We start from the raw sequence: 243,793 nt of genomic DNA on the forward strand, positions 1-243,793 counted from the left end.
CAGTAAAGGACAACATACACACACATCTTACACATACACTCCAGTTCTACCTACACAAGCTAACCACACTGCCAGTTGACCCTTCTTTAAAGCTGCAAGGACAGGAAAGCATACTACTGTATACTTTAATTTTGTTAGACATTAACAAAACACATTTGCTAATCTTCATATTCAACTTACTTTCAGCACTTTAAAAATCCAATAAAATGTCTCAAAAATATACTTCATGTAACTCTCCCTAGCCCTTTGAAAAGTTCATTGAATGCATTCATTCATTTATTTACTTTTCACGTCTCAGTCCTGCCATAATCAATGACTCTCAGAGGCTTACCTAGAATGTTGTTGTTGTTGTTAGTTGTGTCCAACTCATTGTGACCCCATGGACAACGTTCCTCCAGGCCTTCCTGTCCTCTAACATCCTCTGGAGTCCATTTAAGCTCACACCTACTGCTTCAATGGCTCCATCCAGCCCCCTCATTCTCTGCCGTCCCCTTCTTCTTTTGCCCTCAATCTTTCCCAGCATTAGGCTCTTCTCCAGTGAGTCTTTCCTTCTCATTAGGTGGCCAGAGTATTTGAGTTTCATCTTCAGGATCTGGCCTTCTAAAGAGAAGTCAGGGTTGATCTCCTATAGGACTGACCGGTTTGATCACCTTGCAGTCCAAGGGACTCGCAGGAGTCTTTTCCAGCACCATAGTTCAAAGGCCTCAATTCTTTGGCACTCAGCCTTTCTTATGGTCCAACTTTCACAGCCATCCATTGCAACTGGGAAAACCTACCCAGAATATAAGAACCAAAAACATCAGTTATACAAATTTCCATCAAAACAGCACTAGCCTGACATAGAATTGTGACGTTTAATAGGACAAAAGAGAAATAAAATTAAATGCATACAGGATGATTATATTAACTACACTGAATTGGTTTAATTTGAGCTCATAACGGGTCCCAGTAACTTTGGAAAAGGTGGGTTCTGGAATCCCACCCCAAGGCCCCTGTGACCCTCACCATTGAGCAAAGTCACACACTCCAATTTACCAGATGAAGTTTAAAAAAGGGACTGAAGGTTTGCTGAGATCTGTGAACATCTGGGAGCACAGGAACTAAATATGTACAGCTTGACACAAGAAAACAAACATCAATTCAGATGGAGTAGAACTGTTGAAGTTCACTGCAAGGAGTTCAAATCTATGAGTACAATGTATGTTCATGCCAATGACACCAACTGAACCCTTATCTTAGGGCCAGGTTGCATCTCAATATATTTATTTGTTTTGTTTTGGGGTGGTTTTTTCCAGTATCCGTTACTGAGGGTGGCCTGAGCTGAGCTGGGGTCAAAGGGAGGGAGCTTAACCTTTTCCTTCCATGCCATGTTCCCCTGTGATCAACAGGGGTGTAGCTGATCTCCATAGGAAAATCAAGCAGGAAGAGCAGAAGTGCTTGGAACTTGGAAGACAAGATTCATAGCATTGTTAAGGGTAGAGGTGGTAATCTACCGGTTCGGACTGGTTCACCCAAACCAGTAGCAGAAATTGTGGGTGGCCCAGGCTCTATGGCATCCCATTTAGACCCTTTTTCTGCCAAAAGTTCATGCGCAGAAGGCTGTGCGCATGTGCGGAGGTGGCATGTGTGAACAAAGCGAGCATGCGCTCACATTTGCGAGCAGATAGGGAAGGTATGTCAATACCACCCCTGGTTAAGGGTTTGCTTTGTGGGGTATATATTCAATGTAATGCATTGCATTACATTGCAAAAAATAAAAAATAAAGAAAGCATTGTATGAACTTTTATTGTGGTTTCTTTGTAAATGTCATAATACACAGAGAGATAGGCGTTGAGGAGGAATAATCAGATGTGGTCGGAGACATGAAGAGAAGGAATCCATCCCCCCTCCATCCTCTGAAGAAGCATCCCTGATTAGTGGGCAAGTCATAGACCCAGTCTGAAGGATCAGAGGAGGATCAAACAAAACATCTACAAAATCTCACCAGACTAGAAGGGCAACCAATGAGTCAGTCATATGGGAAGTTGATGGGAAGCGGTTTGTAAGTTGCAAAGTTTCCTAACTCTCCAAGCTTACTTACAACCCAGAGCACACAGAAAAAGAATTTCATATATTTTCATGAGAAATCCTCCCAGTAGAGTAGAGAACTTCTACTGCCAAGAAGTTGGGACATTACAGTTGGAAATGTCTAGGCATGCCAGGTCATCAAGAAACCCAGAAAGCTGCATATCTAACAGGAATACCCCATGTAAGTATCTCTTACTGAGCAGGGTGATTCAATTCACATTCCATCTGAAACAGAGCAACAAGCAGTACACACCACATCAAGGTCCATCATGCAAAAGATTATTATTAGACGCTAAAAGGCTACCATATAAGATTAGAACATGGATATGGTAGTTTGGAGCAAAAGTAGAATAGAATGGAATTTTTTATTGGCCAAGTATGATTGGACACACAAGGAATTTGTCTTTGGTGCATATGCTCTCAGTGTACATAAAAATCATAAGGTACAACACTTAATGATAGTCATAGGGTACAAATAAGCAATCAAATCATACTAGGAAATAATCAATATAAATCTTAAGGATACATAAGTAGGAGAGGGGAATAATGATCTCCATGGTCCAGTATGAAAAATGTAGAAAGAGAGAAGTTTGATCTTCCTCTGTCACAGTTTTAGAATTCTGGGTGGTCCACAGAAATGAAATGCAATGAGATTCAGGATCTATATAAAGAAGTATGTCATCTACAATATATAGTGTAAGGATTGTAACAACCACTATGTAGGACAGATGGGCAGATGTCTACCACGGTAGACTCCATGAACGTGAATGAGCAGTCAGAAGACATGATGAAAATGCCTTAATTGCAAACACATGGACAGACAACTATAGTTTCAACTGGAAAACTATAAGCATCCTAGAACAAGACAAATCCAAAGATGCTAGGGAATTCATGGAAGTTTGGCATTCAGACAGATCTGCCATCGATAGGCACATAGAGATAAATCATATTTACAAACTATTCAAAAGAGATAATAAGAAGGTACAAAAAGACCAAAATGCATTCTCCAATAGCCAACACCCAGATAAGCAGGGACATAGCACCAGGCAAACCACCAGAGAGAAAATAGGTATAGGGTTTCCTGCCTAGGCAGCGGGTTGGACTAGAAGACCTCCAAGGTCCCTTCCAACTCTGCTATTGTATTGTATTGTAAAACTATACCTTAATCAAAGAACTACCAAGGGGAAAACCACACTCCCAACAACACTGGTAGTGCAAACTACTGTACCAGAGGTGGTATTCAGCAGGTTCTGACTAGTTCTGGAGAACTGGTAGCAGAAATTTTGAGTAGTTTGGAGAACCGGTAAGAACCACTTCTGTCTGGCCCCATCCCCATCTATTCTCTGCCTCCTGAGTCCCAACTGATCGGGAGGAAATGGGGATTTTGTAGTAACCTTCCCCTGGAGTGGGGAGGGAATAGAGATTTTACCCTTCCCCTGCCACGCCGAATAAGCCACGCCCACAGAACCAGTCGTAAAAAAAATTTGAATCCAACCACTGCACTGTACATAAACTGGAAATAAACCTTATACTCAATCACATTGATGATGTTACCTAGTTGGGTGATTAAATGCCTGAATGCAAACAACCAAACTCAGAGAGCACCAAGGACTCCACCGTTCAACTGTGAAGCTAAAAAATATTCCCTTCTGTGAAATATGTCTTCTTCCACAATGCTTAGTTAAATTGTAAAAATCATGTCAATTCTGACAGTTTTAAAAGAAGAACAGATCAATTCATGGAGGATGTGCTTAGCCATGTCAAATGTAATACCTTCTGAATCACATATATCTGAAACTCTAGTTGCTGATGTAGGGAGCCAAAGAGATGATCTTGGAGAAACTATGCAGAGATCGTTATAAAAACATGTAATAAAATATGCTTTAAGCCTGGGAAACAAAGAAAATATTACAAGGAAATTCAGACCAGCTCTACCCTAACTCCCCAGGGTGTAGGAGGGAAGGGAAAACCCAGGCTAGTTTTCAAGATTTTGTTGCTGTAGTCCAGGATGAAAAAACTCACAGGGGGGGGAAGGATCACATTGATGCCTTAACCATAATAGTGGGCCACAAAGGAACAGACAAGGCACAAATAAGCAGTTCAGCATGGAGCTGGCAGGGTTGGTGAAGTCAGAAGGTGTTGAAGATATTCAGAAGCGTACCTTTTAGGGTGTTAGTTGTTAGATACTTGCTCTAACTACAGTGGTTTCCACCAATTCCTCTGTTCCAGCGGGAACAAAGGTTTGATCCTATTGGTCGAAGGGTCTGACAGCTCCCTATAAAAGGGCTGCTGTCAGACTCAACCTTCGCTGGATTGTTCTCACTTGTTGTACCTAATAAAGAGCTGTTGTTACCTTTAGCCTGTGTGTGCCTATCCATTACCCAATCTAACACTGGCGATGAAAGTGGGATTAGAAGGCAACTAGGCAAACTGAAAGAGCGTAGCAATCCAGCAAGTATATCCGGCCCAGAGCCCAGCGCGGCTTCGAGCAGCCATTTTTGAGCAGCAAATTCAAATCGCCCTCTGAACACAAAATGGTCATGCACGCCCCACCGACTCCGTATGACCCAGTCACCGAGCACTGGGACTCATACATGCTACGGTTTGACTGCTTCCTCGAGGCAAACAACCTCATGGGCTTTTTTGAAGGCTGCAAGAAGAACATGTTCCTCGGATACTGTGGCCGGAAAGTGTTCGAGACGGCGAAAGACCTCTCTGAGCCGACACTGCTACAATCAGTCGCCTGGTCTGTGCTTCAGCAGATGCTGAGGACCCACTATGCACCCAGCCATCCAAGCACATTCGACAGCATGAGTTTAACATCAGAAACCAGAAGGAGGGCGAGTCAATTAATGAGTATGTTGTGGCGCTCCACAAGGCCGCAGCATATTGCAAATTCCAAGACCTGGACGAGCTGATTCTGGGCCGCATAATTTGTGGCATGCAGGACATTAACCTGCAGAGGAGGTTACTTGCTAAATCTAACCTCACTCTGCAGATCGCACTGGATGAGGCCAGGGCGTCCGAATCAGCCGCCAAATCTACTGAAACTCTGCAGCGCCAAAGCGCTCCACAAGATGTGTGAAAGAGTACATCGCGAGGCTGCAGAGCCCGAGAGCTCAGAAGGCGAGAAAGATGACGGGTGCAGCATGCGCAGTAGCCGCGCCCAGCTGGCGCATAAATTCAAACCGCATCTCCCGCCTTGTGCTAGCTGTGGAGGAGACCATGCCAGACCGGCTTGCCATTTCCGCGACGCAATCTGCCAGCGCTGCGAGCGAAAGGGGCACATTGCCAAGGGACATCTTGGTGTTGGCTGCAAACAATGCGCAACTTTTAAAACGTGTATGAACAGTTTTGGCTCAAATTAGAGACAAAGGTCTCCGCCTCAAAAAAGAGAAATGCCAAATTAACGTGCCAATGGTTGAATTCTTGGGGTACCTAATCAATGGCTCTGGGATTCACCCGACCACACAAAAAATCAAAGCAATTCAGGACGCCCCCACACCTCACAATCAAACAGAGCTGCAGGCTTTCCTCGGGCTCCTTAATTTCTACAGCTAAGAACGTGAAGTGGTCCTGGGGAAAAGCTGAGGCTGCCGCATTTGCCGCGGTAAAACGACTTCTGTCGGCAGATTCCTTCCTGGTACAGTACCGCCAGACCCTGCCATTGGTGCTGACCTGCGACACTTCCCTGTTCGGCGTCGGCGCTGTCCTCAGCCACCGCAAGCCCAACGGAACCAAAGCCCCTATTGCATTTTACTCCAGGACCTTGTCTGCCGCAGAGCGGAACTACAGCCAGCTGGACCATGAGGCTTTGACTGCAGTGGCTGGAGTAAAGAGGTTCCATGAGTATCTATATGGCCGGGACTTCAAACTGGTTATGGACCACAAGCCGTTGTTAGGTTTACTGGCTGAGGACTGACCTACCCCAGTGTCATTATCACCCCGCATGACCAGATGGACCATCTTCCTAGCTGCCTACGCCTACCATCTCATCCACCGACCAGGCTCCACTTTGGGGCACGCTGGCGCTCTAAGCTGCTGTCCGCTGCCTGAACTTCTCGCTGATCCTACCCCCGAGACTCCAGTCCTCCTCATTGACTGATTTGAGACTGGGCCTGTCTCGTCTCCCTATAAAAGGGCTGCTGTCAGACTCAAACTTCGCTGGATTGTTCTCACTTGTTGTATTTAATAAAGAGCTCTTGTTACCGTTAGCCTGTGTGTGCCTATCCATTACCCAATCTAACAGTAGTGGCTATGAAAAAGTAGAGAATAATGGCAGATCCATCCTGGTAGTAGTGATGTTTAGATTGGTTATTTTTCAAAACAAAATGCTAATGAGCTGCCCAAGTCTAATTGACAGGCCAAGTGTGGCTTATGAGCCATATGGTACCTTGGTACTGTTCGTTAATTGGTTCCAGGAGGCGTGATGAGTACTAAAAACAATGAATACCAAACAAATCACGTGACACTTTGTTTCAGTTGGAAAGAGTAGTGAGTCAGGAGGCAGCCAACACCAAGTTCTATCCTGCACATCAAGTACTAAACAAATGAAGAGTACCAGGACAACATTTTCATGTCAAAATGCATCGAGTACCAGAATTGATGAGTTTTGAAGCAGTCGAGTCTTGAGGTATGACTGCATAGATCTCCTGCAGCCTATATCAATAAAAGATAGTTGCAGTTGAACTTGTAGACTTCCTGGGCTTGTTTACCTTGAGGGGCTAACAACAAGAGACCAGCAATGGATGAAAGCTGTCACTCTCCTCTTCCTAATATTTCTGAATATATTTGATGTGTCATTTTTCCCAAAGCTGGGGTAAAGCACTCTACACCTGTCCTTGAATCAGCAGAAAATTATACTGGCATGAAAACTGCCCTTGTATTATCACTCACTATTACCTCTATTTCAAACTACTATACTCGTCTGATTTTTCTCCAAGGGAATATGGTATCAAAAGGCTAATAGATTTTACATATCTACGGAGTATTCTTGGATGAGGTGAAAACAAAAGAGAAAATGTTATCCTTGTGATTAAAAACAATTTACCCTGTCTCACTTGCAGTCTGGGATCAAGACAAAAGAAATGTAGTAGGCATAATTCTACAGTTGTAGCGTATTGTAAGTAAATGAAGGGAAAGGTCTTGGGGCTTTACTATGCACAGTTTGGGAGTTGCTAATCCAGTCTCTTCCTGATTTATATTCTCCTAGTTCTGGATAAAAAAGGATCTTTCGTGAATTCTTGACCTAGTCCTCTGAGAGCAAACCCAGAGACTTTTCAATGATCAGAACTTCATTTTTTCCTGCAGCAAACATGAAAAAGAAAACAGAACATATTGCTTCACATTCCCTATCTGAAAAGATGCAGTTTTAAAAATCAGCGGGAAAAGATGAAATTAAGCATCGAGCTGTGGCACCTACTGTATTTTTCGGAGTATATGATGCTCCAAAGTATAAGGCACCTAGCTTTGGGGGAGGAAAATAAGGGGGAAAATCTGCATCTGCTTCCCAGCAATTTGCCTCCTTGCAACAAATAGCAAACAGTACAGACAATATACATTGTTTGTAAACACTGTTTCAGACTATACTTGTGCAGATGCTGTAAAAATTGATGTGCTTTCTCGAAGTATAGTTATTCTCTGCTATTTACAAGAAGATACAATAGCACTGGGCCTCTTCAGATCAAGCATTTATTTTAAAAAGCTTCTTCATTTTGTTAAGCTGTCTAAAACAATAATAAAACAGTCTTTAAAAAATAAGTCTAATAATTTGAACATTCTATAAGCATTTATAGTTATTGACTTACCTTCTTGCAGCAAACAGCGTGATTAGAAAAAAAAATCTGCTTCTGCCTCCCAGCAATTTGCCTTTTGGAGCTTTAAGCGTGTCTTCTGATCATCAGCTGTTTCAGGTTGCAGGGATTGCTATAGCCTATTGCAACCTCCACAATCCCCATTTTCCCCATTTGCTGCAAGGAGGTAAATTGCTGGGAAGGAGAGGCCAAAGGGTGGGAGATGGTGGGTGGGTGGGTGGGGCTACATTAAGTGTATAAGACGCACCCAAATTTCACCCTCTTTCAGGAGGGGAAATGGTGCATCTTATACTCTGAAAAATATGGTAAATGACATTTTACAGAGAGAACCTCTTGAATAGTATGGAAAGACTCACAAAGTTTGCAGGTGATCACATGGACAGCAGTGGGTTTCACATTTTGTTACCACTGGTTCTCCATTCGCACACCCGCACCCCTTCCAACATGCACCCAACCTTAAAAACATGCCTAAACAGGATGGCATGGAGCCAGGGCAGGTGGGCAGGCCACCTGCGATTTCCGCTACTGGTTCAGGCAAACCAGTCCAAACCAGCTGAATACCACGTCTGCATGTGAAGTTTGAAGAAAAAGATCCAGTTAGCAAAGAGGTCCTTGGTTGAAATGATAGTTATGTCACCCAAGATCACTGCCCTAAGAAGAAAAAAATGAAATCTTATGCCAGCTAATTACAGTTTTCATGATTAGTTTTTTTTTAATTGCCTATAGGCATTCCGTTGAAGAGTAGCAAACAGTTATGACTCTGACCTCTAAGATCACAGTGGATTTTAGTATGTTCAGATTCTGAGAATGATGGCTGAGAATCTAAATATAATTCTTTCCCTAATGACTTCTCTCCAGCTTTTGAAGAGAAAGAAAGAAATTCTAGAACTCTATAAACTAAGCTTTTGCCCACATTCGATTGTAGCCTTGGAGAGATGGAAATAATCCATTACATTATCTACAATCACCATGGTCTTCACACTTTCAAAACTAACTTTAGATTTAGTCCATGCATCTAACCTCCCCGTTGTTTAAATAAATTATCTTTTCTAGAAAATAAGAGATTTTCCAAGCTGTTCAGTTGCATCTTTAATATATTTACTGATTGGGGTATGGAATAGATGTCCAGTATAAATGACAAAAGACATGAAAATGACAAAACATATTATGACAATCACAACGCAAAGACTTTCCTACATGCGTACACCTACCATAGAGCAAAGATGTCCTGCCATTATTTGAGTCAGAATTTGTCAGTGGGGTGTGAGGTCAGGGAATATGTTCCAGACAATATAACTTATAAATATAGCACAATCATTCTGTGAGTATGGCCCTCCTTTATCCTCAGTCTCATTGGTCAGAATGCAAGAGAATTTGGAGGCGATTTACAAAAAGGCAACAAAATAGTAAAAAGAATACTAAGGAGAGCAGTGGAACCTGAAGCATCCCTAAGGAAACTGACCATGTTCAGCTACCATGGCAGCATGGCAGTATTCAGCAGCCTGGAGCCTATTAATTATTAGCTAGCGTATGAAAACTTGTACAAGTTCACATTTTATCTATATCAGGGGTGTCAAATTCAAGGCCTGGGGCGAGACCATGGGGTATTTAGATCTGGACCACAGGGCTGCCCTGTAAACAGCTAAGGAATGGCCTGTGGTGCTTCTGCCAGCGAAAACGGGCTTGTGAGCTCCATTTTTGGCTGCCACGGCCTCCTGCAGCCTTCTGCCAGTGAAAATGGAGCTTGGGGGCCAGATCCAGCCTGCGGGGTGCTTAGACCTGGCTCACGGCGCCATCCTGGGAACAGGTAAGGACTGGCCCACAGTGCCTCTGCCAGTGAAAATGGAGCTCGGGAGGCCCATATGCAGCCCTCCTGGGCTCCATTTTCCCTGGCAGAGGGTTGCAGGAGGCCATAGCAGAAAAAGGAGTTTGTTAGCCCGTTTTCTATGGCAGAAGCATCATGGGCCATCACAGGTGCCCCCAACAGGAGTGACATCAAGCTGGCCACACCCACCCTGGCCACACCCACCCTGGCCCTCTAAGGTGAAACACAACCTGATGCAGCCCTCAATGAAATCGAGTTTGACACCCCTGATCTATATCATTACAACAACCATCAACAGTAGCTTAAGTCTAACACTTGTTCAATACACCGTGTCATTCCTTATGGAACCAGGAACTCTGTCTCTGAAGTTCTGAGGATGCAAGTTTACACGGCATTCTACTAACTTCAATTTTTATTATATTTTTTTATTATTTGTATAAATCTCTGTTCTGACCCCCCCCTCTTCGTACACCAAAGCACTCCAAGACAAGAAGACTGCAAGACGATTTATTAACACACTAACTAGACCTTGGCAGCAATCCAGCCTGCCAAGATAAGACACAGATAAGACAGCTGCTCCAGCGCTTGTAAATATGTTGAATCCTGCAAACAGCTTCCGGAAAGTCATTCCTTATATAGTCTTGAGAGGAGCCTAATTACAACCCCCTGGGTCCAATTATCTCCTGTAACTGCATAGCTGTTCTCTGCGTCTATCAGCCCTCCGTTGCCGGGCATCCAGGATTCACTCCCTTGTCTCCTCCCCACTGCTCCAATGCATGACGTCAGGATCACACTCCCTTTGGCTTTCACCACTGCTCCATGCCTCAGGCGCCTCCTGGTGGCCAACCAGCCTCTCTGATCCCTGCTCAGAGTCGGAACCCAGTCCAGGGTCCTCCACATCTTCCAGAGCCGACTCATAAGGCCCCTCACTGTCAGAGTCTGGTTGCAACTCCAACGGCTCCTGCTGGCCCACAACAAATCTCAATGCGGCAAATGTACCTAATAGTCCTTCCTCATCCTATTTTTCCCACAACAACAATCTTGTGAGGTGAGTTGGACCGAGAGAAAGTGATTGGACTAATCCAGATGGCTTCATGCTTAAGGCGGGACTAGAACTCATATTCTACTGGTGATTGGCCCAAAATCACCCAACTGAGTTTTATGCCTAAAGCAGGACTAGAACTCAAAGTCGCCTGGCTCCCAACATGGTGCCTTAACCACTAGATCAATATATTGTTATATTTTGTCAGAAGTGAAAAATATCCCTTGGTGGGTGAGGACGTTTTCACCTTCCCTAGGCTCCGGAGGCTTTCCTTGAGCCTCTGGGAGGGTGAAAACTGCCTCCCCCGGGCCCTGGAGGCCTTTCAGGAGGCCCACTTTTCCCCCTCCCTGAGCCTCCGCGTGGGCCCTGCACTTACCTCACCTCAAAACGGCCACATGGAGACTCTTGGGAGGGGTCGGTTGGGACAGGTGGAGCAGGGTGGGTGGGGCCAGCCAGGGGTGGGATTTGGAGGTTCTCCGAACCGGCATAACGTTAGTTACGGGTTCTCCCGAACCCGGGTGAACCCGTAGCAGCCTACTCCTAGCTATCTAAACATACAGAAGTGCACCATGCCCATTCCTCTGTTTTGATATAAAAATGATTGGTCTCATCAGAATAATTATTTCCTTTCTCCTATGGCACAACTTAAGCTTTCTCAGTCGACTGACCACTTAATGAGATAGATGGCAAAGGGTAATACATTTCAGGACACAACAGAGCAATTACAAAACCATTCAGCCCTCTGTTGATTGCAACAGAACTTGAATTTGAATTCATTTGCTACGAATCCAAGGTAGAGTCCTGATCCTATTACCTTGCTTTGGCTTGACATCTTCTGACATCACAATCTTTTTCTTCCTGAGTTGGACTCTGTAGGTAGTCCTCAACCTATGACCAGAGTTGGAACCAGAATTTCCATTTCTAAGCAAGGTGTTATAAAGTGAGTTGTGCCTGATTTTATGACCTTTTTTTTGCCGTGGTTGTTAACCAAATAATTGCAGTTATAAAGGAATCATACAATTGTTAAGTAAATCCAGCTTCCCCTGTTGACTTTATTTGTTGGAAAGTTGCAAATGGAGATCACATGACCCTGGGATGTTGTAACCATTGTAATACATATCAGTGACCAAGCATCCGAATTTTGATCATGGGATCATAGGGAATGCTGCAAGAGTCATAAGTGTGAGGACAGTTGTAAGCCACTTTTTTCAATGTAGTTGTAACTTTGAACAGTCACTAAATGAATGACTTGTAAATTGAACACTACCTGTACATCAGGGGTGGACTCCTGTACTGGTTGGTACCGGTTCGCTTTGGAGAAAATTTCTTAAGTATGACACATTGTTCTTGGGTTTTGTAACTAAATAAGTGGAGGAGCACTGTACCCCACTCATGAAAGTGGCCAAGAGGCCAGCATAAAGTTCTTTGTTATGATGTATGACCTCTGTCCAGTAGTTTGTTTTTTCCCACGATTGCCATCTCATTAAATTCCCAGGAAAGGAATGGGACTTTTTCAGTACTGTTTGTTGCTACTAAGAGATCCTTCAAAAATCATCCATCAATTACTCTGCCTTTTATATATATATACATCTCTGTGTGTATACATATACACACACATCACATACAAACATATCTGTCTATCTATCTATCTATCTATCTATCTATCTATCTATCTATCTATCTATCTATCATCTATCTACATGTATATATAATTTATTGTTAAAAATTACAAAGGAAGATAAAAATGAATAAAACTAATATAAAGTAAGAGGGGAAATCAGAGAAAACTGAAAGTGCAAGAAAGGAGGAAGGAAAGAGTAAAAGAAAAGTAGGAAAGAAAGAAAAAAGATAAATGTAATCGGTTCCAATCCTCTTTACCACAATTTTAAGCAGAGTTATAAATTTACCTCTTTCTCTATGTCTACAATGTAACTCTCTTCTTTCTATCATCCATCCTGTCTAATCATCAAAATCATAAATCATAAATTCATTTGTTTCTGTTTTATGCAAATAAATCCATAGCGGCTTTCCAATCCAATCCAGTAAATGTAGGTACTGGGGGTTTTTTCTGATCAAAGAAGTCAATTTACCCATCTCAGCAAGTTCCATCATCTTCACCAACCATTCCTCCATGGTGGATACCTTCAGATCTTTCCTTCTTTGAGCATACAATAATCTGGTTACAGTTATCATAGATCAAAAGGAATTCCAGAACATTTTTCCGCCTGTTTATCTGTCAATCTCCTGTACCTACAAATCTGATGAAAAAATTTGAAAGACAGTTTGTACCACACATAATTCAGACAGTTCATAAGAGAATATTATATTCCAGTTAGGAGAAGAGGAGAGGAGAGGAACGGAGAGGAGAGGAATGGAGAGGAGAGGAGGAGTAGGGAGGGGAGGGGAGGGGAGGGGAGGGGAGGGGAGGGGAGGGGAGGGGAGGGGAGGAGAGGAGAGGAGAGGAGAGGAGAGGAGAGGAGAGGAGAGGAGAGGAGAGGAGAGGAGAGAGAAGATCCACAGACACATCTTTGGTCATCTCAATACACCTGAAGAACATCACTCCTACCATAAGATTTTCACCAAGCTTCAAAGAAGATGCTCTTCCTCTTTGAATGAAATGTTGAAAGCCAATTCTCCTTCATCAACTCCGAATGGGTGGAAAACTTGCAGACATTTTCTGCAAAGCACTAATTTCATTTTACATAATATAGTACAAATTCACGAAGTTGATGGGGCAGACTGATGTTTGCTAACCTGTCATGAAAGAAAAAAACAGAAAGTCCAGTTGCCTCTTGAAAAAGCACCTTTGGGACAAGGATGACCGGGATAACTGAAAATCTCCATAGATATAAACCCATCTTCTTCTTCTTCTTCAACTGAACCAGCTTGCTGGAAGATGGCTTTGATTGCTGGTTCTCTATTATGTTGGCACAGTGGAGTGCAGTACTGTAGGCTACTTCTGCGACCTGCCGTCTGCCTGCAATTTGGCAGTTCAGACCCCACCAGGCTCAAGGTTGACTCAGCCTTCCATCTCTCTGAGGTGGGTAAAATGAGGACCCAGATTGCTGGGGTTAATATGCTGACTCTGTAAACTGCTTAGAGGGGACTGTAAAGCACTGTAAAGCAGTATATAAGTCTAAGCGCTATTGCTATAATGTCTAGTAACCTGTTGGTCATTTGCCAGATGTAAACATTGCTGCTCCCTTCAACTCTATCACTATTCCAATTGTGTGGAATTTTGTCTCTCTTTTTTCTCTTTTCTGATATTTCTCACAGCTGTGGGAAAATCATTTTCCATGGGAAACCATTTAAGACGGATGGCAATGAAGAATTCACCTCCAATTGGAGATTTAAGAGCTGGGGTAGGAAATAATAAGGAATCACAGAACATTATGAAAGACCCAAATCAAATCTGCCCTGAGCATGTTCTGGAGAAAGTGTTGACGTATATTTCTATTTGAGGGTGGGTTTTTTTTTTTAAATTATTTAAACACAACAGTGATTAGCAAAACATTGAAAATAGAGACAATGATCTAAGAACAACTATAAGATGAATAAATAAACAAACAAACCAGAAAACAGAAACTACACAAAAAATGTAGCTTGGGGCCATTAGAGATTTAAGATTAAGCAATTGGTGGGTGGGCAATTTAGGACTATTTTGCTCCAGGTGTTTTAACTGCATTTTTTTTACCATGTACTAACAATGTACATGCCTGTATAAGTAAATGTAAATAAATAAATCATGTTTATAAGTTAGTGCAAATGATCAAACGCTTTTCCAGAGCCAAAGATTAGAATGGTTTGGCAGGAAGCAGATTGTTGAATTTACTGTTTTGTATCTGTCCAGAAGGGATTCTGATAATTTTATCCATATAATACATCCAGCAAAAATAATCAGGAAAAGGAATATCCTAAATTTCCAGTGAAAATAATGGGTCACCATTGGGTGACTGTTTCTGCCCCAATGGGGCTGTTTCACTATTGTAAAACTATCTACCATAATTGTACCAATCCAGTTTAATTCTTCCCTACATGAATGGTTCTACAAACTGTCCCACTAATAAGCAAATTCACATACTGTTTTTCAAGCTATTCTTCAACTCAGCTCATTCTATGCTAAGTGAACAAGAGGAAATTGTCCATTTATGTTAAAGATCCAGCTTATTCTCACCATGGGACCAACTAACAACCCGCCTTTGAAAAGAACTGGCTTTTATTAATCTCAGATTTCCATTAACAAAGCACTCTAATGGCAGAAAGTGAAGAGGAACTAAAGAGCCTCTTGATGCGGGAGAGTGCAAAAGTTGGCTTGAAACTCAACATTAAGAAAACTAAGATCATGGCATCCATCACTCTCAATTCCTGGCAAATAGATGGGAAGAAATGGAGGTAGTGACAGATTTTATTTTCCTGGACTCCAAGATCACCCCAGATGGGGACTTCAGCCAATTTTTTTTTTTAAAATGCTTGCTCCTGGGGAGGAAAGCTATAGCAAATCTAGACAGCATACTAAAAAGCAGAGACATCACCTTCCCAACAAAACAGAGATCACCCTGCCTTGTATCTAGTCAAGGCTGTGGTTTTCCCAGTTGCAATGTATGGCTGTGAAAGTTGGACCATAAGGAAGGCTGAGCAACAAAGAATTGGGGCCTTTGAACTATGGTCCTGGAAAAGACGCCTGCAAGTCCCTTGGACTGCAAGGCGATCCAACCGGTCAGTCCTAGAGGAGATCAACCCTGACTGCTCTGTAGAAGGCCAGATCCTGAAGATGAAACTCAAATACTTTGGCCACCTAATGAGAAGGAAGGACTCACTGGAGAAGAGCCTAATGCTGGGAAAGATTGAGGGCAAAAGAAGAAGGGGACGACAGAGAATGAAATGGATGGAGTCACCGAAGCAGTAGGCGTGAGCTTAAATGGACTCCAGAGGATGGTAGAGGACAGGAAGGCCTGGAGGAACATTGTCCATGGGGTCGTGATGGGTCGGACACGACTTTGCAACTAACAACAACAACAACCAAATCAATAGTCCAAGAATGTTCTTGTTCTTTCTTTCTTTCTTTCCTCCAAAAAGTTAAGGAGGATTACTTAAGTCCTGTTGATTTCAGTTAACATGCTTCATAAACATGAAACCTATTTATATTCCCCTTCTGCCATAATGCATTGATTGACAGTGAGACTGGGAAAGGTTATTATTATTATTATATTGGAGTTTTCTCCCATTCTCTTCGTAGAATCGCCTCCTGCAACATTTTGTATTGTATTTAGGAGGCCAGCTGGGTTGACGGGTGGCCTCAGAGTTTCACCATTACACTTGCTACACAATTTCTCTGTTAGGCAATTTCATGGTAGCGTGATTTCTGAGGAAGTTATGTGGAGAATTACAAAGCAGGAATGCCGGTTATGTCAACAATCAACTGTACTGGAGTCCACGGAGTGCAAAGCATAGCCTCTGTAAAGCCATGGGAAAAGTGGAAAAACGTAGCTCCTATCTAAACTGTAACACGTATAAACGAGGACAATGTTCTTATGTTGACAGAGGGCAATTGAGGGCTTAAAATGACTTCTTCCTAATGCAATAAAGATTCTTTATCTTGCAGGGCTGGGTTGAGGTCCTGAATGAGCTTCTGCTGAGTTGAGCCAACGAGCTTGACAAATATTTATTTATTTGTATCCCACCTTTATTATTCTTACAAATAACTCAAGGGGAGGAGCCTATCCAACGTAGGTTGTGAATGCCCCAACACTGGAAGTCTTTAAGAAGATGTTGGATAGCCATTTGTCTGAAATGGTATAGGGTTTCCTGCCTAGGCAGGGGGTTGGATTAGAAGACCTCCAAGGTCCCTTCCAACACTGCTATTGTATTATATTGTATTGTATTGTAACTTCCTCCTCCTATTTTCCTCACAACAACCCTGTGAGGTGTGTTGGGCTGAGAGAAAGTGACTGGCCTGAGGTCATCCAGTTGGGTTTCATGGCTGAGGTGGGACTTGAACTCACAGCCTCCCACTTTCTAGCATGGTGAACTCAAACCACTAGACCAGGGGTCTCCAAACTTGGCAACTTTACGACTTGTGGACTTCAACTCCCAGAATTCCTCAGCCAGCGCTAGCTGAGGAATTCTGGAAGTCCACAAGTGGTAAAGTTACCAAGTTTGGAGACCCCTGCACTAGACCAAACTGACTCTTCCTCCTTATAATAATAATAATTTCATTCTTATACTCATCCATCGCTGTCTAGCTTTCTGGGGAGCAAATAGCCAAACATGATGGACAATCAAGGAATCTAAGAGAAGGGAAGATGGCTGCATCATCCTGATCCACCCACTGGATTCCTTTCTGATCCCTTCCAGTCCTGATCAGCTGACTTTGCTCCAGTATCAGGGCTGGAAAATCATAACAGATTTTACACACCTGGGAGCTGCCACTGGATATTGTCACCATTTAACTACAAAAACAAAAACTCTGTCTCTCTCAGCGGCTGCAGATGAGATAAAAGCAATATTATGGGGACGAGAGAAGTTGTGGTCACGCAGCCACAATTTATTTATTTATTTTTTCAATTTCTTTAGCTGCCCATCTCAGCCAATAACTCTGAGCGGCTTACAATTCCCCCAAAAAGGAAAACAATAAAAAGTACTTGGAAAACAATACAAACATCACAAATAAATCCACACAGCAGCCGGGATACGAGGCCAGTTAATGGTAAAGCCAAGAGCCCTTAACACACACAGCGTCCCAAGTTCAGGAATGCAGCCAAGTTTTTACAGCCTTATGAAAGGCCAACAGAATTGTGGCCACCCTAATTTCTGATGGGAAAATATCCCACAAAGCAGGGGCCACTGCAGAAAAGGCCCCTCTTCTAATCCCGCCAGCCGATACTCTTTGGCTGATGGGATCTGCAGCATGCCCAATCAGCTAGATTAAATTGGATGATAGGAATTCTTGAAAAAAAGAGACTCTTGGGAAAAGTCATAACCCGATCCTAAGTCATATAGATGACTTTCCAGTCAGGGGTGAGATTACTGCCGGTTCGGTGGACAAAATTTTGTATGTGTGTGTGCGCGCGCGGGGTGAGCGCATTTGCACCTAAAAAGGTCTGTGTATGCGCACAACGTTAGAAAAGGGGGAAAAATTAAATTTCTGCAATGAAGATTATTCTGCGCATGTGCAGAACTGAAAATCAAGATGCCGCCGCCACCGATAGAATTGGTTCGGGAGTGTGGCAGGCTGAGTTACTACCTACTCGACCAAATCGGTCCAAACCGGTAGGAACCCACTTCTGTTTCCAGTGCAAATAGCAACATGGAGCTATCCTTCTTGAATTTTAGCTTCGTCATTTCTCTACAAAAAGGCTCCCCTGTACAGTTGTGTCTGACTTTAGCACATAGTGCTCATCTCCAGAGGGAGCCAGCATTGTTAAAAGACATTTCCATGGCCACGTGGCCAGCGTGACTGTACGCTGAGGCGAATGGAACGCTATTACCTTCCCCACCAAAGTGGTACCTATTTATCTACTCACATTGCATGCTTTCAAACTGCTAGGTGGGCAGGAGCTGAGGCAAGGGACAGGAGCTCACCCAGTTGCATGGCCCTCAGGGTCTCCAACCCTGGCTGTCAGCTTTCCAGTTGACAAGCTCAGCGTCTTTAACTGCTGAGCCATCGCACTCCCTTCATTTCTTTACAAAGCTCTTTAAATCATGATTACAATTCTGTGGGTCTCAGCCATGTGTCAGATGCTTAAAATATGGAATAGTTGAAGTGTTCAGAAGAATTATTTAGACTAGGGCTCCCCCACCATCTGCAGAATAAAAACTTCTTGGCAAAGATGGAACTTTTTCCTAAGGTGAATTATTCTATTTCCATACAGATAGGACTGTTGTCAGGATAATAATCAGGGAGGGAAAACTTCTGCTGAAGCAGCAAAACCAATTAATTAAAAAGCAGGTGTAGCTGCAATTTATCTATGTATTATAAACCCCATATGCAGTTAAAGAAGCATCAATCAGGTCCTTAAGTAATCTACACCATTTCTTAGCCTGAAGCTCTGTAAAGCAGGCAATGTATTAAATACCACAGAGTTACAGCATTGATAACATCTTCATATATACATCTTCGGTGGTAAAATTCACAAAAGAGGAAGTCATTGAAGTTATGCATCAATTACTGGAGGTGGGGGGGGGGGGAAATATATAAGATGTTATTCATTCAGAATTTTGGGACAACCAACCTGCTTTATAGACATCAAGGGATGATACATAATAAAATAAGGGCATGTATTGTGAGCATGGAAAAATAACTGGGAAAGACCAGTTATTTATTCACTGATTCCAGCTTTATGAAATTGTGAAAATGTAGTGTATTAATCAGTATTCAACTAGAGGGGATAGTAGGTTTATATCTTTTGGTGAGGGTTATGCACTTTTTAATATTCTGATTGTTTTTCTGGGGTTTGGGGATTTTTTTGTATTTTAACCTTGTTTTAAACAAAATGAAATATATTTTTTAAAAAGTATGAAAACCCCTGAATATGCAAAACAAGCCAAGTGCTGCATCTGATTTAAAGCTTATATTATTTCATGGGTGGGGGGGGGGTTGTTGGCTCAATGGTTAAGGATGCTCAGCTCATCAATTTCCAGCTGACAGCCTGGGTTTGAGACCCGAATGCTGCGCTATGGGGTGAGCTCCTATTACTTTACCCAGCTCCTGCCTACCTAGCAATTCAAAAGCATGTAAAATGCGAGTAGATCAATAGGTACCACTTCAGTGGGAAAGATAACAGTATTCCCTGTTTCGCTGTACACTCCGTGTTGCAGTGAGTTGTCATGCTGGCTACATGACCATGGAAATGTCATCAGACAATGCTGGCTCCCTCAGCTAAGAAATGGAAATGAGCACAGCACAGGACATGATTAGGCAGGGGAAACCTTTACCTTTATTATCTCATGAAGGATGACATTTATTTATCGCCTTCATTTAATCCAGATTTTAAAGGTTTGGCATGGAACTACTATACTGTAAGCCAGGGATGGCGAATCTTTTCGGCATCGAGTACCCAAACTGGAAAGTGCATGCGTATGCCGGAGCACCGGAAACCCAAAGACTAGCTGGCCGGCGCACACATGCCTGTTTTTTGTCTGTTTTTCAGGCTGTTTTCAGGCCATTTTTCCAGACTGTTTTTTGGGCCATTTTCAGGCCATTGTCCAGAGCTCCGGTGCCTGCAAAGACCAGCGGGCCAGAAACCAGAAGAGCAGTTGGCGACAGCGTGCGTGCCCACAGAGAGGGCTGTGCATGCCACCTTTGGCACGCATGCATAGGTTTGCGATCACGACTGTAGGCCATTCATCAATGTATCTCCTGGGGGAAAAAACATAGTTCATAAATAGTCAGCTTTCTTATAGGAGCCGTTGTGGCACAGTGGTTAGAATGCAGTATTGCAGACCGACTCTGCTCAGTGCTAGCAGTTTGATCCTGACTGGCTGAAGGTTGACTCAGCCTTCCATCCTTCTGAGGTTGGCAAAATGGGGATCCAGATTGTTGGGGGCAATATACTGATTGTGTCAACTGCTTAGAGAGGGCTGTGAAGCACTATGAAGCAGTATATAACGTAAGTGCTATTGGTATGTTTATTTCTTAGTACCAGGCCTTCTATGAGATTTTTCCCATCGTTATTTTTAAGTCCAGTGAATGCACAAATATATCTGCACAGTATTCAGACTTTAAGTGAAAAAAATGTCTGTTTTAATTCATAGCTGGATTATCCTTATCACAACTCCAACATCTTTTAAAAAACTTCCAGTGTTGGAGCATTCACAACTTCTGGAGGCAAGTTGTTCCACTGATTAATTGTTCTAACTGTCAGGAAATTTCTCCTCAGTTCTACGGTGCTTCTCTCCTTGATTAGTTTCCACACATTGCTTCTTGTTTTACCCTCAGGTGCCTTGGAGAATAGTTTGACTCCCTCTTCTTTGTGGCAACCCCTGAGATATTGGAACACTGCTATCATGTCTCCCCTGGTCCTTCTTTCTCTTAAGCTAAACATACCCAGTTCCTGCAACCGTTCTTCATATGTTTTAGTCTCCAGTCCCCTAATCATCTTTGTTGCTCTTTTCTGCACTCTTTCTAGAGTCTCCACATCTTTTCTACATTGTGGCGACCAAAATTGAATGCAGTATTCCAAGTGTGGCCTTACCAAGGCATTATAAAGTGGTATTAACACTTCACGTGATCTTGATTCTATCCCTCTGTTTATGCAGCCTAGAACTGTGTTGGCTTTTTTGGTAGCTGCTGCATACGGCTGTCTCATATTTAAATGGAACTCCAAGATCCAAGATCCAACTGTTTATTGAAAAATAATATCTCTGATGTCTATCAAGATTCTCAGTCATCCAGATCATGGTTGTCCCAAAGGTTCCTTTTTCAAAAAGTAACTGGATTTCTTGGTTGCTTTTTTTTTCTTTGAAAACAATTTGCTGCTCATCCAAGAAACTTCTTCAGCCCTTGAATGACAAGTGGAACCCAACTGAAGAAGCTTCTTGGATGAGAAGCAAAACATTTTCAAAGAAGAAGAAAAAAGACCAAGAAAATCCAGTTGCCTTTTAGAAAAAGCATCATTAGGATAATATCTCTAACAATCTAAAATTTCCTAGCTAGAAATGCTCTATATCCAAACTGCAGTTGGAGGCAAAAGTTGTAAAGCTTATACAAGCCTTTGCTCTAATTTTAAACATTCTCCCAACAGTAGTATTTAAATACGGGCTAATTCATAAAACACAGGGTCATATGGAAAACAAAATAAACAATAGCAGCAGCAACAAACTTGATAATGGTTTGGAAAAAGGGGAATTGTTGACTGACAAATAAGGTTAGGGCAATAAATAGAGGACCATGGTAACCTAAAGATTACCAGCGCAAGACTGAATCCAACAAGTGTATGGAATTCATGTTCCCTTCCCTTAGAACAGTGGTTCTCAAACTTTTCTTCACCACAGATCCCTTTTAAATGCCTTTTGTGGCTATGCACCATGCCCATGGCCCAGTAATGGTTTTCTATTTTCTTCACTACCTGTTCGGTAGCAGCAGCGTGCGCGCATGTGCAGAAGGTCTCTGATGACGTCTGGGTGGGTGGGCAGAGCTTCGCGCCACTGCCCCTACCGGTTCAACCCATCCAGTGAGAACCGGCAGGATACCACCTCTGCCATGCCCCCCGCACCCAACACTTAACTCAAAATTGAAATCATAACATTTAAGATCCGTGGTGGCACAGTGGTTAGAATGCAGTATTGCAGACTAATTCTGCCGACTGCCAGCAATTCGATCCTGACCAATTCACGGTTGACTCAGCCTTTCCTCCTTCCGAGGTCAGTAAAATGAGGACCCAGATTGTTAGAGGCAATATGCTGACTCTGTAAACTTAGAGAGGGCTGAAAAGTGAAGAGGTATTTAAGTCTAAGTGCTACTGCCACTGCTATTGCTATTCTTTCAAACTTTCACAGATCGCCATCATGGCCTCCCCAGGGGTCGGCAGACCACAGGTTAAAAACCATTGCCTTAGACGATTTAAGAATTGTGCAGATACCGTATTTTTCAGAATATAAGACGCACCTTTCCCCCCCCCCTAAAAGAGGGCGAAAATTTGGCTGCGTCTTATGCACTGAATGTAGCCCCATCCACCCACTATCCCCCATCCTTTGGCCTCTGCCTCCCAGCAATTTACCTCCTTGCAGCAAACAGGGGAAATGTGGCTTGCAAATGCTGCAATAGGCTATAGCAGTGATGGCGAACCTATGGCATGCGTGCCACAAGAGGCACGCGGAGCCATTTGTCAGGACACGCGAGGCGCTGCCCTGTCAGCTGGCCAGAGCGCATACACGTGCTGGCCAGCTGAGTTCACCTTTTTAAAAGCTATTTTTCGCCTTCCCCAGGCTCCAGAGGCTTTACAGGAGCCTGGGGAGGACGAAAAGAGCCTCCCCGCCCCCCGGAGGCTTCAGGGACCGTCCGGAGGCTTCCCTGAAGCCTTCGGAATGCTTAAAACCACCCTCCGAGCAAACCGGAAGTGACTTCTGGTTTGCTCGGAGGGTGGTTTTAAGCGTTCCGAAGGCTTCAGGGAAGCCTCCGGACGGTCCCTGAAGCCTCCGGAGGGCCTCCAGGGAGGCAGGGGAGGCTCTTTTCGCCCTCCCCAGGCTCCTATAAAGCCTCTGGAGCCTGGGGAGGGCGAAAAAAGCATGTAAAAATGGGGGGGTCGTGCGTTGTGCGCACATGCACACTGGGGGGTCGTGTTACATTATGGGTGCGGCAGGCCCGCACATGACCCCCCTGCGCTCCCCCCACTTGTGGCACGCGAGCCAAAAAAGGTTCGCCATCGCTGGGCTATAGCAACCTCTGCAGACTGAAACAGCTGATGATCGGGAGGCACACTTAAACTGAAAGTGAAAGTTGATGTTTGCTCCACGAGGCAAATTGTTGGGAGGCAGAAGCAGATTTTTTTTTTCTTGCGCTAATCAGGCTGTTTGCTGCAAGAAGGTAAATTAATAACTATAAATGCCTATAGAATGTTCAAATTATTAGACTTATTTTTGAAAGGCTGCTTTATTATTGTTCTAGACAGCTTAACAAAATGAAGAAGCTTTTTAAAATAAATGCTTGATCTGAAGAAGCCGAGTGCTATTGTATCTTCTTTTAAATAGCAAAGAATAGCATATACTCTACTTCCAGAAAGCACATCAATACAATACAATACAATACAATACAATACAATACAATACAATACAATACAATACAATACAATACAATACAATACAATACAATACAATACAATACAATACAATACAATACAATACAATACAATAGCAGTGTTGGAAGGGCCCTTGGAGGTCTTCTAGTCCAATCCCCTGCCTAGACAGAAAACCCTATACCATTTCAGACAAATGGCTATCCAACATCTTCTTAAAGACTTCCAGTGTTGGGGCATTCACAACTTCTGAAGGCAACTTCTGTTCCACTGATTAATTGTTCTAACTGTCAGGAAATTTCTCCTCAATTCTAAATTGCTTCTCTCCTTGATTAAGTTCCACCCATTACTTCTTGTTTTACCCTCAGGTGCCTTGGAAAATAGTTTGCCTCCCTCTTCTTTGGGGCAACCCCTGAGATATTGGAACACTGCTATCATGTCTCCCCTCGTCCTTCTTTCTATTAAACTAGACATACCTAGTTCCTGCAACCGTTCTTCATATGTTTTAGTCTCCAGTCCCCTAATCATCTTCGTTGCTCTTCTCTGCACTCTTTCTAGAGTCTCCACATCTTTTCTATATCGTGGCGACCAGAACTGAATGCAGTATTCCAAGTGTGGCCTTACTAAGGCATTATAAAGTGGTATTAACACTTCATGTGATCTTGATTCTATCCCTCTGTTTATATAGCCTAGAATTGTGTTGACTTTTTTGGCAGCTGCTGCACACTGCTGGCTCATATTTAAATGGTTGTCCACTAGGACTCCAAGATCCCTTTCACAGTTACTACTGTTGAGCAAGGTACCACCTATACTGTACCTGTGCATTTCGTTTTTGTTGCCTAAATGTAGAACCTTACTCTTTTCACCATTGAATTTCATTTTATTAGATAGTGCCCAATGTTCAAGTTTGTCAAGATCCTTCTGTATCTTTAGCCTATCTTCTGGAGTGTTGGCTATTCCTGCCAGCTTGGTGTCATCTGCAAATTTGATGAGTTCCCCATTTATTCCCTCATCCAAATCATTGATGAAGATGTTGAAGAGTACTGGGCCCAAAACAGAGCCTTGGGGTACTCCACTGCATACTTCCCTCCATGAAGATGCAGTTCCATTGAGGACTACATGTTGAGTGCAGTTGGTCAGCCAGTTACGAATCCATCTGATGGTGATGCTGCCTAACCCACATTCTTCTATTTTATCTAGTAGTAGGTTATGGTCTACCTTATCAAATGCCTTACTGAAGTCCAAGCAAACTATATCGACAGCATTCCTCTGGTCCACTGATTTTGTCACATTATCAAAGAATGCAATAAGATTAGTCTGGCATGATCTGTTTTTGACAAACCCATGTTGGCTTTTGGCTATTACTTTGTTTGCTTCTAGGTGTTAATTCATTGCTTGATTATCTTTTCCAGAATCTGTCCTAGTATTGAGGTCAGGCTGATAGATCTGTAGGTTCCTGGATCTGGTTTTTTCCCCTTTTTTGAAGATGGAAACCACATCAGCTCTTTTCCAGTCCTCTGGTAGTTCCCCGGTGCTCCAGGATCTCTGAAAGATATAGTTCAGTGGTTCTGATATCTCGTCTGCCAGTTCCTTCAGAACCCTGGCGTGTAATCCATCCGGTCCAGGTGATTTGAACTCGTCTAGGGTAGACAGGTGCTCACTTACCATTTTCTTCCCTATTTCAATTTGTGTTCCTAATCTGATTTTTGTGGTGCTGCTTTTGATAGGTTGGACTGTTTTATCCCTTTGTATAAAGACAGATGCAAAACATGAGTTAAATAGTTCTGCTTTCTCCCTGTTGCTTGTCACCTTCTTGCCACTTTCTCCTAGCAATGGACCAATTGTTTCCTAACTTTTTTCTTGTTTTTAACATGTTGGAAGAAGCTTTTTTTGGTTGTTATTTTTTACTTTTGTGGCAAGCATTTCTTCATTGTGAGCCTTAGCTTTCCTCACTTCATCTTTACATGCTCAGGCTATTTGCTGATATTCTGCCTTAGTTATGTCCCCCCCTTTCCACTTTTTATACTTATCTTTTTTGCCTTTCAATTAATCAGCTCTTTTCCAGTCCTCTGGTAGTTCCCCAGTGCTCCAGGATCTCTGAAAGACACAAAGCTGTTTTCTAGTGCAGGATCCACAATCATAGATTACACAAGAAGGGAAATTCTGGTTAAATGTCAAGAAGCATCCTAATTGTAAGAGCAGATTCATTATGGGCTAAATTACTGAAGCAAGTCAATTCTTTGAGGTAGAACTGGACTTGCAGTACTCTACTAGCCAAAATAGGGTACGGGGGGCTGTGCATGTCTCCCTGCACCCCATTTTGTCCAGCCAAGGCACTGCGGGCTGGTGCTTTGCTATTTCCAGACCTAAACACCCCGTGGGTCAGATCTGGCCCATGGCCTTGAGTTTGACACCCCTGCACTAGAATGACCTCCATAGTCCAACTCAATGCTGCATTGGAGTAACTGTAGGTCAAGAGACTTTAATAGGCTAATTATGAGTAGCGATTAGGAATCTTCTAGCAATTTTTATTTTAAACCATTCAAAGGCAATTTGCTGATTTACTGAAAGTCATCCAGTAAAGATGGAAAGTAAATAGACAGCTCTTGCAGTCATAGCAAATCATGAATTGGGATTACTAGGGTTGTGCATAGCATGAGGCCATAGTGTGGTTTGTCTGGTATGGGCTTAGTGTGTAATATGAACCCAGCAATTGTGGTTGGCAAACCAAAGTTTATGGTTTAGTCTGTTGTGTAAGGTCCAGCCAACGACTGTGGTTTTATTCACTCAGCAATGCCTAAACAAACCATGGCTTGGCATGATGGGTGAACTCAGTTTTTAAATAGGCCAAGTGTGTGTGTGTGTGTGTGTGTGTGTGTGTGTGTGTGTGTGTGCAGAGTGGTTTTGCTGGACTCATGCTGCTTGTGGCAGGAGGATAGATGGAAGACTAGCAATACTTTTTGCTGCAATTGTACTTTAAAGAACTTGCTGACTTAAATGGTTTATACACTATAATCCTTCTGCTGATTATAGGGAACTTGTTATAACCATTCCCCTGTTCTTGGATGATACAATGGAGAGAATTTATTGAGCTAACATGCAATTAGGATTGCAATTTTAGTCTGATTCTGGATATTATCTATCTATCTATCTATCTATCTATCTATCTATCTATCTATCTATCTATCTATCTCATCTCTCTTTCTCTCTCTTATCTCTCTCTCTCTCCTATCTATATCATTTGTCTCTCTCATCTCTGTCTCTCTCTCACTCTCTAATCTCTCCTTCTGTTTCTCTCATTCTCTCTCTGTCTCTCTCTCTGTCTCTCTCGCTCTCATCTCTGTCTCTCTCATCTCTCTGACTCTGTCTCACCTCTCTGTCTCATCTATCTATATCTATCTATCTATCATCTCTAACTCTCTCATCTCTCTGTCTCTGTCTCTCTGTCTCTCTCATCTCTCTCTGTTTCATCTATCTATCTATCTATCTATCATCTATCATCTATCATCTATCTATCATCTATCTATCTATCATCTGTCTCTGTCTCTCTCTAATCTCTCTGTCTCTCTGATCTCTCTGTGTGTGTGTCTCTCTCTGTCTCTTCTTTCTATCTATCCATCCATCTATCTATCTATCTATCTATCTATCTATCTATCATCTATCTATCTATCTATCTATCTATCTATCTATCTATCTATCTATCTATCTTTAGTTATATAAATTATCTAAGCCAAAGTTTCCCAATCATTCTGGGTTGATGGCCCAGGGCGGGGGTGGAGGGGAGAAAGAAGAGATGGTTTTGTGGGAGGGGCAGATGCATGTGTGTGTATGTGTGGGGGGCCTCAAGCCCCCATGATGCTCGTGCAAGTGGGACTGTCCATGCGTATGCACGCACACCAGCCGGCCACTTATGTGGCCCAGTTACAAATAGGCCATGGCCCAGCAGTGGTCCATGCCCCAGTTAGGGATCCCTGATCTAAGCTATTAAAGATCTACCTATTGGTGAAGTTCTGTAGAAACAGTCTGTTGAGGTTCACCAGTCCAGCTCCTAAGGAGAATACTGTAAGTCTTTACACTGTATGGTTGATGTCTGCTCATACCCTGATTTTTATCAAGGCATTGAATGGTACTCAGGCAAAGCAGCATGTATTTTTAGAACATAACAGCCTTCCAAATTTGGTACCACCAGATGTGCTGAGACCTGACATCCAACACGATTGGAGGGCACCCAATTGAGAAAAGTGATTTTTAATCTTCAGCGCCAGAAGCTGAAATTCTTCCCATCTTTTTCAAAAACTACTACCATGACCAAGATCTTTATCATTTTTTTTTAAAAAAAAGAGTTTTCATTGAAATGGGATGCAACCGATTATGTTCCTGCAACCCACTTAACCTGAGTACTGAGCTAACTCATTTTTTAGGCTTGCACAATACATAAATATGGCTGGATTCCCACCATAATCTAAGCAACAAACAACCCAGGCAAGGCTCAAACCAATCCACGTTACCACGGTATGGAAATGGTAGGCAGGCAATCAGTTAAATATGTTATAGACTTTTGGAGTGTTCAGGAAATATTGAAATAAACTAAGAACTATACGGAGAACGGAATTCCAAAAAAGATTTTCTATGCAGGGCATTTAGTAGATGCTCGAAGCCAGTAAAGCAATTTGCAGAAAAAGAGCAAAAGCTAGAAATTAGCTCATGTTGCAGTGCATGAATTTATGAAGTTAGAACAATGAATCAGTGGAACAGCTTGCCTCCAGAAGTTGTGAATGCCCCAACACTGGAAGTCTTTAAGAAGATGTTAGATAGCCATCTGTCTGAAACGGTATAGGGTTTCCTGCCTAGGCAGGGGGTTGGACTAGAAGGCCTCCAAGGTCCCTTTCAACTCTACTATTGTATTATTGTATTGTATTTCTTCTATGATTTCTTGAGTCACTGTTCCGTTTCTTAAGTCAAGGCACTGATAGGCTAAAGGAAGGGACTGGATTACCCAAAGAGCAGAGATTTGCAAAATCAATTCAAAAAGATTTGCCAATGGATCCAGAAAGAGATTCCATTGAGCTACTTTGCATTGATTCTTTCTTTCTTTCTTTCTTTCTCTAAGTTTGGTTCCGGTCAGTGTTGGGATGGGGAACAAGGAATCTAAGGCCCCTGATATTTATGGGGATTCTCAGTCATCCCCAAAGATATTCAAAGCATCTTTGGATCATGGTTGTCCCAAAGATTCTTTCTTCCAAAAGGCAACTGGACTTTCTTTGCTTTTCCTTGAAGAGGTTTTGCTTCTCATCCAAGAAGCTTTTACTGTTCTGACTGAAGGGTAGATAATGGAAGGATTTATATTCTTTTATATATTTATATTCTCATTTTACAACCCAGTCCTTTCAGTCTGTAGACATTCTCAATCTCAAAATGTAATGGAAAGATGGATGCTAGAGATCTCACAGCCAGAAGCAGAAACAAAGAAATTTTGATTAACATCATTAAAATAGATAAAACACACTATATGTTTATTGAACAATAGATGGCCAAAAAAAGTGATATGGTGCCCAGTTCTACAATAACACATGGCCACTTGGACATCTTCCTACAAGATGGAGAGATGGATGTCTACGGAGATTCTCAGTCACCCAGGTTGTCCCAAAGGTGCTTTTTCAGGAGGCAACTGGACTTTCTTTTTCAGTAGGCAATTGGACTTTCTCAACAAGAAAGTCCAGTTGCCTCCTGAAAAAGCACCTTCCAAAAAGGTTCCACACCTGTTTGCACTATTCAGGGGATCCTGAGGGCACAAATACACTTCCAAGTGGCCTTAGAGAGAGTGCTAAAGACCAGATGATTGCAAGAAATGCAAATCCTTCAATTCTCCACCACTCAGTCAGAACGGAAGAAGCTTCTTGAATGAGAAACGAAATGTCTTCAAGGAAAAAGTCCTGTAGTCTTTGGAAAAAGAAGCACCTTTGGGATAAAGCCCCTGATGTTCGGGGTGTCACAGAGCTCAATGCTCTCCTCTCCTCTTTAACATCTACATGTGATGTGAGTTCAGGAATTATATGCTTCCTAATGATACCCAGCAACTGCATATCAACTCCAGGCTCACCAAATGATGTTCCTGAATTTGTTCCACCATCTAGAGACAATTGGAAGTGGAGGGGCAAACTCAGGCATAGAATGAGTCTAGTTATTTGGGCCTCCTGAAGTAGGAAACATTCCACTTAGAGACCTGAATGGAGTTATGCTTCCCTATTTGGGACTGGTGTGTAATGTGAGAGGTTTTCTGGACTCACAGGTGGCAGCTATGAACAGGAAAGCTTTTGCAGAGATCCATCTTGGGAGCCAATTGCAATTTCTGAATTAGTAACTCTTCAGAGGGTTACTCATGCTTTGGTCACCTTGTGTTGCAATGGCCTGTGCATAGTTCTGCGCAGGGGTGGGTTCCTGCCAGTTCTAGCCTCTTCTATAGAAGAGGTTCCACAAATCTACAGTGCCATTTAGAACCGGTTCCAGCTTCCTCCCCCCGCCCGTCCACACATCATCAAGATGAAGAGCGAGAGGAGGAATTCTGGGAGTTGAAGTCCACAAGTCTTAAAGCTGTCAAGTTTGAACACCCCTGAGGTTTTTTTTTCTAAAGGGTTAGGGGTGCAAGGGTCTTGTAACTTGACAGCTTTAAGACTTGCGTGCTTCAAATGCCAGAGTTCCTGAGCCAACATTTTGGTTGCTAAGCAAGAGCGTTGTTAAGTGAGCTTCACCACATTTTACAAGTTGGCTATGCCCACCCAGTCACATGACTGCCAAGCTGTTCCCACTCAGTCACATGGCTGGCAAGCCACTCCCACCAGGTCACATTGCCAGCAAGCCACTCCCACAAAGCAGTCCACACCTACAGAAGAGGTTCTAAAAAATTTTGAAACCCACCACTGGTTCTGCACTAGAAAACAACTTAATGTTGTAACAGCTGGTTCAGAACACAAGAGCAGCGGTTACATGTGTAAGCTGCAGTATGCCAAGGTAAGACTGCCGCTTTCTGAGCTGCACGGGTTACCAGTAGATTTCCAGGTATAATTCAAGGTGCTGATTATTACCCAGAACACATTTCGTGACACAGGGCCTGGCTATTTGAGGGATGGTCTTTCTCCTCTCATGTCTGCTCAGCCCAGGGGTTGACAACCCACAGCTTTGGAGCCACTTGCGGCTTTTTCATCCCTCTGCTGCAGCTCCCTGTCGCCACCACATTTTGACAGCAGACTCTATGGCAAGAGGCGGGTTTTCCGGTTGGCTCCACAATTGATAGGGCTTTCAGTTAGGGCAGGTAGAAGAAAAAGGACACCGTGCTAGGAGGAGACTCTATGGTAGGGGAACCGGACTTCCAGTTGGCAGAGGAAAAAGAATGCCACACTAGGAGGAGACTCTATGGTAAGGGAACCGGACTTCCAGTTGGCAGAGGAAAAAGAATGCCACACTAGGAGGAGATTTTATGGTAGGGGAATCGGACTTCCAGTTGGCAGAGAAAAAAGAATGCCACACTAGGAGGAGACTTTATGGTGGGGGAACCGGACTTCCAGTTGGCAGAGGAAAAAGAATGCCACACTAGGAGGAGACTCTATGGTAACTGGACTTCCAGTTGGCAGAGGAAAAAGAATGCCACACTAGGAGGAGACTTTATGGTGGGGGAACCGGACTTCCGGTTGGCTCCAGAATTGAACGGGGGGCTTCCAGTTAGGACCTTTGTGGCTCTTTGAGTGTTTAAGGTTAAGGTTACCGACCCCTGGCCCAGCCTGTAAAATGTTACAGAATTGGTTGGCATGTTAAGTACCGAACAGAACAGGAGAGTTGGAAGGGACCTTGGAGGTCTTCTAGTCCAACGTCCTGCTCAGGCAGGAAACCCTATACCACTTCAGACAAATGGTTCTTAAAAACTTCCAGTGTTGGAGCATTCACAACTTCTGGAGGCAAGTTGTTCCACTGATTAATTGTTCTAATTGTCAAGAAATTTATCCTTAGTTCTAGGTTGCTTCTCTCCTTGATTAGTTTCCTCCCATTGCTTCTTGTCCTGCCTTCAGGTGCTTTGGAGAATAGGTTGACCCCCTCTTCTTTGTGGCGGCTCCTTAGATCAATGTCATCTGATGGAACAGGAATTGGGCCATTGTTGCAACAATGCCCCAGAGATTCATACTGCTTCTATCATGACCGCATTTAAATGAGCTCTTAAAACCTGGCTTTTGTTTAAGGCCTAGAATTAGGGTGTATGGTGGCTTCTTACAGGAATGTTGTTATGTCAGAGGAGGTGCTTATTTTGCTGTTTACTCAATGTTCATTAGGTTTTCTTTTTTGGCTGCATGTTTGTTTCAATCTGTTTTTTAATATTGTCTACCACCCAGAGTCATCATAGAATCAGCTTTTCAAATCTGATGAATAAATAAAGTAATCGTTCTGATTGGCATGTTCTGCAAATCTGATGTGATGGTTTATTCAGTAAACTGTGGTTAAGTCAGGGCTTTGCAGGATAAGTAAATCAGTTTGGCATCAAAATGAAAGGAGAAAATGAGTGTGTGTGAGAGAGAGGGAGAGAGGGAGGGGAGGGGAGAGAGATGGAGGGAGGGAAGGGAGAGAGGGGGAAGGGAGAGAGGGAGGGAGAGAGGGAGACAGATGGAGAGAGAGGGAGGGAGAGAAGGGAGAGGGGGGAGGGAGAGAGAGGGAGGGAGGGAGACAGAGACAGAAAGAGAGGGAAGGAGGGAAGGGCGAGAGGGGGGAGGGAGAGAGAGGGGGAGAGAGAGAGAGAAGGGGGGGACTTAGCCAAAAATTAAGGCGGGGACTGTCAGCCACTGGAACAGTTTGATATTGACACAATGCAATAATGAGCTAGGAAGATTTTTTTTAAATAGTTTAATAGTTTCCTGAGAAGACTGGCTAAGGGGTACGGGTGGAGCCAGATCGACATTGGAATGAGATGTTGAAATAGTTCAGACCTCCAGATGGTGACAAATATTGGTTGATTGTTCTTAGGAATCTGGGTTCATCCTGGACAGCAAAGAGCAGCCATTCCTGGCAGACTTAATGCAGCAATGATGATGATGACACGAAGATAGAACTTCTATCTGTATCTCAGACTCTTTCTTCACGTGTGCCTAAGCATGACCTGAGCAGAAAGATATAACTATCTTGGCCAAGAAATGAATACAGATATTCAAAATTAGAATGATACTGGGAAAAAAGTGACTTATGACCATTTTCCATACTTACGACCATTGCAGCAACCCCTTGGTCATGTTATCCAAATTCAGACGCTTGGCAACTAACTCATATTGATGACGGTTGCGCTGTCCCAGGGACTTTCCGACAAGCGAAGTCAACAGGGAAGCCAGATTAACAATCATGTTACTAACTAATCAACTCCCGTGATTAACAATGAAGGAAAGGAAGGTCACGAAAGGGGGCAAAATTAACTGAACAAATATTTCGCTTAATAACAGAATTTTGGGGCTCAGCTGTGTTCGTAAGTCGAGGATTACCTGTACCATGTACAAAATTCCCCAAGAAATATTACCCAGAAGAAAAGCAACATGGTGCAGCTTCTAACTGCAGAAAATAATTATCCAGAAGATGGACAAGAGCAAATACCTTCAACATAAGGCTTCTTCCAGCTATGACCTATGGATATTGAAGTGTGTGATTTATGCAAAACCGATGCAGGAAAACTTCAAGTCACACAAAATGTAATGGAAAGATGGATGCTAGAGATCTCACAGCCTGAATCTGAAACAAAGATATTTGACTAACATCGTTACAGTATAAATGGACAAAATACACTATATGTTTATTGAACAATAGGTGTTGTGGCCCGCCAGAGGACCTGGTGGCAGACTCACACAGTGAGGAGGTTGGGGAGGAACATGGGCCAGTCCTGGAGTGTGGGGAAGGCTCTGATGAGGGCTCTGTGTCGGAGGCAGAGATGGGGCCAGGGCCGTCCGACAGTTATCAGCTGCCTTCAGAGTCGGACATCAGTGGGGCAGAAGAACAGCTGGAGCCTGTTCCCAATGTGCGCATGCGCAGAGCTGCCAGAAGAATGGAACAGCTAAGGAACAAGGGTCGACTCAGGAATAAAGGCAAAGGTAGACGGTGAATGGCTCCCCCCATAGGGAATAAAGAGGAGCGAAAGGGGAGGGGAGTTTGCAGGACACAATTCGTTCAATTCATTAGGGTGAAGATCTGTTCCTGACTTCTTGCCAAGTAATTGCTGCTACGGCGTGGCGTTTGGAAGATATCGGCCTGGCAATTCTCCAAGCCTGGTAAAGGTCTGTAGTTGTGAAATCTCATGAAAGATTGTTTGCTGGGACTTTGCTGGAGAGAAATTCCCTTTAACCTAAATAAAAGATGTTTTATCGGGACGAGGAGTCTGCTTCATGATCTTGGGAAGCCTAGGTCAGAACAATAGGGGGCCAAAAAAAGTGATATGGTGCTGGTTCAACAATTGCACATGGCCACTCGGATATCTTCCTACAAGATGGAGAGATGGATGTCTATGGAGATTGTCAGTCATCCAGGTCATGGTTGTCCCAAAAGTCCTTTTTTCAAGAGGCAACTGGACTTTCTTGTTTTTCTTTGAAGACGTTTTGCTCCTCATCCAAGAAGCCTCTTCAGTTCTGAATGAATGATGGGGAATGGGAGGATTTATACTCCTTGCAGACAGCTGCTAAATTTGCATTCTTTTAGAGAGTTGCTGAGGCCACTTGGAGGTTTATCTGTGTCCTCAGGATCACCTGAGTAGTGCAAAGTCCAGTTGCCTCTTGAAAAAGCACCTTTGGGATAGCGAGGTGGACTATAAAAAGATCTGGGTTCCAACTAGAGTACCATAGTGAAAGACCTAATGAAATATAAGTATCTGTTGAAATCTTTGCTTCTGATATCAACACTGAGGGTAGAACAAGAAGCAATGGGTGGAAACTAATCAAGGAGAGAAGCAACTTAGAACTGAGGAGAAACTTCCTGACAGTTAGAACAATTAATCAGTGGAACAGAAGTTGCCTCCAGAAGTTGTGAATGCCCCAATACTGGAACAGTATAGGGTTTCCTGCCTAGGCAGGGGGTTGGACTAGAAGACCTCCAAGGTCCCTTCCAACTCTGCTATTGTATTGTATTGTATTACTGTCCAATCAAATATGAGATAGTGATAAGGAGAATGTGAAGTGATGTTGCATTTATTTATTTATTTATTTATTTATTATTTATTTATTTATTTATTTATTTATTTATTTATTTATTTATTATTTATTTATTTATTTATTTATTACATTTATAAACCACTCCCTCTCCCCGAAGGGACTCGGGGCGGTGTACAAAACACAGCTAAAACCACATACAAAATACAATATCGGATACCCATAAAAACAAACAATATAAAACCGTTCTAAAACAAAAATTAAAAGCAATCTAAAAAATCTATCCCCAGGTATTAAAATACAGGCCAGAAGTGTTGGAAATTAAAAACTACAGTTAGGCCAGGCCGGCTAAATGGAACAGGTGGGTCTTTAATTTCTTGCGGAAGGAGCGGAGATCGGTAGTAGTTCTAATATCGGGGGGGAGGTCATTCCATAGGGTCGGGCCCATCACAGAGAAGGACCTACTCCTGGGTGCCGCCCGCTGGCATTGTCTGGTGGACGGCACCCGGAGGAGCCCCCCTCTGTGAGAGCGAATTGGTCGCAGGGATGTATGGGGTAGGATGCGCTCCCGCAAATAGCTAGGTCCTGTGCCATGGAGCGCTTTGAAGATGATAGTCAGCACCTTGAAACGCACCCGAAAAACCACAGGTAGCCAGTGCAGCCCGCGCAGGAGAGGTGTTACATGGGAGTATCTAGTACATCCCATAATTGCCCGCGCGGCCGCATTCTGGACCAGCTGCAGTCTTCGGGTGCATCTCAAGGGAAGCCCCATTTACATTGATCGTAGTCAATACCTAGTCAACACTGTGCTGATCACTTCCAGCATGATTGATTTTTCGAGTGAGTCAGTGTTCTGACTGAGGCTTCCCAAGGGCATGAAGCAAACTCCTTGTCCCAACAAAGAACCCTTTAATTAATTTACTGTGAATTCTGCTCATTCACATCCAGCCAAGTCTTTTAAGGGAGGATGTACGGTCACAGACCTTCTCTGGCTTGGAGAGCTGATAGGCCGATATCTGCAAAACTTGGCAAGGAGAGTCACGAACCAATTGCCATATTTTTTTGGAGTATAAGACACACCTTTTCCCCCCAAAAAAGAGAGTGACAATCGGGGTGTTCCTTATACACCAAATGTAGCCACCACCACCACCAGAAGCCAAAAACGCGAGGCATGTAGGCAGTGATGGTCTGTTGCAATCCCTGCAGCTTGGAACAGCTGATTGGGGGTATTCGGGAAGTCCGATCTATCCACCAATCAGCTGTGCTGAATCAGGCTGCAGTAAGTGCTGAAGCTGACCTGGCTGGTCAGAATTTGCAGCAGCAATCACATTCAGAAAGCACACACAAATAAGTAGGACTCAAAATAATAATAATATACATTACCAAAAGCAGGTTTTCCAAGGTAGCAGTAAATACAAGCAAAACACAAGCAGTTTCACTTTCAGTTTTCAGCTAAGCCAAGCTCCTTCCTTTCTCCTTGTTGCTCACATGGCAAATACTGTTTCAGAGTCCAAATAGCCCACATTGGCTGATTTAGTTGCTATGCCTATTCATTGGCTGACCTTGTTACCATGTGTCAGCTGAATACCATGGATGCTGGTAGACAGAGGCAGAATTTTTTTTCTTCTTATTTTCCTCCCCAAAAACTAAGGTGCCTCTTATACTCCGGAGCGTCTTATACTCCGAAAAATGTGGTAAGTGAACTAATTGTCTCCTGCAAACTCCACTCCCCTTTCTCTCCTCTCTTATGTCCTCTGGGAGAGGCCATTCATCATCCACCTGTGGCCTTTCTCCCAAGTCGACCCCTGTTCTTTAGCTGTTCCCTTCTCCTGGCAACTCTACGTATGAGCATACTGGGAACAAGCTTCAGCTGTTCGTCTGCCTCACTGATGTCTGACTCTGAAGGCAACTGACAACTGGCATACGGCTCTGGCCCCCTCTCTGCCTTCAACACAGAGCCCTCATCGGAGCCTTCCCCAGACTCCAGGACTGGCCCATGTTCCTCCCCAACCTCCTCACCAGCTCTGCTGGTTGCTGGTGGGCCACAACAGTCAGCTTGCCTGAGATGGCCAAAGTGTGATAGCCTCTCTTTTGCGATCTTGGCTTCAAATGATATTTTGGGTGAAGTTTGGTCTAAGACTTGTTTGCTTGTGACTTTTGCAGTCCGTGGGATGCATCATATTGACTCTAGCACCAGCATTTTGAGGCTGTGCACCCTTCTCCTATCTTCTTTTTTCACAGTCTAAGTTTCTTAGCCATAAGTAGCAATGGGAAAAATCATTGCGTTAATTATTGACTAATCTGCATTTGATTGGGAGGCTGATTTCTTTAATCTTCCAGATGTGATTCACGATGGACACTACAGTTATTCAATCTAGATTCTGGGAAATTTCAATATTTGTACTTTAAGAGGCGCATGAAGGGGAGTGTTTATGGAGTGGTCGCCTGCAACATCTCATTTGGCTTTCACACCATCCATGGACTCCTTAGAAGCCTGCTACTTAGCTCAGTAACAGGGGCTCACTGTTCCTTATTCCCATCAGCATCCTGGAGCTTATTAAAAGGTTGACTTGAGGGCAATAAAATTGGAAACATGGAAATTAAAAGTCAAATTCATATTGAGCTGGTTTTATAAATATGACCTCTACTTCCTGCTGTCCCTCAGTACTTTATAAATGGATTCTGCTTCTTACATATGTCTCTAGTTGCAACAGGGGGAAACACACACACACACACACACACACACACACACAAACACAAACACAGTGGAACCGAAGGCATTTCTTACAGTAAGAGTGCCTTTGGAGAGCTTGGTGTAGATCAAGCTTTAAGGTCAAAAGGCAGCTTTGTAAATTGACTGTTACTAAAAGTGGTTCTTAAAAGCCTCATTGTTACTGTTTGAAGTGTGATTGCCCCTGTGTGGTTAAAAAAGGAGGAAAAGAAAAATACAATAACTATGGAGATTAGGAGCCAAGAAAGAAGGATTTGTGAGTTTTCTTGTGTGTGGAAATGTTCCCTTCTGAAACCCTTAACAGCATACATATACATATACATATACATATACATATACATATACATATACATATACATATACATACATACATACATACATACATACATACATACATACATACATACATATATATATATATATATATATATGTATATTTGTGTTACAACCCCTGGTATGCCTTCAAATCCCAGTAAGGGTATGGCTAGCTGATGAGAGCTAATTAGCTCAAAATAGATCTATACTAGTCTCCCTTTATTTATTTATCAGTACAAATATATATATAAAAATAAAGGCGGGATAGCAATAAGCAGAACTGTAGATTAGTACCTGGGGCAGAGGGTGAAGGTGAGGGGGCTGTGTTTGATGACTAACAGATTGTGTGGTGTTGGCTTTTCTACTTCTGATTCAGAGGAGATGCTTAACGTTTTCATTTTGGTCCCAGCTGGTTCTTTGAACAGCGCTTATGATTCAGATCATGGGAAACGGTGTTGTGAGCAAACCCCACCATTTCCCCTCTGTGTTCCTACAGAGGGGAACATGAGGTGGGACTTGAAAAGATAGGGGAGCTTCAAATGTACTTGTGAATCAGTTTCCTGGCGTAACGGCAGCCCCATCTGACTTTCATTGAAAACACATGCGACTTTGATAAAAGATTGCATTTAAAAGAAGGGGTGAATACAAGGCTCCGCAGACAAGGGAGCCCCTGTTTCTCATCACATCTCCAGTTCCATATCTAGCGCATGTTTCGTGTTAATGGAACAGGCTCCTTTTAAAAGCACCCTTCTGTCAATGAGCTGCCATAGCTATGGAGGCTTCAGATGTGAGAGGCTTATCCACAGAAAGGATGTCTGGGTAGACCAGAGTTCCCCAGCTTTACGGACCGGCAAGGGGGCGGGGGAGAGGGGAGGAGAGGGGATGGTTCCGTGTGACCCGACAGCAAGTGTACACGTACAGCTCCATTTGCACAAGCATCATGCATGTGCAACTGCCACTCGTGCAAATGAAGCGTATGCATAAGCGCTCTACCGCTGCTCGTGAAAGTGTTGCTATGCATGCGCTCACCGCAAGGGTGAAATCCACTTACCTTTGCTACCGGTTCGGTAGTACCGTGAGCACGCACACACGCTCGTTTCGCTCATGCGCACCACCTCCGTGCATGCGCAGGACATTCAGCGCATGCACAGAGTTTCAAAAACGGGTGTGATGATGTCTGGGAGGGTGGGCGGAGCCTGCTACCAAGCACCTGCAAAGGTAAACAAACAGCGAGGGGGGGGAAATCTGCTGTGCCACACGATTTAGATTGGCTCGAAAGCAGGAAATCCTGCTTTCTAGCTAATGTAAATCGCGGGTCACAGCTGATTGTCAGAAAACCGGTTGACCCTAACCAGTTTCATTTTTTTAAAATACCAGTTTGGGCAAACCAGTAGCATTTTTATTAGCGGTTCAGTGAACCAGTCCAAACCGGTAGCATTTCACCCCTGGCTCACCAGCCATTTCCGTGGCCCGGTTGCAAATCCTTCACAGCCCACTAGTGACCCCTGGTGTAGACAAATACATTTCACTTTCTGTCCTTTGCTGCAAAAATATACTTAGCGAAGTGATTTGGTTTACTGTTCTCCAAGGTGTGTTTATCAACCCACCCACCCCCAACTGTCCTAGACAAGGGATATACAACATGGGTGGGGAGGCTTGCTGCAAAGGGCACCAGTTTCTGAGTACTATCTTGGCCTTACAGAGTGATCTGGAGGAAAGGGACATTCTCACAATTACATCTGGAGCCATTTGGCTGCAAGGCTTTATAAAATAGGTGTCTCGTAACTGGAATTGTCTTCTCACTCAATTACCAATCATCAGTGTTCCAACAATAAACAATAGTAAACAATCAGTAGTTTTTAGTGGTTCCTTCCAACGATTATATCAATGCAACAGCTAATCCCAAAGGTGCTTTTTTCAAGGCAACTGGACTTTCTGGTTTTTCTCTGAAGACGTTTCGCTTCTCATCCAAGAAGCTTCTTCAGCTCTCACAGAAGCTTCTTGGATGAGAAGCAAAACATCCTGAAAGAAAAAGCAGAAAGTCCAGTTGCCTCTTGGAAAAAAAAAAGCACCTGTGGGACTGAGAATTTCCATACACGTGCAATAGCTTATGGTTGAGGAGCCCTGGTGGTGCTATGGTTAACAGCCCAAAATACTACTACTAATAAAAAAAAACTTCAGACCAACACAATCAAGTAAACAACACCCCAATCAAGAAGCTGCCAAAGAGCCATCAGTAAACAGCCCAATCAAAGAATCTCTAAGACCACCCCCACCCACATAGACAAGACGCCAGAATATAAACTGACAGGAAACAGCACTCCTTAGTAGTATTGATGATGTTACCCAGTTGGGTAATGAAACGTCTGCAAGAAAACAAGGAAGCTCAAAGAGCACCGAGGACCCCTCATTTCACCCCCGAGCTACAAATATTCTCCTTTATTAATGCTAATAATAAAACAAAGGACACAGAAAGCTAGACAATATTTAATTTTAATGTCTTTCTTTTGCGGGATGCTTGGTAACTCCATATAAAGCTGGCATTGTTTTCGATTATCCTATTATTATTCAATCATATTATATTCGCAAGGCAGTTTAGAGGAATCCAGATCAGTCAGAAGCTCTTTTTTATATAGATAGTCCTAAACCTATGATTGCAATCGAGCCCAGGATGATGTCATAAATCATTGTGATTGTAAGTCAAGGCATCGCATGACTGGCATGTTTTTTGGGGGGGGGCACTTTTGTCGCATTCATTAAGCAAACACCATGGTCCTTAAGCAAATCCATTTTCCCCAATGGGCATTTTTTTTGCTGGAAACTGGAAGTTTGTTGGAAACTGGTAGTTGTGTCAGAAGCACAATTGCCCAGTTGGGGTCCCCTTTCATGCCCCCATGAATGTGCCCACCAAAGTGGTACCTATTTAACTACTCACGTTTGTATGCTTTCAGAGCAGAGGTGGTATTCTGACCAGTTCTGGAGAACTGGTAGCGGAAATTTTGAGTAGTTCAGAGAACTGGTTAATACCACCTCTGACTGCCCCCCCCCCCCATCTATTCTCTGTCTCCCGAGTCCCAGCTGATCGGGAGAGAATGGAGATTTTGTCGTAATCTTCCCCTGGAGTGGGGAGGGAATGGAGTATCCTTCCCCTGCCACACCCACCAAGCCACGCCACGCCCACCAAGCCACGCCCACAGAACCGGTGGTAAAAAAAAATTTGAATCCCACCCCTGTTTCGGACTGCAAGGTGAAACTGGCAAAAAAAATCAAAACCCATCACAAGTTGTAGTCATGTGACTGTAGCATTCTGCAAATGTTCATAAAAACTCAGATGGTTGCCTCATGTGTGAAATGTCTTCATGTGATACCAGAAGCCACTATAGAGTTTTAAAACAAGATTTCTGGAGAGGTGTGTCGTAACTTTAAAGGGCCATTAAGTGATAGGTCATAAGTTGGGGTCAACTTGTAATGAAATTATTTTTAATAGAGCGACATGATTGTGGCCATAGCATGCAATGCAATGCAATGCAAGCTCCTTTGTATATGGTTCAATTGCATGGTAATGGAAGCCATCTTGAGTATTTTGAATCTGTCTTCCTTCCAGACATGCCTGACGAGAGGCCAAACCACTGTTGTTGTTGTTTTTTTGTTACATATTTTAACTTCTTTTTTAAACAAAGCGTTGTGCGGTTTTTCCCCATATTTCACCCCAACACTGGAAGTCTTTAAGAAGATGTTGGATAGCCATTTGTCTGAAACGGTGTAGGGTTTCCTACCTAGGCAGGGGGGTTGGACTAGAAGACCTCCAAGGTCCCTTCCAACTCTGCTATTGTATTGTATTGTATTGTATTGTATTGTATTGTATTGTATTAAATTAATCAAATTTAACATATCATTTCCATCTATTCTCTTTTACTCTTAATAACATATATCCTCAAATTTAACTTTAAGTAATAAACATTTCATTTTTATTAATTTTTCACAAGTAATACTATTAATCTAATTCCTTTCCATCGTATTGAGTATATACCATTGGCTATATTTACCAAATTTCATTCTATTCTATTAGTAAATCCTTTTCTTTCTTTCCCAAACCATTGTTAATCTATTCACACCCACACCCAATTTATTTATGTTTTTAGTGGCTAATGGATCTGTTTGTCTTTATTAGACAAACAGACAAAAGCCTATTTTTACCTGCCATCTAGCAGTTATTTGTATTTGGCGGCCTGTATATACATTACATGCTTGCCCCCTTATTTCGGCCTCCTCCTACTCTGCCGCTGATAAAACCCAGTTTGTGTGCCTGAAGGCTATCAATCACTCTGTCTAACTGTGTAAGTGGTCCAGGCGTGACCCTCAATATCAGCCTTAGAGTTCCTCTCTTTTCCTAACTTACTTTTTTTGCAGTGATTTGCAATAGCTTCAGCTGAATTAATCATTGTCTCTCTATTTTCCCCCCCTCAGGTCTATATTCAAGGTTTTTTGTTTGTTTTTTTTAAAATACAATTTTATTACAGGTCCGTAAAAATGTCATTGCAACCTGTGGTCTTAAAAGTCTTATTAACTTTTTACAATGGAGTCTTGAATATAGTATCCTACCCTTTAAATCTTCTTCTCTCCCTGTCGTGCAGTTTGGGCCCCACTGAAGGCGGGCTTCAGTTTACTATCAGTTGTAAAACTTTGCTGCCTTATGTGGCAATTGTTGAACAAGGGCACTGGCAAAAAATAACCTTGAGTGTGTTTGCTACTGGAGAAAAGTGTATTTCTGCTTCTCTTTTATTCATTGTGTAAAGGATTTCTCGCCATCTGGACCACCTATGAGGAAATGTTTTTTTAAAGCGGTAAGATTAAGGAGCAGGGATTTACACCTCGGCCCCAAAGGTAATTACCAGATGGCGAAGAGCTTGTTTTCACTTAATGACTCAGAGCAACTGACTCACAAACAGAGACACTGAGGTTAGTTCTTATGCCGTCCGAGCAACCTTTGCATTTTTAAAAAGCAAGTCTGTTCCTCATCTAGAACAATGGTGTTCAAAGTCATCTTTCCTTGATTAAGCCAATGATGATCGCGAAATGTTTTAATAACACTGATCTCGGGACAAGGCAAGCAAGTTTGATGATGGGTGAGTTTCCTTTCTTGGGGATGTATAATTTTTACACTCTTGGACGTTGCAAAATAAAGATCCAGTTGAACAGTTTAGCTATTCAGGCTGTTGTCGCCTGATGAATTGTAAATTTGCGGGAAAATGCCATGAAATGGCAAGTCTTAAAGAGGCATTGGGAGAAAATACAAAATTTCGTATCATAGTATATGTAGTCAACAGGGACGCGGTGGCTCAGTGGCTAAGATGCTGAGATTGTCGATCAAAAGGTCGGCAGTTCAGCGGTTCGAATCCCTAGCGCCACATAATGGAGTGAGGTCCTGTTACTTGTCCCAGCTTCTGCCAACCTAGCAGTTTGAAAGCAAGTAAAAATGCAAGTAGAAAAATAGGAACCACTTTGGTGGGAAGATAATAGCGTTCCGTGCGCCTTTGGCGTTTAGTCATTCCAGCCACATGATCATGGAGACGTCTTCGGACAGCGCTGGCTCTTCGGCTTTGAAAGGGAGATGAGCATCACCCCTAGAGTTGGGAACGACTAGCACATATGTGTGAGGGGAACCTTTACCTTTACTCAACTTTGACTGAGACTGGAGAAAGCTAATCAGGGTTGGATTGTGTTAATACATAGATGGCACTGGGGAAAAATACTATAGAAGAAGGCAAGAAGAAAATATTGCTTCACTGTTGTTAAGAAACACACACTCACACACACACACACTCTCCCCCTCTCCCTCCCTCCCTCCCCCACTTTCTCTGAAGTCACCATTAATTGAGTTTGAATTCAAGGAAATTGTACCTTATGACAAATGTACAGTGAACTCACTGGTGCTGCACAGATTTTTGATTCGAACAATAATTTTTAAAACATATTTTTAGCATAGATTGTTGCAAAAGCATATTTAAAACTGCCATTTTACTAGAGTCTGTTCACGCAAAGGGCTATTATAGAATAACATTTCAGTAATCCGTCTCTTTAGTTTATCCCCTTTCCCTCTGCCAAGTCAATTACTTTTAAATAAGCTAATACTTATAATCTACTAATAGAAAAGGGCATTACAAAAGACTATCTACAGCTGCATTATTTATAGAGATTGTGGAATTGACATTTTATTGAATGATGTCTGTTGCAATTTAATTTGAACAGTTTTTAAAATTTATATACCTTTTGAATAAGACAACATAGGTAGAGATCTCTGATCGGAGTTGTTGGAACATTACAGGTTCAAAGCTTAAGTTATGTTTCTAAAGTATAATCAAGGTGCCATTTATTTATCTAGTTCTGGATATCCTGCCCCAACCGAGTATTATGAGGATTTGGGATGATAGAAACTATTAATCAGTGTATCTGGATAATACCAGGCTTGGAAGATATTTCCTACACCAGTTTTTCTCAACCTTAGCAACTTTAAGATACCTGGACTTCAACTCCCAGAATTCCTCAACCAACACAAGGCCAGAATAGTAAAGACTGAGATCTCTACCACAAGATTTTTCAGTCCTCAGAGCTCTCAAGCCTGAATATGGCCACATAGGATTAGCCGTCAGCCCCAATAGGAATTGCCCAATGCCCCTTCATTGCATCAGCAGTCCAAACTTCAACCAAAAGTAGCTCAGACAAACATGACTGTTGGGAGTATACTCCTAGTGTTGGATAGGCAACATATATCTATGTACAATAACAAATGGTCGTTGTTGCTTTAAATGGGTGGAAGTACTTATCAGCTGTAATTAACTTTACAATAAGAGGGAGTCAGGAGAGCTCACTCACTCTCTCTCTGCTTGTCCTATGCTTAATGACGTGAACGTGAACTGCGACTGTAAGCAATTGTTTGTTCTTTGAAGTGTGTTTGGACATATATCTACTGTCCCTGCTTGTGAAGCAATTATTATTAGTAAAGCTACTTGTTTTTACTAGCAGTGTCTGAAACTCTATTCGTGTGTTTTTTCTACTAGCAACGTTCTTTCTCTCTAGCTGCACATTCTGCTGCGCTATTTTCTGTCTCCCAACGGAGATACCCCTAACAATGACCCCTACCTGGGCCCATGGGAGTCTGACGACAGCTAATAGAATACATGTTCTTGCAGAGGAACAGGAAGCTCAAGTTCAAAGCCCAAGAGAAGGTATAAAATCCCCTTACTCTCAACTCCGTGTGGTCAGCTGCCCAGAAATACACATGTTTAGCGGTTCTGCTTCATCAATAAATGGACCCTTTTGCCAATCAGCCTCCATTTTGTCTCCAGTGCCTTTCTCACGGATTGGAACTGAACCAGATGGAGATTTCTTCCAAACTCTCTAAGCCTTAAGCGCCAAATGGGGTTCTTCTTCTTTGGTCCTCAGATGAATTATGTCACCCTTATTACTGGAGGAGAAATTGCTAAGTAATCTTTACATTGGGGAGCTGAAAGTGGATAAGAGATCATATTTCACCCAAGATGGATCACAGTCAATTAGCTGCACTGTGTATGTTCTGTGGTATACAGACAATATTTATTTTTCTAAAGTATTCCTTAAGCACATTTATCCCACACACTTCATAAAAAGATCACAGGGTCTGAACCAACAGAAGCAAATATAATATTAACCCCAAAGGCTTGTTAAACTGCACTGTGGTTATAAATTTGCTTCTCAGATTCATCCCTCCCCCTTATTACAATCGGCAAAGCAGATTTAATCTGCTAAAATATATATTTCTTGATTTGGTCAAGAAGTTCTCTTTCTTTCCACACTTATGGTACCGAAGAGTTTCCATTCAGGCTGTTTGGAATACAGCAAATATGGATACAGCTCTCCAGATGTTTCTGAACCACTAGAAAGATAAATCTAACAATAGCTATTAGTTGTCTGGGAAACAACAGTAGGATATGTTTATATCTTCAGCTGCTGCTTATGAGTCCCATAAGGGCATCTGGTTGGCTGTTTCAGAAATAAAGGCTGAACTCTCTAGGGTAGGCTGTCAAACTCTTGGCTCGTGGGCTGGATGTATCACGCTCTGGCCATGCCCACACCCGGTTTAGTGAAGGGGGGGGAGTCCCGATACATCACATGACCAGAGGGTCACTGCTGGGGGTTCACAGGAGTTCAGGAGAACCTCTAGCTAAGATTCTGTGCAGTTTGGAGAACCACCAAATCCCACTCCTGGCTGGCCCCGCCCATCCTTCCCCTTCTCTCCCGGGAGTCCCCACACAGCCTAGGCGGGAGGTTGGACTAGAAGACCTCCAAGGTCCCTTCCAACTCTACTATTGTATTCTGTTCTGTTCTGTTCTGTTGCGTGGCGTGGCATGGCGTGGCGTGGCATGGCGTGGCGTGGCATGCCATTCTATTCTATTCTATGCTATTCTATTCTATTCTAAACCATAATTTTGGGAAGTAGACTAAATAGAATAACTATTTCCATTTTCACAAGGGAATTCTCTTTAGGTGATTCAGGGCCTCTGTCTGCATCACTGCCAGTAGTCTTCTCACACTCCCACTATCTTTAGTGAGAGATCAAGGAAGCAACATGGAAAAGAACTTGAGATACCAGTGAGATGGAAGGCTAACATGGTTCCTACTTAAGATGAGTATTATCTGTGGTACCAGAGTGGAGGGAAGTGCTACAGGGTGAAGGCTTAATCTCCGTCCCTTCCCAGGACAGGCGGAAGAAATAAAGCTTGAAGTGAAGAGAGGTTGTGACATAGGCACTTGGGCAGAAGTGAGATAAGAACTCAACTTTGGCTGTCAAGAAAAAAAGAAGCAGAAGGAAGAGGGAGCAGTAGAATATAACTTAAGAGATGCAACGTCAACCTTATCTAAGAGGTATTTATCACTCTGGAAGTCTTACTTCCGAGTAATTGAAGCCATGTGACTGTTGATGACATGTTAACAAGAAAAGAAACAAATATCATTACAAGTAAATATTATTGTCCACTGGATTTTATATAGCAAACTAGCCTTTGAGGTTCTTTTAAAAAACTGTTTTCATCGTAGTTTAATTAAGGAGTTGTCCCGTTAATGTAGCCAATGCATGCTAAGCCATAGTGGACCTGTCAAAAGGTTCAGCCCCCGCTTTTAAAGACACCATGTGCTGCTGTATTTTACAGAAGGCAGTACTCTTTGAAGAAGTCCCCTGTCTCATGGATCATTCTAGATAGAGTCTGTTTGTAAGATAAAGAGCCTTAAGAACAGAGAGTAAAATGGCAAAAATTGTGGACTCAAAATTATAAAATGACAATGTCAATTGCATATAAAGAAAATTTGTATAAGATGTTTTATAGGTGGCACTTATCCCCATCGAGAATAGCAAGAATGTTGAAGAATAAGTCTGAAAAATGCTGGAAATGTCAACATACGCCGGGCACATTCTACCACATGTGGTGGACCTGTCCTGAAGCTAAAAGATATTGGACTAAAATACACATGTGGTTGGAGAAAATGATACATAAACATATAGACTTGAAACCAGAACTTTTTTTATTGGGAATAATACCAGAAATATACAATAAAGACTTGAAATATTTGATCATAAATGTGTTAACAGCTGCTAGAATTGTATTTGCTAAAAACTGGAAAAATGAGAAATTACCAACAGAGGAAGAAATTGTTCGGAAAATAATGGACTGTGCTGAAATGAGTAAACTTACATTTGAAATTAGAGAACTAGAGGATGAGCAATTCTATAAAGTATGGGACTTGTTTTATCAATGGCTGGATAAAAAAATCTGGAAATGAATCCTTTTTTTTTCTTCCCCTTTATCCTATCTCATATGTAATAATAATAGAAAGCTATACTTAATGTTTTGAAAAAATCTCTTTTTCTTTTTTCTCTTTCTATACATGTTAAGCTTTCACTATGGAACAGACTAGTTATACGAGATAAGAATAATAATGTATTTAATGTATAAGAGTGAGATGATTTAAATTGTTAGGTATGATTGTAGCTGGTGACTATCTTATAATATAAAATGGAATAATGATGATGTAATGAATAATGGATATAAATATAGACTGAAATATTTAATGACTACATGGATTGACAAATAATAATGGAAAATTAAATTTGGAGTTGAGGATGATTGGAAATTCTAAGGCTAATGGAAAGTAGAAACGTCATATGAAGTAATGAGTTTCTTTTTACTTTGACTTAATCTTTATTTTTATCTTTGAGAGAATGGTGATATAATTTTATAAAGACTTATTGTTACCTAGTATATAATTATAGAGGTAAAGAAACAAGGGTTGTCACAAAAGAAAGAATACTAATGGTAACTTGAACATGCAATGCTCAATGAAATATTTAACTATGTTTAATGGATAATTAGTGAACGTATCCTTAATTGTAAAAACTACCGCACAAAAACTTGTAACCAAACGACATGCTTGATGAAATTGTGTGTTTTCTTTTTACTTCCCTGCTCTTGTGCTGTATGTGTTGTTTTGTCTTTTTTTAAAGAAAAATAAATAAACATTAAAAAAAAAAAAGAACAGAGGGTAAAATCACCTTAACCACCCCTCAGCAGTTAACACCTGGATAGGAGACAGAGCAGGCATACAAACAGTATGGGATTCAAATAATTTAACAACCGGTTTGCCCAGGGTCAGGTTGGCTGTTGTGAGAGGGTGGCCCATCCCTGTCCTCCAGCTTTGCCACACATGCAGGACGATCCTCCCGCTATGGCCAACTTGGCCCTGAGCGAACCGGTTGTTAAATTACCCCCCTCCCCTATCAAAGGGGACCCTGGGTGCTGCTCTGCAATGGAGAAATGGGCAACGGCGCGGCTGGCACGAGGGAAGGAGGATCAGGGAGAAGAAAGAGGGAAAGCAGCTTTAACCTTCTCTTGTGCCAGTCGCGCCGTTGCCCGTTTCTCCATTGCAGCGCAGCGCCCAGGATCCACTTTGATACCAGGGGTGGGTGGGTAATTTAACAACCAGTTTGCCCAAACTGGTGCGAACTGGCTGAATCCCACCACTGCATACAACTTTTAATCTGGGGCAGAGCGGGGCTTCCTACAGAAGCACCCTAGAACAAAGGATAAATGTCCTGACAGTGAGAATAATTCACCAGTGGAACATCTTGTCTTTAGTCTTCAGAAGTTGCTCCATCACTGGAAGATTTTAAGAAGACATGCCGGAGTGCCGGAACCTGGAAAAGAGCAGCTGACCGGTGCGCATGCTCGTGGCAACCAGCTGCTCTTCTAGGTTCCATCACCCGCATGCATGCCAGACAGTTGGTCGGGCACACATGGGCACTGGCCAGCTGTTCTCTTTTGGGTCCTGGTATGCGCATGTGCGCACAGGAATCTGGAAGAGAGCAGCTGGCCGGTGCACATGTGCACTGGACAAGCTGTCTGGCATGCATGCATGCCCCAGAATCCAGAAGAGCAGCTGGCGACAGCGCACATGCCCAGAGAGAGGGCTCTGTGTGTCACCTCTGGGACGTGTGCCATAGGTTCACCATCACAGGTATCGAGACTCCTGCTTAACCAAGGTTTAGACTAGAAGATCTCCAAGGTCTCTTCCAACTCTGTTATTTTGCATAATAGCTACAGTTCAGTGGTGGGATACGACCAGTACGCCCCAGTACGGGCGTACTGGTGCCTGCTGGGAGCACCAGGTACCATTCTGGTAGGGTGCTCCGGAGGGCCCTCTCACCCGCCCACCCTCCTTACCTGTATTTGAACCGATCAGGGCTTATGCACATGCACATGGAGCGTACGGTGCCTGCGTGACGCCTGGCCCTGTTGCACCGTACCGGTTGCACCGGGATCTGGAACCCACCACTACTACAGTTCCCCCAACAATGATTGTCATATGTAGCCCTTGCCAAACCAGAATATGGGGAGCAAGCAACAGGATAGAAAAACAAGCAGAAAGTTCTTAATGGACAGTCCCAAAAAAACAAGGCTGACATATATAGTTTTAAAAATATGGAGTAATCTTAGCATATGCCCAAGGCTTTCAAGAGGTTGCAGCTAGTTGTATTTCTTTACCTCTTTTATTTGCTAAAGGTATGTATATAAGCACTACATATTTCCTGATTGCCTTGGCCACCGGCTCAGAATCTGGAGTAAGTTTGACTTTTGAGAGTGAAATCTTATCCTGATGCTTGGATCAAAGTGCTCCTACATTTCACTAGAGATAGACCAGAAACTAAGTAGACGAAATCAGTCTCAGCATAAACTAAACACACCGAAGAGCAGATTCTGAATAGTCCCAATGAAGGAAGTCATTTGTGTCCTTCGCGTCTGCCTTGCATTCCAGAAAAAAGCACTTTTTCTTCTGTTCTTACTTCAAGCCTTTCAAACCTCTTTAGATAAGGAAGCCTGTCTGACTTAAAATTAGGTACCCAGCAATTTCTCCTTTTATTTGAACAGGGCAGCAAATTACAGCATTTTATGGCAGATCTATTTTCAAAGCAAATTTTTATGCCTTTCAGCATTTGTCTAGAAGCATCATGATCTGAAGACAATGAAAAGAAAGAGAGTGAGATGGAGGAAGGGAGGGAGGGTGGGAGGGAGAAAGTGAGAGAGAGAGAGTGAGAGAGAAAGAGAGAGAGAGATTCACAAATCTTTAAATGCTTTTTTCTCCTATGAACAACCAAGCATGAACAATGCAAAGTTTCTTAATCCAAAACCAGAGCTCATCTGTTGCCACATCTGTTTTCTTTCTTGGGATCTATAATTGAGCTGATCTTTCAAGACAATGGCACTGAGGTTTTTTGCATTTCAATTTCCTTGCTGCTTTGCTTTCATCAACGCTTGCTTGTTACAAGTCCTGGGTCCCAGAGGAGAAATTGAAGAGATTGTCAATGTTTTGTGCTGGCTCAATATTGGATGTTGGGTAAAGTTGGTTAGAGGAATTTTTATGCCGAATGTTTCTGATGAGAAATACTTACCATATTTTTCGGTGTATAAGAGGCTCCGAAGTATAAGGTGCACCTAGCTTTTGGGGAGGAAAACAAGGGGGAAAAATCGGCTTCTGCCTCCCAGCAATTTGCCTCCTTGCAACAAATAGCAAACAGTACAGATGATATACACTGTTTGCAGTGTTACTTTTCAGACTATACTTATATAGATGCTGTTAAAATTGATGTTAACTTAGAGAGAGCTTGGGAAAAATTCCATGGATGAGAATCCTCAAGAATCCCCAAGGGGAAAACAACTCAGGAAGCTTGGGAAATTTTGAAAAATGAGATTACAAAAGCCCAGTCTACACAATACCAATGAAGAAGAAAAATAACAGCTCCCAAAAGAAACCAGCATGGCTGCATAAAGAACTCTCTGACAAATTGAAAGACAAAAAAGATAAGTATAAAAAGTGGAAAGAGGGGGACATAACTAAGGCAGAAAATATCAGCAAATAGCCCGAGCCTGGAAAGATGAAGTAAGGAAAGCTAAGGCTCACAATGAAGAAAGGCTTGCCACAAAAGTAAAAAATAACAAAAAAAAGCTTCTTCCAACATAACAACAAGAAAAAGGTTAAGGAAACAATTGGTCCATTGCTAGGATAAAGTGGCAAGAAGGTGACAAGAAACAGGGAGGAAGCAGAACTATTTAACTCATGTTTTGCATCTGTCTTTACACAAAGGAATAAAACTGTCCAACCTATCAAAAACAGCACCACAAAAATCAGATTAGGAACGCAAGTTGAAATAGGGAAGAAAATGGTAAGTGAGCACCTGTCTACCCTAGACGAGTTCAAATCACCAGGATTGGATGAATTACACCCCAGGGTTCTGAAGGAACTGGCAGACGAGATCTCAGAACCACTGAACTATATCTTTCAGAGATCCTGGAGCACCGGGGAACTACCAGAGGACTGGAAAAGAGCTGATGTGGTTCCCATCTTCAAAAATGGGAAAAAAACAGATCCAGGAAACTACAGACCTATCAGCCTGACCTCAATACCAGGAAAGATTCTGGAAAAGATAATCAAGCAATGAATTAGCGAACACCTAGAAGCAAACAAAGTAATAGCCAAAAGCCAACATGGGGAACTCATCAAATTTGCAGATGACACCAAGCTGGCAGGAATAGCCAACACTCCAGAAGATAGGCTTAAGATACAGAAGGATCTTGACAAACTTGAACATTGGGCACTATCTAATAAAGTGAAATTCAATGGTGAAAAGAGTAAGGTTCTACATTTAGGCAACAAAAACAAAATGCACAGGTACAGTATAGGTGGTACCTTGCTCAACAGTAGTAACTGTGAAAGGGATCTTGGAGTCCTAGTGGACAACCATTTAAATATGAGCCAGCAGTGTGCAGCAGCTGCCAAAAAAGTCAACACAATTCTAGGCTATATAAACAGAGGGATAGAATCAAGATCACATGAAGTGTTAATACCACTTTATAATGCCTTAGTAAGGCCACACTTGGAATACTGCATTCAGTTCTGGTCTCCACGATATAGAAAAGATGTGGAGACTCAAGAAAGACTGCAGAGAAGAGCAACAAAGATGATTAGGGGACTGGAGACTAAAACATATGAAGAATGGTTGCAGGAACTATGTCTAGTTTAATAGAAAGAAGGACTAGGGGAGACATAGCAGTGTTCCAATATCTCAGGGGCTGCAACAAAGAAGAGGGAGTCAAGCTGTTCTCCAAAGCACATGAGGGCAGGACAAGAAGCAATGGGTGGAAACTAATCAAGGAGAGAAGCAATTTAGAATTGAGGAGAAATTTCCTGACAGTTAGAACAATTAATCAGTGGAAGAACTTGCCTCCAGAAGTTGTGAATGCCCCAACACTGGAAGTTTTTAAGAAGATGTTGGAGTTGAGATAAGGACAATCCAGCTATGAATTAAAACAGACATTTTCTTCACTTAAAGTCTGAATAGTGTGCAGATATATCTGTCTATTCACTGGACTTAAAAAATAACAATGGGAAAAATCTCACAGAAGGCCTGGTATTAAGAAATAAACATACCAATAGCACTTAGGTTATATACCGCTTCATAGTGCTTCACAGCCCTCTCTAATATCCATTAGTGGGACAGCTTGCCTCCAGAAGTTCTAATTGCCCCAACACTGGAAGTCTTTAAGAAGATGCTGGATAGCCATTTGCCTGAAACAGTATAGGGTTTTCTGCCTAGGCAGGGGGTTGGACTAGAAGACCTCCAAGGTCCCTTTCCTTCTGCTATTGTATTGTATACAAAGAATGATTGCAGGAATCAAGTATGTCTACTTTAATGAAAAGAAGGAGTATGGATGACAAGATAGCAATGTTCCAATATCTCAGGGGTTGCCCCAAAGAAGAGGGGGTCAACCTATTCTCCAAAGCAATTAGGATGCAGGACCAGAAGCAACGGATGGAAACTTATCAAAGAGACAAACAACCTAGAACTAAAGAGAAATTTCCTGACAATTAGAACAATTAGCCAGTGGAACAGCTTGCCTCCAGAAGGTGCGGGTGCTCCAACACTCAAGGGTTTTAAGTAGAGATTGGACAACCCTTTATCTGAAATGCTATAGAGTCGTGATGGTGAACCAATGGCACATGTGCCAGAGGTGGCACGCACAGCGCTCTCTGTGGACACGCATGCCGTCTCCGGCTGCTCATCTGGTCTTCACAGGCACCACAAAATGGACTGAAAGCGGCCCAAAAACCAGGTTGTTTTTTCGGGCCATTTTCCGGCCTGTATTTGGGGCAAACAGCCTGACAAATGGTCTGAAAATGGCCAAAAAAATGCTCCCAAAACAGGCATGCACAGGCCGGCCAGCTGGTCTTCGCATTTCTGGTGCTCCAGCATGCGCTTACATGCACGCACATTCCAGTTTGGGCACTCAGTGCCAAAAAGGTTCACCATCACTGCTATACAATTTCCTGCTTCAGTAAGGAGTTGGATTTGAAAACCTCTGTTAGGAATGTAAGCTAACAGTTGGGTTAGCAATGTATAAACCAGGATGATAGTACTGTTTCTTTAAGTACTGCTGTAATGTGATTGGTTGCTGTTACCTCCAGCAGCCATAAGAGGGAGCCAGAATGACTGTTAGCTCTCTATTTGTTAGACGCTGATCGGTGGATGTATCGTGAGTTACTGTGTGTTTTGCTACTGTTAGTTGCTGTGTGTGCTAAACTGATTATTTGATACTGGACTGTGTTTAAAGGATCATTCCTTAACTGAGAACATTGATAACTGACTGACTGAACCGTGTATGACTTGGACTGTAAATTGAACTCTGAATACCTCTATATTTCCACGTAGTAAACTACTATTATTTATACTATTCGGTGTCCCTGTATGCTGGTTTGTGCGTGTTCTTCCATACCGTTCTCATTACGCTTCTCTGCCCACTCGCTCTCCTAGCGGGGAGCTTACTTACTTAACAACCTCCAAGATCCCTTCCAACTCTGTTGTTCTGTTCTGTTCTGTTCTGTTCTGTTCTGTTCTGACTGGTCACTGCAGTCATCTTGGCACGATTTAGCAGTGGTTTGCCATTGCCTCATCCTTAGGGCTGTGAGAGAGTGGATTGGCCCAAGGTCACCCAGATGGCTTTATGCCTAAGGCAAAACGAGAACTCCCAGACTGCCAGGGATGAAAAACAATTATTTTATCTCAGGTTACATAAAGAATTGTGGGTTTACATTACTCTAAGATTTTGAAATAAGGGGAAGGACAAAGCTAGATTACAAAAATACCATTCCCCGGGTCTCTCCACACTTTTCTACTCTTGCAAATTATACTTATTCCCACCGTATCCGTGCAGCATATTTTAAAAGAAAAAAGAGTGACATGTTTGGACATGCCAGCATAGCAACTAATTTTTTCTTTCTTAAATGACTGGGAGGCATTGGGCAAAACAACTGAGTCAAATGGAGTCATTTGGAGCTGGGGGAAACTGTCTCAGAAATTCTCAGCTATTGTGATGTATTTGCTCTTCTCTGCAAAAGAGAACAAAGACTTCACAGGAGCAAGGTGCAATCATGCAGGCAAAGATGCGGAGAAAGACAGTAGGATCTCACAAGTGTTCAGTTTAAAGGGGGGTTTTATTGCTATGTTTACCAGGAAACAATCACCGTCTTCAATGCAATGAAGAGCCCTATTTCTTGAGGCAGTCTTGAATATTCCTTCCTTTGTCACACTTCTGTTTGTCTCCATCAGTGAATCATTGTCACTGGTCAGCAATGTTGAGAGCAACGTGAGGCACATCAATCAAATAACAGAATAAAAGAGTTGCAAAGGACCTTGGAGGTCTTCTAGTCCAACCTCCTGCCTCAGGCAGGAAAACATATCCCATTTCAGACAAGTGGTTGTCCAATCTCTTCTTAAAAAACCCAGTGTTGGAGCACTCCCAACTTCTGGAGGCAAATCTTTCCACTGATTAATTGTTTTAACTGTCATGAAAAGATTGCTTAGTTTCCAACCATTGTTTCTCATCCTTTCTTCAGGTGCGCTGGAGAATAAATTGGCCTCTTCTTCCTTGTGATAGCCTCTCAAATATTGGAACACTGCTATCATGTCCCCCCCCCCCCCCAGTCCTTCTTTTCATTAAACTAGACATACCCAATGCTTTCAACCTAGAGGCTGAGAATATTATTAATTATTTTTTAAAAACATTTAATGTTTGTAATGATCCAAATATTTCTATTTTATTTATTTATATCTTACCTTGGTTATTTTTATGCCTAACTATTGCTTTTCTCTCTGTAAGACACTCCAAGCAGTTTGCCTCGATAAAAAAATGCAAATTGTAAGATAGAAAGATAAAGATTAAAGATTAAAGTCAAGTCAAATTTAAAGCCTGGTACCGTTAAAATCAAATTATAGTTTGGCTAGAAACTCAGATATTAAAAGAAGAGATAGAGTTTGGTCATTTTCCTAAATTCTGATAAGGGGTTCAAAATACACTGTAGGAGAGGAACAGGCAGAGCCTGGAGGTGGAGTCAAGAGAGGAATCAGCCTAGAACAGTGATAGCGAAACTATGGCATGTGTGCCACAGGTGGTACACGGAGCTGTCTCTGCGGGCACGCGAACCATTACCCCAGCTGAGCTCCACCATGCATGCGCACGCGCCTCCAACTGCCCAGGTGATTTTAAGGTCTTTGCCCCACATGCGTGGGAGGCAGGGCGCCTGCTGGAGACACATGCGTATATGCGGGGAGGGTGGGGGGAACACATCCCCCCCTCATTTTTAGTCCCAGGAGGCTGCAGGGAGGCCTGCTAGGCCCAAAATGGGGCGTGGGGAGTCGCATGCGCAGGGAGGGCGGGGGGGGGGGCAGGGTGGTGTTGCACACACATTGCATTATGGATGTGGGCACATGTGTGTGTGTGGTGTCGCACGCACATGCGTGCTTTCGTCATGCGACGACAAAAAGGTTAGCCATCACTGGCCTAGAATCATTATATTCCCACATAGGATCTGAGTTCAACCTCTCTTGAATTCCGTTCACTCTTTTCCAGTGTCCAATTTAGTGTTGACCATTAGTTGACTAGATTCTTGTCTATAGACATGCACAATAAAGCAACTTAGCTGGACATGATTCTTCATGCTTGACATACATTCCTTGGGGGGGATTATCATATTTTTTGGAGTATAAGACGCACCTTTTTCCCTCAAAAAAGAGGGTGAAAATCTGGGTGCGTCTTATACACTGATTACAGCATTTTTGACCTGCCGAAATCCTGCTCCCTTTGCAAAAATGGATGTGCAGAGGGTTTGGGAGACTTGCAAAGTACTCCTGAGGGCTGAGGAGAACAAAAAAAGGCCTGGTTTTTGCTCATTTTTGCCCCCTTTTGGCCCCCAGGAGTACTCTACAAGCCTCCCAAAGCTCTGCAAGCCCCCCCCCCCTTTTTTTTTCTTTTTTCTTTTTGCAAAAAATGAGGCGTGCAGAGGGTTTGGGAGGCCTGCAGAGTGCAAAAACTTTTTTTTTAATTTACCTTTTCAAAATCATGGTGAGTGTCATGCTCCGGTGCATCTTATTGTGCCAAAAATATGGTACTTACCATAGCCTGAAAGCTCCATAGGAGTTCATCCTCTCCTGCATATTAAATGGGCACGTTTAACGATAGCTTCAAGGTAGTCACAAAAACGTCACTTTTCTTTGATATAATTATTTCCCCCCTGCAGGCAAGAGAAATAGGCAAAGGAAACAGCAACACTTTTCCCAAAGTCAGTTAATAACTTTATAATGAGGTCAGACCTTCACTCAGGATGGTTCATTACAAATCCTATTCAATCTCTGACTTCCAAAGCCCTCCAATGGCCAGGTTTTCCACTCAAACAAGACACCTCTTAAAAGGTTTAAAACAGAATTCTAGAATATATTTGTCATAACATGATTAATAATTTAATCAAATACCCTGCAATGAAACACATGTGTTTATTTGAGATGGCTCTCTCCCTAAATTGTTTCTAGAATTAATATACAGCATTCAAATAAAGTATTGTTGAACATAATATAATAAAGTCACAAAACCAGTCAACTAAAATTAATGATCTTATTAATGATCGTATCTACAGCAGGGGTGTCCCATTTTGGCAATCTTACGACAGGTGGGCTTCAACTCCCAGAATTCCCAGCAAGCCATACTGTGGAATTCTGGGAGTTGAAGTCCAGCAGTCTTAAAGTGGCCAAGTTTGGACATCCCAGGTTAGAGGTTCTCCTTATGAGTCACAACAACCAAATGTTACCTCATAACTGAAGTAACAGGTGAAACGGTTCCTTGTTGTATTTGTGTGCTCTTAAGTCTCTACAAAAGAAAAATGTGTTCCTTTTTCTTTTGAAAAGAGTTTAATCCTAAATAAAGAACAATTTCTTGAAATTCAGAAAAAGTGGCAAGCTGAGGAATTGGAATGTATGGATTTCAAGATGCTGCTAAGTGACCTTTCGTAGCATCCTTCATTATTTGCTAAGGTCTTCTGGGAAATATGGTCCAATATGGAGGACCACAACCAGAGATGAGGTTGGAGGGGCGAAGAGGAGAGTTCTCACTAAATTTCATTTAATCCCTCCTCTACTTTTTTCTGATTAAATGATTAATCAGGCTGGTTCAAACAAGCTACCTATTCTTTGGCCATCCTGACAAGACTTGGACTAGCTTACAGGTCTGACCCCTTCTTTGCATTAAGACCTGTTGTGGCCCAGCAGGAGCCGTTGGAGCTGCCACCAGACTCCGACAGCGAGGGTCCCTATGAGTTGGCTCTGGAGGATGTGGAGGACCCTGGGCAGGGTTCTGACTCTGAGCAGGGATCGGAGAGTCTGGTCAGCCACCAGGAGGCGCCTAAGGCATGGAGCAGCGGTGAGAACCAAAGGAGGGGGGCTCCTGATGCCATGCCTTGGAGTAGTGGGGAGGAGTCACGGGACAGTGACTCAGACATCAGCAGGGAGTTCTTAGATGCTCGTTACCGCCACGCCCACAGGCGCAAGGAGCAAGGGCGCAGTTACCTGCGGTAATTGCTCTCAGCTGCTGATAAGTAGACTCCTCTCCAGTCTATAAAAGGACTGATTGTGCATACGCCCTTTGCAGAAGTCAACGTAGGAACTATTGGGAAAGTTCCGTCTTGTGAGCTTGGCATGCAGGGTAGCTGCTATCGTGTCTCAGTGCCGGAGGGTTCTGAGAGCCTAGTCGTGGTGGATTGCTGCCAAGGATCTGTCTGTCTGTCTATGCAATAAATCCTGTTGAAGTAGTTTTGATCCGAAGTGTGTTCTGTGTTGGCGAGGGAAGAAGCAGGGTCAGAACAAAAACCTATCGCAACTTTTTTCCCCTGGGCTAAACCAGGGGTGGACGTGGTCAGCGTGTGATGTATCAGGCCCGTGAACCACGAGTTTGACACTCCTGGTCTAGTGGATAACTGTGGTTTGCCAAATGTTTCAGAATGGTCAAACAATTGGCAACTCCATATCTCAACCAACAAATGCTCTGTCTTACATATTGGCAGAACATCAAATGCAAACTGGGCGGATCTGACCTCGTTGACGACCCTCACTCTGTCAAGGATCTTGGAGTACTCATCTCAAATGATCTAAGTGCCAGAGCTCACTGTAACAGCATTGCCAAAAAGGCATTAACAGTTGTCAACCTATTCTTGCAAAGCTTCTTCTCCAGTAATATTGTACTGCAAACTAGGGAATACAAAACCTTTGCTAGACCAATTCTTGAAGACAGCTCGTCTGCCTGGAATCCGCACTGTATATCGAACACAAATGACAGAGTCCAGAAGTATTTCACAAGAAGAATATTTCACTCCTCTACTCACAACAGAATGCCTTATGCCACCAGGCTTGAAATTTTGGGCTTGGAAAACCTGGAACTACGCTGCCTACGGTCTGACCTAAGCGTAGTACACAAAATTATCCACTACAACGTCCTACCTGTCAATGACTACTTCAACTTCAACCACAATAATACACAACTCTGTTGTTACATCCCCAAACCCCCATAATTTTTACCTAAGACTGTCTACTGTCGACCTGACCCCATTCCTAAGAGGTCTGTAAGGGACATGCATAAGCCCACCAGCGGGCCTACCGTCCCTGTTCTACTGTCTCCATTTATTCGTACCTATTTACTGTGTTCACATTTAGGGTTTATACTTGTACCTGTTATCTTTTACATGCTTGACAAGCTAAATAAATAAATAAATAATGTGCTGCTGCAGAGACAGCTGCATGGTTTAGCATTGTGGCATATTTTTTTATATAATTTTATTGTATCAAAATGTAAAATACAGGTGCAAATAAAGATAACAGGGAAGGAGAAAAGAGGAGAAGAAGTGTGGGTTAAAGTGGGGGGAAAGCATTAGGTTCACCTGCTTGAGCAGGGGGCTGGACTAGAAGACCTCCAAGGTCCCTTCCAGCCCGTTCTATTCTATTCTATTTGAAAAATGCCTTTTTGGTTTTAGGTCACCCTTGTCTAGAAAAAAAAGACATTGTGCTTTCTGAGATTTGCAAGATGAAAGCTCCCTCTACTGGTTCAAAATTTGATTTCTTTTTCAGCTGAAAGAGAAAGCGGGGGGGGGGGGAAGAGATACAACAAATAATAAAACTTCAAAATCGATATTTAGGGGGTTCGCTTACCATTAACAAGGCAAGTAAAAGTTTCTTTTCTGATTCACAAAACATTTCATCGGGATTTTGGACTTGACCCGAATGTCTGACCAGATCCAGGCTGCATAAATTCAAAAGACTACTAAATGGTAGTTCTCGCTTAACAATTGTCTCACTTAGCAACATACATTTGGGGCTCAATTATGGTCACAGATCAAGGGCTATCTGTACTTCCCATTCCAAACTTGAGGTAGTTCAGAGAGGCTTCTACATCCAATGTTTGGGTGACACGGAAACCATGGCAAATGTTGAATTTTTAAAAAACAGTTTTCTCAGACTTCCTTCCAGACACTTCCAGACTCTCCTGCCACTAGGGCCCTGCTGGGAATCTGGAGGGCATTAGTTGGGAAAGATGAGATGTGTGGGATCTAATTAATCTGTGGGTAGAATTATAGTTTAATATTGTACAGATAAAACATTTCAAGTTGAGCCAACCACATCTCTCTTTTCCTTCGGTTATATCAACTATGCAAAGTTAACCAGAATTAAATTTGATTATGGTTGCATTCACATAATCTGCTAAAGAAAGATTGATTGATGAAGGCACACGGGTCTTTAACTAGTCACCAACCTTTCATACTTCAGGGACCACTAAATTCATAATTTTAAATCCCATGGACCACTAATATGAATTGGTGACGGGATGGGGTCCTTCAGGCACTTAGCTTGGCCGCCTGTTAGCGGAGAGAAGCACCTGAGGTCAACCCTAGGTTTACTGTCCATTGCAGATAGGAATCTCAAATATGGCCAAGAATGAATGTTTGTCTTGCAGCCAGCCCGGGCACTAGATCGGCCCCTTGCAAACTGTATTTTTTGAGGAGTCCGGCTGAAGTTTCATGCAATGCTCACAGAAGAGCAGGGAGAGAGGGAAGGATGGGGTGGAGCTACTAAACAGGCAGCCAAGCTAAGTGCCTGAAGGACCCCATCCTGTCAGCGAGCGAGAGCAATTGCTTCAGCAGACTGTATCCAGCCCAGAGACCGTAATTTGAGGATCCCTGATTTAGTGCAATATAAAAAATGCAAAAATGCAAAGATTTTTCCGCGGGCCACCAAAATTTTCCCACACATCACCAATGGTCCATGGACCACCAGTTGGTGACCACTGAACTAGTCTTAGATTAATTCTGTTGTTGCTGAATTTGGAGCTTCTGTTATGGAAGATTTATAAAAATCCAAACCTACAACATAATCAAGTTTTATTGTGTCATTAAATTCTAGTTTGCATAAATCAGCATTTGATTGAAATGATTTATAGATGCATAAATAAAAAATTTAAAAACCATAAATCAAATGGTAACCTCAAAGCTTTGATTAAAGAGCAACAGAGTCTGTGGTTTGCATATTCTCCTTAACTTTTTTTGTCTTAGTGCCTTATTAGAACAAAACTAATATCCAATATATATAAATTAGGTGTTGTGGTTTAAAATGAATTCTAAGCTAATGCTAAAATAACCAGTTATAAATCCTGGATTATTTTCTCTTTTTTTTCTCCAATTTTTTTTATTTTTAAAAAATAAAAATAAAACATGCTCAAGAATTGAGGCCTTTGAACTATGGTGCTGGAGAAGAATCCTGTGAGTCCCTTAGACTGCAAGGCGATCCAACCGGTCAGTCCTAGAGGAGATCAACCCTGACTGCTCTTTAGAAGGCCAGATCCTGAAGATGAAACTCAAATACTTTGCCCACCTAATGAAAAGGAAGGACTCACTGGAGAAGAGCCTAATGCTGGGAAAGACTGAGGGCAAAAGAAGAAGGGGACAGCAGAGAATGAGGGGGCTGGATGGAGTCACTGAAGCAGTAGACGTGACCTTAAATGGACTCCAGAGGATGATAGAGAACAGGAAGGCCTGGAGGAATGTTGTCCATGGGGTCGTGATGGATCGGATACAACTTTGCAACTAACAACAACAAACCTGCTCACACTAGTATCATTTTCAGATGGAAAATCTTCTCGGTTTTATTGCTTCCATTTTGGAGAATACGACAAATCTGATTCAGAGCCCTTGCAATTTTTCTTTTACTTAGTTGGCATTAAAATGTATATTTGGGGGACATTTCTCCAAATTACGGGGGAAGTTGTTTGCACTTTTTCCTAGGATCTGGTTTTCTCTAATAATTTCAAGCATTTTGGGACATAACTTTTGGCAAAGAAATATCCCTAATATTTTCACATTTCAAAGCTGGGTCTTCACTAACACATACAATAAGTAAAGCATATCTCAGCAATAATGCTATCTTTTGCCTGCTTCATCCCAAAATGTTGTCTTTGGCTCCTCTCCAACTACAAGCAAGAAAATCTTACTAGTAATTTTCAGCTTACAGTATTCAAATATTCCCTTCCCCCCTCTCTGGGATCTGAGGGAAGCTTCAAGGTACTTAGAAAGAACCCAGAAATACAGTGACTGAGAACAAATGCAACAGCGGCAGGATGAGGAGCAGCAGTGAGGAGCAGCCTCTTTGCCTGCTGTATTGTTTTCTGGCTAAAAGTTTGGTTTTAGTGGTTAAGGCACCAGGGTAAAAAAAAACAGGAGACTGGGAGTTGTAGTCCTGCACAAAAGCCAGCTGGGTGACTTTGGGTCAGTCACTCTCTCTCATCCTACAATGTCAGCCTCAGGGGACAAGCATAATCATAATCAAGAAGGATAAAGGAAGAAAGGAGGAGGAAGAGGAGGGATGGGATGGGAAGGGAAGGGAAAGGAAAGATAAGGAAGGAGGGAGAGAGGGAGGGAGGGAAATAAGGAAGAAAAAGAAAGAAAGAAAAAGAAAGTGGAAAGGAAGAAGAGAGGAAGGAAGGAAGGAAGGAAGGAAGGAAAAGAAAGAAAGAAAGAAAGAAAGAAAGAAAGAAAGAAAGAAAGAAAGAAGGGAAAGGAGGAAGGAAGAAATTAAGAAAAAGAATGAATGAAAGAAAGAGGAAGGGAGGGAGGGAGGGAGGGAGGGAGGAAAGAAGGAAGGAAGGAAGGAAGGAAAGGGATGACAATTTCTGAGTAATCAAGGATGGGTATGTAATATGGCTGTCCATGTTCGAAGGTAAAATATAATTGAGAGCAAAGTTGCATACGCAAACATCTGTCAGGGATACCTTAAGCCATGGGCATCTTTTCCTAGAAATTGCACCTCACCTGTGGAAAGCCGTCTTGCAAGACCAGGAAAACAGATCCCTAAATGGTGGTGTTTCCAACTGGTATTAAGGGAATGCTTAGCTGTGCTGCAGATCAAATTTTGCATTTCACATCTGAATTATTGCACGGCACTAGTGAGTAACCTATCACCTGAGTATTAGGGATGAGTGTAGTAAAAATGGAGGAAACGATATTTATATCAAATGCAGATTAAAGAGTAGCCGCTATGCTTGCTAAGGCAGCGGTCACCAACTGGTGGTCTGTGGACCACCAGTGGTCTGCGAGAAAATTTGGGTGGTCGGCAGAAAAATTATTTGCAATTTTTATATTAAATCAGGGGTCCCCAAACTATGGCCCCTGGGATGGATACATTCAATGAATGCTTGTGTTGCTGCAGAGAGTCTCCCTCTTTGGGGTCCTTTTGTGCGGGTCAGAGGGGGGCATAAATTCCGACTTGTGGTCTGCTTCAACCTCATGGTGGGGGGCTTTGGGCAAAGGCTGGAGGAAAGTGCTGTTGGTAACAAAGAGCTGGAGAAGATTCTTCCAGTGGGACTGCATCAGGGCTTGGAACTGGCTGACCATTTCAGCCCGATGAGCCTCCAGGCGCCGGTACCTGGCCTTGCACTCCTGCAGGTCTTCCCTCTGCTTCGAAAGCCTATGCTCCTAGTCCTCAGTGAGGTGCTTCTGCTGAGCCTCCTTCTCGGTCAGATCCAATTTGAACTGAGCTCTTTTGCCAACTCTTTCTCATGGTGGCTGCTTAGCTCCAACTACTGCTTCCTATTGGGGTCCTAAGGAGCCCAGGCGGGTGAGGAGGGGCTGGGAGGGGAAGGGCGAGTAGAGATCAGTGAGGTGCCCCTCGACGTGAGTGACATCACGTTGGCCACAGTCGTATGACCACCTAACCACGCCCATCCAGCCGGACATTAGGCAGATCATATTAGTGGTCTGTTGGATTTAAAATTATGAATTTAGTGATCCCTGAGGTCCGAAAGGTTGGTGACCCGTGATCTATGCTACAAGGCATCGCATGCATAACCTAGGGAGAATTCTAAGGTCTACGAGAACTTGAAGTCAATTCAAATTTTGCACCAGACAAAACCTTCTTACATCATGCTACATAAAACAACATCAGGCTGCAAGGAAGAACGACTCATAGCAGGTAATTTATCTCTTCGGGAACCCTAGCTTACTTGACAGATCTTCCCATTGAGAAATCTAAGAGTTCCCTAAAACACAATTGGGAAACCACCGCTATATCCCCTGCACTTAACTTGGCTGTTATTTAAAGGAGAACCAAATATAATATTTCATTTAAACCCTTCCCCCTCCTGCTGAGCGGCAGAATTATGCCTCCAGTCTAGCATTTGAGGGAGGGGGGGGGGAGAGAAATGTAAAAACACACTGAGAAAGCTGAGAAAACCCCATGTAATATTTTGCTTGGCTTTTAGCCTGACGTTTGTAGTGAGAATGGGGGGCTCCGTGGATGTGTTTCCCATTAACTTTTTTTTTTTTTAATTTTAAAAGCTAGTTAAACTTCATTCATCCAACATCCCAAAAGAGAGAACGCAACGGTTTTATCAGTTTGAGACTGAACATCGTTCAATTTCTTGGCTCAATTTGCACCCAGATTACCATTTCAGGGACTGTAGTCATAACAACCTGATGTCTAGGGCAGTGTTTCTCAAACTTGGCGACTTTAAGTCCTGTGGACTTCAACTCCCAGAATTCCCCAGCCAGGACTTAAAGTCGCCAAGTTTGAGAAACACTGGTCTAGGGGATGCCCACCCGAATTTTGAATTCCTAGAGGACCACACCAGAAGGAGAAGACAGGCTGTTCATCTCCACAGAACAGGGGTGTCAAACTCAATTTCACTGAGAGCTGAATCAGTATTGTGTTTGACATTGGGGGGGGGGGTGGATGTGGCTGGGTGGGTGTGGCCAGCTCAACATCTCTTGTGTCGGGGACACCTGTGGTGGCCGGAATGTTCGGCCAGTGGAAATGGGCTCCTGAATTCCGTTTTCGGCTGCGACGGCCTCCTGCAACCACCTGCCAGTGAAAATGGAGCTCAGGAGCGCCCCTTGTGAGCTCAGTTTTCAGCTGCAACAGCCTCTTGAAACCCTTTGCAGCCCTCCTGAGCTCCATTTTTGCTGGCAGAGGCACTGCGGGCCAATCCTTCACTGTTTCCTGGGTGGCCCCGTGGGCCAGATCTAAGAACCCTGTGGGTTGGATCTGGCCCATGGGCCTTGAGTTTGACACCCCTGCCATAAACAGAATAACAGAGTTGGAAGAGACCTTGGAGGTCTTATAGTCCGGTGGTCCACAACCTTTTGGGTGTCAGGGACCAGTTTTCCTGAGGACCAGAGGGGTTGTGGTTTCATGTGCTGCCTTCATCTCGCATGTGCATTTGCTTGTTTGTGCAGCCTGGTCTCTAGCATGCTGTATCGGCCAGTATTGGTCAGCAGCCTGGCCGTTGAGGGATCCCTGTTCTACTCCAACCCCCTGCTGAAGCTGGAGACTCTATGCCCGTGATGGTGAACCTATGACACGTGTGCCAGAAGTGACACACAGAGCCCACTCTGTGGGCATGTGTACTGTCACCGGTGTGCATGTGCGTGCCAGAGCACCAAAAAACCAAAGGCCAGGTGGCCAGCACACGCATGCGCACCAGCCAGCTGGTCTTTGGGTTTCTGGTGCTATGCGCGTTCCAGTTTGGGCACTTGGGTCCACCATCACTGCCCTATACCATTCCAGACCAGTGGCTATCCACTATTTTCTTAAAAGCCTCCAGTGGTGGAGGACCTACAACTTAGTACAATAATACAATAATACAATAGTAGAGTTGGAAGGGACCTTGGAGGTCTTCTAGTCCAACCCCCTGCCTAGGCAGGAAACCCTATACCGTTCCAGACAAATGGCTATCCAACATCTTCTTAAAGACTTCCAGTGTTGGGGCATTCACTACTTCTGGAGGCAAGCTGTTCCACTGATTAATTGTTCTAACTGTCAGGAAGTTTCTCCTCAGTTCTAAGTTGCTTCTCTCCTTGATTAGTTTCCACCCATTGCTTCTTGTTCTGTCCTCAGGTGCCTTGGAGAATAGCTTGACTCCCTCTTCTTTGTGGCAACCCCTGAGATATTGGAACACTGCTATCATGTCTCCCCTAGTCCTTCTTTCTCTTAAGCTAGACATACCTAGTTCCTGCAACCGTTCTTCATATGTTTTAGTCTCCAGTCCCCTAATCATCTTTGTTGCTCTTCTCTGCACTCTTTCTAGAGTCTCCACATCTTTTTTACATCGTGGCGACCAGAACTGAATGCAGTATTCCAAGTGTGGCCTTACGAAGGCATTATAAACACTTCGCGTGATCTTGATTCTATCCCTCTGTTGATGCAGCCTAGAACTGTGTTGGCTTTTTTGGCAGCTGCTGCTGCACACTGCTGGCTCATATTTAAATGGTTGTCCACTAGAACTCCAAGATCCCTCTCACAGTTACTACTATTGAGCACGGTACCACCTATACTGTACCTGTGCACTTCTGAAGGCAAGTGTCAGTGCAGCCTCCATCAGTAACCAAGAAAGAAACCACTCAAGTCCATTTTTCAGAATTAAGAGCACTTTTACTGGTTATGAGTAGAAAGCAGCTAGCAAAGCAAGATCTGAGGCAAAAGCGCGCACAATCATAGATATCAATATGTGGCCCAACTCCCTCCCCCTAGTGATCCCAACCCCCAGTCCAATCCGCACACCCCACAGGTGTTATGTGGGCTGCACTTTCAAAACCCATCATCAGGATGGTATGCCGGACGGTTGGCCTTGGCGGCAATTTCATATCTGCAGCATGCGCAGTAGATGGTGAGAAAACAACTCCCTTCTTCCTTCACTCCTGTGCTCAAGCTTCCCCTCCCAAATACCATTTATCTCCCCTCCCTCCCCGTTTCAATGGCAGCCGAAAGCGAGCAGCAAAGCAGAGGCTGACAGCAAGCCGTTCCACTAAAACAATGCTATAGGGCAGGGGTGTCCAAAGTTGGGAACTTTAAGACTTGTGGACTTCAACTCTGGGAGAATTCTGGGAGTTGAAGTCCACAAGTCTTAAAGTTCCCAACTTTGTACACCCCTGCTATAGGGCATTGCACTCCAGAATAACTAGACACAAGGACAGTTTTTTTTTTTTGCCCCATGCCATCAGTCTGCTAAACAATTAATTCCCACAACACAGTCAAACTATTTATAGTAAGACTGCGTTAATATTGTTCTTCTCATCTTTCCTATTGTCTATTTCCTTTTCTACTTATGACTGTAACTTTGTTGCTTGTATCTTTACGATTTATATTGTTTTATTTAGTTTCCTAGTATGATTTATGTTGATTGCTTATTTAGTATCCTATGACTATCACTAAGTCTTGTATCTTATGACTTATGATGAATGTATTTTTATGGTCATGATGTATCACTCACAGCTTTTATGTACATGCATACATTATGCACCAAAGACAAAGTCCTTGTGTGTCCAATCACACTTGGCCAATAAAGAATTCTATTCTGTTCTGTTCTAATTGTTTTCACTGTCAAGAACTTTTTCCTTATTTCTAGATTGCACCATTATGAGCTGGTCAACAGTGCACGTGTTACAAAAAGCATACCATGTTTTTCGGAGTATAAGACGCACCTTTTTTCCTCAAAAAAGAGGCTGAAAATCTGGGTGTGATTTATACACTGAATACAGCATTTTTTTTGCCTCCTGAAGTCCTGCCCCCCCTCACCAAAATGGCCATGCATACCTGTTCTGACCCCCCTCTCCACGTCTGTGAACAAGCCAAAACACAGGCTTGGCTGGTTGCCACTGTTTAATTGAAGATAACAAACCTTTTGGTCGAAGGCCCAGATAATTCAAAATACAAGAAAAACAAACCAGATATTCAGACATGGCTCTAAGACATCGACTTTCTTCACTGCTAATTCCGAACGGTTATTTCCTGCAAATGTCCCCTCCCAACGCCTCACCTATAAGCTCTCTCGGGAGGGGCCAATCTACAACCACCTGTGCTAATTATCATCTGTGAGCCTGCCTACGAAGCTGCTGCTTTTGCTTCTCAGCCCATCTTACTCTCGCATCAGGGATTGACTGCCTTTGATCTTCCCCACTGCTCCATGCCTCAGGCGCCTCCTGGTGGCCAACCAGTTCCCCTGGTCCCTGCTCTGAATCTGCAACCTGCACAGGGTCTTCTACGTCTTCCAGGGCAGACTCAAATGACGCCTCACGCCTCCCTATCGGAGTCCAGCATCAGCTGAACTGGAACCTGCTGGGCTACAACACATACCCTTAAGGAGGCTTTCAGAAAGCTCCTGGGGGCTGGGGAGGGCAGAAATGAGCAAACCCCCCCCCAGCAGCACTCTATAAGCCTTCATAAGGCTATGCATGTAATTTTTTTATGAAAAATGGGCCGTTTTTTGTGAGTCGTCGTCCCCCCCGGGAGCACTCTGCAAGCCCCCCCCCAAGGCTATTCATGCCTCTTTTCTGGAAAAAAATGGGCCCGTTTTCACGAAAAATAGGGCATTTTTGGGAGGTTTGCAGAGTGCAAAAACTTTTTTTCCCCTTTTGGAAAGCTCTTTAACTGATTGATGAGAGTTACATTGATCAAGTGCTGTGCCAGCAGAAAATCTTAGATGCTGCAGATTGTCAGTGATTTCCTTCTCCAGCGCATGGATAAATACACCTGGAAACGTCTACTTATCTACCTACTCTCTCTCTCTCCCTGCCTACCTACTGTATTTCTCTCTCTCTCTCTCTCTCTCTCTCTCCCTCTCTCTCCTCTATCTACCTACCTATCTACTCTCTCTCTCTCTCCCTACCTACCTACTGTATCTCTCTCTCTCTCTCTCTCTCTCTCTCTCTCTCTCCCCCTCTATCTACCTACCTATCTACTCTCTCTCTCTCTCCCTACCTACCTACTGTATCTCTCTCTCTCTCTCCCTCTATCTACCTACCTATCTACTCTATATCTCTATATCTCTCTCCCTGCCTACCTACTGTATTTCTTTCTCTCTCTCTCTCTCTCTCCCTCTACCTACCTATCTACTCTATCTCTCTTTCTCCCTACCTATCTACTGTATTCCCCCCTCTATCTACCTACGTACCTACTTACTCTCTCTCTCTCCCTACCTATCTACTGTACTTCTCTCTCTATTTCTCTCTCTATCCCTCTACCTACTGTATCAACCTATCTGCTCTCTCTCCCTACCTATCTACTCTATTTCTCTCTCTCTCTTTCTATTTATCTCTCTCTATCCCTCTACCTACCTACACCCTCTCTCTCTCTCCCTACCTACTTACTGTATTTCTCTCTATATATATTTCTCTCTCTCTCTCTCTCTCTCTTGCTATCCCTTCATCTACCTACCTACCTACCTTCCTAACTATTCTCTCTCTCTCCCTACCTACCTACTGTATTTCTCTCTCTTTCTCTCCCTCTCTGTCCCTCTATCTACCTACCTACTTTTTTTTAATTAAAAAATGCCTCTTCAAAACCTTGGTGCGTCTTATACTCCAAAAAATACGGTACTTTTCCCTCCCTTGAATAGTTGTAGAAAATTTCTGTCCTCCAGAGAATATGAAGAACCAAATATAACTTTGCCTAGATTGCTCTTGGGATGTAGTGGGTGACTTGCCTCCAGAAGTTGTGGGTGCAACTGCATCATCACTGGAGGTTTTTAAGAAGAAATTGGACAGTCATTTGTCTGAAACAATATAAGGTTTCCTGCTTGAGCAGGGGGTTGGACCAGAAGACCTCTAAGGGCAATCCCAACCCCATATTCTTATACATTATACTTATAAATTCAAATTATTATTATTATTACATGTTCTATGTTCGCCAGCGGTGGTATTTTGTTAGTTTGCATCAGTTCAGCCGAACCAGTAGTGGCGGCAGCGCTGATGTCATCACAGGTTCGGCCGAACCGGTAGCGAAGAAAATAGGATTTCATGTCTGATGTTCACATATCCATACTGGAATTCATGTTATAGAGGGGCATATGCATAGGTGGTATTCTACTGGTAATGGAACTTGTGGATGGCCACGCCCGCCCACCCCGGCTCTACGGCATCCCATTTAGGCCCTTTTTTCACCAAAAGCACATGCGCAGAAGGCTCACATTCGCGAACTGGTAGGGAAGGTAAGTGAATACCACCCCTGGGCATGTGGATGTTTGTTTGTTTGTTTGTTTGTTTGTTTGTTTGTTTGTTTGTTTGTTTGTTTGATTGATTGGTTGGTTGGTTGGTTGGTTGGAAGTAAAAACCGCGGGACATTGACAGAGTTTAGTGTCCTCCCCAGAAGGTTTAAATTCTCAAATCTGCACAACCCAGCGATACAGTGAACAGCACATGAATATACAAAAGTACACAGTATAAAAACTATTTCCAAAGAATGGAACAGCTAAGAAATAAGCATGCAGCTTCACAAAACCCAATTGTGTTCTCAATACATTGCCAAAGAGAGAACACAAGTGCAATTCCATAGCAATGCTGACAATTTGGGTGATTTCCTTACTGGTTGCACTTTGCAAATCGCAGTTGTGACCACAATTTCTTGGTCCTGGCCTTAAGAAGACTATTCCTATCATGCCAAATGTTGTTCTAAACTAAGGTTTTATTGGAATCAATTCTAATATTTCTTGAGAGACAGAATGAGTCTCGGGAGCACATCTGTCAGGAGCAATAAATAAATATTTTCTGCCCGCTGAACAAATTGTAACCCTGTTCTATTTTTGATCCTGCCATGAGGCAGGTTTGATTTTTTTATTTTTATTTTTTGTAGGAAACTGTCACAGAATCCTTGCAGCCATCCAGTTCCCTCTCAAAAGCAGTTTCCCCATTCATTTCAGATATTTTCTTGAGGGTCAAACCTCCTTTTTCTCAAGGCCTCTGTAACCTTACAACAAATGCAGACTCGGGGGAAACGGGACAGCCATAGAGCCAAATCTAAGCCTTTATCTGAAGCTGGCTTTTTCTGCATTGGGTAACAAAAAAAAAGGCTAAACATTTCTACCCCCAAAGGGAATTTACATAGTGAAAGATACATGAGAAATTAATTCAGATCAATTCACTGAAGGAATTCTTCCTTTGGCAGACAACAGACTATGCAAAAACTGTGGGAATGCTGTCTATTGCATTCCAGATTCTGAAAAACTATAGTTTCCAGACAGCATAATATGAAGTATGTAGCCAATTTTCTGATAGCTTTATGTCACCATGGTCACAAATGCACAGCGAGCTTATTCCCCTGGGAATTCCTACTCTTAAAAAGCGTTTTGGAATCTCGAGAGGGTGGACAGATTTGGGGGGGGGTCTTTGGTGATCTCTGCGCTCGGCTGTTCCTCGCAGGCGTTTCATTATCCAATTAGGTAACACGATCAATGTATCATGGGGTACAGAAAGCAGTTCAGACTTGTCTTGACAGTGGAGGCAGCAGGTATCTGAATGGTTATGTTAGTCTTTCAGACTTGTCAGCTCTTAGAAGGTGGACCAAGATTGGGTAGAGAGAGGGAGGGAGGGAGGGAGGGAGGGAGGGAGGAGAGAGAGAGAGAGAGAGAGAGAGAGAGAGAGAGAGAGAGAGAGAGAGAGAGAGAGAGAGAGAGAGAGAGAATGACTGACCAAAAGTTAAGAGTGAGAAGGGTCCATAAAAAGGCATGATGCTCAATAATGAAACAGAATGTCAGGCCTGCAGCCATCTTTTCTTTGGGATCTTTGGCCTGCCACACTTTCAATTATTCTAGTATGCATTTTCTATTATGGGAAAATTGGGGGGGGGGGTGTTGTAGGAGTGAGATGTAATGTAGCCATAACAAAATTCTTTCTAGAAAACCAAGGTCATCCTTTTGTCTGTGCACCTCTGCACCTGACTGGAACTGGATGGATGGAACTGCCAGCATGGCAGTGGAAGATTGGACCATGTGATGGACTTGTGGGTGTGGGGGGCAAGATCATGAACTTTCAACTGGGTGGGGAAAACCGGGAAGCTTTCAGATTCAGGTTTTCCCAAATGTGCCATCTCTTAAAAAATTGGAACTTTGAGCAATACTTTGCCTTGGACTCTGATTTACTTTTGGATGCTATTTGGAACCCTGACACAGAAAGCATGACATCATGGCACACAACCTGCAATTCATGTATTTTTAGATGAATTACATCAGGATTCAAAAAATATGAGTGTAGAGCCTACCTTAAATGTAGGTCATAATTTTGCATAATCTTTGCTTGCTGAAAAGATCCATTGGTGGAATGATAAAGTCATAGAACATAGAATCATAGGGCTGGAAGCAATCTCAGGGGACTTCTTGTTCAACTTCCTATTCCAGGCCTAAGAGCTTATCCCAGGGGTGAAAATCAGCAGGTTCTGACAGGTTCTGGAGAGTCAGTAGCAGAAAATTTGAGTAGTTCGGAGAACCGGCAAATGCCACCTCTGGCTGGCCCCAGAGTGGGGTGGGAATGGAGATTTTGCAATGTCCTTCCCCCAGGAGTGGAGAAGGAATGGTGATTTTGAAATATCCTTCCCCTGGAGTGGGGAGGGGATGGGGATTTTGCAGTATCCTTCCCCTGGAGTGGGGAGGGAATGAGGATTTTGCAGTATCCATCCCCTGGAGTGGGGAGGGAATGGGGATTTTGCAGTATCCTTCCCCTGGAGTGGGGAGGGAATAAAAGTTTTGCAATATCCTTCCCCCAGGAGTGGGGGGGGAATGGGGATTTTGCAGTATCCTTCCCCTGGAGTGGGGAAGGAATAGAGATTTTACAGTATCCTTCCCTGTCACACCCACCAAGCCACACCCACAGAACCAGTAGTAAAAAAAAAAAATTCCCCCTATATTTCTGTGCTTGAGCGGTTTTAAGGAGAGAAATCAGGTTTGTTATCCCTTGCAGATTAAGGAGGTTATTATTCCCCTTCCAGGGACACGGTGGCTCAGGGGCTAAGATGCTGAGCTTGTCGATCAGAAAGGTCAGCTGTTTGGCGGCTCCAATCCCTAGCGCCGCGTAACGGAGTGAGCTCCCATTACTTGTCCCAGCTTCTGCCAACATAGCAGTTTGAAAGCACGTCAAAATGCAAGTAGTAAAATAGGAACCACTTTTGGTGGGAAGGTAACAACGTTCTGTGCGCCTTCGACATTTAGTCATGCCGGCCACATGGCCACAGAGACGTCTTCAGACAGCGCTGGCTCTTTGGCTTTGAAATGGAGAGGAGCAGTGCCCACTAGAGTCGGGAACGACCAGCACATATGTGCGAGGGGACCCTTTACATTTACCTATTCCCCTTCCAGATTCTTGGATGCAGAGATTCCATGTGTTTATGTGTGAAGCATTCTTGAGCCTTGGAATTAGATTTGATAGCTGGCCATTTTCCCCCTAGTACAAGGTTCTCTTTGTTTTCTGGAATCCAGATTTAGAGGTCATTTTTCTCTTATCCAGCTGATAGGTAGGAAGTTCTGGGAACAGGCAGGAAAGACACTTGATCCATCCACTTCACCATATCTCAGATCAATTCTCACGGAGGAAGTTCTCATCAGAAACCGTTCCAGAAGATGGTATCTTTCCTGAAAGACTTGTCAACACAGCCTCAACCTTCAATCATGCCTTATTTATGTTCACTCTACACCCAACCAATTATATTATTTTCTTACTGGTGGTGCTTGTCCCCAGGCAAGCAATAATGTTTATCATCAGCAAACAATGAATGTATGTGCAGTATCAAAATAAAATCTCTGGGTTGGATGCATTTGAAATGTTGTTTTAATCCAGAAATAAATATGGTATTAATTTATTTGTCCATAATCACCTTTCAGGGAAACTTATCCTCCGTGATCTGACATCAGGATGTCTAATATTTGTACTACTTCTAACTACATAGTAATTGGCTGTGACAGGTCCTGACAGTTTTGAGGGTTATTATTCCTGTAGTATTCTGGGTGTTTTTTTTTTCTGATTGGATCAGTTTGGGTTTTTGTCGTACACTGTCATGCATTCATATAGAATGAGGCCACATATAAATAAATGATCTTTTGAGAAATTTGGAAATGCATCCAATTCATAAAATCCACTCTATCTTGAACCTTCTCACGGGTTCACCAAATACCCCACTGTTTCAAATTCTCTATTTCTTTGCTGCAAATCACGTTGCTCATGTCACTTGCTCAGTGATGTTGTGATATCAGTATAGCAGCACCGGTGTGATTTCTACAGCTTGAGAATGACTGCAGTTCCTATGTGCTTGAAAAATAAAATCAAATACAGTTTGTGCCCTTCGCTGCATGCTGATGAGACAGGTCACTTAAGAATAAATTGATCAGAATCAAGATCACGTGAAATGTTAATACCACTTTAGAAGGCCTTGGTAAGGCCACACTTGGAATCCTGCATCCAGTTTTGGTTGCCATGATGTAAAAATGATGTGGAGACTCTAGAAAGAGTGCAGAGAAGAGCAGCAAAGATGATTAGGGGACTGGAGGCTAAAACATATGAAGAACGGTTGCTGGAACTGGGTATGTCTAGTCTAGTCTGATGAAAAGAAGGACTAAGGGTGATATGATAGCAGTGTCCCAATATCTCAGGGGTTGCCACAAAGAAGAGGGAGTTAAGCTATTCTCCAAAGCACCTGAGGGCAGGACAAGAAGCAATGGGTGGAAACTAATCAAAGAGAGAAGCAACTTAGAATTAAGGAGAAATTTACTGACAGTCAGAACAATTAATCAGTGGAACAACTTGCCTGCAGAAGTTGTGAATGCCCCAACACTGGACGTTTTTAAGTTTTTAAGAAGATGTCGGATATCCATTTGTCTGAAGTGGTGTACGGTTCCCTGCCTAAGCAGGGGGTTGGACTAGAAGACCTCTAAGGCCCCTTCCAACTCTGTTATTCTATTTCTTAATTCAAATGTTAACTGATAAAGGAAATAAGTCTTGACCTCTTCAGCAGAGCAGGTGGTTCCCATGGAACATCACTGAAAATTCCTGGTTGGGTGCAGTTTTGCTCACATGTGGTTTGATTGAACCTGTTGGTTTGCATCTTTCTTCCAATTTCAAGACCACCCACTTATTAGTTGGCTTCACTAACAGCGGTGGCTCTTCCGTCCCAAGGATCGGCCCATAGATTTCCACTGCTCTCCTCTCCTCTGCCTTCTGCGCAACTGCCCATCAGGCACTGGACCCAGTTGTTCCTCCTCTTCCTCATCAGCCACCTCCAGACTGGGGGGGGGGCTGCTGACTCTCCATCTGGGGGCTGATGGAGGGCCCCAAGCTCCACCTCTGTCTCTCTCTCTCTAACAGCTACATTCCCTCTCCCCTCTCCGAGCTCTCGTATTGCCTTGATTCTGACCCTCACTCCCACACCTCCTCATCTGATTCAGCTGTTGGACGGGCCGGCAGCCAACAGGCAACAACAGTAGAGTTTTATTTACATAGTGGTATTTTTTTAATATTGAAAGCCACCCAGAGTTACCCTGTGGTAAAAGGAGCAGCCAATAAACTGATAAACAGAGAAGACATCTACCGCGTTCCAGGTGATGGCATTTTTATTTATCACACCATTCCCAGGTCTGTGCCATAGTGAGTGTTATAGGTCAGGGGTCCTCAACCCCCAGTCTGCAGACTAGTACAGGGTCACAGCCTGTTGAGATGTGTGTCAAGGGAAAAAATTTCACCCTGAACTAGATGAGGCTTAGACCGCGGCTTTTCCAAACAGGCATATCTTCAAGGTGCGAAAAATAAAATAAAATCCCGGAAACATATTCTGATGAAAAAACAAGCTTTAATACAAAAATAATAAAATAAAGAAATAAACAAATCTATCTAATTGTTACATTTTGGCAAGAGCAGTTTGTCTCCCAGTTTCCTGGCAGACGGACAAAGATCAAAAGGAAAGAAGTCTCTGGAATGTGTGATGTAATAAACATGTTAAGCATGCGCAATAAATCATTGCTGATAAAAACTTATGACCTGCGCAGTAACTCTTTCAGTTCAGCTAGCAAACAATTAACGCAATGACAATGTGGTCCACTCAAGCGTCAGGTGAGGTGATAACCAGTGTAGCTTTTGTAGCAGTAGCGTCCATGCCAGACTAAGATATTCCCTTAACTAGGGGTGGAATTCAGCCAGTTCGGACCAGTTCAAGTGAACCAGTAGCTCCGACCATCAGCCGAGAGCAAACCAGTTCGCTCTAACGATCAGGTGGGCCCGTCCTCCCGCCCCTGTGCTATACTGACCTATATTCCCTTGGTTTGAAGCCCAGCTGATAGGCTTGGCAGAATGGATTGCCATGCCTCAGCTGTTTTACTCACCGGGGCTGCAGTAGAAGGTAACTTTGAGCTGTTTTCAACTGTGTTCCCGTGGAGTGCGTATTTGACACATGCATGTGCCCGAGTACAACGGGAGCATGAAGTGTGCACTCACCGGTTGTTAAACTGCTCCCACCACTGCCCTGAAATATTCACACTGCTTCATTCTACTGGAGCTTCCAAGCGGTTTTCAAAGGCTAGCCCCACCCAGGCAACATATAAGGCTTTCGTGGCTTCCCTTGCGTTATGACCAACTGGGTGGAAGTAGATTGACCTAGTGTATCACTGGATCTGTTTTAGTTTAAATTTAACTCCCTGTGGTTAAAGGATGGGATTAATTGACCCAATTAAGCATGTTATGGGAACAGGAACACGAAGTCTCTTGCTGCTAATTTTTTTTACTGGTGGGTGTTTTTTAAAAGAGCCCTTTGTCAGGCTTTATCCAGAGTTGCTTCACGGATTTTTATTGGAGTGGGTAGTGTTAGATATTAGCATATATCGTGGCAAGTCTCCCCTCTGGTCCGCTGCTACAGCGGGAAACAGGTATCGTTCTGATTGGTCGAGGGGCGTACCCGATCCCTATAAAAGGGGAACCCTCCGACCACAGAGCAAGCTGGATCACTACTACTACTAATAAAGAGCTGTTAAGTCACTTCGTGTCCGCAGTCTGTCTCTCGTTGCCCAGATCTAACATTGGCGACGAGGGTGGGATCAAGAGGCAGATAGGACAAAGAACGCTACCTCCAGATTCTCCGGATTTGATCCAGCCCAGGAATTCGGCAGAAATTCCGGCAGCCATCTCAGATCACCGCAGCGCGGCAAATTCAAACAGAGAAGATGGCGATGCATGCTCCCCCCGCTCCTTTCGACCCAGCAAACGACGAATGGGAAGCCTTCATGATTCGTTTCGAGTGTTTCCTCGAAGCGAACGAATACACGGGGATCACCGACGCGAGGAAGAAAAACATCTTCCTCGGCTACTGCGGAAAGGAAGTCTTCAATACGGCCAGAGACCTCACCGCGCCTACTCCAATACAGGCAGTATCGTGGACGGCGTTGCAACAGGCCCTGCAAACTCATTACGCGCCAAAACCTTCCCGCCATGTCTGCCGCAAGGAATTCAACACGAGGAACCAGAAGGCGGGAGAATCCATCAATCAATATGTTGCAGCCCTACGAAAAGCAGCAACTCACTGCGAGTTCAGGGATCTGGACGAGCACATCTTAGCGCAGCTCATCTGTGGATTAAGAGACATTTCACTACAAAAGAAGCTGTTGGCAAACCCGAATTTAACCCTACAGATAGCGCTAAACGAAGCAAGAGCGTCAGAGTCAGCAGAGAAATCATCGGTGACCATACAACGAGGGGCCAACGTAAATCAGCCAGCACCAAGGCAAACCAGAGTACACTACGAGGACACAAGCCCCGACTACGAGAATCCCGAGTTCGAGGACAGTCACCTGATGCAGAGCAGTCACTTGAGGCCTGGGGGGAGACCCGGATTCCGTTTGCCGCCCTGCGCAAGCTGCGGAGGGAATCACCCCAGGTCTACTTGTAGGTTCAGGAACGTTGTTTGTTCGCACTGCAACAAACTTGGGCACATCGCACGAGTGTGCCGGAGCAGAGTCCCTGCCTCACGGCAGCCACCCATGTACCGCCAACAGAAGCCCAACCCAGGGGCTTGGCGAAATCAAAAAGGGCGCCCAGAGAGAAATCCACAAGTGTTTACCCAGAGAGAAAATTTCCAAAGAGCTGAACGAGCGTATTCCCAGAGAGATTACTCACAAGGAGCTGAGCGAGCGTATCCCCAGAGAGAATACACACAAAGAGCTGAAAGAGCGTTCTATCAAGACGCTCAACGAGAGTATTTTCAGGATGTAGACGATGAGATAGAGTTGACCCAGAGAGAGGAGTTGCGAACGTATCTCACCACAATACATCAGGTCCGCCCTAAGCGACCAAAAAGGCTGAGAGTCACAGTCCTCTTGGAGGGCTCACCTTGCGAGCTAGAAGTTGACACAGGATCGACCCTGACGATTATTTCATGGGCATCCATGAAACAGGCTATCCCTAGCCTCAGAAAGAGCCAACTACGCGCTCCAGACATCCTGCTACGAGACTACCAGGGGAACCAAGTCCCCATCATGGGCCAAGGCACATTCCAGATCCGTTTCAAGGACATCGAAGCCCAGCTGCCCGTGACCATCGCCAGCGCGCCATTACAGAACCTTCTGGGGCTTGATTGGTTTGAAGCCCTGGGGTTAGAAGTCACCGGAATCAACGCCGTGAGAAACAGCAGCGCTGAACAGATTTTTAAGGAGTTCGAGGATGTGTTCAGCCCCGGTCTTGGTAAGTATGTGGGTAAACCAATATCATTCAATTTAGACCCCAAAGTGGCGCCAATCCGACTTAAACCGAGACGAGTGCCTTTTGCACTCCGCCCAAAAATAGATAAGGAAATAGATAAGTTAGTGGAGCAAGGAATCCTTGAGCCGGTGGATCACGCGCGCTGGGAAACACCCATCGTGACCCCAGTCAAACCAGACGGATCAGTCCGCATCTGCGCGGACTATAAATGCACAATTAATGTCGCGCTACAACAGAGCGCATATCCTGTGCCTGTAGTACAGCACTTATTGCACTCGTTGGGGCCAGGAAAGGTATTTGCTAAATTAGACATGGCACAAGCTTACCAGCAACTACCAGTTGATGGCGCCACAGCGGAGGCCCAAACTATAGTGACGCATAGAGGAGCATTCAAATGCAACCGGCTACAATTCGGTGGGAGTATTGCCCCAGGATTGTTCCAGAGCGTCATGGAACGACTTTTGCAAGGGATACCGGGAGTCGTCCCCTATTTTGACGACATCTTGGTGTCCGCTGCAAACGAGGAGCAATTAAATAAAAGAGTCAGAACTGTTTTGGCCAGAATCAGAGAAAAGGGTCTCCGCCTCAAAAAGGAAAAATGCCAAATTAACGTGCCTAGCGTAGAATTCCTGGGTTATAGAATCGATGGTCAGGGAATACACCCCACTTCAAAGAAAATTAAAGCGATCCAGGACGCCCCCACACCACGAAATCAGACCGAGTTGCAGGCCTTCCTCGGACTACTTAACTTCTACAGCGTTTTTCTGAGGCAGAAGGCGACCGTTGCTGAGCCACTACACCGTCTACTCCAGAGGAACGCACCATGGAAATGGGGACGATCCGAAGCTGCATCTTTCGCCGGGGTAAAGCGCCTGCTCACCACTGACTCACTGCTTGTCCAATACAGCCAGACCCTACCGCTGGTATTGACCTGCGACGCATCACCCTTCGGAGTTGGAGCAGTCCTCAGCCACAGGATGCCCGACGGAAAAGAAGCGCCCATCGCCTTCTACTCCAGAACTCTTTCATCGGCCGAAAGGAATTACAGCCAAATGGACAGGGAAGCGCTGGCTGCTGTAGCTGGAGTAAAACGTTTCCACGAATACCTCTACGGCCGCGATTTTGAACTAATTACAGATCACAAACCGTTGTTGGGACTTTTGGCGGGAAACCGCCCCACTCCGGTCTCCCTTTCTCCACGCATGACCAGGTGGACTGTTTTCCTGGCTGCGTACTCATACAAATTGATTCATTGACCGGGCTCCACTCTCGGACACGCAGACGCACTCAGCCGTTGCCCATTACCTGACATTCTGCCAGACCCCACTCCAGAAGTACCGGTATTGCTCATTGATTGTTTGGACTCTGGACCGGTTTCTTCATACGACGTTGCAAGGTTCTCCTCTAAAGACAATTTAATAAAGCAAGTTCAAACTTGGGTTTGGAGGGGGTGGCCGAAGGGAAACGTGGGCCCGGAATTCAAAGTGTTTTGGTCAAAACGGGACGAACTCTCAGTGTTGCAAGGTTGTTTATTGTGGGGGGATCGAGTTGTTATTCCGTATGTTTTGCGTAGGAATGTATTAGATGCTTTACATGTGGGTCATCCGGGGATTGTTAGAATGAAGGCGTTAGCAAGAAGTTACGTTTGGTGGCCAAACATGGACAAAGAAATAGAGGAGTGGGTGGCCACTTGCGACCCATGCCAGGAATCGAGACCAGCACCCCCGGAAACGCCCGCCACAGAATGGGAGAAACCTAAAGCACCCTGGTCGCGAATACACATCGACTTCGCAGGGCCATTCCAAGGTCAGACTTTCCTTATAGTTGTGGATGCATACTCAAAATGGCTAGATGTAGTCCTAATGACTTCAACCACGGCAGAGGCAGTCATTAAGGTTCTACGGCGACTTTTCGCCACCCATGGCCTGCCCAACCTCCTGGTCTCCGATAACGGGCCCCAGTTCACGGCCATACAATTTGAGACATATCTAGCAGGTCAGGGAATTCGGCACGCCCTCGTCGCGCCATTCCATCCGGCATCAAATGGACAGGCGGAGAGAATGGTACGATTCGCAAAAGAGGCCCTCGCTAGGATGGGTCCAGGTGATTGGCAAACACGCATTGATCATTACCTTTTAATTCAGCATATCACCCCAAGTGCAACGACGGGTAGGAGCCCCGCCGAACTACTCATGGGCCGCCGTCTACGGTCTCACCTGGACCATCTTCACCCAAATTACTCTGCCACAGCTCCCCCAGACTCCACAAGCAAAATTCGGTCTTTTAGCATAGGGGATTCAGTATACGCCCACAACTATGCAGGGGGAACATTGTGGATACCGGCAAAAGTCATTGGCATCACGGGTCCACGATCGTATCTGCTGGAACTGGAAGATGGGCGGAACTGGAAAAGGCACATCGATCAACTTCGGGGTCGCCTGGCACACTCAGACCTTCGAAACGAAGACGAGATTTTCCTGCCTACAGAAAGTCAGCCACGCGAGAGCCCCATCATAGAAAACTACGACACCTGCGAACCAAGCTCGGAACAAGAAAGCACGCACGAAGCAGAGCAACCCCCGGGCAACGCAACCGAGCAGACTCCAGAACGCCTTAGCAACGAGGGCACGAAACCTCCCGAACGAGGAACGGGAAAAGCATCCGATCCGGAAACCACTTCTGGCCAACCAGAACCACGACGTTCCTTCCGAGTAAGGCAACCCCCAACATACCTAAAAGACTATGTTACCTACCGCAACGTTCCGTCTAGGAGGGGAGGGGTGTTAGATATTAGCATATATCGTGGCAAGTCTCCCCTCTGGTCCGCTGCTACAGCGGGAAACAGGTATCGTTCTGATTGGTCGAGGGGTGTACCCGATCCCTATAAAAGGGGAACCCTCCGACCACAGAGCAAGCTGGATCACTACTACTACTAATAAAGAGCTGTTAAGTCACTTCGTGTCCGCAGTCTGTCTCTCGTTGCCCAGATCTAACAGGTAGAATTGCGGTCGATCAATATATAATCTTCCCTTGTTTTTCCTTTCTTGCTTCCGTTTTTATTCTGACACCAGCACCACGTTCATTAAAAAAAACTGCAGAATACCTTAATGTCTGTGTGCATGCAATATACTTTAACAGATCAATGCTAGATCAACGCTAGTGGCTTCATTCGCATAACATGATTGTTGGTTAATTAATTTACATTTACGCAAGAAAAGTAAAATGCACAGGTACAGTATAGGTGGTACCTTGCTCAGTAGTAGTAACTGTGAAAGGGATCTTGGAGTCCTAGTGGACAACCATTTAAATATGAGCCAGCAGTGTGCAGCAGCTGCCAAAAAAGCCAACACAGTTCTAGGCTGCATAAACAGAGGGATAGAACCAAGATCAAGTGACGTGTTAATACTACGTTATAATCAGGGGTGGATTCCGGCAGTCACTACTGAAGGTTCGCTCGTGGGCACGCCATGTGCAATAAAAATTGCTCTGCACATGCACAGAAGCAAAAAACAAGATGGTGGCTCCTACGGCACCACCGGAAGAACTGGTTCAGGGGCATGGCAGGCCTGGATCGCTGCCAGTTCCACCTACCCAGGCCGCCAAACCACTACTGGTTCGGCCAAACTGGTCCGAATCATCCACTGATTATAATGCCTTGGTAAGGCCACACTTCAGTTTTGGTCGCTACAATGTAGAAAAGATGTGGAGACTCTAGAAAGAGTGCAGAGAAGAGCAACAAAGAGGATTAGGGGACTGGAGACTAAAACATATGAAGAACGGTTGCAAGAACTGGATATATTTAGTTTAATGAAAAGAAGGACTAGGGGAGACATGATAGCAGTGTTCCAATATCTCAGGGGTTGCCACAAAGAAGAGGGAGTCAAACTATTCTCCAAGGCACCTGAAGGCAGAACAAGAAGCAATGGGTGGAAACTAATCAAGGGGAGAAGCAACTTAGAACTGAGGAGAAATTTCCTGACAGTTAGAACAATTAATCAGAGGAACAACTTGCCTCCAGAAGTTGTGAATGCTCCAACACTGGAAGTTTTAAAGATGTTGGATAACCATTTGTCTGAAGTAGTGTAGGCTTTCCTGCCTAATCAGGGGGTTGGACTAGAAGACCTCCAAGGTCCCTTCCATCTCTGTTATTCTATTCTATTCTAATTTTCACCTTGCTTAGAAGTAGTGGGAGGTGGCTTAATATATTATGTGATCACAGGCCATTTGATAATTTATGCATAATCCAGAAAATTGGTTGTTTCTATAACCAGGTTAAAAGCGCTTAGAGAACAGGGCCAATGAGAAGTACCACCCCAGGTTTAATTAAACTACGGGTTACTCAACCCCGTTTCTCCATTCATGCTACACTCTAAACCATAAACTAAATACACAGAATGGATTTGTGCAACTGGCTAAGCTAAAATGCAGTTGACTAGCATAGCATATGAATAAAGGAATTGATCATAATGGTCAGAGAGGAGGAGAGAGGGGAAAGGACCTCGGAAGGATGGGAGGCTGAGTCAACCTTGAGCTGATCAGAATCGAACTGCTAGCAGTAGGCAGAGTTTGCTTGCAATGTTTCATTCTAAGCACTGAGCCATGGTATATTGCGGGTATAGATATAAAATGTCATCCATCACAAGGGGGCTGCTGCAATTTGCACCCATTGTAGTGTTGGAAGAAATGTCCTTCTGGGTTCAGTTCCAAGTGGGGGAAAAGACATTGGATTCATGGAAGTTGCTTGGAAAGAAGGTTTATTGATGGTGGACAGGACCACATGGTTTAAGGTCCTGGGTGGGTGGGGGGAGGGAAGAGATGCTGAGCATGCCCTGGTTTTATGCCCTCTCTAGGCTTTTGAATTTGAGCTTGTATTCTGGTTGGTTGTCAGACTCCCATGAGGCCATGCAGGGGCAACTCTGTAGGCTGTCCTGAGTCCCAAACTTGGTTGAGCCTTTGCTGGGTGATGATATAATGAAAGGGCTTTGGGATTCCGATGATGGTTCTGCCTGAAGGAGGTAGGTCTTTGTTATGTAGAATAGACTGGCTCAGGCCTTAATGAGCCTAAGCCCCTTACCAGACAAGGGGGGGGTGGGTTTCTGCTTCCCTTTTAGGGGGAAAATATTCTGTCCTTTTAATATCTCCTAAAATATTTCATTTTTTCTAGGAGAGGGGTGGGTGCCAACTTCCTACAATAGCTTGGAAGTAGTCTTCAAGGCCAGCCCCCTATAAAATGCATCGCAGTAATCTACACCACGGGTGAGAAGGGAGAAATGCTCTGCTGGCTGGGGAATTCTGGGAAGTCTCCTAGTTTAAAGCATCTAGTTTAAAACACTGGTGTATAGGAGGACACCCAAGCCGTGACCTATTCCTTTAGTAAGAGTGCTGCTCCATCCAGGGGCAATAAATTTCCAGGACGTTTATGGACAAAGCGCAACTCCAACTCTTATTATTACCCATAAATCTGAAAAAGGCATGGAGAAGAAGGCGATGTCCTCAGAATAATAGCTATGTGATCTCATGCTGCTGATTAAGCTATCAGTCCCTATAACAAGGGCACTAATAGATTGGGCTGATAAAACCGTAATGAAGTTTTACATCATCTCAACAAGGCTAGGCAATGCAAGATGTTGTAAATCACAAGCAGGAAAATAACCAAACGGATAACCCATAAAGATGCTTTTTTTTTTGCAGCCTCCAAAAAGAAAAGAAAAAAAAAGGGAGGGGGGGTTGGAGATTTCATTTTATAAATGCCTATAGTGCCATCTAGTGGCGGAAGGGAAAAGAACAGCGTATGATTTTACAATTCCAACAATCCCATCAGGTCTACTGAAAGCTGTTTAAAAAAAACCTCCCTGTTGCAGAGAGGCAATTTGCAAGCCAGGTTGAGAACATGCTGTGGTACAGCGGTCCTCGGCTTACAACCATTCGTTTAACAACCATTCAAAGCCGCAATGGCCCTGGAATAAGTGACTTACATCACTTAGTCCTCACATGATAAGACTGCGACAGCTTCCCCATGGTTACATGATCAAAATTCAGCTCTTGGCAACCGGCAGACATTGTTACAACGGTTGCAGCATCCTATGATCATCTCCTCATCATTTGCAACTTTCCCAGCTGGCCTCCGAGGAGCTAAGCCAGTGACGGCAAACCTTTTTGGCCTTGGGTAACCAAAAGCACATGTATGCACGCTATTGCGCATGCCTGCATGCCCACCCCCATAATTTAATGCCCAACCACGCTGTGCCCCTTGCGTATGCATGCATGGCACACACACACGCTACCCTGCGCATGTGCACACGGCTTTCTTGAAGCCTGGGGAGGGCAAAAACAGTCATCCCCCTACCCCATCCCCGGAGGCCTTCTGGAGGCCTGAAATGGCCCGTTTTCCAACTTCTGGTGGGCCCAGTACGTCCGTTTTTCACCCTCCCCAGGCTCCAGAGGCTTTCTAGGAGCCTGGGGAGGGTGAAAAACAGCCCAACACGCAAACCGGAAGTTCAGGAACGAACTTCTGGGTTGTCCGTTGGGCCGTTTTTCTTCTTCCAGAGGCTTCAGGAGCCTTCCCGAAGGGCGGAAAACGTCCGAAAATCAAGACTGAAAATCAGTTGGCCACAGGGCAACGCCTCGCGTGCCCTCAGAAATGGCCACCTGTAGCACGCATGCCATAGGTTCGTCATCACGGAGCTAAGTTAATGTGGGAGCCAGATTTATTTACCAAATAGGTGTTCCAACATCTAAGGGGTTTCCACAAAGAAGATGGGGGGCAACCTATTCTCCAAAACCCCCGAAGGTTAGACAAGAAACAATGGATGGAAACTAATCATGGAGAGAAGCAACCTAGAACTAAGGGGAAAGAATTCCTGACAGTGAGAACAATTAATCAGTGGAACGGCTTGCCTTCTGAAGTTGCAAGTGCTCCATCGCGGGAGGTTTTCAAAAAGAGATTGGGCCACCACTTGCCTGCAACAGTATAAGGCAGGGGTATCAAACTTAATCATCACGGCATCATCACGTGACATATCTTGATTTTTTTTTCCGCCTTCGTTAAACCAGGCATGGGTGTGGTCAGTGCGTGGCGCACCCTACCCACAGGCCACGGGTTTGACAGCCCTGGTGTAAGGTTTCCTGTTTGAGCAGGGGTTTGGATTAGAAGACTTCCGAGGTCCTCTCCAACTCTTTTATTCTGTTATGTTCTGAATGCAAAAGTGAAGGACCAGTACCTTGAGGTTTTAAAGAAGAGATTAAACAGCCATTTGTCTGAAATGGGATAGGGTTTCTTGCCTGAGGAGAGGGTTGAACTAGAAGACCTCTAAGACCTCCCTTCCAACTCTGTTATTCTGTTATGATAAGTTGAGGACTACCTGTAATTTCAAGAGTCCTTTATTGCTCCTTCAATGCGCCTTTTATGGTGTGGCTTCTTGGTTACTGCAAGCAGAGGCTGGATTAGGAGATCAACAAGGTCCTTCCAACTCTGTTATTCTGTATTCATAGGCTCCTCCCAATTTTAATTCTTCAACCTAAACCAGCAGTCACCAACTGGTGGTCTGTGGATCACTGGTGGCCCGCGAGAACATTTTGGTGGTCAGCAGAAAAATTATTTGCGGTTTTTTTTATATTGCACTAAATAACCGTATTTTTCAGAGTATAAGACGCACCAAGGTTTTGAAGAGGCAAATAAAAAAAAAGTTTTTGCACTCTGCAAACCTCCCAAAAACGGGCCCATTTTCCCCCCCAAAAAAGGCATGAATAGCCTTTAGGGGGCTTGCCGAATGCTTTTGGGGTGGGGGGGGCAAAAATAAGCAAAAAGTGCCCATTTTTCACGAAAATGGGGCTGTTTTTCATTTTTTTAAAAATGGCATGGATAGCCTTTAGGAAGCTTATAGAGTGCTCCTGGGGGCTGGGGGGGGGTTACAATTGAGCAAAAAACAGGCTGTTTTTTGCTCATTTCTGCCCTCCCCAGCCGCCAGGAGCTCTCTGAAAGCCTTCTAAAAGCTATGCACGGCCATTTTGGTGAGTTTCGGGAGGCAAAAAATGCTGTATTCAGTGTATAAGATGCACCCAGATTTTCAGCCTCTTTTTTTGAGGGAAAAGGGTGTGTCTTATACTCCAAAAAATACGGTAGGGCTCCTCAAACAACGGCCCCTGGGCCAGATATGTGAAATGAACGCATGTGTTGCTGCAGAGAGTCTGCCCCTTCTGGGTCTTTTTGTGCGGGTCAGAGAGGGGAAGAAATTCTGAGTTGGGGTCTGCTTCAGCCTCTTGGTGGGGGGCTTTGGGCAAAGGCTAGAGGGAAGTGCCACTAGTGGCGAAGAGCCAGAGGGCCTCGTTCCAGTGGGACTGCATCATGGTCTGGAACTGGCTGACCATCTCAGCCCAGTGAGCCTGCAGGCATCGGTACCTAGCCTTGCACTCCCGCAAGGTCTTCCCTCTGCTTGGAAAGCCTCTGCTGGTAGTCCTCAGTGAGGTGCTTCTGCTGAGCCTCCTTCTCGGTCAGATCCAGTTTGAACTGAGCTGTTTTGCCAACTCTTTCTCCTGGTGGCTGCTTAGCTCCAGCAACTGCTTCCTGTTGGGGCCCTAAGGAGCCTGAACGGGTGGGTGAGGAGTGGCTGGGAGGGGAGGGGCAAGTAGAGGCCGGCAAGGCGCCCCTTGATGTGAGTTACATCAAGTTGGCCACACCCACCCAGTCCCATGACCACATAGCCACGCCCACCTAGCCAGTCATTAGGCATATCATATCAGTGGGATTTAAAATTATGAATTTAGTGGTCCAAAAGGTGGGGGGCCCTTAAACTAGAACAGGGGTGTCCAAACTTGGGAACTTTAAGACTTGTGGACTTCAAAGTTCCCAAGTTTGGACACCCCTGACCTAGAACAATCTGCAGCATACTTTCCCTACCTGATTGGGTGGGACTGGCTGGTGCAATGAGATGAAGACTCTTCTTTAGGTAAGTTAGCCCTATGGCAGGCAGGGCTTGATAGATGACAACACTTTGAATTGGACCTGGAGCAAACTGGCACCCAATGCAGCTCTCACAGGAGATGTTACATACATCCTTCTTTGGGTGCCTAAAATCTGAGATGTTTTCAGTCTTTCATTCATTGCTTCTGTCTCAAATGATAAGGATATATATTTTTAGCCGATAAGAGAGGATTCATTTGTAGGCTGGCCCGTAAGCACCACTCAAGGTCTAAACATATTGTTACAGGATGCTACTTACTCAGCAATAAGATACCTTCCAGAAAGCTATTAGACCTCTAGCAAACCTGGTAAACTACTTCAGAATAAAGTGGTTTGTTACAAAAGCACTTCGGATGAATTAGTTAAGATCTTATAAAACTTGTTTGAGGGCTGCATGCTTAGGGCTAAAGGTAAGCGAAGCCTATGGCACCAAGGCCAGCCTCATTTTAATCATGATCAAATCCACCACAATTGTTTGATGTGGGGAAAAGGAATACCATGTGGTCAGAGGTGGCATTCAACAGGTTCTGACCAGTTCTGGAAAACCGGTAGCGGAAATTTTGAATAGTTTGGAGAACCGGTAAAAACCACCTCTGGCTGGCCCCGCCCCCATCTATTTACTGCCTCCTGAGTCCCAGATGATCGGGAGAAAATGGGAATTTTGCATTAACCTTCCCCTGGAGTGGGGAGGGAATAGAGGTTTTACCGTATCCTTCCCCTACCATGCCCAACAAGCCACGGCTAACAAGCCACGTCACAAAATGGAATCCCACCACTGCATGTGGTCTATGGCATGATGACATCCTACAAATGATTGTTTGGTTTTATCACACCCTGTTATTACGATGCATATAACAAACATCACTGTGGCTTTTACCTCATATGTGTCACGTTCTGGTGTTCACGTTGCATACAAACAGAGATTCAGTTTGTTTGGTGAAAAACTTTTATCTCTATCTAACAAACTAGGTGATAACCAGCACTAAATGACAATGATACAAAGGTAATCAAATCCAAGTCAGTTCTAACCAAGTTAACACCATCACCCATATATATACCATTACCCCACCCAGCTCCACCCACAACTCCACCCAGATGACACCCACCCACCATCACCAACTGCCATGGCCCACACCTCCTGCCACACCCCCACTCAGTGTCATCATAGCCTCTTTCCTGGCTAGCCTCATCTGAGCAAAGAGCTACATCAGAGGAGGCAGTTGCACCCGAGTAGAAGAGTTACATCAACATGGCAGCGTTGCATGGTGGGCATGGTGATGGACAGGATCCCCCTGGATGGCAGCCTGAGGGCTGACAATATGGGCTGAGTTAGGCTAAAAAAACCCACCACTTAACCATAGTTACTGGGACCCCAGACTCTGCTAATCTAAGCCAAAAACAAATTACATTTTAACTTCCTCGGCAGTAAGGAAATACCAATCGGGATCTAACATTTCCCCCCAAAAACTGAATTTGTTGGTCTTCCCACAACTCAATTAAAAAATCCTGTTATATAACGGAATATCATTAGTTTCCTAAGCTTACTCAGAGGCTTGTGGGAAAGCCTGCACTGAACCTTGAAAATGCAACGCTATCTAAATAAATATCATTTTACATACAGCACAATCTACTCAGAGGCACGTTTGACCAAGTCCAACCAGCCTTCTTTCTAATAGGTATATGAAATTGAAGCTTTAATTTAAATGCCTACATTTTATCCAAACAGATTTTTTCTTTAAAATGTTAAGAAAACACCCAGACATTCTTATAATCAATTATAATTTTCATTTATTTAAAAACAAGCATTTCATTTATTTAAAATAAATAAATATTTAATAAATAAAATAAATAAATATTTAATAAATAAAATAAATAAATATTTAATAAATAAAATAAATACATATTTAATAAATAAAATAAATACATATTTAATAAATAAAATAAATACATATTTTTTTATTTAAAAACAAAATATATATGGGTAGCAGCAGCCAAAAAAAACCCAATGCAATCCTAAATTGCATTAACAGAGAGATACACTCAAGATCAAGTGAAATACTAATACCATTCTATAAAGCCTTAGTAAGACCACGCCTAGAGTACTGCATCCAGTATTGGTCACCACACTATAAAAAAGATGTTGAGACTCTAGAAAAAGTGCAGAGAAGAGCAACCAGGATGATTAGGGAACTGAAGACTAAAACATATGAAGAATGGTTACAGGAACTGGGCATGGCTAGTCTAGTGAAGAGAAGGACCAGGGGAGACAGGATAGCAGTCTTCCTATATTTGAGAGGCTGCCACAGAGAGGAAGGGGTCAAGCTATTTTCCAAAGCACCTGAAGGCCAGACAAGGAATAATGGATGGAAACTGACCAAGGAGAGATTCGAACTAGAAATAAGGAGGAACTGACAGTGAGAACAATCTTGCCTTTGGAAATTGTGGGAGCTTGTAAAGAGTCTTATAGCACCTTTTGAGCCTAACAGTTTTATTTAAGGCAATAAGCTTTTGTGAGCTTGCAGATCACTTGCTCAGAGTGGCTTGACCTGATGGGAGATTTAAATAGAGCTAGGCAGGGGGCAAGGGGAGGGGGAAGACAGGACAGTGACACAGATAGGGGTCCTTGGAAGGCTGCTTACAAGCATCTCACAATTGTACAAAGAGTCTTTTGTATGGCGATCTTGATGCTCTCTGAGCTTGCAAACACTTCACTACTGAACTGTAGTTAACATCTGACGATGTTCAAGTGAGCTACAGGTATTATTTTCTATGAGACCTCAATGTGCTTGTTAAATCCTTCTGAGATTTAACCTCTTTATGTCTGTAGTCCTCGATTTGCAACCATTCTTTTAGCAATCATTTGAAGTTACTAAATGGAATAATCATAAGCAGAGAACTAGCTGTTTAAAAAGACAAGAACCAATAGACTCTTAAGATGACTAAACTGTATTTTGTGTTGAAATATGAAACCAGCAATAGCACTTAGACTTATATACCACTTTACAGCCCTCTCTAAGTGGTTTACAAAGTCAGCATATTTCCCCCAACAATCTGGGTCCTCATTTTACCCACCTCGGAAGGATGGAAGGCTGAGTCAACCTTGAGCCTGGTGGGATTTGAACTGCCAAATTGCAGTCAGCCAGCAGTCAGCAGAAATAGCCTGCAGTACTGCACTCTAACCACGGTGTCACCAAGGCTCAACCAAACACATGTAGAACAAAGTGAATTTAGTATTGTAAGAAAGCATTGTAGTATTGCAGTACGAATAGTTCTTGACATGACCACAATTAAGCCCAAAATGTATGTTGCTAAGTGAGAAATTTAAGTGAATTTTGGCCCATTTTACGACTTTTCTTGCCACAGTTGTTCAGTGAATCACTGTGGTTGTTAAATTAGTAACCTGGTTGTTAAGTGAAACTGGTTTCCCCATTGACTTTGCGTGTCAGAAGGTGATCCCATGAACCGAGGACACTGCGATGGTCATAACTATGAAACAGTTGCCTGGCATCTGAATTTTGATCACATGATCATAGGGATGCTGCAAAGGTCATAACTGTGAAAAACAGTCATGAGTCAATTTTTTTCAGTGCCGTTGTAACTTCGCACGGTCACTAAATGAACTGTTGTACGTCGAGGACCACCTATACCAGCCGTCACCAACTGGGGGTCCACGAGAAAATGTTGGTGATCCGCAGAAAAATTATTAGCATTTTTTATATTGCACTAAATCAGGGGTCCTCAAACTACGGCCCCTGGGCCAGATACATGCAATGAACATTTGTGTTGCTGCAGAGAATCCCCACCTTCTGGGTCTTTTTGTGCGGGTCAGAGGGGGGAAGAAATTTTGACTTGGGGTCTGCTTCAGCCTCCTAGTGGGGCTTTGGCCAAAGGCTGGAGGGAAGTGCTGCTGGTGGCAAAGAGCCAGAGGGCCTCGTTCCAGTGGGACTGCATCATGGCCTGGAACTGACTGACCATCTCAGCCCGCTGAGCCTCCAGGCGCCCGTACTTGGCCTTGCGCTCCCGCAGGTCTTCCCTCTGCTTGGAAAGGCTATGCTAGTAGTCCTCAGTGAGGTGCTTCTGCTGAGCCTCCTTCTTGGCCAGATCCAATTTGAACTGAGCTGTTTTGCCAACTCTTTCTCATGGTGGCTGCTTAGCTCCAACAACGGCTTCCTGTTGAGGCCCTAAGGAACCTGGGTGGACAGGCGAGGAACGGCTGGGAGGGGCAAGTGGAGGCTGGCGAGGTGCCCCTCGACATGAGTGACATCAAGTTGGCCATGCACACCCAGTCACATGCCCACCCAGCCACGCCCACCCAGCCAGTCATTAGGCAGATCATATTAGTGGTCCGCGAGATTTAAAATTATGAATTTAGTGGTCCCTGAGGTCCGAAAGTTTGGTGACCCCTGACCTATGCTACAAGGCATGGTATAGTACAGGAAAATGCTCTGCCGTCAACTTAGGGTGCATTAACAGGGTTTTTCAGCCATGTTTGAGAACTGCTGAGTGATAATAAACTAAGATTAACAGGATCCACTTATTAAGATTCTTGGGAATTTGGGTTGCTCTCAGATATCCATTTCTTAGCTTCTTCATTTATCCTTTATTTTCATTATGAGTTTAAACACATGGTTGTGGGAGGGGGGAAACCCTCCCCAGAAGAATGAAATATTTTGGGAAACATTAAAAAAGGCAGGATAAAATATTTATCCTAAAGGAGAAACGGGGCAAAATCTTAAGGGAGTCAGAAACCAGCACCAGTCTCCCTGCCCCAAGCAGAAACTGAGCAGGCCAGCTTTTAGAAATGCAGATCGGTAATCAATTCAGAAAGACTGGGCCAGACAGAAACTCCAGATAAGCAATTAGGTTGACAAGATTAACTCAGACAAACACCTAGGATTTGCATTTCCCCTTCTGCCTATAGAGCCAGCCATGACTCCAAAGGAATCTGACAACATCCATTAGAATATTGAAGGACGTGTTCTTTCACAGGAACAGGAAGCTCAAATACAAAGGCTAAAGACGGTATAAAACCCACCCATTCTCAACTCCATTTTGTCAACTGCCCAGAATCACATGTGGTTGGTGGTTCTGCTTCATCAATAAAGAGAACCTTTCTTTCCAATTGGACTCCAGCCTCCATTTTATCTCCAGTGCCTTTCTCCCCGCTTGGATCTGGACCTAGATATTTCTTCCAACAATAAGGATTTCCAGAGAAGTGGGCTATTGATCCATTTACTGAATATTCTGTTTTGACTGAAGCCTTGACTGAAGTGCAGTGACTGAGGAACAATCAAAAGAAGTACCAGATTTCATTGCATACTTACCATGTGGACAAACACAGGTAAGGCAGTGAAGTGAAGGTTTATAGCGTTAAAACTTTCTCTTCAAAAAAATCGCTTTCCCCCTTAGCTATTTCTACAGTATTATTTTGTTGTAGAGCAGACAAAGTGTGTCCCTTTGGGTAGTCATTTCAGAGATAGTTCCTTACCTAAACAGAGCAACAGAATGACTATCAGCAGGCAAAAGTCAGACTGTTGACTTCCCGATGGCTTCCCCATTGAGCTTCCTTGAAGCTGACAATGAACAGAAATCTTTCATCCTCCCACCCTTCCTCCTTCCTTCTAGAACCGTGATGGTGAACCTATCACACACGTGCCCAAAGTGTCACACAGAGCCATGTCTCCCAGCATGCGCGGTGTCGCTAGTTCCTCTTCCAGGTTTCTGACACGCATGTGTATACACTGATCAGCTGCCCTTTGCGCGTGCAGCAGTGCTGGCCAGTTGATCATCATTGCATGCATGCACACCAGAAGCCCAGAAGAGGAACGGGCAACACCGTGCATACGCACATCGGAAACTGGAAGTTTATTTCCTGGCGTCCGTATGCCCCCTGGGCAGCTCCTCTTCCAGGTTGCATCCCCAACGAGCGCGCACACATGCACCACTCCCTTTTCGGCACTCCGTACCGAAAAGGTTTGCCATCACTGTTCTAGAAGGAGAGATACAGATATATGCTACAAGTCCCTCATCAGGCCAGGACATTATTTTAACTTGTTATTGTAAACCTTTATCAAGCCCCTATTTTAACCAGTGCTGATATTTATTGTATTGCCTTTTAAAAACAAAATCTGCAGCACAGAAGAATCGGGATGAAAGAGAGGCTGAGAAAGAAAAGAAAACTCTTATTTTCTTCCTTGATGGTTGGGACCTACAGCATAATTATCATTTTGTGTTTATCACATCCCTCTGTGTTGTTATGGAAATGCTTCCTAGATGGCATTCAGATATCACAGCAGGCTGGGAAGTGAGAAAGCCAGTCGAGGACAGGATTCAATCATCATCCAAGCCAGTAAAGGAACTAACAATTTCCTCCATTTGCATAACCAGCAAGGGCAGCCAACTAGCGTAGGGCACTTTTTTAGTAGAACACTGCACCCATCTTGCAACCGTTGGTCATCAATCCTGTTTTCCAAGGTTGGCTACACCTGGCCTAGAAGAGGAACTCAATTTCATAACTTGCAGCTGATCTCTGGAGTGAGGTTCTCTACGAGATCTAGGTAAACCTCAATTTGCTATTATTCAGAAGAGCTCTGAAGACGGGCCTCTTCACCCAGGCCTTTGGAGAGGAAGAACGAGACTCTGCTTCTTTCCACCTGGTTGGGCATACTTGCCTTCTTTTTTATGGATTTTATTGTAATTTTTATTTAAATTTTATTGTAACTATTATCCTCATCTTCCCTATTATCTTCTTCTATTGGTATCTTATTCCTACTGTGTCCATTCACCCTTGGCCAATAAAGAACCTTGTTCTGTTCTGTTCTGTTCTATGCTATGCTATGCTATGCTATGCTATGCTATGCTATGCTACGCTACGCGCTACTCTACTCTACTCTCTACTGAGCCATTGGGAGATGGGTAGCATGTATGTTTAATAAAAAGAATAGAATAGAATAGAATAGAATAGAATAGAATAGAATAGAATTCTTTATTGGCCAAGTGTGATGGGACACCCAAGGGATTTGTCTTTAGTGCATATGCTCTCAGTATACATAAGGTGAATAAAGTACATTCATCAAGAATAAAAAGATACAACACTTAATGATAGTCATAGGGTACATAGAAGCAACCAAATCATACTAGGAAACAATCAATATAACGGTAAGGATACAAGCAATAAAGTTACAGCCATGCAGTCATAAGTGAGAGGAGATGGGTGATAGGAAGGATGAGAAGATTAATAGTAATAGAAATGCAGACTTAGTAAATAGTTTGACAGTGTTGAGAGAATTATTTATTTAGCAGAGTGATGGCGTTCGGGGGGAAACTGTCTTCATCATCCTCATATGCTAACCTTGGATGCTTTTAAACATGACTGGGGCAATTATAGGTTATGTCAACCCAGCTGACCTGAGTGAGGCCATTTTGAGGCTTCAGTGTCGCCACACTAGAGCTCAGGGATAGAGAGGGAGGGAACAGAGATAGTTTGGGTTTGTAGCCAAAACAAACATACTTTCTCCTGGGAACCAAGGACATTCCCACAGAGGGTCAGAGAGTGGAGGAGTGAAGTTACCAGGAAACCAGGCAGTACCTTGATTGAACCATGTGACTGATTGTTTGGGGAAGGGGAAAAACTTTTACTTTTAATTAGGTGGAAAACGCAGGAACACTCAGAGTTGGTTTTCACCAGCCTGTGCCAATATGATATACCAAATAAAACTGTTCTTTGAGGAATCATCCTGCCTCTGAGTTCTGTTTGCTATGGGTGTATTATTTCACAGGTTAGTCTATTCAATGAATTGGGGTCTTTTGATTAGTTTACATTCCAGTATATGCAACCCAGAGAATTGCTTAATTCAATGACCGTTCAATATGGTTTTGGACACAGCGTTGAGGCTGTAATTAATGTTATAATACTAAAGAATGCTTAGTCTCATGTTCCTGTAAAGTGTTTTTTTTTCCAGCCAGGGATCTATTTTTAGTTTTATTTTTCTACTGAACACCAATTATTTACCTTCTTTTTTTTTATAGCTAGAACAGGGTAGCTAGTTTCTGATTCAGTTTACACAGCGGATTTCTCCATTTTTAGAATATTCTATACAACCCGTGACCCATTGAGTCATGTTTCAGAAATACTTTTTGACCTAAGCAGAGAAACAGAATGAGAACATCTGGGCAAAAAAGCAGTGGGAATCGGGGGTGATTGATGATTTCCTGCTGGCTTCCCCATTGAGTTTCCTTGTAGGAAGCTGGCAGAGCACATTGGAAATGATAATCACATGGCCGCGGTTGACTGTGGCACATGGCGGTACTGAAGCGATTACAACTTGCCAAATTTCAATCCCACAGGAGTTATGGGTCTTGGATTTTTGGGCACGTTCTGTAAATTAGCCCATCTGTGATATGTTGATTCAAAAACTATTGTCTGTGATGCGTCATTTCACTCAACTGAAGATCACAAACAATTGAACAGACACAAGAATTTTAGTACATATAGATACGAGATGAGTCCGTAAGAACAGCCTTGGAATAAGGATGCGTTGCTAGAATCCGAGACAAGATTTTATAGAAGACACCCATAATCCAAAAAGCTTGCATTGATCCTGAACTGATACAACTAAACCAGTGCTTTTTTTTTTTAAGCTTGCAAACTTTAAAATGTGTGGACTTCAACTCCGAGCATGCTGGCTTGGAAATTCTGGGAATGGAAGCCTACACATCTTAAAGTTGCCAAGTTTGAAAAACACTGATCTAAATTAAGTTCCTAAAGGAAGGAAATTTATCAGCTAAAGCTATCCATCAATTAAAAATAACAGAAGTTGGGTGAGAACATCTTTTTAAAAACAAAATCTGACAAAGGCAGCAAAAGTACCTACAATGAGAACATTACAAGTTTACAGTTTAATATGCGAAGTTATTACTCCTTGCTGGAAGTCAAATTTTGACATTTTCTTATCCATTTCTTGTGCCAGGAGATTAAATCCAAAAGAGCATTGGAAAATAAAGAACCAGGCCCTCAAGGATAAAGAGTTAGAGCTGATCTCTAGTGAGTTCACTATCGGTGAAATTGATCATAGATGCAAACTATGACTACAGTGAATATTCTATCCCATTACAGCATCCATTAAACTATTTAAAAAACTCTTTTTATAGCTCTATAATCCCTTAATTCGGGGTAGAGTCAGAGTGATTGGGTGGAGCTGAGTGTTTGTTTACTGGCCGGATGCCCTTCCTGACGCCACACGGAGTTCACAGATATTTTTTTTCTTTGCACCCTAAGCGAGAAATATCTGCCGCTACCTAGGATTGAACTCTCAACCTTCCAAGTCAAAGGCGAGCATCTTCATCACTAGGCCACCACGCCGTTCAACATCTATTAAACCACATAGGACAATAATTAGGGTTACTTAACATTAGAAAGTACCCACTGACTGAATCTGGATTTCATTTCATTAATTAGGATTGAAACGCCCAATTCAGGAATGCTGTGGCTCAGTGGCTAAAAAACTGAACGTGTCGATCAGAAAGGTTGGCGGTTCGGCGGTTCGAATCCCTAGCACCGCATAACAGAGTGAGCTCCCATTACTTGTCCCAGCTTCTGCCAACCTAGCAGTTCGAAAGCACGTAAAAATGTAAGTAGAAAAATAGGGACCACCTTTGGTGGGAAAGTAACAGCGTTCTGTGCACCTTCGGCATTTAGTCATGCCGGCCACATGACCACAGAGACGTCTTCGGACAGTGCTGGCTCTTTGGCTTTGAAATGGAGATGAGCACTGTCCCCTAGAGTCGGGAACAACTAGCGCAAATGGGCGAGGGGAACCTTTACCTTAATTCAGTCTAAGGGAGGTGAGGAGGATATCTGAAAAATATGTTGTTTGGGAATGACAGAAAATGGAAAAGCAGAGTGACCCTACTAGAGTTCACAAACCAATTTCAGCAGCTTGAAAAGTCTACTATTTAAAAACTTCTGTCTCAATTCCAAGTCTTTTATGATTTACAAGCATAGTGCAACTAAGCTATTAATTATTCTGAGAGGCACCCTTTAATTACTTTTGCCTGTTTAAATCGTTGCTGTGTTTCTCACAGCCTGTAGCCTGATATTAGAAAACCAAACACAAAACGGGTAAAAAAAAAAGGGATAATTTTAAAGCTCGGTGAATATAAACAAGTGTAAAACGGCCTCCGCTGAAAAGAACTGTTATATGTGGAAGCCAAAGGGCATCAAATCATGGTAGCAATTTGAAACAGTAAACCCCTGGATCTCAGCACAGTTGAAGAACAATTAAAGCATTATTGAGGAACTGAGACTTGGAAGTAAGAATAATCGTTGCCAAGTTCATTCATCACCAATGAAAGATGTAGGCATTTTGCCATGGAAGTCTTAACTACATATACTTGGAGGTAATGTTTATTCGGATCTGTGTCAAATGACTATTAATATTTATTTGTATTAAGGAGAGACTCCATTGCATTCAGCTTGAGTCCTGATGATTTTAAGAGCACAGACATGTTGCTTTCTAGGGGAAAAAATAGAAATGCATTGTGCTGCCTGGTTCTACGGTGATTTTTTTCCCAACTTTCTAGAAGTTACAGTGATCTTAGAAAACTAAGATCATGACATCCGGTCCTCTCAGTTCCTGGCAAATGGATGAGGAAGAAATGGAGTGACAGATTTTATTTTCCTGGGCTCCAAGATCACCGCTGATGATCTTGGAGGCCAAGAAATTTAAAAAAAACACTTGCTCCTGAGGAGGAAAGCTATGGCAAAACTAGACAGCATACTAAGAAGCAGAGACCTCACCCTGCCAACAAAAGTGCGTATAGTCAAGGCTATGGTTTTCCCAGTTGCAATGTATGGCTGTGAAAGTTGGACCATAAGGAAGGCTGAGAGCTAAAGAATTGAGGCCTTTGAACTATGGTGCTGGAGAAGACTCCTGTGAGTCCCTTGGACTGCAAGGCGATCAAACCGGTCAATCCTATAGGAGATCAACCCTGACTGCTCTTTAGAAGGCCAGATCCTGAAGATGAAACTCAAATACTTTGGCCACCTAATGAGAAGGAAGGACTCACTTGAGAAGAGCCTAATGCTGGGAAAGACTGAAGGCAAAAGAAGAAGGGGACAACAGAGAATGAGGTGGCTGGATGGAGTCACCGAAGCAATCGGTGTGAGCTTAAATGGACTCCAGAGGATGGTAGAGGAGAGGGAGGCCTGCAGGAATGTTGTCGATGGGGTCGTGATGGGTTGGCCACGATTTCACGACTAACAACAAGAAGTTACAGCCTCTTCCTCTTCCATTGGATATCCTGCTCCATTGTTTGACCTTTGTTATCTTTTCCAAGATCTAAATCAGTGTTTTTCTCAAGTATGGCAACCTTAAGATGCGTGGACTTCATCTTCCAGAATTCTCCAGCTAGCCTTGCTGGCTGAGGAATTCTGGGAGATGAAATCCATACTTTTTAAAACGGCCAAAGTTGAGAAACACTGGCTTAGATACTATTACCAGTTATGGATAATTTATACACTTTTAAAATGTAATAGGTTTTATCTGGCACGCTATCATAACTACCCTGTTGAATGTGGGTAGACGTTATTTTTTTCGAAATTTAATACAGGTAGTCCTCAATTTATAACCATTCATTTAGTGGCCGTTCAAAGTTACAATAGCACTGGAAAAAGTGACTCGGGATTGTTTTTCATGCTTATGATCGTTGCAGCATTTTCGTGTACACGGGATCAAAATTTGGATACTTGGCAACTGGTTTGTATTTATGATGGTTTGAGACCTTCTGACAAGCAAAGTCAATGGGGAAGCCAAATTCCCTTAACAACCATGTTCCTAATTTAACAATACAATACAATAGCAGAGTTGGAAGGGACCTTGGAGGTCTTCTAGTCCAACCCCCTGCCTAGGCAGGAAACCCTATACCGTTTCAGACATATGGCTATCCAATATCTTCTTAAAGACTTCCAGTGTTGGGGCATTCACAACTTCTGGGGGCAAGCTGTTCCACTGATTAATTGTTCTAACTGTCAGGGAATTTCTCCTCAGTTCTAAGTTGCTTCTCTCCTTGATTAGTTTTTCTGCCTTCAGGTGCTTTGGAGAATAGATTGACTCCCTCTTCTTTGTGGCAACCCCTGAGATATTGGAACACTGCTATCATGTCTCCCCTAGTCCTTCTTTTCATTAAACTAGACATATCCAGTTCCTGCAACCGTTCTTCATATGTTTTAGTCTCCAGTCCCCTAATCATATTTGTTGCTCTTCTCTGCACTCTTTCTAGAGTCTCTGTTAGATATTAACATATATCGTAGCAAGTCTCCTCTCTGGTCCACTGCTACAGCGGGAAACAGGTATCGCTCTGATTGGTCGAGAGGCGTACCCGATCCCTATAAAAGGGGAACCCTCTGGCCACAGAGCAAGCTGGATCACTACTACTACTAATAAAGAGCTGTTAAGTCACTTCGTGTCCGCAGTCTGTTCTCTCGATGCTCAGATCTAACATTGGCGACGAGGATGGGATTGAGAGACAGATAGGACGAAGAACGCTACTTCAGAATCTCCGGATTTGATCCAGCCTAGGAATTCGGCAGAAATTCCGGCAGCCATCTCAGGACACCGCAGCGCGGCAAATTCAAACAAGAGAAGATGGCGATGCACACTCCCCCCGCTCCATTCGACCCAGCGAACGACGAATGGGAGGCATTCATGATTCGTTTCGAATGTTTTCTCGAAGCGAACGAATACACGGGGATAACCGACGCCCGAAAGAAAAACATCTTCCTCGGCTACTGTGGAAAAGAGGTCTTCAACACGGCCAGAGACCTCACCGTGCCTACTCCGATACAAGCGGTATCATGGACGGCGTTGCAACAGGCTCTACAGACTCATTACGCGCCAAAACCTTCCCGCCACGTTTGCCGCCAGGAATTCAACACGCGGAACCAGAAGGCGGGAGAATCAATCAACCAATATGTTGCAGCCCTGCGTAAAGCAGCAACTCACTGCGAGTTCAGGGATCTGGACGAGCATATCCTGGCACAATTTGTTTGTGGGTTAAGAGACATTTCACTACAAAAGAAGCTGTTGGCAAACCCGAATTTAACCCTACAGATAGCACTCAACGAAGCAAGGGCATCAGAGTCAGCGGAGAAATCATCGGTGACCATACAACGCGGTTTCAGCGTAAGCCAGCCAGCACCCAGGCACACCAGAGTTCACTATGAGGACACCAACCCCGACTACGAGGATCCCGAGTTCGAGGACAGTCACCTGATGCGGAGCAGTCACATGAAGCCTGGGGGGAGACCCGGATTCCGTTTGCCGCTCTGCGCAAGCTGCGGAGGGAATCACCCCCGGTCTACCTGTAGGTTCAGGAACGTTGTTTGTTCGCACTGCAACAAACTTGGGCACATCGCACGAGTGTGCCGGAGCGAAATCCCTGCCTCACGGCAGCCACCTATGTACCGCCAACAGAAGCCCAACCCAGGGGCTTGGCGAAATCAAAAAGGGCGCCCAGAGAGAAATCCACAAGTGTTTACCCAGAGAGAAAATCCCCAAAGAGCTGAGCGAGCGTATTCCCAGAGAGATTACACACAAAGAGCTGAGAGAGCGTTCTATCAAGACGCTCAACGAGAGTATTTTCAGGATACAGATGCTGAGATAGAGTTGACCCAGAGAGAGGAATTGCGAACGTATCTCACCACAATAAGTCAGGTCCGCACCAAGCGGCCTAAAAAGCTGAAAGTCACAGTCCTCTTGGAGGGCTCACCTTGCGAGCTGGAAGTTGACACAGGATCGTCCCTGACGATCATTTCATGGGCATCCATGAAACAGGCTATCCCTAGACTCAAAAAGAGCCAACTACGCGTTCCAGACATCCTGCTTCGAGACTACCAGGGGAACCGAGTCCCCATCATGGGCCAAGGCACATTCCAGATCCGTTTCAAGGACATCGTAGCCCAGCTGCCCGTGACCATCGCCAGCGCACCGTTACAGAACCTTCTAGGACTAGATTGGTTTGAAGCCTTGGGGTTAGAAGTCACCGGGATCAACGCCGTGGAGAACAGCAGCGCTGAGCAGATATTTAAGGAGTTCGAGGATGTGTTCAGCCCCGGTCTTGGTAAGTATGTGGGTAAACCAATCTCATTCAACTTAGACCCCAAGGTGGCGCCAATCCGACTTAAACCGAGACGAGTGCCTTTTGCACTCCGCCCAAAAATAGATAAGGAGATAGATAAGTTAGTGGAGCAAGGAATCCTTGAGCCGGTGGATCACGCGCACTGGGAAACTCCCATTGTGACCCCAGTCAAGCCAGACGGGTCAGTCCGCATCTGCGCGGACTATAAAGGCACAATTAATGTCGCACTACAACAAAGCGCATATCCTGTGCCAGTAGTACAGCACTTATTGCACTCGTTGGGGCCAGGAAAGATATTTGCTAAATTAGACATGGCACAAGCTTACCAGCAGTTGCCCGTGGATAGCGCCACAGCGGAGGCCCAAACTATAGTGACGCATAGAGGGGCATTCAAATGCAACCGGCTACAATTTGGTGTGAGCATTGCTCCAGGTTTGTTCCAGAGCGTCATGGAACGACTTTTGCAAGGGATACCGGGAGTCGTCCCCTATTTCGACGACATCTTGGTGTCCGCTGCAAACAAGGAGCAATTAAATAAAAGAGTCAGAACTGTTTTGGCCAGAATCAGAGAGAAGGGTCTCCGCCTTAAAAAGGAAAAATGCCAAATTAACATGCCTAGCATAGAATTCCTGGGTTATAGAATCGATGGTCAGGGAATACACCCCACTTCAAAGAAAATTAAGGCGATCCAGGACACCCCCACACCACGAAATCAGACCGAGTTGCAGGCCTTCCTTGGACTACTTAACTTCTACAGCGTTTTTCTGAGACAGAAGGCGACCGTTGCTGAGCCATTACATCGACTACTCCAGAGGAACGCACCATGGAGATGGGGACGATCCGAAGCAGCAGCTTTTGCCGCAGTAAAGCGCCTGCTCACCACTGACTCGCTGTTAGTCCAAAACAGCCAGACACTACCGCTGGTATTGACCTGCGATGCATCACCCTTTGGAGTTGGCGCAGTCCTCAGCCACAGGATGCCAAACGGAAACGAAGCACCCATCGCCTTCTACTCTAGGACTCTTTCATCGGCCGAGAGGAACTACAGCCAGATGGACAGGGAAGCGTTAGCTGCTGTAGCTGGAGTAAAACGTTTCCATTAATATCTCTACGGCCGCGATTTTGAACTAATTACAGATCACAAACCGCTGTTGGGACTTTTGGCGGGAAACCGCCCCACTCCAGTCTCCCTCTCTCCACGCATGACCAGGTGGACTGTTTTCCTGGCTGCGTACTCATACAAGTTAATTCATCGACCGGGCTCCACTCTAGGACATGCAGACGCACTCAGCCGTTGCCCACTACCGGACCTTTTGCCAGACCCCACTCCCGAAGTACCGGTGTTGCTCATTGACTGTTTGGACTCAGGACCGGTTTCTTCCTGCGACGTTGCAAGGTTCTCCTCTAAAGAAAATATAATAAAGCAAGTTCAAACTTGGGTTTGGAGGGGGTGGCCGAAGGGAAACGTGGGCCCGGAATTCAAAGTGTTTTGGTCGAAACGGGACGAACTCTCAGTGTTACAAGGTTGTTTATTGTGGGGGGATCGAGTTGTTATTCCTTATGCTTTACGTAGAAATGTGTTAGATGCATTACATGTTGGGCATCCGAGGATCGTTAGGATGAAGGCTTTAGCGAGAAGTTACGTTTGGTGGCCAAACATGGACAAAGAGATAGAGGAGTGGGTGGCCACTTGCGATCCATGCCAAGAATCGAGACCAGCACCCCCGGAAGCGCCCGCCACAGAATGGGAAAAGCCTAAAGCACCCTGGTTGAGAATACACATCGACTTCGCAGGGCCAGTTCAAGGTCAGACATTCCTTATAGTTGTGGATGCATATTCCAAATGGCTAGAAGTAGTCCTAATGACTTCAACCACACAGAGGCAGTCATTAAGGTTCTACGGCGACTTTTCGCCACTCATGGCTTGCCCGACCTCCTGGTCTCCGATAACGGGCCCCAGTTCACGGCCATGCAATTCGAAACATACTTAGCAAGTCAGGGAATTCGGCATGCCCTCGTCGCGCCATTCCATCCGGCATCAAACGGACAGGCGGAGAGAATGGTGCGATCCGCAAAAGAGGCCCTCGCTAGGATGGGTCCAGGTGATTGGCAAACACGCATTGACCATTACCTACTAATCCAGCACATTACCCCCAGCGCAACGACGGGTAGGAGCCCCGCTGAACTACTCATGGGCCACCGTCTACGGTCTCACCTGGACGTCTTCACCCAAATTACTCTGCCACAGCACCCCCAGACTCCACAAGCAAAATTCGGAGCTTTAGCATAGGGGATTCAGTATACGCCCACAACTATGCAGGGGGGACATTGTGGATGCCGGCAAGGGTCATTGGCATCACGGGTCCATGATCGTATCTGTTAGAACTGGAAGATGGGCGGAACTGGAAAAGGCACATCGATCAACTTCGGGGTCGCCTGGCGCACTCAGACCTACGAGCCGAGAACGAGAGCTACCTACCAATGCAAAGTCAGCCACTCGAGAGCCCCAACACAGAGAACTATGACACCTGCGAGCCCAGGACAGAACAAGAGGTCGAGCGCGAAACGGAACAACCCCCAAGCAACGTAAGCGAGCAGACCCCCGAACGCCAAAGCAACGAAAGCCTGCAAACCCCAGAACTCGAAACAAAGAAAGCAACTGATCCTGCAACTACTTCTGACCAACCCGAACTGCGACGCTCCTCCCAAGTAAGGCAAACGCCAACATACCTTAAGGACTACATAACTAACCGCAATGTTCCGTCTAAGAGGGGAGGGGTGTTAGATATTAACATATATCGTAGCAAGTCTCCTCTCTGGTCCGCTGCTACAGCGGGAAACAGGTATCGCTCTGATTGGTCGAGAGGCGTACCCGATCCCTATAAAAGGGGAACCCTCCGGCCACAGAGCAAGCTGGATCACTACTACTACTAATAAAGAGCTGTTAAGTCACTTCGTGTCCGCAGTCTGTTCTCTCGTTGCCCAGATCTAACAGTCTCCACATCTTTTCTACATTGTGGTGACCAAAACTGAATGTAGTATTCCAAGTGTGGCCTTACCAAGGCATTATAAAGTGGTATTAACACTTCACGTGATCTTGATTCTATCCCTCTGTTGATGCAGCCTAGAACTGTGTTGGCTTTTTTGGCAGCTGCTGCACACTGCTGGCTCATATTTAAATGGTTGTCCACTAGGACTCCAAGATCCCTCTCACAGTTACTACTATTGAGCCAGGTACCATCTATACTGTACCTGTGCATTTTGTTCTTCTTGCCTAAATGTAGAACCTTACTCTTTTCACCATTGAATTTCATTTTATTAGATAGTACCCAATGTTCAAGTTTGTCAAGATCCTTCTGTATCTTTAGCCTATCTTCTGGAGTGTTGGCTATATACAATGCAGTGATTCACTTAACATCTGTGGCAAGAAAGACTGGAAAACAGGGCAAAACCATTTGTCACTTAACAACTGACTTCCTTAGCGGCAGAAATTTGGGGCTCAATTGTGGTCGTAAGGTAAGGACCTACCTGCGGTACGGCTCTCCTGTCACAAAGTGAAACCCAAAGAAAGTAACCTGAAGGTGATCTGATCTCAGGGGGAAGAGTTTGATGCAAGAAAGTGAAAGTGTGTTTTTAATGATGAATTAAAGAGCTCACGCATATATCAGAAAGCATGAATAGGGGTGTAACGGCTTCTTAAGAAAATAGGAATCAATAAGTTACAACAGTTTGTATGTTTTATCAATGCAATTGTTGATCATGGAAAAAAACAGAGATGGGTGTTAAGAAAAATGCTCAATAAAATTCTCATCCAATGCCCTCAGCTCATGCATGGCAGAAACCGACAATCAGCTGGCTGGCTGAACTGGGGCAACAGCTCATGTGGCCACAGAGAGGGCGCTGGGTGCCACCTGTGGCATACGTGCCATAGGTTTGCCATCACGACTAAGTCATTGCAATCATTAAGCAAGTCATCAGGTGACCACATTGGATTTTAGAGCCTTTTTTGCCGCAGTCATTAAGCAAATGCAGCCATCATTAAGTGAATTTGTTTTATCCAATGGGCATTTTTCTGGAAGAAAAAGCTATAAATCAGCAAAAAAAAAGGCATAAATTGCAGTCACATCACCATGGGAAACTACAAAGAAGTGTAAATGCCAGTCGGTTGCCAACGGCCCAAAATCCAGAAGGCAAAATCCAGAAGGCAAGACGACAAACGATGGATAGAAACTAATCAAAGAGAGAAGCAACCTGGAATTAAGGAGGAATTTCCCAACAGGGAGAACAATTAACCAATGAATGGCTCCCCTTGAGAAATGGGTATTCCATCACCAGTGGCTTTTAAGAAGAGACTGGCAAGAACCTTGTCGGGAATTGTATAGGGCCATGATGGCAAACCTATGCATGCCACAGGTGGCACGTGGAGCCATTTGTAAGAGCACGTGAGGCATTGCCCTGTCAGCTCCAGCACGCATGTGCGCACTAGCCAGCTGACTTCGGCCACCTTTTGAGGCTCTGGAGCGTGAAAAACCAGCCCTACGGGCAAACTGTAAATTCAGGAACAGATTTCCGGTTTGCTCGTAGGGCCAGCTTTAGCCCTCTGGAGCATTCAGGGGCCTTCAGGAGGTTTCCCTGAAGGCTCCGGAGGGCAAAAACCGGCCCTACAAGCAAACCAGAAGTGACTCGTAGGGTTATTTTTTGCCTTCCGGAGCATTCAGGGAAGCCTCCTCAAGGCTCCTGAATGCTCTGGAGGGCGAAAACCAGCCCCACAAGCAAACCGGAAGTCCATTCCTGAACTTCCAGTTTGCCCGTAGGGGCGGTTTTTGCATTCTGGAGACTCCGGAGGGCAGGGGGGGGCTGTTTTTGCCCTCCCCAGGCTCCTAGAAAGCCTCTGGAGCCTGGGGAGGGCAAAAAAAGTGCACCAAAACTGGGGTGGGAGTGCTGGTTGTGCGCGCATGTGCGCTGGGGTCGTGCGCATAGCATTATGGGTGTGGCACGCCCACGCATGACCCCCCCCTGCACTCCTCCCGCTTTTGGCACACGAGCCAAAAAAGATTTGCCATCATTGGTATAGGGTCTCCCACTTGACCAGTGGATAGAACTAGAAGATATCCAAGGTCCCTTCCAACTTTGTTATTCCATTATTCTGCAATCATGTGACTAATGGGGATTGCAACTTAGCAATTGGGCCATAGGTACCTTTGGAGGGGAAGATTCATCAAAATTTTATTAAGCAATGACCACCTGTATCGAAATAAATGATTGGAGACCCATGAATGAATGAGAACAATGACTCTGTGGTGGGTACCTGTTTAGAAAAAGCCCTGTTTCTACATGTCTATTCCCACATAGGCTCAGTGCATCTAGCAAAGTGATAAGTGTAAATTTAGAAGCATGACTGCGTTGTTTCTGATCAAAGATCGGCATGATTAGGAAAAGATAAGGCAGAGGTTAAAAGTAGGAGAGAAGATTTCTTGGTAGCATCAAGGATGGATTTGAAGGGGAACTGGAAGAGAAGAACAACAAAGGTGATTAGGGGACTGGAGGCTAAAACATATGAAGAACGGTTGCAGGAACTGGGTATGTCAAGTCTAGTGAAAAGAAGACATGATAGCAGTGTTCAAATACTTGAACAGCTGCCACAAAGAAAAGAGGGGCAACTTATTTAGCAAAACACCTGAAGGAAGGACAAGAATGGAAACTAATGAAGGAGAGAAGCAACCTAGAACTAAGGATAAAATTCCTAAGAGTGAGAACAATCAACCAGTGGAACAAATTTCCTCTGGACTTTGTGGATACTCCGTCACTGGTGGCTTTTAAAGAAGAGACTGGACAGCCATTTGTCAGAAATCGCATAGGTCTCCTGCGTGAGCAGGAAGGTTGGATTAGATGACCTCCAAGTCCCTTCCAAATCTGTTACTGTTACTGCCTTCCCCCTCGAAAGATCCAACCTACGGCCTGAAAAACCCTGCTGGAGAAAGGAAAAGGAGTTTTGCAAAGAACTTTGACAAAGAGAGTCAGGAATGGTCAAGGTTGAACAAGATAAAGAAAATGCACGGCCATTCTGGTGGAAATAAAAGGAAAAATAAGGAGGGAGGGAGGGATGGAAGAAAGGAAAGAGGGAAGAAAGGAAGAGGGAAGGACGGAAGAAAGAAAGAGGTAGGAAAAGAAAGAAAAAGAAAGAAAGGGAGGGAGGGAGGGAAGGAAAGAAATAGAGAGGGAGGGAGGGAGGGAAGGAAGGAAGGATGAAATAAAAAGAAAGAGGTAGGGAGAGAGAAAAAGGAAGAAAGAAAGAAAGAAAGAAAGAAAGAAAGAAAGAAAGAAAGAAAGAAAGAAAGAAAGAAAGAAAGAAAGAAAAAGGTAGGGAGAGAGAGAAAAGGAAGGAAGGAAGAAAGAAAGAAAGAAAGAAAGAGGGACAAAGAGAGGGAAGGATGAAAGAAAAGAAAGAAAGAAAGAGGTAGAGAGAGAGAGAGAAAGGAAAGAAGAAAGAAAAAGGTAGGGAGAGAGAGAAAAGGAAGAAAGAAAGAAAGAAAGAAAGAGGTAGGTAGGAAAAGAAAAAGAAAGAGGGAGGGAAGGAAGGAAGAAAAGAAAGGAAAAGAAAGAGGGAAGGAGGGATGGAGGAAAGAAAGAAAGAAACAAAGAGGGAAGGAAGAGGTAGGGAGAGAGAGGGAAAAGGAAGAAAGAAAGAGGGAGGAAAAGAAAGAAAATGAAAGAAAGAGGGAAGGAGGGAAGGAAAGAAAGAAAGAGAGGGAGGGAAAGAGAGGGAGAGAGAAGGAGAGAGAAAGAAAGAGGGAGAGGGAGGGAGAGAGAGAAAGAAAGAAAGAGGGAGGGAGGGAAAGAAAGAAAGGAAATAAATAAATACATAAATAAATAAAGCCATAAATGCTTTGAGAATGTTTTTTTTTAATATTAAATCTGCAATTGTAGATGATGCACTGGTAACTGGAGAATGTTCAAATGTGTGTTTATGGAGTGGCTGCCCAAATTCTTTTAACATGTCTATGAAAAGTTCATATGCTTGACAATGGTGGTTACTGTTCCCTTAAAATCAAAAGGAATGATATGAAGAACGAATGCAAAACTACAGGGGGTGGTTAGTTTGTTAAGTGTCCCTGGGAAGGTGTTTGGCAGGTTTTGATGGAAAAGGTTGAAGAGGTGACAATATAAACCAACTGGGAAATGCAGAGTGGTTTTTATGGTAGGCAGATGTACAAGGTTTTGTTTTGCTATGCTCTGCTTTGCTTTTTGATCTTTTGGAGAAATGTATGGCTGTGACAAAGGAGCTTCAACATATGTTGAATTAAAGAAGCTGTATGATGAAGTAGTGGACACAAAAGGTGGAAGGTTAAAAGTATAAGTTGAGGATTGGTTTCTGTATTCATTAAACGCTGATAGTACTTGATACTACATGATTACTGCATGATAGAATGAAGTGTGAGAATAGATGGCCTGCTAAGTGAATGGATCGGAATTAAGGCAAGAGATTTATGATGTCCATTTAGTTATTTAATGTATTCATGAATAAACATGTAAGGGGATATTAAAAATATTAGGTACTAGTAGCTGGATATCCGTGCTTCACGACGAAACTATGTGATCGGGTTATGCAGGAGAAATTTGATTCACAACCCGTTAGCTCAGTAGTGGTCAGTGATTAAAACACATAAGGGAATATTGCTTCCGCAGCCTTGAGTCCTGAAACAATTCCATAGGTGGAAGGCTTAGACATTTTGGTGAGGTACCAATGTTTAGTAGTGTAAGTAACCCTGGACCGCTCCTGAGTGAAGGAGTGGAAAGTCTGCCAGTCTGAACTGAGGTAACAGAATATGAGGCAACTGGCAGTTGGAACAGAATTCTTTTCAGGTGGGGAGGGGGAGTAGAACTCTTTAGCATCAAAGTGTGTTAATTACTGTATAAGAAATACTAATGATCTGATGGTCATTTGGAAAATCCTTTCTTAGCGAGCACCTAGAAGTCAAAAGGAACATATGTGCCAAATTTCAAGTCTGTAGGTTTTACGGTTCTGGAGATTTTGTGATGAATGAGTGGTACTTGCCTTTTATATAGAGAGATTATATGTTAGAGGATGTTAGAGGTTGGGAACGTAATGGTGTATGCAGGCAATACAGTGTTATTGGCTGAGAATCAGATGGGTTGCAGAAAGTGTTAGAAAGACTGTAATGCCACAAGGCATATGGATGTGAGAATTAAGGTATGAAAATAACAAAGGTAGTTGAATTTGTTAGGGAAATGTGAGTGTACAGTAGCAAGTTAGATATGAATGACAAAACCTAGAGTAGGTAAATGTTTAATAAAGATGGGAATATGGAAGAAGGCATTTTAAAATGTGCAAATCATACAAAATGACAGTCGGTGGTATGTGGTCAAAACTGAATATGAAATAAAGTGAAAACAGTTGTATATAAAACATGGGTATCATCCTTTTGCCTTATGGAAATGAGATCTGGATATGTTGGGAGAAACCTAAAAGCTGAATGAAGTGAGAGGGCTTATTTAAGAACTGTTGGGGCAAAAGAAGATAGGACCCAGAACAAAAGGATTCTTAATAAATATAGCCATGGATTGTATATGCCTAGTCTAGTAAAAAGAAGGACTAGAGGTGATATGATAGAGGTGTTCCAATATTTGGGGGCTACCATAAAGAAGAGAGGGGATCAACCTATTTTCCAAAGCACTTGAGGGCAGGACAAAGAGCAATGGATAGAAACTAATCAAAGAGAGAAGCAACCTAGAACCAAGGAGAAATTCCCTAACACTGGGAACAATTAACCAGTGGAATAGCTTGCCTTCTGAAGTTGTGGAAGTTTTTAAAAAGAGATTGGACAACTATTTGCCTGCAACAATACAAGGTTTCCTGCTTGAGCAGGGGGTTGGACTAGAAGACCCAGGTGCCCTCCAACTCTGTTATTCTGTTTTGAATGCAAAAAGTGAAGGATCGGTACATTGAGGTGGTTTGATCACACAGGGAATGAATGAGCATCAAATCACAAAACAGCAATGTAAAGATTGAGCAAATGGCTTGAGAGTCACTGAAAATCAAGCTTTGGTAGAGCTGAGAAATTTGAAGAACAAAAGGCAGGTTATCACTTGGTGTTACTGCCTGTAAAAATGTGATTCACATCTGGCTTGTTATCCTTTCCTTCCCATTTTTTAAAACCTCCTGCTCTACCCAAAAGATCTGGGATTCTCGGCTAACTTTCCACCCAAGTATTAAACCAGATCTAACCTTACTTAGCTTTTTTCCCCAAAGTTGGTTAGATGGTGGGGGTGGAAGGAAGGGGGGGGATAGAATAGAATAACAGAGTTGGAAGGGACCTGGGAGGTCTTCTAGTCCAACCCCGTTTAGGCAGGAAACCCTATACCGTTTCAGACAAATGGTTATCCAACATCTTCGGAAAAACTTCCAGTGTTGGAGCATTCACAACTTCTGGAGGCAAGTCGTTCCACTGATTAATTGTTCTCACTGTTTAATTGTTTAAAAACCAAGTCGTCCTTGGCCCCAAATTGCCTGATCTCTCGCAAAGCAGATACCAAATAGGACGACTCAAAGTAGACCTATCCATCCATCCATTTGTAGAGTAGTTAAAGTCACAACCTTCCCAGCTCAGAAAAGGCGGAGGAAAGGATATAAAATCCATCCTCAAAGGGTCAGCGCTGGGGAGGTGGGGGGGGCGTCTTTTCGTGCTTCTTATCTGGGGAGTAAATAGGCATAGGATCCTGAGCTGCCTTTCCGCGCGGCTGCGAGGTTTATCTAACTGCATCTCAGCCGCCCGCCCGCTTTTACGCGCGGGAAAGCCCGAGAGCGCAGCATTCAGACGTTTTACAACGGTAGGTGAACTCGTCGCCGCCCGCTTCTCCCTCCCCTCGCGATAGTAACCGAAGCAGGAAAGGAAAGCCGAGTTAAAGCATTCCGAACTTCTAAATCTGGATCTCTACTTGGTCCATGCTTAAATATCAATATCAATTCAAACTTTTAATTGATGGGATTCCAAGGGAATTACGGGTCTTCAGCCTAAAAGGAGACACGGTATCCTGTCTTCACCCTCCCTGTTCTAAAAAGCCTGACCCAAGTTTGAATTTTAAAGGCAGTTCAGAAAACCCCGGACAAACAGTAATGTAAGCGGTTTGGTTTAAAGTGGGGAGTGAGAGCATGGAGGTATAATTATGCTTCAGAAATTACTTTACTTTACTTTACTTTTATTTTTATTTAGATTTTTATACCGCCCCCTCTCCCCAAAGGGACTCGGGGCGGTGTACAGTCAAATAAAAACACATCAATAAATAGAAGATACAAACACAAAGAGGAGGCAATAAGAAACTGTACATATCTGAAGTAAAGTAGTTAAAAACAATATTTAAATACCCTAAAAATACCCAATTAAAATATCTGCCAGGAGGTAGAATAGAAACTATAAATGGGCCAGGCCGGCTAAACGGAACAGGTGAGTCTTCAATTTTTGTCGAAAGGAGCGGAAGTCGGTGGTGGTTCTGATATGGGGGGGGGGAGGTCATTCCAGAGAATTGGGCCCATCACAGAAATTAACTTTCATCACAACGAGCAGGGAGAAGAACCCAGACAATGTTGGTTTATTCATAAGACATTATTAGGCCACGGCTCAGTGTGATACCTGATCCACACTAGCCACTTGGAGCAAGAGAAAAAAAAGCACTTAACTCAGTCCTCAATTTTCCTACTTGTTACTTTAATCATTAAGTGATGTATCTCTTGATTCTTGACGAATGTATCTTTTCTTTTATGTACAAGAGCATCTGCACCAAAGACAAATTCCTTGTGTGTCCAATCACACTTGGCCAATACTCTACTCTACTCTACTCTACTCTACTCACCTCTCTTTAAACCAATGTATGATATTCCTATTAGTTATTTTTCCCCCTTTCAATCATCTCCGATTCTTGCAGACTGCCTGGTCAAGTCCCTGCAGTTTTCTTGGCAAGGGTTTTTCAGAATCATAACCCGGATTAATACTTTTATTACATTTGTATGCCGCCGGATTCCCAACTATCCCTAGAGACTTACTTTAAAGGATGAATTCCCAATTACGAAATTTGGAGAGTGAGAGAAAAATCACCTGAGTTGCATTCACGGTATCCTAAAAGCAATCAAGTGGTAGTGATGGAAAGATTCAGAGGGGTCCACTCCCCATCTAATCAGGAGAGAATGCGGTACATTTAAAGACAACCCTCGCCTCTCGTCCACCTCCCAATATATAACGAGGAGCGTCAGGTCTCAAATCCGGCGGCAGGTAAGATAAAGATGCATGGCTGTAAAATCCAGACCAGGAGAGACGGCCCGATAGGGGACTTCTGGAAATCATTAATTATGATGGCACGATTGATCTCCGCGTAGTTCATTGGGCTCAACAGTTGCACTAGTCCGCCTTCCGGTCCCGGGGGAGGGGGCTGATTTGCAAGGCCAACTTCAGACACCCCTCCCTCTTTACCCTCCCGGTTGGCCCGTTTCACCCGTGAAATTAACGGGATTTTTATTAAAGATTCATCTTTAATCCAGATGAGGGTTCGGGAGCGTGTGAACGCGCAGGGCAGGTGCACGTAGCAAACCCCCCCCCCAAGTTTAGCTGCTTTTGGAAATGAGGGCAGGGATTTGAAAGAAGCGGTCAAGGATCCATGTGCCTTACTCAAGCCTTACTCAAGAGGGTCGCGGGAGGGGGGGGACGGAGGAGGAGAGATGAAACGCATCGGTGCGCTGCTTGCAGAAGCGAGCGAGAGTTAACCAAACTCTGAACCTGCCTTTCTTTTTTGCAACCAACCTTCACTCCGATGGCTCTTTCGGGAAAACGTGCTCAGCCTCTGGCTTCGGGATTCAACGGTCCCGGCCCCGGCTAACTTACTTAAGGAGTAAGCCCTACCGGATTTAGGGAGAGGCGAAAAGAGGTGGAAAAACTCCGTTCAGCCTTAAAACCCAGGGGTGTTGGGGAGGCGTGGTCCGGGGACAAACCTTGCTTAGCAAAGACTTTAAACAAGAATCTGGATTTAAACTAGGACTTAACTTAAGCAAGCAAGGAAAGAGACGGAGGGTATCCGAGATAAGACAGCAGCGAGGTCCAAGTGAAAGATGCATTTCGGGTTAACGGCCATGTGAATGAACTGCGTGGCAAAGTTAAATCCTCCTTATTACGTTTGGATTAAAAGTTAACTGTCATGATACCAATCTTCACATTTAGGGAAAGGAGTCCTTAATCCGTCGGGAGAAGAGGACGCTGCTTTAAGAAACGCGCTGACACCCCCCCCCTTTCTCTCCACCCCCCCCTCCCCGGGCAAAAAAGAGTTCGCGGTCGAATTTTCGCCTCCGAAAACTTTCCAAGCAAACCCAGGGACCCCGATAGAGGAGCTGTGGATTCTATCGCATGCAAATACGCAAGCTGACGTAAGAGATCATGTGGGTTTTGGTGTAGATCGCCACCGCCGATCGGAGAGATTTTTTTTTTAAATTTTTTTTTTAAACCCTACTGTATGCCTTTTTTCCCCCCTTCCTCCCTAGAAGGGGGAGCGATTGGGATAAGTGAAAGTCTCCCCGGACCGTCTCCTCGGCGTTCTAGAACGCGCACCGAGAGTTCCATTCGGGAGGGGAAAGTTCTGCGTCTCAGCGTTCCAAAGCTTTGATCGCAGGTAAGGAGAGAGAGAGAAAAAACAACTTCGCCTTCCCTTCCCCTCCTCTCTCGCCCGCCCTTCTTTAAAAACACACACCATAAATAATTATGATTATTTTTTTAAAAAGCGTAGCAGAGACACCGGCAGCCTTAATCAGAAAAGCGTGGATGCCTTGCGAAACCAGATTGGATATATCCCCCCCCCCCTTTTTTTTTGGCCACATGGACTTCGGGGGGCTCCTGGTCCTGAGCGAGTCCAGAAAGCCATTGCACTTCGACTTAACTTTTTTCCGCCCCTCTCCCCTCTAAGAAAAAAACCCTCCCGTTTTCTTTTTTTTATGCAGACTTCAGTTGGGGAAGAGGAGGGGCGAAAGCGAGAGAGAATACAATTCGAATTGGGACAAAAAGAAAAGGCATGGATGGGAGGAGGAAAGGGGGGGGGTCCGGTGCTTTCTCTTCCTCGCCCTTCTAATCAAACCGTATCGAGCGCAAGTTTAGGAAGGGGGTGGGAAAGGGGCTGCGAGAGAGAGAGAAAGGAGAAAAAAAACGCCAAAGTCTCTCTCTTTTTTAAAAAGAATTGTCTACGTTTCACTATGTCGACATCAGCAACACAAAATATGGCGTCCGCTTTGGAGAGGGCGTTACGTAGAGCCCGAGGAAGACGATCTTTTTTTGGGGGGGGGGGGAGAGAAATCGAGGCTTGGGGAGAAGAGGGGGGGTTGGAAAAAGGCACCCACCTCCCTCTCTCCTTCTGCCACCTCCCCTGCAACACAACTGCCTCCGGCAGCCGAATTCAAAAGCAGTGGCGTTTTTGCAACTCTCGGAAGGACGGCTGGCGTCCTGGAATAAATAGCAAGACACAGCAGAAAAGCAGCCAGTGCAGATGGGGGACGTGGGGAAGGAGGGAGGGGGGCGTTTTTCCATGCGAGAAATGGGCCCAGATTTGCACTTGGGTTTCATTCTTTTCCCCCACCCCGGGCGATGGATCTCTTAAGGCCTCGTAATATGCTAGCTTGCAATAGCGTCTCTTCCACCCCCTACTCCCCCCCCCAAAAAAAATCCCCATCCCTGCCCCCAGCTGCAGAGAGAGCTAGAAATGGCAGGAGACGTTGCATTAGATTGGCCCGGTTCAGCTGTTTTTAAATGAGCAATGTTTAAAAGCAAAACATCCGTTCTCTTTTTTTCCCTCCAAATTATCTACCTCCCCTCCCCAGAGATTTTTTTTTATTTTAATCTGGCAGCTCATCCTCCCCTCTTCGGTTGAAATCCTCTTGCCCAAATACCTGATGAGTTCCAAAAGCCGCCCTGTCCAGAGCAAAACAAAAACAAAAGTTAATTCCTAAAGGTGGGTTGGTTTCATTCCTCTTTTGTTCCTGTTCCAAAGGTCTCCCATGATCAGGAAAGACAAATATATATATTCATTCTTATTGAACGTGTTGGGGTCATGCCCATCCCCTTTGAAAAGACTTCCAGGTTACGACAATGTGTCTGGTTTTTTAATTCTCCAACCCCCCAAATTAATAAGTTTTCTCTCCCTGAGGATCCTTGCCAGTATTTGTCCTATCCTTGGTAGATAATGTAAATAGCCAAGATTCTTATCTCCCTCCACCCTCCCAAATCCCTTGTCAGAGTGAGAAGAGAGGTATTTTCGAGGAAGTGCAATTGTTATTTGCTGAGACCATCCACCTGATCGGTTTGACTTCAAAGCCATGTGAGGGTTTTGTGCCCTCTACTACTTCCGGATCTCCCTTTGTTTGCTTGGTGTGGGGAAAGCTGTACAGCTGGGTGGGTGGATATCTTTTTTTTTAAAGGCACCGGGTCCTTTTTTCCCCCACCCCACCTCCCCTTTAAGATTCCCAAGGCCCCGGGTCACCTGCTCTTCTGCTGGTACAGAACCCATGTGCAAAAGGCAGCTGAGCAGTTTTTGAAGCTCCCTGTGCAAATCAGTGGCCGGGTAATCTAGTCCTTTTAAGATAGCATCTTCAACGGCTCACATAATTATTGGGTCTTGGTCTCCTCCCACATACAACGTACCTTCCAGACATGCTAGCTAGGGCTACCTTCATGGCTCTAGGAAGGAAAAGAGGTTTGAGGTTGAGAAAAGAGGGTTTAATATCCAGCTCATCAGAAGCAACGTCCATTAGCAAGTTTGCACATATTCGCACGTTGAGGGAACAGTGGAATCCATGTCTCTGCTCAACTGAAACTGGCATGCCTGCAAACAGTTTGTGGCAGCAATGATGGTAATAATAAAAACATCATGGACTTTTCAGCTCCTAAGTCTGCATGCCACAGGTGGTGTGCGGAGCCATATTTGCCAGCATGCAAGCCACCATCACCAGCTGATTTTCAGCCTTCCGGAGGAGGCAACCTTTGCCCTCCCAGGTTTCAGGAAAGCCTCCGGAGCCTGGGGAGGGTGAAACACACACACATACACACGTGTGCATGAGTGGGGGTCTCACATGCATGCTCAGGGCAGGAGTCACATGCACAGGTAGGCGGGGCGCATTGAATTTCGGTGTGGGCACATGCGCAATAGCATGCATGCACAATTTTGGCACGCCTTTACAAAAAGGTTAGCCATCATTGTCCTAGGTTCTGTTTGGGTTTATGCAACCCACGTAAGTCATAACGTTTTATATAAATGCAACTAATGAGATTTGGAAGCCATGGTTTATCATTTAGCATGTGCAGGCAATCAATCTTGGTTTACTCAATAATCATGAGTTAGCAAACAGTGACTGCAATTTGTGGATCTACTTTTAAAACATATATATGTGGTAAGATGTTGTCCAACCACGTAGCTTTTATTGTGCTGCATAATAATCTGTATTTCACTTAACTGGTTGTGCATTGTCCTGAAGAGAAATACGTAATAGCGTCTCCCATCTTCCAACATTGGCATAGTGTTTTATTTTATTTTATTATCTTATTTTACTTTATTAAATTTATATGTTGCCTCATATCTAGTGATTCTACTTTTATTCAGCCTCTTCAAAAACAACCTGGGGCAATGTTTCTCAACCTTTGCAACTTTGAAATGTAGGGACTTCAACTCCCAGAATTCCCCAGAAAAGCTGGCTGGAGAATTCTGGGAGTTGAAGTTGCAAAGATTGAGAAACACTGACCTAGAGGATAGAGCAGAAGAGATGTTTATGATATTTGAAGATGACCTCAAGCTAAGGGAAATAGCTACTATCTTGCTGCTGTTAGTTGCGAAGTCGTGTCCGACTCATCGCGACCCCATGGACAACACTGTCCATGGGGTTTTCATGGCAAAGATACTGGAGTGCGTTGCCATTTTCTTCTCCATTGGATCACATTTTGTCAGAACCCTCTTCTATGACTTGTCAATCTTGGCCCTGCACGGCATAGCTCATAGCTTCATTGAGCTACGCAAGCCCCTTTGCCATGACAAGACAGTAATCTATGATTACTATCTTAGAGGACAAAATTAAACACACAAATACCGACTGGGAATAGGTGGCTTGGTGTTTGGTTGTGAGAAGGATCTAAGATGTACATGAGGACACCATGGGATGTAGCAGCCAGAAGGGCAGTGTTGCATCTGACTCCTGAGAGACGATGGTGTCATTGGCTCTGTTGATTTGATCATCTCTGAAATGTTGTGTCCAGTTCTTCACCCAAGAAGCGTGGAGATGTGTGAACAGGTTCAGAGGAAGAGTTTGGAGGGGAAAGAGATCAGGAAATGATACTTTATGAAGAATAAAAGGGCTTTGCAGGTTTAGAGAACAGAACACCGATGGAATGGGATTGCAGTCAGTCCAATGGGCAAAAGAGAAAGGAATCTGTTTGTAGAAATGGATAGCTGGAGACAGACCAATGGATTGCAGTTAAAGCAATTCATGCTGCAACTTATGACAGTAAGAGCTGCTAAGCCATAAAGCTATCTACATATCTACAGGATTGGGAGTTTTCAAAAGGGTGATATCAGGATGTCACAGTTTTCTACACTAACCAAGGGTTGGACTAGATCAGGACTGTCAAACTTGTGTGCTGGATGTGTCACGTGCTGGTCACACCCACACCTGGTTTAGTGACGGGCAAAAAAAAGATTCCAATACGTCATAGGACGTTGCTGTGACGACGTGGGTTTGGTACCCCTTGACTAGATGATCCCCAAACCCCTTTTCTTTCATTCATTCCATTCATTCTGTAATCCAGGTTCCAACCTTCTTCAGTTCAGTGTGCTCAAGAAGTATTCCTTTTCATCTCCCATAATCCCCAGCCCATTGTGGTCTCTCCATCTTGGTCCCTTCCAGACATATTGGAGTGTTTTTCCTAATCTCAGATGATCCCCGATTCAGGAGTGACTGTACCTTGTTTCCCCCAAAATAAGACAGGTTCTTATTTTCTTTTGACCCCCGAAATAAACACTTGGCCTTATTGTCGGGGAGGTCTTATTATTTTTGAGGTGCAGGAGGCAGTGAGCATGGTCACCTCATGGCTGCTGCTGTGTTGCAATATTTTCGGGGGAGGGCTTATTTTAACGCATGCACTCAAAAGCCCGATTGGGCTTATTATCCAGGGAGGTCTTATTTTCGGGAAAACAGGGTAGCACTCTTAGGAATTGCTGTCAGCTCCTGAATTGTCTACTTTTTGAAAATAAATAGCTACACAACACCCTCCTATATTACTGTACTTTTTTTAAAACCTTTGCAAACCTTTTCCCCTTCTAATTTCATTACGGTGGGATATACTTTAATAAAATGTTACCTGCTTTTCAAGCTTTTTTTTTAATTAAAGGATCTTTGACGTAAGAACTTCAGGATGTTTTGTTATTCACAATGACTACCGAAGGAAGTAATTAGAAATAAGTGCATAATTATCCTTATGTAATTGCAGTAAAAGTGATATGTACTATATTTTACCCTGTTCCTTCTCTACGTTACCACCTGCAGCTAAAAAGATGAAGCAAGAACACAGTCTGGATAGGTTTACTTGTTTTTACTTATTTACTTGAAATTTCGTACCTGTTTTGGTAAAAATCAGCTTCGGTGTGGTTTCAAGGACTACAAAGTCTTTAAAGAGAACCAAATAAATAATGAGCAGCTTAAGGAACAGTATTATGCAGGATCTGCATCAGCAAATGAAAAAGATGTTGGGTGATTTTAAAACTAATGACAATAAACAGCTATGCAGTCCTAGCATTGGTATAGCCCCATGATGGCAAACCTATGGCAGGCACGCCAGCCATCGTCCCAGCCTAGCTCCACTGCGCATGCGCGCACACCTCCCGCCGGCCAGCTGGTCTTCGGGTGTCTGCTGTGCATGCTTGGGGCAGGGCGCATGCAGGGGACACACATGCATGGGGGGATGGTGCATGCGCAAGGGAGTGCTCACATTGCATTTTGGCAGCTCGTGCATTGCATTATGGGTGTGGGCATGCACTAGCGCGTGCACACACCAACACTTTCGGCATGTGATGACAGAAAAGTTAGTCATCGCTGGTGTAGCCTGTGGATGTAAAAACAGGTATTAGGTGTCTGTGTGAAATAATAGTTCTACTCTCTTCTGTGTTGAGCAGACAATATGTCAAGTATTGTGTTCATGTCAGGGCACTGTACTTACTAAAAGAAGTTTAGCAATCAGGACTGGAGACTTATCTGATCAGAGACTGAGAAAAATGGGAAAGTTGGCATTTGAGAAGACCAAGGGAAATGGGAAGTGCCACACTCTTCAAATACTTGAAGACATGCCCACAAAGAAGGCCAGTGTGCGTTCTTTTTTCATCCCAGAATTCTTCAGTTGTAGGAGGCTTCATGGAATAGGTTTGGTCTGAACAACTCCTCTAATTATTTGATTCTCTGATCTTTCAGAATTAGTATCTTATACTGGCTAACCAGATGCTACTGAGAAGCTTACAGAAAGGCCCAAGCGCCTGTTGGCATATGCTCACATTATAACTATTTCTAACCAAGCAATTAAAATTGAGATGAGTTCACTTTGTCATCAAAGATATTGCCTTCCTGACTAAATAGTTATTGATTAGGACTGCAAGAACTGGACTGCAAAGTCTGGATCATCACCAGATGGAAACAAAGAGCTAGAATTTTCAATATCTTCTTGCTGTCACCTAGTGATTGTCTACAGTTCTTTGATCCAGATTTAGTAGTGCTTTTGACTAGATTTTGTTAGCCACGGTGAACATCTCAAATCCACTGTTAAAACCATTGAGTTCACAGATCCACAGATATTTGGGAACTTTATGAAGAATAATTACTTTTTTATCTGTTTTGAATGTCCCCTCTTCTTCCTCAAGAATGTCCAGATGGGAGCCTTGAGGTTCTCCACCACACACACACCCCTACAAATTTGACGATGTTCTCCAGACCAGGGGCCACCAACCTTTCTGACATTAGGGACCACCAAATTCATAATTTTAAATCCCGTGGACCACTAATATGAATTTTTAAGAAGAGAAATAGTATTTAGTGCAATATAAAAAATGCAAATAGTTTTTCTGCGGGCCACCAAAATTTTCTCGCGGACCACCAGTTGGTGACCGCTGCTCTAGACCACCCCAAAGATTGCTGCCAGATGGTTTTTGATGTCATTAGCTGAAAAAAAGTAATGAAGTGGGAATAATCATATTCACTGTAATTATAATTAAATTAAACAATCTTTGCACCTTCCACTTTGATGGGGTTCAATCCCAGGCATGTCATGCTAAGATAGTATGTGTCTTAAGCTGTTTTGGCTTTGTATTTTGAGAGTGTCAACCCTACAAGATAGGCCAGATCAGGAAACAAACTTCTTAGGAAGAGTAGAACTCAATTTAGATCAGCTCAGCCATAGAATCTTGCAATCCATGTAGCAAGTCAAGGAGGAGTTAGTCTCTCCTTACTACTATTTTCCTTCCTAGGATCTAAGAAATGCTTCCATCCTTTTTGTTTAGGTGTAATAATGTTTGAGAGGGATGTGGTGGCTCAGTGGCTAAGACGCTAAGGTTGTTAATCAGAAAGCAGTTCGGTGGTTCGAATCCCTAATGATGTATAACAGAGTGAGCCCCCGTTACTTGTCCCAGCTTCTGCCAACCTAGCAGTTCGAAAGCATGTAAAAATGCAAGTAGAAAAATAGGAACCACCTTTGGTGGGAAGGTAACAGCGTTCTGTGCGCCTTTGGCGTTTAGTCATGCCGGCCACATGACCACGGAGACGTCTTCAGACAGCGCTGGCTCTTCGGCTTTGAAATGGAGATAGCACCACCCCCTAATCAGGAACGACTAGCACATTTGTGCGAGTCTGATTTTTTCCCCCCACTCAAGGTCACATCCCTGACTGTTTTATAGAGAGAAAACGCCTTCCCTATTGATTTCTGTGCAGCTAAAGAGAGGTCTTGGATTTCTGCTTTGGTTGGTTCCATCAGAGGATTGTTGGTGAGGAAAGAGAAGGGGACAGAAGGGCCCTTCACACGGTCAAACGCGGTTTCAGTTCTTGTTTAACTAAAAAGAATGAACTTCTTTAAGGGCAGGGTGTGTAACGTACACATTTGCAATCCAGTGATGTAAACGTGAACTAGTGAGATGTTCGCTATTGTTAATATGCCTTCATCTGTTTTTTAACTCAGTTCAGTTTTTTTACGTTTTAATTGTTAATCATTATGGTGATTTTAGGTATAGATTGATTGTTTTAACCTGCTAATTTCCACCTGGGTAGCTAAAGTTAGAATCCCTTGTTTTGCAAGATGGGAAGCTATATAAATTGGATGGATGGATGGAATAAACAGACAGATAGAAAGATGCCATCATAAAAATGTTTGAGAAGGACTACAATCAATCATCTGCCTAAGACCTTGATGGCAAACCTAAGGCATGCGTGCCACAGGTGGCACACGGAGCCATATCTGCCGGCATGCAAGCTGTCAGCTCCAGTGCGCAGCCACGCGCCGGGCAGCTGGTTTTTAAGCCGTTGCAAACTTCCGGTAGGCCTGTTGGACCTGTTTTTCACTTTCCCCAGTCTCCGGAGGTTTTCCTAGAGCCTAGGGAGGGCCAACATGGCCTCCCCCCAGCCCCCTGGAGGAGATACCAAGCTCAGCTTGGAGGCAGTGCGGCGCACGTGGGGTGGGTTGTGCACGCATGCGCATGTGGGGGGGGGCGCTTTGCATTATGGGTTCCGGGACTCGCATTTTTACAATACAATACAATACAATACAATAGTAGAGTTGGAAGGGACCTTGGAGGTCTTCTAGTCCACCCTCCTGCCTAGGCAGGAAACCCTGTACCGTTTCAGACAAATGGCTATCCAACATCTTCTTAAAGACCTCCTGTGTTGGGACATTCACAACTTCTGGAGGCCAGCTGTTCCACTGATTAATTGTTCTAACTGTCAGGAAGTTTCTCCTCAGTTCTAAGTTGCTTCTCTCCTTGATTAGTTTCCACCCATTGCTTCTTGTTCTACCCTCAGGTGCCTTGGAAAATAGTTTGACTCCCTCTTCTTTGTGGCAACCCCTGAAATATTGGAACACTGCTATCATGTCTCCCCTAGTCCTTCTTTCTCTTAAACTAAACATACCCAGTTCCTGCAACCGTTCTTCATATGTTTTAGTCTCCAGTCCCCTAATCATCTTTGTTGCTCTTCTCTGCCCTCTTTCTAGAGTCTCCACATCTTTTCTACATCGTGGTGACCAAAACTGAATTTTTGGCACCCAACAACAAAAAGGTAAGCCATCACTGGTCTAAGAGGTTTTTGTATGCTTATCAGAGATGCTCAGCGGATTTTTCATCCTCCTAAAATGCCTATTGATATTTACCTAGGTCTGTGATACCTTGGAATATTAACACAGCCTACAGGCAGTGATATATAGGGTATAAAGTTTCACACTTCTTGTTTGTTTTCAAGGATCTTGGTGATTTAATTAGCGCTGGGGGGGTGGGGAATAAAGAGGGCACTTTTGCTCTGACAGTTGCCTAGTCAGAATCCTAATGTTTAAAATGCCATTCTTCCCCATCGTTTTGGAAGATAAGTGAAATTACCCTAGAAGGTATTTCTAGCATAGAAATGTCCAAATACAGAGGGAGGGAGGGGGAGAGAGAGAGAGAATGAATGAATGAATGAATGAATGAATGAAGCCAAGTGGGTTTGGCAAAAAAGAAATGAACAAATTTATAATCAGATAATTCCTAAATTATCTTACACTAGGGCTAGCTCGCACACATAAATCAAGCAGTAAAATTAATTGTGAACTGTAGGAGAACTCCTAAGATCAGAAGACCAGGAGATATCCTCAGAAAGTTTTGGAAGACCAAATGTGAAGGATGCCCCCACAATCTGCTTTTCCCCCTAAATAACATGTATTGCAAGCCATTAGTCCATGTAGTTTGCATGTAACATAAAAATACCTTGATCTTGTGATAGCGAACCTCCTCAAATTTTGGACTCTTCTCCGACACAGGTTGAGATCAGAACTTCCTTTCCATTCATACCAACAAGATGTTCACCCCAACATGACAACGTGTCTCCTCTCTCCACCTTAATATGTGTGGTTGCAGGTGTACAAGGTTTTAGGGGGATATGAGAACAAGTTACAAATGTAGAAATAGTGTAAACCTGATAGATAGTTCCACTGCCTTTTAAGTAAATGGGGGAAAATAGTTCTGCTCAGCTATTGTACTTATAGACAGGTACATAGGACAATTTTTTGTGTATAGTATAGGTATATATACAATTATACACCAAGAAATTGTCCTATGTGCCTCTCTCTGTTCAATAGCTGAGCAGAACTATGGTATAGGTATATTTGCAATTATAGGGACATGGTGGCTCAGTGGCTAAGACGCTGAGCTTGTCGATCAGAAAGGTTGACAGTTCGGTGGTTCGAATCCCGAGCGCCGAGTAATGGAGTGAGCTTCCGTTACTTGTCCCAGCTTCTGCTAACCTAGCAGTTCGAAAGAATGTAAAAAATGCAAGTAGAAAAATAGGAACCACCTTTGGTGAGAAGGTAACAGCATTTCATGCGCGTTCGGCGTTTAGTCATGCCAGATTCCCACAAGTAAACTCATTGGGGAAACCAGCAGGAAGTCAGAGGTTCCTCCTGCTATCACTGTTTTTTTTGCCTGCCCATGGGCATTCTGTTTCTTTGTTTAAATAAGGAAATATTTCTGAAACAACGATCCAACAGGCCACAGGTTATCTAATAAGATTTTAAAGCAACATTTTTGTCTCCATATTTCACTACTATAGGTCAGTGACGGCTAACCTTTTTGTCGTTGCGTGCTGAAAGCATACACACGCAATGTGCATGTGACTCTCCCCCCCCCACATGCACCCCGCTCCTGTGCATGCACACGCGAACCCGTGCATGCACGTGCGACTCCCTGCGTATGCATGACTCCCTGCGCATGTACATGCGGCCCCTACACAAGCACTCATAACCCACTGCGCAGAGACCCAAAAACTAGCTAGGTGGCAGGAGGCACACACGTATGTGTGGTGGAACCGAGCTGGGGCAACGTGCTCACATGCTCGGAGAGAGGGTTCTGGTGCCACCCGTGGCACGCGAGCCATAGGTTCGCCATCATGGCTATAGGTAATTCAGAGGCAGCAAAATAGTTCCAAATTGGCTATCCCTACTTTGAGCAACAAATTCCTCGCTTTGCAGCAAGCCCTGGGCTTAGTCCCCAGCGTTTCCAAGCACTGCAGAGTGTCAGCCATCTGCCTGAAACTCAATGCAAGCTGCAGTTACGAAACGAGATGTTCCAAATTGGAAACACAGCAGGGGGCAAGTGGTTAAATCAGGTCTCATGAATATAACTAAGCAGTAGAAAGCAGTAACGGATGTGCCTACGGGGCTCTGCTCCAGCTTGAAAACAAGAGTGTCTTTGCCCCTGACTCGGTAGAAAGGCTGACCCACATAAGAGAGCTGAAAATTAGTTTCAGGTTTCTCTAAAAAGTTTCCTCTTTCCTATTTAGGGTAGTTGAAACAGATCATTTGTAAAAAGCAAGGTTTCAGCAATTTGTGTTAGTGAGCCTGGAAAAATAGATCAAACAAGTAGGTTGCACACTGTTGCACAGGGAGGAATGTTTTCCTCGCCTCTGTGGTCCCATACTTCCTGAAAATTGTGTTCCTGAGGATTTGTTGTCCATTTGTTGTGGAAGTTGCTCAGTGGCTAAAATACTGAGCTTGTTGATCAGAAAGGTCGGCGGTTCGAAGCGTAACGGAGTGAGCTCCCGTTCCTTGTCCCAGCTTCTGCCAACCTAGCAGTTCGAAAGCACGTAAAAATGCAAGTAGAAAAATAGGAACCACCTTTGGTGGGAAGGTAACAGCGTTCTGTGCGCCTTTGACGTTTAGTCATGCCAGCCACATGACTACAGAAACGTCTTCGGACAGCACTGGCTCTTCGGCTTTGAAACGGAGATGAGCACCGCCCCCTAGAGTCGGGAACACTAGCACATATGTGCGAGGGGAACCTTTACCTTTTAGTTGTGGAAGATGAGCTGGGGACGATGAGCCATAGAGAGAGAAGAATTGGCAAAAGTAATCTTGTGAGAACATGTTGGTTGATAATACAGGTAGTTTTCAACTTATAACAGTTCATTTAATGACTGTTTGAAATTAAATTGGCACTGGAAAAAGTGACGTGTTTTTCACACTTTTACAACCGTTGTGGCATCCTCATGTGATCAAAATTCAGACTTTGGGCAACTGACTCATATTTATGACTGTTGCAGTGTCTCGGGACCCCCTTGACTGGTGGAAGCCTTCTGACGTCATTGGGGAAGCCACTTAACCACTGTGTGACTAATTGAACAACTGCAGTGATTCGCTTAACAAGTGTGGCAAGAAAGGGCATAAAGTGGGGCAAAATTCACTTAACAACCGTCTCGCTGAACATTAGGGCTCCATTGTGGTCATCAGCAAAGGACTACCTGTATTTTATTTTATTTTGGAAATGTAACTGAGTGGTCCAGGCTGAAAAAAGGCTGCTAGCTTGGGCTATTTCACGCCTTGTTTCTCAAGTTTAAGCCTATTAAAGGCTTATACAAGGTAATAATTAACTGCTTTCTTTTAAAAGAAAAAGCAGGAAATTGCACTGCTGTTATTTAGAGATTTGGGATCATGGGGGTCCCTGAAGAAGGAATCGGAGGTTGTATTCAGCCGGTTCGGACCAGTTCACCTGAACCGGTTGCGGAAATCGCGGGTGGGCCTCACCTGGGTTCTATGCTGTCCTATTTAGGCACATTCTTTAGGCCAGGCACATGTGTGGAAGGCGCGAGAGAGAGCAAAGCACATGCATGGAAGGCCGGGCGCATGCATGGAAGGGCCACATGCGTCTGGAAAGCACGGAATGTACGCGAAGTGGGCGGGCACGTGGCAAACCAGTGGTAACAAAATGTGAAACCCACCGCTGGATGGAATCGTGGCTTTAGAAGACATGCAGTGGAAGCGTATAGAAGAGGCCAGTTCCCAGATTCTCAATTTTCTCTGGAGTAAAAGCATCAGCCTCCTTTAGGGAAGCAGCAAATATCCGGAAAGTGTTAGGAGACTGTTGTGCAAACCAACAGCTGCAAACGTTTCCATTACCAGTGCCAAGAACTGCCAAGTTGCTGGTACATAGGAAAGCAGTTGGAAAGACAATAAAGAGATCTCCACTCTTAGTGTACTTTGAAAAGGTTGGCTGGGAAGTAGTTGCTGGAATTCTTTTTAACGCCATTCGTTTCCAAGTTGTAGCAAAGGCACTATTGAGAAGGGTGTTTGGAAAAGAATGACTTCAGGTAGGTACCAGAGAACTTAACAGGGATGAGAAGTAGTCTTAATGCCTTAATTTAATATGATTAGGAACAATGGATGGAAGAGGCTTTGCACCTGAACATAACAGAATAACAGAGTTGGAAGGGGCCTTTGAGGTCTTCTAGTCCAACCCACTGCTTAGGCAGGAAACTCTTTGCCATGTCAGGCAAATGATTGTCCAATCTCTTCTTAAAAACTTCCAGTGTTGGAGCATTCACAACTCCTGGAGGCAAGCTGTTCCACTGATTAATTGTTCTAACTGCTAGGAAATTTCTCCTTAGTTCTAGGTTTCTTCTCTCCTTGATTAGTTTCCACCCATTGCTTTATTGGAAGAAATATTCTTCTGGGTTCAGTTCCAAGTTGGGGGGTGGGGGAGACACTAGAAATATGGGGACTGCTTGGAAAGATAGTTTAATGGTGGACAGGATCACATGATTTGAGATCCTGGGCAAAAAAGGCACATGGGTGAGAGAGCGATTTATACTCTCTGTTGGGCTTTGAATTTGAGCTTCTATTGTGATTGGCTGTCAGAGTCCCAAGGGGCCATGCAGGGGCCGAGTCCCAAGTTTGGTTGACTCGTTGATAATGTAATGAAAGGGCTTTGGGATTGCTATTATGGCTCCGCATGAAGGAGGTAGATCTTTGTTATGTAGAATAGACTGGCCCAGGCCTTAATGGCTCATTGACAAAGGGTGGAGCTGCGGCCCTTTTAGGGGAAATATTCTGTCCTTTTTATTTATTTATTTATTCTTCGCACTTCTAGACCGCCCCCTCTCCCAAAAAGGACTCGGGGCGGTGTACAGTCCACACAGCAAATAACAGATAATAAATACAAATATAAATATAAATATAAATATACATATGGAGGAGGTTAAAAAATTAAAAGAATTGTACAGAAGAATATGAATATGGCTCTAAAAGCCCTAAAATCAATTATATTTAAAACAATACCCTTAAAATACCAGTTGAGAGTATATTTCCAGGAGGTAACAGTTGTAACAGTTATAATTATGCCAGGCCAGCTAATCAAAACAGGTGAGTCTTCAATTTTTGTCGGAAGGAGCGGAAGTCCGTGGTGGTTCTAATATCGGGGGGGAGGTCATTCCAGAGGGTTGGGCCCATCAAAGAGAAGGCCCTATTCCTTGGCGCCGCCCGCTGGCATTGCCTAGTGGACGGCACCTGGAGAAGCCCCTCCCTGTGAGAGCGGATTGGCCGCAGGGATGTATGTGGGAGGATGCGATCCCGCAAGTAACTAGGTCCTGTGCCATGGAGCGCTTTAAAGATGGTAATCAGAACCTTGAAACGCACCCGAAAAACCACAGGCAGCCAGTGCAGCTCGCGCAGGAGTGGTGTTACGTGGGAGTATTTGGAACTCCCCATGACAACCCGCGCGGCCGCGTTCTGGACTAGCTGCAGTCTCCGGGCGCGTCCCAAGGGAAGCCCCATGTAGAGAGCATTACAGTAGTCTAGGCGAGACGTCACCAGCGCATGAGTGACTGTGCGTAGGGCATCCCGGTCCAGTAGGGGGCGCAATTGGCGCACCAGGCGAACCTGGTGGAACGCCCCCCTTGCCACGGCTGCCACATGGTCATCCATTGACAGCCGGGCATCTAGGAGGACGCCCAAATTGCGCGCCCGTTCCACAGGGGGCAATTGCTCGTCCCCTATGGCCAGCGATGGAGTCAGCTGGCTGAACCGAGGTGCCGGTAGCCACAGCCACTCAGTCTTGGAGGGGTTGAGTTTGAGTCTGTTGTCCCCCATCCAGACCCCGACGGCTTCCAAACACCGGGACGTCACTTCGACAGCCTCGTTGGGGTGGCTTGGGGTTGAAATGTACAGCTGGGTATCATCAGCGTACAGATGGTATTCAACCCCAAAACCACGGATGATCTCGCCCAGCGGCTTCACATATGCATTGAACAGAAGGGGCGAGAGGACCGACCCCTGCGGCACTCCACAAGAGAGTGGCCTCAGGGTCGATCTCTGCCCCCCTGTCAACACATATTGCATCCGGCCGGAGAGGTAAGAGCCGAACCACCGTAGAACGGTGCCTCCGACTCCCATCCCCTCCAGCCGGCGCAGTAGGATACCATGGTCGATGGTATCAAAAGCTGCTGAGAGATCTAATAGGACCAGGATAGAGGAACAACCTCTATCTCTGGCCCTCCAGAGATCATCAACCAACGCGACCAAGGCTGTCTCTGTGCTGTGCCCGGGTCGGAAGCCGGACTGGCGTGGGTCTAGATAGTCGGATTCATCGAGGTGACGTGGAAATTGCTGCGCCACCACATTCTCAACAACCTTCGCCAGAAAGGGAAGGTTGGAGACTGGACGATAATTAGCTAGCTCCATTGGGTCAAGTGAAGGCCTCTTGAGTAAGGGCCTCACCACCGCCTCTTTCAAGGCAGTTGGTAAGGATCCCTCATCCAACGAGGCATTCACCAGGCCCAGAAGCCAGCCTCATGTCACCTCCCAGGATGCCAGTACCAGCCAGGAGGGACACGGGTCCAATGAACATGTGGTGGGTCGCAGCCGTCCACGCAACCTGTGTAAATCCTCGGGGGCAACAGAGTCAAACTCCTCCCAGAGTGGACTCACAAGACTCGCTGTTGACGGCCCGTCCAGACCACTGGAGGGGGCCCATCCGCTTCGGATCTGAGCGACTTTGTTCTGCAGATATTCTCCAAACTCCTTTGCTCTTCCCTGTAAGGGTGCCCCCCGCGTCTCTTGCACCAAGAGGGAGCGGGTCACCCTAAACAGGGCAGCAGGGCGGTTATCCGCAGACGCAATAAGAGCGGCACAATGTCTACGTTTGGCCGCTCTCAATGCCACAAGGTAGGTCTGTAAATAGGCTCTTACCTGTGTTCAGTCAGACTCGGAGCGTGAGGACCTCCACCTGCTCTCTAGACGTCTCCTATGGCGCTTCATCACCTTCAACTCCTCGGTATACCAAGGAGCCCGGGTGGGTCGCTGCCGTAGGAGAGGTCGCAAAGGCGCAACCCGGTCCAAGGCCCCAGCCGTCGCCCTATTCCAGGCGGCCACTAGGTCCTCCGACCGAGCGCTGGTCAGGGCTACAGGTAGTGGCCCAAGCTCCGTCTGGAACCTAGCTGGTTCCATCAGGTGCTTGGGGCGGTACCAGCTTGGACAAACTGGCTCCGCCTCCTCGCGGTGGGGGGTAGCGCCAGGGAAGTCTAGCCGGAGACATGAGTGATCTGACCATGACAGGGGAGTAATATCTAAATCCCCTATTCCCAGATCACTCGTCCACTGCTCAGATACAAAAACAAGGTCCAGTGTGTGGCCACCTTCGTGTGTGGGGCCCTGAATTAGTTGGGTCAGGCCCATGGCTGTCATGGAAGCCATGAACTCCCGAGCCACCTCGGATGCTGCTCCCGTCGACGGCAGGTTGAAATCCCCCATAACCAAAAGTTTGGGGATCTCCACCGCCGTCTCCGAGATCAGCTCGAGGAGCTCGGGCAGGGCTGCTGACGTATAGCGAGGAGCCAAGTATACAATCAGCAGACCCCACTGCCTCCCTGGGCCCCATTTCACACCAAGTGACTCACACCCAGGTATCTGAGGAACAGTGAACTCCCTCGGCTCTAGACCATCCCGTATAACTACCGCCACCCCTCCACCCTTACCCAGGGCCCGAGGCTGATGGAATGCATGGAAACCCGGTGGGCACATTTCCACGAGGGGTAAACCACCCTCGTGACCCAACCAGGTCTCCGTTATTCCTGCAAGGTCCAGCTCCCCCTCAGAGATCGACTCATTAATGAGGGGGGCCTTGTTGGTCACGGACCTTGCATTGCAAAGCATCAGTCGCAGGCTCTGTCTCTGTAGTTCCCGACCACCTAGGTTGCGGGGGTTGGTACAAACGACCGGGCGTAGCCAGCAGCCACGGTCTCCCAACCGACCTTGTGATCTTCTCTTGTCCTTGCATCCCCCCCTCCCCGCGACCGTTGTAATAAAGCAACCCTTTTAATATTTCCTAAAATAGTTAATATTTTAGGAGAGAGGTAGGTGCTAACTTCCCACAGATTCTTGTCCTACCCTTGGGCGCTTTGGAGAATAGTTTTACTCCTCTTCTTTGTGAGAGCCCCTTAGAATGATATTGGAACACTGCTATCATGTCTCCCCTCTATGTTTTAGTCTACTAATCATCTTTGTTTCTCTTCTCCACATTCTCTTTGCAGGTGAAACTCAAAAAATTAGAATATCTTACAAAAGTTCATTTATTTCAGTAATGCAACTTAAAAGGTGAAACTAATATATGAGATAGACTCATTACATGCAAAGCAAGATAGTTCAAGCCGTGATTTGTCATAATTGTGATGATTATGAATTACAGCTCATGAAAACCCCAAATCCACAATCTCAGAAAATTAGAATATTGTGAAAAGGTGCAACATTCTAGGCTCAAAGTGTCCCACTCTAATCAGCTAATTTAGCCATAACACCTGCAAAGGGTTCCTGAGCCTTTAAATGATCTCTCAGTCTGGTTCAGTAGGAATCACAATCATGGGAAAGACCGCTGACCTGACAGTTGTGCAGAAAACCATCATTGACACCCTCCATAAGGAGGGAAAGCCTCAAAAGGTAATTGCAAAAGAAGTTGGATGTTCCCAAAGTGCTATATCAAAGCACATTAATAGAAAGTTATGCGGAAGGAAAAAGTGTGGAAGAAAAAGGTGCACAAGCAGCAGGGATGACCGCAGCCTGGAGAGGATTGTCAGAAAAAGGCCATTCAAAAGTGTTGGGGACTTTCACAAGGAGTGGACTGAGGCTGGAGTCAGTGCATCAAGAGCCACCAAACACAGACGGATCCTGGACATGGGCTTCAAATGTCGTATTCCTCTTGTCAAGCTGCTCCTGAACAACAAACGTCAGAAGCGTCTTACCTGGGCTAAAGAAAAACAGACCTGGTCTGTTGCTCAGTGGTCCAAAGTCCTCTTTTCTGATGAGAGCAACTTTTGCATCTCATTTGGAAACCAAGGACCCAGGGTATGGAGGAAAAATGGAGAGGCACACACTGCAAGATGCTTGAAGTCCAGTGTGAAGTTTCCACAGTCTGTGTTGTTTTGAGGAGCCATGTCATCTGCTAATGTTGGTCCACTATGCTTCATTAAGTCCAGGGTCAACGCAGCCGTCTACCAGGAAATTTAGGAGCATTTCATGCTTCCTTCCGCAGATGAGCTTTAGGGGGATGCTGACTTCATTTTCCAGCTGCCCACACTGCCAAAAGCAACAAAACCTAGTTCAATGACCGTGGGATTACTGTGCTTGATTGGCCAGCAAACTCGCCTGACCTGAACCCCATAGATTCTCTATGGGGCATTGCCAAGAGAAAGATGAGAGACATGAGACCAAACAATGCAGAAGAGCTGAAGGCCACTATTGAAGCATCCTGGTCTTCCTTAACACATCAGCAGTGCCTCAGGCTGATAGCTTCCATGCCACGCCGCATTGAGGCAGTAATTACTGCAAAAAGGGCCTAAACCAAGTACTGAGTACATATGCCTGCTTATACTTTTCAGAGGCCTGATATTGTTCTATGTACAATCCTTGTTTTATTGATTACATGTAATAGTCTAATTTTCTGAGATTGTGGATTTGGGGTTTTCATGAGCTGTAAGCCATAGTCATCATAATTATGACAAATCACAGCTTGAACTATCTTGCTTTGCATGTAATGAGTCTATCTCATTTATTAGTTTCACCTTTTAAGTTGCATTACTGAAATAAATGAACTTTTGCACGATATTCTAATTTTTCGAGTTTCAGCTGTAGAATCTCAACATCTTTTTTTTACATGTGGTGATGATAAAGCCCCATTTAGCATCTGGAGCAGATGGTAAATTCATCCTGCCCAGTGGATAGACAGCTAGACAGCTTTTATCAATCTGGTGCCCTACAGATGGGTCAAAAAAATAATAATAATTCTCCCGTAAATAGGAGCCCTTCACTCCCACAATGGGGACCAGATTTTCTGTTGCTAAGCAAGTTAGTTGTTAAGTGAGTCATGCCCAGTTTTATAATCTTTTTTGCCAGTGTTCACCAAATCACTGCAGTTATTGAATCATATGGTCATAAAACAAATCTCTTTCCCTCTTGAGTTTGCTTGTCAGAAACCACTGCGAAACTTGGAAATGGCGACCTCATGACCCCATGATACTACAATCCTCGTAAATACACCATGGTTGCCAAGCGCCCAAATTTTGATCATGTGACATTAGGATGTGATGGTTGCAAGAGGACCGGTCATAAAGTCACTTTTTTCAGTGCCATTCTAACTTTCAACGGTCACTAAACAAACGACTGTAAGTCTTCAGGTCTTCTCAGACAAGACTTGTCCATCCCAAGTTCTTTGACTGTTATGCAGATGTTTGAACTCTTGAGTTGATCCACGGCTTTTAGCAGCCTATCTCTAACCCTTGCAGGCATCTGGAACTGGTAGCTCTCCAATCCTTAATCCAGGGGTGTCCAAACTTGGCAACTTTAAGACTTGTGGACTTCAACTCCCAGAATTCCCCAGCCAGCCTGGGAATTCTGGGAGTTGAAGTCCACAAGTCTTAAAGTTGCCAAGTTTGGACACCCCTGCGCTTAATCCCTTTCTGAGATTATTTAAAACCAGATTCTTAACAAGTGTGTCTCTGTGGCAGCCCAGTTCATGGCAGACTCCCAGTCACTTTCCCCCTCCTGGTTTTATTAATGGTTTCCTTTTTAGCAAATGTGTAAGCCCATTAACCACAGTTTATAGGCTGCTCGTCTGCTTCGAGGGGAGATCATTGCGTGAAAATCCACCAACACTCCCTTTCAAACTGAGCAAGGATCTCTCTCTCTCTCTCTCTCTCTCTCTCTCTCTCTCTCTCTCTCTCACACACACACACACACACACACACACACACACACCACTGCAGTGATTACTGAGTGTTAAAGAAACCCCAGGGCAGTTAAGTGAACTGAGAAAGTGAATTGATTTCTTGTTATAACGTCAGCAATCTGCATTCACAAATGTTTACTGTTTCTCTCTTCAGGGACTGCTATTTGCTGAGTGAGGGGTTGCACTCAGCCCCTCTCAGGCAAATTATTTAAACAAGACCCTCTCTCCCTAAAATGAGGCAACTTGCTGAACAAACTTATTTGTGGGTGGTTTGCATTTTATTTTAAATCTCTGCTCTCTCCGAATCAGGAGGGAGGGAAACAAGGCCTTAACCACCAGTAGATCACACTGAAAGAACCAGCTATGTTCTTCAGACACCTTCCTCTCTCATTCAGCAACATTGTGCTAAGACAAGAATTGTGTCACCACCTTAAACTAACTGCCGAATCCTCAATTTGGCAGTTCAAAGCTTTATTATAAATAATAATAATTGAAAGCTCAACAGAGCTGTGTTCTGCATGCCAAAAATCCATTTCTAGTTGAATGCCTGGAATTAAGATTGAGAAATAATACTGCTTAATATTTCGGTGAATGGTTGCTACTCAGACCAAAGGGAGACAGCTTTCTAGTCGAGGGCTGGGCAACCATGGCAACTTTACAACCTGTGGACTTCAACTCCCAGAATTCCTGAGCCAGCCATGTAGAGTTGGAAGTTCAGAGGGCGTAATTTGCATAGTTCTCCACATTTGTTCTAGGCCAGGGGTGTCAAACCCGCATTGTCACGTCGTCACAGTGTGGGTGCATAAACAGAGGGATAGAATCAAGATCACATGAAGTGAACCACTTTATAATGCTTGGTAAGGCCACAGTTGGAATACTGCATTCAGTTTTGGTCGCCATGATGTAGAAAAGATGTGGAGACTCTAGAAAGAGTGCAGAGAAGAGCAACAAAGAGGATTAGGGGACTGGAGACTAAAACATATGAAGAACGGTTGCAGGAACTAGGTATGTCTAGCTTAAGAGAAAGAAGGACTAGGGGAGACATGGTAGCAGTGTTCCAATATCTCAGGGGTTGCCACAAAGAAGAGGGAGTCAAACTATTCTCCAAGGCACCTGAGGACAGGACAAGAAGCAATGGGTGGAAACTAATCAAGGAGAGAAGCAACTTAGAACTAAGGAGAAATTTCCTGACAGAACAATTAAGCAGTGAACAACTTGCCTCCAGAAGTTGTGAATGCTCCAACACTGGGAGTTTTTAAGAAGATGTTGGATAACCCTTTGTCTGAAGTGGTGTAGGGTTTTCTGCCTAAGAAAGGGGTTGGACTAGAAGACCTTCAAGGTCCCTTCCAACTCTGTTATTCTATTCTATCATCATCATCGTTATTATTACTATTATTATTATTTTAGTACATAAAAAAGTTATAGGTAAGGAGGCTCTCAAAGACATCGCTACAATGAAGTCCTACCTGCTTCAGCTTTTTATCTTCATTAGTTGTTGCTGGAATTAGTGTTTGTTTTGTAAACACTGTATCAATTATTCACAGCCACTTTGGCACTGCAACTCTTTCCTTGCAAATAGAGGCCCTCAATCAGTAAAGACATTGGAATTCATTATAATACTAGTAAATGAAATTGCATTATTATTATTTATTATTATTTATTTGGATTTATAAACCGCCCCCTCTCCCAAAAAGGGACTCGGGGCGGTGTACAGTCAATGAAACACAGATAAAATACATAAATATCAATATAAATAATATATAAACAATTAAATACTTGAGCAGGTAGTCCTCAACGTACGACCACAAAACTGAGCCCAAAATTTCTGTTGCTAAGTGAGACATTTGTTTAGGGAGTTTGGCCCCATTTTACAACCTTTCTTGCCTCGGTTGTTAAGTGAATCACTGCAGTTGGTAAGTTAGTAACACGGTTGTTAAGTGAAGCTGGCTTCCTCATGGATTTTGCTTTTCAGACGGCCGCAAAGGGAGATCACATGACTCCAGGACACTGCAACCATCATAAGTATGAATCGGTTGCCAAGTGTCTGAATTTTGATCGTGTGACCAGGAGGATGTTACAAACATTGTAACTGAAAAACGGTCATAAGTCACTTTTGGGGTAGGAAATTCTGGGAATTGAAGTCCACAGGTCTGAACATTGCCAGGGTTGGATACTCCTGATCTAGCCCATATTGTGCCTTTTTATTACAGAGAATATCGTGGGAGAATTTGCAAAGGCTTTTAAATATACTTTATCTATAGCATTTTCCTTATCTACTAAATTAATAATTCTATTAAAAAAGGAAATGCAATTAGTCTGGCATGATTTACTTGTGCAGTCCCATATTGGTGTTTGCTAATGGTGGCATACTTATTCAAGTGCTGACAAAATACTTGCCCAGCATAGGCAAAAGAACGATACGTCTGAATTTTCTTTTCCTTTTGAAGGTGGGGATGATATTTGCTCTCCTAAGATCCTCTGGGACTCCTTCAGTCTCCAAGAAATCTCCAAGATCACCAACAGTGGTTTTCTGGAATCACCTCTGTTAGTTCCTTTAGTAAACTAGGATATTATAACCTGTGCAGCTTTGGAGACCTGAATTTGTTTAAATTAGCTAAGTCCTTTTTTTAATCTTCTTCTTGTCAATCCTATGCTTCAGTTCCTTTATTGCCCTAATCATGGCAAAACCAAGATAGTTGGTTCCATTTTCTTTCTGAAAGAAGCAGACACAAAATAGGAATTGACAACTTCTGCTGTCTCACCATGACCACAACAAAACAACTGGAGTTGGAAGGGACCTTGGAGGCCTTCTAGTCCAACCCTCTGCTCAAGCAGGAGACCCTATACTAGAAGAGGGTCGACTTATTTTCCAAAGCACCAGAAGGCAAGAGAAGAAACAATGGATGGAAACTAATCCAAGGAGAGAAACCACCTGGAATTAAGTAGAAACTTCCAAACAGTGAGAATAATCAGTGGGACAGAAAAGACTGGGCAGTCACTTGTCTGAAATGGTATAGGGCAGTGATGGCTAACCTTTTTGATGTCGCATGCTGAAAGCCCACACCCATAATGCAATGCGTGTGTGACACCCTCCATGCCCCCTGCGCATGTGTGCACGCCCCCGCATTCCATTTTGGGCCTAATAGGCCACCCTGCAGCCTCCTGGGACCAACAATGGGCTGCGGGAGGGGGTGCCACGCACTGCCCCCCGTGCATACACACATGACTCCACACGCATGCGCACAAGATCCCTGTATATGTGCGTACATCACCCGCATGCGCTCCGCACATGTGGGGCAGAGACCCGAAAATCAGCTGGCTGGCGGGAGGCGTGCACAGATGCGCTGTGGAGCTGAGCTGGGGCGACGGCTCGCGTGCCCTCAGGCTCGCCATCACAAGTACAGGGTCTCCTGCTTGAGTGGGGGCGGGACTAGAAGATCCTTCCAGCTCTATTCTGATTGATGGAAGTCTAATATATATATATATTATATATCTTCTTCTTCAACCAACTCCTCCTGGTTGTGAGAATCAGGTCCAGCACAGCAGATTATCTTGCTGTCCTTCTAACAACTGAAGTTCTCAGCAAGAGAGGGGAAGAATTTGCTAAATCTCTGGGTTTGGGCAGAATTAGATCTCCAGCAGGCCTTAGAATAACTGAAATCTCCCATTATCACTACAGGTAGTGCTCAGTTAACCATGAATCCATGTAGCAACCGTTCAAAGTTACAATGGCATTAATTAGCTTTATAACCAATTAGTCTGTAGAGATTCTCAGTCACCCAGGCCGTGGTTGTCCCAAGGGTGCTTTTTTCAGGACGCAACTGGACTTTCTTGTTTTTTTTTTCTTTTGAAGACATGGATGGCGGGGAATGGGAGGATTTATATTTCTTGCAGACAGCTGGTCCTTTGCATCCTTTTTGAGGGTCATTGAAGCACTTTTATCTATGTCCTGAGGGTCATCTGTGTAGTACTAATAGTTCCTGCAGTCTGCAATTTTTTTTGGAAATCCATTCATACTCTCACACCACTCAAAAGGTGTTCATCCCAAATTGCATAGCTAAAAGTCTATGGAGATTCTCAGTCATCCAGGTTATACCAGAGGTGCTTTTTTCAGGAGGCAACTGGACTTTCTGGTTTTTTTCTTTGAAGAGGTTTCGCTTCTCATCCAAGAAGCTTCTTCATCTTCTTCACCGATTATTGAACTTACAACCTCTGCAGTGTCCCCACAGTCTCCCCATTGCCATTCTGGCGCTTCACAACCTTGCAACATCGTAACCTCAACCATTAGTCTCGTGTTAACTGACTTTAGGTTTGCATTAAATGCGACCTGGTACATTTTGCGCTACATTGAATATTGAATTATTCCAACTTGCATTGATCATGACCTTCCTGTTTTGCAAACTGTTTGTGTTTGTGGAATTCCTGGAGCCCTCTGTGTTGGTGGGGTTTTTTTGCAGACATTTTGTTACCAAACTAGTAGCATTGTCAGTGCACTGAGCTACAAAATTCTCTTCAATAGTATTTGTTGTTTGTTTGAGCATCTTTTTCTAGAGCAAAAGATGCTGTACATTGCAGCATCTTTTGTGATTAAAACGCTGAACCAGGAGTGCAAGGACTCGCATTGGAACAAATAAAGTTTCCCAAACTGGTTGAATTAAAAGAAATTCATTTGGACTATGGTGACAGAAACATAAAACAGATTAATAAGTAAAAACCATATAGAACTTGGTCCTTTGAACAACCACACTTAAAAGTTCCCAGTTTTATTTCTGGAATGTAAGACATTTTCTATCAATTCTGACAGCTAGCTTTTCCAACACGCTTTTTTTTAATTATTGTTTTAACTAACTGAAATAACGTTTCCTTTTTTAAAAAAAAATGTGTTCTAATTCAGGTTTTCTTTCACTGAACAAGATGTCAGCACATTGCATCAGCACAGGCGTTCCTTGTGGTTGTCATAGTCACACAAGTTGAAACACCCAAACAAAGCAGCAAGAAATGTATAACTGATTATGGATTATTATGAAAATTAACTCCTAAACTGGCTAGCTGGCTGGTGCATTTTAATAATAGACTTTCGTTGTTTGGCCAAAATGTAAAACTACCACAAAAGGAGAGTTAACTATCACAATACTTATGGCCAACATTCTTAGACTTTATGAACAGATTTCCAAATTTAGACTTCGTGCGCGCGCCAGAAACCAGAAGGGCAGCTGCCCGGTGTGCATGCACATGGCAGGAAGATGATCTTACGTTTCCTGGCGTATGCATGCACACTGGCCAGCTAGTCTTTGCATGCGCATACGCAGGCACACCAGAACCTGGAAGGTGACAGCTCGCTTGCTCGGAGAGATGGCTCTGCATGCCACTTCCGGCATGTGTTTCATAGGTTCAGCATCATGGATATAGATGATGCTAATAATCTCTGAATGGTTCTACGGGTAGTCTTTGAGTTATGACCATGATTGAGCTCTTGTAAAGTGAGTCACCATGAATGGGAGCCAGTTTTACAATCTTTCTTGCAGAGGTCATTAAGCAAACTCATTATGGGGCAGTTTTTGCTGGAAATCAACAAAGTAAACCCAGGTTTTCGGCATAAATTGCAGACGCCTGACTGTAGGATGTTGCAAACCGCCATAAATCAGGCCTGTTGCCCAGCACCCAAAATGCAGTCACATGATTGCAGATGGGGCAGATATCAGAACTTTCAAAACGGGTCTAAACTTCTCAGCACAGAATTCTGAGGAAATCAACCATCCTTGCTGGGGAATTCTGGGTTCTGAAGTCCACACAACTTAAAAATCACTAAGATTGAGAAGCGATGCTCTAGATCAGTGGTTCTCAACCTGTGGGTCGGAACCCCCTTGGGGGTCGAACGACCCTTTTACAGGCGTCGCCTAAGACCATCGGAAAACACATATTTTTGAAAAAATATGGAAAACATAAAATAATTTTATGGATGGGGGTCACCACAACATGAGGAACTGTATTAAAGGGTCGCGGCATTAGGAAGGTTGAAAACCACTGTTCTAGATAAACACTGAGCTGTACTTCGTGTTATCTTACTATTTACTCAGCGCCTGCCACATTCGTAATACCCATCCTAATAATGCAAAGCTGTAGGGGGAGAACAGCCATATACCATTTAGTAGCAGTTTTAACATGCCATGAGTCAGCAACACCACCTGGTCTATTTTAGCTTTGCTCGTTTGCTATGGCAATGGTGTTTTTTTTTTACAAATATTCTTTTTAATATATAATGGGAACCCCTCCTCTGACAAGGCTGCGTATACATGGTAAACAGCTACTACAAAGGGCTGGAAGAAAGTTAAGAGTCTGAAGCCACGTTTTGTAGCATTGCACTGTCAGCTCCCCTGGTAAATCTCTGCAATTCGTTAGTTGTGTGAAAATGTGCCTGTTCCAGAGCCAGAAAGCAAATACTGTGCAAATTCAAAGAGAAAATAAAACCAAACAGCGGAAACCACCTTCCTTCCTTCCCTCCCTCCCTCCCTTTTTCTTTTTCTGTTTTGGATTCTTGAAGGTGGTTCTGACTTGGGCAATGATTGTAATGTTGGGAGAAATGTCCATCTCCAAGTGGGGAGAAAGACACTGGAAACATGGAGGCTGCTTGGAAAGATGGTTTTAATGGTGGACAGGACCACATGGCTTGAGGTCCTGGGCAAAAAGACGATCACATGCCTTTGAACATTTTGAAGAAGAAAGGGAAGAGATGCTGAGAGATTTTGAGTTTTATAGAAATGCAGGGACGTGCAGGCAGGGGAGGCAGAGCCTCACCTCTCTTCATGAAATAATAGTATATAATATTATATTATTATATACATCCGTCCGGTTGCTTTCGTGCCTTCGTCATCCAGGAGCGCCGACAACATTTCTGCCTTTGCAGCTTCCGGGCACGCCCGGACGGAGGTAGCCAGAATGGCATCGAGGCAGTCCGGCGGGCGAGCGACCGAGGATCAGGCTGCCTCGCTCTCTCTTTCATCCGCCCGGACCGCCTCGGCGTCGCAATATGCAGTCGCGAGGAGCACGCAAAGTCCAGCAGAGGCAGGAAGGTTCTCGTCGTTCCCCAGTCGCTTTCGAGGACTGCGGAGCTCGAGCCGGCGGAGCACGCTCAGGAAGGCGAGGAATGGGATCACGTGTGCTGGAGGCTGAGGCAGCCTGAGCCTCCAGCACACGTGGTCCCATTCCCTGCCTTCCTGATGATGTCACCAGCCTCACCAGCCATAAACCTCACCGCACGTGACTGTAGAAATGTATCCCATTTCAGACTCCCAGGTGGCGGGGGTCTTAGCTAACTTTGTAGGCTATCTTGTGTCCCAAGCTTGGTTGAGCTGTTGCTGGGTGATGATGTAATGAAAGGGCTTTGGGCAGTGGTGGGATTCAGCCAGTTCGCATCAGTTCAGGAGAACCGGTTGTTAACTTTCTGAGCAGTTTGGTGAACTGGTTGTTGGAAGAAATCATTGGGCCAGAGAACCGGTTGTTAAATTATTTGAATCCCACCACTGGTTTTGGGATTCCTATTATGGCTCTGCCTGAAGTAGGTAGATCTTTGTTATGTAGAATAGACCGGCTCAGGCCTTAATGGCCCATTGACAGGGGGGAGTGCAAGGAGCTGCTTTGTCTTTAAAAAATCTCCTTTTCTCATCCAGGGAAATATAATATTCTGCCTTCGTTTAATATTTCCTAAAATATTTCATTTTTCTAGGAGAGGGGTGGCTGCTAACTTCCTAGAGTAACAGCTTTCATTATGTATGGCTGAAATCATATTTCCTTCATTTTTTAAAATTCTGAATTGAATTTGCTTTAGCTTCTATTTGCTGTTTTTGAAAGGGTTGGGTTGAATGGATTTTTTTTTACTCTGCTGCTTATCCAGGATCTTGGATCAAGAGAAAAGAAGATCAGGGGAATTTGGAAGACCTGGTGTCAATCTCTTTGTCTTAAATCCACCAATAATTTAAGACGAATGATTTTATATAGGAGACCAAAGAGACAGAAAAGCTATAAGTCCATTTTCAAAAAGGCTTCCTGGTTTTTTTTCCAGGGAGCCTGAATAAGAGCTTTCATATTTTAATCAAGCATTTATGCAACACCTCTAATCTTTTTGTACCAGACAGAATGCTTCCAATTTTATGTTCCAGATGGCGGGTCGGAAATCATATTTTCTGCCATTTCCTTTGTGGTCATGGGATTGGAGATAACGAGTCTAGCTTAGAGATCTTTCTCGCTGAATTTCAGAGCCCATGGATATTTTAGGTATCTCTCTGGCTTTTGATGGCTGCAAACAGAAACGCGAAAAGCTAATGCCGTTTTCATTTCCAAGAATGCGTTTTAGTCCCATATGCGTTTCAGAAGTATCCGTTGAAAATAAAAATAGCGGATGGCTGTAGCCCTGCAGTTTGTCTTAAAAGGACTAAGGAGAATTTTTCCGTGACTTAAGAATAATTAATCAATCAAACAGGTTGCCTCCTGAAGTTGTGGGTGCTACATTGCTGGAAGTTCTCAAGAAAAGATTAGGCATCCATTTGTCTGAGATGGCATAAGACCATGATGGCAAACCTAGGATACGTGTGCCAGAAGTGGCATGCAGAGTTATCTCTCAGGGCACGCGAGCCGTCGCCTGTTGTTCTTCCGGGTTCCGGCACTCCAGCCAGCTGATCTTCAAGCGGGCGGGAACACCGGAAACCAGAAGAGCAGCTGCAAGGTGCGCATGTGCGTGTTGGCTGACTGCTTTTCCGGCACGCGCATGCGCACTGGCCACCTGGTCTTCCAGTTTCTGGTGCGCATGCATGCACAAAGACCAGCTGGCCAGTGTGCAGGCATTCACTGAAAACTGGAAGATCATCTTCCTGGCGGGCGGCTGCTCTTCCAGTTTCTGGTATGTGCATGCGCATCGGCCAGCTGGTTTTTGCATGTGTATGTGCACCAGAAACCAGAAGACCAGATGGCTTGTGCGCATACACGTACCGGAAACTGGAAGAGCAGCTGCCCGGCAGGCTCATGCGCAATAGGCAGCTGCTCTTCTGGTTTCTGGCACAGACACACAAACCCAGTTTGGCACTTGGTGTTGAAAAGGTTCACCAACACTGGTATAAGATCTCTTGCCTTGGGCAGGGGGTCAGACTAGAAGACTGCAAGGTCCCTTCCAGACCTAGGAGTCTATGAGGATGTCAAAGTTCTCCTTCCCACCGAAGTAAGCTGGAGTTATATGGGCTAATGGGGAATATCAGAAAGATAAGAGCAAATAGATAAGTTTTTCTCTCTTGATTTTCACCTCAGCCTGAAGTTGGATAACTTCACATCACCAATGAGGAAATACAGCTGATCTGGAAGTTTTACAACGAATGCATGGGATTGGGTTATTGAGATCACGGGATTCCGGAGTGCCATCTTGCTGCAACAATTTCTACATCTTTCTCCATATAATTATTACATCCCGGTATCGCAGAATTTCAGTTGAAACCGCAAAAACACTTGGAGACATTGAATAAAATGAAGTCACATTTAATTTGGCTTACTGTGGCGGAGGGGTGTCTGTTATTCTCAGACACATTATGATGTCCTTTCTGGTATTTCAAAAGATTTGCTATTACACATGCTGCTCATATATATCATTTATGGGGTGACATCACCGCTCAAATGATGAGTTTGAGTGATGTTGTGGACATCACACGCCCTGTGGTCTTTCTACCGTAGTAGTTGCTTCAATCACGAGAATTTACTTAATGGTTATGCTTGTCTAAAAACGTCTTTGTGGAGAGATGAAGACATATCAGTGGTTGCCCTCTAATTGAACCAGGGGTACTGCTTACTAGCAGCTCTGATTTTATCAGCTCATAAAACATCTTTCATGTTTCCCAGCCTAATTCAACAGATACTTGAACCCAGCAATTTAACTCTTGAGTGAAAGTTCTAGGGCAGGTATGCCCAACCTTGGCAACTGCTAAGACCTGTGGACTTCAACTCATGGCTGGCTGGTGAATTCTGGGAATTGGAGGACACAAATCTTAGAGTTGCCAAAGTTGGACACTCCTGATCTAGGGACAATTATGAATAGATTTCACATCAACTAAATAATCTGAATATTCCTTCATTGGCTCACGGTTATACAAATATGAAGTAGTGGAAGTTGTCATTGTGGTTCCTTGATTAGGCTGTTTATTGTTAGTTTGTCTGGAAGTTCTTTGGTTTGGGGTATTGTTTATTTCTTGATTGTTGGTCTAGTGTTAATCTTGGCGTTAGTCTCTGCTCATATGAGCGTTCACTGTTAATGAGGAGGCGTTTTGACCTTTGTTTGCTTTTGGGCTTTTTTGGTGGTCTCTTTTGAATGGTGTGTAGATGCTATTTATCTCTGTGTGCCTGTTGATAGCCGATTTGTCTGAGTGCCAGGCCTCCAGGCAAGAAAGTTTGATATAGGATGCTTACAGTTTCCCAGTTGAAACTATGCTTGAATCTGTCCAAATGTCATGAAATTAGAGAGTTTTCTAACAGTTGTTAGTTGGTGTTAATGGATGTCCTCTGCTAGTATTATGCTTGTTTGTCCTACATAGTGGCTGTCCTTAATTTCACAATGCATGGACACAACACATGTATGGCTGTTGCAGCGTCCTGTGGTCACACCATTGCAATTTATAGCATTTTTTTTTTTGCCTGAAACCAGCGTTTACTTCTGGTTTCCAGCAAAAGCTGCCCATTGCAGACAGATCCACCAAACCACCTCAGTGATTCACTTAATACAATACAATACAATACAATAGCAGAGTTGGAAGGGACCTTGGAGGTCTCCTAGTCCAACCCCCTGCCTAGGCAGGAAACCCTATACCGTTTCAGACAGATGGCTATCCAACATCTTCTTAAAGACTTCCAGTGTTGGGGCATTCACAACTTCTGGAGGCAACTTCTGTTCCACTGATTAATTGTTCTAACTGTCAGGAAATTTCTCCTCAGTTCTAAGTTGCTTCTCTTCTTGATTAGTTTCCACCCATTGCTTCTTGTTCTACCCTCAGGTGCCTTGGAGAATAGTGTGACTCCCTCTTCTTTGTGGCAACCCCTGAGATATTGGAACACTGCAGTGGTGGGTTTCAGATTTTTTTGGAACCTACTCTGTGGGTGTGGCCTCCTTTGTGGGAGTGGCTTGCCGGCCATGTGACCTGGTGGGAGTGGCTTGGCAGTCATGTGACCAGGTGGGCATGGCTAACTTGGAAAATGTGGTGAAACTCACTTAACGATGCTCTTGCTTAGCAACCAAAATTTTGGGCTCAATTGTGGTCATAAGTTCTTTTTCTTTCTTTCTTTCATCTCTCTCTCCCACTTTCTTTTTTTCTTTTTCTCTCTCTCTCTGGCTCTTTGTCTCTCTCTCCCTCTCTCCCTCTCTGTCTCCCTCTGTCATTTTCTCTGGGTGTCTGTCTGTCTCTCTCTCTCTGTATCTCTGTCTCTCTCTCCTCCTTCCCCCATCTCTGTCACTCTGTGTGTGTGTGTCTGTCTGTCTCTCACTCACTCTGTGTGTGTGTGTGTGTCTGTCTCTGTCTCTGTCTCTCCCTCTGTCTCTCTCCCCTCCCTTCCTCTCTCTCTGTCACTCTGTGTATGTGGGTGTGTCTGTCTCTCACTCATTCACTTAATCACTCACTCTGTGTGTGTGTCTCTCTATCTTTCTCTCCCTCCCTCCCCCTCTCTGTCTGTGTGTGTGTGTGTGTGTGTGTGTCTGTCAGTCTCTCTGATTCCCTCACTCACTCCCTCTCTCTGTTCCTCTCTCTGTCTGTCTGTCTCACTCACACACACACACACACTGTGGTCACCTTGTTGAGTGTTCCAATCACATTTGAAACACTCAACAACTGGCTTGCATTTATGGTATTTTGCAGCATTCTGCAGTCATAGGACCAAAATATATGCTTTTAACCATATATTTTGGTCCTATGACTGCAGAATGCTGCAAAATACCATAAATGCAGGCCAGTTGTTGAGTGTTTCAAATGTGATTGGAACACTCAACAAGGTGACCACAGTGTGTGTGTGTGTGTGAGTGAGACAGACACAGAGAGAGAGGAACAGAGAGAGACTGACAGAGTCTGACAGAATCAGAGAGGTACTTTTAACTACCTGGCAGCGGCGTTTTTCCTTGGGGGGCTCCTCAGAACATCCCAAGACTTCGGAGGGAAGCCTCCAGTCCGGAGCAGGAGCAAAGCCCCTTTTCCAACTGGCCTTTCCTCGCTTGGAGGGCTTTGGAGGGAAGCTTCTGCATAAGCCCGGCCGAGTGACAACAAGTTCCCACCGTTACGAAGCCTCGGAGGCTGTAATTTTCTGAGCTGTGCGCGTGCGCCTGTTTTCCACGGCGTGGAGCAGCAGCGAGGTTTGTGTGGCCGGCAATCACTCCAAATGCCATCCGGGAAGACGAGGAACGTGAGGGGGGACCGTTGACGGCCTCCGCAATCATCGCTTGCCTCGCAGAGCCTCGCTGCTGCTCCACGCCGTGGAAAACAGGCGCGCGCGCACAGCTCAGAAAATTACAGCCTCCGAGACTTCGTAACGGCGGGAACTTGTTGTCATTCGGCCGGGCTTATGCAGAAGCTTCCCTCCGAAGCGTTCTGAGCCTCGGAGGCTGTAATTTTCTGAGCTGTGCGCGCGCGCCTGTTTTCCACGGCGTGGAGCAGCAGCGAGGCTCTGCGAGGCGAGCGATGATTGCGGAGGCCGTCAACGGTCCCCCCTCGCGTTCCTCGTCTTCCCGGATGGCATCCTGAGTCATTGCCGGCCACGCAGAATCTCGCCGCTGCTCCACGCCGTGGAAAACAGGCGCGCGCGCACAGCTCAGAAAATTACAGCCTCCAAGACTTCGTACCGGCAGGAACTTGTTGTCATTCGGCCGGGCTTATGCAGAAGCTTCCCTCCGAAGCGTTCTGAGCCTCGGAGGCTGTAATTTTCTGAGCTGTGCGCGCGCGCCTGTTTTCCACGGCGTGGAGCAGCAGCGAGGCTCTGCGAGGCGAGCGATGATTGCGGAGGCCGTCAACGGTCCCCCCTCGCGTTCCTCGTCTTCCCGGATGGCATCCTGAGTCATTGCCGGCCACGCAGAATCTCGCCGCTGCTCCACGCCGTGGAAAACAGGCGCGCGCGCACAGCTCAGAAAATTACAGCCTCCAAGACTTCGTAACGGTGGGAACTTGTTGTCACTCACCCGGGCTTCTGCAGACGCTTCCCTCCGAAGCGTTCTGAGGAAGGAAGGGCCAGTTGGGAAAGGGGCTTTGCTCCTGCTCCGGGCTGTAATTGCGCCTATGTTTTCCACGGCGTGGGGCCGCGGCCAGAAGACAAGGAACAGCAGTGGCGGCGGGGAGTCAGCCCCGATGCAAAAAACGCCAAGGGGGCGGGGCAGGAAATTACTTCCGGGTTCATTCTTCAACCGGATCGCGCGATCCGGTGCGATCCGGTAGAAACCCACCACTGGAACACTGCTATCATGTCTCCCCTAGTCCTTCTTTCTCTTAAGCTAGACATACCCAGTTCCTGCAACCGTTCTTCATATGTTTTAGTCTCCAGTCCCCTAATCATCTTTGTTGCTCTTCTCTGCACTTTTTCTAGAGTCTCCACATTTTTTTTACATCGTGGCGACCAGAATTGAATGCAGTATTCCAAGTGTGGCCTTACCAGGCAGCCTTAATGACTGCCACAAAAAAAAAAAAAAAAAAGGTTGTAAAATCGGGCATAGTCACATATTGGCCTGTTTAAAAAGCCACACGACGTACGACTGTAATTCCAGGTTCCATGGCTGTAACTCAAGGACTTGCTTGTAGTGATAATACAACTCCTGCGTTTTAAGTGATACCGAGTCTATGCTGTTCTGCAGATTGAATTACAGTAGTCAATAGCTTTATTCTTAAATAAGCTACAGAGGTAAACATTACCCCAACTGTTGTGGGTCTGCAGGCTTTAGGGATTACAAATAAATGTTCTCCAAAGTTTGTTTGTTTGTTTATATCCAATTTTTACTATTTTTACGAATAACTCAAGGTGGTGAACATATCAAAACTACCTATTTTCCTCACAGCAACAATCCTGTGAGGTGGTTTGAGCTGAGAGACAATGACTTCTCCGATTGTTCTAGCATTAATGACAAGACTGCCTAAGCCAGGGGTGTGCAAACTTGGGAACTTTAAGACTTGTGGACTTCAACTCCCAGAATTCCCCAGCCAGAAGTCCACAAGTCTTAAAGTTCCCAAGTTTGCACACCCCTGGCCTAAGCTAAGGTACAGCAGAATTTGTAGGAAAAGAAAGAAAATTTGATGTGTGATTAATATCATGTTTCAGAATTCCTTGCATTTAGAGGAGGTAATTTTAATACACTACAATAAGGTAAAGGTTCCCCTCGCAAATATGCGCTAGTCGTTCCCGACTCTAGGGGCAGTGCTCATCTCCGTTTCAAAGCCAAAGAGCTGTCCGAAGACATCTCTGTGGCCAGCATGACTAAATGCCGAAGGCGCACGGAGCGCTGTTACCTTCCCACCAAAGTGGTCCCTATTTTTCTACTTGCATTTTTTATGTGCTTTTGAACTGTTAGGTTGGCAGAAGAACGGGAGCTCACTCCATTACGCTAGGGATTCGAACTGCTGACCTTTCTTATATATAAAAAGTTTTTTTTTTTTAACAAACAAAACATAAAACATATAACCTTCTTCAATTGCATATAGCATGTCGTTTGGTTACAGGCTTTTGTGCCTAGATATCGAATACATATAAATACATTATTATCATTATACTACATTTGTTCAACTACAATTGTTATTTAACGGCTGGCCTTTCTGATCAACAAGCTCAGCGTCTTAGCCACTGAGCCACCGCGTCTCTGCTACCAATAGCGCTCCACAAATCCTATGACAGGAACAGTATGAAAGAGTATATAGAAAGCTTTTCTTTTAATCATTAAAGCAGCTACCTCTTTTTTCCTTACTATCCTCAGATGTGGTTCTGCAGTCAACATGATTGATGCTTTAGATGCATTTTCTTCCTTATGTAACAGAGTGCAGCAATTTTTTTTTCAGATTTGTATGGCTGCTTTAGAAAGCCATACTCCATTATTCCTGCACAACCATTTTGATATACCCGGATGGAGGTAGTTATAAGTATAATCTTTATTATTATTGTACTTAAATACAACGAAGTTGGTTTTAACCTCACTGGTGCAAAATTATAGCAGAAACGAAAAAAAGAAAAGAAAAAAAATTAGCGTGTGCATGGAGTGATTGTGGTTGTATTTAAAAGTCTCACAGCCCAAGGATAGAAACTATCTTTAAACCTGTTTGTTCGACTGGCTATACTTTGATGTCTTCTGCCTGACGGTAGAAGTGCAAAGGGACACTGACCCCAGGGTGTGAATCATCTCTGATTGAGATCAGTTTCAGGAAAGGAGCTTTGCATAGCCTACATAATTACAAAGAGAAACTGATTTCCGGACTAAAATCCACAGTTTTATTTGGGAGCATGAACTACAGTCACTAATGCAAATTATAATAGCATTCAAATAAAGGTTTGATTTAATGGGCAATTTAGGGAGACTATTATTCCCAAATTGCCATTAAATATAAATGCAGTAATTGACATCATGTAATTAGTGAGGTAATTAAAAATGCATCATTTGCATCCATTTCAGTCATTTTTGGTAAATAAGATATTATGGAAATGATGTGTATTGATGCCAAGATGGCGATATTACATAAATGAATGTAAATTTTAATTTGTTACTAGCTTTGGACACGATAGACCTGAAATTTTGGAGAAATATATTGATAGAGATTTTGTCCTTTACAGCAGGGGTCTCCAACCCCTGGGCCATAGACCAGTACCGGTATTGATAAGTCAGTAACCTGGTTGTTAAGTGAATCTGACTTCCCTATCGACTGCATGTCAGAAGGTCGCAAAAGGGGATCGCATAATCTTGGAATACTGCAACCATTCTAAATAGGAACCAGTTGCCAAACAGCTGGATTTCGATCACACGATCAAGGGGCTGCTGCAAAGGTCGTAACTATGAATAATGGTCATAAGTCACTTTTTTCAGTTCTGTTGTAACTTTGAACAGACACTAAATGAATCGTTGTACGTTGAGGACTATCTATGAAGTTTCTGAGTATCTTACTATTAAAGTGTTGAAATAATAACATTTCAATCAGCCACTCTTACCCTAGTTACCTTGTGGCTTGACTACTGCAGTGTGTCCTATATGGGACTGTCCTTAAAGGCTGCACAGAAACTTCAATTGGTCTAGATTTGTAACAATGCTAGCAGTAATGGGCATTCCTCAATATGCCCATTTAATACTCTGATACACAAGCTGCACTAATTGCCATTTTGCATCTGGGCGCAATTCAAGGTCCGGGTTATGCTGCTGTTAGTTGCAAAGCCATGCCCGACCCATCACAACCCCATGGACAATGTTCCTCCAGGTCTTCCTGTCCTCTACCATCCTCTGGAGTCCATTTAAGCTCACGCCTACTGCTTCGGTGATTCCATCCAGCCACCTCATTCTCTGTCGTCCCCTTTTTCTTTTGCCCTCATCGTTCCCAGCATTAGGCTCTTCTCCAATGAGTCTTTCCTTTCTCATTAGGTGGCCAAAGTATTTGTGAAGTCCTCGACTTGTGACCAGTCTTAGGTCCTCAACTTACCACCATCCGCAAGTCTTCAACTTACGACTGACAGCCCGGCAACCAAAGGCTCACGCCAATTGGTTTAGACGTGCCGGGCTGAAAGCGGGATTTTAAAGGGTTTCTATTGGCTGCCCTGCTTGACAGCTTCTGTATAAATAGCTGTCAAGCAGGGTAAGGTGCTGGAGTTGCTGTTCTTGTTCTGAGCTTGTGTTCTCTGTTAAATAAAGCCTGTTAAAGTACCACGGTGACTCCCGCCGCCTATGTTCGACCTAGTCTTCAATAGTATTGCAGTTTCATCTTCAGGATCTGGCCTTCTAAAGAGCAGTCATGGTTGATCAGTCCTCTAGGACTGACTGGTTTGATCATCTTGCAGTCCAAGGGACTTGCAGGAGTCTTCTCCAGCACCATAGTTCAAAGGCCTGATTATAAAGCTGTAAAAACCTACATGGCGTAAGGCCTGGTTACTTACAGGCACATCTATCTCCCATAACATCTGCCCAGCCAATTCAATCCTGCAGGGTTGATGTACTCCAGATTCTTTCAGTTAAACTTCATCATTCCAGGCCTATCAAGGAAACAGACCATCTCTGTAGTAGACAGAGACCTTACCTCTGGAAAAAGGTTCCCTCAGAGATCTGAATGGACCCCACTCTGTTACTTTTTACAAGAGCTATGAAGACTTGGCTCTCCATCAGGTCCTTGGCCAAAGAAAATGAGAGCTCTTGCTGCATTACACTGGCCACCTTTGATCTTTATTTCTTTATTTCTATTTCTTTCATTGTCATGAGCAACCCAGAATAATTGAGAGTCAGCATGCAAATTTAATATTAGCAATAGTTGCAGTAGTATTTTTGTGAAACAGTAAAGTTAAAAATATAACAGCAACCTGTCTTAAATTCAGATCAACTTCCTCTTGGTAACAGGACAAGCCCAAGCCATATGAGTTAGCATTCCAAATTAAGAATGACATTGCTAGCAACAAAGAGAATATAGAAAACACTTATTTAAATATTTTATGTTAGTAAGCACTGAAACATGCATAATTTTTATTAGCTGGAGGGACTGGAAAACTAGGTGATGGAGGTTCTTGCAGGATTTGCAGGAAACGAAATTTGTAAAATCAAGATTCAATACATAATGTAAAGCTCTAAAACTGAATGAATTGAATACCATCGGTAAGTTCTCTTTTATGCAATGTATTTTCTAAACCCAGAATTCTAAGAATCTACCAGAATGTGTTAAATTTTCCAATGACTACATATTATTGATTTCATAGATGTTGAACAATAACTATCTGTATTAGGGTACTTTTATTCAGAGAAATGTTAAATAAAATTACTGACCAAAAATATAATAAAAAGTCAACAAGAAACGACAATGTTTCCAAGTACCGTGTTTCCCCGAAAATAAGACAGGGTCTTATTTTCTTTTGACCCCTGAAATAAGCACTTGGCCTTATTCTTGGGGAGGTCTTATTATTTTTGAAGTGCAAGAGGCGGAGAGCATGGTCACCTAATGGCTGCTGCTGTGTTGCAATATTTTTGGGGAGGGCTTATTTTTGGGGAGGGCTTATTTTACAACATGCTCTCAAAAGCCCGATTGGGCTTATTATCTGGGAAGGTCTTATTTTCAGGGAAACAGGGTAACAGATTTAAAATCAACATTTAATTTTTTTTAAGATCTTTATTTAAGACATTAGCTAAGGTTTGGTGGGTTTTATCTTTTTGTTCCTACCCATAAATGGTTAAGATGCTGAGCTTGTCTATCAGAAAGGTCAGCATTTGGTGGTTCAAATGCCTAGCGCCACATAATGGAGTGAGCTCCTATTACCTGTCCCAGCTTCTGCCAACCTAGCAGTTCAAAAGCATGTAAAAATGCAAGTAGAAAAGTAGGAACCACCTTTGGTGGGAAAATACCAGCGTTCCACAGCTGGCCATATAACCACAGATATCTCTTCGGACAGCGCTGGCTCTTTGGCTTTGAAACGGACATGAGCACTGCCCCCTGGAGTCAGGAACGACTAGCACATATGTGCGAGGGGAACATTTACCTTTATTCCTAGCCATATTAAGTAAAAATTCAACAAAACGTAGATTCATCAGACCCACATTCGACAGACTTCTGTTGCAATGGACAACATTTCCATCCATCCTCTAAAATATACTAATAAAAGAATAAAGATAATAAAAGAAATTATTTTATTATGCATTATATAATATTATATATTAATTATATATATTATTTATTACTTACATTTAAACTATTTGTGTCACAGTTCCATATTTGCATAATGCCCTTTGCAAATTGATCACCACGCACAATGACTTCATTCCATAAATGAAAGAAATTGTAAAGATGACGTTATTTGCAATATGGCACAAATTATATAAATCACTGCAAGCGATGTGCTTTAAGAGACGTCAAACGATGTAGATCACTGCAAAAGATACCCTTTCAGATTTAACAGATGTCAAATGATATAAATCACTCTGAAATGTATACTTTTGGAATTAACAGACATTCGGGAATAAAACTTTACACTCTACTGGGCGTTACATCAGAGCAAGGTTTTACTTTAAAGTGTTTCTTGCTTCAGTAGAAATGCCTAAAATGTCTGAATATTTTTAGTGTGGTTTTATATTGAATGAGCTATGACAGACCTCCATAAAAAGTCTTCAGTAATAATATTAGTTCTACAAATAATCTAAACTGTTAGATTTATGAAACAGTGAGCAGAGCCCATCAGTACTGACTTACTTTTCAAACTAGTTGGTCTTGGGTAGAAATATCTTAAGAAACGTGTACCTATATCATTTAATGTTTAAAACGCTCAGAGCAATATTTGAAATTGATGAAATGAATTGTTGTAAGTCGAGGACTATCTGTATTGGTGGAAAAAACATATGTGGTTGCTATGTGTTCACAGGAAACACGGATCCATACTTGGACCCATGATTCTGTAAGTTAGCCCATTTGAAGTACGTTGGTTCAAAAATTGATAGCATATTATCAAGTTAATCCATTAAGTCAATATAGTATGTTCTTACCAACAGGGACTCTATAGAAGTTTCTTTGCAGGATTTTTTTTTTTATGCAAACAAGTTTGAGTCTCAAATTTGCAAGCCAAAGCATGTGTTTTGTCTCTGAATTACAGTATTTCCCTTTACAGGTAGTTCTCAACTTACAACAGTTCATTTAGTGACCGTTCAAAGTTACAAGGGCATTGAAAAAGTGATTCATGAGCATTGTTCACACTTACGACCGTTGCACCATGGTGACCTAATCAGAATTCAGATGCTTGGCAGCTGGCTCACATTTAGGACGGTTGCAGTGTTCCGGGGTCATGCGATCTCCGCTTTTGTGACCTTCTGACAAACAAAGTCAACATGTTGCTAACTGAACAAAGGCAATGATTCACTTCACAAATGTGGCAAGAAAAGTCTTAAAAGGGGCAAAATTCACTTAACAAATATTTCACTTAGCAATATAAATTTTGGGCTCACTTATGGTCATAACTCAAGGACTTCGTGAGCCATCTGCTCGCACACGAGCCGTCGCCCCAGCTCAGATGTACGGGCATGCGTTGGGGGGGGTGCAGTGCTCCCATGTGCCCCATTTTGGGTCCCAGGAGGCTTCAGGGACGCCTGGCCCAAAAACGTGGAGCACGGGGTGGGGGTGGGTGTTGTCGTCCATACATGCGCGGGGGGCGGGGCGCGCAGAGGGGTGTTGTGCCCGCATAGCATTATGGGGATGGGTGCATGCGTGCACTTTCGGTACGTGAGGTCAGAAAAGGTAGCCTTCCCTGGCCTAGTCGATAACCCAAGGCTTCTGTGCCAAGTTGTTTCCCCTCTAGAAATGAAGCAGAAAAGCACAGCAAGAAATAAATGGCCTATCTCGCGGAATATCCTGAAGGGTTGCTGCAGAATGCTTTCTTGCTTTCTTAGGCAGGAGGAAAATGGGGACATGACCCTTTGGCTCAGTTATTTAATGATGTGTGGTTGATACACAGTGGGCTATTTTTAAAGCAGCCACTCTGATTTTCATAAGCAGCAATGAACCGATGGATTCCTTCCTTCTCTGACTTTAAAAAAAGGAACCGTTTCATTCAAGAGTAGGAAACAGGAAACTGAGATACTGCGAAGCAAAGGGCAAGTTTCCACCATGAAATGTTTGGAACGACAAAAGGACATAATTCTCTTTTCTATTGATGGGTCATCGAAGCCCACTTACAAAATAATGTTGAAGCTTTGTTAGGACGTCCGCTTCTCTGTCCAGATAAGAAGCCTGAAATAGTTTATAGGTGGGAAGGGAGTGAAACACAGAACTTTTTCATCAAGCTCTTTTCAGCTGAAAGGATATTTTCTGAATGGCCACATCTGTGGCAACTCTTCTCTGACAGTCATGTGAAGAGTTCCCAATTCATAGGGCTGGAAGGGAGCTTGGAGGTCTTCTAGCCTAACCTCATGTCCAAGGTAGGAGACCTTATTCCATTCCCAACAAACGGCTCTCCAATCTTTTTTTTTGAAGACCTCCAATGATGAAGCAGGCGCAAGCTCTGGAGGCAAGCGGTCCCACCACCGACTGTTACACTGTCAGGACATCCTTACTTATTTCCAGCTTGGATCTATATATAATGAGCTTCCACCCATTGTTTCTTGTCCTGCTCTTTAGTGCTTTGGAAAAGAAGTTTACCCCCTCTTCTCTGTGACAGCCCTTCAAGTAGTGGAAGAAAATGACCATTGGCTTACCTGAAGGGTCCTTTTCTGTACACCGCGGGAGAGTCCAAGCAATGGGTTAATTCAGTCTGCTTGCCCTTAGGACTGAGGAACTATTTTTCCTTAAGCCACACCTCCTCCTGGTGTGCTCAATCCCCCAGAATTCTTTGAAGGAGTCAGTTCGTGCGGACGGAGCGAAGCGTCCAAGATGATGTACTGTTGACACGAGGAACCCGAATCCCGGCCTTGAGAGCCAGGGTGGGTTGGACTCTCCCGCGGTGTACAGAAAAGGACCCTTCAGGTAAGCCAATGGTCATTTTCCTGTACACCGCTTGGAGAGTCCAAGCAATGGGACATACCAAAGTTATTGTCCATCTGGGTGGGCAGAAGAAGGCTCCCGGGATTCGGTCTCTGACACAACCGCCTGGAGCACACGCCTGCCGAAAGACGCCTCAGCCGAGGCGAAAATGTCCAGTTTATAGTGTCGCACAAATGGAGAAGGAGAGGACCACGTAGCGGCCCTGCAGATGTCCAGGATCGAGGCCTGGGTGGCCCAGGCCGCTGAAGTAGCAGCACTTCGTGTGGAGTGTGCAGTGATGCCGCGCGGAACGGCTTTGGATTGACTTTCATAGGCAGTCGCAATGCAAGCGCGAAGCCACCTGCCAATTGTGGAGGAAGTGACCTTCTTCCCTAGGGAACCGGGCTGGAAGGAGAGGAAAAGAGCCTCTGATTTCCTGAATTCCGCAGTACGAGCGATGTAGACCTTCAGGGCCCTCCTGACATCAAGATTGTGCCAGGATCGCTCTCTGGGATGCGACGGATGAGGACAAAAATTTGGCAACACAATGTCTTGCGCTCTATGGAACCATGAGTTTACTTTGGGGGTAAAGGTCGGGTCCAGCCTCAAAATGACCCTGTCAGGGTGGATGACGCACAGATCCTGGCGAACAGAGAGAGCCGCCAGCTCCGAAATCCGGCGAGCTGACGTGATGGCAATCAAGAAGGCCGTCTTCAGCGTCAGGAATCGAAGAGAAGTAGTGCGTAAAGGCTCGAATGGAGGGCCAGAGAGGGCCCGCAGGACCACGGACAGCTGCCAAGTAGGATAGCGATGAACGGTGGGAGGGCGAAGGTTAGAAGCGCCCTTGAGGAAAAGACGCACCTTCGGGATTTTGCTGAGAGGCAAAAGGTGGTCGCCCGACCAGACAGTAGACAAAGCCGCCACTTGGCGTCGAAGGGTGTTCGGGGCCAGGCCCTTGTTGAGTCCCGCTTGAAGGAAGTCAAGCACTCTGGGAACAGGCGCGGTCGTCGGCTCGATGAGCAGCTCCTCACACCACTTGGCGAAGGCGGCCCAGGACGCATCATAAATCCTAGTGGTTGAAGGGCGTCTAGCCGCCTGAATGGTGTTCACTACCTCCTCCGACAGGCCTTGGTCTTTTAGTTGGTCCCCCTCAAGTGCCAGACGGCCAACTGGAGCCACTGGGGCTCTGGGTGAATCACGGCCCCCTGGCTGAGGGAGATCTGGTCCGGAGGAATGCGCCACGGAGGAGACACCGACAGGTGGACAAGGTCGGCAAACCACGACCTGCGGGGCCAATGCGGGGCCACGAGAAGGACCTCTGCTCCCTCTGCGATGACTTTGGAGATGAATTGAGGAAGGAGAGGCAGGGGAGGGAAGGCATACAGTAGCTCGCGGGGCCACTTGCAACGCAGTGCGTCTGTCCCCTCCGCCCCCGGGGTGAAGAACCGGGAGTAGAAGCGGTCGAGCTGCTTGTTGTCCCTTGACGCAAACAGGTCTACGGCCGGAGTCCCGAATCTGTCGGACATCTGGTGGAACAGGCGAGGGTCCAGTTTCCACTCCGCAGGATCTATGGTCGTCCTGCTCAGCCAGTCGGCCTGTGTGTTGTCCACTCCGGAGATATGGTCGGAGCGAAGGGATTCCAGATGGCGCTCCGCCCAGCGTCCCAGGGACTCCGCCTCTCTCATCAGTGCTCTGGATCTGGTGCCGCCCTGACGGTTGATGTGGGCCTTGGTGGCCACATTGTCCGTCATCAGAAGCACATGTTGACGATGGATGGGCCGGCTGAAATGTCGCAGGGCCAGGCGAGCAGCTCTCAGTTCCAGCAGGTTGATGCTGTAGCTGGATTCCACTTGGGACCACTTGCCTTGAACAACCAGGGACCCCATGTGGGCTCCCCAGCCGGAGAGGCTGGCGTCTGTGGTGATGATCAACCTCTCGGGTTCCTTGAATAGGTGGCCCTTGAGGATGGCCGGAGACACCCACCAGCGGAGAGACCTCTTCACGTCCGGGGGAACTCGAATCGGCCTGGTAGAGTTGCTCCTGGATGCCCTCTGGTGCGGCAGCAGCAGCCACTGAAGAGACCTGGAATGCAGGCGGGCCCACGGCACGATGGAAATGCAGGAGATCATTTTTCCCAGCAGCTGCGACAGAAGGACCACTGGAGCCAGCCTCAAGCTCAACACCTTGTGGGTCATGGACCTTAGACCGGTCAACCTGTCTCGGGAAAGGAAAACCCTGCACAAGTTGGTATCTATCACCGCCCCCAGGTGTACAAGTCTGTTGGTTGGAGTGAGATGGCTCTTCTCTATGTTTAGAGTGAAGCCGTGATTTCTGAGGGATCTCATAGTGGTTTGGAGATCCCGAAGGGCCTGCTGCCTGGACGACGACTGGATCAGGATGTCGTCCAGGTAGCACTGGAGCCTTATGGGCCTGCGTCTTAGCTGAGCCGCCACTACCGCCAGCACTTTGGTAAACGTCCGAGGAGCGGACGAGAGGCCGAATGGAAGAGCTTTGTACTGGAAGTGGCGACCCGCATAATAGAAGCGCAGGAACTTCCTGTGCTGAGGACGGATGGGGATGTGGAGGTATGCCTCTTTGAGATCTATAGATGTGAGAAGATCTCCCTGTCGAATCCCCGCCAGAATGGACTGCAGAGACTGCATCTTGAACCTCCGGTAGGCGATATGCCTGTTGAGGTTCTTGAGGTCCAAGATGGCTCTCCACCCCCCCGAGTTCTTTGGTACCAGGAAGAGGATGGAGTAAAACCCCTTCCCCTCTTCGCCTTGGGGAACTGGTTCCACGGCCCTGATGTCCAGGAGATGACGGACTTCCTGGTCCATACGCTGCCTCTTTTGGGGGCAGGACGGGACAGGGCACCGGATGAAGGTCCGAGGGGGAAGGGACAGGAATTCCAGGGAGAGGCCTTCCCTGACTGTCTGCAGAACCCAAGCATCCTCGGTGTTCTGGGCCCAATGGGAGGCGAACAGCTGGAGGCGACCCCCGATGGGCGCCAAGCCCTGGCAGTCACTTTGACTTACGGAACGGCCTGTTGGAGGCCCCACCGCGGTTATACTTGCGGAAGCCGAACTGCTGCCTGCCTCTGTCCCGAAAGGGCGCTCTGTCTTGGGACCTGTCGCCCTGCTGGCCGAAGGACCTATTAGAGGGAGAGAAGGAAGAGGCAGAGGTGGAAGGCTCGGAGGCACGAAAGGACTGCCTCCTAGAGTAGGGAGCGGCCTTACGTTCCTGCTTTTTATTTAGAGAAGGTAGGATCTTCCTCTTGTCCTTGGACTCAATGAGGAGAGGATCCAGGGACTCGCCAAACAATTTGGACCCCTTAAAGGGGGCGGAAGCCAGTTTCCATTTGTTTTTCTGGTCCGCTTGCCAATGTCGGAGCCAGATCAGTCGACGGGAAGTTATGTTAGAACCGAGGGCCCTGGAGGCAAATTTGGTGGCATTGAGGGACGCGTCAGCGGCATACTGGGAGGCCGCGATTATTTTTGACACGTCCTGGTGGAGACGGATGTCTCCCGCCGGGAGCTTGTTTAGGAGCTCGCGCAGCCAGATCACAGAAGCCCTATTAAAAAAGGAAGCGGAAGAAGAGGCCCTGATGGCCCAGGCAGCCGCCAGATGGGTCTTGTGGCACGCCTTTTCCGCCTTCTTGTCCTCCGCCTTAAGGCCTTCCAGGAGGTCGGCCGGTAGCGAGGAGTTGGAAGTGAGCGCAGCGATGGGCGGGTCGACAGTGGGAAGGGCCAGAAGGTCCTCCAACACTGGCTCCATAGTATAAAGCTTCCTATCTACCCCACTGGGAGAGGATTGCGTGGCTGGCTGAGCCCACTGGCGCTGGATTAAGTCGAGGAACAGCCCCGGGACCGGAACCAGCTCTTGCTGGGGCGCTGGCACATCAAACATGACCGCATTGGGATTAGCCGGAGGGGCATCCTCCGCCGGCGCGGTCGGCTTGGGCTTGATCCCCACCCTGGTGGCAGCCTTGACCTTGTGAAGGACCGATTTAAAAAGGCTGGGCTTGAAGAGACCCGCAAAGGCGGGCGCTTCGGGGGGGAAGGTCCTCGTCGTCCGAGAGGCCTAGCACCTCCGGGTCAGGGTCCTCAATGGCAGAGGCCTCGCTGACCACCGAGGATTCCAGGGAAGGATGGCGAGCACGCTTGCTTGGGGGCGGAGCTGCCTGATCGGGCTTGGGACCCCTAGGGGCCGCTGCGGTAGGGCTTTTAAATTTCATGGCCTCCGTGATGCCCTTGGCAATGGCGCGGGCCATTAGCTCCTGCATGCGGGGCGATAACTCCTCAGAGTCAGAATCGGGATCCAAGCCCTCTTCTAGGGGGGGTGAAGCCTCACCCTGCATATCGTCTATGCTAGCATCCCCAGGGGGAGGAACCTGTTCACAGGCCCAAGAAGGGACCGGGGAAGCCGGCTCTGCAAATGACCTATTAGGGGATAGGTCCTGGGATTCCACCTCCTCGGCGAGGACCGACTGGAGATCTTCCCGGGAGGGAGGGGCTCCTGAAAGGGACTGCACCCTGTCTGCCTGGCGTCTGGCCTTCTCGAATTGCTTGTCAAGGGCCCGCTGGCGCCTTTCAGCATCCTTGGCCTCAGCTACCGAAGGGGTTCTGGAACGCTGTTTCCCAGAGCTACCCCCACCACTCTTGCCCGCACCCCCACTCCCCGAAGAGGAGGAACCCTTGCTAGGGGCCTGCGAGAGGCTCGGCCTAGCGTCTTGGGAATCGGGAGGACTGGGCAGGTCCATAGTCAATGACCACACAAGATGGAGCAAGGCTATGATAAGGCAGAAGGATAGATATAGACTGGGTGCTGTAATGGGAAACAAAACGAAATGATCGTTAAAATTGCCATATATACAATTAATCGAATCAATACTATGAAATCATCCCATGTTTCACACCAGTCGGAGGCCCAGGGGTAGGATTGGGGCCTGCACCGAGGTGCAAGGCTCCGCAGGAGAAGCAGGGAGGAGAATGACTATATAAAAAAACTTCAGGCCTGCGCTTACTTAGGCCTCCTCCCTGAGCCGGTATGATGACCGTTGGAATGGCACAGGAACCAGCGCCGCTCGCAAAAATAGACAAATGGCGAAGGTGGCGATCCTAGCCCGAGAAACCCTTGCTAGGCCCTGCCACCTCCAGCGGCCTCCTGACAACGAGGCTGATGCAAAATGGCGGCCATGGCTGGGCGCGCTATTTTCGCGCCTAAAAATGGCCGCCGCAACAGCGTGGGGCTAAGGGAGAGCGAGGGGCGAACGCGCCTCGCAATGGCGACGATCGCCCACTCCTCCCTGCGGCAGAGGTCCTCTAGCAGGCCGGGGAGCGAAAAAACTTCGACGAAAATAACAAACGAGGGGCCTGGGGACTTAGGAACCTCGCCGCTGCAGCCGCGCCGTTTTAAACGACAAGCGGCAGGCCTCCGAAGCCGTCCCAAGAGGATCGGCTGAGGGGCACCCCCCACCACCTTGTAGCTTACCTCCTGGCCTTCAAGTGCAGATTCTATTGAAGAAAGTCGCAGAATTGAAGAGAGAAACGTCTCACGAGGTTGGGGAATATTAGAGAAAAAACTTTAAACGCAATTAGAGAGTCCAAGCCAAAAAAAAAGATCAATTTAGCTCAGAGCTCTAACTAAATACGTCCAAACGGGCTGACTGAGGAAGAATTCTGGGGGATTGAGCACACCAGGAGGAGGTGTGGCTTAAGGAAAAATAGTTCCTCAGTCCTAAGGGCAAGCAGACTGAATTAACCCATTGCTTGGACTCTCCAAGCGGTGTACAGGAAAACGATCTGTTTTTATTTTATTTATTTGTTTGTTGTCAAACATGTACAAGATAACAAGTATAGGTATGAACCTAAACATGAACAAAGGAAGTAAACACAGATAAATGGAAACAGTGAGACAGGGATGGTAGGCATGCTGGTGTGCTTATGCACCCCCCCTCCCTTTAAGGACCTCTTAGGAATGGGGTGAGGTCCACGGTAGACAGTTTAAGGTTGAAGCTGTGGGGGTTTGAGGATGTAACACGGGAGTTGGGTAGAGCATTCCAAGCATTGACCACTCTGTTGCTGAAGTCGTATTTTCTGCAATCGAATTTGGAGCGGTTTACCTTGAGTTTGTATCGATTGTTTGCCTGTGTATTATTGTGGTTGAAGCTGAAGTTGTCAGGGTTCCAAACAGCATCCAATATTAAATCAGAGTCCGAGGCAAAGGATTCCTCAAAGTTCCAATTTATTAAGAGAGCCATGTTGGCACATCTGAGAAAATCTGAATCTGAAAGTTTCCTGGTTTTCCCCACCCAGTTGAAAGTTCAAGATCTTGCCCCCCACACCCACAAGTCCATCCCATGGTCCAATCTCCCACTGCCATTCTGGCAGTTCCACCCATCCAGTTCCGGTCGGGTGCAGAGGTGCAAAGACGAAGGATGACCTTGGCTTTCTAGAAAGAATTTTGTTATGGCTACATAACATCTAACTCCGTACAATCCCTCCTCCCATTTTCCCACAATAGAAAATGCCTAGCAGAATAATAGAAAGTGTGGCAGGCCAAAGATCCAAAAGAAAAGATGGCTGCAGGTCTGACAGAAGTAGTCGTTGACAGGTAGGACATTGTAGCAGACAATTTTGTGTGCTATGCTTAGTTCCAACTGCAGGTGGTGTAGTTCATGCCACCCCTAATCCTTCTGTTCGTTAAGATAGACACCCATCCAGTTCCCATAACTGTTCATCATATGGTTTAGCCTCCAGCCCTTTAATCATCTTGGTTGCTCTTCTCTGCACTTTGTGTAGGAAAGAGTGTTTATGTTTTTAAAGTTCCAGATATGGCTAACCCAAAGGATTTGGGCCTGTGGAGTCTTTGATACTTTCTGGTGTTAGGTGTTTTCTTGCAGACATTTCATTACCCATTTAGGTGACATCAAGCAACAAACAATATCCCAATCAAGGAACTATCAACTCGGACAAATGATCAAACAGTAAACAACAACGTAATTAAGGGACCAGAAAGAACACTCCCACTTGCAAGGCAAACCATTTATACCTAAACAGAGAGCAAACCCCACTCCCTTTTAGCACTGATGATGCTATCTAGTCAGGTAATGAAATGTCTGCAAGAAAACAACCAACCTCAAAGAGTACCAAGCACACCACATTTCAACCCTGAATTACAAATATTCTCTTCTGTTGGTAGATTTGGGGGTCTGTGCACCCCTTAGATCAGGGCTGTCAAACTCACAGCCCGCAGGCCAGATGCGTCATGCGCTGGCCACGCCCAGTTTAGCGAAGGGGGGAAAGGTCGTGACACGTCAGGTGACAATGCCATGACGACGCAGGTTTGACATCCCTGACTGAGCTCATCCCTTGTTATCAAAAGAGAAATTCTCATTCTCTTTCTTCCCCCATATTTTTCTCTTCCTTATAGGATGAACACATCTTTTGACATTGTATTTCTAGGAGTGTTCTGAAAAGATAATTGGGACCTTAGCCACCAGATAGGGACACCAGATCAATGTTGCATTTCATAAACAAGAGGCGCTTGGAGGCAATAATATCTGACAATGCAGGAATCCAGGTAAGTTCAGGGGAAATGAGAAGTTGGGAAAATAAAACACTTTCATGTAAGATTTTTCTCAGCTTTAAAATAAAGCTCCATGGGTACAATAAGCAGACTGTGCTTACCTAGACATTGGATATTATCAAAACGTATCTTGGTTGCAGTCAAGGTCTCTTGAATCCAGAGTAACATTTCCAAGAATAGATCACAGAAACATTTCGGGATCTTCTGTGTTTAAAAGCACAAAAGGAGAGTTTGAGAGCCAGTTCAGTGTAAGAGTTAAGGCAGTGATGGCCAATCTATTCGGCGTCGTGTGCCAAAAGCGTGTGTGTCCGCAACCATAATGAAATGCGTGCGCAACACCCCCTTGTGCCCCTCCCCCCTGTGCACGTGCGTGCAACACCCCCACTCCCCCACGCATGCATGCGCAAAACCCTCCCCCACAGCCCATTTTCAGCCTAATAGACCTCCCTGCAGCCTCCTGGGACCAAAACAGGCTGCGCACGTGGGGGGGGTGCCATTCCCCCATGCTCTCCCCCTGCACATGCATTGCAGGCATGTCCCCCCGCGCATGTGCAGCAGAGACCCGAAAATCAGTGGGCTGGCAGGAGGCGCGCACACATGCGAGGTGGAGCTGAGCTAGTGTGATGGCATTACGGTTCGTCATCACGGGATTAAGGTGTCAAGCCAGAAACCAGGGGACTGTGAGCTCTAGTCCCCACATGAGGCCCAAAGCCAGCTGGGTGACCTTGGGCTGCTCACTCACTCTCTCAGTCCTAGGAAGGAGACTGACAAACCATTTCTAAACAGCCTTGCCAAGAAGATTGCAGGGATTTGTCCAGGCAGTCTCCAAGAATCAGACATGATTGCCAAGTTCCCGTCGTTTCCGGAGAGGCTTAGAAGAGTTATCTGAAGGTCATGAATGACAAGGGCTATTTGATACTTTCATATTCATATGTGTGTGTTTCATTCTCACCAATGACCTCTATGGCCTTATGGTAAGTGTTGTGGCTCGCCAGCAGAGCTGGCAGCAGAATCGGACAGTGAGGAGGTTGGGGAGGAACATGGGCCAGTCCTGGAGGTTGGAGAAACATCTCCTTCGTGTTACGTTCTCCCTTTGGTGGGCTGACTTTTTACACACCCCGTGTTGCCTAATCTATAGCTCTTCCTCCTGTTTCCTGAGGTCACTTTTACATACAATTAGTAGTAAGAGGACAGTATGAAAAAAGAGAGGAAATGCGAAAGACATTTTTTTAGCACTAGCACCTGCACTTACACACCACTTCATAGTGCTTTACAACCTCTCTAAATAGCTTACAGAATCAGCATCTTGCCCCCAACAATCCGGGTCCTCATTTGAACGACCTTGGAAGGATGGAAGGCTGAGTCCATTTTGAGCCAGTGAGAATTGAACTGCTGGCGGTCAGCAGAATTAGCCTGCAATAATCCATTCTAACCACTGCACCATCAGAGCTCTTTTACTATTTTAGAAGAGAAAGACATAGTGATTTCTGGACTCATTCTTATTGAAGAGCACATCATCAATAAGTTATATCTTGGCGCATTGCCTGACAGCGTGGACTATCAGAACAAGTTCCATTGTGCCCAAGGCGAGAGACTTTGAAGGGTTTCATTGGGCATTCGATTTGGATAGGATAATTTTCATGCACAAGACAGTCTATGAGATATTCCCTCATGTATTTGTGGACCTGCCAGAAAGTTTTTTTTCCTGGGGCATCTTTGTTCATAAATATGCAAGTGCATGTTTAAGCAGGCATTTCCCAATGTCCATTACGCTGTATGTTTTGGAGACAAGTCACTTCATTGGTAGGCACAGCTGAGGACCGAGGCTTGGAGAGAATAGAGGTTGGATTCATAGATAAATGAGCCATATCTTGCTTTCTCTTCATAGTAGCCCCGGTGGAAGATTTGGCTTCATGTTTCACTTCAGCTTGCTTTTTGTTGGTTTGCCAATTCCATTTCAGAGCTGCACCACCTTTGTTGTGGCCAGCCAACAGCCAGCAGAGCTGGCAGCAGATTCGGACAGTGAGGAGGTTGGGGAGGAACATGGGCCACTCCTGGAGTCTGGGGAAGCCTCTGATGAGGGCTTTGTGTCAGAGGCAGAGAGGGAGCCAGAGCCGTATGCCAGTTATCAGCTGCCTTCAGAGTCAGACATCAGTGAGGCAGATGAACAACTGGAGCCTGTTCCCAGTGTGTGCATGTAAGAGTTGCCAGAAGAGGGGAGCAGCTAAAGAACAGGGGTGGACTTGGGAGTAAGGCCACAGGTGGATGATGAATGGCCCCTCCCAGAGGAAATAAAAGAGGAGCAAAAGCGGAATAGAGTTTGCAGGAGACAGTTAGTTCGCTTAATTGGTTCATGACTCTCCAAGACTCCTTGCCAAGTTTTGCAGATATTGGCCTGTCAGCTCACCAAGCCAGATAAGGTCTGTGACTCTAAATCAGTGGTTCTCAACCTTCCCAATGCCGCAACCCTTTAATACAGTTCCTCATGTTGTGGTGACTCCCAACCATAAAATTGGTCTCTCGGTTCCTAAGACCATCGAAAATATGTGTTTTCCGATGGTCTTAGGCGACCCCTGTGAAAGGGTCGTTCGACCCCCAAAGGGGTCCCGACCCACAGGTTGAGAACCACTGCTCTAAATCCTCCCTTGAAAGACTTTGTTGGATGTGAATGAGAAGAATTCACAGTAAATTAATAAAAGGGATTTTTGTCGGTACAAGGAGTTTGCTTCATGCTCTTGGGAAGCCTCGGTCAGAACAATCTTATCCAAAATGATGCTAACCAGCTTTGACTAGCTTTCATCCCTAAAGCCGTGTTGATGGAGAAAGCTGTTGCTTTCAGAAAAGTGAAGGAAACACACTTGTCCTTCGTGCATTCCATTGTGGCTTTTGGTAGGTTGGGAAAACCACAGAGCTTTCCAAAACTAGCTCTGAATGCTAGCTTGGGTGAAGTTGCAAATCTGTGTGCTTGGATTTCTGCTAGAAAAGCATGCCATCAACAACCCGGCTATTCAGGTTATCCTTGACTTATGGTCAGTTGCTTAATGACCATTCAAAGTTACAACGGACCTCCCCAGAAATACTTAATCCAGTTTCAAAGTTCCAATCGCCTCCATGATCACATTTTGGGCTCTTTAACAACTGGCCCATATTTATGGTCATTTGCAAAGTCCAGTGGTCACATGGCCATGATTTACAACTTTTTTAATGGAAACCAGCATTTACTTCTGACTTCCACCAAATTAAAAAAAAAAGACCTATTGTGTACAATGGGTTCACTTAATGACCCCAATGGGTTCATTTAACTATCACTGCAAAACAATGGGTTCACTTAACTATCACTGCAAAACAATGGGTTCACTTAACTATCACTGCAAAAAAGGTCGTAAGTCAAGGACTACTTGTGCATTGTATGAATACATGTGTTTATTGTGATCAGTTCAGTGTGGCTTTGCTGTGCAAAAGATTCTCCCCATAACACTCATGATGGATATTAAAAGTAATAAGAGGGTGCATTCAAAATTAGAATTTTGTGCATCAGAGTTTCAGAACCTGTTTGCTGCATTTTTGTTTCTTGTCCATTCTCTTCCCCTTGAATCTGAATATAGCAGATTTCTCTTTTTTTTCTTAGTTTATTTGATCATCCTCAGATTCTTTATTGTCCGTGTTCTTCACTAAGAAAGGCAGTAATTTTAGTTTGTACATTAAATGTTTTCTGGCTTTGGCTTAAATAGGAATTTGCCCATTATAGTTTAGCCTTACATGTGTTCATCAAAACTTGTTCTAAAGATAACTTGGTATGTTGTTAGGCACAAATGCAGTTACTTATGTCTCTGTTTGTGGCTATAAAATACTTCTACTGATGATTCCCGCAGTTTCTCATCCCTGTAGAATAGGGGTGTCAAAGCCTGCAACGCGGTTGGATACGGCACGCTGGGCCGTCCTGGCCTACCCAATGCGAAGAGGAAAGATCAGGCCAGCGTAGCTTCGGCCCGGTCTACCCAATGCGAGGAGGAAACATGCCAGCAATTTGGGGAGTGGTGTCAAGCTGGCCACGCCCACTCAGTCAGCCAAGCCCACCCAGTTGGCCATGCCCACTCCCACTCCCCACACATACAGGCCTGATGCGTCCCTCAATGAAATTGAGTTTGACACCCCTGCTGTAGAATGTTGTTCATAAGAACGGTGGCATTCATCATGTTCACAGATTATAATCAGAAGTTGTTGTTATTAATTCTGAAAATTTTGTATTTTTTTTCCCGAAAAATGTGTATCTAATTTTAAAATCCAGTTTAATTCTGATTTTAGTTGATAGGTCTAAAATCACTCGTTTTTATGAATAGCTAATCGTCTAAATCGTTGTTCCCCGGATTCCGCCTTCTGTCCTGCTTAATTTAGTATCTGGAGAGGAATAGATTATGTGGCTGTTAGCAAGCTGGAGACACTTTGGACTGTGTGTGGTCTGCTTTAGGTTTCCAGTCCAAATGAATCATATCTACCAGGCCTGACTCAATAGCCAGTGCATCCCTTTTCTCTGCTTTTACAGTAATAGATTTCCCAGTGCTTGGCTCTTATCCATTGTTGGAGAAGATGAGAAACAAAAGCTAGAGAGAGATGGTCAGATGTCTTGGTTTCCATTGGTAAGCCAAGTTTGTGAACAAACAGCTGGGATCGACATAGAAGGGTTGTCCAGAAGGCTTTTTCCAGAGACTGGGAGGAAAGGAGGTTCAGTTTGTGTCCAAAACAGAGTTTAACAACTATGGGGGATGAACAAAAAAGTGAAGGCCGAAAGGATTCAGTGCGCAGATGCAGGGTTAGCCAAAGGAGAAACATCTGGATTTCTTGCTTGCTGTGCAGCCACTGGAAACATCATTCATTGATGCAGTCAATCTGTTTATTGAATTGTGAATCATGCAGCTCAGTTGCCAGAATAGAATAGGTTAGTTTTTCTTTTCCTACCAAGAAAAAGAAAAATGCTGGTTGGGAAAAAAACGAGCAGACATACTGTTCAAAAGACAGTAAGTGAAGTTGTAGGTCCTCTAACACAATATTCTGCAATGAAGATATCCCGAAGACTTCCAAGGTTTCAAAAACAGTATAGGTCAGTGATGAATAACCTTTTTGTCATTGCATGCCGAAAGCGTGCGCGCGCCCACACCCATAATGCAATGTGTGCACTACCCTTTTCACTCCCCCTGCCTCCCACACATGCACACCAGGCATGAAATCCTCTTACCTTCGCTACTGGTTCAAAACCAAAAGAGCTTGCGCATGCTCAGAGCGTCCGTGATGGCGTCTGGGCAGGTGGGCAGAGCAAACTGGCAGAATGCCACTTCTGATGCACATGTGACCCCCCCTCACGTGCCCTGCATATGCATGCGTGACTCCCCCATGTGTGCTCTGCGCTTGCACGCATGAGCACATGCTCCACGCATGAGCACACATGTCCCATATAGGCACACCAGAGACTCGAAAACCAGCTGGCCAGTGGGAGGCGGCGTGGAGCTGAGCTGGGGCAACAGTAGTTGCCGGTTGTTTTCCTGGTGCGATTCAAGGTATTAATTATGACCTTTAAAGCACTCCATGGCTTAGGCCCAGGGAACCTATGAGACCACCTACTGCCACCAGTAGCCTCCCACCGTCCAGTACGATCTCACAGAGTTGGCCTCCTCAGGGTGCCGTCGGCCAGACAGTGTCGGCTGGTGACCCCCAGGGGGAGAGCCTTCTCTGTGGGAGTGCCTTCCCTCTGGAATGAGCTGCCCCCGGAGCTTCGCATAATCCCTGACCTCCGGTCCTTCCGACGCGCCCTAAAAAGTTGGCTTTTCCAGCAAGCCGGCCTGGCCTGTTAATTTTAACTTATTTTAAATGTATCGTCTTTTAAATTCGGGTTGTTTGTTTTTTGGATATGGATTTAATTTTTTTTTAACTTTTGGGATGTGTGTTTTTTAATGTTGTACGCTGCCCTGAGTCCTTTTGGAGAAGGGCGGCATATAAATCCAAATAAACAAACAAACAAACAAACAGCTTGCGTGCCCTCAGACAATGCACTACATGCCACCTGTGGCATGTGTGCCATAGGTTCACCATCACGGGTATAGGTAGTCTTCAAGTTACGACCACAATTGAGCTCAACATTTCTGTTGCTAAGCGAGACTTTTTTTTTTAGTAAAATTTTTATTTTCAGACACAAACACACAACGCATATAACAGAAAAGCCTCTTCAACTACACACAGTGTGTCGGTTGGTTACCAAGTCTTTCTGTGTCCTTTCCGTAGTCCTCACTTGAATTTTATCAAAATTCACATTGAATTCAAGCAAGGAGCCTGGGAAATAGTGCACCTACTGTTAATCAGCCAGTCTTCCTTATTGTGTGAGCTAATGTAAAACGAAGGAGGAGGGGCTTTCCTCTTAGCAAAATCCTAGAGAGATTTCATCAAGAAGCAAGTAAAACATAATTTGGAAAAGGAGTATCCACGGTTTGTTTCCAAGAAAACCTGAGCATGACAAGACATGGCATATTCTAAAGATTTAGGTAAAGGTTCCCTACATGCATATGTGCTAGTCGTTCCTGACTCTAGGGGGTGGTGCTCATCTCCGTTTCAAAGCCGAAAAGCCAGCGCTGTCCAAAGACCTCTCGGGGGTCATGTGGCCGGCATGACTAAATGCAGAAAGTGCATGGAACGCTGTTACCTTCCCACCAAAGGTGGTCGCTATTTTTCTACTTGCATTTTTACATGCTTTCGAACTGCTAGGTTGGCAGAAGCTGGGACAAGTAACAGGAGCTCACTTCATTACGCGGCGCTAGGGATTCAAACCGCCAACCTTTCTTTTTTTTTTTTTTTATTAAAAGAGTTTTGTACAAACAAATTTTCCCCCTTTTCACCCCCCCCTCCACACAATATAAATCTCATACAAATGCTATACCCCCCCAACCCCCCCGCAAAAATTCACATTCAGATATTATACCAAACACTTTACCCCCTCCTCTCCCCCCATCTTAAAATAGATTACTCATAACCCCTCTCCTCCCAACAAAAACTATATAAATTACTCTTAAATTAATAATAACACATTGATCATTTTCTAAGCTAATTTAACATCTATAACTCTTAATATAAATTTCTCCTAGCCTAACAATGTTTCATTAGTCCCATCTTCTAATTTATTCATACATATATATTGCCCCACCCTCCACCCTAACCCTCCCCCACCTCCCACACAAACCCACCCCCCTGACTTCCGCTGTATACCACTCTAACAATTCCAAACATCCCATATACTATTTACTCTGATCATCTATCGGTCTAAACATTCTTACCTAAAGGCTAGATAATAACTCCTAGTCTGGTATTTATTCTGTATATAATCAATCCATTTTGCCAAACCGCCAACCTTTCTGATGGACAAGCTCAGCATCTTAGCCACTGAGCTACCACGTCTCATTAAATCTAATTAAATCTAGATTGAATTGCCTACAAAGTTAAATCTTTCCTCATTAACTAGGCAAGTGATCCTGGGAAATATCTACCCACTCTTTCTCCTGGTGCGTTTTTCTTTCAAAATTCATCTTTGAGAGGTGGTCAGGGATGCTAAGAGTTACACAGATCTTGGGGTTTCAAGATTGGGGACGCTCATTTGGTCATTCCTGGTTCTAAGAAATCTCGGCCTTGACTTAAAGGGCATGGAATTTGGATGCCTCCGGATATGCCAGGGTCTCTTTGTGTGAGCTAATGTGAAACGAAAATGCAGTGGCTTCCCTCTTAGCAAAATCTAAGTTTTGGTAAGAGGAAAACTGAGAGTTTTGATCAAGAAGCGTGATGGAGCTTTCAAGCCACCATTGATAGACTTCAATGCCTTGACAAGATGTGAGGTTGAAGAAAGATGTTCTACTGATGTGATCAGAGGTGGTATTCAGCAGGTTCCAACCAGTTCTGGAGAACCGGTAGCGGAAATTTTGAGTAGTTCGGAGAACCAGTAAGTACCACCTCTGACTGGCCCCGCCCCCATCTATTCTCTGCCTCCTGAGTCCCAGCTGATTGGGAGGGAATGGGGATTTTGCAGTAACCATCCCCTGCCACGCCCACCAACCTACCCCATGCCTACAGAACCAGTAGTAAGAAATTTTGAATCCCACCACTGGATGTGATCAATAGTGGATCATAAACAGCAACCTGGAGCTTGAATCTCTGTCATTCTGACTATGGAATATTGTCTTTTCCTCTACGCTTTTTGGAGAGTGCAAGCATGGGTTAAACTCAACCAATCTGCCCAGGACTGAATTGAAACTTTAGCCACGCCTCTGGTGTTGCCTTGACTGCCAGATTTTTCAATTCAGTCAAAGCCCAGTGGACACATTTTATTTTTCTCTCAGTCTTTTGCAGATTGCTTGGACTCTAATTTCCTCTTTTGGGGGGGCGGCGCTGTTTTTTGTTGTTACTTAAAAAAAAATTCCTTCCCTAGAGAGCAGGAGCGGTGAGGAGAGTTTTTCTATTTCCTGTTTTGCTCTCTCATCCTTCCTCACCATTCTCAGCTCCCACGGTGTCCCGGGCTCGCTCGGGCGCTGCGGAGGTCTTAGGGAGGACCCTCAATGGCTGACCATGCAGTTCTTTTTGAATGCCTCTCTGAGGGAGAGGAGCATCCAATGCCAGTGACTGCACTCACTTCTTCCTCCCAACCTACTAGAGGGGCTCAAGGCAGAGGACAAGATAGCAGAGAAAGCCTGTCATAAAACTCATCAGGTATGTGGAGGTAAGCCTCCTTCAGGTCTATGGACTTTAGAAGGTCCCCTGCCCAGAGTAATTCAAAAGATCCTGATGGAGGGCACGGAGGTCCTGCTCGTGGCACCCTTCTGTCCCAGAAGGACCTGGTTCTCCGATTTCGTGAGTCTGTCCATCGATTCACCTTGGCAGATCCTCCAGCAACACCCTCTCTCTCAACCAGGGGGCTCTACAACATCCGGAGCTCCAGTGGCAAAAACTAGCCGTCTAGTACTTGAGAGGGATCTCCTGAGCAAGGGCAGACTCTCCGACAAGGTTAGCCATACCATTCAGGCGTCCAGAAGACCTGCCATGACCAGGATATACGACGCCACCTGGAGGTCTTTTGAAAAGTGGTGCATGACGCACGAGGCAATGCTGGCCGCGGCTACCGTCCCTCAAGTCTTGGACTATTTACAGGATGGACTGGACCAAGGCCTGGCACCTAACAACCTCAGTCGCCAGGTGGCTGCTTTATCCACGATCCTTGTGTCTAATAGTCACTCGTTACTTGGCTAGCACCCCATCATCCGTAGTTTCCTACGGGGCGCCACCAACCTGAAACCACCAGTCGTCCATCGGTACCCGTCATGGGAACTCGAGGTCGTGTTACGGGCCCTGATAGACACGCCCTTTGAGCCACTACGTTTGGCCAGTCTGAAACATCTGACATTTAAGACCGACTTTTTAATTGCCATCACATCTGCGTGACAGATCTCGGCGTTGGCAGTACTGTCAGTTCGGGAGGACTTATGTCTGATACATGCTGACAGAGTGGTCCTACAGCTGGACCCAGCATTTATTCCCAAGGTCAACTCCTGGTTTCACCGGGCCCAGGAAGTTGTCCTTCCGGATTTCTGTCCGCATCCCAAACATCCGAGGGAAAAAAGATGGCATATGCTTGATGTTCGTCGCATGCTACGTAGAGCAAAGTCTCTTCATCTACCATTGGACGTTGGCTGTGTGCATGCATTGCCCTCGCTTACGTCCTGCAATCCAGACCAGTGCCACGCCATATTACCGCACATTCTACACGGAGCGCCACCACCACCACGGCCTGGGCAAACCAGGCACCAACAGAGATTTTCAGGGCGGCTACTTGGACTTCCTTATCTCCGTTTGTTCAGAACTACAAATTGGACAAATTAGCTTCTGCGGAGGGGGAATTTGGGGGACGACTCCTACAGGGTATTCATGCCAGCGGAGAGACCATGGACCCATCAGTTTCCTGCCCTAGTGACATTTAGCTTGGGTATGTCCCATGCTTGGCCTCTCCAAACAGTGTACAGGAAAATGGCCATTGGTTGTTTTCTGTACGCTGCTAGGAAAGTCCAACCCCACGCTGGGGTCTTTCTCTGCTGTCGATTCGTACTTTGGACGATTTTATGGACTTACTTGGACTAACTTTCAACATGCACAGATCCACGCCTTCATTGAGAAATCTGGCAGTCAAGGCAATGCCAGAGGCGTGGCTAAAGTTTCAACTCAGTCCTGGGCAGATTGGCTGAGTTTAACCCATGCTTGGACTCTCCTCGTAGCGTACAGAAAACGACCCGTCAGGTAAGCCAATGGTCATTTGCTATCAGAGAAGCGTTTTGTGAGAAGATGGCCAGGCAGAAAGAAAACAGAAGTATCAGATAACTTCCACTGACAACAGTACCAGGCCGCCCCCTGGCATGCTTTAAACTCCTTTTCTGTGGTCATTTTTAAAGTGGGAGAAGAGGGAAGTGTTATTAATTCAATAGCATTCAAATTTAATTACATTTAAAATGTAACTTTTATTCTGCCTCTACTTCTTTCTTTGCCCAGATCCTATCCACGTTTTGACATGCAAGGCCTGGCATGTCTGGAGGCATCAAAAATCTATGCCCTTTAAGGCAAGACGTTTCAGGTTTCTTAGAACCGGGAATGACCAAATGAATATCCCCGAACTCGAAGCCCCAAGATCTGCGCAACTCTCGGCATCCCCGATCATTTCCCAAAGATGAATTTTGAAAGAAAAATGCACGAGGAGAAAGAATGGGTAGATATCTCCCAGGATCACTTGCCTAGTTAGTAAGGGAAGATATAACTTCACGGGCATTTACATCTTTGGAATATGCCATGTCTTTCATGCTCAGGTTTTCTTGGAAACAGGTCATTGGATAACTCTTTTCTAAATTATGTTTTAAGGTTTGTTGTTCTGGAATTGCTGAGAAGTAGGATAATGGTCCAGCCACCCACTTGCAGGCCATAGCATTTTGTCTTGGTGTAGAAGGAAGAGGGAACGGCCTTGAGAGACAGGTGGAGGAGCTGTTGCCAAGGCAACGACCAGATAAAAGAAATTCAAGTCCAGAGCAGGAATGTAATGTATGTAAAAGACTGAGACAAGTCCTTCTTAATTCTAATATGTGAGAATAACCTTGGGAGACATGAGGAAGAGCCACAGCCTAGCCCTAGACAATGGTCTGATGAGAGAAATCTGAATCCATGCCAGAGTGGGTATGGAGAAAGCATCCCAAAATTAACGCTATGTTATTTTGCCGTGGCTCAGCAGTTAAGACTGACTGAGCCACAGCAAAATACATAGGGTTAATTTTGACTGACTACAACTGCTGACTTGTAAGCTGGAAAGCAGACAACCCGGGTTCAAGACCCGAGCTCTACACAACGCGGTGAGTTCCTGTTACTTGCCCCAGCTCCTGCCTCTTTCCAGTACATTTTTGTCCCCCAATAAAACGTATTAGTTTCTTGGTAATCTTGGTGTTCCTCCTGCAGACTTTTCTGCCTTATGCAGCAGTTCTGTCTCATTGAGAGCACATTAAGGGAAGCGTGTTAAAACATCCTCTGACAGTCCTGTTTCTTTATTGATTTATTAATAGTTAAGTGGTCACCAGCCGTGTTGTGGGGAGGTAGAACAAATCTTAACACGCTCCTTTTCATTGGAAATAAATAAAAGCAGCTGGAGACAGAGGGTTGGGGAATTGAAGCTCATCTGGCAGATATATTCCATGCATTTGGGTTAAAGACCTTTGTTATAAAATAAATGAAACATATTCTGGGGTATGAATTTCCATGAGACTCAATATTGTTACAGATTTCATTTTAAGAAGCCAAGTCATTGTTGGGTCATTCATGAGACCAGATGAGATACATGGGCTACTTCCATGCATTTTTCTTGGCAACCTAATAAAAATACTTTACTTCTGCTTTTTTTCCAGCATATTTCTTGACTGTATCCTACGTCGCCCTGGTGTTCTGACCTGGCTCCCAAACACGACAAGCATGTCAGTGTTTGTTGCATAAATTCAGATCCAGAAGCACAAACAGATAACTGATGCAGCAGGATTCATTAACGTCTTTATATACATAAGAATAGATGAATAAATGTACAATACCAACTCGTGATTCTTCCAAGTAAACACAAGGCAGGAGAGTTACAGGCAAACGCAAGCAGTTAGTTTCATATCAGTAGGCAAGCCCAGACAGACTGCTAGTTTACTTCTTACAGCAGCAGAGTCCTTCCTTCTTAAGTCTCTGTTTCAATTCTTTGCACAGACTTAGAAGGTTGCAGGCTAAAACACGCCATGGCCCCTAGCTGTTTCAGCTCCTATTGGCTGACCTTGTTGCTATGCCTATTCATTGGCTGACCTTGTTATCATGTCTCTCCCAATCATGAATATGCTAACAAAGCACGCTGTTTGTAACTAAACGTTCCCTTTATTAGGCGCATCAGCAGCCCCAGCCCAGGCTCGCTCTCCACGCAGCAGGCTAACGAAATCTCTAAGTGGAAGTCGAAGCTCCCTCCCTTCCCCCCTGAAAAGTCCCCAATACACCAGGAGTTTCTTTCTCCCCACACTCGTAAAGGAAGTCCTGGAAGGTGCGCTCGCTTGTTTCCAGCATTAGAGACACGCGTACACACACGCTCAGAAGGTGTGCTGACTCTCAGCGCAGCAGATTCCACAAAAGAATTCCGATAAAGTTCCAGACAGGATTCAGAAGTTCAGACTATCAGTGCCTGACCAACAGGGAGACGAATAGTCCCACCTATTCATCTCCGCCCCCTGCCTTTTATCCACAGAGCTAAAGTGGGGCTTAGCAGTGGTGGCTCTTCCATCCCGATGACTGGCCCATAGCATCCCGCTGCTCTCCTCTCCTCTGCCTTCTGCGCCTCCGCGCGTCAGGCACAGGACCCAGCTGTTCCTCCTCTTCCTCATCAGCCACCTCCAGACTTGGGGGCTGTTGCCTCTCCATCTGGGAGCTGATGGACAGCCTAGGCTCCGCTTATGTCTCTTATCTCTGACATCTCCATCCCTTCTTCACCCTTGGAGCTCTCCAATTGCCTTCATGCTGACTCCACCTCCCACTCCACCTCCTCTGATTTGACTTCTGAAGGGGCTGGCAGCTGACAGGCCACAACACCTGGCCTTCTCAAATAATTACCACTTAATTACTAATGGGGCAAACCTTTCTGACTAGCTTTCTTGACACTATTATTAAAAGGATACTGTTCCCCCCTGGACTGACAACAGTTCATTTAGTGACTGTTTGAAGTTACAACAGCACTGAAAAAACTGACTTATGACATTTGTTCACATTTACAACCATTGCAGCATCTCCATGGTCACGTCATCAAAATTCAGACCTTGGGCATCTGGCATGTATTTATGAAGTCCCGGAGTCACACAATCCTTTTCCTGATAAGCAAAGGCAATGGGGAAGCCAGATTCACTTAGCAACAGAAACTTTGGGCTCAATTGTGGCCATAAGTTGAGGGCTACCTGTAATGTATAACTCTTGGCCTTTCCAAAGGTAGGATTAAAAGTAGCGTTATGATTGCCCTTATTTCCTCCAGGGAGAAGGAAGATGTGCACATTTTAACAATGTGTATCTTGTTTTATAATGCAGGTGTAATGCAGATCACTTTGTATGGTGGGTCACGGCGAACGGCTACGGATGGCACTAGTCTTCTTTAGAGACCACCCTGGGATTATTCCTGGAAGTGCTAAAAGCATTTGAGAGGACACCTGTGGGACTGTTGCTTCCAACTGCACTTCTACGGCGGTCATGGCAAGCAAACGGAAGTCAACAACTCCATGTATGGTACGAGCATCTGAAGGCCCAGAGTCTGGTGACCCCATGGACTGCAGTGTAGGGAAAGCATCTGGTGCTCCCGAGCAGGACTTAGAAAATAATTTGGCAGCCAGCAAGGACGTTTTTGAGAATGACTGTGAAGTGATTGAGGGGAAATCTTCTCCAGCCAACCCAACAAGGAAAACCCTCGGTGGTTACGAATGTAAGTACTGCCCGTTCTCCAGCCAGAACCTGAACGAATTCACAGAGCATATAGACACACAACACCCCAATGTGATTCTCAACCCCCTCTACGTATGCTCCGAATGTAACTTTACAACCAAAAAGTACGATTCCTTATCCGAGCACAACGCAAAGCTCCATCCAGGAGAAAACAATTTCAAGCTTAAGTTAATCAAGCTCAACAATCAGACAGTCCTAGAACAATCCTTTGAGGTGACAGGCGGTCCAGCTGTGGTTGAAACCCTTGACTATGAAGGGGTAGGCGATGCAAACAAAGCAACCCAGATCATTAACCTAGGAAAGCCTAAAAGTGAGGCCAAGAAAGCTTCTGTTGACAACCATCTTGATGGGGTTCCTCAACTTTTTCCAGATATCACTGAGCCAATTACTTGTATTAATGGAGCAGAAGTCCTTCAAGATATCCTGGCCCACGTGATGCCTTCCGTACAGCTCCCGCCAAATATCAACCTAGTTCCCAAAGTCCCCGTCCCCCTGAATAGTACCAAATACAATTCTGCACTAGACACTAACTCTACCATGATCAGCTCCTTCAACAAGTTTCCGTATCCTACACAGGCAGAATTGTCGTGGCTGACGGCCGCCTCCAAGCACCCCGAAGAGCAGATTCGAATTTGGTTTGCCACTCAGCGCTTGAAGCACGGCATCAGCTGGTCTCCCGAAGAGGTGGAAGAGGCAAGGAAGAAGATGTTCAATGGCACCATCCAGCCAACACACCAGACCATTGCTGTCCTCCCAGCCCATGTTGCCACAGCCAAGATGTCCCAGCCACTGATTCAGACAGCTGTGCCTTGTCAGATACTCAGTCAGACTGGCCTGGTATTGACCCAAGTCTCGAACGGATCAAACATTTCCCCAATTACCCTCACAGTGGCTGCCAACCAGGGTCAAAAACGAGGTGGGCAGAACCAGCTGGCTGTCCCAGAAGCCAAACGTCAGCATGTCAACCCAACAGAAGCCTTGGCCAAGCAGAACGTGTCTGCTGCTCCAGTAAGCACAACAACAATGCCACACTCTACTGTACTGGCAACGTCACCCAGCGACCGCAAAAAAACCAAGGAACAGATTGCTTCTCTGAAGGCAAGCTTCATTGTCACCCAGTTTCCTGACGATGCGGAAGTGTACAGGTTAATTGAAGTCACTGGGCTCTCAAGGACTGAGATCAAGAAGTGGTTCAGCGACTATCGTTACCGGACTCAGCGGGGTATTAGCCATATCACAAGTGACTCTGTAGCTAAGGACCAACTTGCTCTAAGTAGCGCACGACAGGACCACACCTATCATCCCTATCCTGATTTCATTTTCCAGCAGTTCAAAGGAAAAACTCAAAAACAAATCGCCATCCTCGAGGAAAGTTTCCTTAAAAACGCTTTTCCGACACATATCGAGTTGGAAAGGCTTAGGACCGACGCCAGGATGACCAGAAAAGAGGTTGAATGCTGGTTTGCCGAGCGGAGAAAACTTAGGGATAATATGGAACAAGCCGTCTTAGACTCAATGGGATCAAGCGTAAAGAATAAGGACCCAGTTGCTTCTAACGGTGCAACCAATCCAACAGAGCAGGTCAGCATCTCCCAACCTCCAACATCTTCGCTTAAGTGTTCCACGGCCTTTGCACCAAGCAGTCAAGAGCAGGTCCGCCTACTGAAGAATACGTTTGTTAGAACTCAGTGGCCTTCCCCACAGGAGTATGATGAATTGGCAGCTCAGACGGGACTCACCAGAACAGAAATAGTCCGTTGGTTTAAGGAGAACAGAAGCTCACTAAGAATGGGGACCTTGAAATGGCTAGACCAGTATCAACAGCAGAGCGTCACCGATGAATGTGTAGAAACTAAGGGTCCCAAGCCACCTGGGACAAAGAATAATCATGAGGACGTTCAGCTACCCAACAAGGGGAACCAGAAAGTTGGGAAGCTCAGCGCAGAAAGTCCAGAACCATCTGATGTTCAGATTAGCCAAAATAGTCAGGATGGTGAAGGAAAACCAAAGGCTGTCAATGTAAATTGGGGACAGCGGAGTATAGATGATGCTGCTGCTTCAGACTGCATAGAGAGCTGGAACGAAACGGGACCTAAAAGCAAAACAGATTTTGATTCTGAAAGTATAGCTGGGGATAATGTGCACACCTAGACAGGTAATAACACAGATGCTTTTGTCAATCTAGCTTTTAGCCCTGCCTCTTCCTTCCTCTTGATTTACCTTTTTCTCAGTGCCAGCGTATTTTGAGCAGAGTATTTTTTTTTAAAGGATGTAGGCAGTGATGCTCTAGAAACGGAACTGTCCAAATTTGGTAATTTTAAGATTTGTGGACTTCAACCCCCAGAATTCCCTGATGCTGTCTGAGGAATTCTGGGAGTTGAAATCCAGGGATCTTACAAGTTGCCAAGTTTGGAGACCCCTGCTCTAGAAGGAAATGAATTTGGAACATGGAACCTCTCCTGACATTAGGTCAAAAAATATTTTCAGTCTAGTCTGGTATTGCCCATTTCGGCTGGCAGAAGAATTTGTTCTGAACTTGCCTTTCAAGATAAGCAATAATTGCCAAACTCCCCAGTTTTCATTTTTAAAAGAAAGTCTCTAGCCCTTGTAGAAACAGTTATAAAGCAAAGTCTGAAGTCACCTTTCTGCCTCTTATATATATATATATATATAAAAGACACTTTCTGCTTTGCAGTGGTTTTTAGCCCCTGAACAAACGGTGTTAATAATTGGCACGAATACAGCCCGGAGAAGGTTTTGTTTTGTTTTGATCTTCCTTGCTGAGAAACAATTTTCAACACCTAAGAAAAGACCCTTGATTCTGAAATTGCAGCGTGGCATAAATACAGTTTATACAGTCATCCATTGGCTGAAAAAGAAAAAAAAAATGGGAGAGATGATAAGAGTTGGTAATACGTCTCAGATTAATTTTGTTTTCTCGGTTCAAAAAAAAAGAAAGTGACCCTGCCACTGTGGGTAGGCGGATCTATTATTGTTTATTTATGTATTTCATAATGAGGGAAAGGGGGGGGCTGTAAGATAAGATAGACCATCAAGATATCGAAGTCCTCCGATGCCCTTTGGGTAGGGAGGGGGAGAGAGATGGTTGCGTGGTAATCCTGCAAAATAATCCAGTTTGTCAAAGGCTGCTCAAAAATTGGTTTGTTTCTTGGGTACTGTTCTTGTGTCATACCTAGTGTGGACTCTAGATCAATCCCATGGCATTGCTGACTTCTGACAGCTCTGAGGTTCTTAAAGAGTATTGATCCAAGACCCAAACACACACACACACACACACCTTCTTCTTCTTTCTGTATCTTTCTGTCGCTTGCCCTATATTGTACTACCTATTGACAGGTGGAGTTCTCTGTCACTCTCTGCTTCCTCCTCTCTATTTCCGTGCCCTTTTTTGGTTTTGTATGGTCTTGCACATCTCCTCGTCTTCTGCCTGTGTCCAGCTTTGTGTTCCTCACCAACCCCGTCCCGTTGATCGCTCTGTCCCTTTCTCAACAACCTTGACCTTCATCCTTCTTCCTTCATCTCCTATTCTTCATTCCTGGATTACAGCACTCCATCTGTTGTTGTGGTTACTGTTACAGGGATGTGGAGTGAAGAATATGAATGTGTGCGTGTGTGACCGGTGTGTGTATGTGTTGGGGAGGTGAATCCTAAGTTCAAGGTCTTACATGTCCTTGAAGTTCAGGAGGTGGCTTTGGGCTGGTTGTTTTTGTCCCAACAGAGCTTATCTCACAAGGGTTGTGTGGGGGTAGATTGAGGAGAGACCTTTTCTGTCAATCTTCCTGAGCTTTCAGAGGAGAAATGTGTTATAAGCATAAAAAAAATAAAAATAAAAAACATTTTCATTGTGCAGTAGAGATTATACTTCTTTAAAAGAGATATTAATACAATCTTTATCGAAAAACAGCGGACACAGAAATTGTTTATAATTACAGATTAGTCTCTAATCTTCCAATTGTGAGTAAGGAGATTGAGAAGTGAAGACCTCATAGCTCCAGATGCATCTGGAAGAAAATGATTAACTGTACTCATTTTCGTTTCACACCAGATAAGATTTTGAGGCTTCCTTTGGTCACCCTGGTGGATGACCTAAGCCAGAAACTAAATGAAGGCAGTGCAACATGGTTGGTTCCCTCGGGTTTCTAAGTTCTAATATGTTCAATCCCAACTTTCATATCTTCTGAGGCTACTTTAGATGTTTAGATGCACCCAGAAGATGTTATTGAGGAATTATTGTTAACGTCTTAAGTTTTTGACCTACATTATCTCATGGGGTTCTGTCTTGTCCCTAAGCTTTTTAACATCTACATGAAACCACTGGGTATAATCACCAGCAGCTCTGGGAAGGAGTGCCACCAATATGTTCATGAAGCTATGTTGCTCCTTACCAATTGGCACCCTTGAATGTTACTTAAATTCGATAATGATTTAAACTCCTTGGAGGAGCAGAACAAGCCGATACTAAATCCAGACAAGATACAATTAGGAGAAAGTTGGACGTGGACTTTGACAGAGTTTGTTGCAGAAAAATCAAATCCAGAAATCGCGCAAAGATAACTGATTCAGCTGGATTCATTAACTTCTTTATATACATAAGAATAGATGAAGATAAATGTACAATACCAATACAGATTTTCTCCAACGTAGTAGTAGTTACAAGCAACACAGGCAGCAGTACAGCAGAGAGGAGTTTTCAGTTCAGAGCAGACAGAGTAGTTTCAGTTTCCATTCTCAGCACAGACTCAGATTTGTTTAAGCTCCCATTGGCTGATTTAATTGCTATGCCTATTCATTGGCTGACCTTGTTACCATGTCTCTCCCAGTCATGAATATTCTAACAGTCTTTGAATGGGTTGCACTCCGTCAGAAAGCTCATTAGATGTGCCAATGATAGCTGTGGCAAGAAACACATTTGCACAACAACTAGTGAGCCAGCTATCACCCTTCCTGAACCATCCAGATGTTACATCCTGTCTTGACTATTGCAGTAGTCAATAGTCAACCAATGCAGTCCTTGGAAAACAACTTATAGGGAAAAAATATGGTGGTTAGGTTGTTAACCGATGCATGGCATAGGGATGATACAACAGCTGTACCAAAAGATCTGCATTGGTTGTGAGTTGCCTGCCAGCATAATTTAATTTGCTGAAGTTGACATTGAAAACCTTATATGGCACAGAGCCACTGATTGCATCGCATATTGTAACTGATGAGTTTTCCCAAAGTATGGAATTAGTTATTCAAGACTGGCTTACATCTTCAAAGATAGATTTCTAGATTTGCATTAAGAAATGTATTTCCTTTACATCTTAAATTCAGAGGTGTTCCCTGAAACATATTTGCAGAGGTTATGCGATTTCAGTCTTAATATTTTTTTTAAAAAGCACTTTATTATTTCATTTTGTTCCTCCAACAAGTGGGATTAGGGTTCAAGTGCCACAACAGTGTTGTTTGTCCACAAAAGACTGGCTAGCTGTCTCAGTAGAACCTGTAAGGTACACGACTGTCACACAAAATGGCTAGATGTATATCCTGCTTTTGCTCCAGGTGTGTAAAATTATGTTCTGTGCTGAAGTGTTATTTTTATCGTTATTGTCCTGATTATCCACGATGTCGTATCATGCCACATTTGGAGGTTTTATTTGTCTCCTGTCCTTTATTATTTGTATAAATAACTTGAGGTGGCGAACGTATTCAACACACCTTTCTCCTCCCATTTTCCCAACAACAACAACATCCCTGTGAGGTGAGTAGGGCTGTTGTGAATGTAATTGGCTCAAGGTGCCCCAGGGGGCTTTCATGGTTAAGGCAAGACTAGAACTCCCATACTCCCACTTCCTCACCTGGTTCCTTAACCACTAGACCAGTGATGGCGAACCTTTTCGGCACAAACTGGAACGCATGTGTGCCCACAGGAAACCCAAAGTCCAGCTGGACAGTGTGTGCATGCCTGTTTTTTGGCCAGTTTTAAACAGTTTTCTGGCTGTTTTTCACGCCATTTTCAGGACCAGAAAACAGCCAGGTTTTTGGCTGTATTTTTTACCATTATCTGGAGCTCCGGTGCCCATGAAGACCAGCTGGCCGGCACGCAAAAACGGCCTGTTTTGGGGGCGTTTTCAGGCTGTTTTCTGATGCTCTGGCACCCACGAAGACCAGCTGGCTGGAGACCAAAAAAGCAGCTGGCAAGATCCCACAGAGAGGGCTCTGCGTGCCACTTCTGGCATGCTTCTCATAGGTTCGCCATCACGGCACTAGACCAAACTGGTTCTCGTTTCTTCCTCTCCCATATAATATTCATTAAATACATTGAGTTCAGAACAGATAAAAAGAAACACTTGGTTATGTAACATACAGCTTGAACACGTGGCGTTTGGTGCTATCAAATATGAAGATGGGTCACGTGTTAAATACGGACTGAATAAATCCACATGGGATCCGACTATCGGTGATAGTCTTGGTAGCTGTGGATTGCTTCCAAAATTCTTAATTACTATCCTATACAGACCCACAAGAAGGGAGCATCAGTGGAGCTGAGCTCTTATCCTTCTGACATGCTTATGAGTTTCCTAAATGCATCTGACTGGCTACAGAAAGCTGATCCAGTCAAGCTTTTCTTAAATTTTGTTATTGGTCCCTTTTATATCTTGCCTGTCTGCTTCTATGCTCCCAATTCTGCAAGGTTGATTGAAAGTGAATGATGAACGATTGTGACCAGCAAAAATTTCCTGGTTGAACTTCAAACCTCAATCATAATTTCCTGGCAGCACCTCAACTACTATTCCGAAATAATTCTGGAACGCCTCAAGCAATTTCAAACAAACTTGATACACAGATGACTTACTCTCTGGAAATAAATACTGTAAGACACCTCTAACAACCCTCAGGGTGTGTGTTCTGTTAAGATACAGCCTGTTGTGCCTTAAAATGGCTTCTACTGTACAGCGCAGGGGAGTTGCCGTGGTAATGGCTTCACTGTGCTCCACAAGGGGGCTACCTCTGGTAAGGGGGGGAAACCCAACATTAGAAATCCTGTTTAATACCGGATTAGGATAAATAAATACTCGGGCAATGCCAGGTTATCAGCTAGTCTGATATAAAAATGCCAAACACTAAATTGTCCCGAGAAATCAATTCCAAGCAACATGAAGACAAGATCAAGTTTAAACTTCAAAATGGTGGAGTGATGTAGGGATTGAGATGTTGGGGTAGAATTGGGGGGGACCAAGGAAAGCCCGATCAGAGAAGAGGCAGTTTTACCTCACAGCAGGAATATGGGAGAGGCTACAGCAGTGGTAGTCAACCTGGTCCCTACCGTCCACTAGTGGGTGTTCCAGCTTCCATGGTGGGCGGTAGGGGTTTGCTGTAACTCTGCTTTATAAATTTTATAAACTAAAGTTACTTCCCTACTTTATAAATCACCATTATTGTGGAACCGGTTGGCGGTTAGAAAATTTTACTACTAACAGATACAAAAGTGGGCGGTAGGTATAAAAAGGTTGACTACCCCTGGGCTACAGGCTCAGAAAGGATTCTGTCTGATTTCTTGGGCTATAAAAAGGATGAGGAACCAGATATAAACTTTCAGACATGCAAGGTTTTGCTAGTGCAGGGGTCCCCCCAAACTTGGCAACTTTAAGACTTGAGGACTTTAACGCCCAGAATTCTCCAGCCAGCTATAGCTGGCTGGAGATTTCTGGGTGTTGAAGTCGCCAAGTCTTAAAGTTGCCATGTTTGGAGACCCCTGTGCTAGTGTAACTTTACAATAAGATAGAATTAGCTCATCTGACCATGTTTCCTGTCTCATCTCTCTCCCCCCTCCACCCTCATTCCATTTAAATCCCAATAAACTAAAATGTGACTGCATTTTGGACACTACGCAGCTGGCCAGCGGTTTACGACCATTTGCAGCACTCCATGGTCACGTGACCCGTGATTTATGGTGTTTTTGCCAGAAACTCATATTTACGTCCATTTTCTCGCAAAAACTCCCCCCCCCCCCCATTTTTTCCGTGTCTAGTTTCTGTGTACAAATTTTAAACCAACAGAATGAAGCTACTTTCTTGGCCAAAAAATAAATCGATACATGTTCTGGTAGATGATGTTACCAGCACATGGGGCTGTGGTTTGTCTGTTTCCACATTCACATAGTGTGCGTGTTGTTATCTACTAAGAGCCTCCCTTTGAGCATAGTGGATTTACGTTTAGGCCTTCCAACTCTCAACCGATAACTTCCAAATAATATGTGGGAGGCCAGATCCGTCAGCCGCCCTGAATGTTATTCCATGCACAATTTCGAACCATCCTATAGCAAACAGGGAGTTTGCTAAACAACCGTGATGTTTGCTTTACAACAACCATGTTCGCTTAATGACCATTAGAAAAAAGATGGTAGAATTAGGTGCAGTAAAGGGATCCATTTAACGTCCATTATAATGTACGACCAAAATTGTATTCAGGAGAAAGGGCAACAGTGGCCATTAATGTTTAAGATTATCTTAACTGATCAAGCACAAAAACAGAATTAATAGTCCAAGAAGGTGGTTTTTTTAAATACTCCACTCACATTTGCTGTTCCTTTTCTTCCTGTTTGGATAATTCATATTTTAACTTTCCCATTCAAGATCCAAAAATGTGCCCTCTAGTGGGGGGAAAAAGCAATATTCTTACAATTGTGTAAACATGTGCTTTAAACCACATTCCAGTATAAAATAAGCAATGTTTAAACTTACTGAGTTCACTCAGATTGGTGGATCAGATTGGTGCATGATGGTCCTGTAATATTTGCATATCAGAACAATGATCTATGTTTCACTTTTTAAAAGACTTTTGAAGAAGGAAACCTTAATGTCAAACATAGGTTTCAAAGTGCATTAGTTATATCGAATACCGCTCTCTGGTGATAAAATGAAAACTCTTTGCAGACTAAAAAAAAGTATGTTGCCTCCAGCATTATTTTCATTCCAAAAATGTGCGTGAGTTTCACATATGCTCCAGAGCCACCCGCTAGAAAATTAAAATTGTAAGAGTGGGTGCATCCACCTGTCAGAAAATATTTTATTTCTGGATTAATGCAATGCATTCTCTATGGAGCTGCCTTTGAATATCGCTCAGAAGCTACCGCTGGTTAGAATGCTATAGTGCTAATACCCTGTTTCCCCGAAAATAAGACCTCCCTGGATAATAAACCCAATCGGGCTTTTGAGTGCAGGCGCTAAAATAAGCCCTCCCCTAAAATGTTTAAACGCATGTGCAGCCGATTCCTGCCATTTCCTGGGGTGGGGGAAGTGGGGAACATGCCACACATGCACCTGCCATCTGTGCAGAATGGCCTTGCCATGCCCCTTAGTGGCAGCCACAAAAAGAGCGGAAGGCCCAGTGACTGGCAAGAGTGTGACAGAAACAGAGACAGAACTTGTGGCCTTCTCTATATCTGCTGATCCGCCGGCTGTGGGCCGAGGTTAAGGGGCCTCCTACAGCTCAAAAATAATAAGACCTCCCCCAAAATAAGGCCAAGCACTTATTTTTTGAGTGGGGTGTCAAACCAAATAAGACTCTGTCTTGTTTTCGGGGAAACACGGTAGTTATGGGTGAACCTCAATATGTCCATATAATGCCAATATTTGGTGAGTACACGAGTACCAGCTGGGTTCTGGATGCTATTGAAAATTACATTAAAAGTCACCACTTTTAAAGCCCTACGTGGACCAAAGCCTTGTTACTTGCTGAATGTCCCGTCCTCAATTATTGTGGCCCATTCAGGAAGATCTGGTAGGCGTGGTGTGCTCCAGTTCCTATCTCTTAAGCCAGGACTCTCCAAATTTGGCAACTTTTAAGACTTGTGGACTTCAACTCTCAGAATTTTGAGAGTTGGCTGGGGAATTTTGGGAGCTGAAGTCCATAAGTCTTAAAGTTGTCAAATTTGGAACACTCTGGTTTAAAACATGACATTTTATGGGACCCAGGAGAAGTGTGCTTTGTCTGCCGCTGCACCTGCCCTAAGAGAGAATCTTCTTCTCATGATTCAGACACCAGCAATCCTGCCTATCTTTTGCAAAGCCTGTTTATTTTTTTCACAGGCTCTGAGTGAGGAGGATTGGTAAACCCATCTGGAGTGAGTATTTCAATTGCTGAATGCCTCCAGCCTAACTTGGTTCATGCTTTATTCCATTTCATTAGTGCTTGTATATTTTTATAGCTGGATTAACTATGCCATCCTGAGCCATTTACCAAGAGAGTGGTTGTGCAAGAGATAGGATCTGGAGAACACCAAGCCTCCCAGATCTTACTAAATGGGCAACAATCATTGACTGCCAATAAAAAGTAGAGATGGCTAATCTCTAATCTAATCTAGGTGGATGACCAAGAGCCAGTTATGGTGGTGTCGTTAAAGACACCCAAACCTGAAGACTTAGAGTTCTAGACTGATGTTTGACTTGAAGCAGTAGTGAAATTAAAAACTTTTTACTACCGGTTCTGTGGGCATTGCTTGGTGGGCGTAGCAGGGGAAGTTTACTGCAAAATCTCCATTCCCACCCCACTCCTGGGGGGAAAGATATTGCCAAATCTCCATCCCCACCCCACTCTGGGGCCAGCCAGAGATAGTATTTACCAGTTCTCCAAACTACTCAACATTTCTGCTATCGGTTTTCCAGAACCTGCTGAATTTCACCCCTGATTTGAAGGCATCTGAATGACTGTAGGTCACCCCACTTCCTTAGCCCCAGGAAGGGTAGAACAGATGACTTCTGAAGATATAGGAGAGCCTGCCCCTGAAACTATGAATTGGTTTCATCTAAATAGTTGTGGGTACATAAGGAGAAATTTTCTGACAGTGAGATAATCAACCAATGGAGCAGAGGTTGGGGGAGCTTCATCATTGGAAACTTTCAAGAAGAGACTCCACTGCCATCTGTCAGAAATGATGCAGGGTCTGCTTGGGCGGGGGGTTGGACTAGATGACCTACAAGGTCACTTCCAACTCTGTTAATCTGTATCATATCCAAGTTGGGTTTCATCGTTGCTAATAATTCCAGGTTAGGCTCCAAGGGACAATAATACTGAAAGAATTGGAGCTGAGTTTCAAGGGAAATTGTGCTCCTCCACACACACTCTTGCTTATCCACCACCCATTTTTGAACATGTGTCATGACGTTGCACACATCACTTCATAAGGGGTGAGGCTTAGTTTGCAATGCTCAATTCATCATTCTGACCAAACTTTCACATTCTGAAAGGGTTCTGAAGGAAAGTGGATTCAACACATCAAGTGACGGGCCACAAGAAGTCCACTGAACCAATTGTGGAGAGAATGAATGAGGACTGAAGTCCAAAATCACCCTATGAAGGAAGAGAAAGTCATGAGTGGATGAAATTGAAAATCATGATTGGATGAAACTGGTTCTCCTCCGAATGAAGGAGGTGGGGAGTTTAATGAATCGAAGACAGCGTAGGAAGCCTTATCTGGATGTGATGGAAGAAGCAAGGATGATTGCAAGAATAAAAAGTTTTGAGTGGTTTACTGAATGGTGTGAATTACATTTCATCCCATTTCTTTTTTTCTACCACGTTTGTATGTATGTATTTCTTTTATGTATTCATTTTTCATCAAATTCATAGATACCCATCTCACAAACGGGTGGGCAGCATACACCAAAACTAAAACAAACAATACATACAAAATAATTGTGAATATCATTATTAAAAGCTTTTAAGATTATAAAAAAACATAAAACTAAAAGAAAAACAACATTTGGGGGGGGGGAATAGGTGTTAGTAACAGTGGAGACATCTCAAAAGTTCAGTAGTCCCCCTAAGGTCCCCAGGTCTAATGCCACAACAGGGTTTTGATGGACTTCCAGAGAGACAAAATGGACGCCGGCCTCATTTCCGGGAGAAGACTCCATAATGTGGGCACATCTGAAAAGGCCCACTGACTAGGACCCACCAAGTGTAGTTCCCTAGTCCAGGGGTCTCCAACCTTGACAACTTTTAAGACTTGTGGACTTCAACTCCCAGAATTCCTCAGCCAGCTAGACTTGCAGCATGCCCTCTTTGCTGGGTTTAGCAAGATTTGGGCAGATGTAATTGGAGAGAGGAAGTCCTTCAAGTAACCCAGTCCCATGCCATGTAGAGCTTTAAAAATCAAAACTAGAACCTTGAATTGGCCCTGGAAACAGACTGGCATCCAAGGCAACTGGCAGAGTGGAGATAGAATGTGTTCTTCAAGAAACACACATACAACTATCAGTGCTGCTGTATCCTGTAGCAGATGAAGCTTCCAGATTCTCTTCTTCCCATCTTCAAATCTTTTGATTTGCGATTTCTTACTCTCGTTTTCTGCACATCCCACAGCCATAAGAGTGCAATGAGGAGGGTGTAAATTGTTTGCATGCATGGAATTTAGCCAATTTGCATGCCAAGAAAGGGTGGGACTCCAATATCAGAGGACTTATTAGGTCTCCTTACTGGACTACCTACAGGAGGTCCATTCCATTTCATAAAGCACCTGGAATAATGAAACATGTTTGTAGATTGTCCACCTTGCATGTTAATATTAGGCTGGAAAACCTAACTTTCCAGCTTGCTGTAACTTCCACCTAAGCATTTGCTTTTTCTCATTTATAGGCATTTCATTCCGCATTGTAGCCCTTATCTTTTCACTCTCGTGAGAGCACACGGTTACTAATCCTGGGATCATATAATCTTCGGAAGTAGGATAGTCACGTTTGGACTCCAGAACCACGGTCAAGGTGGAAGAAGAGATCGTCTCTGGCTTATTTGGAGAAGTTTCATGTGCAAAAATCCCACTTGGGGGATTTTTCTTCCCCCCCCCCCCCCCAAAAAAAAGAGGTCCTTGTATATAAACTTCCCTTGTAGCGTGTTGCTTTCTCCGTTTCTTGGTGATTTTTTGTATACTTACACTGCAGAGGTTGGGGGTTTTTTGCTACCTTTTTTGTTAATAGATCATTTTCGTCTGATAGCAGTACTTCATCCAATCCATTTCCTACAAATTGGTAATTCCTATCTCTATCCTTGTGATAATTTGGAAACGTTTTGGCCTACTGCATTAATTTCTATCACTAAAAAAGATACCGCTATAAGCAAGGTGCAGCGATTACTTGGATTAGAAGTCAGGGGACTGGGAGTTCTAGCTCTGCCTTAGGCACAAAGCCAACTGGGTGATTTGGGGCCAGTCATTCACTCTAGGAAGAAGATATCGACAAGCTACTTGCCAAGAAAACTGCTGGGACTTCCATTCCTACAATGTCAGGGCAACTCGATGGATTATGACAATTATTCCAGTTGGAAGTTGTAATCATCTCGTTTTGCACATTTTGCTTTTCTCAAACCATTTGTTTGCATTCGCCTCGTTCACATTTTACACGTTTGCTTTTTCCACATATCTTACACGTTGGCTGGTGGGCATTTTTCTCTCTGCATGGAAAGTAATCTTCGTCAAATTAGGAAAACAAATCTGTTAATGCACCCAGTAAATTCACCATTTGCCAAATAGTTGGACCCAGCACACTAGGGATGTCAAGTGTTGTTGCTTGAACCAAGTGCTTTTCTGCTACCGGTAGTACAATCGGCAACTTTGCAACAGAGGGCTCAAGTTTTATACCTTAACTTGTTTATGGATTTTGTGTGTGTGTGTGAGAGAGAGAGAGAGTTTTGAGCTAAATTCTAGCTTCTAGCACTTTTAAGAAGGATAAATATTGAATTATATCTCTCTGATAAAAAAATTTAGATGACTTTTGCATGGTTTGGAGAGAATGTTCCATTTTCCTCCAATACACCCTGCTTAACCTTAATGCTAGAGATTTTAATTAAAGAGACACTTTTCTAACAATTGTTTGTTTGTCGTGATTCAGTACAACAAAGCTTTGATAAGATTTTCCTCTTGCCTCTATTTTTTTAAAGCAGTAACTTGTATTTCAGAGTGAGTCCAACTCATCTAGAAGACACCAGGATGTTAACTCTTCTGTGTAACATGTGGACAACTCAATTATCCACCATTAACAACCTGAGAATTTGGGTAGAAACAACACAATCCTGATAATGTAAGATTATTTATCAGAGAAAGAGACAGGTGCTGTGGTTTAAATCATTCTTCTTTTAGTCTGAATTAGACATCTAGAACTGTGATGGCAAACTTATGGCACGGATGCCACAGGTGGCACTTGGAGCCATTTCTGAGGGCACGCAAGGCATTGTCGTCAGCTCCAGTGTGCATGTGCGCACTGGCCAGCTGATTTCGGCCGTTTTTTGCCCTCCGGAAGCTTCCCTGAAGCGTCCAGAGGGCAAAAAACCACCCAATCAACAAACCGGAAGTTCGGGAATGGATTTCCTGTTTGCACTAGAAAACCTCTGGAGCCTGGGGAGGGCGAAAAACGGATCTACCGGGCCCATCGGAAGTCAGAAAATGTGCTATTTCTGACCTCCAGAGGGGGCCCCCGGGAAGAGGCAGGGGAGGCCGTTTTTGCTCTCCCCAGGCTTCAAGGAAGCCATGTGCGGGGCAACGGGGGTGGTGGTAGTCACATGTGCATGCACAGGGGACAAGGCATGGGGGGGGCATTAAATTATGGGGTGGCCATGCGAGCAAGCGTGATAGCGAGCACGCACGCTTTTGGCACCCGAGGTGAAAAGGGTTCACCATCTCTGATCTAGAATATATCTTCTAGAACAGTGTTTTTCAACCTTGGCAACTTGAAGATGTCCGGACTTCAACTCCCAGAATTCCCCAGCCAGCTGGCTGGGGAATTCTGGGAGTTGAAGTCCGGACATCTTCAAGTTGCCAAGGTTGAAAAACACTGTTCTAGAAACCCTTGGCAAACTTGTGTCTAGGCCAACTCGCCCCAGCCAACTTGCCGTGCAACAACTCACCAAAGCCAACTCACCGTGGGATAAGAGTTACACATACTCTTGAGATGGTGGAATAGAAGCATTGAAGAAAGGACGCAAAAGGAGGAACAGGATGAAATGTAAAACGACAAAAAAACGATTTTTGAAAATTATTTTAAATACTTAAACCGAACTCGTTGAATTCGTCCCCCGAGTTGGCTGCAGTGAGTTGGAAGCAGCAAGTTCTCCCATGATGCACATCCAAAGGAGAACATCTACGATAACTGAAGGGCCTGGAAGGGAAGGATGATGAGAAATGGTTGGAAGTGTGGGGAAATGGCAGATCATTCTGCCTTTGTAGACGGTTTTTGTAGAGGTTTTTGTAGACGATGGGGCAGAATTTTTCAAAATCTTTCCAGAAGACTGGAGAATAAATTGGTTGTACAGGTAATCCTCGACTTACAACAGTTCATTTAGTGTTTGTTCAAAGTTACAATGGCACTGAAAAAGTAACTTATGACTGTTTTTCACAGTTACAACCTTTGCAGTATCCCCCATGTGATTAAAATTCAGATGCTTGGCAACTGACTCATACTTACAACCGTGGCAGCATCCCACGGCCCTTCTGATAAGTAAAGGGTACCTGCGAGACCACCTACTGCCACCGTCCAGTGCGATCCCACAGAGTTGGCCTCCTCAGGGTGCCGTCAGCCAGACAGTGTCGGCTGGTGACCCCCAGGGGGGAGAGCCTTCTCTGTGGGAGCGCCTTCCCTCTGGAATGAGCTGCCCCCGGAGCTTCGCATAATCCCCGACCTCCGGTCCTTCCGACACACCCTAAAAAGTTGGCTTTTCCAGCAAGCCGGCCTGGCCTGAACAAAATGAAATAAATGATTGATTTAATTGTTAATTTTAATCTAATTTTTAAAATGTTATTGTTAATATTAATTGGGTTTGTTTTTGGATACTCTATCTAATTTCCTTTTTAACTTTTGTAATATGTGTTTTTTTTAATGTTGTACACCATCCTGAGTCCTTTGGGAGAAGGGCGGCATATAAATTCAATAAACAAAAACAAACAAACAAACAATAAAGTTAATGGGAACGCCAGATTCACTTAACAACCAGGTTACTAACTTATCTACTGCCGTGATTTACTTAACCACTGTGGCAAGAAATGTCGTAAAATGGGACAAAACTCACTTAACAAATTCTCACTTAACAACATAAATTTGGGCCTCTATTGTGGTCATAAATTGAGGACTACCTGTACTTCAGCAACTTCTGGAGAGGCACAGGTTTCTCACCCGTAGACAACCAAAATACCATGCTATATTAGGAATCACTATATCAGGGGTGTCCAAACTTGGCAACTTTAAGGCTTGTGGACTTCAACTCCCAGAATTCCCCAGCCAGCTCTGCTTGTGGACTTGTGGACTTCAACTCCCAGAATTCCCCAGCCCGCTCTGCTTGTGGACTTCAACTCCCAGAATTCCCCAGCCCGCTCTGCTTGTGGACTTCAACTCCCAGAATTCCCCAGCCAGCTCTGCTTGTGGACTTGTGGACTTCAACTCCCAGCAGAGCTGGCTGGGGAATTCTGGGAGTTGAAGTCCACAAGTCTTAAAGTTGCCAAGTTTGGACACCCCTGCACTATATGGTTTAAGTGGGAAAGTAGAGTGCTCATTTTTTCTAAGCCAGGAAAAATGCCTGTTTTAAGTTGTTTTCAGCCTCCTGTGTTGGATTCAAAACTCTCTTGAAGTTACAACATGGTAATATAAAGAAATACAGAACCAAAAATAAACAACCAGTTACAGTTTTACAGCTTTAATTTAAAACTTTACCAATTACGAGAACAAAAAAAAAAAGAATTTAGTTACAAAAAGAGAAGTTGTCTATACAAAAGAATAGAGGTACCTGTTTCAGAACAAAATCTGCCCTTGACATTATCAACTTAAAACCAAAAACCCGGATTAAAGTGCTTCAGGGGAATAAAGCAATCCCGAAGAGTCATAAGAGTGAATTACATTTAGGAAAGCAATATGTGACTGTTCCAGACCAATTTTTGAATGAAACCATTGCTCCTGAAAAACCAGCATTTCAAGAAAAAATTGTAGATAAGAGGCTGTTCTCTTTAATAAACAGGATTTCCACGTGCACAGATCTGCTGTGTGGAGATGCAAAGAACCAAATCCAATTTTGAGGATAGAACTGTCTTCCCTCACCTGTCCTCACCTATCTGAATTACTACAAGGTGTAGCTAAACCACAAGCCACTATCAAGGCATTTCCCCCATACGGTATAACCTGGTTATCTAGGTGTCCTTCCTGATTATCTGAAGTTATTCAGAGATAAACAAGCAAACCCACTGTCCCATTTTCTGCCTATTTTATGCTAGTAAGGGTGGAACACATTAGGAATTGATCTCTTTATGTTCCCGCAAACATGGAAGGTAAATTATTGTTACCAGTTCCCACAACGGAAGAACTAAGTTGCTGTTCTGTTCATCAGAACATCTCTTTCGCTGTGAAAAATGCTGGGAAGATAAGAGAAACAATTATTATTTTTTCATTATTTATTTGCGTGTCATGCTCTATGGAGGAAGCCTTGTCTCCATAGAAATCCAACAAAAATGTCCAAGTAAAGGTTCCCCCAGCAATATATTTCTAAAGAACTACCAGAATAACTCTCCAACAATGGGAGAATTTCATTTGGAGATACATATTTTTTTTCTTTTCCTTCTTTCTCCCAAGTTAAGGAATTCATCTCATGACTGGGAAAACTGGCCTAATCTCGATTCCTCCTTTTATTATTATTATTTTTAATCTAAAAAGGTGACATGTATACAATCGTATTAATTTGTCTAGTTAAGGAAGCGATCTCTGATCTTTATGCGTTCTCAAAACTGCAAAATGCAGCGTGCAAAAGAGACATTAGCCATCTGCGCGTCGACCAATATTTTTTCTCAACATGCAGCAATGGTTTCGTCCTAGATTTTAACCTACTGTGTATTCTAGATCTTAACAGCTGACGTCTTGCTTTGCAAACAGGCTAGCTTCGCCCAAAATAATATTTGCAATGTGTTTCTTCACATAACATCTAAAGCACAGCATTCAGCTGCAAGAAAAAGAGAAATACTGAGCTATACAAGCCCAGAACTGCTTTCTAATTTGCATAGCAACACCCAAAAGTTAATTTAAAACCATTGCTTGGGAGTTTTTTGGCTGAAGAATCTGAGCTACCAAAGGCTGAGATATGCACACCATTCTGTCCTCTTTTGTTGTTGTTTTCCTCTTTTGGGTAACAACTCATAGAAACACAAGAGTATCCAATGACATTAAAAAAAAACTGGGTTCCTAATTTTTTTTAAAAAAAAAAACCAAATAATTACAAGTAACATAATCTGAGTCTTTTGTCAGCTTATTAGATATAAATAAAAACCAAGGGCAGATTGATAAAGGGTCAAGAAATTGGTAATAAGGGGAATCCTTTGTTGACATATTACTGCAATTTTGGAAACATCATATCAAGAATTAGCTTTCCTCGGAGTCCATAAAAGGATTAGTAACTCGTTGCGGACAACAGTGAGATCAGTCCCAGTTTATCAAACCAGTCACTGATTCGAAGGAGCGCTGGTAGAACATGAAGAAATTGTGAGGGGGAAAACAAAGTATTGATAATTATGAGTACAGCACTTCCCGTGCTGGGGAAGCATCATTTCCAAACAGAGCTGAATTTGTATCTCTCTATATATATCCTTATTTGTATTGTTCGTTTGTATCCGTTTTAGAATCGTAGGCAGCTTGGCTAATGCAGAGGTGGGGAACAATGGCCCCTTTCGGTCTTGTGGACTTGAACTCCCAGAATTCCTGAGGCAGCCATGCTCCACAAGTCCACAATTCATAAAGGGGGCCATCATTCCCCAACCCTGGGCTAATGCAATTAGGGGATGGGGACAAGACTAGCATGGATGTGATGCTTCTTGAATTTCCATAGTGGGTCTTGTTGTCTGATTAACATTTAGGTGGCCAATCATTTAAAGTAGTCTTTCCCAACCATTGCAATTACCAGCTGTCTGGACTTCAACTCCCAGAATTCCACAGTCAGCATGGCCATTGAGGAGAATTCTGGGAATTGACGTCTACCCAACTGGAAATCACCACAGTTGGGAAATACCAATTTAAAAAACAAAGGGAAGTCTTGACTCTTCCGTATCACAGCACACCTGGCAATGTTTTCCAACATCACCTGTCAGAAGCTTCACATTATGACACCGGGTTCTTACATGCAAACTAATCGCCATCTTCCCTCAGCGACTCCTACACACTATATGCTTGTGTTTCATTCAAAAATGAAAGATGCTGGAGGAAGTTAGTTATCTGTTTTATTAAGCTCGGCTATCTGGTTCCCGTTGCTTTTGTCGTTATACAAAAAGGTATTTCTACATTAACCGTTCAACAGATCTTTGTGCATTGTCGGTCTTTCTCGCGCATATGCGAGAGGAGAAGCATTCTCTAGTCCTTCATGCCAGGATACACACATCAGAGCCACCGTTATACATTTGAGGCAACAGATCTTTTTTTTTTCCTCATTTCCAATGAAATATGCATAGGATTAAACCCCATCAAAATCAGGATCAATAGGACTCGCTCCAAAGTCAGTGCAGACAGAACTGGGCATTTAAAAGGTGCCACCTTTGCTATGCTGGGAGTACAGAGGCCACGGTAAGCTTGCAAATTAAAAACTAGCATTATTCAGCCAAACTTTTTTCTTCCTTTGTTTAATGGCTCCAGGTAGAATTCATTACCAATCGAATCTGATTTGGCTAAATAAGTACTTCCAAAAGGGGATATATTTTTTTTTAAAAAAAAGTTGCTTCCCACTAAATAAGAGAAATGCAACTGTAGATACCTGTGGACCTGAACATTTTAATTTAATTCAAATCGGAGAGAGAAAAGTCTCCGATGACTTTTTTTTTTTTTAACCCCAAATTGGATTCAGGGAGGATTTTGTAGGGCTCTTTCATGAAGTGAGGCCTACAAGACCAATTGACGAACATGAATTCCCTTGGGAGCGCTGTTATAGGAAGTAGGCTTGGTTGGACACCCTTAAAAAAATGTTATCGTTCTTTTTTTTTTTTTAATGGCAGCAGTGAATTAAAGAAGTTAATGGTCTGGATTAAAACCCATCTTGTCTCTTCAGTCGTCATCCACCAGGAACAAAACAAGACTTCGTAACGGGTCTGAGGCAACAACGCTAGAGCAAACCTGGTCCTCGGATACCCTCCATAGCAAGAACCATTCCCATGTGTTGTCGAAGATGTTCCTCAAGGAAAAAAAAAAGGGGGGGGGAGAGCAGAAAAGTTTTTTTTGTTTGTTTCATTGATCACCCAGCCGGAAGCCCTGGCCCCAGTTGTGTCTTGTGTCTCCCTGTCGATTATCTGCGGGTCTTCGCATACTGGCAGGAGGAGCCCCAAATCCAGAGACCCCTCCTCTTCTGTTGGGCAGCCATTTGTACCTGCGGGTCAAGAAAAGAAGGACTTCAGAAGGCCATCCCAGCCCCTAATCGGCTTTAACAGCCGAACAAAACTTCAGCAGAGGCCGAAACTGAAGAAGCAACGAAGGCTTAGGCTGGAGTTTCAGTACAGGTGGTCCTCGACTTGCAACACTTCACTTAGCGAACATTCCGAGTTACAACGGCACTGAAAAAAAGCAACTTATGACCATTTTTCACACTGATGATCATTGCATCTTAGATTAGATTAGAATGGTTGATAGATGGATACATATATACGTACATGATAGACAGACAGATGATAGGGATAGAGGAAAGGGAAGGAAGGGAAAGAGAGAGAGAGAGAGAAAGAAAGAAAGAGAGAGAAAGAAAGAAGGAAAGAAGGAAAGAAAGAAAGATTGAAAGATTTTTTAAGCAGAAGGCAAAACAATCTCTGGTTCTTGCTGCCATTATCATTATACAGCAACATTTCAGGAAAATAAAGGAGGAAGCGAGCAAATCCTATATTTGGAAGCTTGTAATAGTTTGACTGAATCAAGGTTTCCCATTTGTCTATGTCAGGGGCAAAACAATGAAATGCAACAATTGACCTAATTACGTATCCATCCATCCAGAAAAATGGTCATGGGTCTCATTACTGTCATTGTACTTTTGTTTTCAATTCTAATTAGAATAACGTTTCGACATTCCAAAGTATTCAAGTCTGATTAAAAAATAAAAAATAAACCAACTTACAGAAACTGAGGTGTTGACAGAAAATTTCTTCCTCCCAAATCCATTGGATATTTAAACATTAAGAAAAAGTACAGATGACCAACCAAGTTGCCGATCAGTTCATTGACGATGCTGTGGGATATTAGGAAACAGCATTTTACAGTGTCAACAATTAGCGAATGAAGCATTTTCTACTAATGTGAAAGCATCTTAATCCACAGAGCCAATTTCTAATGGGTTTGCACTGGGGAAGAGCTTGAGGGCTGCTAAGACTGAAAATAACCCAGACAAGCTACCCAAAGGGTTGCATATTGTCTGCAAACATTTTTGAAAAATAACTTTTGCAAACATGTGGGGAAGACAGTGCTAATGGACTAAACACCGAATTTAAAAAGCAAATGCCATCAAAATAGAACCCAGTGTAGCAAGTTAGCTCCCGCCCGTCTCCTAGGAAAATGAGATATTTCAGGAAATATTAAAAGGGCAAAATATTTCCCCTAAAAGGGAGGCAGAAACTCAGCTCCCCCTCCCCCTTTGTCAATGGCCATTAAGGCCTGGATCAGTCTATTCTACATAACAAAGATCTACCTCCTTCAGGCAGAGCCATAATAGGAATCCCAAAGCTCTTTCATTACATTATCACCCAGCGAGGCTCAACCAAGCCTGGGACACAGACAGCCTACAAAGTTAGCTAAGACCCCCGCCCCTGACAGCCAAGGACCCCTCCTTGGAAAAAGAATTTAAATGCATAAGAAAATACAGGTATAATTTCTTTGACAGAGGAAAGCAGATATGCTCAAATACAATTATCGAAATGTTACAAATGACCAATATGTAATATAATAATAGAAAGTAGGTGCTTCTTTGTCAATCCATTAAATCAGTACTAAGGCAATACAAGTGGCCCTGGGTCTACAATCAGAATCTCAAGTTGTTGAGCAAAGCGGTTAAGTGAGATGCCACATGACTGCTTTTTGCTCAATGATGGCAATCCCAGCTCTCCCAGTTGCAGTCATTAAGCAGATCATTGGAGAGTACGTTCTAGGGCTCCCAAGCATAGGACAGGAAGAGGACCTGGGCCTCCCGTCATACCCAGGAGTCCTAGGCTCTCTCACTACAATGACGTCGGTGTTCACTAACATTTTTTGCTGTTCTTCAGCACACTCAGCTGGTGGGAAATTATGAGGGTTCAATCCATATATTCAATCCGCCACCCTGAGTCCTTTGGGAGAAGGGCGGCATATAAATCCAATAAACAAACAAACAATATATCTAAAAGTGACCAAGGTTAAGAAACACCGATTTACGGGATTATGAAGTCCTGACTGTCTTTCCACATCCCACCTGGTCTGACAGGAGGAGTATGCTCTGGGCCCCAATGATTAAGGAGTGCCTTCTTTCTGAAGCAGAAAACATGCCTTTTCTTTCGGAATACAGTTCCCACGCCAAATTCGATTGGCCCTAACCCTGTCAGCTTTCATAAAGCCTCGAACCTTTGGGTCTGTTCCTGAGCACAGAGGCTGGACTGTTGATTGGAGTTCAGGAGGTTACCAATTCTTCCTTGGTCACTACCGTGGTTCACCGAAAATAAGACAGCGTCTTACATTCTTTTGAACCCCCCCCCGCCCCCGAAATAAGCGCTTGGCCTTATTTTTGGGGAGGCCTTATTATTTTTGAGGTACAGGAGGCCCCTTAACCTCGACCCGCAGATCAGCTGATCTAGAGTGGGCCAGAAGTTCTGTCTCTGTTTCTCGCACGCTCTTGCCAGCCCTAGCATCACTGGGCCTGCTGCTCTTCTTGCGGCCGCCACTAAGAGAAGGGCCGTGGCAGCTAGGGTTTGCAGGAGCATCTCCGCAAGGCCATTCTGCATGGATGACAGGTGCATGTGGGGCATGTTATCTCCCTTTCTCCCCTCCCCCCCCCCCCCAGGAAATGATCGGCTGCACATGCCTTTAAATATTTTAGGGGAGGGCTTATTTTCGGGGAAGGGCTTATTTTAGCATATGCGCTTAAAAGCCCGATTGGGCTTATTATCCGGGGAGGTCTTATTTTCAGGAAAACGGGGTATTATAATACTGTGGTTTTAAGTTACCTGCATTTTTATTTAAAATGCTGTTGAGTCGCCCAGTTATTGCAGTGATAGGAGTGGCTATATAAATTAAATAAATTAATAAGGCATAGACAAAGTATCTGGAGATACTTACGAGCCTCCGATGATATAGTTGAATCCCAGGATAACCCATGGCAGATAGCATGCCTAGGAAAACAACAGCACATATATGTTTATCGTAACATACTTGATGGGCAAAATTATCCTTTCACCTCATGTGCTAAGATCCTGAACTTGGTTGGACCTTATTTCTAACAAGGAAATGCCTGTTGAGCTGCCACTCAAAAAATTGTGGGTTGGGATATTGGCTCAACAGTAGACTATCCTACTAACCAAATTGGCTTTGCATCGGTTTGCTACATTTCATTTCCTATAATTAACACTAACGCCGTGCTTAGCATGTTGAATAAACATGCTTTTATGTTATTTCTTCCCAGACTACCATGTTTTCTCAGCTATTGAGTCAGAGAGCTGGATTGACAAGCCTACAAAATACCAGGCTGGAAGGAAAAAATTTATGAGTTAAAGTAGGCATTTTCTGAATTATTGATATGCGGAGCTGAAAATGTTTGTCATCACTACACTAAGTGGAGCAAACATTACAGTGGAGTGGCCTCCAGTGTTAATTACTGGGTCTTTAAAATGTTCTTTAGATGTTGCAAAGACAGGCACTTTTAACATTTAAATTGCATGCACTATAGTCTAATCTGCAAAATGCAGATCTCCCTTAACAATGTTGTTCTAAAATTCGTTCACTATGATACTTGAGACAAACTCCTGTTTTATGAAATCTCCTTCCTACGTGCTGAGCTGTCCTTACAGCTACTTCTGTACTTTTCCTTCCATGTGGTATGTGGAGCACGTTCAAAAAGGAAAAGATCACACAGGTGACAGATAGGTAAATGCCAAACGTCTCTCAAAAATCTGAAAGGAATCAAGGAATGGCTACCACGTTTCAGTCAGATGATGAAATGCCACCAATTTGGGCAAGACTTCCAAAAGACAGAAGCCCATCTCTTAAGGCCACTCACCTTAAACCGAGTCCCAAACCAAAAGGACACAATAATGTCTCTGTTCAGCTGGGCCCAAACATAAAGTACTGACATGATCAAGGGAATCATCAGCAACTATAAGAGAACAAAGGATACAACATGGTTTAAATCAGATATGAAGACTCAAAAAAACTGAACCAAAAATCTTACAAAGAAAGTTCTTGTTCAATTCATGTCCTGTTCAATCTTTTTTTCCCCTGAGAGAAAAAGGGAGAATGAATTTGGAACAAGAACATTGGAGGGGGGGGGGGTTGGGGGCATGGAGAGATTTTGTAGATTTCTCCATAATCCATGATCTGTTAAATCTAACCACATAACCACATATAGCTCTGTGGAAATCAGGAGACATCAGTCCCAAAATGCAAACACTAAAATCTAATCAGGAGATTTGAGAGAGCACTAGATGCTGACAGATTACATTCAAAAAGGTTTATTGAATGAAGGTAAATATACATCTCCCACGATAATGTTGTAGGATCCAATCTGAGTCGGTCACCAGGATGGAAGATTTATTCCTCCAAGGTTTTGGGCTCATGCTGGAGCCCATCCTCAGGGAAGAGAGAAGGAAAAGTTCCCTGAGGATGGGCTCCAGCACAAGCCCAAAACCTTGCAAGAATCAATCTTTGATCCCGGTGACCGACTCAGGTTGGATCCTGCAAAAACGTTTCTTTCTTTTATCAATTAACTGCAGTTTAGTACTATATCTGAACCTTCAAATGTGATTAATGTTAGCTTTCATTTACTGTAAACACGTGTATAAATCAAGCTTCGAGACTGACTTGTTTCAGTAACTAATAGTAAAACTAGAGTTTAAACATAAGCTTAAACATTACTCATTACAAAAAAGAAAAAGCTTCCATCTGTCTCTTTGGAGCCATATAGAGGACAGGGCAAAGGGCAGGAACCAGAGGCTACTACTATGTTTCAAAGTGGCCACATTCTCCAACGGCTGTTTCTTAATGTCATTTGTAATTTTAATTTGGAAGGATGTGCACCAAAAGTCCTAATAAACCTGATTTACAAGACTTTAAAAAAAGGATATACTTACTTGCATATTCATTGCTAAGCCAGTAATCTTTTCATTTTAATTAAGGAAATCCAAACTAAGAAAACATTAATACTTAATGGGTAACGATTCCATTTTAGACAAGTAGAATAATGAATGCTGGTATTTGTTATCATAATGAAGCCCTTTTGACTCGACTGAACATATTTGGATCTCTGCCTACCTGCTCCGCATGGTTTTGATTTAAGCCTGTAAAATCTTCCTCAGTCATAACCAAGTTGGGCTGTCAATTAACAGCAGACTTGGATACTTTGAGATTCAGAATGCAGGAACCGTTGTGTGAACAAGACTAACACATTAGGCCCTAATACGGTTTATTTATTTGGCACATTGCACTACGAATTATGCTTTGTTAACCCAGCTTTTGTGTGAAACCAGCCATTAAGTTTCGAGCAAATCTTGTTCTGACGGAGGCTTCCTAAGAGCCGGCCAAAAACCCTTTTATTAATTTGCTGGGAATTCTGCTCATTCACAGCTGGCAAAGTCTTTCAAAGGAGGATTTATGGTCACAGACCTTATCTGGCTTGGAGAACTGACAGGCCGATATCTGCAGAACTTGGCAAGGGGTCTCGGAGAGTCATGAGTCAATTAAGCGAACTAATTGTCTCCTGCAAACTCCACTCCCCTTTTGCTCCTCTTTTATTTCCTCTAGGAGCGGATATTCATCATCTCACCTTACTCCCAAGTCGACCCCTGTTCTTTAGTTGTTCCCTTCGTCTGGCAATTCTGCACATGAGCACATTGGGAACAGGCTCCAGCTGTTCTTCTGCCTCACTGATGTCTGCCTCTGAAGGCTGCTGATAATTGGCATACGGCTCTGGCCCCCTCTCTGCCTCCGACACAGAGCCCTCATCAGAGCCTTCCCCAGACTCCAGGACTGGCCCTTGTTCCTCCCCAACCTCCTCACTGTCCTAATCTGCTGCCAGCTCCACTGGCTGCTGGTGGGCCACAACAAATCTTAAGTTCTCATTCATTAAGCTCTCATTCATTGATCACCTTTTCCCACCCAAACATGTGAACTCAGGATTATCAGAAATGGAGAAATGGAAGTGCTGAGAATGACTTCCCTAAGGCCATGGAAGCATTTCCAACACCCCAAACCTGTCCAAACGTTGGCAGCAGATTCAGGAAAGGATACAACTATGCAAATCCAGTTAAACAGCAGCATGAACACGTAGTCGGCAGGCCTTCCCTCGAAAGCACCTGAGAACAAAGAATGGCATTGCTGTGAGCGTAATCCCTGGCAGTTGTTTTTTCTCCCTTTCCCCCAAGGGGCTGTGGGAGCCTCCAGAAGGCTGTGATTAAATTGCAGGATGCAACTGCAACTTTTGCTATGAGGAGGAGACAAGAGACTGCTCTGCTCGGTGAGGGCAATTTATGGGAAAGCGTTATACGAAAGGCCGGTTTTTGTAGGAAAATCCAAATGACTCGTCTCTGCACACAATACGAATTCTAGCATTGGAGCCTTTTTTCATTTTCAAACAAATATTAGACAGAATTCTAACATTGAATTAATTTATTTTTTTTGCTTTTCCCACAAATGTTGCCCAAAATTAACATACTGCAGGTAGTCCTTGACTGACGTCCACAATTGAGCTCCAAAATTTCCATTGTGAAGCGAGAAAGTTGTTAAATGTTTTGCCCCGTTTCATCACCTTTCGTTCCAGAGTTGTTAAGTCAGGGGTGTCCAAACTTGGGAACTTTAAGACGTGTGGACTTCGACTCCCAGAATTCCCCAGCCAGCCAGGCTGGCTGGGGAATTCTGGGAGTGGAAGTCCACACATCTTAAAGTTCCCAAGTTTGGACACCCCTGTGTTAAGTGAATCACTGCCGTTGTTAAGTTAGTAACGTGGTTGCTGGGTCAGCGTTCCAAGTAACGCATCCATAGAAAGCAGAAATACAAGGCAGGCAGGGTCCTCAAAGAACATGTTTATTGGATACATCCTATCAGCACAGCTAGTGAAAACCAACTCTAAATGTTCCCGCAGGTTTCACCTAATTAAAAGTAAAACCTCCCCGCTCTCCGGTGTCACCAGTCACATTGTCCAATGAATATAGCTGGCAGGCTCCTCTCTTCCTTCACCAGCCACCTCTTATAATGACCTTGGTTCCCACAGGAAAACTTTTTACTTTGACTGTTAGCTGGGCTATCTACTTCCCCCCCCTTCCCTCTCTCAGGCTTCGTGGCAACTATGAGGCAGCAGCAAAGATGGCTTCAGCCAGGTTCGCTTCAGAGTTGGCATGCTGAGTGACTCTGGCTTCTCCTTTGACGTTACTTGTCAGGAGGTCGCAAAAGGGGATCACATGACTCGAGACGCTGCAACGGTCATAAATATGAACCAGTTGCCAAACGTCTACATTTGGATCACGTGACCATGGAGATGCTTCTGAGGTCGTGTGAAAATCAATCATAAGTCACTTTTTCCAGTGCCGTTGTAATTTCAAACAGTCACTGAATAGATTGTTGTAAGTCAAGGACTAACTGTACAAGATTCATAATATAGTCAACATCATAAAACTCTATAGCTCCTGCAGCATAATCAGAGTTTGAGAAATGTATTACATGATTCTTTGTTTGCAAAGTTCCATCAGTTGAGGCTGCAATTCTTACGCAATTCTTGCCATTGGGAATAACTGGTTATGCTAGAACTTGTTTCTAAATAAACTACATAAGAGCAATTTAACTTGTTTCTAAATAAACTACATAAGAGTATTTAAAAGGCAACTCTTAACTGGTTGGGTTCAGTAGTTTTGATTTATTATAAGAAAGAGAACAGAAAGCAATTTTTGTGATCCTTGTATTTAAAAGGCACTTGCACTTAGTAATAACCAAGCATATCATAAATTATCGTATTACATCCAAGGAAAATGGCCCGTATGCATTTTTAATTTATTAGTTCTACATAATGGGAAATAAGCAATTAAGATACTTGCCAAATTAAAAATACAATTAACAAGATTTTTAAATCTTTCAAACTCTTTCACTTTCGTCAAACATTTAGCAATTGACTGAGACTAGAAATCTTTTTTCTCCTAGAACAAATTCACAAAGTTTTCTTTACCGGGAATTATCAAGATGAAACAACACACTGACATAAGAATTCCGGCAAGTGAACTAATTTGAAATATACATCAATGTCTACAAAACAGCAGAGATTTTTAAAATTTATTCACAGCCTTACTGTGTGCTAGAGGGAGAGTTTCATTTTCACTGATAAGGGGGGAAATCTGCCTCTGGCTATTTGCATGACAGATGTTTTAATCTTTTGGATAGTTTCCCTGAGGTCTTCCTAGCCTTGTAGAGGGAACTCTAAATATTCAAGTGATTCCCAAACTAAGGTCACCGATTGCAGCTGCTAGCTTTTTGCCTCAGCTTAAAAAACTTTTTATACACATTTTCATTTACTTTGTTCTAATATATGCATTTTTTTCCTAATACACTCAACTGCCCAAAGACAGTTTTAGATATTTATGTACATTCCTATAGGTCCATATGGAGTATAAATTAAATACCTCAATTTAAAAAATATAAACTGACAATTTTTTCTACCATCCTCAAAGGTAAAAAAGAATTGAACATTATAATGGTAAAAAGGTAAAGGAAAAAGTTCCCCTGCACATATGTGCTAGTCATTCCCAACTCTAGGGGGAGGTGTTCATCTTCGTTTCAAAGCCGAAGAACCAGTGCTGTCCGAAGACGTCTCCATGGTCATGTGGTCGGCATGACTAAGTGCCAAAGGCACACAGAACGCTGTTACCTTCCCACCAAAGGTGGTTCCTATTTTTCTACTTGCATTTTTACATGCTTTCGAACTGCTAGGTTGGCAGAAGCTGGGACAAGTAATGGGAGCTCACTCGGTTACACTGCGCTAGGGATTCAAACCGCCGACCGCTCTGATCAACAAGCTCAGGCACTGAGCCACCATGTCCCTTTATGGGTAATATAATTACTGTGTTATAAATTATATTACTTCTATGGGTGATATAATTACTCTATGGGTAATATGATATAATGGTGCGAGTGTATATTTACCTGTTTCCAGACGTGATGAATACTGATACAAAAAATAGAGATTCACCAGATATAGAAAGCCTGTCCCTGGGCCAACGGGGAAATAAAATGTGGCAGTTATTGGCCTCCAGATCTGTTCAGACAAAAACAGCAGATATGTAAATTACTATTATTGGAGAATTTGTTTAAACAATACCAAAGTTACTTGCATCAGGCAGCATCAGTTATTGGTAAGATAGTATTGTACTACATACTAACAAAATGAGATGTATGATTATCTGATTGGGGATGGAGAACCCTGCTGGGGAATCCTGGGAGTTGAAGTCCACAAGTCTTAAAGTTGCCAAGGTTGGACACCCCTGCTTGACTGGGAAAGGACTAAAAGAACTTTGATTCATAAACTCTCTTCTGTCTCCTGGTATAGTTGTAAGAACAATTTCAGAAGGTTTTTTTTTTCCCTATTAATATTTTTTCTCCACCACCCAAAAAACCATCCCTCGCGCAACACACAATAATGAAGACAGTGGCAGATATTACTCTAGACCTACAAGAAAATATTATCAAGCTTCAATAAAAGGTCAAAATTGGGGGGGGGGGGGGGATCTCTCAAAGTGATTTAGTAAGATTTGGACATGCTGTCCAGCGGTGGGTTTCACGCAATTTTACCACCGATTCGCCACACACACATGCACTTTGCTTGTGTGCATGCCTTCTGCGCATGCACCTGGCTTAAAAAACGTGGTTAAATAGGATGGCATAGCGCTGGTAGCAATCTCTGCTACCGGGTCATCCAAACCGGCTGAATACCACCTCTGAGGCTGTCTGGTCATAAAATGATGGAAGACAGAAAGGGATTCACTTGGAAGAGAGAATGGATGGTTGAAAGCACAGAGGACATCCCAAACGTTCAACATTTGCAGGTTACACTATTACAAATGATTTGAGCGCTCTTGGTATTGGTTCTGGATGGTTGCCTGTGGAGTGTACAGATCTATATACTCTACTGTGTACGACAGTATATACAGAAGCACAGGCAACATCCGAGACTTCACTTAGAGTCCATAGATATATGATAAATGGATGGTTGCATTCTGCATGCTGTTTACTATGATTGCCATTGGCTGCCTGTTACATATGAACTTTAGCAACTTTCCACCTGTTATAGGGACTTTCCTGTCTGTCACATGTTAAGAATAGCCCAGCTAACCAAGCAAATGGCAGCCACTACATAAATAGCCTTCCTGCAAGAGGCAAGCCATGTTTTCATTTGGACTCAGAATATCCCCTCTAACACAGCATAACTCTTGGATGCACTGGAGGATAATAATGTTCCTTGTCCAAAGCCAATAGGGACAATGGCTGCACCAGCAGAGATTGAGCTACTGTCAAGCATGTTTAGAAGGCATCCTATCAAGTAAGAGCATGTCATAAAACATTTAGTTCCCTATCTAGATAATTGCTGCATCTCTCTATGGTAAAAGAATGATATAGTTACCTCAATTTTATGCGTTTGTATTCTCAATACAAAAGCAAAGAACAGGGAGGGAAATATACCTGCAATCTAGGTGTCAAAATTACTGCATGTCACTCAAAATAAAATTTCTGCAAAGAAGCCCATTTCTCCTCCAATCTTGAGAAATATAGTCTTGCATTGAACAACCCATCATCACTATATTGCATTCCTCTGAGGTTGCATTAAAATGCAAAGGAATTGGCAATCCAAAATGCTGAAAACTACCTTCTACGCTCCAGCCGCTGCTTTTCTTAGCATACCAACCCAGGTGGCAATGGGAAGAGACTGATAGAAAATCATATAGAAAACGCATTTATCACACAACTTTGATTCTTATCGTATTTTCCATATCTTCCTAAAAATGAAACATTCATTCATAGGAAGCACTTTTATTATCCTACAGAGAACGTACGTAGCTCAAGATTGAAGCAGTTGCCTAAAATTATTTAGACAGCTGATGAAAATGTCTGTAAATGAACAACCAAGTTTAGAGAATTCGTACAACCCAACGTTTTTATTATCTATTTTTCTACACCCAGCGTTCTATGTCTAATTGCAAGGAATAATGAGGGAAAGCAATTCTGAATAGCTAAGCATATTAAACATCTTCCTAAAAAACTCATTTTGTTCAGCTAGAACAAATATTGAACAAAAGAATCAAATCTTTCACAACAGTGATTTAAATAACTCTGGCCTCCTCAAAAAAAAAAGAGACTAACCAACCACTTCCAACTTAAATTACTTCACATTTTTTCACTATATTGGTGCCTATCAAAATGCCAGAAACCCCTCTGAATGTTAATGATTGTTTATATTCTTGGCACTAAAAATATAACTCTGCAACAAGACAAAAGGCAAGAGTGAATTCTGTTACCAAGATAAACCAAGCAATTCAATTGATCTCTCACGCTATTTATTTATTCATTCTATATTCCTTCCTATTTCAGGTCATTTGTCTTTTGTTAGCAATGGCCGGAAAGTAAAGCAGCTCAACTGTTTCCATGATTACTGAAAAAGGAACCACCTGCCATGCCTCCATTCTCAAAAAAAAAAAGGCCTTGTTTTGTTCCATGTGTGACATGCCACATACTTTTTCACACATATCTTACCAAAGTGAAACAGGGATGATTGAAAAAAGAAGAAAACTGAACCTCTCAAGAAACTGGCTTTCAGCAGCCAATACAAAATAGTAATTGTATGAACTTGTTTGTTAGGTTTAGCATTTGCCCAGCACTAGTTGCAAGTTGTTTCAGCCCTCTGCCATGCGCCTCTCTCCCTGCTGAGACCAGGTATTTCCCAGTATGCAAATTTTCCCACTTTCAATTTTAGAGCTAATTTACAAAGCAGTTCACTTTTGATCAGTTTTCAACTCTTATGCAACGCTCACGCGGTGACAGGATTTACACACCTTGTTCAGCCAAGAGCATGCAAGTGAACTGCTATGGCTTGGAATGACCCCTATTAACCTTCTGACCGGAGTGGCATCCATCCAAAGCAAAGCACATTGGGGGTGACGAGTATTTGGATAGAAAGCCACAATGGAAACTCCACAATCATACATACATACATACATACATACATACATACATACATACATACATACATACATACATACAGCAATTTCATTTTCACAATAAATAAACGGGAAACTGAATCTCACTGGTGTACCCTAGATCAGGGGTCTCCAACCTTGGCAACTTTAAGCCTGGCGGGCTTCAACTCCCAGAATTCCCCAGCCAGCAAAAATTCTGGAGTTGAAGCCCACCAGACTTAAAGTTGCCAAGAGACCCCTGTCCTAGATGCTATCTACTAATTTTCCATATTGGTTGAAATTAACCCTAACCAGAATCTCAAGCTTGGACAACATTAAACAAAGACTTAGCTCTCTGGAGTAATCTCTGATCCTGGGGAAAGTAGTAGTAGGAAAGAAGAGGGTGACCAGCAGGCAGACTGGATGGACTTAGTTACTACACCATTTAAAGACTTGAGAAAGCATGCTAGGGACCGATCATCATGGTGAAAAATCTATGCAGTCATCAGAAGTTGAAAATGACTTGGTGCACCCATGACCAATCATTTTCTAAAAGGTACTTTTTTAAAGACTCTCTATCACACCAGACAAGCATCCCTTGCTTAGGTAAGCCCCATTCAATTTCCTACAAGGAAAAAAAAAAGTTTTGTTTTATAAATGTCCAGTGACGATGCCTCCCAGCCAAATAACGAATGGCACTTCCACCATAGCTTAAAAAGTTCCCCAGGCTGGAGTGGCATCTCCCTACTTTCAATAAACGGACTACAATTCCCAACACACCCAGCGCAGCATTCGCTCCTAAGGGCTATAAGCAAGAAGCGCGCCGTGCATGCCGGGAGCCGTAGTCCAGCTCTACCTACCTGGAAGCGGTTGATGAAGGCATCGGGCCACAGGAAGAGGTAAACGGGGCTGATCAGGCCTAGCTTGCCGAAGAGGGGCACCACGATGGCAGCTGCAAACCAGTAGCGGGTAATAAGCGGGATGCTCCGGAACCAGTCCCCGAGGTCCGACATCTCCCCTTCGCCAACTGGTGACTGAACGCCGGCCCTCGTGCTCCTCGCTCCCGCAGGTTGCTTCTTTTCCCAGCCAAAGAGCGGAGCGTCGAGAGGGGCTGAGCGCTGGCCGGTGGGTGAGGCCCGCCTTTTTCCGACGTGGCCACACCGAATTCGGCCAAACGGCTACTTCCGGTTTCCGCCTTCCGTTCGCTAAGCAACGGAACAAAAATAAAGGAGGGGCAAAGTAGCGACGCCGGAAGTTTCACTCTTAAAGGGACCGGCCACTTTTCACTCCCTCGTTCTCTATACAATTAGAATTAGAATAGGGCTGGAAGGGACCTTGGAGGTCTTCTATTCCAAAAGTGATAGGAGGAGAAAAGAAAAGAAAAAAAATGCTCTTCTTGAATTAGTAAACGGAAGGTAGGATATATGCAAGAAAAATGGAGTAAAATACTAAAGTGCTTTGAAATTTATGTTGCATGCAACCTTTTCAATAAATAACCAAAAGATCAGAAAATGACTAAAATCACTTCACATCCTGTTTGCCATTCCTATTGGTTAGATCAAATGAAAGATCCCTCATGTATTAAAACAAAGCAATAAAAGTGCTTGATTTCAATCCATCAAGGGGGTATGGGACTTAAGATCTATCAACCTAAACAATGAAATTATCAGTCCACTCATCCAAAATGAGAAGCAAAGAAAAAAAATTGCAAAGTGAAAGTTAGAAGTTAATAACAGATGTCGATACAAACTGATTGAAAAGCCTTGCCTTGCAGGGATGATTCCAGGATGCTGGTGTATCAAAACTGAGTATAAGCTGCCAAAGATTCCAGTTTTCACAGCAAAGCCAGCTGTCTGATGGGGAAGCAAAAACAAAGAAACTGCTGATTTAAGGGTCTGTAGATATTCTCAGTCATCCAGGTCATGGTTGTCCCAAAGGTGCTTTTTCAGAAGGCAACTGGACTTCTTTGTTTTTTTTCTTTTGAAGGCATTTCACTTCTCATCCAAGAAGCTTTTTCAGCTCTGACAGGATAGTGGGGAACGGAAGGATTTATATTCCTTGCAGACAGCTGGTATTTGCATCCTTTTAGAAGGTCGTTGAAACATTTGGAAGTTTATCTGTGCTCTCAGAGTCACTTGAGTGGGGCTCTTGGTTCCTGTAGTCTACAATTTTTCCTCTGGAAATCCATTCCTACTCCCACACCATTCCAAGGGTGTCCATCCCAAATTGTATAGCTAAAAATCTTCAAAGATTCTCAGTCATCCAGGTCATCGTTGTCCCAAAGGTGCTTTTTTCTGATTTAAGGCATCATTTTTTAGGAAAGTGGGGGAGAGGGTTGGATTGGTATATCATGCTGCAAAAAGCACTCTTGGGGAACTAAGAAAAAGCAGCCTGTGTTTTAAGATGTATGGACTTCAGCTCCCAAGAATTCCTCAACCAGCAGCTGACTTGGTAATCTTAAAAGTTGCCAAACTTGAGAAACTCTGCTGCATCTTTTGCTGCTCTGTACATACAGCTAGGAGTTACCTTTTATTTATAGATAAACCTTCCTCTCCCATGTGCCCCATTTCCCAAGCACAGATCAAAGAAATATTTTAAAAGAAATGAGAAGCGTTCTGAATGCATATTGAACAGATGGAGGAAAGATACAGTATACCTGTTCTGGAGACGTCGGCTGTTGATTTATTTTTTAAGACATCCTGAAAGAGTCTCTCGACTTTCAACAATTGCAAATTCAACAAGTAGATTTCGGGAGCTTGGATTGCTTCTTCCTTTCCTGCTGCAATGCTACTTTCTGGATTGAGCCGCATTTGGACCAGTTTAGCGCCAAGCGAACTACAATTCCCAGCAGGCTTTGCTAGGAACGCTCCACACAGAGAGGGGGAAAGTCTCCTACCTCTGCCTTCCTGAGCCCACGCCGAGGGGGAAGGCGTTCCTTTCCTATCTCCCCCCCCCCTCCGATAGGATGATGCATTGGTATCTTCCTAAGTCAGAGCGGTCTGGCAGGAGAAGCGGCCGTTGAGGTTGGATTTAGCCCGGCGGCGGCGGTTCTGTTTCATTTCCCGCCGGGATGCAGAGCTCGGATCTGGGCAACAGGGAACAGGGCAAAATCTGGCACCGAAGGCCCTCCCCGGCAACACAGCAGGGGTAACTTTCCTTAGACGCAGCATCCCTGGTTGCAATTTTTTTAGCAGCTGTTCAACCATGGAGCTTCCCTCTTCAGGCATAGTCTATCTGTTTCCAGCAAGAGCGCCGCTTTTTCATCACCTTCTGCTCACAGGCGTTCAATTAGCCCATGGTGACTCATCTAAAGGAGTTGGAGTCCAACTGCCATCAGCCCCTCCCACCCCCCCAAACAGGGAAGAGAGAGCACTTTTTGGGGGGGGGGATGGGGTGTGTGTGTGGTGCACAGGTGATACAATGAAAAGGGATCAATGCCCCCATCAGCTTTTATGCTGATGAAAATAAAATCTTGGAAAATTGCTGCATGCACAGAGAGAGAGAGAAGGGCATGGTGCAACTGCCTTAAATATCTTTACTAAGTAGAGTTTCTCATCTTTCATTGATAAGAAAGAAACACTCCAGATTAAAAGTCCTTATTCCTACGCAAAAAGTGGTTGGCCTCATATAGGGGAGAGGTAGGTGTGTGCGTTCTCTCCCAGGATATTCGGTTATTGCACCCATAAAAATGAGGTATCATTTGAAGTGGATTTATTTGATGGAGTTGTGCCCCATTGAAACTCTGTCATAGAAGTGGGCACACAGGATTGGCGATCGTACCCCCATAACATGGATCGTGGGCTCATCTCATCCCAGTCAGGGTAGTAAACTAACTGCCAAAAATATGCAAGGCCACCCATTCTCTCCCTCTAGGGTTTTTTCCCCCTTTACTTTATAGCAGACTTTCTCCCTGTTCTAACATAATTTCTTTTCTCCTACAGTTCTCCATATATTAACTTCATTTTGCTTTCTTTCCAGAATCATAGTAAATATTATTCATACTACCACAGGATATCATTCCAAGACAATACGTTTTTTAAATGTGGCTTTTGACTGTTCAGGAGAGTATCTACTTGCTGGAGATCATCAGGGGAATATCTATGTTTTTGATATGGTGGGCAACAGGTTGGTATGCTCTTTCATCATTCAGTATATGCTTGCTTAAAATATACAGCTTGCTTGGGTAGAAGTACAGTATAAGTATACTGGTGCCATGCCGGCTGTTTCCAAGATTCTCTCCATATACACGATGAATAAAAATATTTATTACTAGTATTGAAATAATTGTTTCATTATTAATAAAATCATATTTTGTTCACGATTGATTATGGCCTAGATTTATTTTACTTCACCCATTTCAATACTCTTTAATAACTTATAAATAAAAGTAAGAGAAATATATTGAAAAATATATACTGTATATAGGTAGATATAAACGTAGACATGCATATGCACACACATATACAGAGACATATACATAAATACAAGTATAGAATATCTGGCATGTTTTAGAATATGTTGAGGCCCTTATTTATTTATTTATTTCAGGAAATTTATATTGCCACCTATTCACACATGGCGACTCAAGGCAGCTTACAGAATACAAAACCCCATATAAAAACAATAAAACTAATAAAAGAAGAGTCATATAATAAATTAATATACTAAAATCACACACACACTCGTCCCAGCAACTGCACTTCACATGAGCCATTTAATGGGCTCCATCCTGCTCTGGGTTTAATCTTTGATTAAATGATTCTCTTTTAGCATTAGCATGGTTATCCGTTAGCAGGTATGTAAGGAGTCTTATGAAACATTCACAGATTGCTTGACCTGACAGCTGCTGTAAATGATGCCTTACGCTCTGCCGGAATAATTTAGGTTTGTCCCAATAGGTTCAACCTGGTTCAACGAACAGGACAAGCTTGCACTGCTTTGGCATTTACTCTTCGCAGGAAAACAGAATTCCTTGTGGCATTGGCTGATTATTCCATCAAATGCTTTGACACAGGTAATTTAAAAATTCCCAATCCGTAGTAGACAGCTTCTCAAAGGTGCTGGGAACAACAGGTCCCATAATTCCTGATGGACTTCATAATTCCATAGTGAACCAACTCCCAGAATTCCTCAGCCAGAATTCTGGGACTTGAAATCCACACATCTTACAACAAGTTTGAAAAACAGTGCTATAGTGTAATGGAATATTTCAAGTTTGAAGCAGTTGTTTTGATCTTATGGAACTCAGTCATCTAAATTGGTACAAAACCTACCATGTTTCCCTAAAAATAAGACAGGGTCTTATTTTCTTTTGACCCCCCCCCAAAAAAAAATAAGCGCTTGGCTTTATTTTCTGGGAGGTATTACTAATTTTGAGGTACAGGAGGCAGCAAGCGTGATCACCTCATGGCTGCTGCTATGTTGCACTATTTCCAGGGAGGGCTTATTTTTTGGGGGGAGGGCTTATTTTAGTACATGCGCTCAAAAGCCCGAGTGGGCTTATTATGTGGGGAGGTCTTATTTTGGGGGAAACGGTACTGGTAGAAATGATCTCCCTAAGTTTGGGCAAAAGCATTTAAGCTTGTACAGAACGGCTAAACCAGAGGTGTCAGACTCAGGGGCCAGATCCAGCCCGCGGGGTGCTTCAAACTGGCCCTGGAAACAGCGGACCAGCCCTCGGTGCCCCTGCCAGCGAAAACAGAGCTCAGGAGTGCCACCCATGGAGTTCCATTTTCGCTGGCAGAGATTTGCAGGAGGCCATTGCAGCTAAAAACAGCTGGGTAACCCATTTTTGCTGGCAAAGCGCCTGGGCCTCCACAGGGGATGTTGAGCTGCCCATGGCCATCCTGGCCATGCCCCCCCCCTGCTCCCCCAAGGTCAAACCCTGATGCGGCCCTCAATAAAATCGACTTTGACACCCCTGGGCTAGACTGAGGTCCAAAAAAGGAATAGAACACATTTTCCTATTTCTAGTTCCACCTATTCTATTCCAGGCTTCGAATCCTTCTGCATTGGTCAAATCAGCACTGGGCTATTTCTAGAGGAGCTGGCACAATCTCCTCTGAAGTCACGTTTCTTTCGAGTTTGAAATCTTAAATCCTCCTGCTTCTTTTCCAGGTTAATTCTAATCTTCCCTCCCTCTTTCTTACTTCCACAGCAACTAAAGAACTTGTTAGCTGGATGAGAGGACACGACTCTTCGGTGTCTTCCATCTCAGTTCACGGCTCTGGCAGATACGCCATCACGTGCTCTACCGATACAGCCCAGCTTTGGGATCTGGACACGTTCCAGCGCAAAAGGAAGCTGAACGTCCGCCATTCTGTGGGGATCCAGAAGGTGAATTTTGGAAATAGTCCTCCATTGCCAGATTAATCTTCTGGTCTCCTGAAATCTGTGTCCGTTTTCCATTTTTTTGTCAGGTCCCCGTGGGGATCACAGTACAGGTAGTCCTCCACTTAACAACGGTTCGTTTCGTTCACAAGGGCACTGAAACAAAAGGAACTTAGGACCATTTTTCACACTTACGACTGTTGCAACGTCCCCCTGGTCACGTTATCAAAATTCAGATGCTTGGCAACTGATTGATATTTATGACCTTTGCTGTGTCCCAGGATCCTGGGATCTCCTTTTATGACCTGAGAAGCAAAGTCAGTGAGGGAAGCCGGATTCACTTAGGAACCGGGTTACTAACTTATCAATGACAGTGATTTACTTAACAACCGTGGCAAGAAAAGTCATAAAACGGGGGCAAAACTCAGGAAATGTTTCACTTAACAACAGAAATGTTGGGTTCGGTTGTGGTGGTAAGTCGAGGACTACCAGTATTTTGCTCTGAAGAGAGAAAGCTGCTCATTTTCAAACATCTTCTCCATACGCTTCTTTTCCCCGCGCTTTCAGGTCTTCTTCCTCCCTCTAAGTAACACCATTCTCAGCTGCTTCAAAGATAACACAGTCTTTGCGTGGGACTTTGATACTCTTCATTGCAAGTACCAGCTACCATCGCCCATCGAAGGGTCTTCGTTGCACTACAAGGTCTTCGCCATTACCCGGTAGGCATGGTCAAATCTCCTCCCGGACCCTCTCTGAATTTGGTTTTAGCTGAAGTCCAGGCTGTCAGGCAGATTCTGTAGAGATTCTCAGTCCTCCAGGTCAAGGTGCTTTTTTCAGGAGACAACTGGACTTTCTTGTTTTGTCTTTTGAAGATGTTTCACTTCTCATCCAGGAAGCTTCTTCCCCTTCCGACAGGAGAGTGGGGAATGGAAGGATTTATATTCCTTGCAGACAGCTGGTCCTTTGCATCCTTTTAGAGGGTCCTTGAAGCACTTGGCGGTTTATCTTTGTCCTCGGGGTCACTTAAGTAGTGCAAATGGTTCTTGTAGTCTGCATTTTTTTTCCCCTTTTTGGAAATCCATTCCTACTCCCACATCATTCAAAGGGTGTTCATCGCAAAGCCTGAGGACATAGACAAACCTCCAAGTGCTTCAAGGACCCTCTAAAACAGGGGTGTCCAAACTTGGGAACTTTAAGACTTGTGGACTTCAACTCTCAGAATTCCCCAGCCAGCCATGCTGGCTGGGGAATTCTGGGAGTTGAAGTCCACAAGTCTTAAAGTTCCCAAGTTTGGACACCCCTGCTCTAAAAGAATGCAAATGACCAGCTGTCTGCAAGGAGTATACATCCTTTCATTCCCCGCTGCCTGCATAGGGCTTCCCTTGTTTGCACAGCCCGGTTTCTAGCCTGGCGCAGCCCAGTATTGTTCTACAGGCTGGGGATTAGGGACCCCTGCTTTAGGCTACATTTTTTCCATATTTGAGTGACCTTCCAAGTAAGCAAAAGTGATAATCGGAAATGCTTGGAAAAGAGTAGCAGTTTGCTTACTGAAGTTAAACCCATTTATCCTTGGAATGAATCCTCCCCAAACTCAATGAGATGTAGTGTCCAAGTACATAAGCCTCTTTGCAGAATGTTCAATTAGTTGTGGTGAGTGATGATAATTTTATCACCATGCTGTTCCTTGGAGTGTCCCAACCAGAGACTGTTAAATCCAGATAAGGAATCACTTGATTTATACCATCTTGAAACCAGAGATCACACATGTCAGGCTGATTTCTTATCTGGACCGAGCAGCCCTTTGCAATATACTTCAGTGATATGAGAGTAAAATTTAAATATGAACCAGCTGCAGCTGCCCCAAAAGCCAACACTGTTCTAGGCTACATAAACAGAGGGATAGAATCAAGATCACTTGAAGTGTTAATACCACTTTATAAGGCCTTGGTAAGGCCACACTTGGAATACTGCATTGAGGTTTGGTCGCCACGATGTAAAAAAGATGTGGAGACTCTAGAAAGAGTGCAGAGAAGAGCAACAGAGATGATTTGGGGACTGGAGGCTAAAACATAAGAGGAACAGTTGCAGGAACTGGGTAGGTCTAGTTTAATGAAAAGAAGGACTAGGGGAGACATGATAGCAGTATTTTGATATCTCAGGGATTGCCACAAAAAAGAGGGACTCAAGAGGGACAAGAAATAATATATGCAAACTAATCTAGGAGAGAAGCAAACTAGACTAAGAAGAAATTTCCTGGCGGAACAATTAATCAGTGGAACAACTTGCCTCCAGAAGCTGTGAATTCTCCAACACTGGAAATTTTTAAGAAGAGATTGGACGACCATTTGGCTGAAATGGTATAGCTTTTCCTGCTTGAGCAAGGAGTTGGACTAGAAGACCTCCAAGGTCCTTTCCAACTCTGTTATTCCATTCTGTTCCATTCCAAACTGACTGAGATTTAAGCTGCCATGAAGATGAGTAGATTAATGCCCTTTGTCTTGTATGGGATTTTAGAGATGGCCGTATCCTGGCAGCGGGAGGCAAATCAAATCACCTTCACCTATGGTGCTTGGAGTCTAAGCAGCTGCTACGAATTATCCAGATGCCAACCAAAGTGCGAGCCATTCGACATCTGGACTTTCTTTCTGATAGTTTTGATGGGGGCTCTAATCAGGTGAGTGACAGAAGCTGAAGCACAGAAAGAAGAATATTGGTCACATAATCATTGAATGGGTATTATTCCATACTTCATAGACTTGATTCCACCTTACTCCAGCTCCCTGATCCAGGTTTAAGATTTAGCATGAGAACCCAGATTGTTGGGGGTGCTGACTCTGTAAACCGCTTAGAGAGGGCTGTAAAGCACCGTGAAGTGGTTTATCAATCTTAAGTGCTATTGCTATTCTTGTTCTGACCAAAGCTTCCCAAGAGCATGAAGCAAACTCCAGGTCCTGACAAAAAACCCTTTTATTGATTTACTGTGAATTCTGCTCATTCACATCCAGCAAAGTCTTTCAAGGGAGGATTTAGAGTCACAGACCTTCTCTGGCGTAGAGAGCTGCCAGGCCAATATCTGCAAAACTTGGCAAGGAGTCTTGGAGAGTAACGAACCAATTAAGCAAACGAATTGTCTCCTGCAAACTCCACTCCCCTTTCACTCCTCTTGTATTTCCTCTGGGAGGGGCCATTCATCGTCAGTCAAGGACTACCTGTACTGAAACGAATGCAAATGAACTGTCTTTTAAATCCCTCCCCCCCCCCTCATTCCCTCTAGGTCCTTGGAGTGCTGAGCCAAGATAATATCATGCGATTTATCAACATTAATACGTGCAAGCTGCTGTTTGACCTTGGCAGTCATGAAGAGGGCATCAGCATGGCTGCCATGAGCCCTTCTGGAAGGTACATTGCAGCTGTGATGGAAAATGGCAGCCTTAGCATTTACAGCGTCCAGGCTCTGACCCAAGAGGTCAACAAGGTTAGACTTGGAGGAAACCCCCAAACTCCCCTTCCTTCCTTTAGGGGTTTGATCTGGGCACATGCAGACAGGCTGCTGAGGAACAACATTTCAATGAAAACTATCAGGGCATCTTATTCCTAAATTCCTGTGCCTGAACTAAAGTGAGCCCCGGTGGCGCAGTAGTCAGAATGCAGTACTGCAGGCTACTTCTGCTGACTGCCAGCTGCCTGCAATTTGGCAGTTCAAATCTCACCAAGGTTGACTCAGCCTTCCATCCTTCCCAAGGTGGGTACAATGAGGACCCAGATTGTTGGTGGGCATTAGGTCGACTCTGTAAACCGCTTAGAGAGGGCTGTAAGGCATTATAAAGCGGTATTTAAATCTAAGTGTTGTTGCTATTAAAAAAAGAAATCATTAGCAAAAGGAGCTTTTGCAAACACTAGTCATCGCCATCAGTATGGCACGATTAATGAAACAAGCAAAATGTTTAAACATTAATGTAGTTATTTACCAAGCCCATCTAAATTATATTCAAGTAACCAAAGTATCTGTACTGTCCCACAACATTTGAGCGCTCCTTATGTTTGGAAATTGAAAGTTGAAAAATTTGGCATGCCCTAAATAAGGAGAGATGTACACAATGCATGCACTTTTAAACTTAGGCTAAAAAAAAATACCAGTCCTATGCTGATATCATACACTATGTCTGAATATATAAATTATACCACAACAGAATGTGAATGCCTGTTTAGTGCTTCTGCCTAATACAATGGCTGGTATCGGGCGTGAAAGATCAGCTCTATACCAGAAGGTCCAATTAAACCGATTTACTGCTAAAAAAATAACTATGGACAGGAATTGTCTCAATGGTTAGCAACTGCTTGGAGTTAGATAAAGGTCAGCAGAATTCCAGAGGGGTTGGACTTAAGAACAGAGGCTCCCATCCCTGCATCCTCCTGTGCCTCTTTTAGTCCCAACAAGGGAGGATTTTTAACAACCCGAAATCTTGGCCTTTTCAGCCTCCCCCACCGCTGTTTAAGGTGATCGAAGACTCTAAGAGCAAGTTGGAGACCAACAAACTTACCATGAGAGTCACTTCCAGAACCTCAGAGAGGCCGTGGAAAGCCAAAAAAGGCAAAATCCAATCCAAGGCGTTGAAGCCTCCGCTCGAAGTGTCGTATGAGGACAAGGAGGTAAGAGCGGCCTCATGACTGAACCTCAAATATGATGGCTGAGGTCAAAAAAGGCAAACCTGATTTTTCCCACTTAAGAGCCTCTTTTACATAAATGTAGAAATGTTTTCTCCTCTTCTCCTCCCCCCCACCCCACCCCCACAATACCTCGCCACTATAGCCTACTGGGAACAAAATTAAGAGAGAAATTCCAATGGGGGACTTGCTCGTAGGTGTGAGTGGAAGGGTTACACCTCAAGGTCATCTAGTCCAACCCCAAGGTCATCTAGTCCAACCCCCAGTTCAGTGCAGGAATTCACGATCTCAGGGAGATCACTCCCTCTGCCTCAGGATTTCCACTGTACCTGAGCAAAATTGCTATGGATACCCCTGACTTCATTTAAGTGAACTGAAAGTGGGTTTGGGAACAGTATTTGTGTGTGTGTGTGTGTGTGTGTGTGTGCGTGTGGCCCAAATTCTGAACTCCACCATTCCAGCAGATGGTTGTCCAGCATCTGAAAATCCCCAGGACTATAATCCTGAGTGTCTGAATATGGAAGTTAAGTTAGGTCACAAACTCCGTGATCCCTTATGGGAGAGGTTGAGCAGCTGTCTTTAATCTTTAATCACAGGTTTTTGAAGTGGGGGAAGGAGAATACAGCAGAAAGGGACAGAACAAGCTGAATGGCCCAAGAAAGAAAGGTTTATTTTATCTTGGTGCTAGCTATTATTTTATTTTATTATTATTTTGGTATGAGCCCACAAAGGATAAATTTGTATCTAGGCATACGTCCACCAGCGTTTACATACAGACGTTTCATTACCAAACTAGGGAATATCATCAGTGCTCGGTGGTGGAAGCATGCCTACATGCAAGCTTCTCCTATCTGTGTGCTTTCTGAAGTGTCTTACGCCCATATGTGGTACCAATAAAAGAGAATGTTCCTAGCTCAGGGTTGAACTGTGAGTTTACTCTCTGAGCTTGGTGGCTTCCTTGTAGACATTTCATTACCAAACCAGGTAACATCATCAGTGCTAGCCACAGAGAATGCTAATTGGACATAAAGGAAAAGCCGAGATACGTTTCTTCAAATTGCCACATTTCAGAATGGAAGGAAGATTCTTGGGGAGAACTGCAGCCCATATAAAGAAGAAATAACCCTCTCACTCCTGTTGCAGAATGAGTTGCCGGAGGGGCTGAATAAGAAGCGTCTCCAAGCTTTGCTAAAAGGGTTTGGAGAGTATCCAGCAAAATACAGGTCTGTGGAGTGCTGCATGCTGAGCCCGTTTCTTTTTTTTGCAGTCTAAACACGCAGCCAAAAGTTGGCCCTGCCCTTCTCATTTGCTTTACGATTACAGGATGTTTATTTGGCGCGCCTTGCTTCGCCTCCCCGAAAATCACTTGGCCTTTAACAGCCTGTTGGATAAAGGGACCCATTCGGCCTTCGCACACCTTCAGAATGAATACCCAATTAAAAGCAGGAAACTCCTGAGAGTCTTACAAAGGTAAGAGGCGGATTATTTGATGCCAGAGATGTAGGGTGGATTTGCTTTAAACAGATAGCAATAGCACTTAGACTTATATACCACTTTACAGTGCTTTTACAGCCCTCTCTAAGCGGTTTACAGAATCAGCCTATTGCCCCCAACAATCTGGGTCCTCGTTTTAGCCACCTCGGAAGGATGGAAGGCTGAGTCAACCTTGAGCTTGTGAGAATCGAAGTGCAAAATTGCAGGCAGCCTGCAGGCAGCAGAAGTAGCCTGCAGTACTGCATTCCGACCACTGTGGCTCATTTAATAGCCCTTGATTTACAACTGTAATTTGAGCCCACAATTTCAGTTGTAAATTGTGACAGTTGTAAAGTGGGTCATTGCACCACTAAACAAGTAAGTCCAGGACTATCTGTATTTGGGGTCTCCGGAGGGCTTCAAACAGCGGTAAATGTAAATGTAGGCCAGTAGCCAAACACCGAAAATGCAAATGACATTGGAATTTAAAATCCGGCTCCTAATTTCGATTTCTGGATTCTGTCATAATTTTGAACGGTTGCTAAGCAACTGGTCATAAGTCAATGCCTGCCCACAGGTAGGATAGGTGAGTGCCTTTTCCTTATTCCTTTGTCGGAGACCTAAATGATTTCATGGTTGTTTCAGTAATAAGGGATGAAATAGAAGTCTGCAGTCAAAACTTCTGGGAGCTGAAGTCCATGTTCTTAAATTTGCCGCAGTTAAAACCACTGATCTAGGATGTGGTTAACCCTAATTGTGGTTAGATAAACCTTAATCATCATAGCAGAGTGTTTTAATGGCCGGATGCCCTTCCTGTCGCCAATGCGGAGTTTTGTTCAGCAGATATATTCTCTGAGTGCCCAGAGACAGAAATATCTGGATTGAACTCACAGCCTCCTGATTGTGATTATGATTATGATTGTGATTAGATGAACCTTAACAGGGGGAACAATTTCTGTTACTCAATAGCTTCTTTGAGAAGAATTTCCCAACCTGGTTAACTTTAACTGGGTTGTTGTTGTTGTTGTTTAAATTGTGCAAGATTCTTGCCTGCCTTTTCTACACAGCTCCTTTGTCTTTCTTCCCAGGACTCTTTCTGGCTTGGCTCACTGGTCCACCATCTTTGGCGAGATGCCTTACATCCCTCTCCTGATTTTCCCCTTCGTCAAGCTCTTCCAGAACAATCCGCTCATCTGCTTTGAGGTGGTGGCTACTGTAATAAGTAAGGAAGGATTTTTGATGGAAAGGCCACCCAACAGGCCTGCTGGCCGGTGGGATATCTGCCAGAGTTTGAATGTTGGCAGCTGGACACTGGGATCCAGTTCGGGGGGGGGGGGGAGCTGCCAGTGTCCACCAACGGGCTAAGTGGAAAGATGATTAGGGGACTGGAGACTAAAACATGTGAAGAACGGTTGCAGGAACTGGGTATGTTTAGCTTAAGAGAAAGAAGGACTAGGGGAGACATGATAGCAGTGTTTCAATATCTCAGGGGCTGCCACAAAGAAGAGGGAGTCAAACTATTCTCCAAGGCACCTGAGGGTAGAACAAGAAGCAATGGGTGGAAACTAATCAAGGAGAGAAGCAACTTAGAACTGAGGAGAAACTTCCTGACAGTTAGAACAATTCATCAGTGGAACAGAAGTTGCCTCCAGAAGTTGTGAATGTCCCAACACTGGAAGTCTTTAAGAAGATGTTGGATAGCCGTTTGTCTGAAACGGTATAGGGTTTCCTGCCTAGGCAGGAGGTTGGACTAGAAGACCTCCAAGGTCCCTTCCAACTCTGCTATTGTATTGTATTGTATTGACATTGAGTACAGATCGTCCTCGGCTTACAACGACAATTCGGGCCAGAATTTCTATTGTTAAGCACGCCAGTTCTTAAGTGAATTTTGCTCTGTTTTACCCTCTTTCTTGCTGCAGCTGTTAAGTGAATCACTGCAATTGCTCAGTTGGGAACGTTGTTGCTAAGTGAATCTGGCCTCCCCATTGACTTTAGCAACAGCGCTTAGACTTATATACCGCTTCACAGTGCTTTACAGCCCTCTCTAAGCGCTTGACAGAGTCAGCCTATCGGCCCCGACAACCTGGATTCCTCGTTTTACCGACCTCGGAAAGATGGAAGGCTGAGTCCACCTTGAGCCTGGTGAGATTGGAACTGCTAAATTGCAGGCAGCCGGCAGTCGGCAAAAGTAGCCTGCAGTGCTGCATTCTGACTTTGCATGTCAGAAGGTCACAAAAGGGGATCACATGAGCCCCGGGATGCCGCAACCGTCATAAATATGAGTCACTTGCCAAGGGTCTGAATTTTGACTCTGGGGATGCTGCAACGGTCGTAATATGAAAACCAGCAGTGACTTTTTTCAGTGCCATTGTAGATTTGAATAGTCACTATTCAAAAAAGCGCATTTTTCCTGCATTAACTACAACTCTATTCTCTAATCCTCCTGGCAATTTTTTAAATCTTAGGGTAGTTTTTAAGGTTATTTTAATTCTATTATTATTGTATTATTCTATGAAATGTAATATTGTGCTATGAGTTTTTATACCTCCTCCATGTAACATAAAATATATATTTTGATTGTACGCCGCCCCGAGTCCCTTCGAGGAGAGGGAGCGGCTAACAAATCTAATAAATAAACAAAAATAAATAAAACTAAAGGAATAGCTGTAAGTCAAGCACTACCTGTATTTTTTATAATAAACCATGCCCAGCTGAAACTCTGGAGCAATTCTGTTTCTCTTAGGAGCCTCTGAGCATCTTGGGAAGGTGGAGGAATCAGAACTCCTAACTTGCTAGTTGTGGCTCCAGGCTCCATTTTTGTCAAGGAAAAACAATGCAGGTGGCAGAGGCATCCAGAGGATTCCTTCAGGTCCCTTAGATGGCCTAATTTTTGTGCCTTCCAGATCTGTTGGACTGCAGTTCTCATCTTCCTCGGGTGGCACCGTCGGTGTTGAGGAAAAAAGGGCCACTCAGAGGTCATGCGTTTGCCATTGTGAGGGAAACAAATCTTTGCCTTGCCTTCTGCTAACCTTTCATTGAGACTCAGCCATTGACCGCTGAAGTTCTTTGTGTTTTCTTTTTTTAGTCAATTGGTGTCAGCACTGGTTTGAATTTTTCCCCAACCCTCCCATCAATGTCCTCAGCATGGTGGAAAACATCCTGGCACATCATGACAAAGAGCTCCTCCACCATTTGATGAAGTACAATATAACCTCCCAGGTAAAAAGAAAAAGAAAAGAAAAAGAAACTGCTTTCCACCATTGAGATGAGCCATAAACCATGGTTTGCAAGCAACTGAGGGTTTGGTCTTTGGGTGTGTGGAATCAAACAAACCACATCGTGGCTTAAGAAAGATGTGGGAAGGTAGTTTGTTGTTGTGTCGAGCAGTGTTTCTCAATCTGGGGAACTTTTAAGAGTGTGGACTTCAACTCCCAGAATTTCCCAGCCAGCATGGCTGGCTGGGGAATTCTGGGAGTTGCAGTCCACACTTCATACAGTTGCTGAGGTTGGGAAACACCAATGTAAGACATCAAGGTGTCAAAAACTCTAAAATTTAACATCGTCCTCTTTAATATGTTGAATATAAATTCAAGGTGGGCCTTCCATACAGTCAATCTTGCAGTCACCCATCCATCCTAAGAGATTTTGACCCCCACATTTTCATCTTGCACTTTGTGAACTTGGGGTCTGAGCATTCAAAGTGGTACCTTACGTTTTTTTGGTGTCAATTAGGTTATGTCTATTTGAGGTTTATGGTACATTTTTTCTGCATTTTGTGGCCTCCAGTCTGGCAGTTGTCATAGGAAACAATCATGCAGAAGATAAAATCAAAAATCATAGAAGGCTTTGTGATTTCAGGTTCCTAGCCCTGATGTATAACCAAAGATTACAATCTTCAATAGCAACAACATCTAGGCCAGTGAAGGCGAACCTATGGCACGCGTGCCCCAGGTGGCACGTGGAGCCATTTGTCAGGGCACGCGAGGCGCTGCCCTGTCAGCTGGCCAGCGCGCATGCACGCGCTGGCCAGCTGAGTTCACCCTTTTTAAAAGCCATTTTTTCGCCCTCCCCAGGCTCCAGAGCCTTTATAGGAGACTGGGGAGGGCGAAAAGAGTCTCCCCCGCCTCCCCGGAGGCCCTCCGGAGGCTTCAGGGACCATCCGGAGGCTTCCCTGAAGCCCTTGGAACGCTTAAAATGACCCTCCGAGCAAACCGGAAATGACTTCCGGTTTGCTCAGAGGGTCTTTTTGAGCGCTCAGAAGGCGTCAGGGAAGCCTCCGGACAGTCCCTAAAGCCTTCGGAACGCTTAAAACGACCCTCCGAGCAAACCAGAACTTCTGGTTTGCTCGGAGGGTCGTTTTAAGCGCTCCGAAGGCGTCAGGGAAGCCTCCATACGGTCCCTGAAGCCTCCGGAGGGCCTCCGGGGAGGCGGGGGAGACTCTTTTCACCCTCCCCAGGCTCCTATAAAGCCTCTGGAGCCTGGGGAGGGTGAAAAAAGCATGTAAAAATGGGGGGGGGCGCACCTGTTGTGCACACATGCGCACTGGAGGGTCGCGCATTGCATTATGAGTGCGGCACGCCCGCACACGACCCCCCTGCGCTCCCCCCACTTGTGGCACGCGAGCCAAAAAAGGTTCGCCATCGCTGATCTAGGCTTATGTGCCATCCCCTATAGCTTTACATCACTCTTTGGGTGACTTACAATGTCGACAAATGATTTGAATATTGCCCCCAACAATCTGGGTCCTCATTTTACCAACCTCAGAAGGATGGAAGCCTGAGTCAACCTTGAGCCAGTGAGGATCGAGCTCCGGGCTGTGGGCGGAGTTTGCCTGCAGTACTGAACTTTAACCGCTGTACTGCCAGAGCTTCAGTCAATCTGTTGGATTGTAATTCTGTACATAAAAAACCCTGCCTTTTAAAACTGGTGCCCTCTAAATCTCCCAGATTTAGTTCACGCCAAGCCAGGTTGTTCCAAGTATTTGGTCCTTGGACAACTGGAACCTGAATTTTCCAAGACATAATAAACTCCCCCCCCCTCCCCAGACGTTTTGTGCTTGAGCTGATCTCCTGTTTTGGTGCGCAAGAGATCCAGCAGCTGCAACTGATCTCTCTTCCTGTAACCGCAGAGCTATGCCTGGCCCCTTCTGGAAACCATGTTCTCTGAAGTCCTGACAAGGGAAGAATGGCTGAAAATGTTTGATAATATCTTCTCCAACCACCCTGCCTACTTGCTGATGGTGGTGGCTGCCTACCTTATCTGCTCCAGGGCTCCATTGCTTCACTGCAATCGGAAGGAGGACTTTGAGGTAAGCCCCTTGCTCTATGTATGTACCCTGTTTCCCTGAAAATAAGACCTCCCCGGATAATAAGCCCAATCAGGCTTTTGAACGCATGTGCTAAAATATGCCCTCCTCCGAAAATATTACAACACAGCAGCAGCCATGAGGTGACCACGCTCACCGCTTCCTGCACCTCAAAATAATAAGACCTCCCCGAAAATAAGGCCAAGTGCTTATTTGGGGGGTCAAAAGAAAATAAGACCCTATCTTATTTTCGGGGAAACACAATATTTATTTACTTACTTATTTGTATGCCGCCTTTATTATTTTTACAAAGACCTCAAGGCAGCAAATATATCCAACACAGCTTCCTCATGATCTTTTCCCCACAGCAACAGCCCTGTGAGGTAGATTGAGCTGAGAGAGAGGAAGGGGGAGAGAGAGAGAGACTGGCTCAAAGTCACTGAGCTGGCTTTCGTGGCTAAGGCAGGACCTGAACTCGTGGCCTCCCACTTTTTAGCCTGGTGTCTTAACAATTTGACCAAGGAGTATGTTAGCTCTGATTGTGAGTCCTAGTCCAAAGTTCCTCAACCTTTCTGGCTTTGCAGACTGGCCGGGGGGGGGGGGGGGAGGAGAGAAAGGGGACGGTTTCATGCGAGGGCTGGCCAGCTCACATGCGTGTGCGCCACTCCCTTTGCACAAGTGGGGGACACACACTTGCCTGCTGCTTGTGCAAATGAAATGTAGGTGCCTGTACTTGCCCAAGTAGGGATGCACGGGTGTGTACTCCCCCACTACTTTCGCAGCCTTGTTCTAAACAGCCCAGCGTTCTCTCTGTCCTCAACCAGGCTAGGAAAAGAGGAAACCATGAGTTGAAGTCCCATCTTAGTCATGAAAGCCAGCGGGGTGCCCTTAGTCCAGGGGTGTCCAAACTTGGGAACTTTAAGACTTGTGGACTTCAACTGCCAGAATTCCCCAGTCAGCCATGCTGGCTGGGGAATTCTGGGAGTTGAAGTCCACAAGTCTTAAAGTTCCCAAGTTTGGACACCCTTGCCTTAGTCAGTATCTCTTTCTCTCTCCCACATTCTCCCTCCCTCTGCCCTCCCCCCTCCTTTCAGCCCAATTCAATTCACAGGCTTGTTGTTGTGGGGAAAATAGAGGGCAGAAGATGTATTGGATATGTTTGTCACCTTGGGTTGTTTGTACCAATAATAAAGGTGGGATACAAATGAATAGCATATTTTTCGGACTAAAAGACACACCGAATATAAGACGCACCAAGATTTCTAAGAGGAAAACAAGGGAAAAAAATAGTTTTTGCCCTCCCTGGCCCCCAGGAGCACTCTGCAGGCCTCCCACATCCATTGCACGCCCCGTTTTTGTCACTGCGTTAATTGTTTGCTAGCTGAACTGAGAAGTTACTGCGCAGGTCATAGGCCCTTATCAGCAATGATTTACTGCGCATGCTTCTTAACACGTTTTCATAATACATCACACATTCCAGAGACTTCTTTACTTTTGTTCTTCTCTTCGTCTGCCAAGAAGGTGGGCGACAAGTGCTATTGCCAAAATGTAACAATTAGATTTGTTTATTTTCTTATTTTCATATTAAAAGTTTTGTTTTCATTATAACATGTTCTCGGGTTTTTATTTTCGCTTTTTCTGAAGATATGCTGTTTGGAAAGCTGTCGATTCTAGACCTCGTTAGCTCAGGGTGAAAATTTCCCCTGGCAACAGTTTTTGCAAAAATCGGCCTGCTTTTGGCGAAAACAGGACGCGCAGGGAAGGGTTTCCGGAGGCCCAAAATGGCCATATTCGGTGTATAAGACGCACCAACATTTCTGCCCCCTTTTAGTGGGGGAAAAGTGCATCTTATACTCCGAAAATTACGATACATTGAAAAAAAACTTGGCCGGTAGCAGCTTGAGTATGGATTTCTTTGTGCTTCCGTTGGCCTGCAGTATTTCTTCCACCATCGGAACCACCTGGACGTCAGCGTGGTGATCCGAGAGGCCTACCACCTCATGGAGTGCACCCCGGACGACATCCACCCCGTTCGTATGCTGGAGGACTTTGCCTCACTGACCAAAGGGCAGTACCCCATCTTTAATAAGTACCCCAAGTTCATTGTGGATTACCAGTCCCAGGAGCGAGAGCGGATCAGGCAGGAGGAAATTGAGTACCTAAGAGAGAGGTAGGTGTTCTTGGATCTGATGGAGAGATGACTACGAACATAAACTTACGTGGAAGAACATGATAATAACACCGTTAAAGGCTCACTCAGACCCCTGGGCTCAGTTACTCGATGCCAGTAGGGGATCCCACCTGATATATTTGCCTTTTTCTCCACATTTTGGTCTGATTTACACAGAGTAATCTTCACTGAATCAGACCAGAGGGGGAGCAACAGGGGTGGGTTGGAATTGTCCTAGCACATCTTCAATTCCCAAACATTATTAATACAGCCAGTGCCTTGAAAGTGCTGGGTTTTTAAAAAAAGAAAGCACAATTCTGGCTATGTTAGTATTGCAATATCCATCTACTATCTGTAGCAAGAAAGGGCACCTTGGCTGACCAAGGTGACTGAATTACAATCCAACACAACTGGGGCGTTGGAAAAGCCTGTTGCTGGACTTCTATGGAATATAAACTAGGTTGATTTACTCTTCCTTGTGAGTTTACTTTGAAGATCTTAATGCAGTTCAGCATGAGTTTTATTGTGGCCTGCCAACAGATCTGGCAGCAGATTTGGACAGTGAGGAGGTTGGGGAGGAACATGGGCCAGTCCTGGAGGAAGGCTCTGATGAGGGCTCTGTGTCGGAGGCAGAGAGGGGACCAGGACCAACTGACAATTATCAGCTGCCTTCGGAATTGGATATCAGTGGGGCAGAAGAACAGCTGGAGCCTGTTCCTACTGTGCGCATATGGAGAGTTGCCAGATGAAGGGAGCAGCTAAAGAACAAGGGTCGACTTGGGAGTAAAGCCACAGGTGGATGGTGAATGGCCCCTCCCATAGGGAATAAAGGGGAGTGAAAGGGGAGGGGAGTTTTGCAGGAGACAATTAGTTCAATTCATTAAAGTGAAGAAGTCTGTTCCTGACTTCTTGCCAAGTATTGTCTGCTACGGAGTAGCGCTTGGAAGATATCGGCCCGACAGCTCTCCAAGCCTGATAAAGGTCTGTAGTTGTGAAATCTAAAAGAATGTTGGCTGGGACTTTGCTGGAGAGGAATTCACTTTAAACTAAATAAAAGAGGCTTAATCGGGATGAGGAGTCAGCTTCGTGATCTTGGGAAGACTAGGTCAGAACAAGGTTGTAAGCTGGTATCATGTGTATGAACAGCGTAAACTGAGCCTCTTTGGGTGATCAACTGTCTATCTCTTCTCTACTCCCTGATGTTTGGGAGATAGAGAAGAAAGTGGGGGTTTTTTTGTGTGTGTGGGGATTATTATCAGAAAGAAAATGAGTATCACCACCCTTGCGTGCTCTGAATTGCTTCGGTTAATGTTCTCCAGTGTGGAGAAAGTTGGCTTTGACCCTGTAAACCGAATACATATCAGATGAAGCAGGAGTTATTCAGTAGCTGAAACCAACATTATCCTCCTCCTCTTGCCCAGAGAGGACCACACGTGGCAGCAGAACTTCACCGATTAAATGCTTCCTTGCAGGCAGCTGCTGCATGAAATTGAAGCCAAAGCAATCGAGCACCGAGTAGAAGATGAAACATGGTATCGGAAGCAGGAGCTGCTTCAAGAAGCCGAGGAGCAAAGGAGGAAGATTCTCCTCACCGAAGATGAAAAACTAGCGGATCAGAGGCGGCGGTAGGTTCAGAGTTACATCTTTTGCTCCTTAGTGGTAGTTATCCAAAAACGGAATGCTGAAGTTCAGGAAAAAACAACAACTCTGTTTCTGATAATCCTAGACTTACAATCAATCACTCAGGGAGCGTTCAAAATTATAATGGATCACCCTGGAGGTGCTTATAAACTGATGCTGAATTCTGACAGCCAGTTACCCACTTCTCCCCACGGTCAGAAGATGTGCTGCCCCGCTTCCCTCGCACAGGCACATACAGCAAGTTCCACAGGTGTTTGTTCAACCCCCCACCTCTCCAAATCAGAAAGCACCCCTGTTGTGCAGGTTCGGATTCCGAGCTCAGCACAGCAGGGATCACTGGGTTACCGAGTCCAACAGGAAGTCCAGGAAAACAGTCGAACAGGTCAGAGTATACATCACACGCACACAAGGCAATGGAGCTGTGCACATTGCTCCAGCAACACTCAAGTCTTCGGGGTGGGATTAAGAAGGTGATGCCTGTGCAGCTATTCATGAGAGCAAGGTTGCCTCCTCACGAGTAGTCTAGCTAACCGGCGTTCTGCCTGTCCTTGGATCGGGAGGAGGTGTGGACTCCACCTCCTCCACATTGCTAGCAGGCGGCAGCTGGTCCCGGTCCTTGCCTGGAGCTTCCTGGCCAAATTGCTGCAGGTCGCTAGCCTCAGCCTGTTGGGCATCCGATCAACCACTCTGAGGCTTTCAGGCTAGAACTCTCCAAGCCCCAGGCCATCACTTGGCTCAGCTCTTTCCTCTGCCAACTCAAACTCCTCATCCTCTTCTGAACTTGTATCCAGAGAGGGCGTGGGTCTATGATAAGACCACAGATCAGGCATTTGGCAACTGGGCCACTCTTCTCTGGAAAGCCCAGGAAGAAAGCAAGTGGAGGCTGCAAGATCGTGCGGCAAGGTCCAGCCGCGTGTCTGTGAGTGATCGTAAGTCCAATTTGAGGTTGCACTTCATAATATATATACAGACCATGGTGTTTAAGCCTCTCTGAATACAGGAAATAAATCAAAGCATCCTAATTGTTGTCTTCTCAATTACTGCATTGATGTCTATTCCTCTTACAAAAACGGAGCTGGCCTGCTTACACCACTCCTTTGTAGAGATCTCTGTGTCTCTGGATGAAAACTATTTGCGCCTGAGAAAAAGACAAGTGAGAGAAAGATATGACAGGTGTATAAAAATATGCATAGCAGGAAGAAAGTGAATGGAAAAATGTTTTGGTTTCTTCTGTAATATTGGAAACCAGGGCTACCTAGTGAAGATGCATGAGGAGTAGATAAATACTACTTTTTCCAAAGACCTGGATCTTCATATTATGTGCCCAAAGTAGAATAATTTGAGCTTCATTGATTGTTGTACTTGTTGTCGTTAGTTTGATCTTCTTTATATCAGGCCTCCTTGAGTTTATTACCAGAGCTTCCAGATCCTATGCATTTGTAGCTATCAGAGTAACATTGGCATAATATGGGTTCGTGATGCTTCGTCCTCCCAATTTTAAAACCAAGACAGAATGCTCCTCAAATATAATTTACTGGAGCACGATCATTTATTTTATTTCGTATTTGGCTTTATTTATATCATCTTGTCAGCGTGGCTTTGGGCAGCAAACAAATTTAAAAACAAGCGTACAAATAATAACAAAACAAAATCGCACATAATCAGAGCAAAAGAATGCCCACCAAAGGTAATCTCTCCCAACAGCCACAACTGGGCCCTGCTAAACTCTGAACAAATGGCCAGCAATATCAGATCCCATCTGATTCCATGAGATAGGTGCTTCCAAAGGGCAGGCACCATGGCTAAAAGTGTCCATTGCTGGATGGCATTCTTTAATCAGTGGGACCCAGAGCATGCCCTCCTCCTGCTGGAACTCATGCCTGTGTAGAGACAACTGGAGGCAGGGGGTCCCTCAAATCTGGCCCCAGCTCATGAAGGGCCTTGTACAACCAATAGCATCTTGAGCTGCACCTGGAAGCCTAATGGACAGGCAGTTTACAAAACCAGAGTGTAAATCAAGAGAGAGATCTACTGTCTTCCTTCTTCTATCTAGCATTCTCAGAAATCCGATTGGCCACTAACAGAATGCAGGCTCACGATAATCTTTGGTCGAGTCCCAACAGAGCTAACTTAGGATGAGCTGCCCAAACTTTTACTGGCCTGTTTGTATCCATCCATCCGCGTGTTCCTGCCCTTCTCAAACCCTCTTCTTTTTGGACCTAAAGGTTAGCTGCCGTCAAGAGAGAACTGAAAGTGAAGGAGCTGCAGTTGGTGGAAACCGCACGGAGGCGCTTTCTAAAATACCAGCAAGATCAGCGGGAAATGGAGCTTAAAAGACTCGACGATGAAATTGCAAGAAAGGTAACCTGTTCCACTTCACTTCGGCAGTTCTGGCATTTTTGTTTGACCGGCTTCCTCAGTTCCTCCCAGGGAACAAATCCTAGAACACGTTTCCTTGTTCCTGGACTCTTCCAGTCTTATTAGACCACAGCCCCAATCGTTGGCCATGCCTGCGGGAAATTGGAATTGATCTCAAAAATGTTAACCAAAGGGTTTAGGAGTTTTTCCATAGGTCCTCCAGGAAGCTGGAGAGTGGTGATAGATTCAGGACAGCTTAAGCTTGTCCTACTTAACACCATCCATAGAGAAATTATGACGTTTGTTGAAATGAATGATGGCCAATTTGCCTGGCATTCAAAGAGGAGCAAATTAAATTCCTAGTTGATAGGTTAGTTGCCATGATGGCTAGATACAAATCTCCAATGTCAGATGGAGTGGAGAATAGGAGCAGGAGGATGTGATTATATTTCTGTCTTGCTGATCATGTGCAAGACTCCTGATGATTACTCTAGATAGAAAATGGCGGGCCACAAAGATTTTCATCTGATACACCAGGACATTTCTCAGGGGTTTGTGGCATCGGATTCTAGTTGCAGACTGTCTACTTTATTTGGCTTCCTCTTGTCCCCAACTTTTTCTACTAAAGTGAGCAGTTTTTTGACCCAAGCTGCCACAAAAATCCTTTCTCTGTGACTCTCAAACCTACTTTTGACCATAATAACCAAACTTGGATGGGATGTTTTTCTACCATTTCAAGTTGAGAAAGATATAACAATCCTCGCTGACGTCTGGTTGCAGAAACCAAGAAAGACACACTGAGGTTCTTCTAAGCAGTTTCTTTTGTTCTTTATCCATACACAGAAGAAGTCTTGCCAAACTAAAGCAGAATACTTGCACCGTTAAACATCTGCTCAGAGAACTACTTGAGAGGAGCCCTCTTAACACTTATTTGATTATACATGTAATTACAGCAGCGAGAATTGTATTTGCCCAAAATTGGAAATTAAATAAGCTACCAACAGACGAAGTGATAATAAAAAAATATATTAGATTGTGTAGAGATGAATAGGTTGACAATGAAAATAAAGGATAAAGAGGAATCAGAGTACTCCAAGACATGGGGAAGATTTTATAATGGGCTAGAGAAAGCAAGCTAAAAAAAGAAAATAGAGAGAAGATAAAGTACCCAGATGATGCACTCTTAAATGGAAAAGGGGGGGGGACAGAAAAGAAATATTAAATATATAAGTATATATTCAAGAGCGAGATATAAAGGGGGGGGGAACATAACTAGGGTAGACTAGCGAAGGTAAGGGAATAAGAAATGATACTAAATTCTATTTGGGTTGGCGGAAATACCATCCCAAGGAAACATAAACTGAGTTTTGAAATATACACCAACAATAATAGAAAAAGAAAGGGAGAGAGGAGGAGAGAGTGAAAGGAAGATGGGGGAAAGAAGAAAGAGATGTAAGGAGAGGAGGATGGAAGGGAGAGAAAGAGAAGGAGAGAGGGTAGGAGGGGGAAGAGGAAGAGCAGGAGTAGGAGGAAGGGAAGGGAAGAAGAAAGGAGAGGAGGAAGGAAGGAGGGAGAGAAGAGAGGGAGGGAGAAAAGAAAGGGAAAACAAGGAGGTGTTACAAAAGGAGGAAGGGATGGTAAATAAAGCAACCCAAACTGTACATGATAACCTATTAAATGAAATAATAAATGTATAAGAATGATAAATGTAAAGAATAACAATTATGTGAACGTATACTTAAAATGGTATGTAAGAGGATAAAAACAAAATTCTTTTGGAAAAACAAAACACTCTTTCTCCCACACAAATTTCTTCTCTCTGCGTTTGCTGTAGGCTTCCATGCGAGAAGAAGAAACAGCAGCTACCATTCGAGACGTCGAGGTTCGGCAGATGGAGCTCGAAACTCAGCGGCGGCTTTTTGAACAGGTCCGTGACCAGAACTTAGGTATTCCAGAGGTCAAGTAACCAGGCATCTAGGCCTGTTCTATGAGTGCCTTCTAACTTATAGATTTGGCTTGCATTGGCCTAGGGTAAAAATTAGATTTGGAATCTTGCAAATCAGTACAGAAGGGTCCCTGCTAGGATTAGATTTGCCCAAGTTGCAAAGTGACAGAAGTCTCAAGTGTGTGATTGATGTTACGAGATAGAGGCCAGCAATATCTTCAGGCACTACTTGTTCACTATGACCCACGCATCAGATAAGTATATTTTTTAAAAAAGGATTTGAACAGTCAAGTTTGGTCTAGTGCTTAAGGCACCAGCCTAGAAGGCAGAAGACCGTGCATTCAAGCCCCATCTTAGCCATGAAAGTCAGCAGGGTGAACTCTCTTTCAGCCCAACTCATCTCACAGAGTTGTTGTTCTAGGGAAAATATCGTATTTTTCAGAGTATAAGACACACCTTTTTCCCTCAAAAAAAGAGGCTGAAAATCTGGGTGTATTTTATACATTGAATACAGAATTTTGTGCCTCCCGAAACCCCACCCCCTTCACCAAAATGGCCGTGCATAGCCTTTAGGAGGCTTTCAGAGAGCTCCTGGGGGCTGGGGAGGGCAGAAATGAGCGAAAAACAGGCCATTTTTTGCTCATTTGGGGAGGGCACCCCCCAGGAGCACTCTACAAGCCTCCTAAAGGCTATTCATGCCTTTCGGGGGTGGGAAACAGGCCTGTTTTCGTGAAAAACGGGCCATTTTGGGGAGGTCTGCAGAGTGCAAAAAGGTTTTTTTTTTTTTAATTTGCCTCTTCAAAACCTTGGTGCCTCTTATACTCCGAAAAATACGGTAGTGTGCATTAGAAAGAAACAAAATAATGATGTTTTTCTTTTGCAAGAACAACATCTCATGAAAAAAACACAAACATCTGTAAGAGTTAGTCAGTTGCACATTTTTAACTATCCAGATGTATATCTGAACCTGGATAATTAATATATAAGCATATGCAAATGCATTGTTAATACCCCTATTAATTTTTTTTAACTTAGCAATTTACAAGTGCTATGTAGTCGTTTTTGAGGGACCATGTTGCTCTGAGCTTGCCATAATTCATTAAATGCCAGCCATTTCCAGCTTCATGGAGAGGAGGGAATTAAATTCATTGTTTCTATACTTGGCTATCTCAGCCTTAGGGTGTATTTAATAAGAATTAAGACCAAATGCAAGAAAGGAAGAGACTGATAGGATGGTGTTTGTATCTGAGATTTGATTCAAGAAAAGTAAGTCGGGAAAAGAGAAGGTAATCCAGTTATCCAAAATAATCATCAATATTCTGATATTTGTATAACCACATAATTGATATTTGATCATTAAGAGATGGTTGAAGGAAGCAAACTGACTTAGTCTATGGAGATTCTCAGTCATCCAGGTCATGGTTGTCCCAAAGGTGCTTTTTCAAGAGGCAATTGGACTTTTTCTGGTTTTTCTTTGAAGACATTTCGCTTCTCATCCGAGCCAGAGCTGAAGAAGCTTTGTGGATGAGAAATGAAACGTCTTTATTTAGAAACCCAGAAAGTTCAATTGCCTATTAAAATAGCATCTTTGGGACAAACTGATTTAGCATAACCACGAATGGAATTATCCCGCCATGGCAGTATTTCCCCTTGTGAGAAACTCCTATCATTTGGGGGTGAGTATCTTTTTAGTTTTGATTTGGAGTTCGTTATCCCACAACTGTTTTTTTTTTTTTTTTAACAGAAACTTGTCAAAGAGCAGGAAGCCGTAACACAAGAAGTCAAAGGGGAGATGGACACCAGCCGGAGAAAAGCTGAACTGGAAGAACGTCTATTTCAGAGGCTGATTGAAGCAGAACAAGGAGGAAACCGGAAGGCTCATGAAGTGAGGCCCTCATGCAAGACTATCAAACGTACTCCAGATATTTGGGGCTTCTGTTGCTAAATTTACTGGCCGTTGGCCCTGCCAGGCAGGATGAATAGGAATTAAAGGCTGTTTGCTTTCTTCCTCCACCTGGGGAGGCTTTGAATTGGCACAAAAGATCATAGGACTTTTTGGAGGTTTCCAGGATGAATTCTTTTCATTATTGACATAGGATTATCTTGTACAGGTAGTCCTCAACTTATGACCATACCTAAGCCCAGGTGGCCATTACGCAGGTCACCATGTAACTGGGCCCAATGCTATGATCTGTTTTGTGGCAGTTGTTAATCGTTAAGTGACTGTAGCAGTCATTAAACAAACCTCATTTTCTTCAGTGGATGTTTTTTTTTTGCCAGACAACCGAAGTAAATGCTGGAAACTGGCAAAAACTGGCAACGATCATGGTGACATGACTCTGGGATGCTGCAAACAGCCATAAATGTGAGCTTTGCACTGTCCCAGCTGTCAAAACTCCAAAACCAGGCCATAATTAGCTCTGGGGAGATCCATCGTAAATTTGAACAGTTTCTAAGCAACAGGTCATTAAGTGAAGACTACGTGTAGCTCTGTGTGGTACTTCGGATTTAAAAGCAAAAAAAAAGTCCTTCAGAGTATGGGGGAAGCATTCACGCAAACTCTATTTACAGTTCCTTCAAGCAGGCGTATATTAGCTGATCAAATTCTTGCATATCCAAAGTAGATTCTCACTCACTGTCCTTGAAGATTCTTGTAAATATCTCCTACGTAGAGAAAATGATTGCTGTCTGTCTCAGTCTCACAAAATATCCAGTAACTATCATCTCCCACCTTTTTTTTTGAAGACCATACGGAAATAATTTGTAGATAAATTAACCCTTCTTGATCATGGGGGCAGATTTTTAAACACAGACGATCGTACAACTGGCAGTTCATAAGCTTGATGTCCTGCTGGAAGAAATCCCAAAGATGCTTTTTTCAAGAAGCAGCAGGACTTTTTTGTTTTTCTTTGAAGAAGATGTTTCGCTTCTCATCCAAGGAGCTTCTTCGGTTCTGACTGGATGGTGGGGAATGGAACGATGCAGACAACTGGTCGTTTGCATTCTTTTAGACAGTTGTTGAGGCCACTTGGAGATTTATCTGTGTCCTCAGGGTCACCTGAGTGGTGCAAATGGGCGTAGAGCCTACTTGGAACTATTGAAAGGACTGTGTTGTAAACTGGAGATAGATGATATTGTATCCCTTGTCCTCTGTTGAGAGAGGACTGTTCATTTTTGACTTAGATGGCCTCTTGGACCCCTCTTTCAAACCAGTGGTCCTCTCTGTCCAAAATGTGGACTTTGCTGTCTTCAGAAGAGTGGCCTTTGTCTTATAAATGCGGATGGACTGCTGAATCTTGTCCTGATGGGTTTGTCCTTTTATGTTGTGCCATGCCTTTGTGAAGTGATTATGAAGAATCCTTTCATTCCCCATTATCTAATCAGAACTGAAGAAGCTTCTTGGATGAGAAGTGATGAAACTTCTTCAAAAAAACCCCAAAGAAAGTCCAGTTGTCTCTTGAAAAAGCACCTTTGGGAACACCATGACCTGGGTGAACTGAGAATCTCCATAGACATTTGCTAGAAGGAAGATGTACAGCTTCATTTCTGGTGCTCTCTGACGCCATTTGTGCCCTCTTAAGGTGCTCGAAGAATCTCTGGCCAAAGCCCATCAAGAAAACATTGACGTGAATTGGCAAATGGAGCTCCTCCACAAGCGAATCTGTGACGACATGGACCGGGACCAGCGATACCAAGAGGTGGCCAATCTCCTTCACAAGACCAGAATGGCGGAAGTTAAGCTGCTTGAAGCAATGAAGGAAGAGTTGACCGAAAAGGTGAGTGGCTAAAAGTCTGCTAAAGGTTAGCCTCTGCTCTTCTGTCCATGGCAGGATGAGAACCTGAAATAAGAGGGCTCCTTGGTGGTTTCTGAGCTTGGTTATTTTCTTACAGACGTTTAATTACCCAAACTAGGGAACATCATCAGTGCTGGTGATGTTAGTGATAGCAGACTGTTGATGTTACAGGTGGACCTGTAGTTCATTTAGTGACCATTCAAAGTTACGACGGCACTGAAAAGGCATTGGTTAAGTGAATTTTGTCCCATTGTACGAACTTCCTTGCCACGTTGCGTTAAGTGTATCACTGCAGTTGCTAAATGAATAACACGGTTGTTAAGTGAATCTGGTTTCCCCGTTGGCTTTGCTTGTTAGAAGGTCTCAAAAGGTGATCACATCACCTTGGAACACTGTAACCGTCATAAATATGAGTCAGTATTTTGATCACCTGACCTTGAGGATACTGCAACAGTGGTAATAAGACAGTTTTTTCCCCAGTACCGTTGGAACTTGGTCACTAAATGAACCGTTGTAAGTCAAGGACCACTTGTGCCCATTTTCTTGAGAGACAGTCATATTTCTGGTGTCACTTTGAGTGGCTTTGTGGAGAGAATCCTTCTCTCTTCCTGCTTTCTCCTTTCCTAATGGAAATGTCCTGCTTTTCTATCCCATTTCAGCTGGATGAAACCATGGGAAAAAAAGAGCAGCTGACGGCACAGCTGGATATTGCCGCTGCTGCAGATGCCAAGAGGAAGCGGTTTCTGAACCAAGAGATGAAGGACGCCATAGAACTGGCAGCACAGCTTCAGGATGGAGATGGCTATTTTGGTGAGTGGGAGGAGCTGTTCGTACACGGCAGAACAGGCCTACAGAAATCTCTACGGTTTTCTTCGTGAGACGTGTATTATGGCCGCTGGGACTTCTGGGAGTTGAGGTCCACCCATCTTAAACTTGCCAAGGTTGAGAAGCACTCCCTTGAAGACTTTAGAGCAGGGGTCCCCAACCTGTGGGCCACAGCCCACTACCAGGCCGTGGGCTATTCACAACCGGGCCGTGGGAGTAGTGGGCTGGTGCGCGCATCCACTCTCAACCCCAGTTGTGTAAGCGGCATATGGCAGCGTGCCTGCCTCTCACACAAAACCATCTCCTCTCCCCCCACCCCACCCCGGGCTGTCAACCCAGAAAGATTGCGAACTCTGCTTTAGACAGTACACCTCTTCACTTATGTTATATTCACATTACCCATTAAAAATGGGTATCATCGTTTTTTTTAAAACTACATCTTGCCAAGCAGTACAGCTACTTGAGGCGGTATTACCATGTTTCTCCCCAAATAAGAACCAACCGGAAAATAAGTCCTTGCTGTCAGGGTTCTAAATAGCATCCAAAAGTAAATCAGAGTCCGAGGCAAAGTATTGCTTAAAGTTCCAATTTATTAAGAGAGTCATGTTGGCACATCTGGGAAAACCCAAATCTGAAAGCTTCCCAGTTTTTCCCACCTAGTTGAAAGTTTAAGATCTTGCCCCCACACCCACAAGTCCATCACATGGTCCAATCTTCCACTGCCATGCTGGCAGGTCCACCTATCCAGTTCCGGTCAGGTGCAGAGGTGCAACAACAAAGGATGACCTTGGCTTTCTAGAAATAATTTTGTTATGGCTACATAGCATCTCACTCCTTACAATCCCCCCTCCCATTTTCCCACAATAGAAAATGCATAATAGAATAATAGAAAGTGTGGCAGGCCAAAGATCTAAAAGAAAAAATGGCTGCATGCCTGACACTTGCATGATTTTTCTGGATGCTCATAATATAAGCCCTACCCCAAAAATAAGACCCAGTTAAGATAGTCAACTAGACTGATGCATTTAGTACAGTATTTTCCAGAAAACGACCTAACCAGAAAATAAGCCTCATTCGGAGCAAAAATTAATATAAGACCCAGTCTTACTTTCAGGGAAACAAGATAGAATCTTTTTTAAAATATTTAATAATGACTGCCTACTCTAGAAAATTTGGGGGCAATTTATGTACTATACTATGAATTAATTTGTGGGTTCTTTTTAAATGTTTTATAAGTCACTCCAAGGAATACCCTATACCTAAAAATCAAAAGTACATTATCTGGCTGAATATATTTCAAATGCCTCCACTTTCTACAGAGCGGCTGCGGGATCTGAGAACCTCCAAGTCTCAGCAAGGTTCAGAATGCCGTCAGGAACCTCAGAAAATGCAACATAGCAACACCTGTTTAAATGAATCCTCTGGGGGAGACTCCTCCATTCACTGTAAGTGACAAAACATGGATTTTGAAAGAGAAAATATTTAGGTGTGATAATCTGCTCTTGCATCTGGTTGTTGTTGGTAGCCATAAATAGTATTTGCAATCAAACAGCTTGTTGAAGGTGGAAAGATGTAGAACAAATTAGGAATCAACTCCTCAAGAAGATTAAAGCTATTTTTTATTGAGAGGAGCTCTAATAACATCTGATTGGGGTTACTCCTGTGAATGAGGGAAGAGGCTGTTCCACATAATTTCTGCTTTCTTTTGAATTTAAATTCTCCATCAAGGTCATTGTCCTTATTCTCTACAAACAAGGACAAGATTGAAATCAGGGTACAGTCACTTTCCCCATCCTGGTGTCATTCAGATGCATTGGGATTATAAAATCTATAGCTCTTCAGATCCAGATGTGACCCAAGCTTCAGAATCAGCAATGGAAGGGCAGACAGTGCTTTCATTTTTTTTAATCTTGCCCTGGATAAATGTACCGTATTTTTCGGACTATAAGACACACCAGTGTATAAGACGCACCAAGATTTCGAAGAGGTAAGTAAGAAAAAATAGGTTTTTGTCCTCCCCAGCCCCTAGCAGCACTCTGCAGGCTTCAGCAGGACTGGGGGAAGGCAAAAATGCCCCATTTTTCAGCCCTGCTGAAACCTGCAGAGTGTTGCTGGGGGAATGCAAAAACGCCTCCGTTTTTGCGAAAAACAACCCGTTTTTCACAAAAATGGGATGCGAGGGCAGGGCTTCGGGAGGCCAAAAATGGTTGTATTCAATGTATAAGATGCACCAACATTTCCACGCTGTTTTAGGAGGGGAAAAGTTGCATCTTATACTCCGAAAAATATGGTATATTTCCTCTACCTTCGAAATTCCGTTTTGATGGTTACGTTCTATTTGCTTTCACTTTATTTATTTATTATACTAATTTATATGGCCACCTAAGTCACACACAGGTAACTCCATGTGGCTTATAACATTAAAAACTCACAAAAATAAAAACCCATAAAAAAAACCCTTCCCCCCATGGCAGCAGCCACACAATGAAATCAACCAACTGATCAACTTCATCTCCCTTTGGGAGTATCAAGCCCATTGACGAAAACCACATCTTCAGGGCCTTTTGGAAAAGCAACAAAGTAGGGGGCAAGCATACCTTGGAGGGAATAATGTTTCATAGAGAAGGGACACCCCACTGAGAGGACCCTTTTACGTGATCCCACCAGATGTACATCCATAATAGATGAGACCCACAACATACCCTTTTTCTACTTGCATTTTTTTACGTGCTTTCGAACTGCTAGGTTGGCAGAAGCTGGGACAAGTAACGGCAGCTCACCCCGTTACGTGGCGCTAGGGTTTCGAACCGCTGACCTTTCTGATCGACAAGCTCAGCTTCTTAGCCACTGAGCCACCACGTCCCGAGAACCCTTATAGGGATTGCCTATAGAATCCCTAGGGGCGTTTGTCCTCTCAGAGTAAAACAGCTGGCTGCTTCTTGGATCTTCAAAGATATAGTCACAGAGCTTGTGATGCTAATTGGTTTTTTTTTTAAAGGTCTCTTTTCACTTTTCAAGTCTCTTTAGACCGAGGACGGCAGGAGCTGGAATCGAAAGAACGGGAAATAATGGCTGAAGTTAGACAACTCAGAAAGAAGCTCATGTCTCACGCTCGGGGGAAGGCAAGTTTACCCCTAGAGGCCCAGTGAGCCAGAGCTGCAGAGGCCCTGATCCAGCTCTCCATGGACTTGTTCAATGAGATTCCAGGAAGAAGAGACTGATTTTGCATCATGTTTTCAAAATACCTTTTAGAATTATTTTTGTATATAAAAATAAAACCTTTGAACAAAGATTGGACTTTTTAAACTTTTAGCCAGTATTTTAAATATGTTTTAAATAAACAGTTGCAACCTATCTTCAGAATCACAGAATTGTTGGTGGGTAAGAGCTGAAAAAGCAATGGCTTCTGAGGGTGAGGGTAGGGTGTTCCTTCAAGATTTTTCTTTTATTTCTGTTGATCTTTTGATCTTTTTGCCTTCTGGCAGCTGATTCAAAGCTTTTTTAAAAAAAATTAATAGAATTAAGTCCTGTCCAAATCCAGAATGCTTAATACAAAAGGATCCATTGGATTTGGCAAAGGAAGTTTAGCTGAGGAAATGCCAAGACTAATATTTGGAGAGTGATGCATTGGGG

The 243,793-nt window shown here is 44.2% G+C and overlaps 3 protein-coding genes across 19 annotated transcripts; 2 read left to right on the plus strand and 1 right to left on the minus strand.

Moving 5' to 3' along the window:
- Nucleotides 1-111,534: 111,534 nt before the first annotated feature.
- On the plus strand, nt 111,535-190,141 carry ZHX2 (zinc fingers and homeoboxes 2). Of its 16 annotated transcripts, none has more exons than XM_081950587.1 (6): nt 114,002-114,377; nt 122,975-123,039; nt 149,036-149,106; nt 163,085-163,234; nt 175,195-175,377; nt 176,882-179,956. In XM_081950587.1, the coding sequence occupies exon 6, from the start codon at nt 177,041-177,043 to the stop codon at nt 179,438-179,440; it is 2,400 nt and encodes a 799-aa protein (XP_081806713.1). In that variant the 5' UTR covers nt 114,002-114,377; nt 122,975-123,039; nt 149,036-149,106; nt 163,085-163,234; nt 175,195-175,377; nt 176,882-177,040; the 3' UTR covers nt 179,441-179,956. The 16 variants fall into 16 exon arrangements, 15 of the variants coding, with proteins under 15 accessions (XP_081806709.1, XP_081806717.1, XP_081806708.1 ...); XM_081950584.1 differs by lacking the exons at nt 122,975-123,039; nt 149,036-149,106 and adding exons at nt 173,804-174,017; nt 174,167-174,343; XM_081950588.1 differs by lacking the exon at nt 149,036-149,106.
- Nucleotides 190,142-193,953: 3,812 nt separating this feature from the next.
- On the minus strand, nt 193,954-211,017 carry DERL1 (derlin 1). Of its 2 annotated transcripts, XM_081950603.1 has the most exons (8): nt 210,515-211,017; nt 206,632-206,743; nt 203,737-203,801; nt 202,581-202,607; nt 201,512-201,607; nt 200,575-200,627; nt 198,392-198,502; nt 193,954-197,659 (listed from the first exon to the last, which is right to left on the minus strand). In XM_081950603.1, the coding sequence occupies exons 1-8, from the start codon at nt 210,665-210,667 to the stop codon at nt 197,521-197,523; spliced, it is 756 nt and encodes a 251-aa protein (XP_081806729.1). In that variant the 5' UTR covers nt 210,668-211,017; the 3' UTR covers nt 193,954-197,520. The 2 variants fall into 2 exon arrangements, with proteins under 2 accessions (XP_081806729.1, XP_081806728.1); XM_081950602.1 differs by lacking the exon at nt 202,581-202,607 and having other exon boundaries at nt 203,710-203,801; nt 210,515-211,016.
- Nucleotides 211,018-212,709: 1,692 nt separating this feature from the next.
- On the plus strand, nt 212,710-243,509 carry TBC1D31 (TBC1 domain family member 31). Its single transcript, XM_081953073.1, is given in 23 exon segments — nt 212,710-212,801; nt 213,633-213,779; nt 214,553-214,668; nt 215,812-215,990; nt 216,552-216,703; nt 218,499-218,658; nt 219,259-219,459; nt 220,461-220,634; nt 221,793-221,872; nt 221,973-222,119; nt 223,211-223,344; nt 225,208-225,341; nt 227,251-227,430; nt 229,365-229,597; nt 231,070-231,222; nt 233,464-233,599; nt 235,431-235,523; nt 237,286-237,426; nt 239,123-239,317; nt 239,995-240,145; nt 241,480-241,605; nt 243,179-243,271; nt 243,274-243,509. Coding segments are annotated over 23 exon segments (3,288 nt in total). The 5' UTR covers nt 212,710-212,724; the 3' UTR covers nt 243,360-243,509.
- The last annotated feature ends 284 nt before the right edge of the window (nt 243,510-243,793 follow it).

The sequence above is a fragment of the Natrix helvetica genome, assembly GCF_964273705.1.
Source record: "Natrix helvetica genome assembly, chromosome: 4".
NCBI classification, from domain to species: Eukaryota; Metazoa; Chordata; class Lepidosauria; order Squamata; family Natricidae; genus Natrix; species Natrix helvetica.

Coding starts and splice junctions, on each gene's coding strand:
- ZHX2 (XM_081950583.1), top strand. CDS start 177,041: ATGGCAAGCAAACGGAAGTCAACAACTCCATGTATGGTACGAGCATCT.
- DERL1 (XM_081950603.1), bottom strand. CDS start 210,667: ATGTCGGACCTCGGGGACTGGTTCCGGAGCATCCCGCTTATTACCCGC. Junction 203,802..206,631: donor TTCATCACGTCTGGAAACAG/GTAAATATACAC, acceptor CTTTGTTCTCAG/GTGCTTTCGAGGGAAGGCCT. Junction 200,628..201,511: donor GGTTTGGGACTCGGTTTAAG/GTGAGTGGCCTT, acceptor TTGTTTTCCTAG/GCATGCTATCTGCCATGGGT.